This window comes from Heteronotia binoei, chromosome 4, assembly GCF_032191835.1.
Source record: "Heteronotia binoei isolate CCM8104 ecotype False Entrance Well chromosome 4, APGP_CSIRO_Hbin_v1, whole genome shotgun sequence".
Taxonomy (NCBI): Eukaryota; Metazoa; Chordata; class Lepidosauria; order Squamata; family Gekkonidae; genus Heteronotia; species Heteronotia binoei.
In genome coordinates, this window is record NC_083226.1 from 44,940,079 (window position 1) to 45,179,790 (window position 239,712).

A 239,712-nucleotide genomic window follows, 5' to 3' on the forward strand; every position below is an offset into this window, starting at 1 on the left:
AGTATGCTTCTATATCTTGCCAAGTGGTGAGAATGAACTAAACCTGGTCAGCAACCCAATGTTTCTACTCACCAGTTAGCAGGACAACATGAAATAACTGGCTTATCAAGGGATTGCATGCACACAGTAAAAAGTTACTGCTTGGAAAATGGTGCTCTGAATGTGCAACTCGCAGTTACAAATCATTCTGCTCCATATGGCTATCAATAAGTCTATGAACCAGGGCCAGCACCAGCGTTCCATGAGGAGAGCAGCTGCCAGGGCCCAGGGCTTTTGGTGGGAACCACTGCTGTTGACTATTTCCCTACCCGCTCACTTGTGAGCATCCCATCACCCACATCCCTGGCTGCTCACATCTGCCCAGCGACTCTGAAGAAGGGTGTACAGGAGGTGCACAATAGCAGCTGTTCTGGAAGCCACGGCAGAGGCACTCCTAGCCACATGCAGCACCCAGTGTTGTGAAAGAAAGGGCATGCAGTCCATGCAGTTTTCTGTAAGTAGAAATGATGGAAGGACACCCAGGCAGGTGGGGGCAAGGAAGGTGTGAGGGCACAAGGTAGTGGGCAAAGGAGGGCTGTCTGCCTAAGGCCCCTCCACAAAAAAAATCTTGAACCAGCTCTGCTGTGAATGCTTCCACTCAGAAAGAAAGATCTTCCTTATTGGTGTCCTCTCCCTCCCCACATCCAAGGGGTTTTTTGGTAGAAAAGCTCAGCAGGAACTCATTTGCATACTAGGCCACACACCCCTGACACCACCATTTTTCCACACATGGTTTTTGTAGGAAAAGCTCAGCAGGAACTCATTTGCATATTAGGCCACACCCGACATCAAGCCAACTAGAACTGTGTAGCTGTGTGCTCCTGCTCCAAAAAAAGCCCACCTCAGTAATTAAAAATGGCTGCTACATGAAAACAAAAATTATGCTGGCAGATGTTCATGGCCCAGATGCTAATTCTCATCCCCAACACACTCCCAGTTATAAGAACCCTCTTATGTTACACACCTCAGTTGCTTCCTTTAGTCATAAGCCACAGGCAAAGGTATTAGCAGCTAAGTTCTCTAGTGACAGACTTCCACCTGTTCAACCTCATTTGCTTGTGCACTATTTGCTTCAGGTAGTAAATGGATGACTGGAGGTGTCCTGTTAAAATAAGGGAAGGATCCTGTCAAAATAAATGGTGCTATTCATGCTGGGAGGAAGATGAAAGACACAATTGTAAATATTGTGGACTTAACAAAAGTGGAACTTTGTAACAAAGTAAATTTACCTGGGCAGGAGCTCACTTTGCCAAATACCTGGACCTTTCACTTTGTGTCTCACTTTGTCAGACGCTCTGTGTTGGTAACACATACTGAATCTTGGTATCTGATTAAGTGACCCTTGACTTACGAAAGATCAAAGCCTGGAAAACAATGCTGTTGGTCTTTAAAGTGCTATCTGGAACTATCTTCTTACATGGCACCTGTAGTGTATCGGCAGCGCGTCAGGCTTTGCGCGACGGCGACCAGGTGGCTGGACGCCCAGCGCAAGGCACGACGAGCTCCGCCCCTCACCAGCAGCGGCGGGAAGTTCAACAGGCCACTATTGGCCTGACCTGTCCAGTGGGCTGAACCGGGGTTTGTATATAAGCGGGACCCGGCCCGCGAGTTAGCTCTCTCTTGCAACGTGCTCTCAATAAAGAATGTTGCCCGACTCGCGTCTCCTGTTTGAGTACGTTACACTGGCAACGAGGATGGGATTCTAGCCTCATCAGCTACGACGGAGATCGAGGGCAACCACCGACCACCATCGCCACCATGGCCACCCAGGGCGGAACCACCGGCTACATCGAGACATTCGACCCCGCCAATCCTGAGGGCTGGGAGTCCTACGCGGAGCGGGTCGAGTTCTACCTCAGGGCCAACAAGGTCACCGACGCCGGCACGAAGAGGGACGTTCTCCTAAGCGTCTGCGGGCCAGCCACGTTCGAGATCGCCAAGGGTCTCTCGGCTCCCGCCCGCCTCACGGAGAAGTCCTACGAGGAGATCATCAGGCTCCTCACCGGTCATTTCTTGCCACGGCCTTTGCGGGTGGCCCGTCGGTTCCTGTTCCACAGACGGGACCAGGCAGTGGGGGAATCGGCCGCTGACTACCTGGCGGCTCTCCGCAAGATCGCCGGGAACTGTAACTTCCCCCAGCTGGAAGAAACCCTGGCCGATCGCTTCACGTGGGGTCTCCGCGACGAGAGGCTCCAGCAGAAGCTCTTCGCCAAGGAAGAGCTCACCCTACAGAGCGCCTTCAGCGAGGCTGTGGCGTTCGAGCGGACTTCGAAGACCTTCCCCAGGGGTCGACAGGACGCCGTGCACCACGAGGACCTGGACCAGGATCGCCCAGAGGAGGGGGAAGCCCACCAGCTGCGCCGGCCACCAGCCGGCCCGCCCCACCGAGCTTCGCAGCGCGCCCGAGCGGCCGAACGGCCCCCATCGGCGGAAAGGCCGCCGGCCCCCAAGTGTGCCAGTTGCGGGGGCCCCCACGACAGGCGGGACTGCCAATACAGGACCTGGGACTGCCGGAGCTGCGGAAAGACCGGGCACATCGCGAGGGCCTGCCGGGCCAGAACGGGCCGGTGAAGGCCAGCAACGCACCAAGAGTCGGCAGACTACCACTCCACGGCATCCACCTCCCTACAGGTACTGAACTTGCCCCCATGCGTCCCTAACAAAATCAAAATGGCGGTCCGCATCGAGAGCGCTCCATGCAAAATGGAGGTGGACTCGGGTTCCTCCATTTCTATTATATCGGAGGAGACCCTGAGAGACCTGTGCCCCGGGAGGTGGTTTCAGACAAGACCAGCGGACTTTGTTCTAAGAGACTTCCAGAAGAACCCGGTCCAGACCGCGGGGTGGGCACGGGTGAATGTCGAGCGGGGGTCCTTCAAGGGGCGGTTGGACATTTTGGTGGTCAAGCGCCAGCTCACCACCCTGTTGGGGCTGGCGTGGTTTAAACCCCTGGGAATACGGTTGGAGGGGGTGGGGCAAATCCTATCCACCAGCGGGGTCGGGGATGTATGCCGAGAGTTCCCCGATGTGTTCGATGGGTCCCTAGGCAGTTACAAGGGGCTGGCCATCTCCTTACCGCTGGACCCCACAGTCTCAAGACCCATCAGGCTCAAGGCCAGGCGGGTGCCGTTCACGCTCAAGCCTAAGATTGAGGCGGAACTGGACCGATTAACGGCCCAGGGGGTACTGGAGCCAGTAGAGTACGCCACGTGGGAGACCCCAATAGTCACACCGGTCAAGCCCAACGGAGAGGTGCGCATATGCGCCGACTATAAATGCACCATAAACAGGGCACTTCAAGACAATCCGTACCCAGTCCCGGTAGTAAGCCACGTCCTGGCGGCCCTAGCCGGATCTAAAATCTTTGGGAAGCTGGACCTGGCGCAGGCCTATCAACAGCTTCCGGTAGACGAAAAAACAGCAGAGGCCCAAACTATAGTTACGCACAGGGGGGCTTTCAGGGTGCGGAGGCTACAGTTCGGGGTGAGCGTGGCTCCGGGGATTTTCCAAAGCATAATGGATGCTCTCCTTAAAGGAATCCCCGGAGTCCAACCGTTTTTTGACGATGTTCTAATCGCCGCCCCGGACCCAGAGGAATTCAACAACCGCCTCCGAGAAGTACTCCGTCGGTTCCAGTCAGCGGGGCTCAAGGTCAAGCGGGAAAAGTGCTTACTGGGCGTCCCGCAAGTGGAGTTCCTGGGGTTCGCTGTAGACGCAGCAGGGATCCACCCAACGGAGGAGAAAACACGAGCCATTGTGCAGGCCCCAGCCCCAAAATGCAAGGCCGAACTCCAAAGCTTCTTGGGCCTATTAAATTTTTACCACACGTTCCTCCCACACAAGGCAGCCCTGGCGGAACCCTTACACAGGCTGCTAAACAAACACGGCCCTTGGGTCTGGGGCAAACGCCAAGCCGCCGCGTTTCAGGCGGTGAAAGATACGCTGGTTTCTAATGCGGTACTCCACCACTTTGACGAGAACCTCCCGGTCATACTGGCTTGCGACGCATCGCCATACGGGGTGGGCGCCGTCCTCGGGCACCAACTCCCGGACGGGAGGGAGGTGCCAGTGGCATATTACTCTCGCACCCTCACGCAGGCGGAACGGAATTACGCGCAGATCGATAAGGAGGCGCTGGCCATAGTAGCGGGGGTCCACAAGTTCAATGATTATCTTTATGGGCGCAGGTTTACGATCGCCACAGACCACAAACCGCTCTTGGGTCTTCTAGCGCCGGACCGCCAAACCCCCCAAATCCTGTCCCAGAGGGTACTGAGGTGGAACCAGTTCCTGAACTCATACATGTACACGCTGGTCCACCGGGCGGGCAAATCCATGGGCCACGCCGACGCCCTCAGTAGGTTGCCGCTGCCCGAGGAGGGGGCAGACCCAGCCCCCGCGCACCACATCATGCTAGTGGAAAGCCTCCCGGAACAACCCCTACATGCGGCAGAGGTCGCCAAGGCCACTCAGAAGCACAAGATACTGGCACGGGTGCTCGACTGGGTGGTGAGGGGGTGGCCGGAGGGGAACATGGGGGAAGAATTCAAACCCTACAAGACCAGGAGGGAGGAACTGACGGCCCACAAAGGGTGTCTCTTATGGGGAAGCAGGGTGGTGGTGCCGCCCCAGTTACAAAAGCGGGTACTAGAGTCCCTACATGAGACCCACCCCGGTATAGTTCGCATGAAGGCCCTGGCCAGAAGCTACGTATGGTGTCCGGGGATGGACGGGGAAATCGAGAGCTGGGTGCGGGGGTGCCAGGCCTGCCAAGAGTCGAGGCCCGATCCGCCTAGAGCGCCCGCCACACGTTGGGAACCCTCCAGGAAGCCGTGGTCGAGGCTTCACCTCGATTTCGCCGAGCCCTTCCAGGGGCAAATCTTCCTGATCCTCGTGGATGCCTACACCAAATGGCTGGAGGTTTTTCCCGTAGCATCCACCTCCTTAGCCTCTGCCATCCGGGCCCTACGCAGGGCATTATGCACCCACGGCATCCCGGACACCATCGTCTCGGATAACGGGGCGGCGTTTACCTCGGGGGAATTCCAGGCGTTCCTCCAGAGGTACCTCATCAAACACATACGGTCCGCCCCATTCCATCCGGCCACCAACGGCCAAGCCGAGCGCATGGTGCGCACGACAAAGGAGGCCTTAAGCCGGATAGTACAGGGAGATTGGGAACACCGGCTAGCGGCCTTCCTATTCGACAACCGGGTGATTCCCAACCCGGCCACCGGGGTGAGCCCCGCAGAACTCCTAATGGGGCGCAAGCTCATTACACGACTCGACAGGCTGCACCCAGACAGGGCTTCAGACATTCGCGGGGACCCTGAGATCAGGGACGCAGCCCGGGGGTTCTTTGCGGGCGATCCAGTGTACACACGAAACTACGCCAGGGGCCCCGAGTGGGTGGCGGGACGAGTACTGAGGGTCACGGGTTCCCGCCACTACGACATATCCACAGAGGGGGGCCAGGTAGTGAGGCGACACATCGACCAAATACGCCGCCGCACAATGCCGGAAGAACCAGTGGGGTGGGAAGAAGGGAAACCCAAGGAGGAGCCGCCCAGGGCTCAACCGGAGGACACAGCCCCCCCACCGAATAGCCCGACACCGGAAGCGGCCGGGCCGGCAGCGACCGATAGACCGGCAGAATCGGACCAGCAGCCACAGCCGACACCAGCGGAACCACCAGCCGAGGTCCCCCCGGAAACCCTACGCCGGTCCACCAGGGAACGGCGACCCCCAGCTTATCTTCAAGACTATGTGCATTCACTAGGAGGGGAGGGGTGTAGTGTATCGGCAGCGCGTCAGGCTTTGCGCGATGGCGACCAGGTGGCTGGACGCCCAGCGCAAGGCACGACGAGCTCCGCCCCTCACCAGCAGCGGCGGGAAGTTCAACAGGCCACTATTGGCCTGACCTGTCCAGTGGGCTGAGCCGGGGTTTGTATATAAGCGGGACCCGGCCCGCGAGTTAGCTCTCTCTTGCAATGTGCTCTCAATAAAGAATGTTGCCCGACTCGCGTCTCCTGTTTGAGTACGTTACAGCACCTCAGTTTAATAGAGAGAGCCTTGTTGTCACAGGCCAGGAATACTGATATCTTTTTTACATCAAATACGTAAGTATTGCAACATTGAATGACATGTAGCTGGTGGCAGTGCATGAGTTCATTTTCATGTTAGTCCACACTGCCTGGCCTGGGAGCACATGTCTGCCACATGGCAGGTTGGGCCAGCTGGAGCCCTGGCCAGCCCAGGTGGAGATCCTCTCCTGTGGGCTCCAGCAGAAAATAAGCCCTGGCTGGTGGTAAGAGGAAAAACCAGCAGTGGTCGTCTGATGTCATCAATAGGCGTGAAATGGTGGCAGATGCCAATACATTGGAGGAGGTAATCTGTCCTCTTCCAGAATTTTGAAAAATGTTGGCTAATGTGCTTATTTTTTTGGCAACTGAAGTTGTAGCCAGTACTCTTATTTGATTTTAGCTGTGAGAGAAATGCCCCCACTTATTGCCAACTGGGTTTTAGTTCTCTGGGCAGGTTATTATACATAGGAAATCTAGATGTCTGAAAACTGCAACATCTGTAACACAAATGGCTGCATAATTGTACCATAAACGTAAGGGTTTCATAAGGGTACTTCTCTAGGCTGTGCTGGAATCATATAACTGAATACACCAACAGGAAAGGATTCTATTCTTTACTTCTTTTATATATACCTTGGTATTTCAGAGCCTCAACCAGAAGACGGTGGAGATGATAATGATGCCTTAAAGCTGCACAACAGTTTGCAGAGCTTGCGAGAGTACTGTAAGTTGCATTTTGAGCACACACACAAAGCATACAAAGACAGAAATTTCTAATTGGTTTGGGATCATGTATGTCATGTTTATTTTGTTTATCCCCAGACCTATACACTGCCATTCAATTCTTTGAGTGGACTGTATGATCCCACAAAGGGAGATGGCCACAGTCTTCTTGAGTATCATCTACAGAAGAGTTTTTCAGCCTTTTTACTTTCAGAGACTCCTTTTCACACTGACACATTTCTAATAAATCCTTGTATGTTGCAGTAGATTGGGAGGTATGGTATAAATCACATTCTCAGTTCATAGGCAGGCCTGTTGGAATTTACTGTTGCTACATGTAAACTGACAGCACAACTTAGAATGTCCCAGGACTCTTCTAGGACTGGTAAACAAACTAATTTTCAGTCCACCATTATTTATTCTATGGACTATACCTGAAAAGCTTTCCCAACAAAAATCTAAATTTCATGGGGCAAGTTATCAAGGTAGATCTGAATGTATCAGTCTTTACATCTAGATTTCTAGAAAGCATGTGGGTTCTGTGTTTTACTTTAAGTGAAGAATGTTGCGTTCATCATAATCCACAAAGCAGCTAACACACATACACACCCACCTCAAGCTACTCCACTAAGATAAACACACAGATGCAATGAGATTGGGCTACTAAGCATATTTATCTTACTTTACAGTAGAGATGCTCAACAGAAACAAAAATCAAGAAGAGTCAGTTTCTAAAGAAGAATCTGTAGAAGGTAAGATCACACCACAATATGGGTACAGTTCCTGGAACAGAAACTCTTATCAGTGTTTATACATGGACTGGACCAAAATCAGATTTTTCTTCTTTAAAAAAAATTCAGATTTCTCCATTTTTTTAAATTAATATTTTTCAAACAAAAAGGGGAGTTTAGAAGGAGAAAAGGGGAAAGTATAAGCTCATAAATAATGTTTAAGTTTTATAAATAGTCACAAGTAAAATCAACAAAATACATAATTCACATGTGAGCAAATAGTAAAACATCCTTATTACAGTACTTTAAAAGAATAGATTAAAATGTTCTGGGTTGTGAGATTCTATTGACGATAAAAAGGTTACATCTTTTACAGTTAGATGAAATCTTGTACTAAATTTAAACCATCCTGAAAAATATTTGGTGCATTTGCATACTTTGCAACTAGATATTGGGTGCATTCACATACTTTGCTACTAGATTTTCACTGTGTAAGAATAGCAAAATCCACTTGCAAACAATTGCTGTGTGAAAGTACCTATTTTAATTATTTAATCATTTCAAATTTAAGTGCAGATAGTGATACATCATTATTACAGTATTTGAGGTAAATTCTCTCTTTAAAAGAATGCATAACTTTCTTAGTTGCAATATCTATTAACAATTAAAAGGTTATATCTCTAACAGCTAGATAAATTTTAAATCAAAATTTATCTAATTGATTCAGATTTCTTTTTTCAGAAATCTGACATTCAGATAACATAATCTTAGGCAGTGTTCCCTTTAAGCTGAGTTAGCGTGAGCTAGCTCACAGATTTTTGGCCCCTGGCTCACACATTTTTTAGCTCAGGAAAAATAGCCCCAGAGCAAACTAATTTACGCAGTAGCTCACAACTTTAAAGCCAGTAGTCAGCATACAAAATTTGGTGGGTTTGCAGTATTCTCTGAGCATAACGAGGATAGTGTCTGTAGCAATTGTGCCAACAGGTGTGTGGAGATGGTGGCACTATGATGGACAGGGCTGCTAGAACCAATCAGGAGACATGTGGCTACAGGGTGAAGTCCAGCATCCTCCATAGGTAGGGGCAGAGAGGGGCAGGCCATGAGTTCAATGCTCATTGTTAATGCTCATAGGAAAGCAAAGCAGAGATATGTGCAGTCGTGGCAACTGAGCACAAGTGCCAAGCTACGCTCTGCTATGGATGTTGTTCTGACAGGATCTGCAAATGCAGCCCCAATGGGGGGGCATATCATGAACCCCTTCTGAGGCACATGATGGTACCTGCCTTGTGTTGAAGTCCTCAGAGACTGGTGATCCTTCACAGTAGCACCTGCAGCTGCTGCTCAAGCCTCTGATCCTGCAAGGAAATGAGTCAAAGGGTCATATGGCAAGCTGGTTCACCACTTACAATGGAGCAGTTGCCAGAACTCAGCCACCCTCAACCACCAACATGCCCTGTCCACTGCCAAGGGCAGGAAACAGGCAAATGTGTTGGGCTAAAAACACACACACTTCTCTTGAGAAATTTTCCTGGGATCTTTCCCTATGGCATGTCAAAGGCCATGGTGCTGTAAGGTGATGGCTTGCATTGCCCCTGCACGAGCTCAATGTTGGGCCCGAGTGCGAGGGGCACCATCACAGCACCCAGCCTCAAGCAAGGGAAAAGGAGGAGCAGGTTTGGGATCCTTGCCCTTGTTTACCTGTCAGTGCATGGTGCTGTTTTGTGTTGAGCCTCCCAAGGTGGGATACCAGTTAGGCTTCTGAAATGGGAGAGGTCAGCCACAGATCATGGATACTGCTCTCCTCGTTGTGTGTTAGCGCAGAGTGCTCACCCTGTAGCGCTACGTGCACTCTTTGAGCTGTTGCCACCACTAAAATGCCTTGCTGCTTGCTTTAAATCCACACAGCAGAGAACTGTGCTGCTCACCCTACATACTGAGTTGTAAGATGTCCTGGCTGAGGTTTTTGTGGGGTGGAGGGGGCCGTGATTGGGTGCCAGGGAGGGGCTTAGCCATGCTTGGGGATGGAGGTGATTGGTCAAACCTATAGTAGTCATCCTGAGCTCCTCCAGGCCCAATGGGCATGGCCACAACAGTGTGTGGGAGCACCTGATTTTTCAGTTCATTTGGAGCCTGTGGGCCATACTGGGTTTTGTGTTGGAGTAACTTTCACCTCTGACAGAGGGTGTTCCCAGGCTGAAAGGGCCCAGGGAGTCAGCTAACTCTGGCTACACCCCTGGAACTGCCCACAAACACACCATCACTGGGTAGGGTTGCCAGGTCTGTGTTGGAGATTTTTGGAGTTGGATCCAGGAGAAAGTGGGGTTTGGGTCCTAAGCTTGGTACAATGACACAAAACAGCCATTTTCTCCAGGGACAATATTTACTTTGGAATCCGGGACTGTGGCTATTGTAAATTGTAACACTGGCTTTTATATGATTGTGTATGTAAAAGTTGTGTATGTATATGAGGTAAGAGTAAATTTGGTTGTATATGTGTATAAAAATTCAGAATATAAATCTGATATTGTGTATAACATTGTTCCTTCAGTTCTTGGTTCTTCAGTCATTTTCTTCAGAGTAGCTGATCTCTGCCAGATCATTTGGCTAAGTGGGAGATCCCCAAGCCCAACCTGGAGGCTGGCAACCCTAGCTAGGTCTATGTCTTGGTTGCACCAACTGGTGACCACCATGGGCCTCCACCAGTGCCTGAGAGCTGTGGAGAGGTGCTGGGGGCCTATGCAATTATAACTGACCCTTATGCCAGCCTATCTTGGAGATATCCTGGCCAGAATACAGGTTAGTCAGCTCCCTGAGCACTTTCAGCCCTTCCCTCTTAGGATTGTGCTGTTGGTTACTTAAAAGCCCTGTTTGTAAACAGCTTCATTGGAAGAGTTGGGACACTGGCTAACCAGCAGGCATGTTATTTTTTCACAAGATTGATCATAAAGTGTAGTCCAAGTCTTAAGAATTTTTTAGCATCACATATAAAAGCACACAAGGAATATATTTTTATTTATCCTACAGAGATAGTTAAATGATAAATAAGTCATTATATTGCTTGGCTTCAGTTTTCAGAACTAAACCTATCATTCTCTGTAGCTTTCAAGCCAATTCAAATATTTATTTTCAGATACAGTACAATCTTCTTGTGTGATCATATGTATGTGGAGTCCCATCTGAAGTTCAGTCTCCTGTGCAATCTGGGCTGCACTCTTTTCATGGATCTGTCTAAATTTCTAGTACAATTTTATCCCATCCTCTCTCCAAGGAGCTGTGGTTATTAAATAGCCCTGTGGCACTGTTAAAGAAAGCTGCCATTAAGAAAACCACTGTCCAAAAAACTTCAAATGAAAACATAAGAATATGAACACCATACTTTTTAGCAGCCAAGCCTGGAAAATTAATTCCCAGTATCCCACAAGATAACAAGATCTAGAGGACAGTGGCCAGGTATGAAGGAGAAATCTGTCAAGGCAGCCTCATAATTTGCAGTGAAACCTATAGTGTAACTGCAGGCTAAAACCATGGATTAGGTCTACAGTATCACAAACTTAAATGCAGTGTATTTTCCCCTTATTTCTGGGAATGTGATTGCAACAAGCCAGTGCAAATGTTGATAACTATTTTTTTTTTCAGAGCCTGCAATGAACTTAACATTTTGTTATTGTGAATTTTAGAAAATGAATTTGGACCTCACTATCATACCATGTATACAAATGAGCCTCCTATGGAAATTATTCCAGAAGGTACTGTGCAATTGACATTAACAATGTGGTTCTGAGTACAATGGGTATATTCAACTTTGTAAACTGATTGAAGTGTGGGTTGAAGTGAGGTATATAAGCACAATGGGCTGGATCCTAAAATAGTCATGAGCAGAAATTACTTTTGTAGGCAGAACTCCACTGTCAGTTCTTTGGATCTAAGCCAATGATATTATGTGTTCCTTTGTTTCTATTTTTTAATGTTTAATTTTATTTCAATTTCAGTTGACACACATACAAACAGAAGCTGTAGTTTTTATATCCTAAATCATCCAGTTATAGAGAACTTACTTAAATTGTTACTTAACTTTTTATTTCTTTTTAGGCAACTTTATTTTTTCTTGTCTATCTTCCTATCTGCTAACATTTTTATTACAAAACATATCTAAATTCTTCTATCATCCACAATTTTAGTTTTTTAAATTGATTTTCATCTATTTAATTATTTTCCCCATTTTTCTTTAAATTCTGGAATTGGTCTATTGCGTATAAAGAATGTTAATTTTGCCATAGTCATTTTCATTTAATTTGTTCCTCCATTCCTTCAAATCTGGGCATTGTGAGAACCAGTTTGGTGTAGTGGTTAAGTGTACAGACTCTCATCTGGGAAAACTGGGTTTGATTCCCTCCTCCTATACAGTTAACTGCTAGAGTGACTTTGGATCAGTCATAACTCTCTCAGAGGCTGTTCTGGAGAGTGCAGTTTCTGTTAGAACTCTCTCAGCCCCACCTACCTCATAGGTAATACAAAAAACAACCACCGTGACGCGCTGGCCAACATTCATCAAAATGATCTCAAAACCTTTGCAAATATCTTTTTGTACTTCATATTATGACAGAGCTCCATTTTCACATTTCAATATGGTAAAAGAAGTCCAATGAGCACCCGGATGTAAGCTCATTTCGTCAATGGGCTTCCTCGGGAGTACTCTTTCATACAATTCTTCCAGGGTTACCAGCCTTTTGTTACAACCCAATGTAAATATTCTTCTACACCATCTTCAAGTTCTTTCATCCTGGAATAAACCAAAATACTAACAAGGCATACCACAAAGCTGAATGGAAATACATAATACTTGAGATTTTATATTGTTGTAAAAAGCTTACCACTCAATAATACTTAAGTGCACGTGCTTCTATTAGGAACTAAAGCCAGTCCAAACTTTTTTTTTTACCAGATGCATAAGCCTTCTGGAGTTTGCTGAACTTTAAGGCTGTCTGCAATACCTTCATTGAAAGATTTTACATGATTTCCTACATTAATCAATTCAGTAACTAAATGAAGTAACTATGTATATAAAACAGCAACAAAGAAAATGACAGTTTGATTTGTAATTGAATTGCTTGCATCTTAACTGTATTGCAGAACTACAGGAACAGGAAAATGTTGGTGACAACCCACCCAAAGATGTCTATTTCCAACCAATACCAAGTAAGAACAGCTATGCTACAGGAATTCCCACTAGTTGTCCAACCTAATAAGATGACTTTCCCCAGAGATACCTGATTTGTCACGCTCCATATTTAAGGCTGGGATTTCAGATAGCTTGCTTTAGATTTTTGAAGAGTCAGCACCACCTGTGACAGAAATTAAAAATATCTCAAGCTCCAAGGTGGCAAAAGCCAAATTTTAGCAATCCAGTAATTGGGTACCTGGTATCTTTGCAGACCTCTTGCAAAAATTCCATAACATATTCCATAGCAGGGGGGGATCAGCATACAGAAGCCACACCTAGCACCTGTTAAAATGACTTGGCAAACTAGAGCAGAAGTAGCCAAACTGCACATATAGTGTGGCTCTTGAAGCCTCCGCTGCCCATTGGCCGGCTTGCAGAAGATATTTGTCTTTAAATCACTTATCCAAGTCAAGCCAGCTGGTGGCTTGGAGAATGAATTTAAAGTTTCTTTCTTTCCACCTCTCCCTCCTCCATCTATTTTCCTTTTCCTTCCTTGTCTGCCTGCCTTCCAGCTCTCAAAAATGTGACTTTCATGTCTTGCGGTTCTCAAACATCTGATGTTTATTCTATGTGGCTTTTATGTTAAGCAAGTTTGGCCACCCAACCTAGAATATGTTGGGGGTAGGGGGATGTTCTTTGCCTGCCGGGGGAGGTGGGGGGTACCTTGCCTGGGGTGGCAAGTGCAGTCCCCTCTGCACTTGTTTTGCACTCTGTACCAAAAAAGACCATGTGCCCCAGGTTCCTAAGAAAAAAGCACATTGGCTAATTTGGTGGGATTTTTGAAAGAGCACTCGCCTTCTGATTGACCCAACAGAAAGCTTCCTATTTCTAACAAACACCTAGAAATACGTATGAGGAAGAAGCAAGTTTTTGTCATATTAGTAAAGTTCATTTACAGCAATTTTTCTTTGTATTTATTGCATGTGTGGAAACTGGTGTGGGCTTTTCTTGGGGCTTTATCAAAGTTTTGAACTCTGCATCTATTCATTCTAGATACATAGATGGCAGGTAGTGTCTGTAGGCAGGCAGTCAAAAACCCTGCTAGGGCATATGAATGAAAAGTTGCAGGAAGGGTCTAACATTACACTTCCATTAATGGAAAGGGTCATGATTTTTGCCAATTCCTTCTTCCCAGGACAGATTTCCAATCTACCCTTTATGCTGTTCTTGAGATGCTCCTGTTACAAAAAGCAGCATTTCATGGAGCATTTTAGGCTAGGGCAGAAAATAAAAAAGTCCGGCAGGATGACCTCTTATCAGTAGAAATTACCACTGGGTCCAACCCAAGATCTGCTGCAAGCATCATGTATGGCATGGAGCAGGGTTTGGTATTTATGGCTGTGTTTGTTTTCCTCTAATGCTGGTGAGAAAAAGGGTTAATGTACAAAACCTTGAAGCTGCCACAGGACAGGCTGAGACAGCAAACAGGGCTCTAGTGGGGAGGCAGGGGAAAGATCAACAATACCTGAAACAACTCAAAAGTAAAGAAATGACACATGGAGTCTATAATGGCCCCTGTGCTAATTCCTGGGGATGGGATTGCATACATTTGTTAGCATATGAAATGCTCAGTAAGGCATGAGGCAAGTGAAGCATGCTGATCTGACAGCTAATGTCATAATAGATGACATCAGTATTCTAGTAAGGCTCTGCCAAGTAAGAACAGGTTCTAACCAGGTGGATGATGCAATAAGGTGATGAGTGCAGAATGACTCAGCACTGGAAGCTCATTGGTACAGTGACTAATGGCATTTGTATATAAGTAAGGCTATGCTGTACATAACTACCCCTACTACTCTATATGATTGTCTGCCGGAGCACTTTGATGGAGAGTCTGTATATATGTAAATAAACCTGTATATAGTTAAGTACACAGAGTGTTGTCGGACTGTGTCTTACTATAGCAACTCACCTACGTGGACTGTTGGTGACTTATGTGGACTGGTGGTGGTAAGACTAGGCAGTCACAAATCTGCTCACTCAAACAACGACAACATTTTCCTACCTACCATCTGATACTTATTTATGCATCATTTTCCAACCAAAGTTTTGCTGAAGGTTAAAAAAAAGATACATTTTGAAATTTTAAAAAATCAACAATCTATATAAACTGTTAGAAGAAACCATTGATGGCTTTGGATTTGGGTCTCACCAATATGATGAAAGCTGCAGCATACTGTAGCAACTGGAGTCTCTGGGGTAACTTCAAGGGCAGATTCTCATGGAGCACATTACAATAATCTAATATTAACCAGGCTGGGTAAAGAAAGCACTTTTCATTGCTGCATTGTCTTCCTTCACCAGCAGCAGTGCTAAATCCAATATAATCCCAAGGTAAGTCTTAACCAAGTCAGCAATGGTTAACTGAACTTTAATGGCAGTGGGAAATACAATGTCCTTCAAGGCTTCCATAACAAAATAGTTAAAGAAAATGCTTTATACCAGGGGTGGGGAACCTCCATCCTGAGGGCTGTATATGGACCTCGAGGTCACTTGATGTGGCCCTCGGGGATTGCTGGACCAAACCAAGCCATGTGGCAGCCTCCCTGGGGCCTGGCTGGCCAGTGAGGATTGTGGGGCCCAGCCACGCTGTGCAGCAGCCTCCCCAGGGCCTGCCAGGAATCACAGGGCCCAGATGTACTGTGCCGTAGCCTCCCTGGGGCCTGGCCAGCCGGCCAGAATTGCTGCAGGGCCTGGAAAAGTTACTGTCACAGTTCAGTTTGCACTTGATTATCCCAGATGGTGTGGCCTAATGTACTAATGAGTGTGTGATCTAATATCCTAATATTAGGGGATGTGGTCTAACATGCTACTGAGTTCCTGCTGGGCTTTTTCTACAAAAAAGCCCTGGACCTAGGCATTTGCCTAGGGTGGTGGGCCATGTGTGTGTGTGTGTATGCCAGATTAGGCTCTCCTCACACGACTCCTCACACGAGGAGGCATGTGAAGAGGAAACTGAAAGGAAAAGTAAATACAGTCAAAACCCTTGGGGAAGCTTGGAGGCTATTTAAAATTACAATCCTAGAAGTTCAGATAAAATATATATCACAAGTTAGGAAAGGCACAAGCAGGTATAAGAAAAGGCCTGCATGGTTAATAAAGTAATGGAAGCTGTAAAAGGTAAGGAGGACTCCTTTAAGCGGTGGAAAACTAGTCCAACTGAGATTAATAAAAGGGAAAACAGGATGTGGCAAATCAAACGCAAGACTGTGATCAGGCAGGCAAAAAGGGACTATGAGGAGCATATTGCAAAAAACATAAAGACCAACAATAAAAATTTCTTCAAATATATTAGAAGCAGGAAACCAGTCAGGGAGGCAGTGGGGCCCTTGGATGACCAAGGGGTCAAAGGATTACTGAAGGATAGGGAAATGGCTGTTAAACTGAATGCATTTTTGCCTCCGTCTTCACTGTGGAAGATGAGAAGTGTTTGCCTGCTCCAGAACAACTTATATTGGAAGGGGTGTTGAAAGGCCTGAGTCAGATTGAGGTGACAAGAGAGGAGGTCCTACAACTGATAGACGAATTAAAAACTAATACGTCACTAGGTCCGGATGGCATACATCCAAGAGTTCTGAAAGAACTCAAAGTTGAACTTGTGGATCTCCTGACAAAAATATGTAATCTTTCATTGAAATCTGAGGACTGGAAGGTAGCATTTCATTGAAATCCGTTCCTGAGGACTGGAAGGTAGCAAATGTCCCCCCCCCCAATCTTTAAAAAGGGTTCCAGAGGAGATCTGGGAAATTACAGGCCAGTCAGTCTGACTTCAATATCGGGAAAGTTGGTAGAAAGCATTATCAAGGACAGAATGAGTAGACACACTGATGAACACGAGTTACTGAGGAAGACTCGGCATGGGTTCTGTAAGGGAAGATCTTGCCTCACTAAACTGTTACATTTGAGGGGGTGAACAAGCATGTGGACAAAGGAGACCCGATATTGTTTACCTTGACTTCCAGAAATCAAAGGCTCCTTAGTAAGCTTAGTAAGTCATGGAGTAAAAGGACAGGTCCTGTTGTGGATCAAAACCTGGCTAATTAATAGGAAGCAGAGTGAGTATAAATGGGCAGACTTCGCAGTGGAGGACGGTAAGCAGTGGAGTGCCGCAGGGCTCAGTACTGGGTCCCATGCTCTTTAACTTGTTCATAAATGATTTGGAGTTGAGAGTAAGCAGTGAAGTGGCCAGGTTTGCAGATGACACTAAATTGTTCAGGGTGGTGAGAACCAGAGAGGATTGTGAGGAACTCCAAAGGGATCTGTTGAGGCTGGGTGAGTGGGCGTCAACGTGGCAGATGAGGTTCAATGTGGCTAAGTGCAAAGTAATGCACATTGGAGCCAAGAATTCCAGCTACAAATACAAGTTGATGGGGTGTGAACTGGCAGAGACTGACCAAGAGAGGGATCTTGGGGTCATGGTAGGTAACTCACTGAAAATGTCAAGACAGTGTGCGATTGCAATAAAAAAGGCCAATGCCATGCTGGGAATTATTAGGAAGGGAATTGAAAACAAATCAGCCAGTATCATAATGCCCCTGTATAAATCAATGGTGCGGTCTTATTTGAAATACTGTGTGTAATTCTGGTCACCGTACCTCAAAAAGGATATTATAGCATTGGAAAAAGTGCAGAAAAGGGCAACTAGAATGATTATAGGTTTGGAACACTTTTCCTATGAAGAAAGTTTAAACCCTTGGGGCTCTTTAGCTTGAAGAAACGTCGACTGCGGGGTGACATGATAGAGGTTTACAAGATTATGCACAGGATGGAGAAGGTAGAGAAAGAAGTACTTTTCTCCCTTTCTCACAATACAAGAACTCGTGGGCATTCGATGAAATTGCTGAGCAGTTGGGTTAGAACGGATAAAAGGAGGTACTTCTTCACCCAAAGGGTGATTAACATGTGGAATTCACTGCCACAGGAGGTAGTGGTGGCTACAAGCATAGCCAGCTTCAAGAGGGGGTTAGATAAAAATATGGAGCAGAGGTCCATCAGTGGCTATTAGCCACAGTGTGTGTGTGTGTATGTGTATAAAATTTTGGCCATTGTGTGACACAGTGTTGGACTGGATGGGCCACTGCCCTGATCCAACATGGCTTCTCTTATGTTCTTATGACTTCAAACAGAAAAACAATTATTTGCGTTAATTTTGCTGGCCTGAATCATTCTTCCTCAGTGGAGCACTGTTTTTTAAGTTGATAATTTTTATGGCCTGCGAATGATGTTATAAATATCCATATGGCCCTTAGCAGAAAAAAGGTTCCCCACCCCTGCTTTATACCACCAGTACTGTTGGATGTGGAGCGGGATTTTTTCCTAATCTACTTTGAATGAAATAAATTTGACACAGTAACATTACTACGTTGTAGTTTTTAAACTACATTCCCAAGAAGTTATGCTTTAAATAACATAAAAAAGTTAATACCCATACCTTGGTGAAACATGCTGCTTTACTGGGCTATAAATGCAGGGTATATATATAAATCATCCTGCAGGGTTTTTTTTTTAAACCATTCAAATAGGGTTGCCGGTTCCCACTTGGGGGCTGGGGATTCCAGTTTGGAGGCCCTGCCCCCATTTCAGGATTATCAAAAATGAGTGTGGAGAAGAATGTCTGCTGGGCACTCCATTATACCCTATGGAGACTGGTTCCCATAGGATATAATGGAGAGTTGATCCATGGGTATCTGGGGCTCTACAGTGAGGGCTGCTTTTTGTGGTCGAGGCACCAACATTTCAGCATAGCATCTGATGCCTCTCCTCAAAAAACCCCCCACATTTCAAAAGATTGGACAGGGGATCCAATTCTTTGAGCTCCAAAAGGTCCCCCCCATCCGTCATTATTTCCAATGAAGGGGAGACATTCAAAAAAAGAACAGTCCCTTTTAATGTGATGGACAGAACTCCCTTCAGAGTTCAATCATGCTTGTCACAACCTTGTTCCTGGCTGCACCTCCAAAGTCTCCTGGCTCCACCCCCAAAGTCCCCAGATATTTATTGAGTCTGACTTGGCAACCTTACATTAAAACATTTGAACTTCCAAAATATGAAATCTTACAGTCCAAATATCTGAAACTGCTGCTCATGTAACTCAGCTCCAAATCCCATTCAAAACATATAGGAAGGTTAAATCTTACTTTTTCCTAAGATGTTCTATTGAAACAGATGGAATTCCTCCTTTGATAAGGTTCTAAAAAATTTATTGCAGTAGTGCCATCTACAATTGACTTTATATTATTTTTTCCTCTTTAAGTTTCAGACAAGATTGGTATGGCTGAGAGAAACATTGAAGTTGGAACAGGAGGTGGACAGCAAATCCGAGAAACAGTTCTTCTGGCTGTATCCTCAGCTACTCTTGCTGTATTATTGCTACTAACTGTGTTTTGCGCTGCAGCTGTATACTATTGTTCCAGACCATATAAGTGAGTCTAGCCATGACAAACAGACTGAATTCTAAGGACTCATCTATGAGTTCCAAGGGAAAGTGTTCCATAAGAATTGATTTGTTGGACCAGACAAAGGACTGTCTATTCCATGGTGTGATTTCCTAAACTCTCATAGAGAATATGGGGGTTATTTCAATAACCATTATTTATCCAGCATCCAATTCTTTCCAGTATTTGATATTCAGGGGAATACTGTCTCAGTACGGAGTTTCAATATAGTCAGCCTAGTTAATAGGTATCAGTAATCCTATCATTAATTAATCTACTCATACAAAAGAGTACTTCAACTTTTAAAATGTAGTGAATTGTCTCTATTACTTTCCTGAATCTACCAACATATCCATTTTACTGGGTGATATAATATTGCAATAACTAATGAAAGGAAGAAAAATAATTACTGTAACACCTTTCATAAATTTATATGCATCTATCAATGACCTGTTAGAACCCATTCATGTGGCAGCTGATCTTTACAACTGTGATGGTTTTTTTGTTTTTTTTTACGGAGCCTATTAGGGAAAGGGCGGGCTACAAATAAAAAATAATAAATGAATAAAGAATGCATTATATATAATCCACCTTTCTCACTTGGACTCAAGGTGGATTACATAGTGAGTCAATACAATCAACAGCACGCAACATTCTGTAAACAATACAATAGAATTAGGGCTGTAGAACTGATCAGAAATCTAAAAACATAACTGAAGCCAAATGTAATTATTAATATGATATATTAAATGATGCAAATATTACACAGTAGGATCCCAGTTTCAGAAAGCTAAACGCAGTAGTAATATAAGCCACAATCCAAGTAATTTTGTGAATCATCTAGTACAGTTCAATTCTATTGCCTGCGTAGAAAAGCACCATTGAATAATTCAGTTTTTGTAGTTTGCAGCAGGAACCTTCCTGATGTCTTCAGGCAGGCCATTCCATAAGGTGGAGGCTACAACAGAGGAGATGACGTATACAGGCGGTCATTAATTTTGCCCATTTGCAGGTTGGCAACTGTAGAAGACCTTGCTCATATGAGCAAAGCTGTCGTGGCAAAAGGCAAGAGGCAGTCTCACAGTTATGAGGGCCCAAGGCCATGAAGGGCTTCATATGTGATAGCCAATACTGAGCCTGGTAACTGGTGGACAGTCAGTGGAGTCACTGTAGAATGGGATTAATGTGCATGCTCCATCTAGCTCCATGTAATACCTGAGCCATGGCATTCTGTACCAACTGGAGCTTCCAAACTGATTTTGTGAGGAGACCAATGTACAGTGTATTACAGTAGTTTACTCTCAGTGTTACTGTAGCATGGATACAGGTGGCCAGATCACCTGTATCAAAGTAAGGGGCCATCTTTCAGGTTAGGCTGAGATGGAAGCCTTTTTTGCAGCTGCATTGACTTGCAATAATGCTGGGCCCAGTATAACTCCAAGGCTCTTAACCAAGTCAGCAAGGGTCAGCAGAACTCCATCAAAATTGGGGAGCATAATGCCCTTCCAAGATCTTCACCTTCCTAACCAGCATTACCTCTGTCTTTTCAGGGTTTAATTTCAATTTGTTCACTCTAGCCAATTTACCACAGCATAATGGCTTGATATATGGATCATCTGCACAAAATGTGCCTTCCATGCAGAGAATTTTAAAAATATCTGACATCTATGTGTCATAATCTAACGTTGTTCAGTCGCACAGTCTAGTCTGACTCTTTGCAACCCCATGGACAAAGTCACGCCAGGCCATCCTGTCTTCCACCATCCTCTGAAGTCTGCTCAAATTCGTGTTAGTTATATCAGTAATGCTGTCCAGCCATCTCATCTTTTGCCATCCCCTTCTTTTGCCTTCTGTCTTTTCCAGCATCAGGATCTTCTTCAGTGAGTGCTCCCTTCTCATTTGGTGGCCAAAGTATTTGAGTTTCAGCTTCAGCATCTGACCTTCCAGGGAATAGTCAGGGTTGATTTCCCTTAGGACTGACTGATTTGATCTTCTTGCAGTCCAAGGAAATCTCAAGATTCTTATCCAGCACCACAGCTCGAAAGCATCTATTCTTCTGTGCTCAGCCTTCCTTGTGGTCCAAATCTCACAGCCATACATTATTACTGGGAATACCATAGCTTTAACTATATGGACTTTTCTTGGCAGGGTGATGTCTCTGCTTTTTATTATACTGCCTAGGTTTGCCATAGCTGTCCTCCTAAGGAGCAAACTTCTTTTAATTTCATGGCTACAGTCACCATTTGCATTGATCTTGGATCCCAGAAATGTGAAGTCTGTCACGACTTCCATGTCTTCCCCTTCTATTGGCCAAGGAGTGATGAGGCTGGATGCCATGAACTTAGTTTTTCTGATGTTGAGTTTCAAGTCTACTTTTGCACTCTCCACTTCTACCTTCAACAAGTTCTTTAGGTCCTCTTCTCTTTCTGCCATTAGAGTTTCATCTGCATATCTGAGCTTGTTGATGTTTTTCCTGGCAATCTTAATTCCAGTTTGTGCTTTATCCAGGCCGGCATTCCGCATGATGTACTCTGCGTATAAATTAAATAAGTAGGTGACAATATACATCCTTATCAAACTCCTTTTTCCCATTCCAAACCAATCAGTTGTTCCATATCCCGTTCTGATAATTGCTTCTTGACCCTTATACAGGTTTCTCAGGAGACATGTGAGGAGGTCTGGTACTCCCATCTCTTTAAGAACTTGCCACAGTTTGTTGTGATTCACACAATCAAAGGCTTTTGCGTAGTCAATGAAGCAGAAATAGATGTTTTTCTGGTACTCCTGTGCTTTCTCCATAATTCAGTGAATGCTGGCAATTTGATCTCCAGTTCCTGTATCTCTCTGAAACCCAGCTTGAACTTAAATTTAACATGCTGTGTTATACATAAGTGGGAAAAGGGTATAATTAAAGCTTTTGCAAAATAAATGTATATATTTTTTAGTTATTGCACTGTACATATATTGTACATTTTACTGGCAGTATGCAGTAGATATTAAATGTAAATACAGATTGCATTTCCTCCAAGGGAGCTGATCTCTGCCAGCTGGAGATCAGTTGTAAAAGTGGAAGATCCCTAGGCCCCACCTGGAGGTTGGCAACCCTAAATACAATGTAAATTTTAGTTGCATTACAGTAATACTGAAACTTCTAATATATTTTCAAGCTACTAAAAGGACATTAACATTTTTAACATATTGTCTAATGTTTAAAGGGACCCACTTCATCAGGGGCCCACTTGTCATTGGGCAAGCTGACACCCTGGCCAGTCTGCCACTGATACAGAGGTTATACAATCCCTGTAACCAGTTCCAGACAATAAACTGGACAAATGGAAATTTTCAGAGGCTGTCTCACATAGCTGAACTTCCATGGCTGGAAATATTGTTGTACCATTCCATGGTTACCTGCCAGATACAAAATGTTCAGTTCATTACAGTAACCCAGTGCTTAAAGGAGTGTTAAAGGAATGCTCTTTTAGTAACCAATAAAATTGTAACATTTTGATCAGAGTATTTTATTTTTAAAGTGTTCTTTAATATCACAGCTCTGGTATCATGATGAAAGACTAGATGGAGGACAAATTTAAAAATCTCTACTCCACCCCTGTAAGTTCTCTCCCTAACCCTAACAGGTGTTCTATGACCTGCAAGATTAGGTTTGCCAGGTCCAACTCAGGAAATACCTGGGGACTTTGGGGGTGGAGCATGGAGACTTTCCCATTCTCTAAAATAAATAAATAAATGCAGCAGTGCAGTTCCCCTGAATACAGTCTTCATTTTTCTCATCCACTTTTTTATGTTCAAAGGGTTCCCCAGCAGCTGCACTTCCACTAAATGAAAGTGAACACACATACACAAATACTCACAAAGCAGCCAAAATAAAGTTTGCAAGCTTTGGTGATCTTACTGAATAACCCCTTTGCTCAGGGGAGTTGCTGAATGTAACAACCAACTTCTTCAGACTAGCAGAGGAAAATGAAAGTACAGAACAAAGCAGTCTAAGGATGGAATTTTCCTGCATCCCATAATCAGGTTATAGTTAACTCTTAACTGTCCATTTTATTATACACATGATTTCTGAAGCAAATGCAAAACAGAGGGACTGTGCTCTCTTCCTCTCACACACTCACTAGGAAGAGCCACATGGCTCTGCCTGCTCCTTCCCGCATGCACTTTTGTGTCTTGCTGAGATTTAAAGGCACACACAGATTTCAAAACACAAAGAGTTTGCAAGCTTCTCTAAACCTTCCAAGATCTAAAGAAACATCATGGCTGTTGGGGCAGGGCTTCAACTGCTGACCAGCTGGCTGGCAGCTGGAAAGAGCCTGCAAAACTTGGGATCTCCTAATCAGACCTGGGGGCTGGCAAACCTAAAATAAGACACTTGAGCAGGCTGATCCCTGCCCCCCATTTAATTGACAGTCAGCTATTCTTGACATATCATGCTTCCTGGAGCATATTTTAACTTTATCATGCTGTTTTGGGTACTTTTCTTTGAGTTAAGCTTACAAAGCTAAATTTTTTGCATACTTGGAGAGTCCTTCAAGAGTTCAGAGAACTGAGTTGCAGTGAGCAAGTGTTTGGCTTGTTCCATGAGATTTGGGCTCACATCTAGAATCACTGCATATATATCATGCTGAACTGTTTGGAGGCTGGTATATAATGTATTAAGTAAACGTGCAAATATTTTATGCAGCTTTTAAAAATGTGTTGCTAATATCTATTGAATTTTCCTCTTGTTTTGTAGCTATTTAGATGATTACTCCTATACTTCTTCTGAAAGACGACTTCTGCTTTGCCCATCTGATTCTTCTTCATATACTAGAACTGAAGATAGTAGTTTGGTATGGAGCGAGAGAACGTTAACCGAACAGAGCAGCTCAGAGATTAAACATACATTTGTAGATGAGATATCAACATTTTCTGATGAGTCAGCACGCACTGCTGAAAGGGACAAAAGTGAATCAGTACCATGTGATCTGGAGCCAGGCGGATTACCAGCACCAAGTGTGCCACCACCAGCTGAGGCAGTGCCACCACCAGCTCCGGAAGCACCACCAACACCGGCGCCACCACCCGCTCCAGAAGCACCACCAGCACCAGCTGAGGGGGCACCACCACCAGCTCAGGAAGCACCGCCGGCATCAGCACCAGCTGAAGGAGCACCTCCAGGGCCACCAGCTGAAGGAGTTCCACCACCAGAAGCACCACCACCAGCAGTGTAATGCTGAGTACGCTGAAAGACAAGTGAATCCAATGATGATACCACAATTTTGAATCCTTGAGTTGATGTAGTAACAGTTATAACGATTTATACTACATGAATTTATGATTAAGCAAAGTTCATATTTTGCTTCTTAGGAAAGGAGAGCTAGTTCTGAAGTAGAGAGAAGTACGGGGGAGCTGGACAGCATGTGTTTGAAGGCATACACATATACTAAGGCTGAGCTGGAGCAGAATAGATAACTAAGCTTGGACAGAAAAAAAGTTGACTAAAAATGTCCTCCCATGAAAAACTGGACGTTTGTATTATAGTGTGACGTGAGTGCGTGCATATGTGAGGGGTGTGCGGGAATTAAGCAGGCACTGAATCCCTAATCTAAAGCAAATGCTACATGGAATTATATGGATAAAACCTCTGAACAATAAATCAGCTATGTGAATGAAACATCGTCACCCTTCACAGCAGATATAGAATTAATGGCTTTTCCAAGTTGATTAATATAGAGGTCCTTAAATCTGGGCTGGGAACAATGGCCTCATATCAGTGTTGCTAATTCTGGAGAAAAGCTCAGATGTTTCTGCAGAAAACTTCCCAGCATCCTGCAGTTCCTGAACTCTACAGGACACACAGAACATTGATAGTAATCCTAGTAGTATCACTAGTATTCTGAAGCCTTTTAGCAGTTATCAGACACAAATAAATGTAGCAAATGAAGCTATTCAAGTGTAGAGATAGACCAAAATGTTTTACCCACCTAATGCCTGTTTATCAAGCTATTGTTAAAAGCAAGGGAGCAGAGACAGAAACAGTGGCAAATTTCCCTCTATGGGAAGGCATTGGGGCTCATACCCACCCAGATTTCCCAGAGGGTGCAACTCACCTTTCCACCACACACACCTGTCTGCTAGGTAGCATCATGAAGCTGCTTAAGGTGACAGGGTCTCAAGCTGAGTCAGTCAGTCCTGCTTGTCCTTGTAGCAACTGAAGAAGTTCCTAGAAGGCACAGGGTTGGTTTTGTTTGCCTTTGTAAAGAGAAGTGTGGAGTGGGGGGAGCTCTTCAGTGGATTAATACTGTCTTCCCAATGGCTATCAAAGTCAGGTGATTACCTTTTGCTGATCTTCCCTGTCTCCTAGCCTACCAACCTGCTCCAGGCATGGGGGAAGCCTACACCCTGCCAGCCCTTTTGTCTGGATGCAATCTTGTTCTGGAAAGCCCCTCCTCCCCTCAGTCAGAACCAGGAAATCCACAGATTGTCCTCCTGGATTTACCATGAATTCCTGGACCCTGTTTTTTCAAAATTATTGTGTGTTGCTTTACCAGCCCAAACTGCATAGTTTCATCCTCTCCACTTGCTCAGAGTGTTCAACTTTGTTTTTCTTTCTCTGGGTCATTTGTCACATAGGAACATCCCTCCACTGCCTTACTTTATTTTTGAGATCTTTGGAAGCTCTGCCTAAAACCCCTCAACCTCTGGATCATTGAAACAGATAGACGTGAAGTTAAATTGCTTTTGGTATCTTGGGACTTGAAGCATTAGAAAAAAAGAAATTAAAGAAACAGGAATATTTCCATCTTTAGCCACGTGTGTTGTGGAGGGAGGGGGAGGCCTATAGCTTAATGCTTGGAAGTTAGGGTGATTTTGATATCCTGCAACTTGCAGCTTTAGAGATGGGGAAAAGAAAATACGAAATACCACTTTTATTTGGTGTGTCTATGCATCAGTACATGGGTGGGAAGGAGATAAAACTGGTTCACCAGATATAGAAAATGAAGCAGTTCTGTTGTCGTAGACCCTACTTTGACCAAACAATGCTCCCATATTTTCAGGCCAGGGTATCTGAGAAGCTAGTCTGGATTCTGAGATATATTTGGAGATCTTTACTGAGTATCCGGTATGTGAACGGTGTAGCTATTAGCGTTGTCTAAGACTAGGGAGACCAGAGTTCAAATCCCCACTTCATCACTATGCACACTGTGAGCCAGACATACACTTTCAGCCAAAGGTATCAGAAAATGAGAGAGGGGAAATATTTCCTTTCATACATAAACAACATATGCACTCAAATTGAAAAAAAGTCTCTGTGAAGGGTTTCATCACATATTTCCCCTCCTCTTAGAGTCTTCTGTCTTTAACTGAGGTCCAGACTATTATGAGTTAAAAAATATTTTCAAAACAATATGATTGTTGATCACATTTCTTTACATATAATTTCTCTTTAAATAACATAGATAAGTAATCTATATTACTGGGCTTGGACAGTGTCCTCTCAGATCAGTCAGAAAAACACCACAGCAGTAATATGAATGACTGTGTAAGGCAAAATAAAGTTCTGAATCCTTCTGGAGAACACAGTATTAATAATTAAGTTGTATCTGAATAGTTGTATTGATCTTCTCTATCAAAGTAACAATTAATACTTCTCATTTAGTTTTCAAAGGTGGTGTGTGTCCTTCCAAAGCTTAGTAGTGTTCTGATGAGGGAGGCACTATGGTGCAGTGGCCAAGAGCAGCAGAATGTCATCTGGACAACCGGGCTTGGTTTCCCACTCCTTGACATAAAGCCTAGTGGATGATCTTAGGACAGTCACTTAGAATCCTTATAGCCCCACCTACCTCACAAGGCGGCTGTTATGGGGAGAGTAAGTGAATGAGATTGCAAGCCACTTTGAGACTTAAGGTAGAAAAAAAGCAGCGTATAAAAACCCTTTTCTTTTTCTAGCTCCCCTTAGTATTCCTACTACTATTACTGGCACTTGTAAAGCACTCAATCCCTGCTATACAGACAAATTGAAGATGATATGTTAAATTGAAGTCAGATTATTGCTATGTCCCCCACCCCCAAATCTTCAAGACCTCCTGCAGGACAAAAAACATGCCACAAGACTGGAAGAGGGCAAATGTTACCCCAATATTCAAAAAGGGAGGAACCTGACACAGGAATTTAGACAGGGCAATCAGTCTGACCTCCGTCCCAGGGAAGATATTGGAGCAGTTTTTAAATGGATCGATCTGTGAGTATCTGAAGGTCAACTTTGTGAACCAGAAAAGTCAGCACAGATTTGTCCCCAACAGGGACTGCCATACCAAACTTCATTTCCTTCTTTGATCAAATGATTATTGGATAATGGGAATGCTATCAATGTTGTTTATCTGGATTTCAGTAAAACTTCTCCATGATATTCTGATGGGTAAACTGGAGGACTATGGACTGGGCTCTAGGATAGTCAGGTAGATAGGAAACTGGTAGGAGAACCACACCTAAAGAGTAGTTGTCAAAGTTCCCTCTATGTTGCAAAGTTTTGTGAGCAAAAATTCTACTTTGTGAGCTACTGGCATTAAAGTTGAGAGCTACTGCCTAAATTAGTGTGCTCTGGGGTCATCCTTCCTAAGCTAAGAAAAAAATGTGTGAGCTGGAGGCTAAAAATCTGTGAGCTACCTCATGCTAACTCAGTTTAGAGAGAACACTGGTTGTCAATGGCATCCTGCAATATGGATATTATGCCTCTGTTGATACACCCCAAGATGGTATCAGGGTTTTTTTGCCACTGCATCACACTTACCATATTTAGCTTATACCTGTACTTCACAATCTTTCTCACACACAGTGTTACTCAAAACAGTGTTACACAGAATTTGTGTGCTTTTTATTAGTGTTTACCTGCAGTATTTACTGCAGAGATGAATCTGTGAGGTAAAATTAAGAAAAATCAGTCCTGGCAGTGCCACATTTACCCTCAAAAACAGACAAATGAATAAGACAAGTGTAAAGGCAATGACATGTAAACGGTCCACTCTGCGACATTGCTACACTCAGCTCAACCATACACAAGATCAACACAGTGACAAATACAGCACTAGACATTTTCCTTATCATATATGCAAGCCAAGAGCCTTGCCTGTATAAACACCCATGTAATTCATAAAGAGTCTAAATATGCTTTTTCTCTGTATATTCCCAGTGAATAATGTTTATGGTACATTCTACACATGTACAACTCAACACGATTTAAACCCCACACAAACTCAGTGACTGGCGTCAAATTTTACTTATAAGGTGGTTCTTACTTAAAAACACGTACATGCAGAAAGTATACACAAGTTCACTATAACATGCATCCAAGGCACAGGCAAAGATTGAGAGTACCTGCGTTCGAAACCAAAAGCCATGCAGCACTAAACAGAACAGGACAAACTACAGCGCTCCACGAGAATTTTCCACCTTCCTCTCTCTCTCTCTAGCGTAAAGCGGCTCAAACAGCAGCCACAGAAAAGCCACAAAAACGAGGCTCCTCAGAAAGGACTAACAAGGGAGAGGAGCGGGAAAGAAAGCCTTCTTTGATTGGGCTTGTAAAGCGAAAGCCGCGCCTCCGAGTGGGCGTGAGAGAAAGGCGTCTCCATTTAAAAGTAGGAAGGCTCCAGCTTCAATCGGCGCGAGCGCGGCGGCGAGGCCTTTGAAGAGGCGGGAGGAGGAGCCAAGAGCACCACGTGGCCTCGCGCTGTTAACTGCCGCCACGAGGTTTTCTTTGGCGCGTTTTTTCGCGTGGCGGCCGGAGGAGGGTGGGGATGTTGCGCCCCTTCGGTTATTTCAGGAGCTTCTCCTGCCCCTTTGACGCCCGCGGGTGCCAGCGGCTTCACTGCCAGTACAGGCATAAGGCCGGGCGCCGGCGGGAGCAGCCGTTCCATGCCCTGCAGCAGCCCTTGAGCGGTTCCCCTTCGCTGGGTGAGCGGGGGTGGGGAGGGGGAAGTTTTAATATGATGCAGGCCCGGGCTTGAGGGAAAAGACGCTGCGCACGCCGGGGTTGTAATCCATTGAAGTGATTTTCACCTGTCGATGGGTCCACGCCTACACTTATTGGGCCCAGCGTCGTTGTGTTTGCTTGGCCATGTGTATCTTTGTGCCCACTGCCTATCGGTACAGAGTCTTTCCTGGTGGATATGTGCGATGATTTTTACGGAACGGTTTCAGAGGCAGGGAGTTGCGTTCAAACACCGCTTGGAAGTTGGGATAGGGGTAAGAACCCTGTTCACGCCGAAGTGAAGTGACCTGTTTCCTGACGAGCAAGCCCTCCGCGAAATATTTTATAGAGTGCAAATCCCATCGTTGCATAATTAAAACAAGACTTAGCACAATAACCCGCTTTGTGTGCTAGAACAAAATAGGAGTCGATTGCACCTTTAAGACCAACTTAGTTTTATTCAGAACGTAAGCTTTCGTGTGCTCTCTAAGCACCCTTCATCAGACGAGGAATCTGGCACAGTGAGCAGAGCCATACATAGCTGGTAGGCAATGGCCCACAATGCAAAATGGTACAGATTTAAGAACCAATTACAGTGAAGTAAAATTATCTGGTAGGCAATGATTTAGAATAGTAAAATTAACGCATTGACAAACCTTTGAAATGCTGTTAAATGCCTCTGGGTGGTGCTGTCGCATAAGCTGCTTCAAAATATTTTTGGTTTGCCAGACTTTAGGGCGCTTTCCGGCGTTCGCAGTGTAGATGTTTGCTTTAGGTTTGAAAAGCAATTCGTGTTTATTTAAGGGATTTAAATAAAATAAGTCTTTCCGAATCTTAATTCTTTACAATGCAGAGTTATGCAGAGCTTCTCCAGTTTTCTAATCTCAACAGGTGGACAATTGAGTAACTGTATAGAACGCTTTCCCACTGAGTGGGATTTTGCATTGCCTGCGCTTAGGGTTGCCAGGTCTGTGCTGGAAAATACCTGGAGACTTTGCAGGTTGTTCTGGGAGAGAGCGGGGTTTTGGGAGGGAAGGATTTCAGCATGGTCCAATGCCACAGAGTCCACCAGGGCCTTTTTTTGTAGAAAAATCCCAGCAGGGACTCATTTGCATATTTGGCAACACCACCCCATGTCACCATTGTTTTGCACAGGGATTTTTTTTTTTTTTGTAGAAAAAGCTTGGCAGGGATTCATTTGGATATTAGGCTACTCTATCATCAAGCCAGCTGGAACTGTGTTCCTGTTCAAAAAAAGCCCTGGAGTCCACCCTTCAAAGCAGCCATTTTCTCCAGGGGAGCAGATTTCTGCCAGCTGGAGATCAATTTCAAAACTGGGAGATCTCCAGGCCCCTCCTGGAGGCTGGAAACCTTACCCACGCTGTTGGTAAAAGTTTCTGGGAGAATGGTGTGTTCCCGCTCTGGATTATCTCCTTGGGAACAATGTGCTGTCAGGTTGCTTCCCGATTTATGGCAACCGTATGAATTGATGTCCTCTCTCAAATACCTTGTGGTTAACCCTTGCTCAGGTTTTACCTTCACTTCCTTTATAGAGTCAATCCATCCTGTGTTGGGTCTTCCTGTTTTACTACTGCCTTCTAATTTTCCTTGGTCGGGTTGCCAACCTCCAGGTGCTGGCTGGGGAGCTCCTGCTGTTATAATTGACCTCCGCAGGCATGATAGAGATCACTTTTCCTGAAGAGTGGACTCTGGCATTATATACCGCATTGAAGTTCCTTCCCTTCCTCAGGCTCCACCTTCCAAATCACCAGGTATTCCCCAACTCTGAGCTGGCAGCCCTACCTAGTAGTCTGTTTGTGACAGCCTGTTGCAGTTGGTGTAATCGGTGATACTCCAGTTTTTTAAAGTTTTTTAGCCTCATGGTTACAAAAGCACCCTGACTTATAAACTTGGTGGGTTCTCTATTGTCCCCCACCCTTCCCAATCTGCTGCAACATGTGGGGAAGCATGGCTGGCCTGTTTCTTTTCATGTTTCCCTTTCTGGCTGATACCTACATAGGGAGTTAGTGTTATATTCTTCAAATATGTTCATTTTCAGAGGTGCTTTGACTAACTACCCCATTTTGATGTACCCCACTACTTTTCAGGCTATTCCAATAATCATATTCATAATTAAGAGGTTTCTTTGCTGTTTTTAAAACCGAGACTTTAGTGCAGATTGATTTGTGGTGGAACTAGAAAAAAATAAGCTTAGTGTTTTCTTTAGTAGTTATGATAGTAAATCAAGTGAGAACTATCTGCATTTTAATACATATTTGTTTTAGTGCTGTAAGTGGGCTACATTAACAATGAAAAGGCATGTATGTGTATATTAAGTACAATGGTAATCAATCTCCAATTCTGACATTTATTACCTTTGCTGTTTTTTCTGCCCAGTCAACTCAAACGGATGATTACCAGACCCCAACTTGTTGTTCTTTTAATCTGCTAAAAACATTTTCACTGTTTTGCATCCTAATTCACTGCCCACTCTCTCTCTCTAGGACTGCTAATTCCATCACATACTATTGTTTGATGAAGTATGATTTTGGCACAAAAGCTTACGTTCTCAATAAAACCTTGTTGGTCTTAAAGGTGCTACTGGACTCCAACTTTGTTTTAAAAGGTTTTTTAGTTGGTGAGAGTTAGAACACTGATTTATCAGAAACTGTTCATTCGCAATGACTCAGTTGCAATTATTTGAGTTATTCTTCATGAAGATAACTTGCACTTGTAAGGTATACTGGCTACACTACAGGTTTGTACCATATAGGCCGCCTACTTAATGTTGTAAACTATTAAGCCTTTTTGATTTGGTATTTAACAACTACATGCGTTAATGCTTGCTTTTAAACAAGTGAAGTCATTTTGTAGAAACATTTGAGAATTATATAACTTTCTTCCAATCAATAGGGCTGGGTAAAAATACCCAAGAACTAGAAAGGACCAACAAAGCAATTCAGTCAGTTAAGACTGAAGCTGAAGAAGGACAAAAGAAGCTCTTGTACTACAACTTAGAGCAAAATAACTTAAAAAATTATTTGGCTCCTTCAATAAATGACTCTAAAGTAAATATGTCTTTTTGTAATGAAAGCCATCTTAGTAGTACTCATACAAAAGACAATGTTAGTACCATGTCAACCTTGAAGAATGCTTGCAAATCTAATAAATATATTCTTGATAATAGCTGTCCAGTTACTGATCTTGAATATGACCCGCTACTTCATTATTCTGCTGGTATGCTGAGGTCTTCCTTGAAGGAAGAGGATAAAAATTACAAGCAGCAAGTAAAAATGTTTTCTGGTGGAAATTTGCAAGGAGCAATAAAGGCTCCCGGTGAAAATGGATATGGGTTTTCAAGGAAAAGATCAAGAAGTTCTTCACCAATAAAACTTGAAATAAAACTGCAGGAAACAGATGATAATATGCTTGTAATAGATGCTCTACCAGTCAGTGTGTCAAAGAAACCAAATATAATTAAATCCTGTAAAAAATGGAAAAAGGAAGAAAACGAATTGAGTTTTGGAAGTAATGCAAAAGCTCTGAAAAGCTTTGCAAAATCAAAGTCTTCATGTTGTATAGAGGGAAGGAAACCACAAGATATCACAGTTGCTTTAGATAATGATAGAAAAATTAATAAAAAAGAAACTAGAGTAAAATATGTGACAAATGTAAAATTGACCTCTTTGAATGAAGAAAGTAATCCTGATCAGAGAAAATCCTGTTTTATGGGGAAAAGTAACATATTGTCCTATTCTCAGATGAAGCAGAATTCTGAGAACATATCAATTGAAACAAGTAATATGAAAGAGCAGATGAACAACTGGAAAACTGTGCTAAACAAAACTCAGTCTGTAGTGTTTTCTAAAGACACATCCAAGGATGGAGTTGTAGACATTTCCAAAAAATCACCAGATCGTTTAGGGAAACTTCAGAACCTGCAGCTGTATGAAAAAAGAAAAGTACAGAATAAAGCACAGAGCAGTCATGAGGATCTGGATGAGAAAATTCATTTTTATGAAAGCCTGGATAAAAAGCACAATGATAAAAGTGTGTATACAACTGTCCAAGCAGATGAGATTATTGTATTAGACTCTTCAGGAAAAGATGATTATGAGGAAGAAACAGAACTTTCAGATGATATCATGGAGGAATGTCGGAAAATTTTTAATGAGTTTGTTGAAGTACAGAAGGAAGAAATAGCAAAGCAGGTAGCATTCATTATTGTTTGTAGAAGGCTTTTGTGGGGAGTTGTTTGTTTTTCATATACGTTAGTCCTTTAAAAAATTATCAGCTGTATTTTGGTGCACTATTAGTAATTTTGTTTTATCATGAAATTCCAAAGCACATCCATTTGAGAAACCAGAGTTATTAGGTGACAAAAAATGTAAACTAGCAGTAAACGTGTAGAAAAATTAACTTTCATTACATTAAGGACTTCTGTAAGCTAGCGGAAAGGAGCCCTGTGGCGCAGAGTGGTAAAGCTGCAGTACTGCAGTCCAAGCTCTCTGCTCATGACCTGAGTTCGATCCCAGCAGAAGCTGGGCTCTGGTAGCCGGCTCAAGGTTGACTCAGCCTTCCATCCTGAGGTTGGTAAAATGAGTACCTAGCTTGCTGAGGGGAAAGTGTAGATGACTTGGGAAGGCAATGGCAAACCATCCTGTAAAAAGTCTGCCGTGAAAACGTCATGATGCGACGTCATCCAGAGTTGGAAATGACTGGTGCTTGCACAGGGGACTACCTTTAAGCTAGCAGTAAATATATGTAGAAAAATTAACTTTCATTGCATTAAGGACTTCTGTACTGGAAAACATTTCATTCCAATTCCCTGTTTTGAAAGCAAGAGTTTAAAATTTCAGTGCAGTGATTAAAATAGTACCTTATACAATTTATTTTTATTTTCAAGTTACCATATTTAAAATGGATGTCTTGAGATTGTTAAATGTTTTTTAAAAGGCACTTGCAGCACAAACAGAAATAAATTCTGGTTCAAAGGCATGTCTGCTTCCTGGACAGAAGAGAAGAATTGCACACACTGCAAAATTTGATGTAAGTTATCATCTGAGAGGTTTTGAGAATATTTTCTTATTCTCTGTGCATGTGTGTGTTGCTAACTGGATCTACTAACTCTCATACTTGACTATAGCTGACACAGTGAGAAGAAGGTATGTTGAACATTTCATTAAAAATGAACTTTTGGCTATTCAGAAACTCTAAAAAAGCCTTTGAGAAAAGATCACTGCATTATGTTGTTTATTTTGATTTTTAAACCGCCTTTCCTTGTGGAACAGGGCTTAGGACAGTGTACATCAATAAAAACATTTACAAATACATTCACAATTAAAATAATAAAATCACAATTTATATTAATAGGACAGTATAGAATCATAGAGTTGGAAGGAACTCCAGGGTCATCTAGTCCAACCCCCTGCACAATGCAGGAACTTCACAAATACCTTCTCCTAAATTTACAGGATCAGCATTTCTGTCAGATGGCCATCTAGACTCTGTTTAAAAATCTCAAAGGAAGGAGAGCCCCCCCCCCACCTCCCGAAGAAGCCTATTCCACTGAGAAACCGCTCTGACTGTCATGAAGTTCTTCCTAATTTTGAGGCAGAAACTCTTCTGATTTAATTTTGACCCACTGGTTCTGGTCCTACCATCTGGGGCAACAGAAAATCATTCCATGCCATCCTCTATATGACAGCACTTCAAGTACTTGAAAATGGTGATCATATCACCTCTTAGCTGCCTCCTCTCCAGGCCAAATGTACCCAGCTCTTTCAACTTGTTGGCGTAATTTGCTGGTATGCTCTGGATTTGTGAAGCTTAATAATAGACAGCACACTGACTTGTGCTAACTATTTACATTTATTTATAAGTTTATAGTTATTCTGGAATACACTTGACAAAGTGCTTTGCCAGACAACATGTTTGAGAGCAGAGATAAATTGTACAGGCTATTCACAGTTATATACATACAGCAATATAGAAGTACCAATCAGCACACAGTGCTGAGTCATCCTGCATAGGCACAATTACTCTGGACAGAACTGGTATGCACCTGCTAAGGAAAGCTGTCAGGAACTGTCACAGATCATGAACGGTCATTGATCATTTGCAATGAACTCCAGCCCGAAGTCTTACTAGCAAGCATATGCTAACACAACATTGTCTCCAGACCCCTCACCATCTTTGTTGTCTTCCTCTGGACCCATTCCAGCTTGTCTATATCCTTAAAATGTGGTGCCTGAAAGGGAACACAATACTACAAGTGAGGTCTTACCAGAGCAGAGTAAAGCGATACCATCACTTCACATGATCTGGACACTATACTTCTGTTAATACAGCCCATAATTGCATTTTCTTTTTTAGCTACCACATCACACTGTTGACTCGTGTTCAACATATGGTCCACTAAGACTCCTAGATCCTTTTGGCACATACTACTGACAAGACAGTAGTGAGTCTATAACCAATAAGATGATAAGACTGTCAGAATATGCTACCATCTCATGAGTGGGGGATGGGGAATCAGGAAAGAAACAGAAGTGCCAGCCTGATGGAAATTTGTTGCTGTCCTCAACCAAACATCTGGGGGAACATAATCCAATAGGAACCATTTGACTGTATTCCTAGATGGTTACTTGATATGGCAAAATGCAATCTAGAGGTAAAGCAGTTTAGAAGCAGGTGATATTATACATTGAAACCCCGAGTTTCTGTTTCTTTTTATTATAAATATTTCTGAGAGATTGTTAGAGTCATGAAGAGCAATTCTAAGAAACCGTACTCAATATTCTATGAAATTCAGTGGAGTTTACTCCACAGAAAGTGTTCTTAGGACGTTCTAAGTGTCTTTTCTAACAACCCCTGTTTGATTCGGAATGTTGTCCTAAGCATAGTTGTACCCTTCTAAGCCCATTGACTTCAATGGATTTAGAAAGTTTAACCCTGCTTTGAGCTGGACTGTTAGAATCATACAGTTGGTAGAGACTTTGGAGGTCCTTTAGTCTTAACACCCTGCTCAGTTCAAGAATATGTGACTACAGTATTGCAATACTGATAGATGGCTATCTTGTTTCTTCTTAAGTATCACCGGGGAAGAAGAGTCCACCACTTTCAGAGGTAGTCCATTGCATTGTTGAATGACTCATGCAATTTCAGAGTTTCTTCTAGCATTTAGATGAAATCTGCTTCTTTGTAATTGCCGTCCATTAGTTCTATTCTTGCTCTCTAGAGCAAGGGAGAATGCATAGGTTCTGTCTTCAGTGCAGTAACCCTTCAGATTCCTGAAGGTGTATCTCCAAGCTAAACATGGCCAGCTCTTTCAACTTTTCTTTTTAGGACTTGGTGTCCATCTTTGTGACCCTTCTGTTCGGCAAATTTTAAAGCTTGCATTATCGTAGGAGATTCATAATAGATTTAAAGTATAAAACACTTTTAAGTGTAGAAACTAGTACAAGTTCATTTGGTCTTAAGTACTGACTTGCACATGTGAATGATATATTCACAAAACTGAAGAGATTTTCATATTTCCTAAATATGCCATATAGTTCAAGGGAAGAAAGTTCCTATGTCCTTTATGCATCGCCATTTACCTTTCACCCTGCATCGTTGGGCTTTTTCTCCCCTATTCTGCATTCCCTGTGCTTTCAACCCCATGTTTCAGTTGCATTTTCTTTTTTCTTTTGCATCCATTTGCAACAGTTTCCCCCCTTGCTTCGGTCCCAAGTCAAAGCTACTTTAAATGCATACACATTCCTTCATATTTTCCTTCCACACCTATTTCCCACACCTCGTAGGACCCTCCACTGCCCACATTGAGGCTGTCCTTCCCACTCAGCACCTTCTCCCTTCATTGATGTACAAACTCAATTCCCCCCTCTTTTTAAAGGTTTTGTTTACTTTTTTTTACAAGCGGCATGAGTGTTGCAGTAAGAGTTTGGTGTTACTCTCATGCTGCTTGTAAAAAAAAAGTTTAAATGACAGGAGGGATTTTAAAAGGAGCTGTGGAAGTTTTGGTTCCCTGCTAGTCACTGGGGAAGGTGCTGCAGTGTGGGGCATGGGGACCAATGCAGACCTGAAGGAGCGGGAGTGACAGGGTGGTGACATTCAGTAGTAGCTGCTGTCACCTCATCAGCTGCTTATCCCTACTCATCCTGCTGATACTGACTTGAAATGGGGATCAGAGAGGAGAGGAGACAAACCTCAGCATCCCCAGTGCAAAGAAACTGCCTTTACTCTCCAACTAGCCAAGTTTAGGATGAGAACTCTCCCGTGGGTAAGGAGCTGCAGGACAGCTAAAAGTAGTAGTGGGGGACCTGAAGAAGGAGCAGGAGCCAATTCTGCTGGGAAAGTTGTCACCCCAGGCTCAGCTGCTTGGAGAGTAAAGGCTTTGGGGGGGGGGGGCACTGAGGATGCTGAGGTTTCCTGTTTCCCTCCTCCAATCCCCATTTTCCCAGAAATCACAGGAGAAGCAAGGTGAAATGGATGTCAGAGCATCTTCAAGTCTCTTAAAAACAATTGTCCCCTTCCAATCTGATCAACAGTTTTTCCCTAGCTACACATGCTGCATGGGCATCACCATCCAGTATCTCCCAGACTTGCTTGTTATAGGGTGCCATCGTGCACACTGCTAGGCTGCTCATATCTCATCTGATTTCTGCAATGTCTGTCAGTACAGTGGTGCAGCTACTCTCCCTTTCCCTGAACACAGTGTACTGCAGCTGAATTAGTGAATGAGTGAAAAAATCAGAACCAGAGAGCAAAAGATATGGAAGAGAAATTAGGCGGGATTTAATTGCAATCTCTTTTGGTTGTCATGCAGCATTTTAAAAATGCTGATAAGCAAAAGCCCTGTACTTTGAAAAGCTTATTTTCACCTTTTGGAGAATTAATTAAATGAGGACAGAGAGATCTGGTCTGATTTTGCTGATATGGAAAGACCAACAATTTCCCCCTCCCTCAGTCATTTTATTTATTTATTTATTTTACAAACAGCATGAGACTAATGCAAGATTCATGCCAAGTCTCACAATGGCGCTGGCGAGAGGGATAGGCTCAGGCAGTCTTTTTCATGGTAGGGAGGTGCCACCAGCGCAGTGCACACCCTGCTGCTCCCTCTCTCTTTGATCTCCTCCAGAGGGCATATCTTTTAAAAGTCTTAACTGTGCGTGAACGCACGCGCGCACACACACACAGGCTAGCTCTAGCCAAACTAGTAAGTTTCACAAATAGTTTAGTCAATTTCATTTCAGGCATAGGCGTAAAGTACGTGGGGGCTGGGGGGCTAGAGCCTCCCCCCTCGGATTTTCCCAGCAGGGTCTAAGCCCCTGCCGGGCAACCAACACAGGAATTGAAGCTTCAAAGGCATGAATGGTGTAATAAAGGCTATGTGTTATTTTATTATTTTTAATTTTATTGGATTTATATCTTGCCCTCCCCGCCAAAGCAGGCTCAGGGTAGCTCACAACAGTAAAAGCATTTACAGGTTAAACATTAATTAAAATCTTACAATAAAACAATTAAAACATTTTAGAAACAGTTTGGTGCTAATAATAATAATACATTCCAGTAATTTCCTTCCAGTAATTTTCCCTCTGAGCTGCAAATGACTTTACAACTTCAGCTCCTTAGAAATGCTAATAGAGCTCCTGCCAGAGGCTAGGTGTCAATATGCTTATTAACCAGTGTTGGTAAGCTCTAATTGTGTAAATTGTGTAAATCAATACATTGGCAGGCCTGAGTATGCTCTCGCAGCACACATTAGAAAAGTGAGCCAGCCACTTTTCATCCAGCCAGGCAATCTAGAGTGTTGAAGGACTCTTGATATTGTAAGGTAATTACTAAAGTATTGATATCCAGCACATATCAGTCCTTATAAGTTTGGTGTCTGTTGGAAAATAAAGCCCAGCTGGCTACACCAGGCTCTCTTTGGTGGATTCAAAATACTTGCTTGGTTCCAATTTACATTTGGGGGGAAAGTGAGATTGTGTGTGGGTGGACATGAAGATCAGAGACCTTTAAGAACAAAATTTGAGGCCAGTGGCACCTTAAAGATCCAACCAAGTTTTATTCTGGGCATCAGCTTTTGTGTGCATGTACAGTTTCATTTAGATTGCACGCACACTTATTTTATCTGACATGAGCCTTTTTTTGCTATTAATCAGCGGGGGGAAGGGGAATGATCTCCTAAAGCTTTTCTGTATTGCCTTTTACAGTCAAATTTGTGACCATTAGCTTGTCCTATGCTATATGGTATGTATATTTGCAGATCTGAAAGTGTTTATTTTAAAAGTGAATTTCAAAAACAGGACACAGCAAGAGACCTCTGAGATACCACTATAACCACTGGCCAACTTCCACCTTTTTCTGGATTTGGCCTGGTCCATGGGCATTGTTTGGGGGGGGGTGCTCCCTAAATTTATGGGGAGGGAGCTTCTCCGTAAATTTCATAGGTAGTGATAATGGAGGCCCCTCCCTGTGATGTCATTGGATCAAATGTCTCTGGCTGGGCCCCAGCTCCCCCCCCCCCCGGGAAATTGAAAAGTCTACCCCCCTGATTTCAGGATGGCTGTTTAAACTTTGCCTACTTCAAGCAACTGAACCAGGAGGATTGAAATGAAAGCCGATTTCTTGGGGCTACTGTGCAGCTGCAGCAGGCCAATTGTAAACTTTAAAAAATTATTAGAAACCATTGGACAGAATCCCCGCCCACATGTCATAGGTGATGTTCTTGCCCCAATTAAGAAAAACTCTGGATTTTGGTTGTAGTTGCAGAACAAATACACAGAATACAGAGTCAATACTCGAGGGAAAAGAAAATGGTGCAGACAGCAGGCAAATAGATCTGAAGTCAAGCTTAAAGACTTGACTGCTGGGATACTCTGCAGTAAGCAGTCTGTGCATAAAGAGCCATGGTCACCTGTGGTCATCAGATGTTTGTGTAACCACTTTATGAGAATTCATTTTGTGTATGAGCTTTTAGGAACCTGCTCTTAACAGCCAGATTGTCAGGTATGAATCAGTCTGACTCCAGTTGAGGTACATTAAAATCAGATTTGTTGGTGTCCAGCTGTTTCATGAACTGTTCATTTGGGAGACACTTTTATACAGTTTTGGGATTACATTGTAAACTTATCATACTCTTGATACCCTCCAGGTTAATACCACCAAGGAAATAATTGTACCTTTTAAGGCACCACTTTCTCAACAGACTTACCATTCCAGAATCTTGCAAGCTCAACAACAGGCAGTGCAAATAACAGCTGCTGTTAAAAGTGGTCAAGCTTTTGTTGCTGCAACTTGTGGCTCAAGAAAAAGTGCATCAGTAATACCAGCTACACAGATTCAAACCACGGGACCTGTGGGTATGGTCAATTGATACAGCATAGTTTTCTAATTTGAATGAAGAATGTGTTGTGTTGAGTAGATTTAGTTTGCTTTTTAACTGGATTTCTCTTTTAGCTGACCCTGGAAGTCTCTTAAAGTCTTTTCTATATCCTCCTCCCATTCTCTCCCCTGAACAAGACCTGCTTTGAGAGTTCTATTCTCAGGTATGCAGAGAACTAGGCAATTACAGTTCTTGGTCCAAATCAGGCCGGAAATCTCCTCATTAACATGAAGATATGCCTATGTACTGATTGTACAGACATTTGAAAAGGGCACTGCCTATAGTCACAGATAGCTTATAAGCATGTTAGGACCCAATAACTATGTCAGGCACCCCTTTTTCCAGAAAATAAAAATCTGGTGACAGACCGTTAGTAATTACATTAACTGTTTCAGCCACTTGGTTGTCATGAAATGGCTTCTGGCTCTCAATGAAGTCCAGCTCCCAAATAAGAAATAATAAAATTGGCATTTCAGGAGATTAGACTTTATTGATATATGTAGTTTAAAACAACTGTTTTTATCTATTTCAGTTTGTTTAAATGTGTTTAAAGTTCAGCCAGTCTCAACAAGCAACAGTCACATGAATGTACTACTTCCTGGAAGTGCATTGACAACAATTCAGTCCAGTAATTCAGTTAGACGGATTGCTTCCATGCCAGTTAAGGTATTACATTTTTTCTTTCCATTGCTACTGAGAAAAAGTCTTCTGTGTAGGAAACACATTGTTTTCAGCAGTAAGTATGTATGTTTGCTTATGTATTAGGTTTGCAGTACCTCCCATATTTTGCCTTATTTTACCTCCTGATTGTATGGGATAGATTTAACATAATTATGTAGTTAACCTATTTATTGCAGCTTTATGACAGGCAATTAACAGTACTGGGGTTTTTTGAGGGGGGGATTACTAAATATTCCTGGAAGGAACTTAGTTTGGAAAGGTGGGTGGGGGGTATGTCCAGAGAAAGCTAATACAAAATTTTTGGAATGCTAATGAATGAGTAGACTTTCCTTCCACCTTTAACTGCATGGTTGCTTTTGCATTCATGCAAATTTGTTATAACCTGTTATCCCTTGAAAGCTGGGTGGGTAAATTCAGCAAGATCTTTTTAAAAATGAAACAAGGAATGTGTAGACAGAGGTCAGTGCAAACACCATTAAATCTTTTAGTACTGCTGTCTGCAGACTTCACTTTCTTGTGAACTACGTCAGGTGCAGCATGCCATATCTGCTAGAAAATTTTAAAATGAGTGGTTGCCTCATTAGTTTTGGTTAACTTGTGGCATTAATATACTTTTGATTTTTGAAAGGAAAAGCCAAATCGTTATGGAAATTATAAGACAAATCTTGGTGAATTAATCTTGTATATGCTGAGGTGGGGTAAGAGAGAACAGAAAATAAGAGTCTGTGGCATTTAAGATGCCTGTTAAAAATAATTCTGCTCTGTATAATTTAATATAGCATATTAAAAATAAATATACAATTTCAGGTATCAAGTCGGAAAAGCCCTTCTGTTGTTCCAAAATTTGGATCTAAAGTACCACATGATATAAGACAGAGATATGTCAACTTTTTTGTGGAAGAATTCTTAAAAGTTTGTACAACAGTAAATGAAGCTTTTGACAAGGTCTGCATTTGTGATGAAGAACAGTATAATATCTTGCTTCTGGGTGGTTTTGCTTCTTTTCTCATCCTACTAACAGATTTTGGTCCATGTTCCTTGTTTTTATTGACAAAAAATGATTAGTATATTTACTTAGAATCTGTCCCGTGAAGAAATATTTAAAACATTCTGGTAAATATTTGAGAAAAGCATATTTTATAATGAAACATCTAGGAAATAAATGCATTGAGGATTAAACCAAACAAGATTGGGGGGGAAGTTCTGTGATTGGTGCACCAAGTTTATTGAAAAGTATAGTTATTGAGCAAGTGGAGTCACAATTTTGATCTGGACCCACAGCTTGTGGTGGTGGGGTTTACCCCACACAACTTTTCCAGCCTGAACAGCTGCTGTTTGTTCTGCTGGGACAAATATGTGGGGGCCTGCATCTGTAAGTTCCAGCAGGTCAAATTGCATATCACATGCTGTTCAGGTCAGGAAACAGTGCAGGGGAGAAGGTTTAAACCTTCCCTCCATGCACTTCAATCCCAATCAGAATTGGTCTCATAATGCCAGAGCTAGGTACTCTGATCCTGTAAATATGACCATCTCATCTGCTTTTCGCCCTAAGATATCAACAAATTATTGTTGCAATACTGAATATAGAACTTAATTTGGAAATGAACTGTTAAACAAAGTTGTAGCAAACTGACTCATATGTTTAAATAATATATATTATTTTTGTAGCAGATCAGGGTCCCCCCCCAGAAAAAAATAGTTTGATACCTGTTTTGTATTTATCAGTTTCTTGAGGGCCCTGGGTTTCCCTACACAGTTCCAGTGAGTGAGAAGCCCAGGGTAGTATTTTGTTCTGCACTGCAGTATTTATTATATTCACTTTATTTTAATGTAGGCATTGGCAGAAGAAAAGGCAATATATGACCGCTGTGGTGGTAAAAATATGTACTTGAACATAGCTGTGAACACACTTAAAAAACTGAGGAATCATGGCAGTTTGTCATCAGATTGTAAGTCATGTTTTTTGGGAATGGGAAAATTTGAGTGATTACTGGTTTCTTCATCATTGACAAGTACACTAATTTAAACTATTTATAATAAATATGTATAAATGACATACAACAATTGTAAAAAAATCAGTTTGCTTAGGAATGTAAGGTACTTGTGGCTTTGGAAAATAACAAATTTTTGTTTTATATAGGCTGGAATTTTGGTAATAGAAGCGCTACTTCTGCTGGTTTCAGAAAACAAGAAAAAAATGGTAAAACAATATTGTTGTTGCCTTTTGAAAAGTTCTACACTCACACTGTAAACTTTTCATGCAAATGGCAGTTATATAAACTCTTCTATCTGCCCCATTTTGTCACCTGCTTACAAATCTTCCGGGACAGTGTTTGTCCCAGTCCTGATACCTATATGGTTAAATGCATGTTGCACATCTTTTACATGTATTTCCAGACTGATGTTAATAGGAGACTTAAACTTGCACAAATAAATGTGTGTAGACTTTGTACACCCTTGTCATGCACATAGAGTTTAGGTGGGTGAGACAAAGAAGTCTGCCATTGTGGTGCTAATGAATGCATTTATAATAAGCTTCTGTACCCTGTTTATTTCCTTAAGCAGAGGTGTCAGCCTGGATATAAATTCCTCCACATGTACTTTCAGAGACAAAATGGTTGATATAATTATGTACTCATTATACAACTGTAAACATTCTAGAATAAACAAGTCTGTCATTTGAAGAGTCCTTGCTAAAATATTCTTTTAGTTGGTACAAGGCAAAAATAGGCAAGGAAATATTGGTTGGGTTAAATCTGACAAACAGCTCCCAAAGTACTCCATAGCTGCTCAGATACTCTCCAGAAGAGCTATGAAAAATTTAAAAGCATGTAAAAATTCATCAGAGAAAAATAAGCATATAGTGGTTGCCCATTAAATTAAATCTTGATTACGATGTGAAAATGTATAAATGATGGCTCTCCAGAGTTATGCTAATTGTTTTGTTTATGTGTTTAAGAGTTTACAGGAATTACTCTCTATAGACTTCTAAAAGGTTATGCTCTCACTGAGGAACAGCTGAAGGAAAATGGCTATCCAGAACCAAATCCTGAGAAACCTGGTAGTGCTCTGTTATGCTCTGGCAGAGTTAAACCAGCTGTATATGTCTGTGAGTGAATGAGTGCAAAGTGTTAAAGCTAAAGGAATGTGGAGTATTTTTTTAGAAAAATAAAACAGCCTTTAACATAAGATTATATTCACCATATTCTGTTGCTCTGTATTGCAAGTTTATTTTTTAATACTGGTGAAGAAAAACCTAGATATATTTCTCAATTAAACAGTATATTTCCTTGTTGTTATTATTCATTTATTTTATTTATAGCTCACTTTTCTCTTTGACACTCAGGGCGGATTTCACAGTAAGTCAATACAATAAAATAGCTTGAGAAATACAATAAATAATGCAATAGCAGGCCTCAGATTCAGCAGGAGCACAGCTGCTGAATCTTTTTGAGGGTTCCCGCTCTTCTTCCCCACCTACCTTGTCCATTGAATAATTGTTGCAGCTGCATAACAATCCCTGGATTAGGAGAGTGGGCAGCCAGCCAGCCACCGGGGGCTTTGCCACACCCCCAGCAGTCCTCATTAACCCCTGAAGAAGCCTGCACCACCCTTTCTCCACTTATGTGATTTTGGGTGATGGGTGGCTTTTTAGCCTTTTTACTGGGGGGGGGGGACCCAGGAGGGCACCAGGTGAGTGAAGCCTGCTTAGCAAGCAGGCCTCGCTCACCTGGGGCTCTTCTTTCTTGCATTGGGTTGCTTTTGGCTGGGGGGGTGGAACCGGCAGCATATGCTAATGAGTTATGCTACAAAACGACATGGCAATAGGAGTAGGATTACAAAAATTAAAAATCTATTTGGGGGTAATCAGCCATGTCATATTTTGCTGGCTTAATGGATATTGCTAGGCTAACTTTAATCACTTTTTCTATATAAATTTAGAATATATGAACTAATTTTCTGTGACCTATCTGGTCTACTTTGAATTTTTTTTAAAATTTTGTCCTGGAACTGTACTTAGTGGCTGCTTTTGGACTAAAATTTTGATGCCTTGTAGGTACTTTTTCATATCTTAGAAGTTAATGCAGTTAGGCTTTTTGCAACTGGTTATGATATTTAAATAATTTTAGGATAAGTGTGTGTTGGAATAGGTAATGTCTGGTGTACAAAAAGAGATGACCCTACAGGGCATGGCATAAGGAAAGCTAGTCAGAATAGGAATGTAGGAGTTTCTGCTCTCTTTCCTTTGCTGTCATTTCCTACTTTGTCTCCAGAATGCTACTCTTGGGCTATATGCTGTTTTTCAGAAATGCCAAAAACACAACATACTCTCCTAGCCAGCAGTATAGTTAGCTTGCTATTTCTGTCTGTCTCCTTTTCTATCCAGTATGTTAGCTTGGTTCCTTAAATAAAGTTTATTTAATCCTTACTGTGTACTTTCTCTGCCAAGAGTATGGACAAATAAACTTTAGCAGATCTCTAATTTGACTTGTCCCTGAATTATGCTATTGCTTTCAGCTTCTAGAAGAATTTGCTGTAGGTGTGGAAAAATATATAGTGTAAGTTCGTCAGGAAAGCATGTCCGGATAGAAGAATGCAATTACCATTCTGGTAGAATATTGAAACATAAAGGTAAGAATAAATTTACCCCTTTCTTGTGTACATTGGAATTGCAATTTATGGCAACCCCATAGGGTTAAAAAAACAAGAGAATAACAGAGGTGGTTTGCCATTCCCGTTTCTGCATATTGACCCTGGAATTCCTTAGTGGTTTCCCATCCAAATACTTAGGAGGGCCAACCCTTCTTAGCTTCTGAGATCTGACTAGCCTGAGCCATCTAGGTGAGTGTGATAAGAGGTTACTCTTTAAATTAGCACAAAGTACACAAACACACGTAATTTTTCTATTTATATTTCCCTGGTTAAAAGAGTCACTTGCTCTTAGATACAAAAACAAGAATGTGGCATTTGTAAATCTGTTACTGTTGTGACTTACTTGGCTTTCCATAGTAGGGTTAAACTTTGTGTGATGCTTCAAGTTCTGTGACTGGAACTCTGGGTGTAATTTGTCTAAAAGAGCAACTGTGAGAGGTAGACAATGTAGTCTGAATCTGGAGTGCCATGGAGGGGACAGTGGAAATAACTCTTCCTTCAGTTCTCCCTTGGGCCACTTTAAGCCATAGTAGGGAAAATGCTGAGGCATAGTATGAGAGCATGTTTGTCTTCCATATTTTTGCCAAATCAGCTGGTAGAAGTGATGTTAAACTTGGATTGTAACTTTGCTCCAAAACTACAACCCTTATAAGACCTTGTAAGGGCCGAATTATACATCAGGAGTCCAAATTAAGAACATTATCAAATGAAGTTTGGCCCTTAGCCTGCGAGAATTTCTTTTCGGTAAAAAACACTTTTGACAAGTAAAGGATTTTAGAGTCTTAGAATTCCAGCTACAGTGAGAGACCCAAGAGAAAATGTACCAGAATTTGAATTAAAAGCAAAATTTATTTGGATTACTAAGAACAAAGCTGTTTGTTCTAACCCTTGATGTATTTGTATGTGATCTCGGAATTCTTTTTGTTGTTGTTGTTGTTAATATACTTTAAATAATGTACTCATTGAACATAAGTTAATTGGAAGGTTAATGTTTAGAATAGTAGATTTAAAAAGGATAAAAAATCAGATGCCTTTAATGTTTTTTAATAGTTCCTGGTGGTTTGGAAACACGCTATAATTGTTGTGAGGGAGTAGTTGGGTCTCCTGGATGCCAGGTTGCAAAGGTAAGGTTTGCTGTACAGCATAGTTTTTCAAACTTTGCCAAGCATAATTCACTTTGGTTCTTTTTTTGTTCCTGTATAACTACAGCTGTGTACTTCTAAAAAGGAAGTGTTTAGGAATATCCACACACAGACATTTCAATTCCTATTTTTTTTATTTTTTCACCATTACGGTAAGGAATCAGGCCAACAATTTACATCCTAATTTACAAGGCCGTTACAAGGACTATAGTGGTAATGTCTGAAATAGGATTTGAACACTTCACTTGGACTAGCTCTATAAATACTGATTGTTATCATATAGTGTTTCCCAGAAAAGGACAGTTTAAGTTTTAATGAAATGTATTGGCAGTATAGCATTTGAATTTTTCTTTGTACTTTGCAGCTGCATGTTCATGATGGAAGAAGGGAAAACTTAGATGGATTTGTGAAGACTTTCATCAAGCCACCTCCACTTGGTGGAAATCATGGTGTATTTGCACTAGACTGTGAGATGGTATGGTATAAGATCCCTTGCAGATTTAACAAAAAAAAAATTCCTATTTGTTGCTTCTTGGCAGTACAATCTAATCATAATTACTTGGGAATCATAATCTAATCATAATCACTTGGGAAATCTAGATCCAGAAAGCTTTGACACGTGTAGTTTTTTAGAAGGGAGAAACAGTTTCTCATAAGAGAGATATCTACAAGGTTTGTGTAATGTTACTTTGTTGTGGATTTGCAGCACATAGTATGCATTGTTTAGTAAAACAGCTTATGCAGTTGTGTGCAGATTTATGACATATACCCTAATCCACCTATTCAGGAGACTATGTGCAATTTAATTAATTCAACTCACCTTCTTTGCAAACTAGGGTATGCATTTTTTTAAAAAAAGTTAATTAAAAAAATTAAGTGTTTTTTTTTAAAGTGTTAATAACAAAATTTCTTGACTCTCAATTGCTGCTTTATGATTTTTTGTCCTGAAAATTTGGGACTGTTTTTCCAGCACCACCATTGAGGCAGCAGGAACAGGAAGTGAAGGAAAGAGAGAAAGGTGGCTCTGCCAGACAGCTACTGGTCCACATTTCCCATCTCTTTAAATTTTCAAAGAACTAGGAGCGCTCCTAGCAGCTGATGTTGACTAACTTCTGATAGAGGGACAACAGAAGCCAGATCCGCCTGCTGCTAGAAATTCCAATGACAGGTAGAATTGGCCTTTGCCTATCTTTCTGTCAAAAGTTATTCAGTGCCATCAGCAGTTAGGTGGGCTTCTAGTCCATTGAAAATGTAGAGGGATGGTAAACGTGGACCAGCAGCTGTCTGGCACAGCCAGCCCGCCCCCCTTCCCCCACTTCTGCATCTCCCCAAAACCAAAACATTCTTGAAATTTAATGAGATAAATTTTCATTGCCCCCAGAATTTCAGGAGTGTTCTGGGTAATTTCAGGTATCCCATTACTTACCTGAAACAGGTAATTTGTGTTTAATTTTACATCATGTATATCCATGTTTATATCCCTATTGCTAACTTTGTTCTTTATCTCATGGCTCATGCTAATTGACATTATAAAGCAAATTAAATGTTTGAATAACAAATCTAGAAGGAACAAATAGAAGATATTCTTGTTTTTGTTCCTAAAGAGGAAACAAGAGTTGCTTGTTAATATTAGCATGTGCTCTGCCTTGAAAATAGACAAAACTGAAAAGATATTGCCATTTTCATTATAGACAAAACTGAAATATATTGCCATTTATGTTAAATTAATGTGCTTGTAGTTTTGCATAGAGAAGTGGAGATCCTGAGTATGTTCTAAAGAGTAAAAGAGGGTTCTACACAAAGCTGTTAATAATGTTGAACTGATAGTTCATTTCAGGTTAGGTAGCAAAAGAGTTTCAAAAGCATGCTTTTGAAGCTAAATAAGCACAGCTTCAGGAAACAGTAATATGGAATGATTACAGAGAGTTATGAAACCTTGTACTGATTGTGGAATAAAAATCTGCTGTGTGAAATCAAGCATTTTACTAGAGAAGCAGCTTATTAATAAAATGTCTGAAATATTGATGCTACTATATCCAAGAAAAGAAAAAGATGTACCTCCTTGTTTCCACTATAGTTTGTATTATGTTCTCATGGATTTTTAAAGTCTGAAACAGTTCCTATCTGGATTTATAATTCATGAAGCATTTATAGAAACAAAAGAGCAAAAATGGTGCATCTGTCACAATTTCAAAATTAATAGTATATTTTCAAGCAATGTCAGAACTTGACTAGGTGTTCTTTGAATTAACTGGATGCTCAGATGTTCTATTTAACACATTTCCTTTTCTAGTGCTACACAACACACGGTCTGGAACTTTCCAGGGTGACAGTAGTTGATCCTTCTCTCCAAGTTGTCTATGGTACAGTTGTGAAGCCAGATAATGAAATCATAGATTATAATAACAGGTATGTTGCATAGTTTAAATGCCAAATCATCAAGAGTGAGATGATAGTGTAGATATAAACCATGGCTGACCCTGCCGCTAGGCAAACTAAGCAATTTCCAAGAGCACTGGCTTTCTAGGGGTGCCAGATTGGGTGCCCCGCATGTGACTCAGTGATGTTATCAGTGCGGGGGGGGGGGGGGGCACCAGAAGTTAGCCTTACCTAGGGTGCCAGACAGACTAGGGCCCACCCTGCTAACACAATTGCTTCGTTTTGCTTTGGCATTTCTTTGTGAACTACATCACATCTCAATTACTTTAAAAAAAGTTTTGTACATTGGCACATTAAGTGCTGTTTTATATTAGAGAGGAAAAAGTGGACAAGCTAAAGAAACTTTTAAGTATCTGTAAAATAGTTGTATTTGGTAAGCATGTTAAAGCATGAATATCATTGTGCAGGCTGCATGGATGGTAATTCTCCTTTAATTATTCATGTATGTGTCTATGATGTATGCAGGCTGAGCCAGGTGAAAAACCAGGGTCCAAGACCAGCATACTACCTAGTAACTGGTGGTTGTGGATTGCAGTTGTCAGTGTATTCATGAGTATGAAAATTGTTTCAAAGAGGATGCCCTCAATTTTAGAGCTGGAGTTTTGTAAAACAAATGCCTTCCTTTTAATTAATCAATTAAACTAAAACATTTTAAAGAAAATATGGCAATATTAAAGCCAGGTATAGGTTGCTGAAAATCCTTCAGTAATATTCGCCATAAAATCAAATTGATTTTAAAAGGGATACATGACCTGAATTTCTAAAGTATTCACCCCCTTCCACCTCTCTATTTTTATTAGGCACTAACAATGCTTATTTATTTTGTATTTCTTTAATCTCTTCTAGATTATCTGGAGTAACGGCAGAAGACATGGAGAATACTGTAACATCAATTAGGGATGTGCAGGCAGTATTGCTAAACTTGTTCAGTGCAGACACTATTTTAATCGGCCACAGTTTAGAGAGTGTTTTATTTGCTCTTAAGGTAAATGTTTACAGAATAATTAGCTCTTTAAAGTATAATAGTTTGAAATATTCTCAAGTTTATGCTTACATTTTTAAAACAATTTCCCAAGTTAAAAAAAATTCAGCAGTGCAATTCTTCTAAATCCATTGAAGTTAATGTGTTTAGAAAGATGTAACTCTTTTTATTGTTTAAACCAATTTTATTATTCTGTAATAATTCTGTAATAATACTCATCATCTATCATTAAAAAGTTAATACAAATACATTACACTTTTCTCCTCCCTCCCCCCCTTTTCATGACCACCAACGGTGTATTTTAATTAAGGTACTAAAAATAAAAGGTAACTTTATCAATTAAAGCATCTTCATTAAAAAATCTTCAAACAAGAGAAAAAGAAAAAAAACCATATATTATAGTTATAATCCATCTTCATTATAATCCTTTAGTCCTTTAAAAAAAAAGTTGAAAGAAAAAAAAATGTTCCCCTATTCTCGCTTTTTGACTGTAGTTCATTTATTATTCCTCTAAAGTTCAACTATTGTCAAAAATCACCAAGTATCCTTTTACCTTCCATTTTTTTTCAACATTTTTGAAATTTTCCCCACTCATTTTTAAACTTCTCTAAATCATATTCTTTTAAGATTCTTGTAAGCTTGTCCATTTCACTCCAATGCATAACTTTTAAAGTCCAGTCCCATTTTTCTCGTATTTTATCTTGCTTCCACATCTGTGCATATAATGCCCATGCAGCTGAAAACATGTACCAAATTATCATTCTATCTTGTTTTGGAAATTTTTCCATTTGTAATCCCAACAAAAAGATGTCTGGTGCCTTCTTAATATTATAACCCAAAATTTTTGAAATCTCTTGCTGAATCATTTGCTAAAATTGTTTTGCCTTTTCACAAGTCCACCACATGTGGTAGAAAGATCCTTCATATCCAACACCTGATTGTTCCATTTTTGCCAATTTCTTAGGTGTCATATACCACCTATATAACATTTTGAAACAGTTTTCTTTAATATTATAACATGTCGATATCTTCATAGAGTTCTTCCATAAGTACTCCCATAACTCCATCTGTATTTCTTTATATTTATCGCCCATTTTATCATTTGAGATTTAACTACTTCATCTTCTGTAGACCATTTCAATAATAATTTATAAATTCTTGAAATCAATTTTTCGTTGTCGCCAAACAGCATTCTCTCCAATTCTGTTTGTTCTTGTCTTATTCCATCATTTTTAATGTCCTGTTCAAGCAAACTTTTAATTTGTTGCAATTGAAACCAGTTATATTCATATTGTAGTTCTTCAGCCGATTTTAATTCCACCTTTCCTCCATGTATTTTTAACAATTGTTTATATGATAACCACTTCTCTTCATTAATATCTGAATATAACTTTATTACTTCTGTTGGCACAATCCAAAGCAGTTTCCTCTCATCCCCATATCTTTTATATTTTGACCAGGTATTTAACAAATTGCTTCTTATATAGTGATGTAAGAAAAAACCATCCATCTTGCTTTTCCCATAACACCTATAAGCATGCTAACCAAAAACATTTCCATGACCTTCTAGTACTAGTAATCTTCTTTTTAGTAACGTCATCCATTCCTTGATCCACACCAAACATACTGCATCATGGTACAACTTTAAATCAGGCCGTTGGAAGTCGCCCCTTTCTTTTGCATCAGTCAAGATTTTCATTTTAATTCTTGGTTTTTTCCAGGCGCATACAAATTCTGAAATTTTCCTTTGCCATTTATTAAATTGTTTATTATTCTTCACTATTGGAATTGTTTGAAGCAGAAACATAATTCTTGGTAAAACGTTCATTTGTGGAAATTCTGCCCAGTATAGACAAGTTCAACTTATTCCATTTTATCAGATCTCCATCAAGCTTATACCAAAGCTTCTTATAATTATTCTTGTACAAGTCAATGTTTTTTGTTGTGATTTCCACACCTAGATATTTTACTTTGGAGGTAACTTCACACTCTGTTAAGCTTTGCAGTTCTTTCTGTTTGTTCTTTGGCATATTTTTGCACAAATTTTTTGATTTTTCTTTTGTTTATATAAAAGCCTGCCAGTTCTCCATATTCTTGTATCTGGTGTTACATGAGTAGGGTTTTCATTTATAAACATTACATCGTCTGCAAACGTTCTGTATTTATAAAAAAAACCCTCTTAATTTCAGTCCCTCTAACTCTTTATCTTCTTGAATTTGCATAAGCAAAACCTCTGAAGTCATTATAAATATCAATGGAGATAGAGGGCAACCTTGTCTTGTTCCTTTACTAATTATCATTTTTTCCATCAAATCTGCATTTATACAGAGTCTTGCTTGTTGTTCAGTATATATCGCCTTCACCATTCTTATAAAATCTTCTCCCAATCTCAGTTGCTGCATCACTGCAAACATAAAATCCCAATGCACATTATCAAATGCTTTCTCTGCGTCTGCAAAAAATAATGCTACTTCTTTTTCAGAATGTTTCTCATAATATTCAATAATGTCTATGGCTGTTCTGATATTATCTCTAATTTGCTTCCTGGGAAGAAATCCTGCTTGTTTTTTAATAAAATTATTCAAATGCTGTTTAAGGCATTCTGCTAAAATTCTAGCATATATTTTATAGTCATTATTAAGTAATGAAATTGGTCTATAGTTTTTTACATTCGTGGCATCTCTGTCTTCCTTTGGTATCAACGAAATTACTGCTTCCTTCCATGTATTAGGTATTTTCCCATCTATTCTTATAATATTCGTCAATTTCTGAAGTTTTGGTAGTAGCACCTCCGTGAGGACTTTGTAAAATTTTGCTGTAAAACCATCTGGACCGGGTGCCTTCCCTAATTTCATTGAATTAATTGCCACCTCTATTTCTTCTTTTCCAATTGGTTCATTTAATACATTCTCCATATTTCCTGTTAAGGGGTTTGCTTTAATTTTCTGTAGATATGCGTCAATTTTTCCCTTATCCACCTTTTGACATTTAAACAACTTGGCATAGCATTTATAGAATTCTCTTTTAATTCCTTCCTGGTCAACTATGTCCTTGCCTCCTGATACAATTTTGTTAATAACTTTATTCTCCCTTTTTTTTTCATTTGCCAGGCCAAGCATTTTCCAGGCTTATTCGCTCCTTCTGTTGGAGTCTTTTTAAATTCCATTCCACTTCTTTGTTTAGCAAATGTCTCAATTGACTTTGTAATATTGTAATCTCCCTTATAATTTTCTTTTTCCCAGGTCTCTTTTTAAGCTCCTTCTCCTTTTTTCCAATCTCTTTCTGAATGTCCATCATTTGTTTGTCTTTGGCTTTTATCTTAGTTTGAAATTTAGTGTCCTCTTTTTTATTTATTTGAAAGAAAGATTTAGTCTCCTTTTCCAGAGACATCACTACTTCCTTTTTCTGTAGTAAATCTTCATTTATCCTCCATCTTAGGGTCTTTTTCACGGGTTTTGCAGACCACATTAATGGATTGTGGTCTGTCCCTATTTTAAGAAGAAACTCTCTTTTTCGTTATGAGTCCAAGATCTTTTGTAATCCATTACATATCAATTCTTGAGAAAGAATTATGCCTTGCTGAAAAGAAAGTAGTCACGTTCTTTAGGGTTAAATTCCCTCTATATTTCTTCCAGACCTCCTTGTTTTACTAAATAAAAAAATGACTTTGGTAGTTTTCCTTCATTATTTTTTCCCAGATCTGTCCAAAATATTTTAACTGTTCCATTAAAATCTCCCATTATCGTAGTTTGCTCATACATCACTTGACCTAGTTGTTGCAAAATGTCTTTAAAGAAAGAGTCTTTTGCTCCATTTGGGGCATACAATCCCAATAACAAAGCTTTTTTATGGTTCAGCATCACTTCCACCGCGATATATCTACCATCATCATTCTTAAAAATCAGTTTTGGGTCTAATTCTTGTTTAACATAAAAAACAACACCCCTTTTTTTTCTCCTTGGCCAATGAGCAAAATTCCATACCAAGTTGTTTGTTCTATAAAAAATTGTAATCAATTTGTTTAATATGTACTTCTTGTAGGCAAATTATATTACATTTGTTTCCCAATCCAATGAAAAGTTGCCCTAGTTGCCCTTTTTTGTGGTGAATTTAGTCCATTTACATTCCAAGATATTAATTTGTAATCCATCATGATTTTTTATTTTTAATCTGTACCCCCAAATTCCTTATGTTCGTCCAGAAACTTCGTAATTTCTTGAGTGCTTGTGATTGTAACTCTCTTTCTTTTGTGTTCAAAACTTAGACCCTCTGGAAGTATCCATCTATATCTCATTTTATTTTCTCTCAACTTTTCAGTAAATTTTTTGTACATTCTCCTTTCGTTTATAACTTTCCTTGACAATTCTTTCATAATTCTTACACTGCTGCCATCCACCTCCAATGTATTTTCAAATTGTTTACTTAGAATCTTTCCTCACCATATCACTTGTCACAAATCTTACTACCACATCTCTTGGTAATTTGTTTTTTCTAGCATAGTCTCGAGTTAACCCTGTAAATATAATAAAAATAACTGGTTTCGTCAGGGTTGTCCCCCCAAAACTCAGCAATGATTCTTATTATATATGTCCTTAGATCAGTCTCAACAGATTCAGGCACCCCTCTCAAATGTATCTGATTTTCCATTAGTTTACAATCTTGTAGCACTGTTTTCTTCTGCATTTTTTTATAGTGGAATCCACTGTCAATTCTTAAGTCTTGATCTTTCACCTTTTCTTCTACCTCCTGAACTTTCTTTAACACTGCTTGGGAGTCTTTCCTGAGTTCCTCAATTTCTTTTTTAATTTCTTTTTTAACCGCCTGTGCACTGGATTCAGTGTCTTTTTTTAATTCCTTCTTACTCTCTGTTATTGAATCTTTTATTACTTTTGCCAGTCTTGCCTCCATGGCTTCTATTGCTGCCTGCCATTTAGACATTTTTGCTTCTTCAAGTGACCTAGCCCTCGTACAAATCTGCTTTGCTCCTGATTTATGCACAGGCATCACTGCCTGCCCATTGCTAAAATAGGCTCTGAAGTTGACCTTACCAAATCGATTTTTAATTGCACAGTCATAGATTAAGGCTTGCCCTTTTAGATGAGCCCAAAATCGCCGTTCCCAGAAACTCCTAAGTCGAGATATTAATTTTTTAAAGTTTTATTTTCTTCAAAATGGTGTCTGTGGTTTTTCTGTCCCTTTAAAAAATTTTTTTCCTTTTTCTCCTGGAGTGCTCCAAAATTAGTTCAAAGCATATAATCCAATAGATTTTACCTTTTAATAATGATACCTGCCAGCTCCACTGTTTTTTAAAGTCCCGTTTTCTTTTTAAAAAAATTTAAACTTTTGACCTTTTAATGGCCGCCGGTACTTCTCTATGATTTATGGTCCTGGAGAGGGCTAGGAGGCTTGCAGTTTTCCCTTCCTTCCTTTCCTCTCTTGCCACAAAGTCTCATTTTCGATGGTTGAGAAGTCTCACATTACTTCTATGATGCCATTTCCTGTGACATCCAACAAGTCAGCAGATCTGTTTTGGAGGGGGCTGTCTGGCTTGATCACAGGTATTCAAAACAAAAGTTGTTTTTCCTCTTTTAACCTTATTTCTCAAATTTCATTAGTCCCAAATTTACCCCCTCCTTTTTCTTCTTTAAAATAACGTAGTTGGATCCAGACCTTTGTCTTTATTTCAAATAAGTCTTATTTTAGTCCCGGAGTGATAGATAAAGATATTTTACCTTTAAAGTTGCTATCCTTTTGAACACCGTTCTCTTCAAAAATAGATGTTAATTACTTTCAAAGAAGCTTTGAATCCTGGTAAATTTAAGTCAATTTAATGATCCCATAAGTCCTCTATAGATGTTGGAATGCAATCCTTCTCCGGGGACTTTTCAAAGCCAAAAAGGAACCCCACTGGAATTCCTCGTCAGCTAAAGTAAATCACCTCAGAATTTAATATGCATGTCTTGGCCTTCTCCCTGCCTGGGAGAAGTAGGCAGCAGGTGTTAGGATCACCTTCTCTGCCCAGAACAGAGGCTCTGGTCTGTTCCGCTATTGAGAAGCAGCTCATTCCTCCATGACCCAAACCTGGAAGGCCCAAAAGATGTAACTCTTTTTAAGGTGGCACTGTGAGTTATTTTACACTGCACATTTGAGATGTAATTGTTTATATAACCTTTCATACGGATTCTTGTGGAGCTTTCCTTGCTGCTGCAGATTCAGAGAAAGTTGCAGTGAGAACAGAGTCCAATTCATGTAGCAGTTTCCCTGCCATTTAAACTGCCTCAGTATTCTTCCACCAGTATCATGGCCAGTATTCTTCCACCGGAGGGCTTTTTAATAAATCAGGAATAGCTAGATCAGTATAGCTCTAAGATAATATTCTAATAATATACTTCTGTGGTGTATAGCCTGCACCTTTCCCCTTCTGATTCCCACAGTGAAAAGGGCTAAGCAGTTTATTTTTTAATGAAATCTAGAAAAGTAGTAGATTGTTACAGTGTGTTAGCATTGTAGTTATCTAGAGATTCCTGATTTTTGTTTTAAGTTTTCTTAAAACGTGTGTTGGAGGAAATGGAGGTTTCAGGGCCTAAAATGGTACTGATTCAGGAGCAACTTGCAGAAATGCACAGCTGCCAAGACTGCTACCTTTTCAAAAGATCATAGCGAACCAGGCTTAGGAAAAATCATGAGTACAACCCAAAAAGGGGAGAAAAACAACCCTGCATGAGAAAGTTTCCCAAAAAGACTGAAACAAAGGCAAAGAAAATAAAATATGACTACATGTAGTGCAAATGTACAAAATATAAATATATAATTTAATAATACAATTACAAATGCTAAAATATCAATTAAAAACAACAGTCCTGTAGTTAAGCATGTAAGTACTGAATCTCAATATAAAGGCAAATGTCATTTTATTTTCTTTGTCTTTGTTGCAACCTTTTTAGTTATCTTAGGACAAATCATAGCAAAGCTGGGGAAAACACAGAAGCAGAACAAATAGGTTCATGTGGATGCTCCTGAAAACAGTGCTACTGTAAGGAAGCCAAGACAGCAAAACATCTGTGTGAAAGTGGTCTACGTGGTATTGTAAAAGTACATAGGGATTTTTTGCCACAGGAATTTTTTAAGGAGACAATTTAAGAACAAAACAGTTTGAAATAACATTGAATCCAGTTTATTTTTCTTGCAGCTATTTCACAATAATGTCGTGGATACATCCACAGTTTTTCCTCATCGTTTAGGTTTCCCTCATAAAAAAGCACTTAGAAATCTAGTAGCTGATTGTCTTAGAAGAGTCAGTCAGGATTATGGTAAGATCATTTGCTAATTGAATGCTATTTTTGCACAATTGATAGTAAAAAACCAATAAATGGCCAGAGTATGTTTTGCTATCTTCGAATTTAAGTAATTGACCTTGCCCATTGTTAGAACTGGATGCTGTAAACTTGTGGCACTTGAGATGACATCAGATTTGAAAGCATTGAATTGGATATTTCAGTCTGCAGGCATAGGATTCATGACTAGTGTAGAGGCCAGAAAAATGGAGGTTCATGAAACTCATAAAACCATGAACTTCCATGAAGTTTCCTGGTTTACAAACCAGTATGTGAGATCCATGATGCAACCGGAAAGCACTTGCAGTGCACCACAGCAGCAGCACAGCTTCAAAGGGTTTCTTGGGCATCAGCATGTCTGGCCCATGAATTGCTCCAACAGACCAAATGGACTGCCTGAAAAAAAGTGTGGCCTGTCAAAACCATGAATGTCGTAACAGGCAAATGGACCATGAACTGGCCCCTGGTCTGTGATGAAATTAGGTCTGTGGCCCAGTCTGTATCCATCCCTATTCCTGACCAGCCAGTTTGGTGTAGTGGTTAAGTGTGCGGACTCTTATCTGGGAGAACAGAGTTTGATTCCCCACTCCTCCACTTGCACCTGCTAGCATGGCCTTGGGTCAACCATAGCTCTGGCAGAGGTTGTCCTTGAAAGGGCAGCTGCTGTGAGAGCCCTCTTCAGCTCCACCCACCTCACAGGGTGTCTGTTGTGGGGGAGGAAGGTAAAGGAGATTGTGAGCCGCTCTGAGACTCTTCAGAGTGGAGGGCGGGATAAAAATCCAATATCTTCTTCCACTGGCAGTTTGTTGCATCTAGGTGACTGTGTAGTGTCAGTGACCTATTCGCACATGCAAATCATAACTTGATATTTTACAAATCAAATTGTCATTTGTTGGTTTATTTCAAATTTATTTTAGAACCCCAACAGTCACTCAGATTGTTTTAGAAGCAAGTGCAGCATTCTCATAATCTCTAGTCCCAAGGCAACTCACAGTTAAACAGGATACTTTCAGTCAGAGAAGGAGAATGCAAATTACTGACCTGACCTGGTTGATGGCTGGGATCAGTCTGATCTTGCCGTGGCATTCTTCCTGGGGGAAAAGTGCAATCTGACTGGCAGAATCCTAGTGCCCTTCCTGCTATGTCTGCAGTTTTCTGGATGAATCCATATGAGTGAACTAGCTCTAATTTCACCGGGAAAACCTAAAATTGACATATCTGTGTTGGAAATGTTCTCCAGTTCTCATATGCTATTCAGTTGAAAAATATGGTATGAGACTTCCCACATGCTCTCTCTTCATGAGACAGCATCGTTACAAGATCTGCTTCTGGGATGAATGAAAAGAGGAACTGAGATTATTTTAATAGAGCAAATACAAGGCATGGGGAAGGGGTTAATGAGGGGACAAACAAAACTGTGATTCTCCTTCTACCTCCCCCTTTGTCTTTTGCTCTCTTCTTCCTATTCACTTCTCCCTTAGCTTACACACAAGATACACCTTACCGCTTGTTCTTTTCCCCCTTGCTTTTGGACTAGATTGATCTGAGTTGCCTTTTGGGGTGGCCTGAGTGACCTGCCACTCCCTGTCTCCTGCTCAAACCCAGGAAGAAATAGCCCCTAAATGTTAATGGCAGAAGATCCTAAGCTGACCTTTATTCCTTAAATATTAAACTGAGGGAGGGGAGGGGGCTGGCTTGCTTGCCTTGCCATTTCCCAAGAACTGTTCAGCAACAAGAATCTGAACAGGTTGCTGTCAGTTCCCAGGAGCACACAGGGAATAGTGTAGTATCTTGCTCAGATCTCACAGAATATGGCGCTCTGGAGGCTTCATTTCCAAAGTGAGGGTGATGGATTTCTGAAGGATTACCTTGTTTACTAGATAATTGCTTAGTTGTGTTGTCTGATATTTTAAGATGTTAAATTGCCTACCTTTTTGCAACTTAAATGTACCCTTGTAAAGCATTTCTTCCAATTTTAATTATTCTGCCCCAATGGACTATTTCCTTAAAAAGAATATCTGAGAAAGGATGGGAACAGTGGTTGGCATGTATGTACCTGATGACTCTCATCTCTCACTTATTTTCCACCCCCTCCATTAGATTGTAGGTAAGGCAGAGCTTGCTGCTGGACAGAGCACTTGTGCTTGTATATTGCTTTTATCTTGGAGGATTCTATGTGCCTGTTTTTAACAATATTGAAAAGTCCCTCCTCCCCATGTGTGGGTGGTTTTGAAAAAAAGTATCTTTCTGCATAGCTGCAACTCACCTATGCTAAGCATAGAATTCTATTTTATTCTTTGGTTGTCATTTTTTAAAATCTTACCGATTGGAACAAACTTAATAATTATCAGAGGGAGATAGGCTGGTGGCCCACGAAGAAGGGGATGGATTCCCTGTAGTATAAATTCCCACACTGCAAAGTCTCTCCCTCCAGGATTATGTAACTTTCCACAGGTTCGAGCAAGCTGGTTCTCCCCCATCCCCCAAGCATCCTTCTGGATAGTTTTTAGTTAGAATGAGTTTTTAAGGGTTTTTTAAAATGTTTATTAACTATGTAACTGAGATGTATCCCCAGGTAGATCATCCTGTCTTGTCTGTTGGTGGCCTGGTTTTGATTCTTTTGCCACCTACTCAGGGATCAGCAATTAGCTGTAGTGATGGTAGCATTTGAAGTAGCTTCTATGTTGTTATTTCTAACAGTTAAGTTCATAGTGATCAAACCCCAACAGTATTTCTGGCTTCAGTTATAATTGGCACATTCAGTTAATGCTCATTCCACCATCAGCTTCTGCATGGTTTAATTGGTTTCAGTTAACCATCGCTTGCAGAAATGTATTTCTAACAGTTAAGTTGTTATAACTAGAAATATATTTTCTAAATTTCAGAAATATATTTTCATCCTTTCTCCCCTGAACTCTAGAGTGATAAATTTTATCTTTCTTTATAACTCCAAATAAATGCTAGTGATGGAGAATTTGTGAGCAAGTTTATATCTGTGATCACCCATGTAATGGTGATATAGCTCCACTATTGTAGTGCAGTTTTACATCTCTAAAACCCAAAGTATAGGCATACATGAGAGGGAAGGGTATACACAATTTTCCAGTATTTTCTTGGAGTGGGGCCACCAGATTTCAAAAACTATATATTTAGGCTGGTTGGTTCACACCACATGATGCCTCCACCATGGGCCATGTGGAAGCCCATGATTTTTAAAACACTGAGTTTTAAGAACATCTTTATTTTATGGTGTTAATTCTAAGAAACATTATGTACTGCTACTTGGAATCTTCACTCTTCTTATTTGTCAGTGTACTGCTAGAGCATATAGAACACTTTGCTCGGACACACATACATTTAGTTAGGAAAGATTTTCCTCATGCATAATGCATGCTGAGGGGAGTTAAAGTGGTGTTAGACCAATGACCTCTCTCTGCAGAACGGTGTTAATAAACAATCATTTTTCTTTTCTTTTTCCTTACAAGTAAAAACTCTTAAGCATGTTGAATAAAACTTTGTAGGGATGTCAGAACCAACTTAAAATTGTTTTAGAACTGAGAACCATGGACTGCTTGTTGGCTTTAAAGCATTTGCCCTATTATAGGACAGATATGGATTATATTGTAACATGACTATAGAAATTTGTCTAGTATTTATATCCCATACTCAATAAAACTTTATCCAGTAGTAATTAAATACACACAAGCCAGTTCTCCAATTATTAAATTCTTTATATTTAGCTGAAAAGGAAATGAATAAAGAAGGTGCCTAGCTTTGTTACCACGATCACTTAATATTTATTTGGTTTCAACTTGGACCAATCTATTAAATAATGGTGTGTGAATGTTGTTCTTCTTAGAGGGGGATCATGATTCTAGTGAAGATGCAACTGCTTGTATGGAATTAATGCTTTGGAAAGTGAGAAAGGACAGTAAAGGTAGAAGATAATGCTTTCTCTCAACAACAGTCAGACCACAGCCTTTCATCATTGGCAGAAGATGATGACTACCATCAAAAAGTCGTAAAGCAATTTTATACCACTGTAATTATGTTAATTAAAAAGAGTAGTGTACTAAGTATATGTTTCTTTAGGCTGTACAGGAAAGTTCAGTTAAACTCAGTATTCAAATTACATTTTTTCTCTCTATAATGTTAAAGTTGATTACGGGAGCTTTGGGAGCTGCTCAAAGCTCCTAATGTAAACAATGAAAATTTTCTAATGTAGTTTAAAAGAACATTGTACTTTATTTTTATGCAACTTGTATTTCCTTAATGCAAATGCCTTGCTTTTCAGCTGACATTGCTATATGGGCTTTTACTTCAGCAGCCAAAGTCCAACTTAGGGACAAAACACATAGTAAAAATTATGCTCTTGCATTTATTTACTAGATCTTGCTAGAAGGTGTATAGGTAACTTTAAACACACACACATATATATTGTATAACTTCAATCTACTGTTGTAGAAAATGTTTTTGTCTTTTGAACTGCACTTAGTTAAAAATCAGCAATGAAAATAATTGTATATCCTATGATTAAAAACAGGTCTCCACTACTATAAAAGTTGTATATTTTCATTTCGTTCTCTGCTATTTACTGTCCAGTCCATGACCCAATGTGGCTCTAGTTCTCTGGGGCAGCCTGTGGTGTTAGTTCAATATATACAGAGGTTTTTTTTTTTAGCAGGAATGCATAGGAACACAGTTCAGGCTGGCTTGGCATCAGGAGGTATGGCCTAATATGCAAATGAGCTCCTGCTGGGCTTTTTCTACAAAAAAACCCCCTGCGTGTATACATCTCATCACAAATCTTTCAGCCTGCTTGAAACATACGAGGACTGCAATATCGCATAGGACTTTGTATTGATGCTGTTCTATGTAATATCTGGTTTGCATTAGTATCAGATTTTTGCTGTTACTGGCCATAATATAACTGTTCAATGTTTCTGAGACAATGAGAAAAGTGAAGATTAATGTATGTGGTATCATTTTGTAAATAAATGTTCCTAATCCGTGAGATGTATTACAAAAAACACACACCTCTTTGTAAGGTAATATATTGCCTCTTCTAAAGAGCAGGAGCAAAGGTTTAAAATGTTTCATGGCTTGTTTACTTTTTCACAAGTCATATCTTCATCTGGTGTGAAAAGGTTGAAAGGTAACCAAAACATGCCATTCAGTCTGCTGTGATGAATTTAAAGTGAGGCTGTAGATGTAAGTGGAGATGCTGCGTGTTATACCCTGAGAGGATGTAGACTGCCATGGGCAATTAGTGCTCATGTTTTCAAACTGCCAGCTACCAGACAGTGATGACCACTGTCTAAAATACCTTTCTGTGTTTTGTCCCCTATTAAAACAGAAGTCCAGTGGCACGTTATAGACTAACATTAATTCCAGTATCAGCTGTCATGAGTCAGAGCCCACTTCCTTAGCTGCAATGGAAAGAAAATAATTTTCACATGGCATATTAGAGGAAGGGAGGGAGGGAGTTGAACAAAGAGGCCTGGTGTTATAAACCAGTTGTGGGAGTCAGTGGCATAGTTTTGTTATATGTACTGGAAGATGGAAGAACCTCTTATGCAGGGAAGATTAAAAAAATGAAGCAGTTTGAAACATGAGCAAATGAACTGACATTAAAGTTATATGACACAGCATGTTAAGAACAATGCATTCAAGTTTCTATAATAAAACCGCTATTCAGTTAGGAATTAAGATGGCTGACATTAAGCCAGAATGCAAGGAAATGTTAGCATTCAAATCCATCAAGAAATTAAACTCATCAGTTTCACATTGTATATTCTCTTCAAAGCTTTTTCTGGCAGAACAGTTCCTGCTTCCTTGCCCCTCCCACGGTCTCCCTTTCCTCAGTTTACCTTCTAGTCCCCAGGAGGGAAAAAAAACAGTTGGAGGAGGCAGATACTGAACCCTGTGTTTGGTCGGGATGAAGCAATCAGCCACAGCTACCCTGACACCTCAAACATGGTTGATGCTCAGTGCCCACCAGCTATTATCGTGCAGCAGTGCCTGTTGACTCTGGAGGGCTGCTAAGCATCAAACTGGCTGCAGCCTCACTCCCAGCCCAAACATCACTGGGGCCTTTTCCGCACAGTCTCCTCCGTATCAGATCAGGATTGTGCCCTGGATTTAGTGAAGAGTTCAGCACATTCTGCTCCTGATCAAATTTTTGGTCCTTTTCTGCCTTTAACGCGGGTTTTCTGGACACTGCAAAAATCAGAAGTCCAGAAAACCCGTGTTAAAGGCAGAAAAGGTGGTTTGATTCCCCACTTCTCCACATGCACCTGCTGATGTGACCTTGAGTCAGTCACAAGTCCTCACAGAGCTGTTCTGAAAATGCGGTTCTGGGAGAGCTCTTTCAGCCCCAGCCACCTCAAAGATTGTTGTGGGGGAGGGATAGGAGATTGTAAACTGTTCTAAAATTTCTTTGGGTGCGGTCACACATACCATTAGTGACGGCACAACTCCATCTGGCTGATGGATTAAATGTGTTCAATCAGACATCCACATCTGGCAATCGAGCGTCATCTGGGCTCATCCAGGCTTGCTACGCCTGAATGGTGACACTTCTGCTTCTCCAATCAACACAGGATCGGAGGAGGGGGGGAAACATCCCACTATTTAGAACAGGAAAAAAATCTTTTTTTCAATGTGGAGGATTTCTGGAAACTCCCCCCCCCCCGAAGTAACGTTTGATTTCCCACCTCCAAACAGTGGGGTGCATGTTCAATGGACCCCCCCCTCCCAGAAATGACCACCTGATCACGCATGCTCCAAGAAAAGAGAGTGATAGTATTGGATACCTGAATACTCAACAACAGAATGAGTCACATTCTTGATTGCTCGTCTGAATGGCCCTGCATCGAATCAATATTCGGCTGTTCAAATTTGAGCGGTACACACGCTTTTAATGTGACGTGTGACCGCACCCTTTGGGTAGTAAAGGATGGGTTATAAATCCAATCTCCTATGACTGGCATATTTATGGAATTAAAATGTATAAATACCTTAGTTTTTCCTAAAAGTTAAGTTAGGAGGGTAACCAATGCTAAATCAAGAGATGAAGATAAATTCAGGCAACCTGGGGTTTGGGTGGAGTGCCACCCTTAACCGTTGCTATGTCAGAGGTGATGAAAACAAATTAATTATTTTATTATTCTGTGTAAAACACTTTGGGGACCATTCAGAACTGAAAGATGGGATAGAAAACAATTCTCAGTTGTGTCAGAGATATTAAAAGTAGTAGTATTGCTCTAGGATTACCTTTGCTTTGTACTTAGGATTGCAAGCATGATGTGGCTATGTCATAATATTACACTGGTGCTGTGGCCATTGTTTCTGTCAAGCCTACCATTAGGCAGATTGCTGCAACCTAATTTAGCAGCAAATTTTGAAGTCCCATTAAAAAGCAGTAAATTCATATTTACTTAATTTATATTTTTACAGTGAGCATGAAGTTTCTGTGTTATTTTTGTGTGTGTGTGTTATTTGAATATTCTCCCTTGGGAACCATCTCCAATCTTGAACATAAGAGAAGCCATGTAGGATCAGGCCAATGGCCCATCCAGTCCAACACTCTGTGTCACACAGTGGCCAAATATATATATATATATATACACACACACACACACACACACACTGTGGCTAATAGCCACTAATGGACCTCTGCTCCATATTTTTATCTAACCCCCTCTTGGAGCTGGTTATACTTGTAGCTGCCACCACCTCCTGTGAAGGTGAATTCCACGTTAATCACCCTTTGGGTGAAGTACTTCATTTTATCCATTTTAACCCAACTGCTCAGCAATTTCATCAAATGCCCATGAGTTCTTGTATTGTGAGAAAGGGAGAAAAGTACTTCTTTCTCTACTTTCTCCATCCCATGCATAATCTTGTAAACCTCTATCATGTCACCCCGCAGTCGACATTTCTCCAAGCTAAAGAGCCCCAAGCGTTTTAACCTTTCTTCATAGGGAAAGTGTTCCAAACCTTTAATCATTTTAGTTGCCCTTTTCTGGACTTTTTGCAATGCTATAATATCCTTTTTGAGGAGTGGTGACCAGAATTGTACACAGTATTCCAAATGAGACCGCACCATCGATTTATACAGGGGCATTATGATACTGGCTGATTTGTTTTCAATTCCCTTTCTAATAATTCCCAGCATGGCATTGGCCTTTTTTATTGCAATCACACACAGTCTTGACATTTTCAGTAAGTTATCTACCACGGCCCCAAGATCTCTCTCTTGGTCAGGCTCTTCCAGTTCACACCCCATCAACTTGTATTTGCAGCTGGGATTTTTGGCCCCAATTTGCATTATTTTGCACTTGGCCACATTGAACCTTATCTGCCACGTTGATGCCCACTCACCCAGCCTCAACAGATTCCTTTGGAGTGCCTCATAATCCTCTCTGGTTCTCACCACCCTGAACAACTTAGTGTCATCTGCAAACTTGGCCACTTCACTGCTTACTCCCAACTTCAAATCATTAATGAACAAGTTAAAGAGCATGGGACCCAGTACTGAGCCCTGCGGCATCCCACTGCTTACCATCCTCCACTGTGAAGACTGCCCATTTATACTCACTCTCTGCTTCCTATTAATTTTTGATCCACAAGAGGACCTGTCCTTACTAAGCCTTTGATGAGGAACTTTATCAAAAGCTTTCTGGAAGTCAAGGTAAACAACATCTATTGGGTCTCCCTTGTCTACATGTTTGTTCACCCCCTCAAAGAAATGTAACAGGTTAGAACAGGTCAATAACTTGTGTTCATCAATGTCCCTACTCATTCTGTCCTTGATAATGGTTTCTACCAACTTTCCCGGTATTGAAGTCAGACTGACTGGCCTGTAATTTCCCGTATCTCCTCTGGAACCCTTTTTAAAGATGGGGGTTACATTTGCTACCTTCCAGTCCTCAAGAACGGAGGCAGATTTCAATGAAAAATTACATATTTTTGTCAGAAGATCCACAAGTTCAACTTTGAGTTCTTTCAGAACTCTTGGATGTATGCCATCCGGACCTGGTGACTAATTAGTTTTTAATTCGTCTATCAGTTGTAGGACCTCCTCTCTTGTCACCTCAATCTAACTCAGATCTTTCAACACCCCTTCCAAAATAAGTGGTTCTGGAGCAGGCAAACACTTCTCGTCTCCCACAGTGAAGACAGAGGCAAAAAATGCATCCAGCTTCTCAGCCATTTCCCAATCCTCCTTCAGTAATCCTTTGACCCCTTGGTCATCCAAGGGCCCCACTGCCTCCCTGACTGGTTTCCTGCTTCTAATATATTTGAAGAAATTTTTATTGTTGGTCTTTATGTTTTTTGCAATATGCTCCTCATAGTCCCTTTTTGCCTGCCTGATCACAGTCTTGCATTTAATTTGCCACAGCCTGTGTTCCCTTTTATTAATCTCACTTGGACTAGCTTTCCACTGCTTAAAGGAGTCCTTCTTACCTTTTACAGCTTCCACTACTTTGTTTGTTAACCATGCAGGCCTTTTCTTATACCTGTTCGTGCCTTTCCTAATTTGTGGTATATATTTTATGTGAGCTTCTAGGATTGTAGCTTTAAATAGCTTCCAAGCTTCCTCAAGGGTTTTGACTGTATTTACCTTTCCTTTCAGTTTCCTCTTCACATGCCTCCTCATCTCAGATAATTTACCCCTTTTAAAGTTAAACGTGGTTGTGCTGGTCTTTTGGGGCAACTCTCTGTTTATACAAATGGTGAAATCAATAACGTTATGGTCACTGCTCCCAAGTGGTGAGATCACTTTTACATCTCTCACCAAGTCTTGGACATTACTTAGGACCAAATCTAGGATCACCCCACCCCTGGTAGGTTCTGAGACCATCTGCTCCATAGCACAGTCATTGAGAGCATCTAGAAACTCAATCTCTTTCTCTCGGCCAGAACACATATTGACCCAATCAATCTGCGGGTTGTTAAAAATCACCTATTAAGAAACAGTTTTTACATTTAGCCACTATCTTTAATCCTTCCATCATGTTATAATCATCCTCTATCTTTTGATTTGGTGGGCAATAACAAACTCCCATAGTTAAATTGCCTTTTGGGCCCTCTATTTCAACCCAAAGCATTTCTATAAGGGACTATGGGACCTCAGTCTTACTGGACTGTATACCCTCTCTGACATACAGAGCCACCCCACCTTCAACCCTTCCCTCCCTATTCTTCTGATATAACTTATATTCAGGAATCACCATGTCCTACTGATTCTCCTCATTCCACCAAGTTTCTGAAATTCCCACAATGTCTATGTTTTCTCTCAACACTAAACATTCCAACTCACCAATTTTACTTCGAACACTTCTAGCATTTGTATACAAACATCTATAATTTTCCAGGCAAGCTAGGCCTGCAACCTTCCTTCTGCTGCCTCAAGACTTTGGCAGACACTCCATGCTGGTTGTCACCACTCAGTGGACAACTCTGATCCATTACCCGGTAGAAAAGTAACAGCTAACTCTTCATCTCTTTGAGATGAGTCCTCCCGAACCAGAGACATTTCATCTCCTGTCAGCTTTCCCCCAAGATTTAGTTTAAAAACTGCTCTGCCACCTTTTTGATTTTAAGCACCAGCAGCCTGGTTCCATCTGGGGACAAGTGGAGACCGTCTCTTTTGTACAGCTCCCATTTGTTCCAGAAAGCATCCCAGTGCCTAACAAACTTAAACCCTTCCTCCTTACACCATCATCTTGTCCACACATTGAGACTTCTAATTTGTGCCTGTCTCTCCAGCCCTGCATGTGGAACAGGTAGCACTTCTGAGAAGGCTACCTTGGAGGTCCTGGCCTTAAGTCTCCTGCCCAGCCGCTTAATTTTTTCCTCCAGGACCTCACGACTGCATTTCCCCACATCGTTGGTGCCAACATGCACCACGACCACTGGCTCCTCCCCAGCACTGTCTATCAGCCTATCTACTACACGCGTAATGTCTGCTACCTTCGCACCAGGCAGGCAAGTCACCATACGGTCAGTACGCGGTTTTGCCACCCAGCGGTCTACTTGCCTAAGGATCGAATCACCAGCTACCAAGACCCCCCCTTCCTGCCCATGGATGGTTCCTTGGCGCAAAAGGATACCCGCTCACCAACTGAAGAAGAGGTCCCTTCTGAGGGCGCATTCCCCTTATCCGCAGCACAGTGTCCTGTTCCCTCTCGACCCTCATGCTCCCTGGCAGCAACGGGGCTGCCACGTTCAGAGTGGGGCTCATCTAATACGTCCCCAAGAGTCTTCTCCGAGTGCCTAATTGACTGTCTCTGCTTCTCCAGGTCAGTCACCTTGACCTCAAGGGTACGAACTCGTTCCCTGAGGACCAGGAGCTCCTAGCATCGAGCACACACCCAAGACTTCTGTCCTGTGGGCAGATAGTCATACATGTGACACTCAGTGCAAAACACTGGAAAGCCCTCACCCCCTCACTGTGCAGAGGCTCATGGAATCGTGTTTCATCAAAACAAATTGTTTAAAAAAATACATCATATCTATGAAATGTAGAATAACGTATTTATTTCAGCTCTTTTTCTCACTCCCAAAAGCATATATACGTCTATCTGAGTGTGTGCATGTATATATGCTCTCTCTCACACACACACATACTCTCTCTCACACACACACACACACTTACACTTATGTACACAGTCCTACAGGATACTGAGACAGAACTCAGATATTGATGTGTAGATAAAAGGTCCTGTACAGAGAGCACAATATGCCATTTATACATCACTGCGTGTTTTGTGGCCCAGAAACTCAAGGTCTTTGGGTACTTAAACTGATAAATAAATGAAGCTCTTCCATCCTAAGCAGCTTCTTCAGCAGAACAATCAATGCCTGCATAGGTGAATTTCTCATATAGGGTAGTGTTCACGTAGGTCTGGGGGAAAAAGAATACACAATATGTTTTATTTCACACTCAGAAATCAATGTCTGTTTTCACTGTTGCATGGAATTCCAACTCACCTCTTGTCCTTTTATCTTGAAACATTCTAGACATGACCCAGCAGTGATATATGAAATATCATTTGGCTAACCCATCAGAATGAATACTCATGAGAAATATCACTAATACAAACCAGGGCTATTTTTGAGCAGGAATGCTGTTCCAGCTAGCTTGGTGTCAGGGAGTGTGGCCTAATATGCAAATAGGTTCCTGCTGGGCTTTGTCTACAAAAAAAGCCCTGATACAAACTATTTGTACAAACCAAGCTACAGAAGTGAAGTACAGACCATCTATCTGCATGTGCAGAAGCTGACTATGGGACAAGATGTTGGATCCTATGGAAAATTTCAGCTAAAGGATGAAAGGAACTTTTTAAACAATTTCCCTTTTGCTGCAGACCTCCAAATCTCCTATCATGCTCCTGGGGGATGGGGTGCACCATCTCTAAGGCTGCAGGACAGGGAGGTGGGGAGGTCCCAGTCTGTCAACAGAAATCCCTTCCATCAGCAGAAATTTACTGTGGTATCTAAGCCATTGGCTTGTACTGGCAATCAGTGCTCCGTCTGTGGATTCTTGTGAGCAGAAATTCTACTTTGTGATCTACTGGCATTAAAGCTGTGACCAAGCAGTTTGGCTGCTGCATAAATTAGTTTGTTCTGGGCCACTTTTCCTGAGCTAAAACAAAAATGTGTAAGCCGGAGGCTAAAAAACTAGCCAGCTCACATTAACTCAGCTTAGAAGGAACTTTGCTAGCAATCATCACAAAGGTAAGTGTAACTAGGGCTGAGAATATTCTTTCTTGTCATCCATACCTTTCTTTCTTCCAACATCCTGTTCAATGATACAAGTATCTGAGCAAATGATGGCCTCTCATAAGGCTTCTCTCTCCAGCATTGTCTCATCAGGTCATAACTGAAGAAGGAGGAAGACTTACTATCAGACATCTTAGCATATTTATGAATTAACATTCTTATTAACAGCTTACTTTAAACCTGGGATTATTCAGTAGAACTGATGATCTACGAGACTTGAGGATAAAAAACCCAGTCTTTCTCAAAGACCTAAAAATAATCCTGTTGCAATATCTTTTATAAGGTTAGTAGAAAAATGTGTTCTGCTCTTCTGAAAGCTCTCATAATTCTAGAATTTCACTTCTCTGCTGGTTTTCTGCTCTCTAAACAAAATGTATTGAAGTATTTTGTATTCTTGTAAATCCAACTTCTCAGTAGTCTGAAGTAATCTTCGCTCTTCTCAACTACATTGATGTGATTGGGGTATTTCTAGCATGACATTAGCTAAAGAAAGGGATAAAGAAGGAGCATTTGAAAGATAAATTACTTACACCTCATCATCACAGTTGAGAGGTTTCTCTAGTCTGTATCCTTGTGGCAACTTCTCATAGAGTTCTGCACAAGTCATCCCACAGTATGGTGTTCCCCCTAAAACAGAGGATTTAGTGTTACTTAAGGACTGTTTTGTTTTGTTTGTACTGCTATAAATGACAGTGTGATCAACTGCCTTCTAAAAGGATCAATGATGCATAAACAGCTGAAAAAAATTGAGGTAATCACCCTAGGCAAAATTATACCTCAAAGCCACCAAGCCTAGCACAGGCTAATCCTACCTCCAGGAGCTCAACAAACTTCCTATTATTGCTTTGGGATGCAAAAACTGGCAATGCTGTTGAGCACTAGACAAGCTACAGTACATGGCTGGTATGTCACAATTTGTGGAGATCTGTTTTAGGCTAAAAAGGAAGACCACTGGTTGAAGAAGCTCTGTCTGGCAGGGCATCTGTAGAAGACCTGACTTTCATTTCCTGATAACTTGTAATAGGTAGCTGGAGAATCCAGCAACACAAAATTTATAACAGCATAAGCTTTTGTCAGAGTTTATATCAGATTATATATATGAAAGCACTGAGTTTGTGTGTATATACTCCAGTGCATCTGATGAAATGAGCTCTTGACTCATGAGAGCTTATGCTAGAATAAATTGTGTTAGACTTTAAGGTGCCACCAGACTTGGTTTATTTTTCTTTGATGAAAGGGTGCCCCCAGGTTAATGATGCCTGAACTGGTTGTGACTATTCCTACTGCCCCCCCCCCCCACACCAACAGATCTTGCAGTCATTATAAATTAGGTTGTCAGGTCCCTCCTGGCAACAAGCAGGGGATTGGGATGAAGAGAAAGGCCTAGGGTCATATTGCTGGCACTGCACAGAAAGTAACATAATCATACCAGCAACTTCTGGGTGATGCTCTGGTAATTGGGCAAAACTTGCCTGTGTGATGCTTGCCAGAAAACATTTTTTTTTTCATACAACATACAGAACTTTTGTAACTTGCTGCCCAAAAGGAGGTGGTGGCATCCTCTGGCTCAGATAGCTTTCAAAGGAGGTTAAAGAAAATAGTGGAGAATATTCGCTCTGAACTGCTGCTGTCCACTGCAGTTAAATCTAGAGTTCTTCCAGCTTCATGAGCACTATGACTCTGAACACTGGTTGCAGGGGAAGAAGAAGTGGGATAGGAGGACTATCCTGCCTCTGAACTTCTCTAGAGCATACAATTGGTCAGTGTTGGAAATAGAATGCTGGGCTAGATAACTTCTTTATCTTGTCCAACACAGACCTCCTTAGGTTCTTTGTTGAAATAATCATTCTAAAAATGAATACTTACCTAAGCTAACTATTTCCCATAACAGCACACCATAGGACCACCTGCAAATGGGATAAGAAATGCCATTAACACCTTAACATTGATTGTCTTTAGAAGGACTAAATGTATTATGAATACCTAATGCTGTGTCCAAAAGTTATACTTGTTTCTGACATTCTGGTATTTATATTAGTAAAAAATATTTTTCTCTGATGAATAAGATGGAAGATAAGAGACTGGATTTCTACTCTGCCCTTCACTTGGAGACTTAGAGCAGCTTACAATCTCCTTTTCCTGCTTAAATAGATGTTCTTAATTGTTTTCATGGCTTCCTGTCTGGTAACTGGATAAAGGGAGTCCAAGGAAAGATTGAGGAGCTGCTGTTGTTATTCAACAAGTTTATCCCAGTGAAAAACATAAGAATCCTCTCTGACTAAGCTGAGGTAACCCTCTTGGGTGTCAGAATATCTATTTTTAACTTGAAGAGAAAAAGCCTTCAACCAAACTGTTTATATATGTTGTTTAGCCACTTATAATGAACTTTAGCGGGACTGAGACCTCTGTTGTCCAAATAAACAGTTTGAATACACACTTTAAAAATATTGCCAGAGATTGGCTAATGCTAATACATTGGGTTTTATACTAAAATATCTGTGTGAAAATTACATTTTGTTTGTTTCTTTCTCAGATTGATATGCCATTGTGCTAATCCAATTTTTCAAGCAGATTTACAAAACACAAAATTTTGTGCCATTCTTTATCAATGTTTATTTTCTCTCTCGCTTCTCTGCTTTTTTGCCATTTATTTTTTCTCTTTTTCTTCATTGTGTATGATAAAAGCTCAAACACACTTGTCTGCAATACTGTCCTGATGAGGCTATTATAAAAGGTCTTAGAAAACTGTAAAATTGCTTACACATCACTGTTTGTAGTATACACACTGTAGTTTAGAGACTCAATTGCCATCCATCTCACTGGAAGCCTTCCCTAAAAAGACAAAAATTGTGAGTATATTACAGTATCTAATTGCTAGCTATGCTGATAATATGAGCTGTGATGTGTGCCCAAAACTGCCCAGTCCAGAGCAGCTTCCACCTTCTGTACAAGTTGATTGTTTTCTCTGCACTTAAATTAACCAGCTGGAACACCTGATGTTGCCTTATCCTGAGATAACCATTGGACTATGGAGGTCAGCACTTGTCTATTCAGCTGGCAGAGGGTCTCCAACTTCTCAGGCAGAGGTCTGTCCCATCACCTTCTATCTGACTCATTTAACTGGAGATATTGGGGATTCATTCACATGCTCTTTCTCTGAGACACAGCTTCTTCCTTAAAATGCAATTAATGAAGACTTCTCTGCCCTGCCTGCTCAAGAGATCCTGGTGTGAACATCACTGTTTGTAGTATACAACTGGTAGCACTTATAAGCACTTCCCCATTTGTGCACTTATAAGCACTTCCCCACTTCCCCAGAAGTTGCTCCTGGACAGCTGATCAGACTTCATTGAGATTCATGGAAATACAAGACCTGTCACAGAAAATGTTGTTACCTGAAAAAAGGAAGTTATCAACCCTTAACAGGTGAAACCTATACATCACTAAACCCAATACATTCCCACTTAAACTGTCTTAAACCTCATCTTATATACTAAGCTGAAGAAAGTCCTCATGAGTTTAAAGGGAATTTACTTAGAAACCAAGTCAAGTCAATCTTTATTGCATTAGCAACAAAATGCTATAGCAACCGACAACCAGACAAAAGAAGCAAGCATGGCTTTGTCACACTGATGTCTGAATTAAGTCTAGGTTTAAATTTTGCTTTTGCTTTTTAAAAAGTTTCTGGCTTTTACAAGTAACACCATAATGTAACAGATGCCTCTGTACAAGAAAAAAATTTGTAGCTCTTACCATAGTCTTCTTAACATAAACCTCTTGGCCTCTAGACAATCCAAAATCTGCAATTTTTGCAACATAGTTTTCTCCAACCAAGATATTTCTTGCTGCCAGATCTCGATGGATAAACTAAAGAGAAAAGAAATTAAATTCTGGATCTTAGTTTGCACCTTATATTTATTACTGTCTGCTATCACAAAAACTAAGGCGACAGTTCAAAAGAAATGTTTTCTATAATCTGAACATTATATATAAGAACATTATATATAAGTTGAACAACATATTTTGAAGCACTTAATAGGACCCACAAAATCAAGCAAAGTAGAACACAACTGTAACTAATAAATATTATATTCTTATTTCAAGAATCTTTGGTGTCCAGTTCAATGGTAAACAAGCATTGTGGCCTCAGACACTAGATTTTAAAAGTTCAGCCCGAAAGTATCCAGAGTTAAGATGTAGCCATTAGAGTGTTGGACCAGGATAGAGGAGACCAGATTCAAACCTTCAGTCTGCCTTGTGGGGTGACTTTGGGCCACTGCTTTGATTCTATCTCAACCTAACCAGCCTCATAGCATCCTTGTGAGGATATAATGAAGGGGAGAAAATGTACATTGTCTTGAACAACTTGGAGAAAGGTTAGGATAAAAATGTACTAAATGAGTATCAAAATGAGTATTAAATATCAAAAAGTCATAACTTTTATACAAGTCCTATTCAGCAGTTTAACCACTTGATTGCAACTTCCTGTGTATTTAAACCTGCTTCTGGATCATGGCATGAGGCAGTGGTGGCTTCTCCCAGCTGTCATCCCTGTCCATCCCCAAGTTTTTCATCTATCCTCTCCCTTGATTGTTGTGACAACCCAGGAGTCTTCCTCAGTCAACCAGGGGAGAGGTACAAAAGAACATGCAGAAATAAATTGGAAGAAACTATCACAGTCCTCCTGATTCAGTAGCAAATATAAAGATATAGGGGAAATCTCTGGACTGCCTTCTGGCAGGCCTGTTCAGTACAATGCCTGGGTCATGTCTGCTTTGAAGGAAACATTACAGTACTATCTGGGAAGCCCTTCCCTCTCATCCCTGATCAATGTGGGCTCTCTTGCATTGTTGATAGTGGTGAGGATAAGTGCATACATCCAAGGGCACATTGATCCCTTTTTGTTTTGTAGGTTCCAGGCTTGAGCACTGGAAACAAATGTAATGTTCAATTTTAGAATATGTGGTGCTGAAGCAAGCACAGGAAACACATGTAAGGATGGTGCACTGTGGTCACACCTGGCCCAATTAAATCTCAAATGTATGGTTTTTGGTATCATGGCATCAATGGATATCACTTTGAGTTTGCAAAAAATGAAAAACAGCTGACCTGTTTTTGGCTCAGGTAGTCCATCCCTCTGGCCACATCCGCTGCAAAGTGAAGTAGCTGCTGGGAGGAAAGTGTGGAAGCTGTACTGTTAGCAATGGCAAAGGCTGGATCCGTCTCTAGGACCCGACTCTTCCTCAAGAAGTCCAGCAAGTTTCCATGAGGAGCATATTCAATAGCAAGATAGAGATACCCTGTTACAAAACAGAGAGAATAGGCTCTCAGCACAGGGGCCAAACTGAGGACTTCTGTGAGCAAAGCTGTTGGGAGGACTCATGAACCCCACAGCAGACGTAATATATTCCTCTTTAACAAAAAGATGGTCAATTCCTGCTCTGTACTTTGAGGATAGCGGACTATTATATGATTTTTTTTTTTGCTCTTTCCTTCCTTGAAGCCCACCATGGGATAGGATGGAATGTAAATGCAATAAATAAATAAATAAATAAAATAGATGTGCCTCCCATGTTCCCCAAGTCCATGTATATAGTTTGTGAATGGTTCCAGCCATATCAGTTTACAACTTAACTCTGAGCCCCAAACAGGTTTGTCATACAACTAGTGGCAACCAAAGGAGATGGAGGCCCCAGGTTCTTAGGAGCCAGATGGTGCTCGGTAGCAGGATCATTATGGCATGCTGGATAATCTTGGTCTTCATTGGTTATGCACCAGCATCTTGCAATGCATCCTGGTTAAGGGCATCGGGTCCTTCCCTCCTCAGTTGTAGTGGCCATTACTATCTGTCTATCTCACAAGACACTGCTGTTGCTGACGGCAATTCTGAGAGATGCTTTGTTTGAACTTGGGCAACTCTGTAGCAGGATGGAGCACCATTCTTAGAAGGCAACTGCTGAGAATGTCTGAGCCTTGCTATCTGAACCTGAGAGATGGTATCATTTGGTTCATCTCAGAGCCATAAGGATCATATGGGAAGAGGTGGTTTTGACAGTATATTATGCCCAATACTGTTGGCATTTAGTGTGCGGTCTCTTGAGACTCGAAGGAATAAAGTCTGCACACAGCTGCTGTTAGGCAAACTATATACACTATTTATTTACAGATATTTAAACAGACTAACAAAGTGCTCTGCATATACAACCACCATCCATCCACCACACGTAGCACTGGGCTACACTACACTTATACAGTTCAGCACAGTTCATTATCCAATCAGCTTAGTGCTGAGTCATTATACTCTTCCTCCTTCCCCCTTACATTAGGGAGGGACGGTGGCTCAGTGGTAGAGCATTTGCTTGGTAAGCAGAAGGTCCCAGGTTCAATCCCTGGCATCTCCAAAAAAGGGTCCAGGCAAGTAGGCATGAAAATCCTTAGCTTGAGACCCTGGAGAGCCGCTGCCAGTCTGAGAAGACAACACTGACTTTGATGGACCAAGGGTCTGATTCAGTATAAGGCAGCTTCATATGTTCATATATGTTCATTATTCTAGCTGATGCAATCTGGAGGACTGCCAGCTGTCAATTGTCAGTTAGATCATCTACTGTTCTGTAGATCATTGCAGCTCTAGCTGTGGTCTGATGACTGTATATTATACAGTATATTAGGAAAGGTTTTAGCCAGCACCTTCACTTGTGCTGTATAGGAAGCTAGAGTCAATGTTGGAGCATTGCTATAATGTGCTCACAGTGGCTTGTGCGTTTTAGGTGAGAAGGCACTACATCTGGCACCTCCAAAGAGTTTTCAAGTACAGTCTCCATGCACAAAGCATTACAGTAACACGATCTTAAGAAGACTGCTGTGTTGTCAACAGAAAGAAAAAGTCACATATGCAGGCTTTTCACCAGGATGGGGAATTTTCAGCCTCTGTTTTAATTCAGACTTCAATATTTAAAACTTTGGATATAGGATATGCACCAAACACAAACATATATTTAAAAAAAATTTTTTGCATGCAGTAGGGTTATCTATGTACTATTATTTCCCACCTTTCCCAAAATATCTTTTTAAACCTTTTCTGAAAGGAAAACTCACCTCGATGTTCACATGCTCCCAAAAGGTTTATTATATTAGGATGATGTCCAAGTTTACAAAGTACTTCCAGTTCTCCAGCAAAATCTCTGTGATCATCCTTAGAGGCATATTCTGATATATATAAAAAAATCTTTATGTATTTATTGAACTTAAACAAAGTTACCTTATGTAGAGAGTAAGCTAAGGCTGCAATGTAAGCACATTGTTGTGAAACGGCGTATCACAACAAACATACAGGCACTTCTAGTCACGTTGCAGCTGTGAGTTCCTAGTGAGAACTCCATTTAAAAGCACCATGGGGCTGCAGTTCTGATTAGGGCTGTGGCACAGGGGGAGGAGGGGATCCTGCCACCTCCTGGATGTTTTCTTGAATTGCATTTGATTCGTAGTTTGTCCCTTACTGGGGAGCAAATTCCAATGAATTGAAAGGGATTCATTTCTGAGTACGCATCTTTAACGTTAGGCATTATTTTATCTGTAAAATAATACTAAACAGGCATTCTGTTACTTAACACATTGCAGCAGCAGCACCAGAAAATGGGACAACAGGTACAGGAGACAAATTTGTTGATACTGACATTATAAATACCAAATAATTCTAACTAGTTCGTATAAGAAATCCATAGGGTTATATTCAAAAGCACCGTTCTTTTAACAATGCATCCTTCCAGAGCAAGAATATCCACCAGAAAAGGGATCCTTACACTAGAGAAAGGCTTGCCAGTTAGCAGAACAGAGACCATTGATCCAGCCCACGAACAACAGTTACTGTATTTTTCGCACCATAAGGCGCTCCAGAGGATAGGACGCACCTTCCTCCTGGGGGGCGATCCGCTGCCTCTTCCTCCAATCCGGCGCTTCCCCCGCGCCTGCCTGGCTCCATCTTCTTCAGGCAAGTGCTGGGATCGCTCCACGTGGCCCCAGCGCTTCACAAGCGCCGGCTGCGAAGGGGGCAGCGTGCTTCCTCCTTGCCTGTGTGCCTGGCTTCAGCTGTGATGTTTAAAGCAAGCGCTGGGATCGGAGGGGGGAGGGAGCGATCCCAGCGCTCGCTTTAAACATCACAGCTGAAGGCAGGCACACAGGCAAGGAGAAAGCACGCTGCCCTCTCCACAGCTGGCGCTTGCAAAGCGCTGGGTTTGCGGAGGGGGCGGGTGCTTCCTACTTGCCTGTGTGCCTGCCTTCAGCTGTGATGTTTAAAGCAAGCGCTGGGATCGGAGAGAGGAGGGAGCGATCCCAGTGCTTGATTTAAACATCACAGCTGAAGCCAGGCACACAGGCAAGGAGGAAGCACGCTGCCCACTCTGCAGCCGGTGCTTGCGAAGCGCTGGGGCCACGTGGAGTGATCCCAGCACTTGCCTGAAGAAGATGGAGCCAGGCAGACAGGCACGGGGGAAGCGCTGGATCGGAGGAAGAGGCAGCAGATCGCCCCCCCAAGGTACGTACCTTCGGACCATAAGACGCACACACTTCCCCCCACTTTTTTTGGGGGGGGGGAAGTGCATTTTATAGTCCGAAAAATATGGTAAGTATTCAGACCAAGCTGGTAGTTTCCACATCTTTTGTTTTTTTGTAGAGAAAGCCCAGCAGGAACACATTTGCATATTAGGCCACACCCCCTGATGTCACCATTGTTTTGCACATTTTCATATCAGGCCACACCTCCTGACACCAAGCCAGCTGGAATTGCGTTCCTGTGTTTTCCTGCTCAAAAAAAGCCCTGGTTGTTTCATCTTTCAAAGGAGGGATCCCAGACAACAGAGGTTCAACGAGCAGATTCCACGTTTCCAGTGAAAAAAGATGTACTAATGTCTTTCTTACACAGTTGTAATCTTCGATCTCTCATGTACTTGGAACTCTGCCCCCCACCTCATCATCAGTATTGGAACTGTCTGGCAAGAAACAAAATAACTTTTCTTCTTCTGTCTTTAAGACATGTATAAGCTTTTATTAGTTTTGATCATGGGTCTTTGTATTTAGTAGAAGAATTTATAAAAAACTTCTTTGTATCTGGTTCCTGATCTTCTGGGGAGAGACAGTTATTTTGGTAGCAGTTGACTACAAACTTGGGCAAAATGTCTACAAAAAAAGCCCAGCAGGAAATTTGCATATCAGGCCACACCAAGCCAGCCACAACTGTGTTTCACTAGGGGAACCTTTCTCTAGTGTAAGGAGGAGTGGAGAATCAAACCCGGTTCTCCCAGATAAGAGTCCGCACACTTAACCACTACACCAAACTGAGAAATAAACAGAATGTAGAGAAGCTAAGTGTGTTCCCGCTCAAAAAAAGCTTTGGGCAAAGGGAAGTCTCATTTATTTATTTATTTTCTATCCCGCCCTCTCCGCCAAGGCAGGCTCAGGGTGGCTCACAATATTTATTTATTTATTTATTTATTTTATTCGAGATTTATATCCCGCCCTTCCCACAAGTGGCTCACAACAATTAAAATCAATACATATTATAAAATTACACATTCAGTAGTTAAAAACAGACAGAATTAATTTGGTCCTAATCTCTTCGATATTATATGTTTTTGAGTGGCGACAGTATTTCTTCAGATTTCCTACGATATAAGCTCCGCATCAGTTGAACACCAACTGGAAGAGAATTGTCTTACAGGCCTTGCGAAACTGGACAAGCTTCCCCAAGGCCCTCACTTTCTCTGGCAGTTGATTTCACCAGTAGGAGGCTGCGATCAAGAAGGCCTTCTCTCTAGTGATCTTTAATTTGGCCTCCTTCGGCCCCAGGATTACTAATAGATTTTAAGATCCAGATCGAAGTATCCTCTGGGGAACATGTGGGGAAAGACGGTCCCTAAGGTAGGCAGGTCCTGGGCCATACAGGGCTTTAAAGGTAATAACCAGCACCTTGTAACAAATCTGGTATACTATTGGCAGCCAGTGCAGTTCCCGCAGTCCCAGCTGTATGTGCTCCCATTTGGGAAGCCCCAATAACAGCCTGACCACCGTGTTCTGCACTAGCTGTAGTTTCCGGGTTCGGCACAAGGGCAGCCCCATGTAGAGGGCATTACAGTCGTCCAACCTCAAGGTGACCATTGCATGGACCATTGTTGCCAGGTTGCCGCGCTCCAGGAAGGGAACCAACTGCCTTGCCCGCCTAAGATGGAAAAAAGCGAATTTAGCAGTGGCTGCCATCTGGGCCTCCATTGTCAAGGCCCGGCTCCAGCAGCACCCCCAAACTTCTGACCTTGTGCGCCATTGTCAGTGGCGTGCCATCAAATGCTGGTAAGGGAATTTCCCTACCCAGACCACTGCAACTCAGGCAAAGGACCTCTGTGTTCGATGGATTCAGCTTCAGTCGACTCAGCCTATGCCATCCTGCCATGGCTTGCAGCGCCAGATCCAGATTTTCTGGAACACAGTCAGGCCAGCCGTCCATCAGTAGATAGAGCTGGGTGTCATAAGTGTACTGGTGGTAGCTCAACCCATACCTCTGGGCAAGAGGACGCATGTAGATGTTGAACAACATCGGGGAGAGCATCACCCCCTGAGGCACCTCTTGATCTTCCCAAGTATGCAGGGAATTCTCACCAGCCAACAGTTGCTAGAAGGAAGGAGTCTGTCAGTGACATTTTGTCTATTTGCCAGGGAGCAGTGACGTTGTTTATCTGCCATTTGGATTGTTTTAATTGGAATCTGCTTTTAATGTTATTTAATTTTGGTTTAGACTGTACATTGTTTTAGTGTTTTCATCTTGTTGTAAACCACCCCGAGCCCTGCATGCAGGGAAGGGTGGCCTAGAAGCCTAAACAATAAATATAAATAAATAAATAAAATTTTGCACATCACAGAAACAGCTTTGTCAAGCGCAGGTTCATTCTGATGATGACTAATGGTCACACTAGATGAGGAACTGGAAGATCCAAGAGGAGATCTGCCCATAATTTAAGACTGAACTTTCAAAAGCAGGGTCCCTTACTTCAAATTAAGGCTACAGCAAGGTCACAGGGGTGTTTATCCTTATCCCCCACTATGTGATTTCACTAATCAAAACTACCACCACCTGGCTATTAGCTCTGAAGCAGAAAAAGACAGGCAAAGAGAAAGTGCCTGTCTTTCCCTGCTACCAATAGCCTCAACATATCAGGGTATCAGTTTCAGTTGCGGAGTTTCACGTAACATGTAGTTAGTTGCTTACAGGCAGAGTAAACAATGTAGAACAATTTTGCAAGGTCATGTATTAGCAACTGTATAGAATGGTCTTACTTACTAATCATTGGAAGCTCTGTACCCTTCTGCTGATCTACTCACCCTTCATCCTTTTGATGGCCGCATCCATTCTCAAACCATCCTTCTTTATTCGTGCCTTGAGAACTTGGCCAAAATTGCCTTCCCCAATCACATCTTGAAATTTAATGTCATTCCACTCTAGAACTGGGTAGATAGTTGGTCCTGAGCTGTTTTTGGCTTTCCGGCTTAGGGTAAGAGTTCCTGAATTGAACTGTACTGCTGGTTCATCTCGCTGTGGGGGGAAGTTAAACAAACACTGTTCAGTAGTTTGTGAGGAAAGCCAGTGCGGTGTGGTGTTTAGGCTATTTGGGAGACCCAGGTTCGAATTTCTACTCTGCCATGGAAGCTTGCTGGGAGATCTTGGGCCAGTTGCACAGTCTCAGCCTAACCTACTTCAGAGGGTTGCTGTGATGATAAAATGGAAGAGAGGAGAATGATGTAAATTGCTTTTAATCCATTGGAAAGAAAGCCAATATATAAATGAAGTAAAGAAATAAACAGAATGTTGAGGAGTTATGACAAATGTACACAGGAGGTAAAACCAAATTTTGTAGCCTGCAGTAAAAAGTTCAAGCTGAGAGCAAGCTAGAAATGTATGTTTTTATCAGTGCTCTGCAGAATAGCTTTGCTATTCTGTGTAGCTTTAAACATTGGGATGATTCAGCCTTATCATCAAAAAGATTCTTAGGGCCTGTATGAGCCCACATTGCCCATTCTTTCAAGGGTGGAAATAATTCTGTCATCTGGTTATTTTAGCATATCTGTATGAGTCAGGGTAAATGTTCCCACTTTTCAGTCCTGAATCTGGTGGTTTTTTTTAACTGCCTGGTTCTCACAAGTGACAACCAAATAACTGCAAAATATTTTATTTAAAAGCAGTAAAAAAGCCCCAACTACATTACATAGACAAGCCTAATATAATTAAGGGAACTTTTAGAACCACTTTTTTGTAGTACGTAGAAAGCACAACAAATAGGAATCCAAAAGAAATGACAAAGATATGTTAAAGTTTAGGGTCAGATGGAAATTAGGAATTACCATCCTTTAAAGTAGGGTTGCCAAATCCAATTCAAGAAATATCTGGGGACTCGGGGGGTGGAGCCAGGAGACTTTGGGGGTGGAGCCAGGAGACTTTGGGGGTGGAGCCAGGAGACATTGGGGCGGAGCCAGGAACAAGGGTGTGACAAGCATAACTGAACTCCAAGGGAGTTCTGGCCATCACATTTAAAGGGACAGCACACTTTTTAAAATGTCTTCCTTCCATAGGAAATAATGAAGGATAGGGGCACCTTCTTTTGGGGCTCATAGAATTGGACCCCCTGGTCCAATCGTTTTGAAACTTGGGGGGTACTTTGGGGAGAGGCACTAGATACTATACTGAAAATTTGGTGCCTCTACCTCAAAAAATAGCTCCCCCAGAGCCCCCGAAACCTCCAGATCAATTCCCCATTATACCCTATGAGAAACGATTTCCATAGGGAATAATGAAGATGTTTTCCTCTCCACACACACACACACACACACACCTTCTCGCAAATCTGATGTAGGGGATTGCCCTCTCTACTCACCAGCCAGCTTATTTCAGCAACAGACACAGGCACAGAAAGTTGAAGCCTTTCACCACCTCCGGAAGTGCAAAGGCACATGGTCCTTTGGGGCGGGGCAGGAAGCAGCCTGGAAAAGCTCCGGCTGCTGCGATAGAGCTGGGTGGGAAGGGGAGGGGCAAAGAGAAGCTGCTGCAATCGAGGTGAGAAGGGAAGGGAGGAGGAGAAGCATTGGGGATCATGGGAACGGGAGAGAAGAAGCTGCTGGGATCGGGGCTGGGTGGGAAGGGCTGCCATTCCCCCGCTTTCTGAATTTTTGGCCAGCAGGGGGAGGAGGCTCCAAATCGGGGGTCCCCAGCCCAGGCGGGGGATTTGGGAAGCCTACTTTAAAGGTACATATCAGGTATGGACTGTGATGCTTTGGATTAGGACCATGTGGAGAGAAAGGATTGGGTTTGTCTATCAAAGCTGATTGTCCTACGCAGGGCTTTTTTTCTGGAAAAAGAGGTGCCATAAATCTCAAGATGGAAACGAAGGAGAAATACACCAGTGTCTCTCATGAACTTTAAAACATTTTTTGAAAATTTTGTTTCCATGAAGAGATTCTGGAACTATGTTCTGCTGTGTTCCCCCAGGAAAAAGTTCTGGTCCTATTCTACTATTAGTGTTAGAAGAGAACCATAGATGAGACAAGGAAAAGGATCTTAACAACTGATTTAATGCAATCTTAGCTATTCTTATTGCCCTTCCTGGCAACTAACGGACCCCTACCTATAAGTAAGGCTTGAGGAAAACTGTTTCAATGTATCTGATGAAGTGAGCATGCACACAAAAGCTTATACCCAGAATTAAACTTTGTTGGTCTTAAAGGTTGCACTGGACTCAAACTTTGTTCTGTTGCTTCAGACCAGCACAGCTACTCATCTGAATCTGGGAGACATAGGCTGAAATCTCCACTTTGCCATGAAGCTCAGTGGGTGACCTTGGGTCAGGTGCTGTCTTTCACCCTAACCTACCTCACAGGATTATTGTTAGGGTAAAATGGAGGAGGGGAGACCAATGAATCCTGTCCCGAGCTCCTTGGTTATCCTTGATGGGATAAAAATGTACTGGTTTGTCAGATCCAGGCCAGACACTGAATAAACATCAAGAAAGCAAGATGTGCCTAAAATGACAAATGTTGTCAATGTACTGATTAATTATATCCAACATCTCTTAACTATATGGTATTTGGCCTGTATGCTTCTGTCCTTCCCTTATCACAGCATCTCAGAAATAATTCATATTGCCACCAGGCTATTTGTTAGGAAACGGGACAGGAAGAGGAGAGAAATAGGCACTAAAATTGATAAGATAACAAGAACAGCCTGTACCAGTCGAAAGCCCAGAGTTACATACTGCCTCACTTCCTGTTCCTATCAGAAAGTCCACATCTGGGGACAAAGGCGTTGACTTGGTGCCAAACCACTGGCAGAAGTGTACTTCTACTGGCAGAGAAGGGGAAGTGTTTTTCAGCAATTGCCTCCTCCTGATGCAGAACCCCCCCCCCCAAAGTATTGCACTCAGCACTCACTCTGAGGATTCCCTGCCCCCTTGGGTTGATATCAAATGGTACAATAGGCAAGGGGAAATGGGAAAGTTCAGTTCCCTTGCTGGGCTCCGCCCACACCATCTGTCGATCATAGGGTTGCCAAGTCCAATTGAAGAAATACCTGGGAACTTTGGGGGTGGAGCCAGGAGACTTTGGGGGTGGAGCCAGGAGATGTTAGGAGTGGAGCCAAGATCAAGGCTGTGACAAGCGCCGCAGCCACAGGTTCCCGCGCCGCAGCCGCCGCCTGAGGAGGAAGCTGTCCCTTCCTCCTCCTCCCACTCATCCTCCCCGCCCCTCGGCCCTGCCTGAGGCTGGAAGCCTGGGTGAAGCAGGGCGGTGGCGCGGGCATGGAGAGCGGGGCCGGGGGCTCGGGGCCTCCTCCTCGGCCTCCGGCGCTGCCGCGCTGGTGCTGGCGGGGCTGTGCTGCCAACGCCGGAGGCCGAGGAGCTGCCTCCGGCGCTGCCGCGCTGGTGCTGGCGGGGCTGTGCTGGCGGGGCTGTGCTGCCAATGCCGCCAGCTAGCGAGGCCCTCGGCCGACAGCTCCTCCGCCGCCTCCTCCTGCCGCTGGGCGCCGGCGGGCCCGCCGCCTGCGGCCTCACTGGGCGGGAAGGGGGCGGCAGCGGCGCGGCGGCCTCACACGCTCCGGGACGGGGCGGCTCGCCATTTCCCCCCTCTCCCCCCGCTTCCATTTTTGGGGGGAGCGGGGGAAGAGGGGGGAAATCCTGGGGTCCCCCGCCAGGGCGAGAGGGTTGGGACCCCTAGTCTATCACCTTTTTTACCCTGCTCTTCCTCCAAGGGGCCTAGGGTAGCACTCATGGCTCTCCCTATAAGGAAGGTGAGGCTGGCCCAAGGTCATCCACTGAGCTTCATGGCAGAATAGGGATGTGCTAGGTTGCATCTAGGCCCACAACCAGTGTTTTTTTTTGTAGCAGGAACTTCTTTGCATATGAGGCCGCACACCCCTGATGTAGCCTGTCCAAGAGCTTACAGGGCTCTTAGCACAGGGCCTACTGTAAGCTCTTGGAGGACTGGCTACATCAGGGAGGTGTCGCCTAATATGCAAAGGAATTCCTGCTACAAAAAAACCCTGCCTGCAACACAGATAGAAGGAGAGGCTCTTCTGTTTCCGTGAGGTGAGCTCTAGTCGCCATCCAAATAGCAGTGCTCTCTTTGAAACAGGAAGTACTAAACAAGTTGTACTGGAACTGAGACACCTTGTTTGTTATTTTGATTCCAGATATTCTTGACAAAAAGCCATGGACTTACCACAACATTTTGGAAGGCCTGGGCCATTCGTCGCTGAAAATTTGCCCGCTTCAGCTGCAGCATGATGAAAAAGGCCAGCAGTATCGTTAGACAAGTCATCCCTGCTGAGCCAAGTATAGCAATCAGCAACATCTTCCCTCCTTTTGACTCATATGGAACTGCAAGAGCAGATGGATTATTCATGATTAATCTTTGAAAAGAAGAAATTCCTCAGTAATTAACTCTCACAATCATTCCCCTAAAGCAGGGATCCCCAGTGAGATGCCCATGTGTCTTATGGCACATGCCATTCCAGGTCTGTGGACCTGTGGAAGAGCTTCACTAGCAGATCCTTTGTAGCCATTTGTGTGGAACACTGCCCTGGTTAGGGATGGTCTCTTAAACTACAGCTGCTGCAGACCTTGCAGCAAACATATTTGGCATTCAAATATGCTGTTTTCAACATCACACACCCTTTTGTGATCACTAGGCAACTGCAGCCATGGAGCAAACATTTGTCTGGAACAGGAGACACTTAAGGGGGGAGGATTAAGCTCTGAATGATGCTGTGTAGCATGTTGCCCTGCAACACTATCCCCCACACACATACTTTTAGCCCTTTAAAGAGCACATTCCCCTTTTCAGTCCAGCCACACTGTATTCTTAACAGTACAACTAGGCTGGGAAAGGGAAGATTTCAGGGTTAGGGAAGGCAGGCAGTTATGTTCACCATCATGCTGCACTTTTGTGCCCATGTGACAGAGGAAAGAGAGAACAGCAGACTGTGGGAATGTGGGACAGCCGCAGGTGGACCAAGATGTGTGAGGATAATAATCTCCCACCCCAGTTTCTGCTGCTACTGCTGTAGCAGGGGTGTGCTATGGCCAAACCAAGTAGATGCAATCAGGACTAACAAAAACTTTCACGTTTTCTAAAACACAACAGTTTGCATTTGCATAATTATTTACCAGTTTTCAGCCTTGAACCACTTAAGTTACATAAGAACATAAGAGAAGCCATGTTGGATCAGGTCAACGGCCCATCTAGTCCAACAGTTTGTGTCACACAGTGGCCAAAAAATCCACAAGTGTCATCAGGAGGTCCACCAGTGGGGCTAGCAGCCCTTCCACTGAACCCGCCCCCCCGCAGCTCAAGAATACAAAGCATCACTGCCTCAGACAGAGAGTTAAAATAATAAGCTGTGGCTAATAGCCACTGATAGACCTCTGCTCCATATGCTTATCCATTCCCCTCTTGAAGCTGGCTATGCTTGTAGCCGTCGCCACTTCCTGTGTCAGTGAATTCCACATGTTAATCACCCTTTGGGCGAAGAAGTACTTCCTTTTATCCATTCTAACCCAACTGCTCAGCAATTTCAATGAATGCCCATGAGTTCTTGTATTGTGAGAAAGGGAGAAAAGTACTTCTTTCTCTACCTTCTCTAGCCCATGCATAATCTTGTGAACCTCTATCATGTCACCCCACAGTCGATGTTTCTCCAAGCTAAAGAGCCCCAAGCATTTTAACCTTTCTTCATAGGGAAAGTGTTCCAACCCTTTAATCATTCTAGTTGCCCTTTTCTGCACTTATTAAGTTATGCATGGGAAAGCCCATCATATATGCTCATGGTTTCTGCAGAAGTCAGCTCTCAGCTTGACACTAACCTTTTGTTTCTGTTAAGGTTTTCAGTTCATAAGAAGGGTTTGGGTTGCTCTGTCCCACGTTGTTATAGGCACTTATCTGAACCACATATTCAGTGTTTGGCTCCAGACCCTTGAGTTGGTACTGAGTAATGGTGGTGTTTCTTATTGTTACGTCAATGTGGTTGTACTCAGTCTTGCCATAAATTTTATAGCTGAGCATGATGAAGGAGATAGAATGTCCTTCAGCTGTTGACCAAGAAATGATAGCAGAGGAGTCTGTGATGTTTTCAATCCTGACATTATTGGGTGATGGTGGAAGTCCTAGTAAACAAGCAAAATGTGTGATACTTCACAATAGTCTCTGCGCCTTCTAGGTTCTAGTCTTTATTTTAATTTTCCTTAATGAATCTGGTTCTAGTCTTTATTTTTATTCTCCTTAATGAATCTGAATAATGTTTTCAGAAAATGGCATCTTGAGTTAAACTTTGCAACAGTGAGTTCAGTAATCAGTTAAAGAACTATCATACATTATACATTTTGCTATTGATTCAATGACTTGGTACAGAGAGAGTTATTGCTGTGAGACAGAGTGATTTCAGTCATGGTTCACTCACTTTTCATTCCATCCCACTGATGATAGCAACTGATCGATCTGACTTTCAGGTATTTACTAATAGTAGTTTAGTTAATTAAGGCCATGATCACACAGGCTAAATAATATAGTTTCAATCCACTTCCAATACACTTTCCAACTGGCTTTTACTGTGTGAACTGGCAAAATCCAGTTTGAAAGTACATTAAAAGTGGATGGAAATTGCACTATTTAGCATGTGTGATGACAGTCCTGGATATCACGTGAATACACAAAGCTGACTGATACTTGATTTTTCAAGTTCAGTATTATATACCCTGACTGGCAGCAGATCTCCAGGGTGTCTTGGGAAGTGGTCTTTTAGCATGGGAGGGATAGATACTTCTGGGGCATCACTTCCTGTTTCTATCATGTGGGAATGTGGGGAAAATGGTGACAGAAACGGGGAAACCCTCCATGTGGAATCAGCTGAGCTAACATGATAAACATGCCAATGTTTGTGATTTGATGGGGGGGAGCAAGAAATAGTACTAATGAGGGCTAGCCCACTAATGCAGTGCAGTAGGTTATGTTGATATCCCTTTTGTTGTAATTACATGATTTTCCAGTTAGGCCAGGTCTGAATCTCCGACTTTGCCCACGAAAGCTTGCTAAGGCACTCACACATTCTTACCCTAACTTAACTCAAAATGTTATGTGAACGAAATGGCAAAGGGGAGAGTGTTGTAAGCCATTCTGGGCTCCTATTTGGGGATAGGTGGGGTATAAATGAAGTTAACAAACCAACAAATGTATTCTTTCCACTTACGATCACTGAAGGTCCATGCATACAGGTAGGGACTCCATTCTCCTTGGGACTTGCTGTTCACACGGATTCGGCACATGTACTGGTGTCTGGGCTCCAAATGCTCAATAATCAGTGTAGACTCATTTCCTGGCAGGCTAAAGCAAGTGGTGCTATCCCCATTCCTATCATTCACACTCTTCATTTCTACTTCAACATGGACTTCACCTTCAAAGGGTTGAATGAATGGCTGCCATGACAACTGCAGGGCTGCTGTGCTTTTAGGAACAAGAGTGAGACCTCTCGGTGGAGGGAGACCTTCGAGAATTGAGAGAAGAAGCCTTAATATTCTTGAAACACAAATATAAGTGCTCCCTGTCTCCAAGTAACAGCACTTGAGGAGGGCATTTGAACTGTGAGGCAAGGAAATCACACTCTGTGGACAGAAATCCTTCCCTTCCTTGGAAATTCTCTGTTGGACCAAAGCCAATGGTGACAATCTCCTTGCTTTCTTGACCATAGCAGTTGTAATTAGTGAATTGCCTCACCATCTGCCACTGTTTGGAGTAGTGCTTAAGTGCATGGACTCTTATCTGGGAGAACTAGGTTTGATTCCCCACTCCTCCACTTGCACCTGCTGGAATGGCCTTGGGTTAGCCATAGCTATCGCAGAGGTTGTCCTTAAAAAGGACAGCTGCTGTGAGAGCCCTCTCAGCCCCATCCACCTCACATGGTGTCTGTTGTGGGGGGAGAAGATAAAGATAAAGGAGATTGTAAGCCGCTCAGAGTCTCTGATTCAGAGAGATAGGCGGGGTATAAATCTGCAATTCTTCAATTCTTCTTCTGTATATTGCAAAACCATCCCATAACTAAAAGTTTGCCAAAAAAGCGTCATGATGTGACATCACCCCATGGGTCAGTAATGACTCAGTGCTTGCAAAGGGGACTACCTTACCTTTTTAGTATCACATGATAAAATTGAGAATATCCGGGCTTTTTTTTTTTTTTTTTTTTTTTAAAAAGCAGGAACGCACAGGAACGCACAGGAACGCAGTTCTGGGTGGCTTTGTGCCAAGGGCCTAATATGCAAATGAGTTCCTGCTGGACTTTTTCTACAAAAAAGCCCTGAGAATATCTATAATGTACTATTTTATATCAATCAATCAATATTTATTTCAGTCAAAGACCAACTATTCTATATTTATTTATTACATTTATTCTATATATAATGTACTGTTCTATTGGATGTTGCTATCACAATAGCTAGCTAGCTAAATCAGTGAAACAGATCACACAAAAATAGGTTAATCACTTTGGGAGAAATATGCTGTTTCCTTGTAAACAGCTGTAACTATGCACAATGAAGCTTGGCATGGATACTCCTTCTATAGAAAAAGCTCAAAGAACTGCATACCAACAGCAGCTGTAGTGAAACTGGCCGTTGGACCAGGATGTCCTTCTCCCGCATCTCCTCTGCGAGTCAGCTGGACGCAGAACTGATAGTCTGTGTTTGGTTCCAGATTGTCCAGTTTTATGTTCTTTTCAGTTACTGGGTTTCAGAAGACAAGAAAAAAACATACTGAAAATCAATAAAGAATGAAGGCTTTAGATAACATTAGGTTGCTCTGCAGCAAATCCAAACAAATCATTTATAAGAAATGTGCAAGTCAACATATTTCACATTAGAGAATATATATGCATATAATAACACATAGAATTCATCCATTTTGTCTATGTCCTTCCTGAAGACGAAATCTGCAACCATGTTGTTGCATCCAACCACGTGTTCAGTTTTTATGTTGAACTCCTAAATCTTCTAAGACCACCTCTGGTTTAGTGTTTGAGTTCTTCATAGTTTGAAGCCATTGTAGGGATGAGTGGTCTGTTGAGAGGGTGAACTCTTGTCCCCACAAATAAGGTCTAAGTTTGTCCAGCTCCCACACCATCACTAAACCCAGAAAGTCTCAATCTGCTTCTTGGTCTTTAGGGGTTTCCTAACTCTAGATTGCCTCTACCTTGTCTTAAAGGTGAACTTGACTCCTGCTTTGTTCTATTGTCTCTCATCAGTGGGATATTCCCACTACACACTCTGTGTCTCAAGAAAACCACCTCTTGCATTCCAAACTGCCATTTTTCCAGCTTGATACTGGATTGCTCTTTGCACCCTTGCTAAATGTTCCTAGTGTGAACCCAAGTCCTTGCAAAAAGCTGTGATGTAATCAATATAAACTGCTACAAATTCTGACATGTCATTCCACAAGTTATTTGCCAGCTTCTTGAAAGATGAATCTGTGTTCCTAAGTCTGAAATGTCACACAGCAAGTTTGTACCAACCAACTGAAATGATGAAGGCAGATATAACTCTGGCTTCTTCCTCCAATTCTGTTTGCCAAAACCCCTTAATCTGAAGGAGAACCGCCTGATGGGCAGGTGAGACTTAGCATCTATTCCATGCTTAGCTAAATCAGTTTTCCATTGTTCCTGAAACCAATCTCAAATTGTTGTACAACTGAAAATATTCCTCATCAAAGGCTCCTATTCCTCATCAAAGGCTCCTATTCCTCATCAAAGGCTCCTTAGTAAGCTCGAGAGTCATGGAGCAAAAGGACAGGTCCTCTTGTAGATCAAAAACTGGCTAATTAATAGGAAGCAGAGAGTGAGTATAAATGGGCAGTCTTCACAGAAGGACGGTAAGCAGTGGAGTGCCGCAGGGCTCAGTACTGGGTCCCATGCTCTTTAATTTGTTCATTAATGTTCTGAAGTTGGGAGTAAGCAGTGAAGTGGCCAAGTTTGTAGATGACACTGAATTGTTCAGGGTGGTGAGAACCAGAGAGGATTGTGAGGCAATCCAAAGGGATCTGCTGGGTGAGTGGGCGTCAACGTGGCATATGAGGTTCAATGTGGCCAAGTGCAAAGTAGTGCATATTGGGGCCAAGAATCCCAGCTACAAGTACCAGTTGATGGGTTGTGAACTGGCAGAGACTGACCAAGAGAGAGATCTTGGGGTTGTGGTAGATACGTCACTGAAAATTTTCGATTGCAATAAAAAAGGCCAACGCCATGCTGGGAATTATTAGGAAGAGAATTGAAAACAAATCAGCCAGTATCATAATGCCCCTGTATAAATCGATGGTGCGGTCTCATTTGGAATACTGTGTACAATTCTGGTCACCACATCTCAAAAAGAATATTATAGTATTGGAAAAAGTGCAGAAAAGGGCAACTAGAATGATTAAAGGTTTGGAACACTTTCCCTTTGAAGAAAAGTTAAAATGCTTGGGGCTCTTTAGCTTGGAGAAACGTCGACTGCAGGGTGACATGATAGAGATTTACAAGATTATGCATGGAATGAAGAAAGTAGAGAAAGAAGTCCTTTTCTTCCTTTCTCACAATACAAGAACTCGTGGGCATTCAATGAAATTGCTGAGCAGTTGGGTTAGAACGGATAAAAGGAAGTACTTCTTCACCCAAAGGGTGATTAACATGTGGAATTCACTGCCACAGGAGGTGGTGGCAGCTACAAGCATAGCCAGCTTTAAGAGGAGATTGGATAAAAATATGGAGCAGAGGTCCATCAGTGGCTATTAGCCACAGTATATATATATATGTGTGTATGTATATACATATACACACACACACATATTGGCAACTGTGTGACACAGATTGTTGGACTGGATGATCCAACATGGCTTCTCTTATGTTGTTATGTTCTTATTCTCTTTCTGCCCTGAATTGACTAATTTGCTGGCCATTTCAGCTTCCCCCATTGAATCAGTTCAGAAAAATGAGCCAAAACAACTACCAAGCTTCCACCTGACTCCTCATCTGGCTTGATACGGTCCATGGGGTCCCAAAGAGTCAGACTCAACTGTGTGACTGAACAGCAAATTGTAAGAATCAATAAAGTACTGATGTGATGCTGTCACTTACCATCAATCTGACTACCTAGGATTAAACTAAGCAAACTTTGTGGGCAAATTCACATTAAAAATGTGTATCAGTTTAATACCTCATTCATTGTCATGGCTTCCTCCAAAGGATCCTGACAATTAAAGGTTGGTAAGGAACTGAGAATTCTTTTCTTGTGAGCTCCTGCAAGGAACTTGGAAATAAATGTGGCTCAGATATTTCTTAGATCTAAAATAGATCCTAAAGTAGGATATCTCCTGGGATAAATAAAAAATAATTATTAGCCTGACCCTTACCTTCTATTGACTTCCAGGTATAATACTGCTTGGCAGGTTTGTAAAGAATCTTGGTTGACACAATTGGTCCATCCCCTGTGTGTGGATCTGCATTCACGTCAATGATAAGAAAATTATGTCCTCTGTCTACCAACTTGGGAGCATTTATAGGAACGGGAACAACTGATTGGAGAAAAAGATAAACAACATAATTATTAGGTAAAAATACACTTTAACAAGGACTGACCAGCATTCTTGCTGTCTAATAAATCTCTAAGAAGCAATACAGAGGGATTGCTACCATGGATCAATACAATGACTTCCACACTGCTTTGTCTCTGAGGGTGCAGTCACACCTACCATTAAAAGCGGGTGTATAGCACTCAAATCTGAACTGCTGAATATTGAATCGATGCAGGGCAGTTCAGACGAGCATCCAAGAATGCGATTCATTCTGTTGTGCACGATCAGACATCCAATACTATCACGCTCCTTTCTTGGAGATGGTGATTTCTGGGAGGGGAGTGGGTCCATTGAACATGTGCCCAACTGTTTGGAGCTGGGAAATTAAAACTTTCTTCAGAGGCAGGGGGGAAGGGCGAAAGTTTCCAGAATTAACATTGCTGATCCAAACCACGGAACTGCCAGGAATTATTTTCCTAGAAATTGGCAGTGACAGTGATATCTTGAAATCCTCCACATTGAAAAAAAAAGAATTTTTTCCTGTTCTGAATAGTGGGATAACGTCCCCCACCCCACCCCCCGATGCTGTGTTGATTGGAGAAGCAGAAGCGTCACCTCAGATTCCCGGATGATCTGGCAATGCGCATGTCTGCTGGGGCTTTCTTTTAAAAAAAAGGTGAGAGGCAGTTTCGCGTATGAGCTGTCCAAACAACAAAAAGCCGATCTTGTGCCGCTGTTTTGAAAAAGGGCCGGACTTTATGCACTGTCAAATTAATGCGCCATTCATGCGTAGCAAGCCTGGATGAGCCCGGATGACGATCGATTGCCAGATGTGGCTGTCTGAACGAACACATTTAATCCATCAGCCAGACGGAGCTGTGTCGTCACTAATGGTATGTGTGACTGCACCCTGAGAGTATTGTCACCAGTTAGTTTTTCTGACATGCAGTCAAGCCAACTCAGAGGTCCAAGTCCCAGTTTTTGAGCTCCCCATAATAACAAAGGTACAAAAGGTGACACATGAAAACAAAACAAGGCACCAAACAAAGAGTAAGACATCATTAGGGTCTTTTTACATTAACAAGTGCTTTTCTAGTCCTTTTTAGTTCTCCTTTGATAGAGTCACTAGGCCTCTGCCATCAACTCCCAAGAGCTTCTGGGGGGTAGGTAAAGGGGGAGAAGAAGTGTTAATGTTGCTGCATCACAATGCTTAGGAAGTCCCCAAAGCTCTATGGTGACACTGCAACATCAATCAACATTCTTTCATAGAATCATAGAGTAGGAAGGGTCCATACAGACCATCATCTCCTCCTGGATGCAGGGTCATCCTAAAGCATCTCTGAAAAGTGTTCCTCCAGCTGCTGCCTGAAAACCACCAATGAGGGGGAGCTCACCACCTCTCTAGGCAGCCAATTCCACTGCTGAACTACTCTTACTGTAAAAAAACGTTCTAATATCCAGGTGGTGCCTTTCTGCCCATAATTTAAATCCATTATTGCAAGTCCTATCTTCTTCTGCTGACAGGATCATTCATGCATGTCTTGCTCTCTCCTCCATGGGTATTATCAGGGAACATCTCTGGTTTAAGAGAAATATGAATGCTTACTGAATGCCAGGATTTTCAGCAAGGGCACTGTGACAAGTGTGAACATGATGGGGGATACTTTCTTCTCCCACTAACCACTGGAAACTTCAGGCAGGGGCAGTCTTAATGATTCTGAGACCCTGGCTGAAAATGTAGGAGGGCCCCCCAGAATCATTGGCACTCTCCTGCTACTCCTCCCAACCAAGGCCAAGCAAGAGATGGTCTTTACCTCAGGAGAAGTGGGCAATAGCTGCCACCACTGGAAGCCAGCTGTCTGAGACCTAGACAGGACAGGTACAAGTGGCAGCAGGAGCCTGCTTTTCCTTGGGGGGTGGATGGGCTGTGGATGATCAGGGCCCCTCCAAGTGTGGGGCCCTATGCAACTGCCCCTGCTGTCCATTGGCTAAGACCCCCCCCTGACTTCAGGAGACTTAGACTGTGTGCTTCTAATAATGGATTCAGGTGGGGTTCTTCTGCGCTCTGTTGATCTTGCTTCTGATAACTCTCTCTCTCCGCCCTCATCATGCAGGTTCAAAAAGCAAAGATCTTTGGCAGTGTACAGCCTTAGTTGTCACATGAGGATGATCTCTGTGTTGGTGTTCTTTGGTTATCATGATTACTATAGCTATTCCTGGAGGTCAATACTCCTGAGCATTCTCATTAGTGACTGAAGTCATCCACTAACTTCATATATTGGCAAGTCTGACTTCCAGTTGCTTTGTTTTTATTATGAAAAGGAATTTTTGCTCTATATTTTTTCTCAGCACAGGACTAGACCAAGTGCTCCATTTTTAAAAAGTCATTCATCCAAATTGGTCCACACAAAATCTATCAACAAGAATATAACAACAAGAATACAACTCCTTTTATTAGGACCAGCCCAAATAACACAAAAGACTATACAAGCTTTTGAGCTCATAGAATCTTTCTTAACCAGGCTAGATGCAGCAAAATTTTAAAAGATGGTTGGGCAGAAGGCAGCCTTCTTAGGCTCCATTTTAAGCCTTGAATAAGCTGCCTTTGCCTAGAGAAAGCATTTCATCCGATTATCATCTCAGTTGCTTGCAGGTATTCTGCTTTTCTGCAGAGCAAGTAAAATAAAACCATAAAGCAGATATTTATGTGCTTTGAGCCCCTTTCCATTTCCAGTATCCACTAGTTTAATCCTGATAAAGCTAGGTATTTTTTCACTTAAAAAATGGGATTTCTAATGCAACATTATGGCCAGAATTGAATTACTTTTAACATGATTTAGGTGCACCAAAGTCTGAATGCAGATGATTCTCAGTTACCTTTAACTGTAATTTGAAATGGTTTTTCTGTCATGCCTGCTACTGTCTCAACAACACAGACCCATGTTCCGGAATCAGGAGGCTGGACTTTTTCAATATAGAATGTAGCTTCCGACTGATTGCTCCTATTTGTTACTGAGATAGGCTGAAACAACAAGCAACACAAAAGAATCATTATGTTAGAGATGCACGAAGCCCTCTGAAGAATTTCACTAGTTATTGACTCTTTTATTCAATGATGGTTAGGGTGATCCTCCAAACTTGGGTCAATCCCCTAACTATGATAACTGAGAGTATGCCATATACATATTACAGTGGTGGTGTATTGCAAGCGTGGTTATAGAATTTGCCTTTAATTTCAGGAGAGTAGCAATTAAGCTTTGATGCTTCTGGAAGCCATTTTGAAGCAGCAGAACTGGCATGTCCATTAGGCAGCATGAGGTGGCTGCCTGGAGTGCAACTCTGGGGGGAGGGTGCCAGTTTCAATGCTCCTACCCGCCCTAATTTCCTCAGTAAGGGAAATAGCAAGCTCAGTGGCTGCCATGGGTAGGGTGGCCATAATGTCTGAAGGCCAGCCAGGGACACCTTGGGGGGGGGGGAAGGCAGGAGTGTGCGCGCGCGAAGCGCGCGCGCCGCCGGAAACAGGAAGTGACGTCACTTCCGGCGACGTCACTTCCGGCGACGTCATACCACCGCCGGAAACAGGAAGTGACATCACTTCCTGTGACATCATTTCCCCCGCGCCACCTGCCGGAAACGGGAAGTGACATCACTTCCTGTGACATCATTTCCCCCGCGCCACCTGCCGGAAGCAGGAAGTGACATCACTTCCTGTGACATCATTTCCCCCAAATGGCATCATTTCCCCCAAATGCCACTGCCGGAAACAGGAAGTGACTTCACAGCACTTCCTGTGACGTCCCCAAAAATCCCCCAAATATCACCGCCGGAAACAATTTTGTTCTCAAATCCTGTATATACTTCATCAGTATATGGGATAAGGCACTTTCTCAACTGTGCTGCATAATGCAGCCTATTTATTTTGTCCTGTTGGCTCTGTTGGCTCTATCTGCGCCACCTTCATCACTTTCGGGGTGTGGATCCCCCAGTGGGGTGGGCTCCCGACTCCCTCCGCCGGCTGTTTCTGATAGCCCTGCGCCCCCTCTTTCATTTGATATGTGTCCCGTGCGGGTGCCACCCTCCTGCCGGGAGATGCCGCAAAATGAGCCCCCTTGAGGCTTATGGCGGCAGGGCTCGGGGGAAGCAAGCTAGACTGCTGTTCTTTTGAGGGGTTATAGAGTGTTTCGAGCCCCTCCCTGTGGCATTGGTCCCATCGTCGTGGGACCCAGGGGGCCGGCGCAGCAGCCTGCCGAAGCAGCCTGTCACTAATAACACAGGTCGAGATGCGGAAGTGACTGACAGGCTGCTTCAGCGGGCCGCTGCGCCGGCCCCCTGGGTCCCACAACGATGGGACCGATGCCACAGGGAGGGGCTCGAAACACTCTATAACCCCTCAAAAGAACAGCAGTCTAGCTTGCTTCCCCCGAGCCCTGCCGCCATAAGCCTCAAGGGGGCTCATTTTGCGGCATCTCCCGGCAGGAGGGTGGCACCCGCACGGGACACATATCAAATGAAAGAGGGGGCGCAGGGCTATCAGAAACAGCCGGCAGAGGGAGTCGGGAGCCCACCCCACTGGGGGATCCACACCCCGAAAGTGATGAAGGTGGCGCAGATAGAGCCAACAGAGCCAACAGGACAAAATAAATAGGCTGCATTATGCAGCACAGTTGAGAAAGTGCCTTATCCCATATACTGATGAAGTAAATACAGGATCTGAGAACAAAATTGCACCAGAAGACACAAACACAAAGCTCCCTTACACTGAATCAGTGCTTGGGTCCACCAAAGTCAGTATTGTCCACTCCAGTCACAAACACAAAGCTCCCTTACACTGAATCAGTGCTTGGGTCCACCAAAGTCAGTATTGTCACATAAGAACATAACAGAAGCCCTGTTGGATCAGGCCAGTGGCCCATCCAGTCCAACACTCTGCGTCACATAAGAACATAAGAGAAGCCCTGTTGGATCAGGCCAGTGGCCCATCCAGTCCAACACTCTGCGTCACATAAGAACATAAGAGAAGCCCTGTTGGATCAGGCCAGTGGCCCATCCAGTCCAACACTCTGCGTCACATAAGAACATAACAGAAGCCCTGTTGGATCAGGCCAGTGGCCCATCCAGTCCAACACTCTGCGTCACATAAGAACATAAGAGAAGCCCTGTTGGATCAGGCCAGTGGCCCATCCAGTCCAACACTCTGCGTCACATAAGAACATAACAGAAGCCCTGTTGGATCAGGCCAGTGGCCCATCCAGTCCAACACTCTGCGTCACATAAGAACATAACAGAAGACCTGTTGGATCAGGCCAGTCCAACACTCTGCGCCCATCCAGTCCAACACTCTGCGTCACATAAGAACATAACAGAAGCCCTGTTGGATCAGGCCAGTGGCCCATCCAGTCCAACACTCTGTGTCACATAAGAGAAGCCCTGTTGCATCAGGCCAGTGGCCCCTCCAGTCCAACACTCTGCGCCACATAAGAACATAAGGAGGGAAGGAAGGGAGGAGGGAAGGGAGGAGGGAAGGGAAGGGAAGGGAAGGGAAGGGAAGGGAAGGGAAGGGAAGGGAGGAAGGAAGGAAGGAAGGAAGGAAGGAAGGAAGGAAGGAAGGAAGGAAGGAAGGAAGGAAGGAAGGAAGGGAAGGGAGGGAAGGAAGAAAGAAAGAAAGGAAGGGAGGGAGGAGGGAGGGGAGGAGGGAGGGAAGGAAGGGAGGAGGGAAGGGAGGAGGGAAGGGAGGAGGGAAGGGAGGAGGGAAGGGAAGGGAAGGGAGGAAGGAAGGGAAGGGAAGGGAGGAAGGAAGGAAGGAAGGAAGGAAGGAAGGAAGGAAGGAAGGAAGGGAGGGAAGGAAGAAAGAAAGGAAGGAAGGGAGGAGGGAGGGAGGGAAGGAAGGAAGGGAAGGGAGGGAGGGAAGGAAGGGAGGGAAGGAAGGGAGGAAGAAAGGAAAGAAGGGAAGAGGGAGGGAAGAAAGGAAGGCCGCCCCCCCCCCCGCTTTCGGCCCCCTTACCTGCGGTGGCGGTCGGCGGCGAGTCGGGCGGCGGCGGCGGGTCGGGCGGCGGCGGCGGGTCCGGCGGCGGCGAGTCCAGCGGCGGGGGCGGCGGCGAGGCCAGGGAGGCGTCGGAGAGGCCTTCCTTGGCCGGCGCTGGCCCGGGAAGGCCTTCCAGAGCCTCTGGAAGGCCTTCCCGGACCAGCGCCGGGTGCTCCGCGGCCTCCCCGCGGCCTCCGCTGGTCGCTGGGGGCCTTCCAGACACTCTGGAAGGCCCCCAGCGACCAGCGGAGGCCGCGGGGAGGCCTTCGCTGGCCGGCGCTGGTCCGGGAAGGCCTTCCAGAGGCTCTGGAAGGCCTTCCTGGACCAGCGCCGGGTGCTCCGCGGCCTCCCCGCGGCCTCCGCTGGTCGCTGGGGGCCTTCCAGACACTCTGGAAGGCCCCCAGCGACCAGCGGAGGCCGCGGGGAGGCCTTCGCTGGCCGGCGCTGGCCCGGGAAGGCCTTCCAGAGCCTCTGGAAGGCCTTCCCGGACCAGCGCCGGGTGCTCCGCGGCCTCCCCGCGGCCTCCGCTGGTCGCTGGGGGCCTTCCAGACACTCTGGAAGGCCCCCAGCGACCAGCGGAGGCCGCGGGGAGGCCTTCGCTGGCCGGCGCTGGCCCGGGAAGGCCTTCCAGAGGCTCTGGAAGGCCTTCCCGGACCAGCGCCGGGTGCTCCGCGGCCTCCCCGCGGCCTCCGCTGGTCGCTGGGGGCCTTCCAGAGTGTCTGGAAGGCCCCCAGCGACCAGCGGAGGCCGCGGGGAGGCCTTCGCTGGCCGGCGCTGGTCCGGGAAGGCCTTCCAGAGGCTCTGGAAGGCCTTCCCGGACCAGCGCCGGGTGCTCCGCGGCCTCCCCGCGGCCTCCGCTGGTCGCTGGGGGCCTTCCAGACACTCTGGAAGGCCCCCAGCGACCAGCGGAGGCCGCGGGGAGGCCTTCGCTGGCCGGCGCTGGTCCGGGAAGGCCTTCCAGAGGCTCTGGAAGGCCTTCCCGGACCAGCGCCGGGTGCTCCGCGGCCTCCCCGCGGCCTCCGCTGGTCGCTGGGGGCCTTCCAGACACTCTGGAAGGCCCCCAGCGACCAGCGGAGGCCGCGGGGAGGCCTTCGCTGGCCGGCGCTGGCCCGGGAAGGCCTTCCAGAGGCTCTGGAAGGCCTTCCCGGACCAGCGCCGGGTGCTCCGCGGCCTCCCCGCGGCCTCCGCTGGTCGCTGGGGGCCTTCCAGACACTCTGGAAGGCCCCCAGCGACCAGCGGAGGCCGCGGGGAGGCCTTCGCTGGCCGGCGCTGGTCCGGGAAGGCCTTTCAGAGGCTCTGGAAGGCCTTCCCGGACCAGCGCCGGGTGCTCCGCGGCCTCCCCGCGGCCTCCGCTGGTCGCTGGGGGCCTTCCAGACACTCTGGAAGGCCCCCAGCGACCAGCGGAGGCCGCGGGGAGGCCTTCGCTGGCCGGCGCTGGCCCGGGAAGGCCTTCCAGAGGCTCTGGAAGGCCTTCCCGGACCAGCGCCGGGTGCTCCGCGGCCTCCCCGCGGCCTCCGCTGGTCGCTGGGGGCCTTCCAGACACTCTGGAAGGCCCCCAGCGACCAGCGGAGGCCGCGGGGAGGCCTTCGCTGGCCGGCGCTGGTCCGGGAAGGCCTTCCAGAGGCTCTGGAAGGCCTTCCCGGACCAGCGCCGGGTGCTCCGCGGCCTCCCCGCGGCCTCCGCTGGTCGCTGGGGGCCTTCCAGACACTCTGGAAGGCCCCCAGCGACCAGCGGAGGCCGCGGGGAGGCCTTCGCTGGCCGGCGCTGGTCCGGGAAGGCCTTCCAGAGGCTCTGGAAGGCCTTCCCGGACCAGCGCCGGGTGCTCCGCGGCCTCCCCGCGGCCTCCGCTGGTCGCTGGGGGCCTTCCAGACACTCTGGAAGGCCCCCAGCGACCAGCGGAGGCCGCGGGGAGGCCTTCGCTGGCCGGCGCTGGTCCGGGAAGGCCTTCCAGAGGCTCTGGAAGGCCTTCCCGGACCAGCGCCGGGTGCTCCGCGGCCTCCCCGCGGCCTCCGCTGGTCGCTGGGGGCCTTCCAGACACTCTGGAAGGCCCCCAGCGACCAGCGGAGGCCGCGGGGAGGCCTTCGCTGGCCGGCGCTGGTCCGGGAAGGCCTTCCAGAGGCTCTGGAAGGCCTTCCCGGACCAGCGCCGGGTGCTCCGCGGCCTCCCCGCGGCCTCCGCTGGTCGCTGGGGGCCTTCCAGACACTCTGGAAGGCCCCCAGCGACCAGCGGAGGCCGCGGAGAGGCCTCCCCCACCGCTGCCGGCCCCGCGCGCGGGCGGGGAAGGCGGGGAGTGAGGGAGGGAGCGTCCCTGCGCGTGCGCAGGGGCCCTGCGCAGGCGCAGGGACGCTCCCTCCCTCACTCCCCGCCTTCCCCGCCCGCGCCCGCGGCCCACCGGCTCCTGGGCTGCCTAAACCGGGACCTTTAATGGTCCCGGTATAGGGAGCCCGGGATCCGGGATTGGGTGGCCAGATCCGGGAATGTCCCGGGAGACCGGGACGGTCTGGCCACCCTAGCCATGGGGCTAGGGTGGCCAGACCGTCCCGGGAGCCCGGGAATGTCCCGGTTCTGGCCCCCTATTCCCGCCTCCCGGGCTGGCTATACCGGGACCATTTAGAGGTCCCGGTTTAGCCAGCCCCGGAGGTGGTGGGCCGCGGGCGCCGGCGGGGAAGGCGGCGAGTGAGGGAGGGAGCGTCCCTGCGCCTGCGCAGGGCCCCTGCGCACGTGCAGGGACGCTCCCTCCCTCACTCGCCGCCTTCACTGCCCGCGCGCGGGGCCGGCAGCGGTGGTGGAGGCCTCTCCGCGGCCTCCGCTGGTCCCTGGAGGCCCTCCAGAGACTCTGGAGGGCCTCCAGCGACCAGCGGAGGCCGCGGAGAGGCCGCGGAGCAGCCGGCGCTGGTCCCGGAAGGCCTTCCAGAGCCTCTGGAAGGCCTTCCGGGACCAGCGCCGACCAGTGAAGGCCTCTCCGCGGCCTCCGCTGGTCCCTGGAGGCCCTCCAGAGTCTCTGGAGGGCCTCGAGGGACCAGCGGAGGCCGCGGAGAGGCCGCGGAGCAGCCGGCGCTGGTCCCTGGAGGCCTCTAGAGGCCAGCGCCGGTAGCGGAGAGGCCCGGCGCTGGTCCTGGAGGCCTCCAGAGGCTAGCGCCGTTGTGGGGCCCAGGGGGCCGGCGCAGCGGCACGCTGAAGCAGCCTGTCGGTCACTTCCGGGTTCCTGTCCTGCATCTCGACCTGTGTTATTAGTGACAGGCTGCTTCGGCGTGCCGCTGCGCCGGCCCCCTGGGTCCCACAATGATGGGACCGATGCCACAGGGACGGGCTCGAAACACTCTATAACCCCTCAAAAGAACAGCAGTCTAGCTCACTTCCCCTGAGCCCTGCCGCCATAAGCCTCAAGGGGGCTCATTTTGCGGCATCTCCCGGCGGGAGGGTGGCACCCACACGGGACACATATCAAATGAAAGAGGGGGCGCAGGGCTATCAGAAACAGCCGGCGGAGGGAGTCGGGAGACCACCCCACTGGGGGATCCACACCCCGAAAGTGATGAAGGTGGCGCAGATAGAGCCAACAGAGCAAACAGGACAAAATAAATAGGCTGCATTATGCAGCACAGTTGAGAAAGTGCCTTATCCCATATACTGATGAAGTATATACAGGATTTCAGAACAAAATTGTTTCCGGCGGTGATATTTGGGGGGGTTTTGGGGATGTCACAGGAAGTGCTGTGAAGTCACTTCCTGTTTCCGGCGGTGATATTTGGGGGGTTTTTGGGGATGTCACAGGAAGTGCTGTGAAGTCACTTCCTGTTTCCGGCAGTGGCATTTGGGGGAAATGATGTCATTTGGGGGAAATGATGTCACAGGAAGTGATGTCACTTCCCATTTCTGGCAGGTGACGTGGGGGAAATGATGTCACAGGAAGTGATGTCACTTCCTGTTTCCTGTGGTGGCATGACGTCACTGGAAGTGACGTCACTTCCTGTTTCCGGCGGTGCGCGCTCTCTGCGCGCGCGCACCCCTACCTTCCCCCCCCCCCAAACGTGTCCCTGGCTGGCCTTCAGACATTATGGTCACCCTACATGGGGCTTCCAGCCTCAACGTGCATGCACACCGATCACTCACCGTCGCTCCGTCCCTTGCGCCTGTGCTTGTGTGTGACACTGGTGGCAGAAGCTCCAGTGCAGCGGCATTGGGCTTGCCCTTGTTGATGAAGTGAGGGGCGCAGGGGGCACCTGGCCTGGGGCACCAGCCTTGCGCTGGCTCCCCAGCTCCAGCCCTGTGAAGTAGAAATGTATCCTGTCTGTGGTAATAAAGCTTCTTTTGACTTCCTGCTCCACATAGGGCTTAATCTCTAGACCAATGTTTCAGTCAGTGCACATGATTTTTTAAAAGCCAAAAATAAAAATATCTCTGAAAGCTTAAATTCCAAAACTTAATATGGAAGGGGAGAGAAGTGAAGGCAGAAGTTTTCAGTGCAGTCCTAAACATTGTTACACCTTTCTAAATTCATTGAAATCAAAGAATAAATTGACCGCTGACTTACCTTAAGGACTGTTCCATCTTGTTTTATCAATTTAAATTCTTCTTTCGTAGGAAGCGGCTTGCCAGTAGCTATACAACTAGGGCGAAACTCTGAGCCAGAATTGAGTTCCAGTGCATCTCGTAAATTTTCTATCTGGGGCGATTCATCTGCTGAACCTACATTAGGCATAAAGGAATTAGAACATGCTATGCCCTTTTGGATACCTGACACCAGCTTACAAGCATAAAGCCTAGAAAGTAGGACTGAAAGATCTGATCATTTTAATCAATACAGTAACCAACTGAGGCTTTCTTTGCTTAATTGGCACGTGCACCTTTAAATTGATACTGCAAGTTAAAGACATGCTAGTTTATTGTCTGGTGCTATTTTGATCTTGCAGTGTGATTCTAATAAGCTGCTACAGACCTGGATTGTCAGTGGTTGAACAAATATAATTAATCAGAACACTGATTCAGACTGAAGGTCAACATAAGGTTTATATTGTAAGAAGAGTGTTGAGCAGAAGCTTCTTTTTAGGGTTGACAATGTACAATGTGGACTATTCAGAATTCTGACAACTAGAGGCACAGTGAACATGGCTGCTGTCTAGGAGATGTGCTTTGCCAGTCCTACCTTTCACCAAGCATGGTGGTCAATGGGAAGCATAACATTGGACTGGCAGGTACATTCTAATTTATGACAGCTTGTTCTAAAAGCCTTAAGCCAGGAGCCTCCCCCCCCCCCCATTTTGTAATCCATCAAAAGATTGGGCTATGCTTCAGTTCTGCCAATAAATCTGTGGTCTCATTAAACTAAAGTTTGTGCACCATGTTTTCATTCTGGGTGCAGGGACAAGGTAACATTTCCAGGTTTCTAACATGGCATGAAAACTGTCTTCTTTCTGCTTGTTCACCTTCTGTGGCTATCTAGAGTGGGTGACAATGATAATACTCCTGTCCGCTTCCTTGGCTTCACTTACATGAAAGTGTGACTATGATAGTCACATACGGTAAGTCCTCCTAGTGGGGGAGCAAAGAAGCTTGGGGAGGCAATTTTGCATTAAGCAGCCCCTCCTCCTGCTGTTCTGCTGAAACTGGCAAACTCCTGTGCTGCATAACAGTTTGAAAAAGCACATTGTGAAAATGGTTTGTGTCTCTCTTGATAGTTAACCTTGTATCAAACTTCCAACTCTCTTTTGTTGATCATGACATGAGCAAATTTTGTATGTGGGTAAGGTTGCCAGCTCCAGGTTGGGAAATATCTGGAGATTTGGGGGTGGAGCCTAAGGAGGGTGAGGTTTGGGGAGGGGAGGAATCCACTTTCCAAAGTGGCCATTTTCTCCAGATAGACTGATATCTGTCACTTGGAGATCAGTTCTAATAGCGGGAGAGCTCCAGATAGCACCTGGAGTTTGGCAACCTTATAATACAAGGCAAGAGTTTGGAACAAGTTCTGGACAAAGCCAGGAGGAGACACAAATTTTTGGCACATGGAACACAAATACTTATTGTTGCACTACACTGTTACCTTTGCTTTACCTTCTTTTTCACATTGTAGGCCATGCCAGCCGGAGTTGCAGTCGCAGCCCTTAAATCTGTCACATCTTCCTCGGTTATTGCAGTTGTTACATGCCACTTTGCAATCTGGTCCATAAAAATCAGACTCACAAACTGCAAGAGCACACAAGCGACGGAATAATCAACAAATGTGTTCACCAACAAAACTCTCACTCTGAATCAATTGACCACCACTACTGCTATCCATGGCATTCCTTTCCCTTAATCCCCTCTCATTTATTCGGTTTCTGATAGCATCCTTTTCTAATGCAATACAGATGACTACTAGCATTCCCTGTAGATGTAATTCAGTCCATCCACTGAATATTTCTGCAGAGGAACTCAGCAATGACTTTGAAGACAGGCTAAGAGTGGTTTGTAAGGTCGTACACTTTTGACAATTTATTTCCCATGGAGAGACAGAAACAAATCTGAGTTTACTCTGAAATGCAATCATGACCTTTTTGACATGGCAACACTTTCCAATGGAAGACGTGGTGTCACTGCAGTTGCTAATGGCATGCAATGGCAACAGGGTGAACAGATCACAGCTTTCTGCTTATTTTTGCTACCCCAATCCCCATGGGAGCCTTTCCACCTGCCCTACTACAGAAGGAATCTTTACCCAAGGTTTTTTTTTTTTTTTTTTTAAATCAGTAATAAACATACTGACAAACCATTATATTGATAGGTCAATTGTTGATTTATAAATAAAGCCTCACAAAGGTCCTTTGGTGGCTTGAAAGGTGGGAGAATGGCTGCAGTGGAGACTGGGACAGAGAAAATGGCTACTGTGTGAGCAGGACCAAGAAAATCTACACCACCACCCCGCCACACTTCACACACAGTCATAATGGTTCTCAAAACTTTGTAGCAAAACAGGTTTGGAAAACATTACAGAAAAGCTGATGCTGTGGGAAATGTGGAGAGCAAAGCCACATTCCAATAGCATAGAACCAGGTCAAATAGGCATCTTGAGCCCTTTCCATCCTAGGCTGGCCTATAGCAACAGGGAGGCCTGTGAGGGCACTGCCCCCTGACATCCATGCAGAGCCCCCTGACTTCCAGGGGACCTCCAGCATGCAGTCTGCTTTTTTCATTTTCTTTTTGCCATGGCTGAGCTGGCGAAGCATCATCAGTGGCAGCCAGAGCCAAGAGAGCTGAGCAGGGCATAGTTCACTGTGGCAGCAAAAGCAACAGGTAGAGAGGAAAGAGGCAGAGGAAGCCATGTGGAATGGGCTGTGGGGGGCGGGGAGAGGATGGATAATGCTGCTGGGTGCAAAGTGCCAGGGTGGGAGAGAGGGAGTGGAAGGAACCCGCCCCCGCTCCTAGCATGTAAGGTGCAGTCCCTTCTTCACTCCAAAGTTTTAGGGTTGGCTGTCTCAAGTTGTCCACATTCGGAGCCTCCAGCTTTTGCCCCTACCCTATAATGCTTCTGAGAAGTGGCAAGCCCTGCAGTGGATGGGAAAGGGTGCCCCCTGACTTTTTAAAAAGCCCCCTGACTTGTAAAATCCTGGCTACGGCCCTGATCCTAGGTATGTGCTAATTCTACTGTGACTGGTTGACTGCAGAAAGGTCCTTGACCCTGAGGAGTCAAACTAAGTTAAGATGCTTTGGAATTCATGACTGGATCTGTGGAGTGGTGTTTTTTTAAAAAAATTGGTAGCTAGCAAACAAAACCCAGACCAGAGCCAAAGTCTCTGGGGTGGAGATTAATCCTTCTCCACTTTCATTTTTGCATATTCCTTGGAGCTGCATTTTGTCCTATGGGGGAAAACGTACAGGATGCCAGTATGTTGGTGGTCTGGTTCCTCAGTTGGGTAAACTGCAGTGCTAATGAGAGGGAAAAACTGAGGTCAAGAAAATGGTGCTGAGGAAAAGGCATTCTAGTTCACAGCCATTTTAGCCCTTCTCCTTTACATACCATTTAGTTATATAGTTTTACCTTCATCACATTGGAGTCCTTTCCAGCCTGAGGCACAAGAACAGCCATATGGGTCAGGAAGGCAAAAAACAAATGATTTACAACCTGAGTCTTCCTTACAGTTCTCTTTGCAAGTCTTGCCAAACATGTTTTCTCCACAAGCTATAAAGAATAAGAGTGAAATATCAGATTGATGCCTGCTGTTCAGTTGACATTGGGATGGCCAAGATGGGAGCTGTTTGGCTCCTTTGTGTTAAATGCAAGATAATACTTCCTCTTACCCTTTTCACATGTTTTCCCCATAAAGCCTGGTGGGCAAATGCATTCCCCAGTGTCTTCATGACAGATGCCACCATTCTTGCAGTCAGGACAGTGAGAGCTACAGTCTAGTCCCCATTTCTGAGATTCACACCCTTCATGCAAAAACATAAAATACGATGAGCTAAAAGGTCAAGAGATTATTTATTTATTTATTTTTGCTGATTTCTAGTCCGTCCTTTCCCAGGTCGGGCTCAGGGCAGATTACAACATAATAAAATAATTAAGATCACATTATTAGACAATTAAACTTAAACAGTTAAAACCATTAAAATGAAATAAAATAAGGCATTGTCAGTGTACAGATATGTACATCCTTCACAGATTGAAACACAGGATGCGGCCAGTGCAGGGAGGTCAATTAGCTGGTGTGAGGACGCTGGCTGCCTCAGCCAAAAGCCTGGCAGAACAGCTCCATTTTACAGGCCCTCTGGAATAGCAATAAATCTGGAAGGGCCCGTATCTCCTTGGGGAGCTGATTCCACCAGCTTGGGGCCAGGCTCTGGTCGAGGCAAGCCGGATGTCCTTTGGGCCAAGGATGGTCAGAAAATGTTGATTGGCTGATCATAGAGGCCTCTGGGGCTCATATGGGGAGACATGGTCCCATAGGTATGTAGGTCCCAGGCCGTGTAAGGCTTTAAAAGTTAATACTAAAACCTTGAAACGGATCCGGTACTCAATTGGTAGCCAGTGCAGACTCTGCAGCAACGGTTGACTGCCTGCCGGTACAGGCAGTTCAGTCAGCAATTGTGCTGCTGCATTCTGCACTCACTGGAGTTTCTGGATCAGTCCCAAGAGCAAGCCTGCATAGAGCAAGTTACAGTAGTCCAACCTGGAAGTGACCGTTGCATGGATCACTGTGGCTAGGTCCTGGGAAGCCAGATAGGGCACTAGTTGTTTGACCTGCTGTGCAACTGCTGTGACCTGGGCCTCCATAGAATGGGTGGCATCCAGCATCATTCCCAAACTCCTCACCTTCTGAGCTGGCACAAGAGGCACACCATCCAGGGTGGGAAGTTGGATACCTGTTCTTAGCTTCCCATGGCTCAGACACAGGTCCTTGTAAAGGTCTTTGCTGGATTAAACTTCAGCCGGCTCAACTGTATACCAACCAGCCACTGCTTCCAATGCCCTGGTCAAATGAATTGGGACGGAGTCTGGCCGGCCGTCCATCAGCAGATAGAGCTGGGTGTCATCTGCATACTGGTGACAACCCTGCCCAAAACCTTTGGCAATCTGGGCAATGGGGCGCATATAGATGTTAAATATCATTGGTGAGAGAATAGCTCCCTACGGAACACCACATTCCAGTGGATAACACCGGGAGATCTGCTTGCCAATCGCCACCCTTTGTCCCTGACCACAGAGAAAGGAGGAAAATCACTGTAAGGCTACCCCCTGAACTCCAATGTGTGCAAGGCGGTGGGTCATGATTGTAATCGACCATGTCAAATGTTTCTATAAGATCTAGGAGCAACAGCAGCACTGACCTGCCTTGATCCAGATGCCTTTTAGGGTCATCCGTGAGGGCTACCAAAGCAGTCTCCACCCCATGACCAGGACAGAAGCCAGACTGGAAGGGATCAAGGGGGTTTGTATCCTCCAGAAAAGCTTGAAACTGCTCAGTCACCGCTTTCTCAATTACCTTGCCCAGAAACAATAATTTCGAGACTGGGCGGTAATTGGCTAGGACCTTTGGGTCCAATGATGGCTTTTTCAAAAGCGGACGAACCACTGCCTCTTTAAGCTTGGCTGGAAATATTCCCGATGATAGGGATAGGTTGACAATCTCAGCCAAGGGACCCCTGATGCCATCTCCACCCACTTTAACAAGCCAAGATGGACATGGGTACAGAGGACAGATGATGGGCTTCACTGCAGCCAAGATCCTGTCCACATCCTCCTGAGTGAGGCAGGTGAAGTGGTCCAACCTGGGACCTGAAGACGGACAACAGGCTTCCAGTTCCTGTACTATCTCAACTGTGGCTGGAAGATTTTGGGGGAGAGTCGCAAAAGCCTCACAGGTGATATCCAATTCCCTAGCTTTTTGACTGCCTGCTGGCACCGTAGTCAATGATCGGATTATTCTAAATAATTGGGCTGGACACGATTTCGTAGATGCAATGGAGGCCGCATAGAAATCTTTCTTTGAGGACTTCACTGCCTTCTCAAAGACTTTCATAAATGTTCTATAAGAAGTTCTAGACTCCTTGTCATAAGATCTCTGCCACACTTGCTCTAGCCATCTAAACTGTCTCTTCATCCTGTGCAGCTCCATGGTATACCATGGAGCTGCTTTGGTACGGCAGCGAAGAGGGCGCTGGGGGGTGATATCGTCGATGGCTGTAGAGAGCCGGGAGTACCAGTCCTCCACTAACTCATCCAACAAACCGCCAGGGGGCATCGGATCCCGCAAAGCTTCCTAAAACCTCTCTGGGTCCAGTTGGCTTCACGGGGAGCATAAATCTGCTCGCCACCTGAACAGGAGGGAGGTCACAAGTCCAATCGGACCTTCAGGGCGTAATGATCTGACCATGGAACTGCATCAACAGCAATCAGATCAGGTGTTATCCCAACCTCAAAAACCAAATCCAACGTATGGCCAGCCTGGTGAGTGGAAGCTGAAATAAACTGGCTGAGTCCTAGTGTCTTCATGGATGATACCAGGTCCTGCACCCGCGTGGATGCAAAATCATCAATGGGGACATTGATATCCCCCAGGATCAGCAACCTAGGGAAGTCCAATGCCCAGGTCGACACCACATCCAGTAGGGCAAGCAGACTCTCTGGGGGTGCATTCAGCGGCCAGTACATCACCCAGATTGCCAAACTCTCCTCAGCTTCCCATACCAGGCCAACACATTCAATGTCAGTGATGTTTGGGGCAGGGAGCACCCTGAAAGAAAAGGATTCACGAATGAGCATGGCAACCCCTTCCCCCCCATCCAGATGTCCGGAATTGGTGGAGGACTGAGAACCCGGGTGGGGTAAGCTGATTCAGGGCGACAGTCTCGCCCTCCTGAACCCATGTTTGAGTCACATATGCTAGGTCTATTGCTCTACAAAGTAATCTCATAGAGTGTGGGTCTTATTGTTAATAGACCTGTCATTAATCAACACCAATGTTGGAGCCAAGGTTATCCTAGCCCCACAACCGACATGCCTGGGGATGGGACGTAGGTGGGAAGAGGTCCGAGCATTCTCATATCTCTGACCTCTTCCAAATCTCTGTGACCTAGTCCCACTGCCATATCTCCCTTGCCCCCAAATGACCGGAATTCCTGACCCAATCATGGCCTCCCTCTCACAATGCTATTGGGCCACACTGGCCCACCATTCTGTCCCCTTTCACATTACTGTTCTAAATCAGACGTTATCCATTGGTGGCCAATTTCTGAGTAAACTGATACAGGGATGGAAGTTTCATATGGCAAATTTCATTCTGTTAATGAGCCATCTCTGAAGCAATCTGGCCATTTCAAAGAGTGCCACACTTTCCCCACACACATACATTTTTTTTTTTTTTGCAGGCATGGGGGCAGGGGCCTAGGGTGCCAGAAACCTTGGAACTGGCCCTGATGAGATCCATCTAGCCTGGACCATTCAAGTCAGGACACCAGAAGAAACTCTAAAATTACTCACTAAAATTACTCAAGGATTCTTATCCATAGTTTAAAGTTGGGAAATGGGTCAAAACTTACTCCGTACTATCAGCCTAGTATAGGCCGAGTTAAAGTGGTTTCCTCCTATGTATCTGGCAGAATAAACCCCTGCATCTTGCAGCTGGACTCCCCTACCAATGGGCACTTTCAGCAGTTCTGGAACTTCCTGCCTGAGGATAGAATATATGAAAGTACCTGTAGAGAAAAGAGCCCATAAAAATAAGACTGAAAATGAGAGCAAACATACAGGTGCACTTCCTGGGGGAGCGGGGAAGATTTAAATAAGAATAAAAAGTTCAGCTCCTCCTTAAAGGTTAATAATACTTGTGTTATATTTTGCCACACTAGAATAACATGGCTACCCACCCCCCTTAAATAAGAAAGGAACTTTAAGAAACTTCACACATGTATTTTTATTAACAATGCCAACATCAATGACTATCATGAGTGAAACAGTTATCACATATACAACTTTCACAGTTCTGACAGTGAGCTGGATCCAACCAACCTTCAAAGATTCTTCCTTCCCTTTAAGGAGTCTTCCTTTAAACTAAACTCTTCTTTATGCCAGTAAAGGTCTGAACTGAACTGAACTGAACTCTTCCTCCATAGAAGAGTCACTTAAGTCGGAGTTCCTTAGGCTGGAGAAAGGCTTCAAAAATTTGCTCAATGGCGCCCAAAGCATGAAAATTGGAAAGATAAAATGGCTGAATATACTGCAATGGAAAAACTAATCAGCTATATAAGTAAAGGACCAATCAAGGAATCTGAGGAGAAATGGAAACCCTACTAAACCCTAGAAATGGAAACCCTACATAGTAAGGTTTATTGCAGATAAACCTTACTATGCTTATTGCAGATAAAGATAACTGCTATAAGATGCAATTGAAATTGTTACTGTTTCTACTGCTTAATATATGTGCTTATTTTGTTAATATGCATCATTGAAATATTGTATTTGTTTTAGTAATTATAGCTCCAGTTAATATCTGAAACTCATCCAAGATTTTATGGTAAGATTGAATTTTTTAAAAAATAAACAGGGAGTATAGTATATGGAAATAGAACTAAAATGTCTGTTATTTTATCTTCATCTCTCCCTATTTTTAATTTGCCCATACAAATGCGTAATGGTACAACTGGAGCTATTTTTAGGCTTGCCAATCCCCAGGTCCCAGCGGGGGTTCTCCCACTTTCCCAGGCTCCTTCCCGACCCCACAGCTCCCGTGTGCCTTTCCACCTCTGGAGGCTTCAGACTCCACTTGGAAAGGTTTCCTCTTGGGATGGTGCGTCTGCATCTTTAAGGCTGAAGTGGGTGGGGAGCAGGCAGAATAACATGGCTGCGAAAGCAGCCCAGACCCTCCGTTGGTTGCACAATCTTTGCAGAGGTCATTTGCTCTGTGTTACTTTGAAGAAGTTGGAAGCTCAACAACTCATGAGTAGAGATGCCAATCCCCAGGTGGGAGCAGGCCCTTCTCCGCTTCAGAGTAATCAGGAACGGGGGGGAGGGGGAGAGGGGAAATGTCTGCTGGGCACTTCACTATTCCCTATGGAGATCAATTCCCATAGGGAATAATGGAGAATTGATCTGGGGGTATCTGGGGCTCTGGAGGGACTGTTTTTTGAGGTAGAAGCACCATATTTTCAGCATAGCATCTAATGACGCTCCTCAAAATGCGCTCCAAGTTTCAAAAAGATTGGACTAGGGAGTCCAGTTCAATGAGCCCCAAAAGAAGGTGCCTCTATCCATTATTTCTAATGTAGGGAAGGCATTTAAAAGGTGCGCGGTTCCTTTCAATGTGATGGCCAGAACACCCTTTGGAATTCAGTTGTGCTTATCACAACTTTGCTTTGCTTATGGCTCCACCCCCAATGTCTCTTGGCTCCACCCCCAAAGTCCCCAGATATTTCTTGAATTGGACTTGGCAACCCTAGCTATTTTTGATTACCACTGTTCAAGCCTTTAATAAGAAGCCACAGTTGAAGCTTCCCACATTACAGCCAGAACACTGTAATTTCAGCATATTGGCTCAGGAGTCAATCAAAATGGAGAAACAGCACATGGGTACCATTTTTGTAGATCACTGCATCTTCCTCCTTAACCACTTTTCTGTGGAAGGGAATGCTGATCAGTTCTTCCTTGTTTGCTGTAATAGTTAAGGCCACTGGAAGGAAGGAAGCTAAAACAAAAATAAATAAAAAGAAAATGGATCAGCTATTGTAAATATGGCTTCTTCATTAATCCTCCCAAACAGAAGATGGGCTGACACATTGGGAGGGGGAGGATTGCTATCAAAATTTAACTATACATGTAACTCAAAAGGAATCTTGTAGCACTTTAAGACTAATGTTTTATTCCAGTATAGGATTTCATGGAGTAAAGCCAACTTCTTCAGAAGCAACAAGTGGATGGATCTTCATTACATAGACATTTGAAAAACTCCTTCTATTTCTGCCCTGAAAGTCATAACATTTCAATAAAAATAACTTCAGAGGGAAATTCCAGTTGTATTCTGTTAAATTTCACACTGGTTTTTCACTTGGCTTGAATAAAGACTTGAGATTTCTCACTTGTTACAAAATTATTTGTTTATATCCCTCCTGGGGACTCAAAGGGACACCATTCTCCTCTCCTCCTCCTCTTCTCCTCTATAATACAAAATCTTTGCAGAACCTGGGACTGACTACCAGTTACAGAGGTTAACTAGCTTTGCTTAACTACCAAAGAATGATAGTCAGTGCAATCCTAAACACAGAACTATCCTAAGCTTAGAAGAATGTAACTTCATTTAGGATTGGTCTGTATGTTTTTTCCCCGCATGTGCCATCAATAAATGGGAACCATCTTAAACCTGCATATTCCCATTACACATCTACAGTAATAAAAAAAGGTTTGTGTATATCTCATTTTTTAGGGATATCTTCTTACATTCAGTGTTACCTTTCAGGTAAATGCAGTAATAAATGACATCTACATTTTTTTGGTGTAGATTTCAGTTTACATAATTGCATTTCACTCTGTACTTCCTGCTCTGTTTGAACCTTTACAAACAAACAAATAGACTTCAAAATGATATATCTTAGGTTTAATTTTGGTTTCCCTGAGTCACTCTTCCAGAGCCTGGCTCTTTTTGAACATGTTGTTTAGTTTACCCACACAGCCTGTGGTTCACAGTATTGTTATAGTGGAAGGGAATCCATGTTATTCAGTGGGCTCAGTTCCAATGTATGTTTAGCTCATGGCCTATAATTGAGCTATCTGTGTTTTACAAATAGTCCAGATTCACTATTCAGAGAAGAACAATAATCTCCAGCTTTTCTGTTCTAAAGAGCATCACATTTTTCTTTCCTTCTGATTTTTGTCTTGCATGTATTCTAGTCAGTGCCAGGGATAGATTTCAATAAATGCTGGGTTTCATGTTTTCAAAGGAAAAGCTGCTACTACATATCTGTCTCAGTAGTCTTCGGGACCATGTGAGATCTTTTTTGCACCTTGCATGGCTTAATCCATCCATCTCCAGCCCACAGGTTGTCAGCTCATATAGAGCTGAAATTTTGGGACTAGGGTTGGTGTGGGAACATGGGGTCAGCAATATTGGCTGAATCACAACGTTAGTTCTAAGGAAAACCTGTAAGTGAGATAGAGTAGCTTTAGGAATCAACAGAACAGTTTCTGGTAATTCCTAAGGCTATGTTATATCACTTTCAGATTTCCTCAGGAGGAGACTCAGACATGCAGTCCATGTTGCCAAGTGTGTTTATTTTTTCCCCCACTTCAACATAATGGGAGACCTGGCAGCTCCATTTGGGGCTGATTTTTGGAAGGACCTATTTTGAGTGCATATGCACAGAAAGCAAAGGTACCACATCTTGTTCAGCATACTGTACATGCTGAGAGGATCAACAAGATCGTGAAGCAAAGTTAGTCAACAATGGAGCCAATTCCTTTTTAGTACTAGCAGGTTTAAAGGCTTTCCTCTCTGAAGAAGCACACTTCCCATTCATTCTTACTCTTATTGTTTCCCTCACCTAACACAACCTGACACAGTCACCTTCTCATTGCTTCTGATCAGTTCTCCAATGCTTTGTACACACTTGCAGCATGGAGTACCACCTCCCCATTACAGAAGTCATAACTCTGGATCCTCCTCTTCCTGTGAGTGTGATGCTACACTAGTTCAGCTCAATGGGTCCCATGCTGCCACATTAACAGGCTGAAGACTATAGGCTTAAGTCTTGAGAAGAGGAGAATCTGAAAGGATTCTCATGGGGGGGGGGGAGCTCTCATCCTCCATTCCCTTGTTGATCCTTGGGGCCCCAGTGATAAGGGGAAGCTTGGGCTGGAAAACTGACATGGTAATGGGGCAGGGCTGGTCTTGAACTGAAAAGCATACTGGATGTTCTGCTTCTAGCAGTCTTTGGAAAGACATAAGAATCAGTCCACTACACTGACATTGTAACTCTCAACAGAGTTATACCCTTCTGCTTCTAAATCCATTAAGTAAATTCAAAGGCCCTCCCCCCACTTCAGGGTCATTAGAAAGAGGGAGGGAAATATCTGCTGGGCATTCCATTATTTCCTACAGAGACTGATTCCCATAGGGTATGATGGAGAATTGATCTGCAGGTATCTGGGGCTCTGGGGAGGGCTGTTTATTGATGTAGAGGCACCAAATGTTCAGCATAGCATCAAGTGCCTCTCCCCAAAATTCCCACCAAGTTTAAAAAAGTTTTGACCAGAGGGTCCAATTCTATGAGCTTCAAAAGAAGGTGCCCCTGTTCTTTATTATTTCCAATGGAGGGAAGGCATTCAAAAAGCGTGATGGTCAGAACTTCCTTTGGAATTCAATCATGCTTGTCACAACTTTGCTCCTGGCTCCACCCCCAAAGTCCCCAGATATATCTTGAATTGGACCTGGCAACCCTAGATACTAAGAAAATGGAAATAAATGGCCAATATAACATCCTTGGTACACATGGAGCCCTGTTTATTCTTCAGAGTTTACATTTATGTGACTGTGTGACTTCCAAAATATTCCAATATATAACTTAAGATACATCCTTGATTTAACTTGATCCTATCTCAAGTTTATATTTGCCCATACTTAATATTTATCTTTACTTCAAGACTGGTTTAGAAGGTATTATTTATTTGGGGAGTTTACTTAATTTTTTTTTAAAGCACATGCCATCTTTTTATTTATTTATTTATTTATTTATTCATTCCATTTTTAGCCCACCCTTCCCACAGAACTAATGTGCATCTAAATATGATGCAATGTAAACAATAAACCAACAAATTATAAATAATAACAACAGTGATAATTAAACCTCATTTAAAAGAGCAAGATGATAACTGAAAGACAATTGCACTGTAAAACCCAGAACCAAGGAAAAAGGCAGCGGGGGTGAGGGGGGGGAACCACCCTCCAAAACTCAACCAAACACACTTTGCCAAGGGGCTAATAAGTCCCCAATCTTGGTGAATCTTGGTGAATCTGTGGGAACTTTTAGAACTTTGAGAGCAAGGAATGGGAGCTGCCAAAATGGCTGCCATGGAGGGTCAAAGTCAATTATAAAATGGGTGCCATGGAGCACTGAAGCCAGGAACAAAACATTGCAAATTTGCAAATCAAGCATCATTCTACTATGAAAACAGTTGATTCTGGGTTCTTCTGTTCCAATGAGGTAGAGGAAAGCCAGGACTGGCTCTTTGTTTGGGGAAGAGATATTTCTGAGGAAGAAGCAAATGGGAACCAGGAAGCCCCACAGAATCACTGGTTTGAAAGATAACAAAAAAAGGTCTTGGAATAAGAGTGTTTCAAATGACATACAGTACCTTCTTGTGGCATTTTCATTGTGTGTATCCTTGTAACTTGATCTTTGAATTTTCCTTCACAGTAATAAGCACCAATGCTTTTATCGGACTGTGCCCTTTGCCACACCACCTTTTTTGCTGTCCCTCGTGTCTCATCTTCAGTTACTATTAGGGGGTCTTGATGCTGGTTCATCAAGGCTTCATAGTCTCGCCCAATGGTGACAGAATCTGGGGACCACCAGCTTGGTGCAATACAGATAAGTGATGTCTCTGAATCAGCCACAGTAGGAAGAGAATTGATCAACATCAAGTCCAGGACTGCTTCCACATTACCTACAAAGAAAGGAGGAAATCTTAATGCAATGTTTGAAGAGTCCATTTGCCTCTTTTTTCCCCCTGTGGGTTCCCCTGAATTTGAGATTAAGGCAAAACTGTGTTGCCAAATCTGCATTTACTGAAAAGAAGAAAAAAGTTGGTTTTTATACCCTGCTTTTATCTACCTTAAGGAATCTCAAAGTGGCTTATGATCTCCTTCCCTCCCTCTCCATATAACAGGTGGGGCTGATGGAGTTCTGAGAGAACAGTGTGTAAACTGGCAAAATCCGGTTGGAAAGTGCATTGAAGGTGCATTATTTAGTGCATGTGATCACAGCCAGTGGCTGGCCCAAGGTCACCCAGGAGGATTAATGGGGAATCAAACCTGGTTGTCCTGGTTAGAGTTCATAGCTCTTAACCGCTATACCACACTGGCTCAGTACACATGTTATCATGAGATAATATGAAAAGGTAAGGGGAATGCACTCATCCCACAACTGCCAGTTCTCTGCCAGTACAAGAGCTACATTCATAGCCTAAGAGAATATTTCTCCTACCCAGACTTAGCACTGGTTTGGGGGTCTGAGGGGAAAAAATTAAAACATTCTGGATGGTTATTTGTAGTGAAAATCAGCAAAGGAAAGTGTTCAGTATGCTTCTCCTGCTTTCTGATTCTGCTCTGTTAGTTCACCAGCCCCTACATTTGCCCTGTGATGAATCTCTGGGTTGGATCCAAGGTTACTGTTCTGCTAGTAGAGGAGGGAGTGATGCTTTATGCCCGTTCCTCCCAATCGTATACCGGATCCAGTACAAAGTGCTGGTCATAACCTTTAAAGCCCTATATGGCCAAGGACCGACCTACCTGAGGGACCGTCTCTCCCCATATGAGCCCCAGAGAGCACTGAGGTCAGTGGGGAAAAGCAGACTGAATATCCCTGGGCCAAAAGAAGTTAAACTTCAAAGCACCCGCACTCGGGCCTTTTCCGTTGCGGCCCCACAACTCTGGAACCAACTCCCAGAGGAGGTGCGGGCCCTGCGGAACTTAGACCAGTTCCGCAGGGCCTGCAAGACTGCCCTCTTCAAACAGGCGTTCACCAATAACTGAATTAATGTTTACCGCCAGATTAATAATGTTTACCGCCAGTGTTAATTTAGGAATGTTTTAATTAATTATTGACTATTGACTGGTTTTAATGTGAATTTTAATGTGAATTTAATGTTTTTATTATTGTATTGTTTACTTGAAATGCTGTTAGCCGCCCTGAGCCTGCTTCGGCGGGGGAGGGCGGGATATAAATAAATAAAATTTTACATTACATTACATCTACCCATGTTATAGGGCCTGAAGATCTCATAGAATCACAACTGATCTGCTAAAGAAAATGGTGGTGAACTCTATGCATTTTATCTGGATGGTGACCTCTATGCATTATATCCCTCTTAGGTTCCTTCCCTCTCCAAACCCAATGCTCCACCTTTGAAATCTCCAAGAATTTCTACACTCATAGTTGACAACCCTACTACATTGCCACTCATGCGGGGCCTGAGGGCTCTTTGATCTTCTCCTAGGAGTAGAATTTTGGTGACGGCTTATCAGGCTGCAGAAGGAATGGGGAGATACACAAAGCTGCCTCACTCTGCAGGTGGTGAGTTGGACCAAGCCCTCATGGACCAATCCTCACATGTGTGTGGATTACCATTTTAATGAGCATTTGTTTATATAACATATCCCTGTGTGTTGTGTATTGGTTGTTTTGACTGCTGCTTTGTTACATCTATTAGTTGACTTTGAAGCATACTTCATTGCCCTCCAGGACGCTGATGCCTACGTTCCGATTGGACTACATTCCGATTTTAGAACCAGCCAATCGGGACACAAGGCATTTCTCTTGGGAAATGCAAATGAAGGATCCTGGAGAGACCAATAGGGTGGATTGCTGCCCACATAAGGGGGCGTTTTTAACTCAGGCTAAATGGATATAAGGAGTGGGGTGGCCTGTTTGTGTTCAGTTCTGCTCTTGTTCAATAAATGTTTTGCTGACCTCTAACCGGCTGAACTCACTATATAATACTGTGTATGTAAAAATCTATGATTCTATGGCAGGGATATGTCACTGCTAGAGGTTCTCTATGCAAACACCTCTATTTCCTTGTGGGATAAACCAACAAGCATCTTCTTTCCCAGTCTTTCAAAGGCAGGATATAAATATTTAGCTTGATCAGAAACCCCAAATACATAGCCTCCTTTCACTTTCTTACTCTACAATCCTATGCAGAGTGACTCCATTGGAATCATTAGGCTTCAATAGGAGTAGTTCTGCATAGAATTTCACTGTATATAATCCAAACTAGTAGACATTGCTAGGTTCGGTCAATAAATAAGTTATGTGTTCGAAGCAATACTTCCTTTTGTCTGACTGGATACAATCGATCTCATCATGAATTAAGGGTGTATTGTAGTTGAATATTTTGTTGGAATGTAAAATCTGAGCTAACATAGGATCCAGTTTTGTCTGACAGCTGTTTTTAAAAAGGCATAATTCTCTTGTTCTTTTTGTAATGTTTCCTTTCAGTGAAATTGAGAGTACAAACAATCACTGCAATTTTTCCTCCTGTGAGATGACCTCAGCTTCCTCTTGCCCACATTATGGAAAGACAGAATGGGTATAGCCTACAATTTCAGTGATTCAGGTATTAGTCTTTCTACCCTCCCATCCAAGTATCCAGTTAATTGTCTGCCTTAACAAAAAAGATTTACAGTGGCACATGGAACTTTTAATGCATTGCCTTTAAGAACATAAGAGAAGCCATGTTGGATCAGGCCAACGGCCCATCCAGTCCAACACTCTGTGTCACACAGTGGCAAAAAAAATTATACATACACACACACTGTGGCTAATAGCCACTGATGGACCTCTGCTCCATATTTTTATCTAAACCCCTCTTGAAGGTGGCTATACTTGTGGCCGCCACCACCTCCTGTGGCAGTGAATTCCACATGTTAATCACCCTTTGGGTGAAGAAATACTTCCTTTTATCCGTTTTAACCTGTCTGCTCAGCAATTTCATCGAATGCCCACGAGTTCTTGTATTGTGAGAAAGGGAGAAAAGTACTTCTTTCTCTACTTTCTCCATCCCATGCATTATCTTGTAAACCTCTATCATGTCACCCCGCAGTCGACGTTTCTCCAAGCTAAAGAGTCCCAAGCGTTTCAACCTTTCTTCATAGGGAAAGTGCTCCATTCCTTTAATCATTCTAGTTGCCCTTCTCTGGACTTTCTCCAATTGCTATAATATCCTTTTTGAGGTACGGCGACCAGAACTGCACACAGTACTCCAAATGAGACCGCACCATCGATTTATACAGGGGCATTATGATACTGGCTGATTTGTTTTCAATTCCCTTCCTAATAATTCCCAGCATGGCGTTGGCCTTTTTTATTGCAAACACACACTGTCTTGACATTTTCAGTGAGTTATCTACCATGACCCCAAGATCTCTCTCTTGGTCAGTCTCTGCCAGTTCACACCCCATCAACTTGTATTTGTAGCTGGGATTCTTGGCCCCAATGTGCATTACTTTGCACTTGGCCACAATGAACCGCATCTGCCATGTTGACGCCCACTCACCCAGCCTCAACAGATCCCTTTGGAGTTCCTCACAATCCTCTCTGGTTTTCACCACCCTGAACAATTTAGTGTCATCCGCAAACTTGGCCACTTCACTGCTCACTCCCAACTCTAAATCATTTATGAACAAGTTAAAGAGCATGGGACCCAGTACCGAGCCCTGCGGCACCCCACTGCTTACCGTCCTCCACTGCGAAGACTGCCCATTTATACTCACTCTCTGCTTCCTATTACTCAGCCAGTTTTTGATCCACAAGAGGACCTGTCCTTTTACTCCATGACTCTCAAGCTTTCTAAGGAGCCTTTGATGAGGAACTTTATCAAAAGCTTTATCAAAAGCTTTAATGCATTGCCTTTAAAAAAGCACACTTCCATTTGTAGGAAGCTGCATAAACTGGCCCAAGAAAATGTGTATGTGTGTCTCGATAACATCGTGAGTGCCAGTCAATTGGTGGAGTACACAACCAGCATCTTTTCTCCACCCACAGAACTTGTTTACACTGAGCTGAACTCTGAGGAAATGACAGGCCTTTGCACTGAGAAGTCTATGCATGCATCACCAGTCAAAGCCAGCCCTCCTCCCCATCTTGGGTTTCCTCCCTTTTTTTCCTTTTGCTTCCAGAGTATTCCAAAGCAAACTGGAAGCCAAGGGGCATGTGTTATTAGAGTGTTGCTATCTCCATGCTCATTCTCACTCTGTGCATTTGATACTTAGCCTAATAATGCGCAACATAGCTTCCATGGGTGCCATCATACACACCAGTGGGTTCCTCAAAGAAAAAAGTTTCCCTCCACCTTTACAGAAGAGCTAGGGGAGAGCACCTTTGGCCTAATATGCAAAGGGGTTTAAGGACACAGCCAAGCACATCTGGGTAGGGTTGCCAGATCCTGATAGGGAAACTCATGGAGATCTGGGCATGCAGCCTGGGGAAGACAGGGGCCAAAATGGGGTACAATGCCATAGAGCAGGGGTGCCCAAACTTGCTTAATGTAAGAGCCACACAGAATAAACGTCAGATATTTGAGAGCCACAAGACATGAATGTCAGATGTTTGAGAGCAGCAAGGAAAGAAGGATGGCAAAAAGATGGGGGGGAGGGAGAGGTGGAAAGACAGCAACTTTAAATGCATTCTCCAAGCTGCCAGTTGGATTGGATTGGATAAGTGATTTAATGAGAGAAATACCTTCTCCAAGCCAGCCAACAGGGCAGTGGGGCTTCAAGAACCACACAATATGTGTGAAAGAGCCACATGTGGCTCCCGAGCCACAGTTTGGCCACTCCTGTCATAGTGTCTTCCCTCCAAAGCATCCATTTTCTCCAAAGGAACTGATCTCTGCAGTCTGTAGATGAACTGTAATTTCAAGGGATCCCCAGGCTTCACCTGGAGGTTGGCAATCCTAGATACACATCTTGTACTTTACCCACTTTTGGCTATAACGTGTTTTCTTAAGGATGCAAAAAGCTGCCTGGGTTATAGAATCATTGAGTACGGACTTAGAGGAAGACTCTGAAAAAGACAAGTGAATTTAGCATATGCACTTTCAGCTCCTGTCCCAGGAAGGAAATATCTTTCCCTTATCAGCAGTTTTCTTTTGATGAAAAATAAAACTAAAGCACTCACTATTCCCAATTTGTCTGTCCCAGTCACTCCCTGAAATATAACTTTATGTAACCTCAGTTTCTCTTATCAATTCTTGCCTTGATCTTCATGAATTATAGCTGATCTCCAGGCTACAGAGATCAGTTCTCCTGGAAAAAATATAGGGTTCCCAGCCTCCCGCCAGGGGTGAAGGTTCCCCTGATTTCACCACACCACCACAGAACTGGCCGGTGAGGGGAGCCCCACCCCTGAAGAGTGTTGGCATGCCCCAATGTGCCTGGCACAATGACATCACTTGGAAATGACATAATCACATTGGGCATATCACAGGAGGATGCTCTAGCATTTAGGAAAAAAACTGTACGATAACCATAGAGGATTTTCCCAAGTGCTAGAGCATCCCCTGTGTGGCCTGCCCATTGTGATTACAAAATCAAATGTCCCGACCTTTGTTATTCTCTCACTGCATATATTTGAAAATGTATACCAAATGCTCTTTTTTTTTTTTTTTTAATCAGTTCCCCTGGAGAAAATGGTTGATTAGAGGGTGGACTGTTTGGCAAAATATCCTGGTGAGGGAGCTAGTTTGGTGTAGTGGTCAGAAGCATGGACTTTAATCTTGGATTCTCCACTCTTCTACATGCACCTATTGGTATGGTCTTGGGCCAGCCAAAGTTCTCTCAGAGATGTTCTTTCAAGAGCAGTTCTCAAAAGAGCTCTCTCAACCCCACCTACTTCACAGGGGTTTTTTTGTGGGGAGGTGAAAGGAAAGGAGATTGTAAGCCACTCTGAGACTCCAAGTAAAGGGCTGGGTATAAATCCATTCTCTTCTTCTTCTTCTTCTTCCCCTCCCAAATCTTGCCTTCCCCAGACTCCAATCCCAAAATCTCCAGGTATTTCCCAACCCAGAGATGAGAGCTGGCAACCTCATCCCACTGTGAAGACCAACAAATCTGCAAGAGGAAGCCATCAAAGGCTAAGATAGAGGTTTCTGAAGACCTGAGGAAACCCCTCTTCAAAGAAGGAAGAGAAGAAAGAGAAGGAGAAAGTTTTGCTGGTCTAATTTCTGTTTGTTAAGTTACTGCTAAAGACACATGGATATGGTAGCTTCAGATAAAGTGGCAACCATAAGCTGAGTGACTTCTGTAAGATCAATACTCTGCCCTCCCCCCTCCCCCCCATATCAGCACAGAAAACTGCTTGGGGGAGATGGCAAAAGCCCTTCCTCTACCACAGTATTGTATCATGTCCATTTGGACTCTCCTTTATTTTTAAAAAAGTCATTCCCCACAGTTGCTGTGCTGTTCTTGGGAACCTGAGCTGGAACCCAGGAACTGGACTCAACTCATTAAAACCCAAATGTGTAGTTTGGCCCTAATTATCACTTCTCCAGGATCAAACAAAGACAGCTGGATTGTTCTGGTTCTCAAATAGGGGGCCTATTTGTATACAACTTTTTATGCAAAATGTTGTACTGTGTGATGTCAGTAATTTTGCAGATCCTGGTTATTAATCATGTTGGGATCATCTATAAGCAGATTTAATCTTGGCAGTTCTTAGATACACAGAGGAACACATTTTGTGTAAATGAAAGTTACACAGTGTAAGTAGCTTTTTTTGACATGCACTGCTACTGCCATAATGGAATACCAATGCCTAGGCATTACTAATACAGTGCATGTTCTGTTGCCCTTTTCAGACTAGAGTAGGTGAAAAAAAACCCCCACCCAGGTTAGTGCCAAACCACTGGAAGGGAAAAAATGCCTGCTCAGATTCCAAATGGGCAACTAGCTAATACCCACCCTGAAATAACAGGTGTGTCTCTTGGTGATCAAAAAGAGTAGGGGGTGGAGCACATGCCATTCCATATAAGGCCTTGTGTCCCACTCCACCCCCAACAGCATCACAAAGGAGACAGCATCATGATAACCACTTCTCCCCTCTGCTTGTTGATGTGAATGGTGATTCCTTCCCAAGTCCTCTTTGTGTCAAGGGTTCAGGAACTCTCTTTTCTAAAGCAAAACACTTCTTCCTCAAGCAATCAACACAACGCCTCCAATGCTATCTTCCCCAGGCTCTCTGATCCCTAGCCATACCCCATATTAAAACGTGTGAAAATGAACAGCATGGAAATGTATCGTGATAATTTCTTCCATTTGAGGCCCCACTTATTTCAGAAGCTCAGAGCAGAATAGCTTTAAGTATTCAGACTAATGCACACTAATATCTCTTAAAAGTTCCCAAAACTTTAGGGCACTTCCAAAAAGACATTCTGTTTTAATAGCTGGCAAATGCAAGTCTTCAGAGAGCTGCATTAGCTGAGCTAGAAAGCAAGCTAAGACATCTTACTCAATATCATATTAATTCATGAGACAAAGCCATTGGTTTTATACAAGATAGCTGAACTTTCTTTAGTCTGGCCAAAGCAACATTTCAGTTCCGTCAGCATCAGGAACACAGAATGAGACCATCTAAGACCAGCACAAACACATTGAGACAGGAAACCAACTGTTTCCAAATCAACGAAGATCCTCTATGTTTCCTTGAGACAGAACTTTGATCCCCGCCTTTCCCCTTGCCATTTGACCTCTTCAGGAAGGCATCTTGCTGTGTGTGCAATGTGGATTTCAAGAAACAAGAGTTTCTTTCCCCCCAGTTTGATAACAACGTTGGAAGTATGTAGAGGTTCATAAAGGAAATCCGTCAGCCTGCCAGTCTTCTAACAGTCCCCTCTCAAAATGCATCTCCTTCCTTTTTGTTTCCAACTCTTTTAGGTCCTCTGACAGAAGCAGCCCTAAAGCACAAGCCCCCATTTTAATTTTTAAAATTGTGTAGACTACAATCTCTCTTCTTCCTCCATCATCTGCACTCATCACACACCAGAAATTAACTTCCAAGTTGTTCAGTGTGACACATTCTTCATAGATGCAAGTTTAAGTGTGATGCTTGAACTGTTTATACAGGGTCCACAAAGCTTGGGAGGTAGCAGGCAGCTACAAAGGGCTCTCTGATCTGCTTTTTAATAGGGCTCTGATCCAAGGCTGAATCAGTCTCAACCAGTGATAGTGATTTGGGAGCCACAGCCCTTTCACATGCCATATCTAGGATTGCCAGCCTCCAGGTGGGACCTGGAGATCTCCCACTTTTACCACTGATCTCCTGCTGGCAGAGATCAGCTCCCCTGGAGAAAATGGCTGCTTTGAAGGGTGGACTCTGTGGCATTATATCATGCTGAAGTCCCTCCCCCCCCCCCAAACCCTGCCCTCTCCCAGAACAACCCCCCAAAGTTTCCAGGTATTTTCCAACACAGACCTGGAAACTCTATGATGCTTTTTAAAGCATGTGGCACCTGCCCAATGTTTTAAATCAAAATGAGTAAGGCCTTTGGCAAGTTGGCAGGTGTTTCCTACCTTGAAACAGCCACTGTTGGAGGAATGGGCAAGCTGCAAGCCTCCCTGGGGTGAAGGCCTTGTGTCAGTGATAGAAGTAAATGTGGCTTCTTTGGCTGATGATAATTGTGAATAGGACTTTCTGTGAGCTATAACCCTTGAGGTGTTAGAGGCTTTGTGCCAGAGATAGTAATAAATGTACTTATTGGTTAATAAATTCTATTTAGAGACCATCTGGGGTACAAAGGAGTCCAGGAAACTTTTAGCTGTCCATAGGAAAAGGAAAGTTCAGCGTCACACAAAACCAAAAGTTCCAGTATTCAGTTGAAAACCACCACAGGCTACTATTGTCTACGAATACAAAGTAGCATCTCTACAGTGAAATCCTTTGCACTGGAAAATAGAATGCAAACCAGATCAGTGTTATATCTGAAGTAACTAATATGGCTGTATTAGGACAGGTAACTCCTCAGTGCCACTCAGACTATTAGAGTTCTTAGAGGTTAGGTAATGATTCCCAGCAACCAATCAGCATATTTCTTGGCTAGTGCTCTGAGGTTATCTGGAAGTCATGTGGCTGCAGATGGTAGCTATTCTGTGAGCTCCCACCCTTCATAAGAGGGGGAAGCCAATTCTGTCCCCTTTCCCCGAGACAGAGATCTCCTGCCACAATTGGTATTAGTGGGTCAAACAAAGAACAATGTCAGAAACAAGTTTATACACTCGTCCTGAACATCATGAAAAAAAGGGGTGGGTAGGTGGTCTAATACCATACCAGAGAATTGATCTCACATGTTCCACCAATTGCATTATAGAAGACAGGTGGAAAGTGTGTTGTTTGCAGAATACTGCAATATTGCATGCTATAAATGAACAAGGACTATTAAATGCACAACTTCCAATATAACTCCCAAAAGTCACAAGTATGGAAAATAATCTTGCTGTATAATATTTTGTTGAGGCATTTTACAGAACCTGTCCTTATAACTGAGTTTCCTCTAACTACTCATTTTTCTACTGATTGCACGTGAGCAGAGTCATAACCACAAGTGGTTTGTGAAGTTGAAGGTTTTTGATTTGCTTGATATGAAAGCCCTCATCTTCTATCTAAATGGAACAAGTTGGTGCACATTTGCTTCCTTTTGTTCTATGGCTTGGATCCTTCAGTGTTTCATGACCAGAAGAATCTCCATCAGCTCACATCCCCTTTCCCGTCCCAGCCTCAAATGCTCCCCAAACACTCCTCCCTGTCTTTCTTTTGTCCTATATTTTTTTTCTTAATACATAGTATTTAACACCTAGTCCTTTCTAGGTTTTTATATCCTCTGTGCTATGGGAGCTGTAAGCACCAGAAGGAAATGCTATTTTTCAGTCATTTTGAACACTGATTTAAATGGTTTGTAATTCTTCACAATCCTCTTTAGACCACAGTGGAAAGCCTAAAAATATTTGCAAAATGGAGTGAATGAGAATCAGTCTGGGCACCAGTGGAAATGTTTATACAATCAGACTGAAACAACAAAGCATACTTCAAAGGTCAAATGGGGTTGACTTCCAAAAGTAAAACACATATTTAAAGTGGTCCAACAGACATATGGATATTTTATTTTGAATTAAAATTCTTCTACTGGTAAGCCAATTTAAATAGTATTTTAGTAGAAGGCGGAGGGTAAGATAAATAAATACCTGACACACAATTAGTGCCTTAGAGAATGCTGCAGCATAAAGACCTGGCACAAGAGCAGCTCACTGAAAAGCAAACCTTTCAGGGTGTGTATGGAGAATCTTTCAGTGAATATCAAAAACCTAGGGTTGCCAGGTCTTACTTGGTCCCTGCTGAGAGATCTTCTTTACATGCCATGACAGACCTGGCATGATGACATCACCCAGAAATGATATTATCATGTTGGGCATGTTGCAGGGGGGGCACTCTAGCACTTTGGGAAAAACTCTATGATTATCATAGAGTTTCCCCCTAAATGCTAGAGCATCCACCCATGACATACTTTGTGCAAAAATGTCACTTCCAGGTGATGTCATCATGACAGGCATTTCATGGTGTGCCAGTATTCTTTGGGGTCAGGGCTGCCCATCCCAGCCAGTTCCATGGCAGTGGATTGGAGGCCACAAAATCAGGGGAACCCCCACCCCCAGTGGGAGGCTGGGAACCCTACAAAAACTTCTTCAAAGCTACAGTTGTCACACATACACACCAGACTCAAAAGATACTCCCCTATGAATGCTACTCAAACTATGACTATGCTCAGAGTTTCCTGAGGCCTCCAAGCAGCCTTGCACACCAGGCCCTGACCTCAGAATGAGCCTATAGTTACTGTCATATGCAAACTTATTAGCTTATATTTTATTGTTTATTCCATTCTTCATCCAAGGAACAGAGGGTTTTGTGGGGGTAACCCATTTCATATTCACAGCAATTCTGTGGGTTAGGCTGGGTTGAGAGAGAATGGGTTGGATCCAGTCAGCTTTCCCACTCAGTCTCACCTAATTCCCATACTTCCTCCAAATCTCACTGCAAGTACCTTTTGTCTGTGCAGCCCCCCGATTCCCAAGATAGCATTTTTGGTGTTCAAAAGTCTCATCTATTTTTTCACCAGCAGAAAATTAATTTCATGGTTGAATGGGGGGAGGGGGGCAGGGCAGTTGTATCCCTCATGGCAAAATGCCTACTCCAGTAGCTACCCAACAAGCTTTCATTCCCATTATCACTGACTTGGCATGGGGAATAAGAAACTTAGCAGCATTTCAACCTTATCCACCTTTCTTATTGTTTTCTTCTTTAAGGACAGTATTTTCTCAGCTTGATTTAGATTTCAATCCCAAACTAACAGTTTCTTATCAGTCAGAGGAGAACTCACAGAGAATGGGACTTTCCCGTTCAGCTCTACAGCACCCCAGCAGAGTGGACCTTGTTCTATTTCAAGAAGTCTTGAAAGCCAGACAAAAAGTTATAGGAAGTTGCCTTATACAAAGTGAGAGCATTTGGCAGTCAAACTTGATATCGTATACACTGACTGACAGCCGCAGTGTTCTGCATTTACTAGGAATGAAATCCCAGGGATCTCAGGGACACTTTCCCTGAGTAAACATGTGTAAGATCTGGCTGAGAGAAAGTATGCTCACATTCATAGTACTTTGTTATCTTTACCATTCTTAGCCCTTCTTTTCCTGTTCCCATAAAGCACTAGACTAGAGTGCAAGTGCCATGTACATCAATAATGAATCATCATAAATCATCATTATCTTGAATTGTGAAAGGCTGTCCCCTGTGCAAATAGATGGATTCATGTAATTAGGTTAGCCATAACTAACAATGTTCCAACTTTATTTTGAAAAAATTGGTGGGGGGTAAAGTGTTCTTGGATCAGTCATAGTTCTTGAAAGAGCAGTTCTCTCAAGAGCAGTTCTCAAAAAAGCTCTCTCAGCCCCACCTACAGCCCCAGGATGTAGAGTTGGCAGTTCTGTATTAGAAAATACCTGGAGATTTTGTGGGTGGATCTAGGAGAGGGCAGGATTTGGGGAAGGGAGGGGCCTCAGCATGGTACAATACCATAGTAGCCATTTTCTTCAGTTGATCTCTGCCAGTTGGAGATCAGTTGTAAAAGTGAGAGATCGCCACTTGGAGGCTGGCAACCCTAACAGGTGTCTATTGTGGGGAGAGGAAAGGACAGAAGATTGTAAACTGCTCTGAGGATGGGATATAAATCCAGTCTCTTCTCTTCTAAAATAAATGTCCTCTACTTGGAGGTCCACAACAAATCTTGGGATGGGCATCTCAGCATCCATTCTGATGGCTATGGCAGCCCAAAATGTTGCCTGAGGTCTCACAAGGTCTTAGAATCCCCATGTGGTACCTCAAATCTGTAGTGGTGGTGAGGAAGCTGAGATAGCAGCCAGGAGGAGGAAGTGAGTGAGAGAGAGAGAGAGAGAGAGAGATAACTGGCAAGGCTGGTGAGCACTAGGACCAGAAGGTGAGGCAGAGGACAAGGGGAGAGGAAGAGGAGCCTGTGGCTCAGTGGTAGAGCATCTGTGTGACATGTAGAAGGCCTCATGTTCAGTCCTAGGCATCTCAAGTTAAAGGTTCTGGCAGTAGATGATGTGAAAGACCTCTACCTGAGACTCTGGAGAGCCGCTGATGGTCTTCATAGACAATACTGCCTGTGATGGACTAAAGGTCTAATTCAGTATAAGGTACCTTTATGTGTTCATGAGGGAACAGAAAGGAGGGGAAGCAACAAGTAAGCAGAGAAATGGTATTCCCTTCCGTTGACATTTCTTGTGGATCCCCACACTGGCTCCTATATGAATAATGAAAACTTCACAACTGGCCTACCCACAGAAGAAGCAGGGATCACTAACTACTTAGAGAATACCCCAGATATGCAGGCAAAAAATTAACTTTGTGAATTAATCAAAAGTTGGGGGGAGAATCCTTTAAAAACTGGTCTGAAGGGACTGAATGTTGAGACCTGCAGAGTGTCAGATGAGGGGAAAATGGGGAGGAAGCAGAAATCACCTTGCTTGGCCCCCTGCGAGAGGTTGGAGTATTCCAGGTGGGGAGATTTTGGGGAGATAGGCTTCAGTTTCCCAATTGTTCCCTGTAGAAACTCTCTTGCTTGCTTGTATTAATAATAGTAATGATACTTCATGTCATGATGCATAGTAAGCTAACATTTGTCTCTGAGCCAGAGGTGATAATGCTGTCTGATCTTTGAAGTGTCCTGATTATCTGCCTCAGCTCTGTGTTAAAATCTAAACAGAAAAGGAGAAGAATATATACACTGCCCACATTTCCCTTCATCAGCATATTGGGCTGTGGTAAATTGTTGTCTATTGTCGAGGCTGCTGAGGGTCACACAAGGAAAAGCAGTAAAAGCATTTTGTGTAAATTCCAGAGGTGTGGTCCCCACCTTGGAACGAGGGTGGAGTAGGGTTTTTTTGCCCTCTCAGCAGCAACACCCACAACAGATCCCCCTCTTTCCTTTCCCCCACCCCTTAGGACAAGGTTAAGTGAGCTTAAAAGTCTGCCAAAGGCATCGACTTTAATGCCTCCCCTACTCGGGGAATGTCAATACTGCTTTCCTGGACTCCGCCTGTTGTATCTAGAGGAAGGCGGGTTCTTATTGTCTTCCACTACTTGCCCCAGGAAATATGATATCACACTTAAACAAAAGCGGGAAAGCTGACAGATCTACTGAGATGGGTGTGACTACAATACACACCTAAAACAGTCAAATCTTGTGGATTGGCAGCATTTCAGGACTTGGGTTCAAATATGCATGTGGGGCCTGCCCATGTTCTCCTTTTACTCCCCCACCCACATACGATATAGTTTGAAAGGATAAACAAGTTCGCAAGGACAAATCAGAGAGATAAGTGCTGTAAACCTATCCCCTGGAAATTTTTTCCCTTCAGATTTATTTACTTCATTTGTACCATGCCTTTCACCGCAGTGGGGACCCAGAGTGGTTTATATCATTCTCCTCTCCTCCATTTTATCCTAACAACCCTGTGAGGTAGGTAATGTCACTCAGTGAGCTTCCATGGCATGAGTGAGGATTTGAACCCTGGTCTCCTACATATTAATCCATCATTTTAACCATTACACCACAAAATATTAGTTGATAGTAGAAGAGGGAGAAAAGGATATGACTGATTTTAATGAAGAAATGTTGCAAATAATTCACAGTTGTATACAGGGCCTTTTTTGTAGCAGTAACTCCTTTATATATTAGGCCACACCCCCTGATATAGCCAATCCTCATGGTATTTCCATTAGCTTTTGCAGCTCATAGAAGTTTATGTAGTGATGATGTTATCCAATACAATACAGCCTGGATACAGATATCAATACAGAACCCAGTATAGATGCAAAGCTTCTATAGAGGATAGAAAGATGTTTGGGTGAGCCAGACATCTAGGTTTTTATGAAGTAGAGAATTTTTGATAACTATTATAAGATGTTCTGAACCTGCACATAAAAGGGCTACCACCAAGAGTTATGCTAGAGAAATATGTACATGAGAATGGCCATGTAAGTATATCAGTGTAGACAGAATTAGATGACAGTATGCACAGATGCCTTCTCAATTGTTCTCTAATTTACTCTCACAAACACATTGTCACGCTTACTCCCATTCTACAGATTGACAACTGATAAGTAATAATGCACCAACCAAAGCTGCTGATTTGGATCCATGTCACTCATGCCCATATCTGGCATTTTATCTCAAGCGGTTTTTTTAAACTTATCTCCACCCCCCCCCCCTTCTGAGTTTATCTTCTCTTTTTCAGTAAATGCTGCCCCAAAATAAGGGAAAAGAAGAGGATAAATCATATGTGTGATAAGAATATAAGCAGCAACTGATAACTGAAGCAAAAGACACAAAGAGATAAACATTCCTATTTTGGGGTTTGCTGATGTATTTAAATAAAGAATAAACGGCTTTGACCACTAATAGCTTGCCTTTAATTTATTAGCACTTTATCATACACATTGTACTTTATTCAAATAGGTAGCCATGTGCCTGAAGAAGTGTGCCTGTGCACAAAAGCTTATACCTTGAATAAAACTTTGCTGGTTTTAAAGATGCCAGTGAACTCAAATTTTGTTCTGTTGTACTTCATTATTATGGATTTATATAAATAAAGAATAGTAACACTCAGTGCCATCCTAAGCAAGTATTCTAATAAATAAATACCACTGAGTCCAATGGGACTTACTCCCAAGTAAGTGTGCTTAGGATAGCAGCCATTATACTGTTTGACTGCTTATTTGAAGTCATTTGTGATGCAATCATTCATATACAATGCATGTTCCACAAAGTGTTAGCACCAAGATGCTGCTAACTGTAAGAGTCACAATGTTATGTAAAACAACATACCAATATCAAACGTATACTATATCTCTTTCTACAAATCCTAGCCAACAGATCTGGTACTTGTCATCACCCTTATAGAAACAAGTCATATAAGTAGGTACACTGACCCAAATGTACACCTGACCCAATGTGGTATCTGCAAAGTTATCTGCACACATCCAATCAAATTATCAAAAAGTGATGTGAAGGTCGATTGAGCAAAACTGACTTCTGCAATAATATTGAGCCAGACAGAGTTTTCTGATTTAAAGTGGCTAAAGGAATCTGATCCTTCGCAGTATTACCCAGTTAATTTATACACCATAATGCTCCCGAATAACTAAAGGAATCCTACCTGATAGCATGAGGCTGAATCCACTGAGAGTTAAAAACAGTAAAGAAGTCCACGGTTTGCCAAGTATATCCATCCAGTTTGCACAGCAGCCTGTGGCGTAACAGAGGACCTTTCAGTAGGATAACCCTTCGTTGAGGCACTTTGTTTGTATTGTATGGTAATGGAGTAACATCACCAGGGAACGATAAGTTAGCTGCAACACTAGAGTGGGGTAGAGCAGTCTCTGTGGCTGTCTGAGCACAGGGAGTTTTAAGTTCCTTTTTCCTGTTTCCTCTGTAGATTAGGATGGGAAAGGCAGGATCTTAAAGGCATTATGTATCAGCAGGATTTCTGAGACTGTATGAGTTCCATCCATCTAATACATCAAAACACTTATCTGCTGCTGTAGGGTGGGGGGAAGAGGATGGTTCTTTGAGAAACCCCCAACAGGTCATGGCCGGTGCTGTCAGGAACAATAGGGACATCCTCCAGTAGGAAGAATTATGAGAATAACAAACCCCCTCCGCCTTTGTATGGTATGTGAAAAGCTGCTGCTCCATCTCCTTTTCAAATTCCCCATCAGCTAATTACTCCCAGAGACACCATTCAGGCTATAAGACTGCATAAAAGGCTTTCAGGATGAAGTGTTTCTCCCCCTAGCTACTTGATATATCTGCATATAAGAGCAGCTGTACATCAAGAATGACCAACTTCTGTATTCTTGGGAGCTCCTTTACGCTGCAAAATCTGATCCAAAGACAGGAACTCTCTCTCATGGATGGTCAGGCAGATTTTATAATCAAGTAGGTATCACCCAGAAGTAGGGACTTGACAGATACAGAATGTAAATGCTTGAATAATCAGATATCATTGGGATTTGGAGGAGAGGGGAGAAAAGTTGAGGAACAGACATGCTGAATGATCCCCTTAGGAGGGCAGTTAACTTCACTTTCCCCCAGTGTACACGAGAAAGCAATTCTGTAAAATATGTATCCAAGTGTAGCCAAGCTGGATCAGACTAACATGCTTCATCCACTCCAACTTCCTGTTTCTAATAATGGCCAGTCAGATTCTACATGGGAGCCCTTGAGCCGGGGTCCAAAGTACAAATGATGGGGGCCCGTTTTCTTTTTTCTTACATATGAAATTGTGAAAGTTTAAAAAAAATGCTTTGGTTAAACTTTGGTAGGAACTCCTTTAGACCATATGGAATTATTTCAGGCATTTGATCTGGCCTGAAGGTCACCTGTTGATCATTCCAGGCTTCAATTATGTAAGCACCATAGAGGAATATCGAAGGTACCTGATATCATGGGACTTACCCTTCTCCCACAGAACATTTAAACAAATAATCCTCCAGAAAGTCAATGTCATTCTGGAAAAGCAGATAAAGCTGTACTAGAATGCACTAGTAGCTCCCCTTGTAAGTCAGTACTGGAAAGACTGACCACAGGAACATCACAACAGAATTTCATGCATAGAGAAAACTGGAATTTTAAAAATCTAATTTCAGAGTAGGTTTGAGAAATGGCAGAGAGTTACCAAAAGATTGGAAAATGGAAGAAAAATTGAAGGAGCACAGAAAAACAGGTTACCAGCTGTTTCTGTCGTCCCTCCCCTATGATGTTGATATAAACAGCAACATTACCTTTGATTGGGAAGTGATTTACAAAAGTCCTGTGCAAATTTATATAATCTAGACAGAATGTGATAGTTCGTTATAGCTCCCCCTCAGAGTGTCCTGTGAGCTGTTTCCCGCCCAAACAATCATGTGCTCTGAGGGAGTGGTGCCCTGCTACCCTGTTTTCATCATCAGTCTTCTGTGCAGTCCCACATCAGGAGTCTAATAAGCTATTCACTAAGGAGTGGGGTAGAGCTCTCATCAAAACAAGGAATGAAGTACTACTCTCCCCAGTGACAGCCTTTGTCTTGTGTTGACATCCACAAAGTAACGTTTGATGAAAGTATCAAAAGATGCCCAGGTAGCTGCTGTGCATATGTCTTGGAGGAGACTCCCCTGGAGGAAGGCTACAGAAGATGCTTAGGCCCTTGAGGAATGTGCTTGAAGAGAAAGCAGATGTGACACTCCAGCCTGATCATAACACAGCTTAATTGCGCAATGATCCATCTTGACAGTGTTTGGGACTACATTACTTTACCATTTCTTTTGCCAGCATTGCCCCACAAAGAGATGTGGATCTTTATGAAATAAGTTGGTTCTTTTCAAATAGAACACATGTGCTTTCTTAAGATCTAATGTATGTAATGCCCTTTCCACATCTAAAGTAGAGTGTGAGTGTGATGGGGAAACGGAGAATAATATCTTGTGACAAGTGAAAACCAGAAATCACTTTAGGCAAAAATTCCAAACTTGGGTGTAGGACAACTTTCCTTTCATGAAATTTTAAAAACGGGGAATCATAACCTAGTGTAGCTGACTCACTGGCCCTTTTCAAACCGTCTTTGTATTTGTTTTATTAACTAGTGCTAATGGATTTTTTCCTGTCATTTTAGACAGACCCATTATACTAACTGGCTGCTAGCAGAATTTATTTACCTGTTTATACACCCCCGCTTGGTTGGGTTAGTGAAGCATGATTGAACCGCTTTTGAGGGAAACCACTTTCTTCCATTTTCTACCCCTTTGTTGCACTTCTGAATAACTGTGGTGTGCTGTTTAAAATATCCATAGTGCTTCCTACAATTCTGCTTCCCCCATCCTTTTTTGCCACACAATCTTCCTCAGACTTTTTTTTAATGTTCTAAGTTGAGCGCTATAGCACTAAACCAGTATACGCTATAGCAGCATTGTGAGAATAATACCCCTATTTTCAGAACATCGTAGTCACCCGTTTGGTTGCCAGGGTGCCTGGAGACTCAGCTCACACACATCTACCAGAAGGACGTGGGTTTTGTCTACCAACTGGAAGGAACTTATGAGTACTAACAGCCACAACATTGCAGCAGCACTCTGTGTCTTTTGAGGAGTGCTACCCAGGAGAACAGATGGTTTCCAGTCGCTCCGTGCAATCCCCATCTTGGCCATAGCAGCGGAAGAAGGTGCGCCGCCAGGAACTGTCCAGGCAAGCAGTTTCCAGTCCCAACCATAGAATCCATCTTGGGAGGCTAACACCACCAGCAGCTATCTTCCTGCAGTGCAGACTCCATAACAGTGAAGTGGGAGGCTCACGTACTCAACAGATGTCACCTATGCATAAGGCAATCAAGCTTATCTTAGGCGTAGATCCTGTCAGACTGCCTAAGCCTTTGTCCAACGGAACTCAAGACAAAGACTGGTGCCAATAGACGATCGAAGAGGAGGAAGAACATCTTCACCCAGAGCCAAGTTTCTTTGTATAGACCAGGTGCTACCTAGGTAGCAATTTGGCCATCTATTGTCACCTTTTTAGATAAGTTTGATAGACTTAAATACCCCTCCCACCTTAATATTTTTTTCCATTCTTTCCCTTAATGGTCATCCTGGAGCCTCCCCCTTGGCCCATTGTTAACTGGAAGTCCAATCAGGCAACTAAGGCCAAGTCTGCTCATTGGCTAGCTATGAGCATCCAATCAGGGACCGCCAATTAACTGGCTATTGGCTACTGCATAAGTCCAGCCCTTATAGTCATTGCAGAGCCTCCCCTTTTTCTGAAGTCATGTACCAGCTGACCACTGTCATCCGCCCCTGTACCTCCCATTCCCTAAGGGCTCAAGGTAGTCCTTATAACCTGTGACCCAGCTCCACACAGGTGTGCATCTAGCACTACCCCAGTTCTGCTGTCTAGATACATCCCCGATTCATGGCCAGTTGAGGGTTCCCTCCATCCTAGTCCTCATTCGTCGCCATTGGAGCCTTCCTTGAAGACTATGATGGGTAATTATCACCCTGTTTGTCCATCCTTGTGTTGTCTCTGTATTTCTCTCTATTTTTATTAGGACTGTTTGTTGTATGTATTCGTTACCTTGCATGTGTGTTCTATATTTTTCTAGAATAAATTTTAGTTGTTAATTAGTGTCCTTGGCAAATTTAAGCAATAATTTCTGGACGTGTATCCTGTATACATAGATTCAAAGATCCTTTTTAAGCCAGGTGCCCACCTGTCAATTCCCGAACCTCGTTTTGAGGGCATTTTGGCTTTCAGCACTGTTGAGATGTATGTCAACAGTGAAGTGCTATATTGGTTAGAACAAAAGTCCAAGGAAGATTATGTGGCAAAAAAGGGCGGGAAAAAAGTTGCACTATCTGAAATGACCATAGCACTTCAGAGATGACTCATTAACGGAAGGAGATTTGCAGTATGAAATCCCTGTATATATATCACTTTACTTGAAATAGGGCCAACAACAAATAACATCTGGTTCAGAATGGTAATGTGGAAAGAGACACTGACTCCTCTGGCAGAAGTTATAGCTACTAAAAATGCCACTTTCATAGATAATGTAGTGTATCGGCAGCGCGTCAGGCCTTGCGCGACGGCGACCAGGGGGCTGGACGCCCAGCGCAAGGCACGACGAGCTCCGCCCCCGACCAGCAGCGGCGGGAAGTTCAACAGGCCACTATTGGCCTGACCTGTCCAGTAGGCTGAACCGGGGTTTTGTATATAAGCGGGGCCCGGCCCGCATGTTCCCTCTCTTGCAACGTGCTCTCAATAAAGAATGTTGCCCGACTCGCGTCTCCTGCTTGAGTACGTTACACTGGCGACGAGGATGGGATTCTAGCCTCATCGGCTACGACGGAGATCGAGGGCAACCACCGACCACCATCGCCACCATGGCCACCCAGGGCGGGACCACCGGCTACATCGAGACATTCGACCCCACCAATCCCGAGGGCTGGGAGTCCTACGCGGAGCGGGTCGAGTTCTACCTCAGGGCCAACAAGGTCACCGACGCTGGCACGAAGAGGGACGTTCTCCTAAGCGTCTGCGGGCCAGCCACGTTCGAGATCGCCAAGGGTCTCTCGGCTCCCGCCCGCCTCACGGAGAAGTCCTACGAGGAGATCATCAGGCTCCTCACCGGTCATTTCCTGCCGCGGCCTTCGCGGGTGGCCCGTCGGTTCCTGTTCCACAGACGGGACCAGGCAGCGGGGGAATCGGCCGCCGACTACCTGGCGGCTCTCCGCAAGATCGCCGGGAACTGCAACTTCCCCCAGTTGGAAGAAACCCTGGCCGATCGCTTCACGTGGGGTCTCCGCGACGAGAGGCTCCAGCAGAAGCTCTTCGCCAAGGAAGAGCTCACCCTACAGAGCGCCTTCAGCGAGGCTGTGGCGTTCGAGCGGACTGCGAAGACCTTCCCCAGGGGTCGACAGGACGCCGTGCACCACGAGGACCTGGACCCGGATCGCCCAGAGGAGGGGGAAGCCCACCAGCTGCGCCGGCCACCAGCCGGCCCGGCCCACCGAGCTTCGCAGTGCGCCCGAGCGGCCGAACGGCCCCCATCGGCGGAAGGGCCGCCTGCCCCCAAGTGTGCCAGTTGCGGGGGCCCCCACGACAGGCGGGACTGCCAATACAGGACCTGGGACTGCCGGAGCTGCGGAAAGACCGGGCACATCGCGAGGGCCTGCCGGGCCAGAACGGGCCGGCGAAGGCCAGCAACGCACCAAGAGTCGGCAGACTACCACTCCACGGCATCCACCTCCCTACAGGTACTGAACTTGCCCCCATGCGTCCCTAACAAAATCAAAATGGCGGTCCGCATCGAGGGCGCTCCATGCAAAATGGAGGTGGACTCGGGTTCCTCTATTTCGATTATATCGGAGGAGACCCTGAGAGACCTGTGCCCCGGGAGGTGGTTCCAGACAAGACCAGCGGACTTTGTTCTAAGAGACTTCCAGAAGAACCCGGTCCAGACCGCGGGGTGGGCCCGGGTGAATGTAGAGCGGGGGTCCTTCAAGGGGCGGTTGGACATTTTGGTGGTCAAGCGCCAGCTTACCACCCTGTTGGGGCTGGCGTGGTTTAAACCCCTGGGAATACGGTTGGAGGGGGTGGGGCAAATCCTATCCACCAGCGGGGTCAGGGACGTATGCCGAGAGTTCCCCAATGTGTTCGATGGGTCCCTGGGCAGTTACAAGGGGCTGGCCATCTCCCTACCGCTGGACCCCACAGTCCGACCCATCAGGCTCAAGGCCAGGCGGGTGCCGTTCGCGCTCAAGCCTAAGATTGAGGCGGAACTGGACCGATTAACGGCCCAGGGGGTACTGGAGCCAGTAGAGTACGCCGCGTGGGAGACCCCAATAGTCACACCGGTCAAGCCCAACGGAGAGGTGCGCATATGCGCCGACTATAAATGCACCATAAACAGGGCACTTCAAGACAATCCGTACCCCGTCCCGGTAGTGAGCCACGTCCTGGCGGCCCTAGCCGGGTCTAAAATCTTTGGGAAGCTGGACCTGGCGCAGGCCTATCAACAGCTCCCGGTAGACGAAAAAACAGCAGAGGCCCAAACTATAGTTACGCACAGGGGGGCTTTCAGGGTGCGGAGGCTACAGTTCGGGGTGAGCGTGGCTCCAGGGATTTTCCAAAGCATAATGGATGCTCTCCTTAAAGGAATCCCCGGAGTCCAACCGTTTTTTGACGATGTTCTAATCGCCGCCCCGGACCCAGAGGAATTCAACAGCCGCCTCCGAGAAGTACTCCGTCGGTTCCAGTCAGCGGGGCTCAAGGTCAAGCGGGAGAAGTGCTTACTGGGCGTCCCGCGAGTGGAGTTCCTGGGGTTCGCTGTAGACGCAGCAGGGATCCACCCAACGGAGGAGAAAACACGAGCCATTGTTCAGGCCCCAGCCCCAAAATGCAAGGCCAAACTCCAAAGCTTCTTGGGCCTATTAAATTTTTACCACACGTTCCTCCCACACAAGGCAGCCCTGGCGGAACCCCTACACAGGCTGCTAGACAAAAACGCCCCTTGGGTCTGGGGCAAACGCCAAGCCGCCGCGTTTCAGGCGGTGAAAGATACGCTGGTTTCCAATGCGGTGCTCCACCACTTTGACGAGAACCTCCCGGTCATACTGGCTTGCGACGCATCGCCATACGGGGTGGGCGCCGTCCTCGGGCACCAACTCCCGGACGGGAGGGAGGTGCCAGTAGCATATTACTCTCGCACCCTCACGCAGGCGGAGCGAAATTACGCGCAGATCGATAAGGAGGCGCTGGCCATAGTAGCGGGGGTCCACAAGTTCAATGATTATCTTTATGGGCGTAGGTTTACGATAGCCACCGACCACAAACCGCTCTTGGGTCTTCTAGCGCCGGACCGCCAAACCCCCCAAATCCTGTCCCAGAGGGTACTGAGGTGGAACCAGTTCCTGAACTCCTACATGTACACGCTGGTCCACCGGGCGGGCAAATCCATGGGCCACGCAGACGCCCTCAGTAGGTTGCCGCTGCCCGAGGAGGGTTCAGACCCAGCCCCCGCGCACCACATCATGCTAGTGGAGAGCCTCCCGGAACAACCCCTACACGCGGCGGAGGTCGCCAAGGCCACTCAGAAGCACAAGATACTGGCACGGGTGCTCGACTGGGTGGTGAGGGGCTGGCCGGAGGGGAACATGGGGGAGGAATTCAAACCCTACAAGACCAGGAGGGAGGAACTGACGGCCCACAAAGGGTGTCTCTTATGGGGAAGCAGGGTGGTGCCGCCACCCCAGTTACAAAAGCGGGTACTAGAGTCCCTACATGAGACCCACCCCGGCATAGTTCGCATGAAGGCCCTGGCCAGAAGCTACGTATGGTGGCCGGGGATGGACGGGGAAATCGAGAGCTGGGTACGGGGGTGCCAGGCCTGCCAAGAGTCGAGGCCCGATCCGCCTAGAGCGCCCGCCACACGTTGGGAACCCTCCAGGAAGCCGTGGTCGAGGCTTCACCTCGATTTCGCCGGGTCCTTTCAGGGGCAAATCTTCCTGATTCTCGTGGACGCCTACACCAAATGGCTGGAGGTTTTTCCCGTAGCATCCACATCCTCAGCCTCTGCCATCCGGGCCCTACGCAGGGCATTATGCACCCACGGCATCCCGGACACCATCGTCTCGGATAACGGGGCGGCGTTTACCTCGGGGGAATTCCAGGCATTCCTCCAGAGGTACCTCATCAAACACATACGGTCCGCCCCGTTCCATCCGGCCACCAACGGCCAAGCCGAGCGCATGGTGCGCACGACAAAGGAGGCCTTAAGCCGGATAGTACAGGGAGATTGGGAACACCGGCTAGCGGCCTTCCTATTCGACAACCGGGTGATTCCCAACCCTGCCACAGGGGTGAGCCCCGCAGAACTCCTAATGGGGCGCAAGCTCATTACACAACTCGACAGGCTGCACCCAGACAGGGCTTCAGACATTCGCGGGGACCCGGAGGTCAGGGACGCAGCCCGGGGGTTCTTTGCGGGCGACCCAGTGTACACACGAAACTACGCCAGGGGCCCCGAGTGGGTGGCGGGATGAGTACTGAGGGTCACGGGTTCCCGCCACTATGACATATCCACAGAGGGGGGCCAGGTAGTGAGGCGACACATCGACCAAATACGCCGCCGCACAATACCGGAGGAACCAGTGGGGTGGGAAGAAGGGAAACCCAAGGAGGAGCCGCTCAGGGCTCAACCGGAGGACACAGCCCCCCCACCGAATAGCCCGACACCGGAAGCGGCCGGGCCGGCAGCAACCGATAGACCGGCAGAATCGGACCAGCAGCCACGGCCGACACCAGCGGAACCACCAGCCGAGGTCCCTCCGGAAACCCTACGCCAGTCCACCAGGGAACGGCGACCCCCAGCTTATCTTCAAGACTATGTGCATTCACTAGGAGGGGAGGGGTGTAGTGTATCGGCAGCGCGTCAGGCCTTGCGCGACGGCGACCAGGGGGCTGGACGCCCAGCGCAAGGCACGACGAGCTCCGCCCCCGACCAGCAGCGGCGGGAAGTTCAACAGGCCACTATTGGCCTGACCTGTCCAGTAGGCTGAACCGGGGTTTTGTATATAAGCGGGGCCCGGCCCGCGTGTTCCCTCTCTTGCAACGTGCTCTCAATAAAGAATGTTGCCCGACTCGCGTCTCCTGCTTGAGTACGTTACAGATAAGAAAGCCAAGTTGCAGATGACCAAGGCTCAAAGGATATAAGCATCAGTTAAGTAAAAGAAAACTAAGGGACCATTGTGAAATTATGGAAGTCCAGGGATTGGATATGTTAGCTATTCTCTTTGGGAAACTGTATGAGAGAACAGTGTCCACCCATCTATGAGAACTTGGGAAGCTGAAATAGCTGCCAAATGTACTCTTAGGGATTTGAGAGCTAGGCCCAATGGTTTTAAGGACCATGAATAGACTAGGATATTAAGAAATGGGCAAGTGGAAGTGAGAAACCCCAGTCCTAGTCTAGGTGGAAAAAGTATTCCATTTCAGGTTATATGATAAACATGTGAAGGGCTTTCTAGCCTGTAAGTACATTTTGTATTTCTGCCAAAAACTCTAGTCTGGAGGAATAAGCCTCCAAGCAAAGTGCAGTCTCTGGACATTGTGATGAAAAACCCCTCCCCTGGAAAGTGTCAGGCATTTATGGAAGGTGTATGTAATTGTCTCTGGCTAATTGTTTCAAAGTTGTAAACCAAATTTGATGGGGCCAGAACAGTGCTTTTAAGATACAGTTTTAAGATACAGGCAGATCTTGGAAAGAACTTTGCTTATAATGAGGAATGGGAAGAATGCATTAAAAAGTGCCTCCTATCAACTGATTTGAAAAGCATTCCCAAGAGATAAGGAATTGTCCCCTGAAAAGCAGAGGGGCTTTGAAGCTGCTGTTCATCGTGAAGGCAATCCTCACAATTGGAAAATAGGGCAGACAGAGGCATCTATCAGAGACCCTGCTCAATGCATCTGCCCTTCTGTTTGCTGATGCCCAGATAGCCACAGTTTCTTTGCAACTTGTCATGGACACCATACTATCTGGCTTGTTGATGTAGTACATCGCTGTGGTGTTGTCTGTGTGGATTTGTAGAATCTTGCCATGAAAAAGTGCTGTAAAGGGGGAAAGTGCATGATGTATGGCATGTAACTCTAACACAATGATGAGTTTATGCTTGCCTCTTGCTGAACACCCTGAATGGAAAAATCCTGACAATGACCGCCCCCCCCCCCCCACAGCTATCTAGAAAGGCATCAGTGATGACTGTGACCTTTGGCAAGAGATGACCAGAAGCAATCCCTTCAAAACTGTTAGTATCCTCTAACCTGGGATAAAGATTGCATGGGATAGAAAGTTTCTGTTTCTGCAAACTGGCAAAAAGAGTCAGAAAGCAAATCGTCATGACTCACATTTTTTAACCTAGTTAGTGAAGTCACAGAGGCAGTAGAGGCCATCAGACTCCTCTGGATTAAGATGTTTTCCTGGTAATGGTTAGCAGAAAAACATCTTGTTAACATTTGTATAATGCAAACTCTATAGGTAAAAAGGAGCATGCTAGAGTGGCATCCAAAAAATCCCTTATGAATTGTACATACTGTACTGGTTCCAATTTTGATTTTTTTTCAATTAATAACCAAACTGAGATCCTGGCAGGTTTGTATTACAAGACTGAGTTGTGTGAAAATCTCTTTTGATGGTGTGGATATAAGTCACTCATCAAGATAAAAGAAAAATACTGCATCCTAGAGATCTGAGTTAGGAAACAATGACAGCTACGCATTTAGTAAAGACAAGGGGAGCTGCAACCAACCCTGCATAAAAAGCCTGCCAAATGATATTGATAGGGACCCTAGACATCCTATAGACCCATTGTATTGGACCTATATCTTTTTAAACTGACCAGAGCCAGAATCTGATTTTGAGAAAATGCCATTTTCTTATTGTGTTATGATTTTATTGTATTGTAGTTTCAAAATTGGTCTTCTGTTAGAACCTTAAATATGTACCTTGCCCTGAGCCTGCTTTCAGGAAGGGTGGAATAGAAATCAAACTGATAAAAGAAATAATAAAAAAAATAAATACTAAAAGCATTTTGGAAACCCCCCCCCATTGAACTTAAATTGGAGACACTTCTTACCGATTCTGTGAATTGCAATATGACAGTATGCATCTTGACGATCTAACACAACAAACTGGGTATTTATTTGTAACAACTGTAAAACAGCAGAAAGAGTAACCACGCAGAAACAAGAACTTGTTCAAACCCTGTTAGTCTAATATGGAACACTCCAAGCCCCCCTCCCCATTTTCCTTATCAACCAGGAAAAACAAAACAAAACAGAAGAGGCCCAACTGGTTATCTGAAGGGCACACTTTCTCGACTGCACCTTTACTGAACAGACTCAGCAGTTGCAGACCCAGCTCTGGAAGGGTGTGATCTATAGCCCCTTATGGCACAATACGTAGTGGGAGCAACAGAAACTCCAGATAATAGCTATGCTCAACAATTGACAGGACCCAGGTATCACTAGCAATGTCCTGCCAATCAGAAACAAAGTGTGAAAGTCTATTAAAAATAACTCCATCAGTCTGAGCTAGTCAAAAAGAAGATATCTGCTGATGCTGAAGTTGTTTGGAATATTGCAGGTGCTGACTACATTTGGACCCAAAACTTCGTCTTTTCCTTGACTGCATTTGAGCAGAAGAACTCTGGGGTGGGTAAGGTGGTTGGTAATGTGAACAGTACTTCTGATCATGATTCTGTTGATGAGACTGGTGTCTTGGGAAATATTTCTGCTTGTATTGTGGAGCAGCATGTCTCACCCCAAAGATCTAGCAGTCAGCCTGTTCCTTTTGGCTTGTGACAATGCATTGTCAGTTTTAACTTTAAAAAGTGACGTGCCTTTGAATGGAAAGTCCTCCATTTTATAACAGGTGTCATTAGTTAAAACTGTTGAACATAGTTACGTATGTTTGTGAAGAACAATCGATGAAGTCATGGACCTAGCATATGAGTCTGCAACATGTCTCCCAGTATTGATGTGTTGCTTTGACAAGTGTATGGCCTCTGTTTGGATGACCTTAGTGAGGTTTTCTTCCTTCCTTCGGGGAGTATGTTTAGGTAAGGTGTTAGTTTCTCCCATAAAGAACAACTGGTGTCCTCATCCCCTGTTATGGCTGGGCAGTTTGCAGTCTGAAGTCCCAAAGTAAAGTATAGCTTCTTTCCAATAACATTATGTTTCTTGCTCTTCTTATTCCCAGGGGTGGAATGGGAACCTTGGTGCTGCCTTGATTGCATCTCCTCCATAATAAATGATGAGGGAGGAGGATGAGTGAACAAGAGGGAACATTATCTTTAATCTTATAAAGATTTTCTACTTTATTAGAAGTAGCAGGTACTAAAGTTGCTTGAAAGACCAAAGATGAAGAACATTTTATTTCTGAAATGACACAAATATACCATATCACAGGTTGAAAGCCATTGGTACACTACTTACAACAAATTGCACATTTCTTCTGGTATCATCCCTACAAAGTGGTGTAGCTTCCAGTCATCTTGGATTGGATGTGTGCCCCCCCTTGTACTGAGCATGATTTCACATTGACCGTGGCAGGCCAGTGCATCTGGCCCTCCTATTAACACTATAACACTGCTAGCAACCACTGGCGGAAGGAGAATTAGTGCAACCATGTTCACAAGGGCTGCATTCTTTTTAATTCTGTGTACTTTTTGAATTTGTAATCTGTACATTTAGGACAAAAAATCGGTGCATTTTAAATCTACGCATTGTTTCACTCCTGTTAATGCGTTCTTACAATGTGGAATTGCATGGCTAGCCACCTGAATGGACATCTACAAATCCATAAGACTTATCATTCTGCCTGATATCTATATCTATATAACTATATTTGCTTCTCCATATCCATGCCCTTCACCAGATCTTTTTTTTGTAGAAAAAGCCCAGCGGGAACTGATTTGCATATTAGGCCACACACCCTGACAGCAAGCCAGCCGGAACTGCGTTCCTGTGCATTCCTGCTCAAAAAAAGCTCTGCCCTTCACAATTCAGCAGGCCCAAGAGATTAACCTCAGCTCATTTCCTCCTGTGTCTATCTCTTCTGAAATGTTAAAAGGAGCTAAGTTTGGTTCAGCGTTATGCATATCCTGCCTTGGAAACAGTAACAAATGCCAACAATCACAGGAGAACAAAAGGCAGCATTTTAAAAGTGTAGAGAAGAGCACAAGTGCCCTCGGATCCTGTTCCTCCACAGCAAGGTTCCTGAGTCTACTTAAGGAAGGCAGGGGCTGTCTCAAGTCATCCTGGATGTGGAGAAGTTTTTTGGCTGGCATATGCTCAAGAGTAAGATGAAAAGAAAGGTTCAAATTGTGTTTACAGGACGCTGCAAACTTTCACTAGAATGTCACTGACATTCAAACTGACCATGATCAATCAACTTGTTAACCTGCAAGCTGAACCTCAGTGTTTTATGCTCAAAGCTAGAATGGAATGCTACGCTGAGCAGTTTTTGGCTGATGTAGCTGCTTCTACAGGCTTCCCTGCACATCGCCTTGCTTACATCTGTTCATGAGCAGGCTGCTCCTAGGTAAATAAGCTTGGTATATAACTTAGGTGTTGCCGTTTCGTGCATGTGCAGTTAATGAACAGAAGCATCTTGCTCAATGTTCCCTCTAAGCTGAGTGTGAGCTAGCTCACAGTTTTTTAGCCTCTCACACATTTTTGTCTTAGCTCAGGAAAAATGGCCCCAGAGCACAACTCATTTATGCAATATCTCACAACTTTAATGCCAGTAGCTCACAAAGTAGAATTTTTGCTCACAAAACTCCACAGGTTAGAGGGAGCATTGATCTTGATGATGGAAGGCATGTATCCCTCCGGTCATTAAAGTAACCTATTTTTGAACACCCTCACCTGGGTGGCCCAGACCAGCCTGATCTTGGGAAGCTAAGCAAGGTCAGCCTGGCTAGTACATGGATGGGGAGACCACCAAGGAAGTCCAGGGGTGCTACTCTGAGGCAGGCAAAGGCCAATCACTTTGGAATGTTTCTTGCCTTGGAAATCCTATAGGGTTGCCATCAATTTTTTTGAATACAGTCTATTTGCAATTGAAGTTCTTTGCATCTCTGCAGTCAAGATGCACTGTTTAAATGTCCTGCAGTGTGTGTGTGTGCGCGTAAAACCATCCCAATGAAACAGTGCAAGAACATGTGTGAATTTTTCCAGATAACTTGCTTGCTTTGCCATTATCAAACGCTAAATCAGGAAGCCGCACAGGGCCCAGGGAGACATCTCATACCTGGAAGTCACTAACTGTGGAATAGTAATACTTTGTGTGCTTAAAGAATATTGTCAGCAATTGGCAGGGGAGGTGGTGGAGGCAGTGGGGATGGAAGCCATGGGAAAGCAGTAGGAGAAAGCACATGCACAGTTGTGTACCATTAATCATGCAGACTGTTGGAAGACAGGCAAACAGCTTGTTAAGAATTTCACTGGGTGGATCGCACATTGCAAGGCAAACTGGAAAATGATTCAGCATGTCTCATTTTTTAAAAAAGCATCACATTACGAAGTGATTCTTTGTCCAGGGTGGGGTTACTTGATCTTCCAGTTATTATAACAGCATCATGGAAAAGTTCCAGATGGGTAGCTGCAAGCCTCAGATTCAGTGGGAGCTCACAGGAGAGCAGCTCCTGAACCTTTCTGAGAGTTCCTCCTCCTCCTTCTGAGAGTTCCACCTCCTTGTCCATTTAATAGTATGTGCAGCTGCATAACAATCCCTGGATGAGCTCCACCACCTATTTCTCTACAAAATGACTGCTGAACCATAGCTGTTATAGTGTATTGTAGCAAAATTAAGCATGAGTCCAGTAGCATTTTAAAGAGTAGCATTTATTCCAGCATAAGCTTTTGGGAGTTAGATCTCACCAAGTTGACTCACAAATAGTTATGCTGGAATAAACTTTGTTAAGTCTTCAAGGTGCTACTGAACTCCTGTTTACTTTATGAAGTAGCTTAAACTAAGAATGACCAGTCCAAGGTTACCTAGTAAGCTTCATTCGTGGCTGAATGAGGATTTTAACCCATTCTTAACATTCTTACCACTGCACCACAATTGATCCTCAACACACGATACAAAAAGAAGTGGCAAGGTCCTTTCCAGGTTTCTTGCATTGCCTTACTGGCCAGAAGGAATATATACTGCCTCCCATTTCATAGTAAGGAAAGTATATTTTGTCTTTGAGCTGCTGCCTCCAGTGCTGTAAATCTCAAGTTCACTCCAGGCTTCAGAAGAGACTATGTATATGGGGCTGTAGCAGGAAAAGAAAGGCAAGAATGACCTGTTTTATATGCACATGCTCTACTAATCATTCAGCTGCAACCCAGTATATTTGTTTATGGATTCCATAGGTTTTCAACAGAGAGACTTGGAGTACTGAAAAAAAAAAGGGGTATTATATTGTGGGTCAGTATTCTAGTCAAATCTAACATTATGAGTGCTAGATTTTTATTTTATTTATTTTATTTGTATCCCACCCTCCCTGCCAAAGCAGGCTGATTTTTGAAATCTCTTGGATAAAAAGATTAATGACCTAGAAATCAGATCAGGTAGTTGCATGGTTCCAAAATATTGACAAATTCCACCCCCACCCCCAGTCTTTCAGCCCAGTTACTGCAACTGCTAGTCCTTGATTTATAATGGAATTTTAAGTCGATTGTGTGAATGTGGCACTGAAGCACTTCAGGATCAGTCAACTAAAATAAGGGCTGGATTTGTATATTACATATGGTAGAAATCCAGTGGACACAGATCCTTCCCTCACTCATATGGGAGATGTAATTTCTATGAAGCAGGGGTGCACAGTGATTGCACTTGTGCAATTTCTCTTTCTTAAAAGAAAAAGAGGGGGGAAGGTTACACAAATGTGGCCTGCTGAAGTTGGGGCTGATGAGGGGTGTCCTGCTTATACATGACATCACCTAGGGCAGGGGTGCTGAACTCATTTTTTATGAGGGCCAGATCTGACATAAATGAGACCTTGTCAGGCTGGGCCATGTGTATTATAAAATGTAATGACAGCTGGGGATGGGGGAGAGGTCTTCTTTCAGCTTCTGCAGCTGAGGCTGCAGAAGCAAGTGGAAGCCCACGCCTCTCGGGCAATCTGTAAGCATGGGGGAGGAGATCACTTGGTTGCGGGCCAGATCCAAGCCTTGCAGGGGCCAGATCCAGCCCATGGGCCACCTGTTTGGCAGCCCTGCCTTATGCTAGGAAAAGATGGAGCAAATGCCTGGACCCAAACTGATTGTTCAAAAACACCTGCCAGACATTTTCAGAAAGTTCAGGTCATTCTCGAGGGCCTTATGTTTCAGACATGTAGTATAACCTGCTTACAGACCACTAAGTTAAAAAATTATGAGCTATGAGTAAGGGCAGGAAGCTGATTAACTGTGGAAATGTGTTACATGAAGGGTCAAATTTCATATTTGATTTCAGTTATGTAAAGGCAATACAAGCCTTCCTCTTTAATGCTTCTCCTCTCCTTACCCTTCAAATACAAAAGTAAGGGCTGTTTAGTTTGGGAACAGTTCATTTTTTGATTTCCTGGAACTTCCTTGATTAATGTCTCAACATTGTTCTTGGTGGAGTGGCCACCTCTGTGCACCATAATCTTCTGGCACATACAGTTCTTATGATGTGCTCAACTTCAGACTGATTTTTATGATTTCCGATATACATCTGCTCCACCTGCACATAAAATCTGCATGCAGAATACTGGACTGATAAGTCTCTGATAGACATGTTTCACAGTGCTCTTCTAAAGCATTGCTAGGGAAATTTTAAGCCCCCAACCAAAAGTAGTAAGACATTTTGGAAGAACTATAATCTAAAGGGAATAAACAGAAATCAATTGTCATGCCTAACAGTTCCCAAACATTTGCAGCCAGATCTGTACAACCCACATTTAAACAGCCCCTCTTATAAACTTCTGTCCCTTTCAGCCCTTCACTGTATACCCAAGCTAGGCATTGAGAAATCTACTACATATCACAGTTTCCCATTCAGTCACAGTAACAACATTCAAGATTTCCTATGGCCAAGTATGGCAAGTATGTCCTTGCACTGTGGCCAGGTATGGGAAGGGTTGCCATGTTCTCCCTGGCCAGGGAATGGGGTGGTAGGGTTGTCAGAGTTAGGTTGGTTTCCCCTGGGAGATTTTGGAATGGATCCTGGGGAGGACAGGAACCTCAGTTGGGTATAATGCCACAGAATCCATTCTCCAAAGCATTCATTTTCTCCAGAGGAACTGCAGTCTGGAAATGACCTGTAATTCTGGGGGATCCCTAGGTCATACCTGGAGGTTGGCATCCCTATGGCTCAGTTGGTACTATTATTTCAAAAATGTAGGCTGCCTTCAGTTCACTGTCAGGTTAAGAAAGGTACAAAAGTAAATAGATACAAACAGACTAGGTATTAGTTTTATTGTCCAATGAGCCTCCCCACAAAGGGCTCTCAAGCACATGGCAGGTCAAATTGCACGGCTGATAGACTGCCCACCAGTTGCATAGGTCTGTTGAACACTTTTATTTGTTGTCACGAGAAACAAAGAACTAAAGAAAGATTTTTAGCTATAAATTGCACTCATGCATATAAGCAGAAGTCATTGCTTCTCTTGTTAAAATGTAAGAAAATAAAACTCCATTAGATTTCAATAGCAGTTATAAAAAAAAAACAACTACACAGAATACTGAGATGCAACAAGACCTGTTTCATCATGTGAATTTTCTGATCAATGGAGACAAATGCAAGCTCTTTGAACAGTGGGGCATTTCAGAAAAAAGTGGGATCCAAGAAAATGTTCTCATGTATTCCACAAGAGATATTCACAACCATCCATCCATGGGAGATACCTTCATTATTAATTTTGTGAGCTTCCTCAGGTCCATGGGACCCAGGCTGCATATAACATTTCCAGAGCAGTAGGAACCTGCCATCACTGCTCAGGTACAGGCATATGCACAGCCATTTTGTTTTTCCTTAGGGTTGCCAGGTCCAACTCAAAAAATATCTGGGGGCTTTGGGGGTGGAGCCTGGAGAGTTTGGGGGTGGAGCTGGGAGACTTTCTCATTCCCTAAAACAAATAAATAAAAATACAGCAGTACAGTTCCCTTGAATAGTCTTCATTTTCTCATCCTCCAGCAGCTGCACTCCCACTAAATGAAAGTGAACATACCCACACCAGCTAAAATAAACAGTTTGTGAGCACACGCTTTTGTGATCTCACTGGGGCAATTAACTCACAGGAGTTGCTGAATGAAACCATGTACTGTATTTCAACCAGCTTCTTCAGATGAACAGGAAAACAAAAGGAGAGCCACCTGGGGTGGAGTTTTCCTCCATCTCATAATCAGGTTCTAATCCATTTGACTATACACACAACTTCTGAAACCAATGCAAAACAAACAGAGGGACTGTACTTGCTTTGCTTCCTTTCTCACATGGGTCACACACTCACCAGGAAGAGCCACATGGCTCGGCTTGCTTACCCTGCTCATTCAGCTTTCCTCCAGCTGAGATTTAAAGGCGCACACACACACAGTCCATAACACAAGCAGTCTGCAAGGTTCTTTTAAGCCTGCTGAGGTTTAAAGGCACATTATGGCTGTTGGGGCAGGGCTTTCTATCATTGCCAGCTGGCTGGTGGCAGGAAGGAGTCTGCAAAACTGGGGGACCCCCCACCAGAACCTGGGGTCTGGCAAGCCTATTTTTCCTGTTATACCAGTCTTTGGTCAAATAGGTTTTACAGCTAACCCATAACAATTAACTTCTATGATGACACATATGATGTGCTTTCTTATTTCTTAATCACCTTCTTTCATTGACTTGTTTCCTCTATCCATCAGTGAAACAAATACTTGGGATTGTAAATATTTTTGAAAGGTGTTAACAGGACTATTTCCTGCAAGGAGGCTATTATTCCAAAACAAAACTCCCTCTACTTTGTTGCATGATAGTGTGGGACACAGCTTTAGTTGAGAAGGCTACAAGCATGCTTAAGTAACATCCTTAAGGGTGAACACACAGCTAGGCCTGTCTGAGGAGACAAGAGTTGCCAACATTTTGGTCTTATCTATACCATAAACATAACCTGCCCTATGCAATACTGTGTATCTACTGTGTTTCTAGGTAACAACAGAAAAGTAGGGGGTTCTTATAACCCAAACTGGATTTATCAGGTCAAGACAGACACATACGTATTGAATTTCTTGCTACACCACAGTGTTCAACCAATGGACTAATGCCAGGCTGGCAAAGTGCATCAGTATTGTGTAGCTGGCTGTCACAATGAAATTAGGTAGGAGGTTGCAGCCAGTTGGTATGTGTATATGATAACATGTGTCATCAAGCGTATATAAGACTGTAACCATTCTGAAACATTTCAGAGCAGCTTGGTAATGCTGGCTATCTCTGCTCTTAGTTCGTTGCGATAAACTTTTTTTTCTTCTTCCTCACCCAGACTTTGGCTGTATGTCTTTTATTGGCCATGAATATTCAGATATAAAGATTTGTACAGCAATAGCCAGCCACTAAAGCAAGGTTTAAGGCCTTAACAGAGTTTGTAAATTTATGGAAAGAATGAAATTTTTCTTGCTCCCTTAAAATTCTTGAACTTTCCCAAGTAAGCTGCTTTGCAGCACAGAACAGACAAAAAAAAAAGTACTGTACTTCTTTGTGGAATGCATAATGAATAGAGAACTCACTTCCTTAACATGTGGTGACAGCCACCATTTTAAGCAGCTTTAAAAAGAGATTAGGCAAATTAATTGATGACGTTAGTTTTAAACTGCACAGAGGAAGCAAGCCATCAGAAACTATCTTTTCAAGCGTGGCTAAAAAACTAAATAGGAAAAGAAAATTAAGAATATGCAGCCTTATTCATATAATCAGCATATATTCTGTTTGCTATAGTCTGCTGCTTTGTGAAGGAGACCTATTTGTTCATCCTCACTCATTGGTATAAGGCTGCAATCCTAAAACTGCTTTCCTGGATTTAAGGTCTATTTGAGTAAAAGGGGACTTCATTTTGAGTAGACTAGTAGAACATCGTTCCTACTTTTAAAACAACAAAAAACACCTCAAGACTAATTTCTGGGAGGGAATGTTTCCAGTGGCCAATCGGGAATGGTGAATGACCTACCAGTGTAACCCCAAGCACAGTTATGCATTTCTAAATCCACTGTGGACTTAGAAGGGTTTAACTCTGTTAAGAATTTGGGTTGTCACCTAGAGGCTTAATGTGCCTGAATGGCCAGCTGAAACTTTTAATGGCACAGAAGAATCACCTGCTAAATAATGGCCCATTAAGGCCATATAAAAGATATAGGACTTTTTTCTCTAGAACAGCTGGTAACCCTATGGATTGCACTATACAAATCTACATTACTGTTTGTTTGTGGGCCAACCAAGCTGCAACACTGGGAGATTTAAGAGTTTCCCAGCAATTTTAGATCAAGATGCATAATTGTGTCAGTCTGTCTGTAGCAGTAGAAAAGAGTAAACAGGTTTCCTACCTGTAACTGATGATCTTCGAGTGGTCATCTGTGCAGTCACACTGATGGGAGTAAGGCGCCTGCGCCGATCTCGATCGGTAAACTTAAAAAGCTGCGGATTTCCGCGCCGACGTCCCAGTGCGCATGCCCAGGAGCCCCCACCACGCATGCTCACTGAGACGGGCACGGACATCCCGCCAGTTCCTTCTGACCGCCACGTCAGCCCAGTGATGGACCGGTCGCAGCGGGGAAGGAGGGCGGGGAGTGTGACTGCACAGATGACCACTCGAAGATCATCAGTTACAGGTAGGAAACCTGTTTATCTTCTTCGTGGTCTCTGTGCATCACACTGATGGGAGACTAGCAAGCCAAGACCATACCTGGAGGCGGGTGCCACGGTCCATCAGCAGGAAGCAGACTCTAACACCGCTCGGCCCAGCGCCGATTCGCGACGGCTTCGTAGGTCCAACGCGTAGTGGCGTACGAAGGTATGTCCAGAGGACCAGGTTGCAGCCCTGCAAATGTCCTGCAGTGGGACGCCTCGCATGAAGGCCGCTGAAGTCGCCATCGCTCGGGTAGAATGGGCCTTGATGGGCCCAGGTAAGGGCCTCTTGCGCAGCAGATAACAGAGCTTAATAGTCTCCGTTATCCATTTGGACAGCCTCTGGGCTGATATTTTATGCCCCAGGGAAGGCTGGGCGTAGGACACGAAGAGCCTAGGGTCTTTCCGGAAAGGCCTGACGCGGTGCAGGTAGAAGGCTAGCGCCCTCTTTACGTCCAGGGCGTGCAGCCTACGCTCGTCCTCATTAGACGGGTTGGGAAAGAAGACTGGAAGGCACGTCTCCAGGTCCAGGTGAAAAGCCGACACTACCTTCGGGAGGAAGGTGATATCGGGCCGCAGACGAACTCCCTCCTCAGAAAAACATAAGTAGGGGGGATCGCAGCGCAAAGCTGCCAGCTCCCCCACTCGTCGAGCCGAGGTTATGGCCACCAGGAACGCCGTTTTCCAGGCTAGCAGTTGAAGAGGACACGTAGCCATGGGCTCGAAGGGTCTCCCCGAGAGGGCTTGCAGAACCAGAGACAGTTCCCAGGCGGGCACCAGATGTTTAACAGCTGGATACAGTCTGACAGCCCCTCTGAGGAAACGTTTAGTGTCCGGATGGGCAAACACAGTACGCCCATCCACTTGCGAGTGGTGAGCAGAAATGGCCGCAAGGTACACGCGAACAGAGGATACCGAGAGCCCCTTGTCCAGTAAGGAGAGTAGGAAGTCGAAGACGATCGGCAGGCCCGCCGTCATAGGGTCACCCGTACGGGAGGAAGAGAAGCGGACGAACACTCCCCATTTATAGGAGTACGCTCTACGAGTGGAGGGTTTCCTGCTATTCAGCATCACAAACTGGGCCCTTTCCGACCATGACCCTACTGGAGCCGCCAAGCCGTCAACTTCAGTTGCGGTATGTCGTGGTGTACCACCTGCCCTCCGTGCAGTAGCAGCAAGTCCGGGGCCTGCGGGAAGTGGTGGTACACCCCGCCGGTCAGGCGGAGGAGCAGGGGGAACCAGTGCTGTCTGGGCCACCAGGGAGTTACAAGGATGCCCTTCGGCCGCTCCCGGATGACTTTCTGGATCACCCTGGTGATCAGGGGCAGCGGGGGAAAGAGATAAACCTTGTGCCTCGTCCAGGGCACAAGGAAGCCGTCCCCGAGGGACAGCGGATCCACTCCGCCCCTGCAACAGAAGAGAGGGCACCTCCTGTTCGCCCTTGTGGCAAACACGTCGAGCTCCGGGAATCCCCACGTCAGGAAGACAGGACGCAGAAAAGTCCAATTGAGCTCCCATTCGTGCCCGGCGGCGCCCCCCCGACTGAGGAAGTCCGCCTGGGTGTTCAGGTTCCCAGGAAGGTGGGTGGCGACCAGCGAAGCCCCTAGGGCGATGCACAAGTCCCACAGAGCTACGGCTAGGCCACAGAGTCGGCGGGAGACCGTGCCGCCCTGTCGGTTGACGTACGCCATAGCTGTAGTATTGTCCGTAAGAACTGCCACCGTTCTGTTCCGCAGGAACTTGTGAAAGGATCTCACTGCGTGAAAGATCGCCAAAAGCTCCAGGAAGTTGATGTGATTGCCTGCCTGGGATAAAGCCCATCGGTCCCCCACACAGAGTCCGTTCATATGCGCCCCCCAGCCCCACAGGGAGGCGTCCGTGGTGATGGTGAGGGTCGGAGGTTCCTTGTGAAAAGGAGCCCCTTCTAATAGATGGGCCTTCCGCGTCCACCAGTCGAGGGAATGCAAGATCTCTGGGGGAAGCGACAGGCGGCGTTCTGGCGAATCCCTCCCGGTCTTGAAATGAGCCAGAAACCATAGTTGAAGAGGCCTCATGCGAAGCCTCGCGAAGACCAACACCGCTGTGGTGGCGGCCATGAGGCCTAGTAGGCGCTGAAGCTGGCGAGCGGTGGCCACAGGGCACTCCTGGAGAGCCCTCACCGCCCGAATGATGTCTTCCGCCCGGTCCGGTGGGAGGAAAGCCCTGCAAACCCTGGAGTCCAGAATGGCACCGATAAACTGGACCCTCTGTGAGGGTTGGAGACGGGATTTTTTGTGGTTCACCTGCAGGCCCAGGTTCTGCAGCAACGTGAGGGTAGTGGTGATGTGACACAGCAGAGTCTCTCGAGACGGAGCGACTAGCAGCCAGTCGTCGATATACGGAAACAGGGTGATGCCCTGAAGCCGTAGAGACGCTGCAATCACGACCATAGTCTTTGTAAAGACCCTGGGGGCCGTAGAAAGGCCAAACGGGAGGGCCCGATATTGGAAGTGATCCGAGCCGACAGAAAAACGAAGGAATTTTCGGTGGAAGGGATGAATAGACACATGAAAGTAGGCGTCCTTCAGATCCAGTGTGGCCATCCAATCCCCTTGGTTCAGGAGGGGGAGGATGTTCGGCAAGGATGTCATCCGAAACTTGAGGTAGCTTATGAACAAATTTAGGGCCCGGAGGTCCATAATGGGCCGCAGGCCACCATCCCGCTTGGGCACTATAAAGTATCGGGAATAAAAGCCTAGGCGGTGCTGGTCTGAAGGTACGCGCTCGATCGCATCCTTCTGAAGGAGGGATACGACCTCTTCTTTCAACACGTCCGTAGGGGTGGTGGAAACGAACGTCGGTGTGACCGGGCGTTGACAAAACTCGATGATATAGCCTCTTCGAACGATGCCGAGGACCCATTTGTCCGTCGTAATAGTCTCCCAAGCTTCCAAATATGGGAAGAGGCGGGTACGGTACAAGGAGGGGGAAGGGAGGAGGGCCGGGAAGCAGTCAAAGGCCCTGCTTGGGTTGCTTGGAACCCTTCTGCCTAGAAGACTGTCCAGCCGGAGGAGAATACTTTGGCTTGGGCGTATATTGCTGTTTAGAGTACGGGGAGGCAGACTTGGGGCGCCATGATTGGTCCGGCGACTTGGGAAACGGTTTCCGGTTCCAAGGTTTCGGTGTCTGTCGTTTGGACTGAGGTCGTGCCGCAGAGACTCCCAGGTTCCTCGATGTTTTGATACTCTTATCTATTTCCTGCAACACCGAGTCGGTGGTTGCACTGAACAAGCCAGAGCCGTCGAATGGTAAGTCCTCTATATAGGCCTGGGTATCATGTTGGAGGGCCGTGGACCTAAGCCAGGAGTGGCGACGAAGGGCAATAGCAGTTGTAAGTGTTTTCGCGCAAGTGTCGCCCGAGTGTTTGGAAGAGTTCAGTTGTTGCTTTGCTAGCAACATACCCTCTTTCTGCAGTCTCCGGAGGGCAGTTTTAGTTTGTTCCGGGAGGCTAGGAAGAAGTGTGGACACCTGGTCCCAGAGACCATACTGGTAACGGCTCATACAGGCCGCGTAGTTGGCGATTTTGAAGCCCAGCGAACCTGTAGAATACAGCCTTCTGCCTATGGAGTCTAATTTCTTCCCCTCCTTATCGGGAGGAGTGGAATGCGTCTTCTTGGCGCGTGAAGACGAAGAAACGACAATGGAGTTAGGACGAGGGTGGTTGTGCAAGAACTCTGCACCAGCTTCCTGGATCCGGTACATATGATCCAGGCGTCTAGACGACACAGGTGTCGAAATGGGTTTGTCCCATGAGGCTTTGGCGGTGTGCATCATGACGTTAGTCAAAGGTAGCGCCACTGCGGTGGAAGTATCCCTCTGAACGATATCGAAGACCGTGTCGGTAACGATCGGTTCGGGTTGCACAGTGGTGAGCGACAGTGACTGCGCCATGCGCTTTACCAAGTCCCCGTATGATTTTAAGTCCTCCGAGGGGGAGATGGGCTGCTCCTCGAAGGTCTTCGGTGAAGGGGAGGGTTGTCTCGGCGAAGAGGTATCCTGTTCATCAGCCGATGAATCATGCGACCTAGGTGATCGCGCAGGTGACTCCGAACGATCCGAGAGATGCGGGTCGGGTGGAGACACCGGGGTCTTTGGTTTTGGCTTCTCTGTTGGGGCTCGGTGCCGAACTGGTGATGAGGTGTCCTCGACGTCGGGAGCCTTCGACACCGACGCGGAGGCTGTGCGACGCGGGGGACGGTACGACGTCCGAGACCGGTAGGAAGCCTCGGAAGATTGGTCCCAATCAGGTTGACGAGGAAGGAGCCACGGGAAAGAAGGCTGCATGGGGTAGGCCCCATATAAATATTGCCACTGTCTCTGGTCCCATGGAACCTGGGCAGGGTCTCGGCGTCGAGGGGATCGGCTCCTAGGCGAACGGTCCTTAATGTTCTCCTCTCGGTCCCGAGGGGGTGGACTGCGGGGAGCTCGAGGGCGAGGCCGAAACGGTGGTTCGATGTCGGGACGCTGGCCGGGCTCGATCTCCTGGTCGGAGTCGGAGGAAATGACGAGCTCCGTCGACATCGAGGTGATTGGTCGAATCGGCGAGGCAAGCAGCTTAAGCGGCGGTATGATCGGAGCCGTCGGGTCCTGCGGAGAGGTGGGAGCGATGAAGGACGAGGATTTAGGCTTTGGCTTATCCAGCCTTTTTGCCTTCTTCTTCTTCTTCTCGCTCGCTACGCCCATATCCTCTTTAGGCCGCTTAGCTGGCATAGAGGAGTCCGACAGAGGGGCCGAGGCAGCGCGTTTGGCGTGCCGTTCGGCGTCGGAAAGCGGGCGTTCGACATCGACCACCGACGATGTCGACGTCGATGGTGGGTCGGTAACGACGGGCTGGTCTGCCCTCTCCGCCGATGAACAAACCGGAGACAGAGTTTGTTCCATGAGGGCCGCCGCAAGTCTCGCTGCTCGGTTCTTCCGGGTTTGTCTCGAGAATTTTGCACAGTGTGTGCAAGAGTCTGGGCGATGCCGTTCTCCCAAGCACAGGAGGCAGAGTGAGTGCCCGTCAGGTGGAGCTATCTTGCTCCCGCACTTGGAGCACCGCCGAAAAAATCCCCACCGCCTTTCCATGCGCCAGAAGGCGGGAAGACGGGGAAGAGGGGGGGGGGAAGGAGCAAAATTAACGCGCTCCGCCCGAACGCCCCCGAAAAAAACACTAACACTAACTAAAACCTAAAACTAACACTATAAAAACTAAGCTACAGCTAGCTATACTAAATCCAAAGAAAGGGAAAAAAGTTCACCGACCGAAGCAAGTAGATCGACTGATCAGCGCGGCGGTCAGAAGAGAACTGGCGGGATGTCCGTGCCCGTCTCAGTGAGCATGCGTGGTGGGGGCTCCTGGGCATGCGCACTGGGACGTCGGCGCGGAAATCCGCAGCTTTTTAAGTTTACCGATCGAGATCGGCGCAGGCGCCTTACTCCCATCAGTGTGATGCACAGAGACCACGAAGAAGATCCAGTAGTGCCTTAAAGACCAACATTTGTGTAGGATATGAGCTGTTCACTATTTCAAATACCTGTGCAGGGAGGTAAGGGTTAAACTCCCTTTCACTACCACCACAGGACACAGCCAAGATCCTGTACAGCTGATTCTTTTACTTTAAATGTTGGGAAGATATATTCAAATTTTCCATAATCACACCTAGTATGATCGTGCCTAATTTCTGAACTGTCCTTACAAAAAAATGAGCGTCAAGACTAGAGGAATTGTGAAGTAAGTCTTCAGGTAGCTATAAGCAGTGAGAAAAGCACCATGGAATAGAAAATAAGAGTATATAAACCAGACGAGTCCTGAGCTTATGGTGGGAATCCTGCAAAGGACAAAACAAAGGCCTGTGAACTTTCCCATGCTATTTTGCAAAATGAGTACCATAAGGAGCCCCTGCGAAGAGCAAAAGGGAATTTCATTCAGTATGTTTATTCAGTATGCAGCTTCTTTCCATTGTTCATCAAAATGTGTTGTTTTAGCATGAGGGGGGTTTCAATGGGCAAACCAAGTGGCCGAGGAAAAGATTCCTGTGAGGATATTAGACATCAACTTTATCTCAGCAACTCCCCCCTCCTCTCAGCCTCTCACTGGAATAGCTTAAAGCTCCCTCCAAGAGGAAGCGATATAAGTGGGAATTTCCCCTAGATAACAGATTCTGGTCTATAGAAATCCTGTTTTGTCTTATCTAGATATTGTAATATGAAAAACAGAAAGCAACAGATTTACGGAGTTGAAGCAGGAAACAGGCTGGTCTCTAATGCAGCTCTAACCATGCTTGCAGTTCCATAGAAAGTGCTCTTTTTTCTTTGCTCAAATTGATGGAGGGCAGAATTAGCTGCTGCAAAGAGCATGGAGCTGCCACTGCTCCCTGATTCTTTCTCCTTTCTTCTTGGGATCACATAGTATAACAAAATCCCTGCAGCAATATCACTGCATGGAGAGGTCTTTGCACTGAACAATGGTGTCACAGTGGATGTTTAGAGGGGGTTAGATAAAAATATGGAGCAGAGGTCCATCAGTGGCTATTAGCCACAGTGTGTGTGTGTGTGTGTATTTGGCCACTGTGTGACACAGAGTGTTGGATTGGATGGGCCATTGGCCTGATCCAACATGGCTTCTCTTATGTTCTTATGTTGCATTTATACTCTGTGTGTTCCCAAGAGAACTGAAAAAGAACTGGAATCAACAGGTAGAACAGCACCTTTAAGACCAACATTTTATTCAAGGTATAAGCTCTCATGTGCAAGCACACTTCTTCAGATACAGTAATTAATTCTTCAGATACATTGATTAATGGAATTAATCAAATAAATTAATTAAATAATAGGATTAACAGGTAACTCTGCAAAGGATTGCTGTATTAAATGCTGAGGGTAATATTTGGGTATTAAATGGTGAGAATAATATTTCCTAGATCAAACCCCAAGACTCAAAAAAATCTGGAAAAAACTTATCTAAATTACATGTTTATGAAGTCATATATTTGGAAAAATCAGTTTTGCACTGTTTGCTGTCTCCTTTTCTCTTCCTCCCCATTATTATTAAATTTGATTTATAAACTGCCCTCCCCCTTCTTAATATTTGTTTTTGAACGTATGAACACAGCCTTGGCCTTTCTGTGCCACTTCTGGATTATCCCTCAAAAACACACTTCCAGCATTCTGCTCAGTTTAAGCGATAAAATAACTAATGATCACATTTCTGTGTTTCATATGAAGTACATAAGAATAACAAGCTTTTGGTTATCTCCCCTCCCCATATGAACCAGAATATATCTTTCTGGTATTGCTAAAACCAGTTTGACTGAATTTAGCTTCCCAAATAAAGAGATTATCATAGTGTAGGTAAGTAATGACAGAATGGGAAGCTACAGGGGAAATTTTTTATTATTTCAAAAATTCTTTCCAGTTCTTGCTATTGAGACACTGCTTTGTCAGGAAGAGAACAAAAGTCCTCCGCCCAGCTGAGAAGCCTAGAGGCCAGACAGATGCAACATCAGCTTGAGGAATGTGGAGGGTGGCTGCTGTCTGAGCTGGCTTAATGCACAGCTCCTTCCTTTCAAGGCCGTCTCAGATGCTTGCTAATGCACCTTGTCCAACAGGACACTTTTGTACCTTTGGAAGTTATTATAAATATGGCATGTTTAGTGCCCAGGGATATAGCCGGTGTCATAAGGGCTCCTCAACAAGAATCTATTTGGTGTCATAAGGGATCCTAATTGAGACAATGCTCCCTTCCCATCCAATAAATATGTGTGTGCATGTGTGGGGAGATCTGAAGTAAAATAAGGTTCCTTAAAGGTTTGCTAGGATAACAGATAAACAAGAAAAAAAGAGCAGGAACTCTGAAGTGATTTTCTTCTGTGGAGCTGGTGGGACTGACAACCCAGAGAGGCCTTCTTTCCAGACCCAATCTTAGCCAATGACAACAGGGGCAACTGTTATTGTGATGTGCTTGGGGTGGGGCCAATAATCCATGGCCCAGTCTCCCAAAGGCAGGGGTTCTTGTTGCCGCTTGCATCTGTCCAGTCTTGGGTTCAGGCAGCTGGCTTTTGGTGGCAGTGAAGCCTCCCATTCACCTCACAGGGCAAGGGCCACCCCTTGATTGCCTGGAAGGGGTGGGGGGGGACAGTGGGGTGGCAGTGATTCTGAAGCACCATCCTAGGCTTTTGTGCAGAATCCCAGAATCACTAAGCTCACCCCCTGATTCTTCTTCTGCAAGAAGGAATGAGTTTGCAAAATTTAAGAAGCCTGCTGGCTGGAGGAAGATGAATTTAGTTGTCTTGATGACACCCTCTGCTGGCAGAGGCGAATACCTTAACTAATTATTTTTTTTCCAAGCAACAATAGTAAAAATACTAAGGAAATTGGAAACTTCCAGTTTCATTTAATCTGAGGTATGCAAATCTCACTAAACCTCTGAAAAACGACACCGTATAATACTTTGAATACCTTTATTTGGTTACCCCTAGTTAAACAATTCTAGGTCATTTTCCCTACCCCCCCCCTTTGATACAATAGTCATAGACACAGATATAAACACATATATAAACATTTTTGGCTTTTTAAAGAATATGCCAATGTCTTCTTATTAGCTAGGGCACTGAGGTTCACCTGCAACTATTACTAGAGATTGATGCTTTAATATTGCTTGCTACTTACTAATCCAGACTTAAACACTGTAAAGTAAGGAGTCTTTACTGGATGCCTTGCTGAGAATATAGTATTACACTGAGAAGAATTAAATTTGAAGAAATTAAATTTCATGTGTTTTACCATCCTGGATAGGGAAATATGCACACTTAAAGATTTCTATTGTGCTGTTAGGAAGGATCAGAAGTTTCTAGAACAGTCATTCAGCACTTAGATCCTCTGACTTATGAAGAAATTGCCTGCTTTCAGTTCCTGGTGTTTTGTAAAGCTTCAATGAGAGTTTTATTATACTCTGCAATCTGCTTAGACACATTCTTCATTATGGGCCGGTAATCACTCTCCTGGCTTTTTGCAGCTATAACTGATGATAAAAGTTAAGGAAACAGGTTTCTGAGAAATATCTAAGCAACAGTCAGTAAAACTTTTGTAATAGTTTCCTCTTGCAAGAAGAATTTTCAGAGATTTTGCTGATGACCAATTCACTAAGTATTGCCAATGTTCACCTACACTTAATAATGTGTGATGAAATCCTCCCTACCATATCACAGGATGATACAGGTAGCCAAATCGATGGGAGTGCTTATTTGAGGGTAACTGGGCTATCTGTGTGGACTCTCTGAGTTTGTAGATAGTGGCAAAGAAACACTTGATATTTCTTTATTTAACAATGCACTGACCTAGTGATCTTGGACAGAAAGCACTGATATCTTAAAGTCTACACTGCTCTAACAGCAGCTTCAAACTGTCAGGTGCCTCATGCTATTAATTTGTGAAAAGAAATTATTTGCCAAATAAATGTCTTTTCACACTCAGTGTCTCCTAAATACATTCCGCATCTGTTCAGAAAAGATATAGGTACAGAACATGTGAGAGACAGGCACTGATAGTTTCTGTAAACGTGCTAGCAATGTGTTGAATGGCTGTCACATGCAAGAAACCATTCCTTTCCTTTGTCATGTTCTGATGTTAGAATGCCGATAATCAACAGAATCCAACCCAAAGTTCAACACTTGCCATATTCAATCATAAATATTTTGTTCCTACTTAACTCTTTTATTGGAATAAATGGGATTTTAGGCAGATTAACACATGCCCATGCTTCGTTCTGGAGTAAGAACTGACAGCTTGTATTTATTCAGGAAAAAATCCTACAGGCAGTGCTAGTAGTGACGTGATATTTGATAATGGAAAAATATTGCTCTAACAAGACAACACAAAATGAGTTCTCCTCTGTACCTCCAGTAGAAGAGGAGTGCAATGCTCCAGTGGAAAATCAATACCTTTATTAGCTTGTCCGTCAAAACAGTATTTGTAGCTGCTGAAACATTAATACAGTTTCTAACATATTCTTTACATACCTGCACTCCCTTTGACTGCATTTTCAGATAAAAAACAATTTGCTGTGATAATTTCCAGTGCTCTCTTTTTTGTTAAAATGAAAAGGATACATTCTTTCATCACAAAGTTATTTTGCTCATGATGTTGCCACTTCCTTTCCAAATTTGTAAGCTGAAAAGTCCAAAATGGAGGGGAAAAATTAACAGCCAAAATGAAAATCACCACATACCCTCACTTACCTAAGGAGGAAAAAAAATCCCTTCCATTAACTAAACTGCATAGTTTAACTAAACTGCATTCTGTCAGATTACAAAGATTGAGCACCGCCTACTGCTTTTAATCCTCACCAAGAGTCCACCAGTTTGCAAATACAATGAGCAGCATAAACATTAGAATGGGCAACGTACATAGTGGTGTGATGTATTACAAAGCTAGCTGCAAAAAGTATAAAAAATGAGGATACTGAATTTAACTGTATGAAATCTATGATACACATCTGACATTGACTGGCACTGGAGTCTCATTATCTGGGTAATAATGGTTTCAGAACATGCAAGGCTTATCATATAACATATCCTGACACCATATTATAGGGCCCTTAACTATACAGGAGAAGCTTCCTAATTTCCATACGTGGGTTTCCGGTCTGAAATTAGAAGCTGCGGCAGGAGCAGGTCTGTACTGAGAACACTGGAAGAGTGCAGGTTAAATGTCTGGATTTTGACAACACTTCCAGCATCAACAGGAAAGTAATGTGGCTACTATACTGATGGATGCTTCCTAACAATGCCATTTTACAGTATCTATTTGCTTGCATGATGCTACTGTTCAAAGTTTTTGTTTCAAGACATGCAGGGTATTTGTGCTGAATGTTTCAGAACAATTTTGAGGAAGCCAATGTTTTACAGTTCCATTGTAATTTAGCACACAGTGCATTTTAGACTGCATGCCAAAGTAACAATTACCACTGCATAATCTCTGAGGTAGGACAGTCTGATGTACTTTAATTTTTCAGTGTGCCCAATGACCGGAAAACTTTAAAACACAAAGCAACAGGCAGCAAATATGGTGTAATGGTTAAGTATGCGGACTCTTATCTGGGAGAACCGGGTTTGATTCCCCACTCCTCCACTTGTACCTGCTAGCATGGCCTTGGGTCAGCCATAGCTCTGGCAGAGGTTGTCCTTGAAAGGGCAGCTGCTGTGAGAGCCCTCTTCAGCCCCACCCACCTCACAGGGTGTCTGTTGTGGGGGAGGAAGGTAAAGGAGATTGTGAGCCACTCTGAGACTCTTTGGAGTGGAGGGCGGGATATGAATCCAATATCATCTTCTTCTTCTTCAAATTAAAAACATGATTTTTTTACAGTAGACATTTTGTGTGTGTCTGTGCCATCCCTGGCATACATAAAGCTCAGTACTTCAGATTACCAGGTTATAATAAAAAATTCCACATGGGTTATGTATTTCTGATTCATGAAATTGTAAGGATGGTAACAATCTTATTTTTCTGCAAGAATGCTTTTTTGGAAAAAACTTAATCAACAGAAAAAATTATCCATTGGGGAAACAAAACAAAGCAAAAGTGCACACAACCAAAGATTTTTCTAGGTACTTTAGTTAAATGAAATTCTTGGTGGGTTCATGTGTAAGGTAACCCAATGAGGAGTTTTATATGACTGAGCCTTAGGCTTGTGTGCTCCCCTGCTTCTGCTCATATGCTGACAAACCATAAGTTGCCACTATAGCCACATCATCAAACAATGGTTTGCATTTCTCCTTCAAACTAGGTCTGCAAACCAGTTTGAAGATGGTTTGAAATCCTGGTTTGGAGAGAAACTGCAACCCATAGGCTTGGCTTCAACAGACTTTCTGGATATAGGAGGAACAAAAAGTTTTTTTACCTCTCCCCTCCTATGGAAGGGGCCATTTTAAGTTGTAGTGTGTGTGTGTGGTGGGGGGTGGGGAGTAATCACCAGCAGAGAGAGACTATGGGCCTAAATATTCAGGCACATTATACCAGGCCATGATCTGACATTACATTTGATTTATGGGTATGTGTGCAGGAGTTGCTGGTGCTGCACTGAAACAAAAAGCTCTTGTTCTCTACACAGAACTCTGCATGTGTACTGGAGTTGTTGTTCAGGGATAACGAGCTGGTTTTAATAGCGCTCCTTGAAGCTGGTAACTTCACATTATAATATTTAGGCTATCTTCAAGGTTCCTTATGTCTGTTTAACTGTCTTACACAATTACTACTCTCCAATCTCAATACTTGTCACCACACTTAATCTTCAAGACAAATAAAAGCAAATTTGAATAAAATATTCTAAATTTGACCAAATTCAAATTCACATAGTAGTACCCAAATCATGCATTTTTATGAAGAAACGTCCTAATTTGTATAGTTTATTACAACAGCATCAATATATCTAATTTTCAACATTCTCTGACAGTGGATACTCAAATCCAGAGATCGGGGCCATGAACAAACAAAACTGATTTTTCTTTAAACCTAAGAAAAGCCTCAGGTTTGCAAAAAAACCCAAAATCTAACGAAAATACACTGGTGATGGTGGGGGTACCCCAACCCCAAATAACAGAATCAATGCCTGTAGCTTTAAGAAACAAATGCCTTCTGTGGCTGTTGCTAGGCATCCATAGGAGTACTGCCAGCATTCAAGACGATCTCTGTCAGTAAAAGGTAGGCTACATAAATGTCCACATTCATAGCCCAAAGAAAATATCTTACCTCCATGCAGACTGATTTTTCCAAAGTAGTCTCAATTATTTCAATTTTTTAAAAAAGTATTTAGGATTGCAGCACTTACTTTCAAATATTATAGTTCCTGGGTTCCAATTCAGTCATACCACAGGCAACTACTTAGAAAGAAATCCAGTGTCCTTCCAAACTCCTGAAAGATGCTTTGAATCCATTCAACACATACACTGGTATACTATACAAAGCTTTGTGCCTCTGAAAAACTGAAGATGGGCAACTACTGAGGACAATGGGTATTTTTATTTGTACCTGTGAATGTGTTTCATTTTCCTGAAGCTGCAACTTCAAGCCTTCATATTCTGTGTTTAGATGCTCCATAATTTTCTTGAAAGCATCCTTGCGCTTGGTTAACGTTTCTTTCTCTTCTTGCAGTTTCTTTGTTCAGAGGAATAAAAAAAAAATTAAGCTCTTATTTTAAAGCTCTTATCTTTAAAGTATTCAACCTCTGTTCCCAATTCAAGAACAAAGCTTGAAATGTTTGAACCCAATTGCCCAGCACCCATTCTGACAGCAATACATGAATCTGTACATGAAAGAGCAAAAGCCAGCTAGCATGTATGACGTATGTGGGAACTGACTGGTTTGTCATTGAGTAATTTCCAAGAAACTGGAAAGCTGAAGCCCCCCCCCCAAGCTAAATATTTAAATTTATTTAGGAATGAAAGTTCACATCTTTTATATGAAATTGAATAGAGCCCTGAATTTTCTCTCCTAAAGAGCAGATTTTGTAGGGCTATGTATATGTAGAACTAGCTCCTAGAACAGTTTGGGGAACTATGCACAGAACACTGATTAGCATGCACAATTTCTCATTCAGCTAAGAATGTTCTCCTGTTATACCACTAGCAAACAGGGAAGAATATGTTTAATGCTAATTAAAGAAAGGCTTTGGTCTTGGGTGTCAAACTAACATCACAGTCTCCAGAGGGGCTCTGTTCCACACTTGCAACACACAGGAACTGCCTTGGCAGATCAGAGAAGTGGCAATATCTGCCTCTGATTCCTTCCACATAGTCCCCACTCCTGATTTTTATGCCACCAAACACTCCACACTGCTATCCCAGTTGCACTGCTCTGCTCTTTATATTTGGGGAAGATAGCCAAAATCAGTCTGTAGCACTCTTTCAAGTATGTATTACTTTTTCTTCTCCTTTATCCCGGAACAGATGGTGGGTACAGTCAATCATGCTTCAATACTCTTTTCTTGGAAAAGCACTACAAGATTACCTTCACATTTTCTCCTGGTTTTAAGTGGCTGAGACACACAGCTGGGAGAGAGTTATAGCACACTCTTTTGTTAATAGAGCACTAGAGCCACAGAGGATGGTGGTATAATCAGGGGCGACCTGACGCCCTATGGTGCCCTAGGCAGACTCGCTGCCTGGCGCCCCCCTCAAGCACCCCTGCGCCTCCCCCCGCCATGCCCCCCTCTCCCTCCCTTCGGACCCTTCCATGTAATTTTCAACGCTGGAACCAGCTCTAGCACTGTGTTCTGGCTCTTTAAAGCCCCTCCGCTAACCGGCCGAACACTTGAAATGCAACTAAAACCACGCCGCGGGGGCAGGGTGCACTCACCGGCTCTCAGGAAGAGTGTGCTGAAAGGACAACCCCCGCTGCTACTGACTCCTCTCTCCCATCCAAGAAGTGGGGAGGGGAGTAGTCAGTAGCAGTGGAGGTCGTCCTTTCAGCACGCTCTTCCTGAGAGCCGGTGAGCGTGCCCCGCCCCCATGGTTTTAGCCGCATTTTGAGTGTTCGGCTGGGGGGGGGGGCTTTAAAGAGCCAGAACTCGGTGCTAGAGCCGGTTCTGGTGTTGAAAATGACACGGGGTGGGAAAAGGTCCAAACTCCGAAGGAAGAGAGGAGGCGCGGCTGGGGGGGGGAAGCGGGGGGGTGAACAGCAGTGGCGGGGAGGGGGGGAGGTGCGGAGCTGTGGGGGGGGGAGGCAAAGGGAATGGAGGGGTGGGCGGCGGCAGTGATGGTGGCGGGCGGTGGGGAAGGCAGGCAAGCAAACTAGGTGCTTGCCTGGGGCACTGGGAGAGGGGGTGAGGGAGCCCAATTTGCTGCCCCCACCCTCCTGGCGTCCTAGGTAACCGCCTAGTTTGCCTAGTGGGAGGGCCGGCTCTGGGTATAATGCAGGAGAGGCAAGTGGTACATAAGGAAAAGGTCCCACCAGACAAGGTATGAAGGCACAACTAACTTTTTGGGAACCAAGCAATTTGTTAAACCTTTGCAGTATTAAAGGATATCTTTGGTGTCACTTAAGATGCATTTTAACTTCTCAGTTTCAAGTTTGGAACAGTTTGCAAATGATGCCACTTATTTTCTGTTTTTAAAAGTGAGATCTCTCCCCCTATGCTTTGAAGATTAAGGACTTTTCCACACTACCAAAGAAATACATGGCAGTTGCTTCCTAGCAGTGCTATCGGAAACAGCTTAAACTATGTGTGTGAATACCACAGCCATGTATAAGTGAAAGTGGTCATGTGGGTCTCTTCTCACGTGCTCAAGTTATTCAGACACATTCTGCAACCACATGGAATAGCACTGTAGAAATACAGTTCCATACATGCCATCATGCACATGGTGCATACATGACAAGGATTCCCAAGGCAACACATATGCCACATTTCAGTATGACTGCTTCAGTAATTGAGCCTCAAGCAAAATATCACAGATGTAGTTTGCCTGTGACTACCTTCTTCTTTTCTTCTCCAGCTGCCTTCAGAGCTGGCAAATTATTGTATAGTTCCAAGTCCTTGGTCATCTGTTCAATTTTTTCCTTGAGAGTAACCTGTTCATCAATCATCTTGCCTTCGAGTAATTCCATTTTCTGAAGGTCCATCTGTAGACGCTGACTATCTATAGAAAAGGAAAACAGGTAATAAGCATTACTGATTTTAAAAATATCAGATACTGGAGTATATTCTTCAGCACAGAGATAATTTTCCTTCTTTACAGGGCAAGCAGCTCCTGCTTGCCTTATTCAATTTGGCCTTGGTCCAGTAAAGCTCTTAAGTATGTCCTTTACATACAAATATCCATTATCTGATGAACTGGAATATGGCTGGGAATAGTGTTGACATACTTTATTGCCTATAACAAAAACTGCTTAACGGAAATTAATACTGTTGCTCCTCGTTTATGTTGTTAATAAAATAGTATCTAAAAAGATCCACTGTCCCCTTTAGTTTAAAAATACATGAAAATGTTAATAAACTCTCTGGGTGATCCAGTTGCTCCCTTGAATGATACTATGCCATAAATGCATTTGTTAAACTCTGAAACATTTACACTGGTGATTTAGGATAAAGAGAGTATATTAATAGTAAGTAATTGTTCAATAAGTGTTATCAATTGTTTAAGTGTTACTGTCCCATGTAGCGATTTGATCACAGACGAACTCACCTGACACCTGGTACTTTTATTATCATATGTGCATGGGATACATGTATGCAGAACCCATCATTTGTAGGCCTGAACTATACAATTCATGTATCAGTTTATCATTACAGTCCTAAGGAGTTTGTCAGATCCAACAAACACAATCATAGTGTTCCCTCTAGCATGCACACAAGTTATCTACATGTTCAGCACCATATGTGCATAGATGCCTACTTACATAAAGCACAATACATATCAGAGCAAACCCATGTTCTCGTATAGCTCAGATATAAGTGTGGGGTGCAGAAATCTGGAATATGAAAACCGCATTTTCCCACATCTACAGAGACATGATAAGTGATATCACTGAACTCAACTTCTTTCCTGCTCTGAAAGCAAAAGCGGAGGAAATGGGAAGCTGAGGGAGGGGAAATCTAAATAATGGCACATGGTCTGTGACATTAGATGCTTTGATGCAAAGAACAATGACAGATTGCTGATTTTGGTGATAATCTCACAACCTATGTAATTTTAGCCATTCTAAGGTTTCCAAACTCCAGGTGGGGCGTGGAGATCTCCTCTATTACACCTGATCCCTAAATAATAGAGATCAACCCCCCCCCCGGAGAAAATGGCTGCTTTAAAGGGTGCACTTTAAAGGCATTGTACCCTGCTGAGGTCCCCCCCCCTCCAAACTTGGCTGTCCTCTGGCTCCACCCCCAAAATCTCAGGTATTTATCAACCCAGAGATGGCAACTCTGCTTCATTCTCAATTGGCATCTGGTGAAATGAAAGCTCTACTATGATGGTTAATCTATGACAGATTATTCAGAGTTATAATGAGAACAGAATTCTATTTTGTTTCTTTGAAGAAATGTTTGGATATAAATAAATAAATATAGATATAAATGTATTCTCAGAAAAGGAACAAAAAAAAATCCACACCTGCAAGCAGTGGTTCTTGTAAATGTGGAGGTTGGAAAATAGTGAATGTAAGTACTAACCAGCCCTTTCTCTGAACTAGAATTTTATTTTTTGCCTATAGCATTAAAAGCTATGAAAATGCAATGATAGATTAAACTTAATGTCCTACAGAAATTTCATATCTGGATGTATATTAGAGAATGCTGACTTGAAATATGGTTTATTTAAATCTTAATGTATAGTAATAGAATATATATATATATATATATATATATATATATATATATATATATATATATATATAACATTGAATTTATCTTACATATTACAAAACTTTGTAAACAGTGAAATAAATGAATGAACAAATTTTCTTTAATGATTATAGCTTTTTGCAAGGTTTTAAACAGTTATTTTTAAAATTATACAAATGGATAAGAATAATAAAAATATTTTAAATACCAAAATTGAAATGAGACAAATGTTCCTGTCACCTATGACTTTCAGTCATCTTCCAATACTTTTATTCTTATAATAGTGCCTTTAAAATAAAGATACTGAATCAAAGTAGTACATGAGATTCTGTACTTAAAAAAAATCATGATGAATAGTACTGCTCATGCTTGAAATTCATGCAGTTATATAATGATAGAATCAAAATTAAGAAAACTAGACTTTGCTATTGTATTATAGGCCAACAGGTAAAATACCATCTCAGTCATAAACTTAAAGGGTGGACCGGGGCCAACTATCTCAGCATGCATGGGGAGGGATGGTGGCTCAGTGGTAGAGCATCTGCTTGGTAAGCAGAAGGTCCCAGGTTCAATCCCCGACATCTCCAACTAAAAACGGTCCAGGCAAGTAGGCGTGAAAAACCTCAGCTTGAGACCCTGGAGAGCCGCTGCCAGTCTGAGTAGACAATACTGACTTTGATGGACCGAAGGTCTGATTCAGTATAAGGCAGCTTCATATGTTCATGCCGCTTTTGTATACGCTGATCAACTGGCATATTTCACTGGGTTGTTATGGGGGATGGGGACAACAGTTTGCAAATGATTTTGTACAATAAAAGTGCTATAAAGTAGTAATAACATACTGCAGTAAATAAATTACAGAGGATGTTAGCAACTTGCAGTTTGGGTTTAGAGCAGACTCCATCAATGGCCAGATACCTTTCAAGAAAGGAGGAGATAATACCAATCCTTCAGTCAGTCAGCATGGCTGATCTACTGTCACCCGGCAGCTTCCTCTAGTCTCAGACTCCACCAGGGGCAAAGTATCATATAGACAGAGAAGAACAAGACTGCAGTTGTATATTCTTGCCGTTGCCTTGCTGGATCTTAAAAGTGTGAGGCTATTCTTTTAATGTTGCAAACTGCCCCATGAATTTGTTAAACTGAGAGGGCAGGATCTATCTGCAGGGCTGTGGAGTCAGATCCTGGTGTTCCCTTGAGCTGAGGGAAATCACATTTGTACCTTAGTTAAGTATTCAGCGGGATGACTCCTAAGTCAGCAGCAGAGCACATGGCTGGCATGCAGCCAGGCTCAACCCCTGGTATGTCCAATGTAAAACATCACAGATAGCAAGGCTGGAAAAGACCCTTTGCCCAATACCCTCATGAACAACACTGTGCCAAAGGGACCTACGTGACTGACTCAACATACAATAGCTTTTTATTTCTCTTGTGTGGTTTGTATGCTCAAAGTGGATCACTTGTACAATTTAAAAATGCCACACTTTCTAGGGAAAGGGGAAAGAAAGAGAAAGAGAGAAAAAAAACACCCTTCTCTCTGGGAAGAGACAGGAAGAGGATGCAGTCTAGTTCCTTCTGATATGCCACTAAGTTGCAGACTTCAACAAGCAATGTGTACACAGCAGCAGATTCTGAGACAAAACTGCTTTGTATTTTGACCCAGGGAAATGTTGCTGGGAAATGCTGCCATCAGCAAATTTGTTTACTCTCAGCAGTTTCCTTTAGGGAGGGTAAGGCAAAGCTTCTGACAGTATAAGAAATGGGTATGTGGCCCCAATGTATATTTCAGTAGGTGCCTGGTCTTGTTGCTGTACAAATGCATATCTTGGGGTCAAGTCCCCTTTGTGTATGCCAGGAAACCAAATTAGCTCTTGGAATCTCAACTTGCTTTTTGTTAAAGCAAATTTCAAGACTTCCTAGATGCAAAATTATGTTGAAAAAGGCAATGACCAAAATCCCCCCCCCCCCTTATATATAGCAGTGGATTCTGATCTGGAGAACTGGGTTTGATTCCCCACTCATCCCCATAAAACCACCTGAATGACCTTGGGTCAGTCACAGCTCTCTCAGCCCCCTACCTCACAGGGTGTTTGTTATGGGGAAAGGAAGGGAAGAAGATTGTAAGCTGTTCTGAGACTCCTTTGGGTAGTGAAAGGCAGGGTATAAAACCAACTCCTCCTCCTCCTGATCTTCCCACCCCTGCACAAATGGGGGCCCAAAATGGCTTACATCATTCTCCTCTCACCTAAACTATTTAATTTCAGTTTGCTTTCTTTGGCTACTAGAATATGTGATGGAGATGCAAATAGGCAACAAATTACTGGAAAGAAAAGGGAGCAATTACAACAGTCAGAGACAGATTCCCTATATAACAGAGGTCTTATGGTTAAATTGTGTCGCTGACATGTCTTTAAAAATTCAGGAAGTAGCTTTACATGATTATCATAGCCTGACTGAACTGTGCAAGAAACTGGAAGCAAAACAACAACAAAAAGCCTCAAATCCATGACTGGCTGATGAAGTAAGAGAGACTTATCCATTGGGGAAACTAATGGCCTGCCAAAAAATAGAGGTACTTCCAGATTATGATGGGCAAGGGCTGTGCAGAGAATGGAACCTTCAGCAAAATCTGAGACACAGAGTTCTTAATTTCACAGGGTTTTGATGAACTGGAGGGAAAGGAGGTGCCACTATATTCCTCCCTGCCAACTGCAGCTCACATGAACCACCCAGGGCCAGCTCGCTCACTAGGCAAACTAGTAATTTGCTTAGGGTGCTGAAGGGAGGAGGGACACTGAATTGGGCTCTCCTCCCCTCCCTGCACCCAAGAAAATGCCTAGTTTACCTCCTCCCCACACTGCCACTACTGTTGTTGCCTTGCCTCCTTCCCTTCTGCGGCGTTGTGTTCTGCTGCCCCCCCCCCCCCCCAGCACGCTCAGAGGAGCGCTGCTACAATCTGCCCTACCCACTTAGATGCGGCTCGGGCATCTCAGCGTTCTCTTTTAAGAGAGCACTGGACAAGGCTTTGCTCCCCCCTCACTTCTGGAAAGGAGGGGGAAGTGCAGCCTCCTCCAGCGCTGTCTTAAAAGAGAATGCTGAGATGCCTGGGCTGCATCTAAGTGGGTAGGGCTGATTCTAGCAGCGCTCCTCTGAGCATGCCAGGGGGCAGGGCGGCAGAGCACGGTGCAGCACCACAGAAGGGGGGGGAGGGAGGAAGGGGGCAGCGGTGTTTTACCCACCGATCAGCTGATCGGCAGGGGGGATCTTTAAAGAACCTGGGAAGCGCAGAACTCCATCGCCCCTTCCCGGGCACTGAAATGGTGGGGAAGGGAGGGAGGAGGAGGTGCTGTGGAGGAGGATGGAATGGCGTGGCACCGTAGAGGGGGGTGGCAGGCAGCCAGTCTGCCTGGGGCGTCATGTGCCCTAGGGCCGGCCCTGGAACCACCAGGGCAAAGACAGGCACTACCATGCTTTTCCCTTCCAGAAAAACACCTCAGATGAGAGAGGGTGGAGCCAGGTGTTACTTCTCACCAGCCTGGGCATGAGGGAGTCAGTGAGATGTATGGGTAATGATGTACTCCTCTTTGAACCAAACCTGTGCCAGCAAAGTGAAGTTTGGGCATTGTTCCTGTGCTCCTCTTCGCTGGTTTGGGTGAGGAGGAACATAGGCATAGTGGCTCCCAGCTTTACCTGATGTCAACAGCATTCATGTTCCTTCCTTGCTGGCTTTACTGCTGAAGTGGGTGGATTTTAGGGAAACGGCCTACTGGGATGGTCCCCAGGAAAGTAAATGGCCAATATGTCACATGAGCATTAGCTGCACATTCTTGTTAAAAACTGTGTGAATAAAAACTACCGTAAGTACCCTGAAATACTACTTTTCAGAAATGAGATCTCACCAAAGAAACTGTGGCAGTAACCATGACATTAACAAGTGACTTAAAGTGCACCAAAAGAGCCTGCAAACTAATATTTTTAAATATAAATATTTAAATATTTTTAAATAACTGTCATAGATTTAAAAAGCTGTGAAGTCTACGTGCCTTAAAGCATTCTCTGGCATCTTATTGCCTCTGCATGACTTGAAGACAACTCCTAGCTGAAACAAAACATATGCTGCAGTAAATCTGTACATTAAGAAGAGGAAGTCAGCTGTACTAGCCTGATATCACCCTTCTTCTGAGTGGTTTCAAATAAAATGATAAAAGAATGGACACTTCTGCTCATGTTACATTTCTGCTTATCAAAGCCAGAAAATATTGTAACTAGGGGTGTGCATTCAGCTGTATCTGAGCTGAAAAAATACCTGAAAAATACCTTACCAGTATTTTTTTAAGCCAAATACAGATAAGAGAATTTAACTGGTATAGCTAATCCCGAATAAAGCCGATTTTTTCTGGCTTTTTCTGGGTATATTCGGCTATACTGAATAACTGGTGGTGGAGAGGTTTAAAGGCCCAAAAAGATACTTTCAGTTTGCCTCTAGGGCTCTTTCCCACTTTTTTGCTTTGGTTTCCAGGGCAACAGGAGGGAAGGGAAAGAGGCATCTCTGCAGCCCAATGGCAGAAGTACCTTAGGGGGAGCTGTAATGCCTTAGAATCAATCAATGCAATGCTTTTTCAAATGGCACTGCATTGCTGCTCTGCAACTTGCAAGATTGTTGGCTTCAAATATGAAGTCCAACTAAGTAACTCCTTGCTTTCCCCATCCATTTTCCAGGGAATGGGGGAAGGGGGAGGGAGGAACAGCAGCAATTTGGCCAATAGGATTTCAGGTTAGAAAGAACACTGTTCTTTAGCCAATCACAGAAATTTGTTCATTTTTAAAATTCTGTGCATGGGCAAAGAGCATAAAAGCAAGGATCTGGCTGAATTGCTAAGAGAGGTTTGGAGAGTGTGCACTGGCTTTGACTTCAGCTGCTGCTTGAGAGACTCTGCTGTGGACTTCAGATCAGATTCTGCTTGCCTGCAGAAAAGTGAAGACAGTGACCGGTTTGGCTGAAGAAAATTTTAAAAATAGCTTTCTTATTTTACTGTTAGTTATTATTTGGGCTTGGTGGGTGGTAAGTTGTCTAGGGGTGTGTGAGGCCAGTGTACTCAGGTCTTTTTTTGTTCTCTTTGCTTCTTTTCTTAAGTTTGTTTATTCTGGCTTTGTGCCTTGCAGTTTGCAGTTGTTCGTTACTTGTTTGGGCCTGGTGGTTGCATGTGTGCATGTGTGTGTGGGGGGGGAAGGTGAGGCCAAGAGCCTCAGGTCTTTTGTTTGTTTGTTTCCTTTGGTTTTATTCTTAGGTTTAAGTTCTTTTTTTGTGGCTTGCAGTTATTTTTGTGGCGTTTGGTGGTTGTTTGGAAGAAGTCAAGGGTTCCTTCCTTCTGCTTTGGTTCTTTGGAGTTGGTTTAAAACTTGGTTAACTTATTCATTTTGGGTTCTTTTGTGTGTGTGTGTGGGGGGGCAGTTCTGCTGTCCTTGCAGTCCCCCTCTTCCTCATTCAGATTGTGATTCTGTGCTTGACATCAGTCTTGTTGAGCTCGCATTTTCCACAATGGCACTAGGTTCTGCTGTTGGGCACTAGTAAGTCGACACTGGGTTCTGATGCTGGGGTCTAGTAGGTTGGCACTACTGCTGGGCACTAATGAATTGTACAGGTTCTGCTGTCCTGTCTTCTCTCTCAGTTTCTGTTTCAGAGATTCTCAGATTTGACCTTAGTTCTGCTGGGTTTTGGCACTGCCATCATGGCACTAGTTCTGCTTCTGTCCTTGCAGCCCTTCCCCCTTCACTTTCAACTGCAGAGATTCACTAGGACATTCTGCTGGGCTTGTATTGCCTTGCTATCCCCCCCCCATTGCCATTGGAAACAATGGAGGATGGGGGCAGCTTATTTGAATGCCCATAGAATTGGGCCCCCTGGTACAATCTTTTTGAAACCTGTGGGTTCTTTTGAGGAAAGGCTCCAGCATCTACACCACAAATTTGGTGCCTCTACCTCAACCCCATCCCCAATTACTGAATATAACGCAGTGTAGATTTCCCAACGACTTTAATGTTCCCCACAGGGTATAATGGACCCCAAAATTCAGGGTTCCTGAATATCACTGAATCAGAATATCATTGGGATTTGGGAACATCAAGAAATACTGATTTTTTCAGGTCCAACATACCCGAATCAAAGGAGTCACATTTTTTCTTGCACACTTGCAAAAGGCAATAAAGATTCTTTTAAAATATTTAAACAGCTCAGCATTTACTTTTCCAGCAAATTTCCAGAGCCATAATTTCAGAGAAAAATAATTCAATAATCCTAAAACCAGAGATGCAAAAAATTAACAACAGCTTATTAATTGTGCATTCAGATTTGGTAATATCACACTGATACTTACATGACACAGACCATGCAGTTCATGCTATTCAGTGTTTTAAAATGAATTAAAATGACTAACTTCATATATATTTGCCTTACCTGTACCAAGGTTTTTGGCAGTACTCTGTGATTTCTGCATTTCACTGGATTTGAAAGTGAGGTCTTCCTGCATGATCTTCAACTCTTGATTTGTTACAGAAGATATCTGCTTCATACAGTTTATGTTCTGTGCATTGGAAGAATGGAACATAACTCATTCTAGATATTGGCAGTTACTTAATTCAGCTACAGCGAATACCCTAACAAGCAACATATTTTTACTATTTGCAGAACATTTATCTTCTGAAGCAGCTCTGCAATCTTTATCACTTCATCCGATTAAAGATGTAAACTTTCTGGAAATCTTGAGGCTGCAGGAGGGAAAAACCCTTTTCCGTTTTTTCCCTCTGGAAAAACTGAATTGTTGGGACAAACTGAAATATATGCAATACTTACTGTCTCATCAGACCCAAACTAATCTTACTACGTCAAGAACATAAAATTTATTGTTTGTAACTTACTTAGCATATAATATTGCAAAATTTGACATATTTATGAAATTAAAATGCTATAAATACCTTAGCTCTGTACAAGCAAAACTGCAAATATACTGAATACCTGAGAGAAAACTGCAAGCTGACACCCTATGCTATCTTAGTATATGTACCTTAATTTTTGCTACCTGGTTAGAGAGAGTTCAGTTCTCAGGGAAACAGAAGAGTTTTCTTCTGAGGCTTTGGGGCAGTATCTGACCCGCATCCTTCTGATCCTCACCAGGTGGTGGCCTGATATCTCCTGGCATTACAACTGATCTCCAGGTGACAGAGATCAGTTCATCTGAAGAAAATGGCTGCTTTAGAAGGTGGACTCTTCTGTGGCTGCTTTGGAAGTTGTGCTCCTCCTCCACTGCTTTGAAATTTGGTAAACATTTAGATTGAGTGGAGACAGTCTGTCTGGAGATGTATCTGTTCATGAACCGCCACGAACGGCTGGAAAGTTCATGCCAGATGACCTGCTACAAAGTTCACTTTTCAAATCACAAACTGGCCAAAATTAATCATGAACTTTAGTTCGTGAGCCAGTTGGCACCTCTCCTTTACTTGGGATTCATTGATGACATTTTTATTGCCTGGACGCATGGCAAAAGAAGCCCTTAAGAGATTTTACCAAGCTTTCCACAACTTCTACCCCACCATCAACCTAACTGAATAACTCTACACAAGAAATAAACCTGGACAGCAAAGTATGGATACAGGAGGGACACGTATGTACCACATTATACTGGAAACAACGAGATGAGCAAACATATCTACACGCCTCCAGCTACCACCCCAACCACATCAAACAATCCATTGTGTATAGCCAAACCTTATGCCATAGTTGCATCTGCTCCAGCTCCTCAGACAGATATACTCACTTGAAGGATTTGCAACAGGCATTTTTGCAACTACAATATCATCCTGATATGGTGAGAAAGATGATTGGAAAGACCAGAATGATAGCCAGGGACAGCCTGCTACAAGACAAGCCCAAAGAAAATGACAACAGAACACACTGTAGTGGTCAACTACAGCTCAAAAGTCAAGCCAGTTCAACACATTATTAATAACCTACAACTTATCTGTATTTTTTAGGTATTTGGGAATATCAGGAAATACTGATATTTTTCAGGTCCAATAGATCTGGGTTTTTTTTAAACATTTTTTTTCCTGCACACCCCTACCTACAACACATGCTGGATAGTGACACTTCCCTCACACCAGCACTGGGGGACTGACCTTTTCTTGCTAGTAGACAGCGGGCTGCCCTAAAACAACTTCTCACTTGCAATGATAAACTACTTGACAGCAACATGGATTCTGGTACCAAGGCCTACAACAAACCAAGATGCCAACTTTGCTCTCATATAGATTCTAGCACCACCACCACCAGTGGATCCAGAAACATCAGCCATGCCATCTCAGATTCGTATGCCTGCTCATCCTCTAACGTGATTTATACCACCTTCTACACTGGACAAACAGACCAGTCCCTTCAACAAAAAATTAATGGACATAAGTCTGACATCAGAAACCACAACATTCAAAAACCAGCGGGGGGACATTTTAGCTTTCCAGGGCATTCAGCTGCTGGCCTCAGAGTAGCAGTTATCTTACAAATGAGTTTCAAAGGGAGATTAGCAAGAGAGACTGCTAAACTGAAACTGATAACGAAGCTCAAGACAATGCATCCATCTGGATTGGAGATCTAGGTTTCCTGTCTCATTACTAATGCTGATTTCTCCAAGCCTACTACCTCTCTACATGTCACACCTAGCCCAATCATACTTGCTATTGTCATTTGCCTGCTAATGTCATTTGAAATCACTCTACTTCCCAGTATATAGGACAGATGGACTTACATCCTAGCTGTATCTGAAGTGAGCAGTGACTCATGCAGGCTCATACCCTGCCCAAAATTTTGTTCGTCTTTAAGTTGCTACTGGACTCTTACTCTTTCCTACTGCTGCAGACAGAATATCACAGCCACCCATCTTGATCCACATCCCTATCTGAAGCTTGAGCTTCTTCTCTTGTATACAAAATGTTGCCTATTCCAGCATCTAGCACTGTAATTAAGGCATATCAGAAAGCAAAATGTGGGTGACTTTTTTTTGTGAAAGTGGGCAGACAGGAGGAAGATAAAAAGAAAAGTTGGTGCCAATACAACAATGGCTGCCTGCTGATGGCAGTTAAACTATGAGGCCGCCACAGGAACAAAGTCCCTTCCCACTTGACAGCGCATTTCCCCCTCCAGTCTTACATGCAGTTTAGCAATATGGTTGTGCCCATGCTTGCTGCATTTAAGCGGAGAGCCTGAGGTGAAGAGCGGAGGCATATGTTTTCAAAGCTGGCTCCTGAGTTGTGTAGCACAGAAAAAAAAACTTAAGTATGTTTGCAGCAGCCCAGAGTGTATAAAGGGGTGAGGAGCTGGCATTACACAGTTCTTGACAGTAGGAAGAACTCACATAGAGCTCTTGCAAGTGCAATCCTAAACAATGTTACACCTTCTAAGTCCACTGACTGTGAATTGTTGTATCTAAGCCACCGCAATCTTCTACTGGATTTGCTTTCTGAAGACATGTAGACTAAAACAGAATCTAAACAGATCATAATGAATTAACTGGTATTTAGAATATACCAATAATTGAATCTGATGATTATTTAAAAATACTTATAGCTTACTTATCAATTGATGGTTATTAACATTTTTATGGAAGAGGGATGAACATTCTTGATCCCAAGCACTTTCACTCAGCAGTGAGGTTAGTGCATCTGAAGTAACATTTCTTAGTAAATATGTTTAGGGTTGGAGCCAACGCAGCCTACCCTGCTGGAGTGCTCTAACAGTGCCACAATATTGGACTCTATCTGTGCTTTCCGTTCCAGTTCCTGGTTCCTCATGTCTTCAAAAGACTCTAGAAAGCCTAGAGATTGAAAAACAAGATAAGGAAGCATGTTGCTTATGAAAGGAACAAGCGACAAATCTTGAAATGTTATTAACAGCAGTAAGCATTCTGTATTTAAAACCAAACTCTTTAAAAGACAAAGGAATAATTCAAAACAATTTAAAACAGATTGGCAAATGGCTTCATGGTGACGTTTCATTTGTATGAGATTCTAGAAGGGGATCCAATTTTTGCTGCTTTTTAATTGCCATTTATTATTCATATTCAGCAATCAGTATACCTACAGGGAATCTAACAACAACAATAGATTGGATTTATATCCCACCCTTCACTACCCGAAGGAGTCACAGAGCAGCTTAATATTTCCTTTCCCCTCCCGTCCTCACAACAGATGCCCTGAACTGTTCTTGAGTTCTGAACCTCTCCCAGAACTGCTCTTGAGCAGAACAGCTTTGAAAGAACTTGTGGCTGACCCTAGTTCATGTCAGCAGGTGCATGTGGAGAAGTGCAGAATCAAACCTGGTTCTCCCAGATAAGAGTTCGTGCACTTAACCACTACACCAAACTGGCTCTTATAGATGCATGGAAATCCACTAGCCATTCTTCTATAAATCAGGCAGTAGTCTGCACAGTGCTTTAGACTGTACCCTTCATGTATGCTTGGTTTAAACTTTTAGTTTCCTTTCTTTTTTCATTCTTAGTTAAAACATGTGTACACGTTTCATTTGTAGTATCCTGGAAATGACAAGGTACTGCATACATCATCAACTCTATTCAAAGCTCTGTGGATATTTCCAGCACTTTGGTATGTATGGTAGCTATGTGAGCACCATAGGAATTGATCATTGATCATTCCTGCCCCAACATTAAGACTAACACAAGCACTCTGGCTGATGCTTGTGTGGGAGCCCCAATAACCACCCATTAGAGCTTCTGTGTGAATAAAGAAATTCCACAATCAGTAGAGCTCCATGAAGATTCACTGAATGCATTTGTTATCTAGCTCAGCTTTGACATTATGGGTGGGATTAATCAAATGGATCTTCTAGCCACAGCCCTTGTGCTCTTCAAAAGTTGCTCATGAGATTGGAATACCCTTGGAAATGGTGTGAGACACAGCCTAGGAGGCTGCAGATTGAAGGGAAATTTGCCAAAGTTGTAGGACTCCCCTATTGTCCCCTTGCACAGTCCAAAGGAAGTTATCACAGCTTTAGTCAAAGGTGTCTACATTTGGACAGTGCAAGGCTACAACAAAGATACATTAGACTACTTACTATCCATGCTTTCCTCTCTCTTCTTCAGCTCCTTGTATTTCAAATTTTTCTCCCCTAAAGAAATGATAATTTAAAATGAAATAAAATGTTTAAATTACTTTTAAGTAACAAATCCAAACACTTTACAAAATGTTGACTATATCTGTTATGTTGTTTTAACTGCACAGAATCAGGATGAGCAAATTTTCCACTGACTTCAGTTAAAATTCTGCCCATCTTCTGATTATTTAGCATTATTCACTACTTCCAAATGGGAACATTTAACAATGTTCCGTCAACATAATGTTTTATTTACACAAGCAAAAGCCTTTCAAAAATTATTACAAATCAAATATTTTATTTTCTGCCTCAAATACAAAAAAAGTGTGTGTGTATGTCTCTGCTTCAAATACAAAAAAGTGTGCATGTATGTTTATAAACAAATAAGCACACATATACATATATGCCTACAGTAAAATAAATGCTAGTTTTTCTTTCTTTTTTTAAAAATTGCAAATCACATCTGCTGGCAGAAGTTTTTAGATGCTGGGAGCAGATTTTATTATTATTGGTTTATAACAGTTCAAAGCCCTTGACAAGTCTAAATGCCTAACAACTACCCTGCAAAGCAGGCTACTGAGGCTTATGGCTTAGCAGAAATTTCATATTGGATCTCCCATGGGAAAACAGAATATTATCTCCACAGACTGATGACCCAGCTGAAGTTTACTTTGTAATTAATGGGATTAAGGAAATGCCATCCCTAATTCTTAGGTGACTGACCACTTCAGATGTTTTCTTCAACTGAAAATGTGTTTTTATCAGGCCTTTACATCCAGCTAGGTACACCCAGGACAGTGACCGCCACACAAATATAGCACAGCACATGACTGAAATACAAAGGAAGGTATATAGGAAACATTTTTAGGATGAGAAATTTACAGGATTTTTAAAGGCAATGGCCTCTTGTTAAAGGCCTTGGGAATTTCATTTGCATTAAGGCCCACTGAACATCTGTGCCTTTTGTTTTCCAGCCTGCTTCAGTGGATGTTGCACAGCTGGAGGCTGGACATCCTCTCAATGCGAGGCTACAAATGTTTAAAATATATATTTAAGCAGACCTATAGGCTGTGAGGTTAAAATAATATTTAGGAGAATATTCTATATGCATTTGAATATGTACTATCCATTTATGTTATTATACCTATCATGCTGATACCAGAGAATTAAATGTCAAACTAACCCCCCCCACAAAAAACTAAATTCAGTCAATACCTGATCTTCTTAAATAGAAAAAAAGGCTAAGCTAAATATAGATACTTCACTGTCAAGAATCTCACCCACCCTTTCCCCCTCAGTATTATATCGACATCCTTTATATCTAGTATGCACAAAACATAAACACATGCATTGGCCTCATGGGACCATCATTTTCCTTGAGCTTCCTTGCAGTTGTGATCCTGTTCCTTGCTACTCTCCCTTTCATGATACAGGAAATCTTAGTAGTGCTGAGCCTGAAAAATCCAGCCAACTATATGATGCATACATTTCCTCTGCATGTTACCATGAAATATGGAAAATTAATAGCTTTCCTCCAGTCTCTCTGAAAGAATTTTCATGGAATCCAAAGTTCAACAGCAGCATATCCCAAGGTTTCAGGATACAGAACAGCATACACTGTGTTTGCCAATGAATACATTTTTCTTTTTCTACTCGTTGATTTCAAAAAGAATTTAGCATGCTGGCAAGAGGGATTGCTCCTTGGGAAATAAGATCTCAAAGCCTCACTGGGTTCTTTGGATCTTGGCTTACTTTCTTAGTGCTGCTCCATTTCTCCACAAAGAAAACTACATAAAGATACAATAATTCTAAAAAAATGGTATTATAAAGGATGTAAGTAGGATATGGCTATAAAACTATTCACACATGACAGCAAATTCACAGAAATGTTCACATCAGCATACATAGTGCTTTCTACTTTGAATGACTGGACAGTAATTCTGTTCTATCAAAAAGAAAGATATATTTAAAATAATTATGGAAGAACTACATTCTTGGCTGTAACCAAACAGCTGGATAGTAGTCTTTGAACAAGTTCAGTAAACAACTTCCCCCCCAAAGTATGAGACAAAAACTTTTAGTGCCATACAGATTTACAACAAATCTGTGCATTACTCAAAATCAGCACTATTTCAGAAGTAGAAGGTACTGATCCCCTTATTAGATTAGTTAAATAAAGAAAATTAGCATTCTTATCACAAACAGGAGCTTTACCAAAGACAAAGAAACAGGAAGGACTAATATGAAAGCAGCGATGTTCTTGTTGTTAAGCTATAAGCAGCAATTTCTTACCATCTACAGTCATCCAAATAACAGCAGAAAACATTGCAAAAACAAAATGGAAAGAAAATTGTGAAAACAGAATAGTAAATTGCTGACTGTTACTTGAAAATGGAGGCACCTATTACAGTCATGATAGCAATACCAAACCTATCTCCAGAGGAGTGCTACTAGAAACAAAGGGAATCTCCCACTTGAAACCTAATTTTAAAATCAACACTATTTAAACTCCTTATCAAAATAATTACTGGGAATAAGTCTATTCTGAATCATCTGGTCCAAAGCATTTTTGGAGTTTTTTGCTCATTAAGTTTAATGCTATTCTGAAATTTGTTGCCACGGGACTCAAATAATTTGCTCTCTGGGAAGTTTCTGGCTGCTGCACATAGGTGTCCTATGAGTAGCACCATGAGAGAAATGCAATGGTCTTTCTGTTTGGCTGGTTGTGAGATGAAAGAGAGGACATGGTGATGCACATTGACTTGTGCCTATATTGACAAGTTCACGCATCACAGATGATCTTGAACACATATTCAAAAAACTTCCTTCCATTCAGTTTCTAAAAGGATTTATTTTTGGAACCTTTTTGCACAATCACCAGCACATACTGCAAATACATATAAACCACTGAAAACCTATAAATCCAATAGGAGGTGAAAAGTGTCTTCCACCTCTGGAAGGGCTGTTTTATACTTCAAGATAGATTAGATAGATGATAGATACAGGCTTTGAATTCATCAGGAATTCCCAGGAGCACAGCTCCTGAACCTTTCTGAGGGTTCCCCCTCCTTCTCCCCATGTACCTATCTTGTCCATTGAATAGTAGGTGCAGCTGCGTAACAATCCCTGGATGAGCTCCACCACCTATTTTTCTACAAAATGACCCCTGAACAGATAGACAGACAGACTGACCATTGCTTATATGGCTGTTGCCTTAAGCAGTAGTCTCCAGCTTTCCAGACACAGGATCTAGCTGCTGCTAAGCAGCAGCATGGGATTATCAGAGCTGCTAGTTTGTGACATCACAGTCATATTTAATGAATTTGCGTGAGAGAAACAGAAGCAGCCAGAGTTATGACATTCCCAGTGCCAAGACTGTAGGCAGCAGACCAATAAAGTCAGGGAAGGAAACAATGGGCTGGATCCAACCAGCTATTCCACTGATAAAAAAAGGTGAAAGAGGTTTTTGGGTGATCCTTTGTTCACCCAAAAGTGTATACTGATGATCACAGAATCTGCATGGCAAAAGCATGTGGAATGGGGGCAGTAGTAAACAGGGGAATTGACCAAGATTAAGCAAATGTGCTCATGCTCTCTGTGTAGACACACTAACTGTTGGTCTTTCCAAAAAGCAGTAAAAATGACAGCTCTCTATATTTTTACATCCCAACAAGTGGAGCTCCATGACCCACTTGAGTGTGCTGATCCATGGATTGAGGAGTACTTTGTCAGACCATTGTGTGAAAAAAATGATACTAAATCGGAGGATTTTTTTCTATTTGTATAAGCTCTCATTCAAGCAGAAGCATGAAAATATGGACCCCAATTAGAAACAGCATTTATTAAAGTGTTTGCAGAACAGTGCTAGCAGCTGTTTCTGTTCCACTATTTTTTTTTTTTAGTAAATCAACATTACACAAATAAATATATCCATACTTGTTGGCAAAATTTATTCTTACTATACAGAACCTGCACTTCCATCATGAAGGGCTCTGTGTGAATAATCAGCCTATTTGGGTAGAAAGTACATACTGTTCTCTGTAGTGTCTAGAATGAAACCCCACAACTTATCTTCATTCACTATTAACTCACACACTGAAATCAGACAACACAAGAAATCTTCCTGTTACCAATAGTTTATTTGTGTGTGCCCACATCTGGGCAGGCATACACAGTTCTACAATTTTTATTCTAAGTCTTGAATGGGTCCTGATAGAGAAAGCAGTAAACAACTGACAAATCAGATAGAAGTTCTGAAAAATCCCATGTTGCATTTACCTTGATGTTCCTCCAGATCCATGTCAAGCTGCCGTATTCCTTCATTAAGATGGTTTATCTTTTCTTTGATATCGGTCAGCCTAAAACAATGCAAAAACTTGATGCAGAAAATGAAATATTTACAGCTTTTATTTGAGGGAAATATCAAAGATATATGCTTTAATGAATGTAACAGTACAGTTATATTTTAACTTATCTTTGCATTCAATACGTAGTTGATTTTGCACAGGGCTTTAACTGTACATTTTTAATTTTAGAGGGAAACTTGCCTATTTCATGTACTACCACATGGGTCCCCCTGCTGGTTCCTGAACTGTCTTACGATAGAACGTTTGATTGCTTCAATCAAAAAACAGTAAAGGGGCTGATGTGTCCTGAGCTAGAGGATCAGAGAACAACAACCATGGCATGAAATCAAAGTATCCTAGATCAGGGGTGTCGAAATCATTTGTTTTGAGGGCTGGATCTGACATAAATGAGACCTTGTTGGGCTGAGCCATGTTGGGCCAGGCCATATGCGTATCTATAAACTTTATAAAGGACACAGACAAATACAATTAATGATTTTTAAAAAAAAAACATAAAATAAAACATGCTTAAAACATTAGCACTCCTTGGTCTTAAAGGTGCTTTGTTTGTATCTCTCTAGTGGGATCCAGGGAACTGGGCAAAGGAAGCTCCTGCTCTTTCCTTCCTTCCCCAAGGGACCAGGAGGGGGAGGAGCCTCAGCCAATAGAAGGAAGAGAGGCTTGGCTCAATAGTTCTGCTGTGCAATTGAAAGAGTCTGGCAAAGCAAGCTCTGCCTCCCTCCCTCCTTCCCCAAGGGGATGAGCCTCAGCAATTTGAGAAAATACAGACTTTGCTCTGTAGCTCCTGTGTGATTGAGCAAGCCTTGCAAAACAAGCTGTGATGCAGAAGGAAGCAAGAGAAGGAAGCAAGAGAGAGGGAGAAGTAAGCAAATGACAGCTCGGGGGCCTGATAGGAGCCCTTTGAGGCACCTGGGCCGCATGTTTGACACCTCTGTCCTAGATGCGACACAAAATAAAATAAAATGAGAGACGCTATCCTCTCACACTGCAATGAGGCAGGTGCTCAGTTTTTAGAATTCATTTGATGAGCATGTTTTTTCCCTTTCCTAAGATCCCTCCCTTCCCTGGAATGAGTTGGATTGTTACACAGTGGCCCTGCAGGCCTGAGCAAGCTGTGGGAAAAGCCAGAGTAGATTGGATATGGCCTATTTTGGTAACATTGGTAATACTTTGTGGTTACTGGCATTTTAATAACACTACAAGTCAGATACTCCAAGGGCTTTTTTTTGTAGCAGGAACTCCTTTGCTATTAGGTCACATAGCCCTGATGTAGCCAGTCCTCCTGGAGCTTACAACAGGCCCTGTAAGCTCTTGGAGGACTGGCTACCTCATGGGTGTGTGGCCTAATATGCAAAGGAGTTCCTGCTATAAAAAAGCCCTGGATACTCCAATACCAATTGCATTGAACATACCATACATTCCAAAACAGCAGCTCTGCTTCTTCATGCATACTATTGCCACATATTAGTGATTAGTTATATGGCAGATTCTCTGGCATCCTGCATGTTCTGGGGATCTGCCCCTGAGGGCTTCAGTTGGCAGAAACCATAGCACATTTATTTGTTACACAGGCCATATTTATATATTTTTTGTTATTTATTTATTTATTTATTTCGATTTATATCCCGCCCTACCCCACCGAAGCGGGCTCAGGGCGGCTTACAACATAAAACTCTAACAATAAATCAGCTTAAAATACATTAATAGTTAATACAATAAAATACATAAAAACACATTTATCAATATACCACGCTACATCTTCCCTGAGTCAGTTCTTCAAGTATTCCAATGTTCAAATATGCTGATGTTCGTGAATTCAGATAATCAGGTATCGGTCAGTTATATGCCAGCCGGAAGAGCGTTGTTTTACAGGCCCTGCGGAACTGACCAAGATTCCGCAGGGCCCTCACCTCCTCCGGAAGCTGGTTCCACCAACAGGGAGCCGCAATCGAAAAGGCCCTGTCCCTAGTTGTTTTCAGACGGGCCTCCTTTGGCCCAGGGATTGTAAGGAGGTTCTGAGACCCCGATCTCAGCACTCTCTGGGGAACATGTGGGGAGAGACGGTCCCTAAGGTAGGCAGGTCCTAAACCATAAAGGGCTTTAAAGGTCATAACCAGCACCTTGTACCGAACTCGGTATGCTATTGGCAGCCAATGCAGTCCCCGAAGCCCTGGCTGAATGTGCTCCCTTCTAGGGAGCCTTAACAACAGCCGGGCGGCGGCGTTCTGCACTAGCTGTAGCTTCCGAGTTCGGCACAGGGGCAGCCCCATGTAGAGGGCATTGCAGTAGTCTAGCCTCGAGGAGACCGTTGTGTGGATCACTGTTGCCAGATCGTCGTTCTCCAGGAAAGGAGCCAACTGCCTTGCCCGCCTAAGGTGAAAAAATGCAGACTTGGCGGTGGCTGCTACCTGAGCCTCCATAGTTAAAGTAAGCTCCAGTAGCACCCGCAAGCTCCTGACCCTGTGTGCCGCTGTCAGAGGCACACCGTCAAGGGCTGGTAAGGGAATCTCCCTTCCCGGACCACGGCGACCCAAGCAAAGGACCTCTGTCTTCGCTGGATTTAGTTTCAATCCGCTCAGCCTGAGCCATCCAGCCACGGCTTGCAACGCCAGGTCCAGGTTTTCTGGGACACAGGCAGGCTGGCCGTCCATGAGTAGATAGAGCTGGGTGTCATCAGCATACTGGTGGCAAACCAGCCCATATCTCCGGGCGATCTGGGCAAGGGGGCGCATATAGGTGTTAAACAACATCGGGGAGAGAACTGCCCCCTGAGGCACCCCACAATCAAGCGGGCACCTCCGGGACAGTTCATTCCCAATTGCCACTCTTTGTCCCCGACCCTCGAGGAAAGAGGTCAGCCATTGTAAAGCCAACCCCTGAATCCCCATGTTATACATTTTGTTGGCCTGTAAGTTCTATGCTAATGTAAAGAGCTTCCCTGATCATCTCCTTCATTGCTATTTTCCCAAACTGCTCTTATCATCTATTAAATCAGGTAATTAAAGAAATCTTACTCTTGCTATCATTAAATACAACTCAGTGGCTCTAAAAAACTGAGCAAATGTTTTTAATAAGGAAATATGTTAATTCTTCACAGCCCTTTGTCTTTTAGGTTCCCACTGGAGCTCACTTTTGTGGTTCTTCAGGGCATTATTTAAATTTTATTTGTATTTTTAATAAAATAAATATAACACGTTGCACTATTTTAATATTTTACTCTTAATATTTTGGCAGTTAGTATGCCTGATATTTTGTCTAAAAGCCATTGCGTGGAATCGAGACTTTAACTGATGTTGTAACTTGAATTATTATACAAGCAAGTTCAGCGTTCAGATTTTGATCAATCTGCAGAGCAAGGGTCTAAGCGAACAATATGGAGAAACACTCACTGTCTCTCCATGCTTGCTATTTCTTGATTATCTTCTTTAACCTTTAAAAAAAGAGAAACAGTCATTTGTTAAATAAAAGCGGTGCTAAAAGAATGCTAGCTATCACAAACCTGTAAACATATTCATTCAGTTTTGTCAAGAATGGAGACTCAGCATTCACCTCTCCCATCATGCTGGCCCAGGAAATTTTGTATCATTATTCTGTTTGGCACCCAACAGCAGTTCTTTGCTTGGGGACCAAGGCAAGCCCCCTGAAGCAGTAGCAGTACCACAGGGGCTAAGCTTACTCCCCAGGTGTCTACCCCAACCCCAACCCCAACTCCCACCTGCAATCTGTTTGCTGGCATCTCAGCAACTTCCGAGGTAAGCACTCGGGCAAAAATAGCTCCAAGTTACACTATAGCTCCATTCTCCTCTCCTATTGCTTTCCCCCACAATTCCTGTTCTTCTGGCTTCTTAACATGAGGATACCATTCAGAAGTCTCTGCTCCAGAAAAACCTACTCATACAACCATATTAAAGCACATCTGCTTTGAGTCTGAAAAGACAGGGTAGGATATAATTGTTTTAAATCAATCTTATTGTTTGGGATTTAAAATTTGTACTTTGACAATGCAAACTACCCACCCTCCATCTTCATATGCTGCCTTGCACCATGATACAAACCACTGGAACTAAAAACAAAAACAGGAAGAGAAGTGGGGGCCACCAGGTTTACCTCAGTTAAGATCTCTGGCATAATGTCACTTCTTTTGCTCTGCTCTGTTCAGAATTAAGAACGTAGACCTATATTTTCATTTGTTAACCATGCTATAAAAGCCCGCATTGAAATAAATGGATCAGAGTAGCAGTAATTTCTCTACCTGTTTGAGTAATCTCTCTCTTTCCTCCTGGGGGGATCCCATACTTTTGTCCTCAGCAGTCATTTGATCCCGATGTTCTTCAAGACGATGAAGTTTTTCATATAGCTGCAATGCTTCCTGCTTAACCTGGGAGTGTACGATTTCCTGAAGAAGAAAGCAGTAGTTGGCAAATACAATTTCTACCATCACAAAAGAGCACATAAGTCTGGCATCTAAGCAGTACAGTTATTTAAATAATTTATATGAACCTGTTGCACTGATTGTTATATTACTATTTGTGCTAATTAAGAAAAAACAGACATGTGGTGGCCAAGAGGGGCTAAAGAGCCACTACTGGGGGACTGGGGCAAGGAAAATAGAGGGGTTCAAAAGGTACTAAGTTCCCCTTCCTTGACCAATAGCTATGGTCTATATTAACTCTAGTGAACCACTCTCAACTTCCCCTTTTCAGTTTGTTACCATTGCTACTGCACTCTTCTATGGCTATTTCAAAAATTCTAGCTGTCACACACAGTACTATAAGGAGGCATGATGACCAGGGAGAATGGTATTGGGAAGGCAGAAGCTAGTCTCCCAGGCACAGTAAGTGATTAACAATGCCCCAGAGCTATAAGGGAAACAGTAGAGGCAATATAACCAGCACTCAGGTGAGGCAACCCAGAATGTGAGCCAAATCCCATCGTACTTTTTACAAAGCAGTCACAGTTAAACTTAACTACACTTTCCACATTATATTTAAACTCAGCAAAATACTTCTTTCTGCTCATACTCTGGAGAGCTGCTGCCAGTCATTGGAGACAACATTTAGTTAGATGAATCAGTGGTCAGAGGTGGGCAGCTCTATATATTCATACGTACAGCTTCCAGGGCTTGTTCTTTTATATTCACTGCATCCACCTCTTGCTGTAAAGCACATAATTCCTAGATCAGGAAAATAAATTCAAAATATATAGTGAATAAAAATTTCCAGAGGCTAGATGACTTATATGCAGCTTACCCATAAAAAAATATCCAACATAAATACAGAACACATGTGAGATGTAACTCAGAGAGTTCCTATTTTGTGTATAATACAGAAGCCTCCAGACTGCATGAAAGTTACTCCTCTTCCATAGTAAAATAACCTACCTTATGTCTTCTGCTTTATAGAAGAAATGGAAATCAAGTACAGTATGGGGAGTAAGAACATTTTGTAAAGTGGCTAGAATATTGGGTTGAATGTGAAGGTACTTCAGATTGTACAATTCATACACATATCACTAATCTCCTGTTCCAGAAGGTTGGGGAATGCTTAGGAGTGGTTTTGAGATGGGGATGGAGGAAATCAGTGTCCCCATCATTTCTATAACTGGACGTTATCTGGCCACACAGTAGGATCTTTTGATTCACATCAAAGCATTTTATGATTAATAAATGTAGCACTGGCAACAGGCCAGTTAAATAAAAGTATTATTTTCCATAGGAGAGAGTTAATCACTTACTAAACTCTCCCACTGAAATCAAAGGGGTTGAACACTGGCAGGTTGGGGTCCACAGTACTGTCCACTTTCTGGTTTTATTGATGGAAGACCAGGTTTATGCTCCTTTTAGTTTAATCAGTTCTTAAAGTATGGTGGGATGAATCAACAATTCAGTTTCGTAAGAAAGATCACCTGCAAGAATTTTTCATTGGCCACTTTCATCTCCATATATTTTACTTGATCCTCTTCAGCCATGTTTTTGACGATGTCTTCTGCTGCCTCTTTTTCCTGCTGGATGTCATCTTCCACAGCCTGGATTAACTTTTCTTTGCTGCATGAATGCAGGCATTTTATAAATTAGATTCAGTCATGGTTATTACTCCCTCCTCCCCAGGTTTCTCATTAATTGTGGAAAGAAACCCCTCATACTAAGGGCAGTTAAAACCAGTTAAAGCAAAACAAATCAATAATGTGGACGTTTAAGAGTACAAAATACACACACACACTGGTTCAGTGGACTCAAAACCAGTACCGTATAAAGGATTAAATGAATCAAAAATTGACTCATGTTGGCATGTTTTACCTATTTGTATGCATGTGTGTACATCTATTTCCCCCCCTTTCTTTTATCTCTCCTTAATACTAATAAAGGTAACTGAATTGAATCAAAAATATTTGGAGCAATTCTAAACAGGTTTACTCAGGATTAAGTGTCATTTTATTCAGTGGAGCATATACACAGGAAAGTATCCTTAGGACAGAAGCCATTTTCTGGTATAGTGTTCAACCCTACAGCCTGTTCAGATTTTTACTCAGCTTTAAAGCCAGTTCACATGGGAGCCTGTCAACCAGCACCTATTTAAACAGAAGCCTTAGGCTGAATGCAGTTACTGTCAGTTTAGATAGCTGCTATAGGGTTGCCAAGTCCAATTAAAGAAAAATCTGGGGACTTTGGGGGTGGAGCCAGGAGACATGGGGGTGGAGCCAAAAACAAGGATGTGACAAGCATAATTGAACTCCAAGGGAGTTCTGGCCATCACATTTAAAGAGACAGCACACCTTTTAAAATGCCTTTCTTCCATAGGAAATAATTAAGGATAGGGGCACCATCTTTTGGGGCTCATAGAATTGGACCCTCTGGTCCAATCGTTTTGAAACTTGGGGGGTATTTTGGGGAGAGGCACTAGATGCTATACTGAAAATTTGGTGCCCCTACCTCAAAAAATAGCCCCCCCCAGAGCCCCCAATACCCACGGATCAATTTCCTATTATTCCCTATGGGAATCGTTCTCCATAGGGAATAATAGAGTGCCCAGTAGACATTTCCCTCCCCCCCCACGCTTTCTAAAGGGGGGGGGAGAGGGCCTCCAAACCAGGGAATCCCCTGCCCCCTCCCTCACACACACACACACATTTACCAGATCTTCTTCCGGAGAACTCTTGCTGTGGAAACGAAAGCAAAAGAAAGGGCGGGGCCGTTCTCCCAAGCCCTTCCTGCTTCCTCCCCAGCCTTAAAGGGGCAGAAGCAGCCCTTCCTGCTTCCTCCCCAGCCTTAAAGGGGCTCAGGAGCTCTGCAACATGAAGCCTACAGGTATGTTCTCCCCCCCCCTCCACCCCCCACCCCCGCCTCCAGAGTTTTGAAGAGCGGGAGATGAGGCTGTGAACCCAGAACTCTCCCGCCAGAGCGGGAGGGTTGGGAAGCCTAAGCTGCTACTAGGACAGAGAGGCCCCATGTTCAGTTCCTGCCACCACCTCCACCCACCTTCTCAGTATCATCAACCGTTTCAAGTTTGGGGGATAAGAGGAACAAGGAAGTTGTTGCACTTTCCTTTACTGTGATGTCCCAAGAGGAAAAGAAAGAGAGCGAATTCTACCCAAAAATTGTATAAAGGATCTGAATATACTGACTGAAACAAAAAGCATCTCACAGCACCACCCTAAGCCAAGTCACACCCTTTTACATTCACTAAAGTCAAGGGGCTTAGCAGGGTGTAACTAGGATTAGGATGGCATGGTTAATCAGGCAATCAAGCCAAACCAAATTTTAATTCTCTGGCTCCACCAAACCATAACTGGAAAATCAAGTTGAACTCAAACCAGAACAGAGTAATAAGACTGGAAAGGAAAGGTCCCCTGTGCAAGCACCAGTCGTTTCCAACTCTGGGGTGACAGAGTTTTCACAACGTTTTCACGGCAGACTTTTTACGGGGTGATTTGCAGTCTTTTAATAATAATAAATTTATTTTTATATCCCGCCCTCCCCCACCAAAGGCAGGCTCAGGGCGGCTAACATGACATGGTATGCACCATGATTACGGTAAAATCATACACTTTACACTTTCCCCCCAGCAAGCTGGGTACTCATTTTACCGACCTCACAAGGATGGAAGGCTGAGTCAACCTTGGGCCGGCTACCTGAATCCAGCTTCCATCGGAATCGAACTCAGGTCGTGAGCAGAGAGTTCAGATCACAGTACTTAAGTACTGCTGCTTTACCATTCTGCGCCACGGGGCCACTATTATATATAAGACTGAGACCAGAATTATTCTCTTATAAAAAACGAAGTCATGCTTAAATGGATATGTTTAAAATTAATACTGTAAATTCAAACAGCATAATCACATAAACCATCATTATGAAAGAAATGTTATACATTATTTGACCAGACTTTTGTACTTTGCCTTCTTCGAAGGTTGGGAAGCACCAGGGGGCTTTAAAGCTGAAAAACTGCTGCTTCAGAGGGAAAGCAGAGTACTGCAGAGTAGGGATATGCAACCCCCCCCCCTCACATTTTAAATGTAAAGGCTTTCAAGTGGTTACTTTTAACATGCACTTTCTGTGTGCTTGTGTATGCACAGATATACACATAGACATACTTTTTCCTCTGTGGTAAATACAGCCCACTTAAGTAACAGATGACTATGCTTGACTCTGAAGCTGGTAAAACTCGCTACTGAAAACTCTTTACAACAGATTTATTGGTCTTTCTCTCTTTTCATGTCATGAACATGTAGCCTAACCATATTCTAACATGTCCTGATTGGCTACAGGGCCTATTAAGTCTTACATGAACATAAAAAAATTGCTTGACCTAGTCAATCTTTTGCTAAAAGTGTCCTGAGGTGTTTTTTTTTTTTAAACCACCTGCTTGTTAATTGGGTGCAAAGGTTGAAGCCACACAAGTAACTTTGCACCATTCCTTCCTTGTCATTCACAGAAAAACATGCAAACAGGAATATGATATCGCAGAGAAAAACTATAAAGGTAAGATACTTTGTAAAGTGACAGCAGAACAATTTTCATATATATAATGAAACATCTTTTTTATAACCAATATCCTAGATAAATGTTATGTGTTTGAAAACATTTATGAATCTTGGAAAAGCCATGACTGATTTATACCATGTGAGCAGCCATACCTGGACCTTTGGAAAATGTGCATTTTTTAGATGTTTTCCTTCAGCTGAATCCTGCAAACTGTGCTTTTCATTATTTTTAATGAATGTAGAATTGAAAATGGAATGTCTGAGATCCACAATGTTTTATCTGTACGTTTTAATATAAAGATTGAGAACAGCTTTCACAAATAAATTTTACTGCAACATGCTTTTTAATTTGGTTATAACCAATGTATCTATTAACACAATTTGTTTGCTGTCTTCTTCTCTTTATCCTTGAGACTGATAAAGTTGCCTACCAATGAAGTTATGTAAATCTCATCATTGCAATGATGTATGCTCATGTCTTGTGTAATAAATAGTGCATGGTGACCCTGATCAGTGGCGCCATTTCATATTTCCTTAAGGATGGGAATAAGTTCCTTAGCAAGGTTGACAGGTTAGCTCTTGAGTATTAACAGAGATGAAACTGCAGAATAACAATAAAGAGAATGTATTGCATTATGATGTTTTCAAACATCATAATAATCACGGCAGAGTTATCAGCACAGAAGATTTTTTTCTGAAGTCTAGGTCACATGTGCCTTTGGAATACATAACTTGGATATAAACTATGCAGATTTATAATCACTATGTAGAACCAGTGAGGCCCTTCTGAGGAATAATCATATATGGTACTGAAAAAAGAAAGAGACAATATCCTCTCACCCTATACAGAGCCTCTGGTCCTGAACCAGTGACTAATACCAATTTATACATGAGCTTTTATGGAGATAGTAAACTTTTAAACCCTGGTCATGCAGAATGAAGTAATTTGCCACCCATTAATTTTAATGATTGATACTGTTTCACCTATTTTGATCATCAGCAGCATGGGTACTTTTTAGATAACTAGAACTTTTATAGATGCTTATCTGTAGACTTGTCAGTATTGGTGCTGTATTTTGTTATATTTTTCATTTCTGTTTGTTTGAGGTAATTAAAAATTAATAATATAGTTTTCAAAAATCTTTTTTCACTTCACAAAAATTTATCGAGTATCCTGGAAAGACACAGTCTTTCGCTGAAACTTCCTGTTTGGCATACTGATTGTGCTTGGAGGGAGGACCAGCCCATAGAGGTAGGGGAGAGAAACATATATACACAGTGCGGGGGAGGAGTAGGCCACAACTTTATTAATTACAGATTCCTCAGGTCTTGGAACAGTATAGGCTGGATACAGTGGGTGCAAATGACTGCCTGACTGCTGTCAGAAGCCCTCCCCAACCTGCCTGTTGGTGAACCCAAGGGAAGAGTGTTGATATTAGGGCTGGGAACAGCAGAATCTACTCTTTGTACCTATCCCCAGACCTCTGGGGGCAAAGTTAGTGGGTCAAATACAAAATTAGCTACCATGCACCCCATCCCCCAGGGGTCATGTTGCCTCCTGTCCCCCCCCCCCCCGCAAAAAACACCTGATGTTCCAGATTAAGGCTGTGAGCTAGATTTATGTGTGTAATAAAATGGTTGTCTTATCTCCTTCAATATATTGTACAAAAGAACTTTTAACTGCTTCCCAAGAGATCAGCTACTAAAAAAACGCCGTATTAGGTTAATACCTCATGATATCTGAAAGTTAGCAGATTTATTAGCTCAAAACTGCCTCAAGTCCCATTTAGGGGAGAGGGACTGGGATATAAATTTGACAAATAAAAACCAAGACACTAACTTAATCCATAATTATGAGCTGCCAGGTAGAGATGTACACATGCCGGATACATGTGTGCACAGGAATTCTGAACATGGTTTTCTTTCTAGCAGTTTCTCACCTGAAACTCTAAACTCTCCCAATTTAATAAGTAAACAACAGTTTGGGATGTTATGTTGGGAGCTGGTTGAAAAATTCCAACTTGCATTTACTGTTCTGTGTGTATACAGTTCCTCGGTAGATCATAGCTGTGTATATAATCACAACACTTGATGAAACTGTCTTCTGTAAGCTAATAGAAATTAGGCAGCTGTTTTGTGGCACTGTGGGATGAATACAGACAAGGGGGGAAATTCACAAAGCTAAACCTTGGGCCAGTCACTTTCAATCTAATATTCCTCACAGGATTGCTGTAAAGATGCATGAGGAAGGGAAACAAGACAGTGTAAACTGGCGTGAGCATTTTGGGAAACAGGTGAGACAAAATGTAACAAATAATAACATAGTTCACATTTCTCATAGTCCATTCTGTTTTGTGAATCCAGTGAAGTGACTAGGTTTGGCAACCAGGATTTTGATGCTTTTTGGGTCACAATTTGCCATGAACAAACCATGGGTAAGGGTTAGTTTTAGGATCCTCTTAATTATCATATTGAATGCTAACATTTCTTAATATTCCAGCGATAACATACCTCTAACATCCTAAATTTACAGATTTGGAAAATGAAACTGACTTGGCTCCCACTAATGGGTACTGTATTTTTTCTGCTCCTGGTCACTTCAGAGAGCGCTGTAAGTTTTATAATGAACTTTATCTATTTTTTCTAAAATGCTCACTATAAGCCCCCTACCAAAAATGTGATAATGTAAGTTGTTGTAACATGTATAAATTTAATTTCTGCCTATTTTATATGACACGGTATATTATATACCATTGTCTAAACCAGGGGTGGTCAAACTGTTGCTTGGGAGCCACATGCAGCTCTCGAAGCCCCAGCTGCCCTGTCAGCCAGCATGGGGAAGTCATTTGCCTCTTTAAAACCCTTTGCCAAGCCACTTGGTGTGGGGGGCTTGGAGAACGCATTTAAAATTACTTTCTTTCTACCTCTTCTTCCCACTCCCCATCTTTTTTCCCTCTCTCTCTTTCTCCCCTTCCTTCTCTTTCTTTCTTTCTTTCTTTCTTTCTTTCTTGTTTCCAGTTGAGGAAGCTAGAGAATGTTTGCTGAAATATATCACTTTCAAGAGATTTTTCAGGAAACAAATAGTTCTGGTTATCTAGTAGTTCAGTTTATTACCATCAAACATGAGTTAAAAACTGGAATAAATAAATAAAGCTCAAGGTTGCTTTTATTCTTGCCTATATATATATATATATATATATATATATATATATATATATATATATATATATATATATATATATATATATATATATGGAATAATATAATTGCACAGTTAATTGGACAGGGGCGTGGTTGGAGTTGTGGGAGCTGGTGGGTCAAAGTGTGTTCAGCCATGTTCATGTCTTATGGCTCTCAAACATCTAACGTTCATTTTATGTGGCTCTTACATTAAGCAAACTTGGCCACCTTTGCTCTAAACCACAGTGCCTGAGAAAGCACTGTAGTGGGATTAATTCTTTTATGGACCTTCTTAATTTCATGAAAGAATTCCTTAATCTTGGCTTCAACTGGGCGCAGTCATATATGATCCTTCTTTTCATTGTGGGTAAAGCGGTGGGATTAAATAAACTCTTAAATCTCTTCAATCTTATGACTGTGTGCTAGAATCTGAATATACAATCCTGATTGATTCAGGGATTTAAAATGGCTAAAATCAATATTTTGGAACAGAAAATAGTTTAGCCCTATTTGACATTTGAATTCTGACACTTCGTATAAAAAATAGTGGAACTTTCTCATCTAGCCTGAACAACAGAGAACCAGTACATTGTAGTGGTCAGACTATGACTGAGAAGGCCAGGCTCATATGCCACATGAATCTTATTCTGTCAGTCAAACCTAACTCAGAGTGCTGTTAGATAAAATGGAGAAGAGGACCACACATGCTGCCCTAAGCACCTGGTAGGAAGAGAGACACTGAAAATGAAGGTGAACTTCTTTCACACACTTTCTCTTTTCCTAAAGGGTGCTTTTGATGGAGAGAGCAGCCATTTATGGGGTGATAATAAAATACTGATTTTTAATAAGTTTCCATGACATTAAATAATCACAGGAGCTTGATATTTAACATACCCCTCTATTTCTACCCACATTTTTTAACATAAGGCAATATCTATATTCTATATTATCTATATTCATAACACTTTTTGTCTTTTCCTTTTAACAGGAGATGACTGATGCAACGGCAAACAACACTTCTTCTGTTTTTATGCTTAGCAACAATAACTTTAGTTTAAGTGATAATTTAACAATAATTTTGCACAAGAACCCTAACATCACAGAATTATACCTGAATAACAACACTATTCCCATTCTACACAGCTATACCTTTTGCAATCTTTCAAAACTAACAATTCTAGATGTCAGTAATAATTCCATCCAAACAGTTGAACAAGCAGCCTTTGCTGGCTTAAATCAGTTAACAGCTTTGCATCTACAGAACAATGAAATTGCCCATTTAGATTCTAGTGTGTTTGTATTTCTAAAGAGCTTGAAGATCTTGAACTTACAAAATAACAACCTTGGACATTTTGAAATTGAAGTATCGCTTAATTTGACAACAGTTACACTATTTGGAAATCCATGGAATTGTTCATGTGGCCTGCTTAGTTTACAGAGCTGGTTGAATAATTCACAATTAATAATAGGTGAGATTAACAAAATTCTTGTGCTCTTGTCATTTTTCTTTCCTTCCAAAATTCTGGCTAGTGATGGTTGTGAAACCATCCCATGCCAGATAATCTACAAATATTTATATTGCTTTAAATACATAAAAAAATGCTATGAGAACCTATTTTAAAGAATCAAGTTCCAAAAGCTGTTCTATTGTCCATAAAAGAAAGAGGTCTAAACCATCAAACAGAAAATTACTCAGAATAATTGATAACTTCAGGATGTCAGTTCTCCCCATAACTAAGATTTTTATTAAATGAACTGATAGCACAGTAAAATGTACCCGGCTATATTATAAATGACATCCATACTCTCTCTGTCCAAGAATACTGTGACAGGATAAACAATTTTCTGTAGCATGAGACTGGTTTTCTATAAAAGGTCCATCTAGTTTACTAATTCTTAACAGAGAACATACAGACCCGAAGGGGGCAAGCTACAAATGGGGGGTGGGATTCAAGATTTTAAACAACCTGTCCTGACCTAGATAGCCTGGGCAAGCCCAATCTTATCAGATCTTGGAAGCTAACAAGGGCCAGCCCTGGCTAATATTTGGATAGGAAACCTCCAAGGAATACCAGGGTGTGATATATAAGCAGGCGATGGCAAGCCACCTCTGAACATTCTTTTGCCCTCAAGCCTCACGAGGAGTCGCCAGGAGTCAGGTTGACTTGGTGGAAAAAAAGCAGAGGAAATAAAGATTTTAAACAGCCTCTTTTTCTCTCTTGCATGCCTTCTAACAGCCAGTAGAAGGCAGTTGTTTTACAATACTCACCCCATACTAGGACTGAATTCTAAACTTCAGATTTGTCCTCCAACCCCATAAAAAGTGGACTTAAACAGATATACCCCCTCTGAACTTGGGGCAACCCCACAAAAATCATTATTCCCGATTGGCTTCCAGAAAGAAAACAACAGAAAAGGCACTACAGTAACAACCAGGGCTTTTTTCTTTTCTGAAAAAAGAGGTGCCAGAACTAAAGAGTGAAATAAAGGAGAAACACACAATTGCCCCCTCATGAACTTTTAAACATTTTTTTGAGAGTTTTGTTTCCACAAAGAGGTTCTGGAACACCATTCTGTTGCATTTCCCCAAGGAAAAAAGCCCTGATAACAACCAAAATAAGGGAGAAAGAGGCTCTCAAAAAAGTGCCAAATTGCACTTTTAAAATACTGTTTCTTCCTTGTTTGCATATATTATAAATACATCCACATAAGCAAAAGAATCTATGAAGTGCTGTATTTGTATCCCAAGTTTTTCTTGTGGCTTGAGGAACATTTGATTATAGTATTGCACATTGGTGGGTGGTACTGGATTAAAAATTGGGACTTGCTAATCTTGTTAACCAATCTGATGGGGATATTTCTGTAATCATCATAAACAGAAGCCTTAATAGAGGGAAGCTGAAAGAAGGAGCTGACAAGCAGAAATTTGGTTTTGAACTACTATTTAATTAATTTAGGCCAGGGGTGTTGAACTCATTTGTTATGAGGGATGAATCTGACATAAATGAGACCTCGTAGGGCTGGGGCTTGGGAGCCACACACAGCTCTTGCTGGGCTTGGCCACATGTGTCATAAAACGTAATTCCAGGAAGTGGAGATACAAACCTTATAAAGGACACTGAAGTGTTTTTTTTAAAGGTGCTTTCTTTGGATCTCTCTAACGGGATCGAGGGAATTGAGCAAAAGAAGCTCTGGCTCTTTCCCTCCCTCCCCAGGGTACGAGGGGGAGAAGCCTCAGTCAACAGAAGGAAGACTTCTACTATATGATTGAGAGAGTCTGGCAAAGCAAGCTTGTCCCTTTCCCCCTTCCTCCCCAAGGGAGGCATTTCAGCCAATGGAGAAAGTAGAGGCTCTGTTCTGTAACTTCTGTGTGATTGAGCAAGCCTGGCAAAACAAGCTGTGACACAGAAGGAAGCAAGACAGAGGGAGAAGGAAGCAGACTTGCCCTATTCTAGGTCCTCATACTAAGTCCTCATCCAAATCCCGGGTTGCATGTTTTAACACCTCTGATTCAGGCCCAAGAGAGGATTATTAAAGACATAAACCATACAACTAGAAACTCTAATGACAGATGCTGACCAATGTCTGGATCCCTTCAAGAATGTCTGGATGTAGATGGGTGGGAGGGAAAAAAACAACAACTAATTTTCTACTGAGAATATTCTCCAAATGAAGAAAGTTGAGCATGGTAATTTTAATCATAATAATTTTAATCATTAAAATGTTAGTATGTTCTGATATAACAATACCTTTTTAACTTTTGATTATCATATAATGTTGCAGTTTTATTTGTTTGAACATTTCTTGGCAGATGAGGCAAAATAACATTTTAAATCATATAATTAAATAAGGATCTTTTTATATGGGTAAAATGAATGGCACTAACTGAACTCTGCAATCTTTTTATTGTTTATACTTACAGAAAATGAAAAAAATACCACATGCACCTCTCCAGATAGTCTAAAAACACAACCCATCAAAACAGCACTTCTATCTAATTGTAACAGAAAAGAGGAGACTGAAGCAATCACCAAACTTTACAGTTCTATTAATTCTAGCAATGATACTGGAGCCTCTGGATATAATGATACAGATCGAAAATTATCATATTCAGGTACATTTCAGTTTTGGTTAACAGTAGTGTCCATGTATTTGGTGCTGTGAAATAGGTCTAGAAGAAAACTAGAGGATCATTTAGTTCACTGAAATAGAATTTAAAACACTGAAATATACCCAAACATAGTTTCACACAGTTTGCCTTAAAACTGCTAAAAGACCTCAGTTTTTTAAAAATAAACTTTTGTGGCTTCTCTGAAAAGACGTGTAGAATGTAGGATGCTTTGAGCAATGTTTACTATTTGAGACTAAGAAGCCAGTGTTTATTTTGATTTATGGACTCCACTTTCTTTACTGCCCTTATGCTTTTATGATATATGTCTATTAAATTTCAGGATATAACTTGATATTTATTCCAGTGCAGCTTTTGTAACTTTTTAGAATTTGTAATACATAGGGCTTTTTTTGTAGCAGGAACTCCTTTGCATATGAGGCCACACACCCCTGAGGTAGCAAATCCTCCAAGAGCTTACAGGACTCTTAGTATAGGGCTTTTTTTGTAGCAGGAACTCCTTTGCATATGAGGCCACACACCCCTGAGGTAGCAAATCCTCCAAGAGCTTACAGGACTCTTAGTATAGGGCCTATTGTAAACTCCAGGAAGATTGGCTACATCAGGGCTATGTGGCCTAACATGAAAAGGAGTTCCTGCTACGAAAAAAGAAAACAATGCAATTGTATTACATACTACAAAAATAAACTGCTTAGGTCAGGGGCTGAGCCTGTAGGTATCTTTGGAATTCTGATATATAACCCGGACATAAGTTGGGATATAAGGACTCTGAGATCTCAATTTCAATTCATATTTGATGAAAGGAGCTTTGACTCTTGAAAGCTTATACCCCCAAAATCTTCTTGGTCTCTAAGGTGCCAGTGGACTTGAATCTCGCTGCTCTACTGTAGACTAACACAGTCACCCTCTGAAACTATCTGTGAAAATGAACAGACTATGAGAAAAAAATGTGACACTTTGTACTGAGAAATGCTAAAACAATATTCCTCCCTGTATTCTTAATCATGCAGATTTCCCACCCATTGGCAAAAGCTGGAAATTTCTGATTGGTGTCTTTATAGTTATTGTTACTACTACAATGCTGATTATTACTGCCATTAAAGTCCCAGTGTGGTACCGTCATATGATTAGTTACAATCATAGCCGTCTGGATGAAGATGAATCTGGAATGTTTGAAGAAAATTTTTCCACAGATATGTGCCATTTCCCACCAGGACCAAATACCAATGAAAATGACTCCATAGTGATATTTGAACAATTTCATACATTTGTTCCAGAAGAGGATGGATTTATTGAAGATAAGTATATTGATACATGAAGACTTGCTTGACTGAATCTATTTGCCTTATGCTGTAATATTAGCACAGATCCGTAGTATACAAACTTTTATGAACTACAGAGCTAACAATTTGTTAGCTTAATTCAATCATAATATCCTTACATTTTAGTGTTTTCATGCAAAAATACTACAATGTGCTAAAGGAACACCAAGCCTCTCTTTGCATAAAGGAAAATATGATTTATATGTTTAAAAATAGGAGGAAAAACAGCATCCAGTGATAATTAAGAAAAAAGATATGTCACTAATAAAGTCTGTCAGGATATGAGTCGCTAATGAAGTTTGTCAGGAGTTTAAAATGTAACAAGCGACAAAAAGACATAACTTTCAGTGTTTGAACATAGCGAAATCTATAAGCATTTTAAAATAATTTTTACTATCAAATGGCTTTTGGTTTTTGCTGGTATACCCAATGATTTGATGACACGTACAAATTCAATGTAACATTTCATATTTGTTTGCATTTGCTAGACCCTTTTTAAAATTACAAAATCTGTATCTTAATAATTAAAGTGAAGAATTCTACAGAATGTATGAGTGGCTTTTTTGCTTTTTTAAGGTTTGTCCTGGAAGAAAACTATAATCCCATACCAGTAAAAGACAATGTAGCCAAAGCTATGGTTTCTACCATTTACCTTATACTGGAGAAAATACACTCACTGACAACATTTCACATGAGAGAGGCATATGGAACTCTTAATTGCTTCATAGCATTTAACCTAATAGGGTTTAAATTACAAAAAATTATGGTTTAAATTACAAAATATAAATTCCGTAGTAACTAAAAGGCTTTCAAATTCCAAAGTAGTGCGTTTAGGATCATGGTAATGGCACATAATAAAAAACTGGTAGCTACTGAAAGCAAAGCTGCACCACAGTGTGTATGTAGCTGTGTTTGCTATGACCATATCAACAATGTTGAACGTTTTCAGTTTTCAAATTTTAGTTTGGTGTTTCATATACTTACGCTTGTCTTTCTGTAAAAACGCTGTCTATGCTTTGAGCTTCACGGTCATTTTGTGCTCTCAACTATGAAAAAGACAAATCCATCAGAAACTTGGTGACAGCATATTTCCTACTTCTACAGCAAATATGAAAAAAATGCTATTTCCACAGCTCTCTGTTCCTCTATATTTCCTGCTAGTTTCACAGAACCATAAGACCAGGCTTTAAAAACAACCACCTGACCCCATAAATATTTACAGTTTAAAAATAAATCATGGTTTAGGGTAGCTCTGAATGCAACTTTACCATGCATGCATAATAGCTGGATTGCTGTCACCAGCAATGGAACTGCTTACCTGAATATATTAACAAATTCTTGAAACTACAGGTTCCCCTCCAACTGTCTGCTCTTGCAATAGCAATGGCTACAAGCTCATAGCTGTATTAAATAAAATGTAAGTACGGTACACCTAATTGCTGTTTGGCAGTGAAGGGGGGGGGCAATGAACAGTCCCCTGTTCCCTGTCCTTAATAGGTGACTGGCATAATTTACGAATGTAAAGTATTTTAATATAAATTCTATCTGCCATTTGATGCTAGATTGTTCTTGTTAATGAATTATTTTAAAATTGTTTTAACTTTTATTTATTGTCTATTTAAATGTTGTAAATCTACCTGCAACCTACTTTTAAGGAAGGGTGGCCAATAAATTGAACTTAATAAATAAATAAATAAATAAATAACCTGCTTTCTGGTCTCATATATGCAGAATCACAGTGAGTGAGCTGAGCAGTCGGTACAATCTTAAAAAGAGTAACACCTTTCAAACTGCATTACACTCAGTGGGTTTAGGAGGCTGTAACTTTCTTTACGACTAAACTGTGATTCATGCAGACATCTGAAAGCCTGTTTGGACGCTCATACAGTGTCTAGGTGGAGCAGGGTAATATACCCTTTCTTGGTACACTGGCAAATCTTTTAAAAATGACTGACTAGTCAGTTCAGCAGTACACACATTCTTCTCTATTGTCTGCAGAGCTATTTCATTGACAATAAAAACAGTGTTCTTCCCATCATGACCCCTTCCTTTGAAAAAAAAGTTGTGGCTTTCTTATAGTCTCTCACATTGACTAAAAGAGCATGGAGGAGGCTGCTTTCAAAAAGGCATTAGGCCAGCAGTAAAAGTGTGGACTGACCTCAAGACACACTGTGCTATGCAAATTCAATGCAATAAATAAATAAATTCTAGCAGCTAAATTTAAACCCAGTCCTATATTTTCTCATAAAGCAATTGTCTACTGTATTAATGTGAACTGCAGAAATGTAAATATTCTATTGTTGAAGAAGCATGATGCTATGCCACACCTGTCCACTTCCCTCACTCAGACGCAAGATTTTCCCTCTGTTTTTCTTTTCCTTTCTAACTGAGCCACCCTAGCGATCTGTTTTCTTCTTTCCTGAAGAAATCTGGCCAGTCAGCCTTGTCACAGTATATGTTAGCTGTTGGCTCAGCCCAGAAATCTGAGGGATCAAGAGTCCTCTTTAACATAAACTTAAATGGCACTCAAGGTGTTTTGAAATTCCAAATTAACAAAATATTTTATTTAACATAGAGGGGAAAGGTCAAATGAAATCAGGGGTAAAATTTCTGAGGTAACTCAATAAAGAAGTAAATCAGTATATGTACAGACTTTAGTTCATATGTTTCAGGCTACTGAGAGTTTCATAAACTTTCCACAGTGACTTAGGATCTTTAAAACGAGAGGCTTTTGTTTTTGTGATCCCCAAACACTCCAGTACACTTTCTTTGAGCATTCATTGACTCTTGGTTTACAGAAGGCTGGGGCACTTTATCCACTACTCAAGCTTTTCTTCTAAAAAGACCAGTACTCTTCTTGAGTTTTTTTTCGGCTCTTAAGGTTTCACAGGGCAGTTTCTAACTACACCAGACCAGAGATCTCTCCACTGTTCACAGCTATCTCCTTGTTTTGCATTGGTGGAGAAACTTCTTCTCTATCTAGAAGAGCTATCTCCTTGGGCATCTTCCTCTAACTACCCACTGCTCTTGCCAACTTCCCTCAGTCCTCTCTCTGTGCTAAACTGCTCTCAGTTAGGGCTGAGTTCAGACTGAATCCTCCTCAGCATCCAGTTCAGAAGTCTTTCTCTGTTTAACTGATGTTAATCAATCAGATCTCTTGGAGCAGCTGGTCATTCTCTTTGATGAATTAACACTTTACAGTCCTTTACCTGTTTATACAGAACTTCTAAGTCTTTAAAAGCATAGCCTATCACAGATGCAGATTAAATGAATAAGATGAGGAGAAATAATGACTATGTAGAAGCTCCCCCCTTCCCCCCCGAAAGCTGAATTAGTTTATACAGAAACAATAAATCAATACATGGTGACAAGCAAGAAGGCCTGATGAGCTGTTTATATATCTACATCAGGAGTCTAAGAAGCTGGTAATGTAACAATAACATTAAACCAAACTGCTGCAGAACACTGTCATTCTTCTCATGAACTATTAACATCAGCAGCAATAATTTAATGCTGAATTACAACCAGTCATATGGGAACACTGCAGCAGTAGGGAAAGGTCTGACAATAAACTGTCAATTCAAACAGTCAACATTGCACTGAAGTTCTAATTTTAACACTTACTAGGTTGTAGTCATTCATCACTTCCTCCATGTCAGTATTGGTGTTGAGCTTATCCACCAACTAAAACAAACATCAAATGTTTAACTATTCATTGTTGCTTCTAGATTCACACAGATAACAAGGATGTTATGAACATGCATTCCCAAATATAATTAACAGTTTTACAGTAACTATAGAAAAACTACAGAAATATCTGCACAATTGCTATTCCCAGTTAAAACCATTATGTTTAGGACATAAAATCAATATAAATATAAATAAAAATAGGTGTAACAGTTACATTGTTGAGACCAGGAATGGTGAGAACTAGATCCAAATTCATAATCAGTCACAAAGCTCAATGAGTGACTGTGACAATCACTATCATTCTCCCAATCCTTGCTATGTTAAACCCAACTCAAGGCTCTTGTGAAAATAACAGGCATAGGGGGGAGAGAGAACCATCCTTAGCTGCCTGGAGGAAGGGTAGATAGAAGTGTAGTAAATCTGGAACCAATAGCATACCATGTTGTAGTCTGCTAGCTGTCCTTGAAATTCTTTGATCTCACTAGCTAAAGACTCTGCCCTAAAGGAGAACAGAAAACAGATCATTTGATGCCACTGCTTATACATTAAAAAGCAATCAAAGCAAGTTTCAGGTTTCACCATATATATCCCAAAAATCCTTCCCTAAGGACTTCAGTGATGAGAAATGGATTTGTGACTCAAAATGCATAAATACTAGCTACTATTAAAAAAGATGCTGAGAATCCATACAACCTGACTTACCGTTTTTCATATGATAGGTAGACAGAGTTCTCTTGGTTATACATGTCAATTTCTTTCTGCAGCTTGTTGATTTCAGTGGAAAGCTCATTTATTTTGCTTCTGTAAAAAAATTAGTTACCATCTTAATACATTATTCACTCTGTTGAAGAAATGTTTAATTTAAGTTGGATGGATAGTGACAACACCAGTCCCCACCCTTCTTCTTTGGCACTTCACAGTGTCAAACCCAGTGCCCACCAGGCCCAAAGGGATTCAGGGACACACCCTGTAAAGATCCACATGCTATCCAGCTGATCAATGTCAGCTAGTCCTTTAAAAGCCAGCCTTCTGGCAATCAGCTGCCTGGCAACTCTACCCTGGGAGCAGGAAAGGAGAGTGGAAGAGGACAAACAGCTCATGGGCTTAGCTACTGGGCATTCTCCAGGAAGCTGAGGAGGAAGCTGAGGAGGACATACTGGTTGCCTGCTCAGAAGGGAGCAGAGCTAAGTGAGAGGAGGTGGAAATGAATTTTTAAATTGGATTAAAAGTATTTACACCTATCAATATGCTGGAATCTTAGTGAACAGTTTTTTATTAGGAAAAATTGAGATCACCAAGGGAACGCAAAAGGATGCCTAATCTCACCATTACTATTCATTCTAACAATGGAAATAATGACCAATAAAATCACTGGAATAAAGGAATATAAGGAAGAACTTAAAATGAAAAGCTACACAGGTGATGTTATCATGACAGTGACAAGACCTTATATCTCTCTGATATATGTAACGGAACAACTAGACAATTTTGGAACTCACTCTGGATATAAATGGATATAAACTGAACAAAAAGAAAACCAAGATAATCCTATTAAATACAAACAACAAAAAAATACAGAAAATAATGGGATGCCTTGTTACAAAAAAATCAATAAACTATTTGGGCATCAATATAACAGGTCAATGTAAAAATCTATATAAAGATAATTATCAAGAAGTTTGGATAAGTATCACTGAAGACTTGCAAAGATGGGAAAAACTGAAAATTTAATGGCTAGGCAGACTATCTTCCATTAAAATGAATGTCTTGGCAAAGTTGTCTTTTTGTTTCAAATGCTGCCAATCGATATAGAAGAAATGTTTTTAAAAAAATGGCAGAAAACTATAAACAACTTTGTATGGGATGGACAGAAGACAAGAGTAAGATTTAAAATAATGCAAGATGAGAAAAAGAGAGGAGATTTGACAGCACTGAATATCAGACTGTACTGTCAAGCGGCAGAACTAGGTTGGATATCAGAATGGATTATAAACCCAGATGAGAGGAATATTAAATTGGAGACAGCAGATACAAAGGAAGGAATCCACAACTACTTATGGACCAAGAACTATTCAAAAACAAGATGGCACTCATCTAGTGAGAGATGGATTGCTGAGAATATGGTTTCAATGCAAAACCAAAATAAGCCCACCTATTTTGCCATTGACATCTTCAATTAATGTTTACTGTGATGCATGCACCAGGAAAAAATTGATCATCTAACCAAGGGGTGTCAAACTCATTTGTTATGAGGGCTGAATCTGACATAAATGAGACCTTGCCAGGCCAGGCCATGTTGGGCTGAGCCATGTGTGTACCTATTTAAGATTAGGTAGCAGAGATATAAACTTTATAAAGAACACAGACAAACACATTTAAACGGTTTTTTTAAAAAAAAAAAACTTAAAACATGTTTAAAACATTAGCACTCGGTCTTAAAGGTGCTTTCTTTGTATCTCTCCCATGGGATCCAGGGACAAAGGACAAGAAACCTCTGACTCTTTCCTTCCTTCCCCAGGGGACCAGGATGGGGAGGAGCCTCAGCCAATAGAAGGAAGGGAGACTTGGCTCAGTAGCTCTGCTGTGCAACCGAGAGAGCCTGGCAAAGCAAGCTCTGCCTCCTCCCCAAGAGAGGAGCCTCAGCCAATGGAGAAAATAGAGATTTCGCTCTGTAGCTCTTGTGCGATTGAGAAAGCCTTGCAAAGCAAGCTGTTATGCAGAAGGGAGCAAGAGAAAGGGAGAAGGAAGCAGATGACAGCCAGCTGCTCTGGGGCCTGATGGGAATCCTCTGAGGGCCTGATTTGGCCCCCAGGCTGCATGTTTGACACCCCTAATCTAACCTATGATTACATGATAAGGCACGGGAGAATAAATTCTTGGAAAGATATACAAAATGAAGGAAAGAATATTCAGTGGTTGACGTTATCATCAAATGGCATCAAAAATACAAAGAACTAATAGCAAAAGAAGGAGATCATCTAAGACAGAAAATGATATATGAAAAATTGATCACAGGCACTCTAAATAACCTATTAGGAAAAATATATAAAATGCTATTGCAATATGAAACAGAAAGAGAACAAGTGAAGGACTGTATAATTAAGATAAGAATTAAAAGATAAAGACCAGAATAATTAAGAGACAGAATCCAGCAACACACGTCTATAATGTTTATGTTTAGAATGATCTAACGCTAGAAATGTTAGGAATGAAAAATATAGGAATTCAGACCAGAACAAAAGTATATAAGTAATTTGTAAATAACAAAATAAGATCTGTTCAACAATTTCAGTGATACAGAAAAATGTGGTTAGTTATAATTTACTAGACAATATTTATGATTATAAATGATGGTTTTTTCTCTTTTATTGATATTTATGCTCTTGTCAATAACATATGAAGTACTGTAGTATTTCTATCTTACCTTTTTTCAATGTTCCTATTGTTTATATAAAATTAAAAATATTATTTAAATTAAAAAATGGTCTGATGGGAAAGAGAGGAGAACAGCTGCCACAGAGGAAAGACTTAAAGACTCTTTCTCACCCCTGCCAGGACTGCAAGGCAGAAGGGAGAATAATGGATCCCATGTACACACTGTGTAGAACCACAAACCCCTCAATGAGGCTAGCCCACCATTTCTGACACAAACTTCTTACATGGAGATGCCACGCATACTCATGAAAATTATACTTCACATACCTAAGCACTCCAAGGTAATATGATTTATCCATAACTTGTCTCTGTGGTCCTAACAAAGAAAAACGAATATCAGTGGGATTTTTTTAGACAACAACTCAAAGTACAATCTAGGAAGGGGGGCACAAAAGTGCTCAGGGAGCTGATCATCTGCTAGAATAGCATATCCCTGAGATATGCTGGCAGAGCATCCCAGCACCACTGCCACTTGCTAACTCAGCCCCACTGGCACTACCTCCTGTGCCAGCATGGGAAGAAGCAGGCCCAGGGCATTGCAGGAGTTAAATCAGCTCCCTAAGCCACCCCAGCCTTGGAATGCCCCCAAACAATGATACAGAGCTATGTCTATAAAAACTGTGGCATAGCCTATAGACATCCATGGGTGCAGGAATAGCAACCCCCCAATAGTTCCTATGACCCCAAGACTCCAAGAACCACAGGAGGCTGAAGTGCCCTACAACTGTTAGCCCCCATCCAAACTGCAGCCAATGCCAGCTCCTGGTAGCCAATATAAACACTGACTCATGTGTGGGCAGGATAGATGTCAAGTCATGTGGCATGGGACTACACTGGTCAGGCCTGTGACCACTGGACTTAGCATCTCGCATCACTGCATCAGCTCAAACATATATTCAGGGAATGGCTGCACACTATGAGAGCACAACTTGCTGACAGGGCAGAGATGAGTAGGGGACCAGCCACAGAATGCTAACAGACCCATGCAGGCCTTATTCCCCCAAGGAAGGTGCCTGCTTCCAACAGGAGGGCTCATCCCATGACTTTTCCCCAGAGATGCTGATCTGGAACAGCCAATGAAGTAGGCTACTATGTGATGTAACCAAAGAGCAGTGGCAGGCTATTTGGAGTTCTTCCATATATAAAACGAAGGCAATGAACGTGCAACTTCAAGCCATTAAAGTTCTCACGCGCTGGTATAAGACCCCGGTGCAATTATCACACTCCTTCTCTACTTCGCCCCTCTGTTTTAAGAACTGCGGCCAGAGAGGCACATTCTTTCACTCCTGGTGGCTCTGCCCCGTTATACAAAGCTTTTGGAGGCTAATTTACCAAGAAGTACATGCCCTCACCTCATACTCCCCACCTTTCATGCCGGAGTACGCTCTCCTGAACCTTGTAGGCACCTCACGCATTCCTGAGCACGCGGAGGAACTAATTTCACATATGTTCGTGGCAGCTAAATTTGCAATTGCCCTGGTTTGGAAGCAACACACTCCTCCCTCGAGACAGGCATGGTGGCTGAAACTATGGGATTATTTTGTTTTAGATAAGCTCACCTATGACTTAGATCCTCGTTGCTCCTCCCAGACCGCTTCCTCGGACTTCGTGTGTAAATGGCGTCCCTTTATTGATAAAGTCTCAAAAGACAGCAGAAACCCTAATGACTCACACCATGCTATATTAATGTCATGCCAACTACTGTTGTAATTAGTTTTTTAATGGTTAACATTGTATGTATCCACTTCCTCACTATATATTGGTATATGCTATGCATCTGCTGATGTACTACCACCTTTGTACCTTGAACTTTATACCAATAAAGCTTTTATATTAAAAAAAAAATACTATGTGATGGCAGAACCTCCGGTCAGCCCTATTGATAAGTATGCCACAAGACGGAGCAAAATGACCTCATGTCCCCTACCAGCACCTGTTGTCTGTCCAGACCAGGGACTGTAGTTGCATCTGAACAGCTGCAGAAAATGGCCCAGGGGCTAGTGCCACCACAATGAGCTAAAGCCCCTAGGGAAGCTTCCTTGAGTCCCATTCACAGCTGAGCCAGGACTACCACACCGTTAGAGAGGGCACTTGACTGATCCCTAGCCAAGGTGGGATGGCAGCCACAGGTAAATGCAGGAGCCCAGGGGATGGTGGCCAGGTTTGCATTCCAGTAGGTGCAGCACTGTTAACATGGTTCCTCCTTGGGTGGGACATGTCCAACTGTTGTCCAGAACAGTCCATGGCAGTGGAAAGACTGGAATGCACCCCCCCCCCAGGAGCTCCTAACCTAACAACTGGGAAGTTGACAGGCTGAGGGAAGTGGGGGGCAACCCTATGGCTGAGTCCACAGAAAACACAAACATTAACAGACAATCAACTTTATTGTGAACATACTAACGGCAGCTTTTCAACACTAATAACAACACAAGCAACCCAGCAACAGAGGGTACCATGCCCTGGGGAAACGACAGTCAAGGTCGGATGGGTGCCTCCACCTGGCTAGGGAATGCTGGCTAATAATCCCCTTTCATTTCATTCATTACCTTTCATTCCTGTTTTCATTCCACTCAGTCCTTGCTGAGTCACTGGACGATCTGCAACTTTGATCTGTGAGGAGAACACCACTCCAGTACCTAAAGGAACACCACGTGTACCAGGTCTTGCTGTGCCTGGAGGGATCTGAAATAAATATTGGAGAGAAAACTGTTAGGCTGCTGGGGAGAAATTAACCTTGGGAAGAATAACATTGGCTATTCTGTTCTGCAACTTATAAACAGGCCTTAAAATGAGATAAATTTAATGTCTAGCTACATTTTAAATACAAATTCATCTGTAAGAAACTTACAGTGCAGACACAAAACAAAATGTCACACCAGAATAAATAGAAAGGAAATATGCAGGAACATAAGGAGACCAAAGTTGCAAGATTTTTAAAAAAATAATTCTATATCGCTCACAATACATATTATACTTTTGATCCTTTTATCATATAGGTTTATTTATTTAACTTACCCCACTACCCAATAAAGCTGCAGATGGAGGCCGTAATGAGGATGATGGCGGTCGGGCTCCCAGCCCCATGCCTGCTCTTGAAGAGGGACGAGATGTAGGCGGCTTGTGATTACTTGCCATTTTATTCCTTTTCTTTAAAATTTCCTTCTAGAAATAAGCAAATATTACACATTGAGACCTCAGTATAGGTTTTCTATATATGAGACTGCTAAGACTGATAAATAAGACTCACTGAAAAAGTGATGTATCTGGCACACGTAGTTTTTTTGTTTTACACACACACGGCTTTTTTTTAACAGGAATGCACAGAAACACAGTTCCAGCTGGCTTCGTGACAGGGGGTTTGGCCTAATATGCAAATAAGTTCCTGCTGGGCTTTTTCTACAGAAAAGGCCATTATATTATGTAAATAATGCACATACATGTACACAGCGCTTTTTCTGGAGGAAAAATGAAGATGAACAGAGATAGAACAGAATTCTGAAATCTCTTTGTGGAAACTAGTGTTGCCAAGTTCCTCTGCCGCTGCATCAGGGGATGAGACATCACCCAGAAGTGCATGTGGTGTGATGATATCACCCAGAAGTGCAGTCATCGTGCTGGGGATGTCACGTCAGGGACACTCTAAGACTAATGATAAAACTCTATGGTATCATAGAGTTTTACTGTGAGCTCTGGTGCATCACACTGGGGACACTCTAGGATACCATAGAGTCCTAGAGTGTCCCTGCGCGACATCCCTGGTGTGGTAACGCCACTTCCAGGTGATGTCATCACACTGGGGATGGCGTGAAGTGACAGGATTCTTCAGTCCTAGGCTTGGCAGTCCTAGTAGAAACAATATTCTCAAAAAATCTTTAAAAGTTCATGAGGGGCACCCCTGTGTTTCCCCCCCCCGCTTCTGTTTATGAATGTCCCAGGACGTTCATAAGCAAAAAGGAAAAAAAAACCCCACAACCGAGATTCCTCAGTTTTCAGACTTAAATGATACAATCCACACTATCAGGACTCTATTTCGTCCCTGAGGAATATACAGAAAAGGATTTAGGATGTATTTGGGAGGATTCACAGATATTTAGGAAACTCCAATCTGGGACGGGCTGTAGGGTGGTTTAGGGATTTCCATTCCAGGTTTAAAGTAAAAGCGCTCCCATTCCCGCAAGATACCCCGATTTCAAGCGTAGAGGCACAAGGTCCAGCTTACCTGACACTTCCTCTCACCCCTCCACCTCCGATGGTAACCCGAGAGTGAAGGGGGAACTTCATCTAACGGCTTCCTCCACGCGTTTGCCACCGTATCATAGCAACCAAGCCAGCCACCTCCTGTCCCTGTGTTTCATTCTCACGACTCGACTTCTCATCGCGAGATTTCCTAACGGTTCTTTTGCCAACCTCTAGATTGCTTTGGTGTTTGCATTCTGGGAAATGTAGTCTTCTTACTCAGCCTCGCTTTTCGCAAGGTTCGGCTCGTCCTGGATGGCGCATGTTTTTCGGCGCTTAGTGAATGACGATAATTCCGGTGAAGGGAGGGGGAGAAAGGAAGGCGGCGGCGGCGGCGCTGTTCTCGGTGCTGTGTCAGGGTGGGAAAGCGGGAGGGCGATGGCGAGCGCGGGTAGCAACTACCGGCTCCGCTGCTCCGTGGTGGGTCACGAGCTGGACGTGCGGGGGCTCAGCGGCTGTCTCTTCCCGACCGGCGCGTTCGTGTCTGTGTCCCGAGACCGAACGGCGCGGCTGTGGGCGCCGGACAGGTCAGTGCTCCCTTCAAGAGGAAAGGAATGGGGCGGGGGACCTGAAGTTGGCTGGCTTCGGTGGCACCCAGCGCGCCTCGCTCTGTGGAGAGCCACAACAGCGTTGTGTACTAGCCTACTACACAACAAGGGGGGGGGGGGGACACCTAGTCAGCAGTTGAAACCATCTCTAGGTTAAACAGATGCCCTTTTAAACTCCTGTTCTTTCATGGGCCTTGCAGTGATGTGCTAGTCACAGGACTTGCTCCATTTCAGGCGCTCCCGAGGTGGTTCGTTACGCCGCCAACAAAAAATGCTAACTAGTTGGTTTGCCTACTCAAATCTTGACGTTGTGTCAGTGACCAGAAAGAAGCACTGACGGATTGCAAAATTTACCAGCCTTGCCCGCTCGAGGCAATTCTTGTTACAGGCGAGTAGTGTTTATAACCCCTGAACTAATGTCTGATTAGTGTGAAAACAACTTTATCAAGGTTGAGTGAGCGTATTGCGTCTTCATATCTAATGTGTAGGTTTAATGTAGGTGGATGCCAGAGTATCAGAGGGAGAAGATCTGGGTTACTGTGTCACACAACACACTTGAGAACCTGGATGTGGTAGGAAGCAGAACAAGCAAAGTGAGCAGTCTTAGGGGTAAATCTCAGAAGTAAGATCAGGCGTGCCCTTCAGCAGCCAACAATGCTGTGAGGAGCATTTGTTGTCCTGAAGTTTGGAAAACATTTTCTTATTTGTTTCTGCTAATTTTATAAGAAGCTGTTATAAGCAGTGCTTATAATGTGTAAAAAAATGGGATTTCCCTAGAAGGTCCATTCATTTGTCCTTTGCTGTCATTATTGTGAACTGTGAAATACCTGTTTCTGGCAAATAGCTCTTGCCATGTTTACGTAGCTGTGTGAAGGTTGAGGTCACTCCAGTATCTTTCTGTGAGGTAGTTCTTTGTGGGATTGGGTGAGGTGATAGAAGTGCACTGAACAGTGGAAGTAGTGTCCAGAATGTTCTTAGTAGAAGAGATGTGTTCCCATCCCATGTTTGGATACTCGGGAAATGTCCATGGAATGCTTTTCAACAACTTTGGTTGGAATGTCAGTCCTGTAGTTTGAAATAAAAGACTGCAATGCTGGTAACTTGTGCTTTGGTATCATGTAGGTTAAGATACTGTAATACATGTTTTGTGAGGCTGCCTTTAAAAAATGCTTAGGAACTGTAAGGTTCTGCCTGTTATCGACTCTACAAATCCGTCCTCTTGTAATATGGTTAGAATTTATTGAAGTCAGATGCAAGTATTAACCTTCTGCTAGAAAGCCATTGCCAGGAATGACCCAATAGGCAAAGAGCTCACAATTATACGCAGCAAAAAGCAAGGGCTAACATTATCCCCACCCCTGGGTACATTGGTTCCCAATAGAGCTTGGTACTTCAAGGTGCAAGGTGTCTTCTGAGTCTCCCCGCCTCCAAGGTTACAATTGCATTCCCAGGCCAAAGAGGCGGGTTACTCTAACAACAAGATTAAGCAAGAACCTTTCAACAATGATATATATATATCAAGGTCTCCTCCATCCCCCTCTCATGCACACTTAACAGGATATAGTTATGTCATGCAATCACTAGAGAAACAAAACAACATAGTTCAGAAGAAGAAAGGATGTCAGGCTCAACTTGACAGGAACTTCAGCAAATTCAAAACATAGCAGGGAGGTTTGTAATTAGGGCTCACTACAGTGAGCATACCTCATCAGTACTGAAAGAAATGTAATTACTTCCTCCCTGTCTTTGAGCTCAGTTCAGGATATTGGTGTTAATCTGTGGAGGTCCAGGATACCTTTAGGACCATTGATTCCTGTATGAGTCTGCCAGTCTGTTGAGATAATTGAAGATGGATTGGAAACTACTCAAGCAGATGATGACTGACTAACCTCAGTTCTGGCTTTGCAGCTTTGGAACACTTCCTACTCTGCTTTTTCTTACATGTCACGTGAAGACTGTTATTTTCTTTAGTCTTTCTTAACAATTTTTTAAATATCTTTTGTTGCTGTTACATTTTTTATCATCCTTTTCATTAGTAATTGTTTCACTGATAATTGTAACTTAACAGACCTTATGAAATTATTGCTATGTTTTAAGGTGAGAGATCATGAGCTATGCATTTAGAAAGGGAAAATATTAGTATAAAGTAGATTCTGAATATTTCAGAAAGAAAAATTACCCTGTTCTCTCTAGTGCGATAAAATCAGCAATGATTCCCCCCCCCTAAAATCTCAAGACTAGGTAAAAGTATTGAAGGAGATTGTTATAGTAATATAAAATCATTGGATTTTGTTTTGTGTTTAGCTCCAACAGAGGATTTTCTGAAATGCACTGCATGAGTGGTCATTCCAATTTTGTTTCTTGTGTGTGTGTCATCCCTCCAAGTGACATCTACCCCCGGGGATTAATTGCCACTGGTGGCAATGATAACAACATTTGCATCTTCACTCTGGATAGCTCTAAGCCACTTTATGTTCTGAAAGGTCATAAAGATACAGGTAAGAAAAATAAGTATTTGGTTTAGTGTGTGTGAGAGCACTCATTTGGAGTTGGATATAATGATTGCACATACACGTGTTTCCTCCATTTTACTCTCACAACTACCCTTTGAGGAAGATTAGACTGTTAGGGTAACTGCCTCCACATCACCCAGCGGCTGTCATGACAGAAGGGATCTTAAATCTCCTCATTCCTGATCCATTGCAGCCATGACTACATGGTAACATGCTCTTTGCCAGTATTAGATGTTCTATGAAGAATTTCATATGTACGATTGTCTGCTCATGGGACAGACATGGGTGGGTGTTCAATGTGTGGAGTTCTTGGCTATCAGGAAACGGTAGTTCACTTGAGGTTTGGAGTGCTGACCTGGAAAAGCTGAGCGAGACAGAGATATATGGATGAGACCTTTAGGGACCTGTTAGAAATGGAACTGTCTCATTCCTGTGCTGACAGATCCTCTGCTTTGAGGGTCTTGGAGGGTATCAGGCTAAGGAGGCTGGAAATAACCCTTAGAAGGGACCCTTGCTTGCACGATGAACCTGTATTCTCTCATACTTGAGATACCCCTGTGAGGTGGTGGTGGTTGTACTAGGCTTTTGTTAGTGGGAAATTTGATCATTAGAACAGTACAGGGGGTAACTGTGTTGGTCTGAAGCAGCAGAACAAATGTGAGTCCATTGGCACACAAAAGCTTATACCTTGAATAAAACTCTGTTGGTCTTAAAGGTGTCGCTGGACTCAAACTTTGTTTCATTAAGGCAACAGTGATGTCTGAGCCAAACATTTTGATCACATGATGATTTGCTTGTTGTGTGCAAGGACTGCAGATATGTAGGCTGATAGCTAGTGTGGTAGAGGAGTCAGTTGCCATGATGCATGTTGGCACCAATAACATTGGTAGTTGTGCGATCCTGAAATATAAATTTAAATTACTGAGGGGTAGGTTAAAGGTCAGGACTCCAAGGTAGCATCTTGGATTTAAGAGCTGTATATGCCTATAGCATGCCCACCTTATCTTTAAAAGCATTTCACTCATGTTAAATAGAATATTTCAAAGTTTTTTTCCAGTGCGTGTTAAGTGCCATCAAGTTGCTTCTTACTTATGCCAACGCTATGAATTAATGACCTTTAAAATGCCTTGTCGTTAACAGCCTTGCTCAGGTCTTGTAAACTAAGAGCCACAACTTCCTTTAGTAAGTCAATCCATCTTGGGTCTTCCTCTTTTCCTGCTGCCTTCAACTTTTCCTTGCGTTATTGTCTTTCCCATTGACTCTTGTCTTCTCATAATGTGACCAAAGTTTGATAGCCTCAGTTTAGTAATTTTAGCTTCTAGGGAAAGTTCAAACTTGATTTCACCTAGAACCCACTTGTCTTTTTGGCAATCCTTAGTGTCTGTAAAAGTCTTCACCAAAACCACATTTCAAATTAATCATATTTCTTCCTGTAGGCTTTCTTCTCTGTCCAACTTTCACACCCAAACATAGGAATGGGGACTACTATGGTATAAATTAATTTGATTTTGGTTTCCAGTAACACATCCCTACATTTAAGAATTTTTTCTATCTACTTCATGGCTGCCCTTCCAGCATCCTTTTTTTGTTGTTCTCTTCTGTTTCTTTACACTGGTCATTATAAAACCTCTCTTTGCTTCTTTGTGCAATTGCCGGAACACTGCATTTAGACTTCTGATTATATTGCTATCACCTTGTGCTTTTGCTTCTTGTCTGTTTTTAGCAGTTTTAAGTGTTTCATCAGTCATCCATTGAGGCCTTTCGGTTGGCTACAGGAATAGTCTTTGCACATTCTTCCTAGATAATATCTCTGGATTCAGCCCACAGCTCTTCTGGCTCTATCAAGAACCACAGCTGTTGCTATTACCAAACACCCAGCTACTAACATGTCATAACCAACATCCAGGCCCAGGGAGTATGTATCACGCCCTTTCCAGACCAGCTAAAAGGAAGGGAAAAAATAAAATAACTTAGGAAAACTTAAAATAATACCACATAGGTTTTTATGGTCAAGAGTGTTTGTTGTCAGGTCTACAGAATAAAAGACAAAACTTATGGAAAAAATATATATTTTATTTACAAGAGAAGGGAATAGGGAAACATAAAATGGGATATAAAAACCAAGTAAAATGAATACAATGTACACAGAGGAACACAAAAGAAAATCCTAAGGCAATTTGCCTATTTCCCCTACACTGGACTGTGTAGTCTATTTTAGCTAGTTACCTATGCTATACTCACTGATGCTCATACAGTCAGGCCTACAACACCAGGAGATGTCTCAGAGTCCCGTCCTCCTTGACCTTGTTGTCCTGTTGTGACGATACCTTCTTCATGTCTTGACTTGAAGGCTTCTTGACGACTAATGTTGGTGGGCACCTAGCCTGATTATATCCTGGCTAGTCAATTGGTTACCCAATCACTGACGTGATCTAATTTAGGAGCTGTCATCTAGCCTTGGCTTTAGATGCTAAACTGTCTAGGCTATTAAAATGATCTATCTGTCACTTTGGGCTGATTCCACAGGTGTGACAGATTACCTTTGGCTTTAATTAGTAAGTGCTTGTTATCTTAGCTACAATGTTGGTGCAAATCCTGGCAAACGTACATACATACAAAGACATTGAATACCACAAATACTTAGATGGATTACTGTTTCTTGACAGACTCACTCTCACTTGAACTTAGTAATGCAAATCCGTTCTTTGCATGGTCTTTAAACTTTTCAAGGGTATTTTTAGACTGTATTTTGGCACTGCGAATGTTCTGATGTTTTTCTTCACCTTTGTTCTAATTTTTGATGTTAACAATTCATGGTCAGTTCCACAGTCAGCTCCTATTCTTGTTTTAGCAGAGAGAAAAGAGCTTGTTTCAAAACTTTCCCAAATGTCCTGTTTTTCCATTGGAAAAATTGAAAAAAAGACCTCAGAAAGCAACCGGGAAGGTGGGGGGGGGGAGAGGTTTTTCCTCCCAGGCCATTACAACTCTTCTTCACCTAATGAAATTGTTGGGAAAAAGAACAAGATAGGAGTCTAATAGCACCTTTAAGACCAACAAAATTTTATTCAGACAGTAAGCTTTTGTATGCATGCATACTTCATCAGATAATGGAATGGGGTACAATGAGCAGAGCTACATATAGCTGGTGGGCAGTGGTTAAGAATGCAAAGTGGTACAAAGTTAGAATCCAATGGCAAAATGGTGAAATTAACAAACTGAAAGGACATTTGGTCTGGATTGCATTTGCTTGGGAAACCAATAAAACAGTAACATTTCAGAATGGGAGAATGATGGTGAGACTTATAGGGCAATAAATGGAGTCTGTTAATTTTTCAGTTGCTTGCAAGTCTGGGTTAAACTGAGAACATGTCTTTCCCAGAGATATTCCTGTCTACCTAATCAACTTTTTAACATGTAACATACATTATAAACATCATTCTAGTTTGTCATTAGAGGAAAATGACCAACTTTGTTGGTCTTAAAGGTGCTACTGGACTCCTACTTTGTTCTATTGCTTCAAACCAACACAGCTGCCCACCTGGATCTATCCATGTTGAGAAATAGGTTCAGGACAGGCAAAAGAAAACACTTCTTTACTCAGTGGTTAAATAGACTGTGAAATTCACTGCCTGTGGAGGTAGTGATGGCCATGAGCTTTGGAAAGTGATTAGACAGGTTCACGGAGGAGAGGTTCACCAGGGGCTACTTGCCAGGGTGACTGAAGGGAGCCTTCATCTACAGAGCCAGCAAACCTCCGAATGCCAGTGCTGGGAGGCAGCTGCAGAGGAGGCCTTGTCCTCTACCCTGTTTGACCTCCTGGGCAACTGGTTGCCTGCCGTGTGAAACAGGCTGCAGAAATAGATGGGCTACTGGTCTGATTCAGCAGCTCTTCTTAAGTCTGGTTTTAGTACACCTATATGAGGTACTGCAGAGTTTCACCATTAATCAGGAAGAAACAGCATCGCATGCCTGAGATGTTAGTACAAGCTGCTTGGTGTTGTTTCCCTGACTGTGTAAATAAACAGATGGTGCACATTCTCCTTAGTGGAACATCACCTAGGGCGAGTCATGGACTCCACTGTTTATCTCATTGCATACTTGCTTCCCTATCTTATTCCTCCTTGCACTTCACCATTCATACAATCCAGTCAAGCATCCTCAACCATATTGTTAAGTACACTTGTACACCTGATATTTTAGCACTGTCACCTGCTATAAGTGCTGAGGGTCCCCCCCCCTCTCCCTTTGAATCCAAGTGTGGTGCTTGCTAGAAAGGAGAGAAGCTAATGGGGCTGATTGGTTCATTAATGGGGCATCCCTACTTTGATGTCCTTACTTTATGGCTTTAGGAACATAACAATACATAATTTATAACTCAGTATGTAAGATCTTCTGTATTTATGATAGGTAACTTAAAAGTATAGACATTTTGGTTTTCTACATGCAAAACTATTTACCCAGAGGAACAGACAAGCAGTGTGGTGTGGTGGTTAGAGTATTAAATGAAGATTTGGGAGACTTGGGTTTGAATGCTGCTGTGTCATATAAACTTGCTGGAGACCATGAGTAGGTCATTCTCTCTGAGCCTGACCTACCTCGCAGGGTGACTGTTGTGAGGGTAAAATGGAGGAGGGTAGTTCATTGCTTCAAGCTGCTTTGGGTCCCTAGAGCGGACAAAGTAAGATGTAACTGAAAGTGTGCGTGCTTACTTTTTCCCCTATGTACATTTATTGCTGTTTGAGAAAAAGAAAAAAGAAAGTAAAAAATACTAGTGTTGTACAAAACAAATGAAAGGATGTATGGTTTTAAACCGAACATGTATTCAAAATGTTGCAGCAAATATGGGTGACAAATTTAATTTTATAATACTGAAACATTGGGCGTTTTCGCACTCACGTTCAGCCAGCGCGACCCCCCCTCTTCACCGCGCAGGATCTGCGCGGATTTCGCACTAAATGCCGCGGAGCAGCCGGAAGAGCCGGAAACTCCCGTCTCAAAAGCCGCGCAAACGGAAACTGCTTTTTGGCGGTTTACGTTTGAGCGGCTTTTGCGCCGGGAGTTTCCGGCGCAAAAGGCTGCTCCGCGGCATTTAGTGCGAAATCCGCGCAGATCCTGTGCGGTGAAGAGGGGGGTCGCGCCGGCTGAACGTGAGTGCGAAAACGCCCATTGAGATTCTCAATATCGTGCTTTCATATTCATTAGAGCATGTTAATTAAGGACAAAGGTAGTCACATCTTAACAATAAAATATTGAAAATATGTTGCACATATCTACATAGGAAGTACTGTTCTTTAATAGTGTACATTGTTTTAAATACAAATCTTCATCCTGTTCATTTTAAGTAAACCATTGCTTTGAAAACCTTTTCACACATTCCAAAAGAGAAAATATTTAATTGTAGGTATTTCCAGAATTCCCTAAAATGTTAATTTTTTTTTCTTTGAAAAAATGTGAGAGGGAATATTGGTGTGTGGCAGGAGAAAAAGTTCTACCCACATTTCCCCCCGGGCCCTTGCATCTCTAGGGAAGAAATGAGAAACTTTTATACTGAAGAAATATATAAATCCTAAGACTTTTGAAAATATCCCACATTTTCTCCCTTCCCTCTTTTAAAAAATTTGTCTCAAACATTGCAACGTGTTGCTGCTTGGAAGTTTACTGTACTCCTTGTGTGTTTCTCCCTCTTGCAAAGCAATAAATATCTTGCAAGTTGCAGTGTACTTGTCAGTTTTTTACTCCCATTTCTGTGGCTGCGTGTATGCTCATCAAAAAGTTGTCTTATCAACTTGCGAGGAATTTTTAGTACTGTCTAGTTAGAAGAATATCCATTGCTATGTTACTGTCAGAATAAGTACTGCTTATAGTTTTATCATTGCAGTTAATGCAAGTTTTGGTGTTCTTGTAACTGGAGTTATGAGGATGTTATTCATACTATGTGATTGGTCATATTGCATGGTACTGTGCTAGAGATGTGAAGTTCTGAAAAAAAAAACCCTGAAAGAAGGGGATTGTTTTTTTGGGGGAGAGGGAATGTGTGTTCCCAGTTTTCTTCTCTTCCCAAAGAGAAACTCTGGGCAAAAAAGAGACAACATATTTCTAGATAGGGTTGCCAGGTCCCCTGGCCACCAGTGGGGGATGGGGAGTAGGATTGTTAGATCCAGAATGGGAAACAGAGATTTGGGGGTGGAGCCTGGGGATGATAGGGACCTCAGTGGGCTACAGTGCCATAGAGTCTACCTACCAAAGCATCTGTGTTCTCTATGGCAACTGATCCCTGTAGTCTGGAGATGAGCTATAGTTGCAGGGAATCCGCAGTTTCCACCTGGAGGCTGGCATTCTTATTTCCAGGCCTTCATGTATCTGTACTGTGCTTATGGCAGTGATGCTTCATCAACAGTAATGCATGTGAACAGAGAGAAGGGAAGGGGAAAGAGTGACTGTGCTGATTTAATCCTCTGTTCCAGTTTGCAGCCTCTCTTCTGGGAAATTTGGCACCCTACTTAGTGGCTCATGGGATGCGACAGCCAAAGTCTGGTTGAATGACAAATGTATGATGACACTGCAGGTATGATAGCCCTTGCTTTTACAACAGATAACTATCAACAGTTATTTCATTGTGCTTCAGAAACAAAGCCAAACAAACAAACCTCCAGGTAGTCTCTTGGCTTCTTTAATACTTTTTGTCTTTACAGGGCCACACTGCAGCAGTTTGGGCTGTAAAGATATTACCTGAGCAAGGATTAATGTTGACTGGTTCAGCTGATAAAACTATTAAGCTCTGGAAGGCAGGTAGATGTGAGAGAACATTTACTGGTAAGTACTTAAATGAATAAGTTTTTGACATGCTACTTATCTGTGTGTTGCCGTTCTGTGAACTTCAGAGACCACAGGGTTCAGTTTTATTCCAGGATTTTAAAAATGAGGCAGTGAGGGCTTTTATCCTCCTTGTATTGGATTTTGTATCCTGCACTTTTCTAAGAACTTGGAGAGAAAAGGTTCATTTTTTAAAGCTTGCATTCTAAAAATATAGGCATAATCTTGACTGTTATGGGAAGTCCCACTCCTTCCCTCTCTTTGGAAGCCATTGGACATATAAATGTCCTGTTTTCAAAATCAAGTTGGGCTGCCTGTGTATCAGATTTCAGTTTTCTAGCTAGAATAGATATCCCTTAGCTCAGGGGTGTCAAATGTCCATCCCATGGACCAGAACCAGCCTGCCCAGGGCTTTAACCAGGCCTGTGGCTCTTTTCTCCCCCTCCTATCCTCATCCTTTGAAGCTCCAAGGCTGCCAAAGTTCTCAGCTCCTTCTGCCTTATCATTGCTGGCTGAGCTTGCAAAGCTGCAGAGAACATGTGGAATGGATTTTAAATTAAGGTCTCTGGATTTTAAATTAAAATCAATTCCACGTTTTCCTTGCAACTTCGTGCTGCTATGGAGCTCAGTTTCACTTTCCAGTGTTCCTATGGCCAGCTAAAGCTGTTGCTTCCTGGAGTTGGGTCTTTGCAAATAAAGGGCTGATGCTTTGAGCCAGCTTGTCTCTGCTGAATGAACCCGAGAACTGGTGTCAGTGAGTACTCTAACCTAGGAACCCACATCCAGATGGATATATTGCACTGGATAGCCATTGCTAATCTGAGTAGGCTGGGGGTGGGTGGGTGGGGAGAGGAGAAGCTTGCAATGCCTAGCCATTTCATGTTTTTCTAAGCTAACAATAAGTACCGGTATTTTATCTGTGAAATTTTCATTCAATAAAGGACATGAAGATTGTGTAAGAGGCTTGGCTATTTTAAGTGAGATGGAGTTTCTTTCTTGTGCAAATGATGCCAGTGTTCGAAGGTGGCAGATATCTGGCGAATGTCTTGAAGTTTATTATGGGCACACAAATTATATTTACTGCATAGCTGTCTTCCCAAACAGTAAAGGTAAGGTTGTGGCTTTCAGATTTTCTTTTTTTTAAATGAATCCTCTCCAGGATTAAATGTTGACAGAATTATATGTTTTCTCATTATAGAATTTGTTACCACTGGTGAGGATCGATCAGTCAGAATCTGGAGACATGGAGAATGCGCGCAGACGATTAGACTTCCAGCTCAGTCTGTTTGGTGCTGCTGTGTGTTAGAAAATGGAGACATTGCTGTTGGAGCAAGGTATCCAGAGCTCAGTTTACTAATGCAGTATTTAAAGCATCAAGGCAGGCTGAACAGAGGTGGTGTTTGTACTGAGACATTGTGTAAATGATTTGATGTATTTCATTGGTTAGCAGAAGGCAGACAAAATAATAATTGGACAAATCTGATGGGTTTCTTGCTAAGCACAAGTAGGTTCCATGAGCTGTATTGGGCAGCTGACTTGTGCCCTCTTCTTCACTTTTATTTTCAAGATGGCGGGGGGGTACTCTCCCAACAGAACAGAATTTTGGAGGGCATTTTGGGCTATGTTGACAGGGGGAGGTGGAAGAATTGCAATCCATAAAGTGCCATCAAGTTACTGCTGATGTGGTAACTCTGGTAGGGATTTCAAGGCAAGCACCAGGAACACCACTGTTACTGCTAAATTATTTAAATTGGAATGGTTTTTAAGATAATGCTGATTTTAAAATTACTGTATAACTTTTTAATGCTGATTTAAAATTACTGTATAACTTTTTATTTGAATATGTTGTTAGCCGCCCTGAGCCTGCCTAGGCAGGGAGGCGGGATATAAATAAAATTTATTATTATTATTATTATTTGTCATTACCTGCCTCTCTGTAGTGACCTTGGACTTTCTTGATGGTCTCCCATCCAAGTACAAACCAGGGCCAACGCAGCGTAGTGTCCCAGATCTGATGAGCTCAGCCTAGGGCTTGCTATCTTTTATACAGGGTAGATGCCACTGCTAAAAATGGAGATTAAGCTATAGCTCTAATTTACGTTTCTGTGTAAAAATCTTGGACAGGATTGTTTCCCAGGGTAACAAATATTTTTGTCTTCCTTCAGTGATGGCATTATCAGAGTGTTTACAGAGTCTTTGGAGCGCACAGCAAGTCTGGAGGAGATTCAGACTTTTGAAAAAGAGCTTTCTCAATCAACAGTTGAATCTAAAACGGGTGATCTAGGAGATATTAATGCTGATGATCTTCCTGGTATTGAGCATTTGAATGAACCAGGTATAATTCTAAGTTTTATGACATTGGTTTTAGATGGGATCAAACACAAAGAACAGAAGTTGCTTAACATTTAGCATTTTAATTGCTAAATTACGGTACCTGTTTCTGCCTTTTATAGACACATTTGCAGTTCCTTCTATAATGGTAACTAAATGTATGAGAACTAGATGTAAAGAACATTCCCAGACAAGTCATTGAGTTCAGTTCAAAGGTGCTTTTGCATGAACTGGGGCTGGTTTTGCTCATACAAAGGAGTTGGTGATTTCCATGGATTTTTTTCCCATTAGAAAAACAACCTTATGTGCTCCACTCTCCACTGTTTTTGAAGGTCCTCTGAGCCTTAGGAACAGCTTTTTGGATTGTTCAGGGGCTTGCAGAAGACTGAGAGACAAGGAGCTTCCATCCGTAATAGGATAAAATTATTGATGCAAGCTGATGGTCTTTTGAGACAGATACCCTGTTCCATATGGGTCATATAAGGCGTTAGAAATGGACTTTGATAAGTCTGATACGTGGGTTCATAGAGGCCTGGGCGATTCTGTGATACTAGTTCAGGGAGCTTGTGTTATAAATTAAGAAGCCCAGACATGAGGGGCCTTCAATGTCTGTATTGAACACTATCATGGTAGTACAATTTATTTTAAGTGTGTATGTTTATTTAGAAGTAAGCCTTACGGAATTTGTTATTCTTCTGTCAGTGTCTCCTGTAGTGTCTCCTGTAGTGTTATTCTTCTGAGAGTGTCTCCTGTAGTACCAAGCACATCAGGCTTGCAACCCAATCTTATGGGAAAATCAAAGCAGCATAGTTTTATTTTCAGGCGTTATTTGATCGTCCATGATTTGCTGTGTTGTAAGTTCTATAGTTTGACAGCACAGATCTCTTCCGAAGCTTATCTTAAGGTGCAGTGCCCAGGTAAATCAGGGGAAATACAGGGGGAAAAGGAGACCATGAATATATAGAAAGTAGGAAAGGAGGAGAAACCAAGGAACAAAATAAGGTAAAAGACAGTTCAGTGAGTGGGAAGGTGCTAGAGTGAACGAATGAAGGAATATGTTGAGCCAGGCAGGTAGATGAGTGATGAAGGTAGAGTGGCTGGATGGGATAACTAAGAACTTCCAGTTTCCCTTTGATCAAATACTCTCTCCGTCACTTGCTGAGTCATGTCAATCTCAAGTAAATCTCTTCATATTTCCTCAGCATCTGGACTGTCAGCTGCTGCCTCAGCACGAGACTTTACCTTCTGCCCCACAATCTTGTGGATGTAAAAGGGTGCTGAGCATGCTCACTTCATAGCTTACTATAAAGCTGTCAAGAATGTAACAGTGAAGTAACAATAGTCATTGTGGTAGGTATGTGCTGTGCATTCAGGGCACTAGGATAGTAGCAGTCAGCATTACCACAGCACAAGCATAGCTTTTCCCACTTGTTTTGGATATCTCCATCCCAAGAGGATGGATACTCGTGTGCCAGTGAATGCTGTGTGCACATTTGTTCCCATGCCTGAGTGGCCTTTTATAACACTGGCATTAATACTATTTTCTTGAATGTTTCATCTGTACCTAGCAGCCATGCTTGGGCACCATTGAACCAGATATAGCATAATTCTGTTAAAGTCAGAAATTTGAATCTATTTGTTATTGAGTGAGAGAAAAAAATGTGGCTAATAAAGTGAAGTTTAATCCCAGCAGGATGGAAGTGCTGTGGGTCGGAAGACCATCTGACCTTGAATTTAAGATGTCAGTAGTTCTGGATAGGGTTGCAATCCCCTTGAAGGAACAGGCCCATAGTCTGGAGGTGCTCTTGGAGCCAGGCCTACTGCTGGATAAGCCAACAGGAGCTGTGGCTAGGACTGCCTTTTGCCAGCTTTAGTTGGCTAGTCAGCTGCACCCTTTCCTGGCCACTGGGTGCAGCCATTGGTTAAATTGAGATTAGATGCCTATGATGCACCTTATTTGGGGCTGCCACTGAAAAGTGTTTGGCTGCAGCATTCTGTACCAGTTAGAGTTTCCTGAGCATTGATTGGAGTGGGTCATAGGGACCATATTGCTCCAGTCTTGGCCCATCTACACTGGCTCTTAGTTTGTTTCTGGATATAATTCATGATGCTGGTCTTGACCTTCAAAGTCCTATGTGGTTTGGGAGCAACATACTTGAATGAATGCCTCTACTCCCTTATGAACCTACCTGATCACTATGATCATCTTCATAGGCCCTGCTTCAGGTGCCCCTGCCTCCTGAGATTAGGCAGGTGGGCAAAATGGGAGAAGGCCTTCTCAGTCATTGCAAGGCATCTTGACATAAAGCTCTGGAACTCTCTCTAGGGAGATTTGGTGCAGTCTTCTGCCAGCAGGTGAAGACTTGTTAATTTTGTTTGGCATTCCCTTAGTAATCCCTCCTTCCTAACCAATGTTTTAATGGCTGTTTTTATGTTTTATATATCTATTTTAACTCTGTTTTCAATTGTTTTAATGAGGCATGTTTGGGGCATGATTTTTAATGGTTTTAAAATGTGCTTTTATTGTATATATTTTAAATCATTAGTTGCCTTGGTGACCCGTGTGAGGGTAGAAAGGTGGGATGCAAATTTTTTAAATAAATATTGGCAGTTAGACTTTTTTCATGTGTGTTTACGTCTACATCTTATTTTTTCTTTGTGTTCAAGGTACAAGGGATGGCCAGACAAGACTTATTAAAATTGATGGGAAAGTTGAAGCTTATCAGTGGAGCATGAATGAAGACAGATGGATGAAAATAGGGGATGTCGTCGGGTCTTCCGGAGCTACACAGAACACATCTGGAAAAGTTTTGTTTGAAGGAAAGGTAAATACTCTTTCACTTCTTGTTGCTTCAAAAATATTAGCTTTCCATCTGTGGTCAGATGTAAAAAGTATTTTTTTTAACTTCACCTTTGAGTATGCGGTATTGGTTTTTCTTAGGTTTGCCAACTCTGGGGTGAGAAATTCCTGGATATTTGGAGCTTGGGGAGGGTGTAGATTGGGATAGGGGGCACAGCAGGGATGCCACAGAGTCCGCCCTTTGCCATTTTCTCCTGGGAACAGATCTCTATAGTCTGGAGATTGATTGTAATTCTGAGAGAGAACTCAGGGCCCATCTGGAAGTTGGCAACCCTACATGAAGATTCAGAACAAATTATGTGCTACACAGTTCCCTGAAATGTGGCAAATAGACATGAGAGTTAACAGGATACTATTAATCAGTTTCTGGAAAAATAAATATTTTTGTGAAAAGACACACAAGATTCCAGCTTTTGTTACTATTAAAATCTGTTTTACAGCACAAGCAAGTAGATAGATTAAGAAGTTAATATACTCTTGGCCATCTAGATTAACTATATAATTATCACAGTATCCTGAATTGTTTTAAGCACTGAAAATATTTCTTTGTCTAACTTCCTAGACTTCAGAACATATTTTGAGACCTGTGGCACCTTTAAGGCCAACCAAGTTTTATTCAAGGTATAAGCTTTCGTGTGCAGGCACACTTCCTCACATGAGCTTGCACATGGAGGATCATGCCTTGAATAAAATTTTGTTGGTCTTGAAGCTGCCACTGGACTCCAACTTTTTTCTGCTGCTTCAGACCAACACAGCTGCCCACCCAAATCTCTAGATTTCATAACTCTTCAATTCTAGCCAATAGCCACATGTGGGAGTCTATCATTGACTTCAGTCTATTCTTTAACTGACTTTCCTGCTTCTCCTTCAAGATTCTAAAGAACATCTCCCTGCTTGGCTGCAGGATTATCTTCTAAACGCCCTCATCCTTCTTCTTTACTAATCGACACTTATTTTACAATCTCAAGCAGCAGATCTCTATTTTCTAAAAGCTAAAACACATACTTAAAACTTGTGTAAAACTGTGTAACTCGTTTTGTCACCTCATCCCATTCTTACTGTAAGTTTTGCAGCTATGTTAGATTTTTGTGTTTCCTTTGTCTTCCATATAAAGGAATATGATTTTGTTTTCACTATTGATGTGAATGAAAGTGGGCCTTCCTACAAGTTGCCGTACAACACCAGCGAAGATCCATGGCTGACTGCATACAATTTCCTGCAGAAGAACGAACTAAATCCCATGTTCCTGGATCAAGTGGCCAAATTCATAATCGACAACACCAAAGGGAAAACACTGGGGAATATGAACACTGAATTTTCAGATCCCTTCACAGGTAAATGAAAGCACTTGGCTGCTATTAATTTGTGTCCTTGCTTCTGTCATATAATAAAGCAATTACTCCATTTCAAAGTACACAGTGTATAATGACTGATGCTCCCAGCTATGCTGTGAGGCATGAATCTGCTTTTTCATATTGCACAAAACTAAGCTTGCTGGTATGTGAAGATGTCTTTGGAAGACTTTGTTTCAATGTCATGGGATAGATTCTGTATTTTAATAGCATATATTGGATGACAAGCATGTTTTGCTGTTGGTGCTTCTTCATAGGTGGTGGCCGCTATGTTCCAGGCACATCTTCAGGATCCAGTGCAGGACCTGCAGCAGATCCATTTACAGGTATTAACCACCTTACCATGCTGATGGTAAAAGGTTCATATATGTGTGTATTTTTTTTTCTTTTTGAAATTTCTGCCTCATATCACAGGAATATCCTGTTATCAATCCTTTTGGAATCTTGAGGGACAAACTTAAAAAAACAAAACCTTACAGGTCAGTTTAGTATCAGATAATTGTGTCACCAAACAGCAGAACAACTTAATACAGCTTTAGATGCAAACAAAGCAATATGCTTGAAATCTCAAAAAGTCCAGGTTCTATCGCACTGCCATATAGATGTTGCATTAATTGCCTCAATTGCCCATATTTTAAACAGTATATTAAAAGTTTCCCTTTTATCAGTTTGTATTATGCCCAGCTGTAGCTGCAGGACAAGTAGTTGCATTATGTTGCCAGGTACATCTTTGCCAGGTTTTACCATGTCTCCTAGTTTTATCAGTTGTCTTCTGTCATTTGTGTAGCAAAATTTTTCCGGTTGGTTCATAGAAAGGCTTCAGGACAAGGATTTGCCTCTGGCTACATTCCTTCCCCCTCTGGTTGCTAGAGCTGTGGTTTGTGTAACCACTTGCCTCCCAAATTCAGTTTTCTGCGTATCCAAATTTTGCATTTTGTGGATCTTCAGTGGTGTTAAAATTAGGAAATGTCTATGGAAGGGTTGGTGTCTGTTTTGGCCATACTCTGGTGTTTCTGCAGATTTGAATTCTCAGTTTTCAAATGCAGTATTCATCAGAACTTAACACCTTTTGGATCTGTTATGAGAAGACATCTGAGTTACTCCACTTACTTTCTCTGAGGTATACTTACAGCAACCCCCCTCGCAGCCTAGGATCCAGCAAAGAGAAGTCACCAGCAGCTAGGTGATGGTTGTAGAAAGCTAATATCTGGGACACTTCTCCCACCACCAGCATCTCTATAGCACAGTCAGCTATTCAAAGTTCTGCCAGGGACCCCAAATGCGCTGTTTAGTGAAGCTTCTTTCATTGGGTATGAAAATGCTGTGCATCTCTGCATTTGCCTTTATTTAAGAGATTACATAAATACAGGAAACTAAAGCTGAAATTCTGTACATAGGGGTAAGGTTTCTTGGGTGAATGAAACTGGGTGTATAGTTGAGAAATAATAAAATTTTAATTGGACTTTGTGGGACTTGTTTGTATAAACACAAATACATCAGGTTGTACATTCAAAGTCCTCATGTGGGAACTGTACAGAATGAGGGGATGGACTTGCTTTCAGGATATATTTGCCTATCGCTGTGTGTTAGAAAGGATTTATCCTGTGAAATTTTACATAAGCGTTGTGATCAGGATTTCATTTATGTAGGAAATGCTCGAGTTTAGTACCAATTGTTAATATTTGTGTGTAGGTACTGGTCGTTATGTCCCAGGTTCAGCATCTGATACTGCAGCTGCTTTAAGTGGAGCTGACCCATTTACAGGTTGGTAAAAGACTTCCCAATTGTGATGCAAACTCTGTGAAAGTTCTGTGTTTCAGCCATGTGCTTGACTACTCACATACTTGTTTGAAATAAATATTATATGTTGTTACCCGCCCTGAGCCCATTTTGGGGGAGGGCAGGTTATAATTTGAAAATAACAAACATCTACAGGCAGCAGCACTTTAGCAGGGCCCCTTCTTCAAGAAAGAGAAGCTAGATAAATTCAGCTTGTATAAAGCCTCTCTTTTAACCTTGCATGTAACGTTTCTATTAAGGGCACAGCAGAAGGTGAACCCTTGAATGTGGATAACACATTTGGGAAATGATTCCTCTTCACCTTTCAGATGAACACTGGCTCTGTAACACAAACTGTTTGTGTGAGAAAGATTATTCTTCATTTCTAAAGAGAGGTTGGCCCTTTTTTAATTTTGATTTTTTTTATTCCCTCACCGTTACTCTCTCTTCTCAGATAGACTAGTTTTCATGGCTTTTGCATAGGATACCTTACTACAGAATCAGGAAGATTTGTAACTTTTAGAGCATGATGGCATTTATCATTCAAATTTAGTAAGGTTAAGAGGGATAAGGCATGCTCGGAGAAGTGGAATAGTGTAACCTTGAGCCTTTTGAACAGGGCAGGGGGAAACAAAAATGGAAGGGGGAAGGAGACTCAGCAGTAACCAAAAAGTCAATATTAGAATTGGCTTTGGTTTAACCAGAATTTCAGGTGTCTGAATTGTATTTTCTAGCTAAAGTGTGTGTATGTATGTATGTATAGTGGTATGTATTTGGTAGGGTATATTTATACTGCTCTTCATCTTAGAGTGCAGAGTGGTGTGTGAGCCTCATAACTCTTTCAAAGCAGGTTATACTGAAGGTAAATGACTTGTCCCAAGCAAAACTATTTTTTAAAAGTTGAACAGGGTATAACTTAAATGTAGGTTTTTAATCCCTTTAATCAGTTACATTTTATGTGACAATCTTTCAGTTAAGGGGTACAAAACTGGTTCAGGGCAGTTACTAAACACTCTCCCTCTCTCGCTCCTCTCCTTTTAGGGACTAGTGCCTATAAATCAGCTAAAGCTGAAAATATATATTTCCCAAAGAAAGAAGCTGTTACTTTTGATCAGGCCAACTCAACACAAATACTGGGTGAGTATTTTTATGTTGGATTTATGGAAAGACATTTTAAATAAGCAAATATCTTTTAAATGTGTTTGTCTTGTAAGATCCTCAATCACTTTGAAAATCTTTTTAGCCTGGTTATGTATCTGAGAACACCCAACATAGGAAGGATTTATGTTTTTAATACAATAAAGCAACCACTTCTTGCAAGGTATAAACATTGCAGATCAGAGTTTCCCCAGCAGGAGAAAGCAAGTGAATGTTTTGGTACCCTGCTATGTCTTGAATAAAATATGCATATTGAGTGTCCTTGTTTCTCTCCCCCGCCCCCGCAATGGTAAGATATCAACCACAGTCCTTCCCAACTAACAGTTTTATTGTAGCCCGGTTCATGTTACAGTATGTGTGTTTATCTGTTTGCAAGAAAGAACCAGTGTACATTCACATTACAAATGAGACCAGGAGTTGTACAGTTAATGTAACATGAAAATTACTCAACAGATGTATTTTAAAAAGGTGTACACCATACACAGACTATACATTCACTGTAACTTCTGAGCAGGGCTTAAAAGGAGGAGCACTAAACGTACTGCTTGCTTTCCCCTTTCTGTGCAGCTGTTGTAGTATGAGGGTGCAAACAGTGAGTGACAATCTCATAATGGATCCGTCTTGTGGCAAGTGGATTTTTGTGTACAAGTACAATGCAACCCTTTTCTGCTCTTAAGACATTAAAAAGTAAGATTAGTTTATTTGTGTTACCATATAAAATGCCCTTTGCTCAGAGAGAGGGTATCAGATCATACTTAAATAAGCTGAGGTGGTATTGTAGCCTTGGTCCTGTTCACTTACAGTGCAATCCTAAAGAGAGTTATACCAGTCTAAGCCTATTCATTTTAATGGGTTTAGATTAGAGTCTCTTTAGGATTGTACTGTTAATCCGGTCAGTAATCTGACTTGTATTGTGGAAGACCTTTCCACTGCAATATGCATCTAAAATAATGTGAGTGTTCTCTGTGGGTGACCTACACATGCTTTGGTTGAGTTTTATTCAATCTTTCTCCCACACCATATGTAACAAATTGGTGTATGGTAGAAAGGATGGGTGTCCACCTGTTCCTGTAATCACATAAGTCTCTGAACTGGAACCCAAACTTTATGTAGGAATACATATGTAATATGATTATGGAAAGAAAGCTTTTAAACATTCAGGAGCCAGTATTTCAGGTATAATTCCAAAGGTATTGCATTCTTTTACAGTGATTGGAGTTTGTAAAACAAGCCAGTGAAGGTAGAACATTCTTGAGAAAACTCTGACTAAAAGTTATGAAGCAAAACAGTTGAAAGAACTTACATGCAGATGTTGCAGAACAAAATGTGTATGCATAATGTGATCTGAAACTGATTTTTAATTTTTGTGTGTGTGTAGATAGGGGCCACTAGAGGTTCAGTGAATCAACAGTAAGCAGACAATATTTTCATAAAATAGGTGTATGGACTGAAGGGCTTAAAAACTTAAAAACAGTAACAATTTATGTTTGTAATTATGCAGGTAAACTGAAAGAACTTAACGGAAATGCCCCTGAAGAGCAACAGTTAACTGATGATGATTTAGAGCATCTAGAGAAGATGCTGTCTATAGCATGCAATACGTCCACAGAAACAGCATCAGCACAGCAGCTTCAAGCTTTGTTGAAAGCAATTAGCTGGCCAATAGGTATGAACTATTTGTTGTGGCCAGATGGGTAATTGGGAGGGCAGATTATATGGACAGAGGGCAATATGAAAATCTTTGCTTTCGTTCATGCTGTTTTTAAAAGTTATTTTTTTTAACCCACGTTTTCTCATGGACTTCACGAAGTGAAAGGAGTGTTTATTTCATACCACTCAAACTGTTCACATCCAAAATAAGTCTGTTGTAATGGGGCTTATGAGAATTACTGATAATTCTTTTTGCCCAACTTATTGTGAGCCAGTTAAAAATAATGTGAACTATATGATGAATGTTCCTTTTTATAACTAGAACAGACTCATCACCAATGTGTCCTTGCTTGCAGTTTGGTAATCCTGTTGACCATTTTAGGTGGTATTCCCTGAAGATTTTTTTCTGTCTTCATCTCTCGATGAAAATTTCATTTCCCCCCTCCCCTTCCCACCTCCATAGTTTTTTTTTCTCTCTTAGCATCATCTTCCTTTCTTACACATGGGATTTTAAATACTAAAGGCACAATCCATTCTAGTGCAAGTGTGTGCTAGATAGTGATAGGCATAGATGGTCTTCGCATTCCTGGCAGTGGCTTAACATAACTGTATGCATTGAGGGAGGAAGGCAAGCAACAGTGCTCTTTTGAGCTTTATGCTTTTCCCTCCACACTGCACTAGAATGAATGCATTTTACCTAGGAGAGCTGATAACTTTCTCTATATGTTATACACCTGAATGCACAGATTTTCTTGGAAATCTGTTGTAGTTAACTTTCAGATCTAAACATCTGTCTACAATGGAGGTCCCTGAAACTGCTTTTTCTCATATTAACAGTTTCCAGCAGTCTTCAGGATTTTTGCTTCTCTGTTAGGGTAAAGGAAGGTTCACAAATCCGTTATCTAAAATTCGTTCGTCTGTTCCACTTACATATATGCTGCTTACCTTCTCAGTCTTCACAGCCATGCTACCTAAGTATGAAATGTATTCAGGGAAGCACTGTTTTTACCCTAGCTGTAATGTGGGGTGATATAACAATTCAGGCTACAGGAACCTTTAGCATAGCAGTTGCAGATCTACTTTAAACAGTCAAAGAATTTCAAAAGGTATAACCTGCTACATTTCTGTTTTTAGACATTGTCTTTCCAGCACTAGACATTCTTCGGTTAGCAATCAGAAATCCCAGTGTGAGTGAAAACTTCTGCGGCGAAAAGGACGGTATTCAGTTCAGCAGCCACCTCATCAAATTTCTGAACCCCACCGGAAAGCAAGCAAACCAGATGCTGGCTCTTAGAACTCTCTGCAATTGTTTTGTCCATCCAGTTGGCCAAAACCTCATGATGTCACAGGGGGATTTGATAATGTCACAAGCAATAGAACTGAAACTGAGCAGCAATAAGAACATTCACATTGCACTGGCCACCTTGGCTCTGAACTATGCCGTTTGTTTACATAAAATTAATAACATTGAGGGTAAAGCTCAATGCTTGTCAGTAATCAGCACAGTCATGGAAGTTGTACAAGACTTGGAAGCTATTTTTAGACTGCTAGTGGCTCTTGGGACACTAATCAGTGATGATTCAAATGCTGTACAGTTAGCGAAGTCTCTAGGGGTTGATTCTCAAATAAAAAAATATTCCTCTGTATCAGAACCAGCTAAAGTAAATGAATGCTGTAGGCTTGTCCTTAATTTGCTCTAACCTTTTTTAAAAAGCACTTGGGAGCCTAGGTCTGTGCTGAAGATTTTAAAAGAATTGATGAAATACTGTGGATTAATTATCTGATCATTAAGTTAAAAAAACCCCTAAAATAAAACTTTTTTGCACTGATCTTTAAATTGCTATCTTTTAATGCTGCAATGTACGAGAATATGCTGTGTATCCTACTACCAATGAGTCTTAGAATTTACTATCAAAGCAGAAATTTGCAAGGCAATCTTGATTCAATTAGATATGGTTTCAAATCCAGTTATTTAGTTAAACTTTACAAGGAACTGTGATTGTAAATATAAGACGCTTCCTAGTCACCCTGTTTTATATGAACCACATGTCAAAGGTAATCCTGATTTCTTATGAACCTGTGCAAACTGCTAAAGCAGTGTTTTCTAGTTTCAAAGGAATTCAGTGGTGTGTATTCAACTTCATGAGATTATGGAAAAAAATGATAACATCAAGCATACCAGCAAAAATGTGGGTTGAATTTTTAGATGAGCTGGGGGCTTTCCCTTTTTAAAATTCTATTTCTGTAAAATGTTCCTTCAGAATGCATATCTTTCTCAGGATTCAGTGATAACATTACTAGGTTTCACAGTGGGAAGGTTATCTACAGCCAGCCAGATTGCAATAATAACGCTGCAAAGTGGGAGCTGCCTCATTCATATTGATGAGACATTCATTCTAAAGTCTAAT

The 239,712-nt window shown here is 42.9% G+C and overlaps 6 protein-coding genes and 1 long non-coding RNA gene across 9 annotated transcripts; 5 read left to right on the forward strand and 2 right to left on the reverse strand.

Moving 5' to 3' along the window:
* The first annotated feature begins 6,771 nt into the window (after positions 1 to 6,771).
* On the forward strand, positions 6,772 to 24,462 carry LOC132570099 (formin-1-like). The gene is made up of 6 exons (XM_060236535.1): positions 6,772 to 6,846; positions 7,535 to 7,597; positions 11,257 to 11,325; positions 12,710 to 12,775; positions 19,054 to 19,222; positions 23,985 to 24,462. Exons 2-6 carry the CDS (start codon positions 7,540 to 7,542, stop codon positions 24,460 to 24,462), a joined length of 840 nt encoding a protein of 279 aa, XP_060092518.1. The 5' UTR covers positions 6,772 to 6,846; positions 7,535 to 7,539.
* A 4,150-nt stretch (positions 24,463 to 28,612) lies between these two features.
* LOC132570519 (RNA exonuclease 1 homolog) lies at positions 28,613 to 62,385 on the forward strand. Its single transcript, XM_060237186.1, has 16 exons — positions 28,613 to 29,182; positions 32,112 to 33,409; positions 34,155 to 34,247; positions 40,363 to 40,570; positions 41,126 to 41,259; positions 42,082 to 42,219; positions 43,109 to 43,223; positions 43,415 to 43,474; positions 44,234 to 44,383; positions 45,793 to 45,906; positions 46,978 to 47,051; positions 47,434 to 47,544; positions 49,363 to 49,478; positions 50,355 to 50,493; positions 57,680 to 57,800; positions 61,684 to 62,385. The coding sequence occupies exons 1-16, from the start codon at positions 29,026 to 29,028 to the stop codon at positions 61,770 to 61,772; spliced, it is 3,117 nt and encodes a 1,038-aa protein (XP_060093169.1). The 5' UTR covers positions 28,613 to 29,025; the 3' UTR covers positions 61,773 to 62,385.
* Positions 62,386 to 69,349: 6,964 nt separating this feature from the next.
* Positions 69,350 to 134,060, reverse strand: TEK (TEK receptor tyrosine kinase). 2 transcript variants are annotated; one of them, XM_060237187.1, is made up of 23 exons: positions 133,707 to 134,060; positions 117,560 to 117,871; positions 113,790 to 113,900; positions 111,760 to 111,915; positions 108,022 to 108,153; positions 107,762 to 107,902; positions 105,799 to 105,930; positions 104,282 to 104,436; positions 96,603 to 96,747; positions 93,564 to 93,725; positions 90,773 to 90,907; positions 89,383 to 89,676; positions 88,004 to 88,303; positions 86,361 to 86,518; positions 81,981 to 82,191; positions 77,712 to 77,822; positions 75,726 to 75,916; positions 74,370 to 74,483; positions 73,378 to 73,448; positions 72,483 to 72,523; positions 71,147 to 71,243; positions 70,617 to 70,716; positions 69,350 to 69,738 (listed from the first exon to the last, which is right to left on the reverse strand). In XM_060237187.1, exons 1-23 carry the CDS (start codon positions 133,777 to 133,779, stop codon positions 69,664 to 69,666), a joined length of 3,417 nt encoding a protein of 1,138 aa, XP_060093170.1. In that variant the 5' UTR covers positions 133,780 to 134,060; the 3' UTR covers positions 69,350 to 69,663. The 2 variants fall into 2 exon arrangements, with proteins under 2 accessions (XP_060093170.1, XP_060093171.1); XM_060237188.1 differs by lacking the exon at positions 111,760 to 111,915.
* A 28,862-nt stretch (positions 134,061 to 162,922) lies between these two features.
* Positions 162,923 to 215,220, reverse strand: IFT74 (intraflagellar transport 74). Its single transcript, XM_060237189.1, has 19 exons — positions 215,080 to 215,220; positions 214,611 to 214,746; positions 212,332 to 212,380; positions 209,332 to 209,430; positions 209,068 to 209,128; positions 208,564 to 208,623; positions 205,924 to 205,985; positions 193,234 to 193,372; positions 192,440 to 192,502; positions 191,582 to 191,725; positions 190,719 to 190,759; positions 187,241 to 187,320; positions 182,924 to 182,977; positions 181,570 to 181,667; positions 178,262 to 178,388; positions 169,947 to 170,110; positions 167,502 to 167,627; positions 164,585 to 164,645; positions 162,923 to 163,497 (listed from the first exon to the last, which is right to left on the reverse strand). The coding sequence occupies exons 1-19, from the start codon at positions 215,197 to 215,199 to the stop codon at positions 163,382 to 163,384; spliced, it is 1,800 nt and encodes a 599-aa protein (XP_060093172.1). The 5' UTR covers positions 215,200 to 215,220; the 3' UTR covers positions 162,923 to 163,381.
* LOC132569948 (uncharacterized) lies at positions 196,261 to 198,916 on the forward strand. The gene is made up of 3 exons (XR_009555299.1): positions 196,261 to 196,306; positions 198,673 to 198,743; positions 198,842 to 198,916. It is a non-coding gene; the product is annotated as an uncharacterized LOC132569948 (long non-coding RNA).
* LRRC19 (leucine rich repeat containing 19) lies at positions 200,483 to 205,019 on the forward strand. Its single transcript, XM_060236395.1, has 3 exons — positions 200,483 to 200,957; positions 203,411 to 203,602; positions 204,628 to 205,019. Exons 1-3 carry the CDS (start codon positions 200,519 to 200,521, stop codon positions 204,933 to 204,935), a joined length of 939 nt encoding a protein of 312 aa, XP_060092378.1. The 5' UTR covers positions 200,483 to 200,518; the 3' UTR covers positions 204,936 to 205,019.
* Positions 215,221 to 216,606: 1,386 nt separating the features above from the next.
* On the forward strand, positions 216,607 to 239,141 carry PLAA (phospholipase A2 activating protein). 2 transcript variants are annotated; one of them, XM_060237197.1, is made up of 14 exons: positions 216,607 to 216,827; positions 219,153 to 219,346; positions 225,826 to 225,926; positions 226,054 to 226,174; positions 227,116 to 227,283; positions 227,373 to 227,508; positions 228,340 to 228,509; positions 231,173 to 231,330; positions 232,480 to 232,699; positions 232,975 to 233,043; positions 234,410 to 234,481; positions 235,559 to 235,633; positions 237,156 to 237,320; positions 238,439 to 239,141. In XM_060237197.1, the coding sequence occupies exons 1-14, from the start codon at positions 216,679 to 216,681 to the stop codon at positions 239,002 to 239,004; spliced, it is 2,364 nt and encodes a 787-aa protein (XP_060093180.1). In that variant the 5' UTR covers positions 216,607 to 216,678; the 3' UTR covers positions 239,005 to 239,141. The 2 variants fall into 2 exon arrangements, with proteins under 2 accessions (XP_060093180.1, XP_060093179.1); XM_060237196.1 differs by having other exon boundaries at positions 216,608 to 216,827; positions 235,538 to 235,633.
* The last annotated feature ends 571 nt before the right edge of the window (positions 239,142 to 239,712 follow it).

What these genes read in the sequence shown, in the direction of transcription:
- LOC132570099 (XM_060236535.1), top strand. Translation starts at nt 7,540, where the DNA reads ATGCTCAACAGAAACAAAAATCAAGAAGAGTCAGTTTCTAAAGAAGAA. An exon ending in TAAAGAAGAATCTGTAGAAG is followed by an intron (nt 7,598 to 11,256) that starts GTAAGATCACAC and finishes TGTGAATTTTAG; the next exon opens with AAAATGAATTTGGACCTCAC. An exon ending in CTATTTCCAACCAATACCAA is followed by an intron (nt 12,776 to 19,053) that starts GTAAGAACAGCT and finishes TTCCTCTTTAAG; the next exon opens with TTTCAGACAAGATTGGTATG.
- LOC132570519 (XM_060237186.1), top strand. Translation starts at nt 29,026, where the DNA reads ATGTTGCGCCCCTTCGGTTATTTCAGGAGCTTCTCCTGCCCCTTTGAC. An exon ending in GAGCGGTTCCCCTTCGCTGG is followed by an intron (nt 29,183 to 32,111) that starts GTGAGCGGGGGT and finishes TCCAATCAATAG; the next exon opens with GGCTGGGTAAAAATACCCAA. An exon ending in AGGAAGAAATAGCAAAGCAG is followed by an intron (nt 33,410 to 34,154) that starts GTAGCATTCATT and finishes GTTTTTTAAAAG; the next exon opens with GCACTTGCAGCACAAACAGA.
- TEK (XM_060237187.1), bottom strand. Translation starts at nt 133,779, where the DNA reads ATGGATATACTTGGCAAACCGTGGACTTCTTTACTGTTTTTAACTCTC. An exon ending in TTTATGTTAAGAAGACTATG is followed by an intron (nt 73,449 to 74,369) that starts GTAAGAGCTACA and finishes TTGTCTTTTTAG; the next exon opens with GGAAGGCTTCCAGTGAGATG. An exon ending in TATACTACAAACAGTGATGT is followed by an intron (nt 72,524 to 73,377) that starts GTAAGCAATTTT and finishes TCCCATTTGCAG; the next exon opens with GTGGTCCTATGGTGTGCTGT.
- LRRC19 (XM_060236395.1), top strand. Translation starts at nt 200,519, where the DNA reads ATGCTTAGCAACAATAACTTTAGTTTAAGTGATAATTTAACAATAATT. An exon ending in TAATTCACAATTAATAATAG is followed by an intron (nt 200,958 to 203,410) that starts GTGAGATTAACA and finishes TTATACTTACAG; the next exon opens with AAAATGAAAAAAATACCACA. An exon ending in TCGAAAATTATCATATTCAG is followed by an intron (nt 203,603 to 204,627) that starts GTACATTTCAGT and finishes TTAATCATGCAG; the next exon opens with ATTTCCCACCCATTGGCAAA.
- IFT74 (XM_060237189.1), bottom strand. Translation starts at nt 215,199, where the DNA reads ATGGCAAGTAATCACAAGCCGCCTACATCTCGTCCCTCTTCAAGAGCA. An exon ending in GAGAGAGATTACTCAAACAG is followed by an intron (nt 190,760 to 191,581) that starts GTAGAGAAATTA and finishes CTTTTTTTAAAG; the next exon opens with GTTAAAGAAGATAATCAAGA. An exon ending in CTGGAGAAGAAAAGAAGAAG is followed by an intron (nt 167,628 to 169,946) that starts GTAGTCACAGGC and finishes CTCTGAACAAAG; the next exon opens with AAACTGCAAGAAGAGAAAGA.
- PLAA (XM_060237196.1), top strand. Translation starts at nt 216,679, where the DNA reads ATGGCGAGCGCGGGTAGCAACTACCGGCTCCGCTGCTCCGTGGTGGGT. An exon ending in ATTTTCAGATCCCTTCACAG is followed by an intron (nt 232,700 to 232,974) that starts GTAAATGAAAGC and finishes GCTTCTTCATAG; the next exon opens with GTGGTGGCCGCTATGTTCCA. An exon ending in TGGAGCTGACCCATTTACAG is followed by an intron (nt 234,482 to 235,537) that starts GTTGGTAAAAGA and finishes CTCTCCTTTTAG; the next exon opens with GGACTAGTGCCTATAAATCA.